This window comes from Delphinapterus leucas, chromosome 8 (assembly GCF_059928025.1).
Source record: "Delphinapterus leucas isolate spDelLeu-1000000601 "Yukka" chromosome 8, BTC_Dleu_Yukka2, whole genome shotgun sequence".
NCBI lineage: Eukaryota > Metazoa > Chordata > Mammalia > Artiodactyla > Monodontidae > Delphinapterus > Delphinapterus leucas.
Genome location: NC_143136.1, coordinates 44,546,983 through 44,835,340, shown reverse-complemented (window position 1 = coordinate 44,835,340; position 288,358 = coordinate 44,546,983). Strand labels below are relative to the sequence as shown.

At 37.3% G+C, this 288,358-nt stretch overlaps 6 protein-coding genes across 18 annotated transcripts; 4 read left to right on the top strand and 2 right to left on the bottom strand.

Moving 5' to 3' along the window:
* The first annotated feature begins 45,407 nt into the window (after positions 1-45,407).
* Positions 45,408-54,263, top strand: ASDURF (ASNSD1 upstream open reading frame). Its single transcript, XM_089916573.1, has 5 exons — positions 45,408-45,640; positions 51,177-51,230; positions 52,351-52,426; positions 53,073-53,185; positions 54,201-54,263. The coding sequence occupies exons 1-4, from the start codon at positions 45,551-45,553 to the stop codon at positions 53,141-53,143; spliced, it is 291 nt and encodes a 96-aa protein (XP_089772699.1). The 5' UTR covers positions 45,408-45,550; the 3' UTR covers positions 53,144-53,185; positions 54,201-54,263.
* On the top strand, positions 53,165-57,973 carry ASNSD1 (asparagine synthetase domain containing 1). Of its 2 annotated transcripts, XR_016394095.1 has the most exons (4): positions 53,165-54,628; positions 54,924-55,105; positions 56,284-56,412; positions 57,673-57,787. XR_016394095.1 is itself a non-coding variant. In XM_089916569.1 (3 exons), exons 1-3 carry the CDS (start codon positions 53,165-53,167, stop codon positions 57,956-57,958), a joined length of 1,932 nt encoding a protein of 643 aa, XP_089772695.1. In that variant the 3' UTR covers positions 57,959-57,973. The 2 variants fall into 2 exon arrangements, 1 of the variants encoding a protein (XP_089772695.1); XM_089916569.1 differs by lacking the exon at positions 56,284-56,412 and having other exon boundaries at positions 57,673-57,973.
* Positions 57,974-58,209: 236 nt separating this feature from the next.
* On the top strand, positions 58,210-158,332 carry ANKAR (ankyrin and armadillo repeat containing). The gene is made up of 22 exons (XM_089916574.1): positions 58,210-62,401; positions 68,826-69,263; positions 70,786-70,949; positions 71,588-71,691; positions 76,471-76,651; positions 77,791-78,010; positions 79,428-79,463; positions 83,581-83,782; positions 86,569-86,777; positions 89,388-89,538; positions 90,806-91,082; positions 95,955-96,123; positions 108,569-108,810; positions 108,982-109,381; positions 121,780-121,886; positions 123,561-123,683; positions 133,459-133,617; positions 134,324-134,441; positions 136,815-136,924; positions 138,474-138,670; positions 141,003-141,049; positions 142,515-158,332. Exons 1-22 carry the CDS (start codon positions 61,801-61,803, stop codon positions 142,757-142,759), a joined length of 4,500 nt encoding a protein of 1,499 aa, XP_089772700.1. The 5' UTR covers positions 58,210-61,800; the 3' UTR covers positions 142,760-158,332.
* On the bottom strand, positions 146,712-162,126 carry OSGEPL1 (O-sialoglycoprotein endopeptidase like 1). Its single transcript, XM_022567249.3, is given in 9 exon segments — positions 146,712-148,121; positions 148,123-148,234; positions 148,358-148,488; positions 149,615-149,763; positions 149,840-150,044; positions 150,841-151,228; positions 154,943-155,183; positions 156,508-156,591; positions 156,594-162,126. Coding segments are annotated over 9 exon segments (1,419 nt in total). The 5' UTR covers positions 156,622-162,126; the 3' UTR covers positions 146,712-148,040.
* Positions 162,127-162,218: 92 nt separating this feature from the next.
* Positions 162,219-174,515, bottom strand: ORMDL1 (ORMDL sphingolipid biosynthesis regulator 1). 4 transcript variants are annotated; one of them, XM_022567250.3, is made up of 5 exons: positions 174,366-174,514; positions 173,226-173,292; positions 172,593-172,773; positions 167,426-167,577; positions 162,219-163,790 (listed from the first exon to the last, which is right to left on the bottom strand). In XM_022567250.3, exons 3-5 carry the CDS (start codon positions 172,764-172,766, stop codon positions 163,655-163,657), a joined length of 462 nt encoding a protein of 153 aa, XP_022422958.1. In that variant the 5' UTR covers positions 172,767-172,773; positions 173,226-173,292; positions 174,366-174,514; the 3' UTR covers positions 162,219-163,654. The 4 variants fall into 4 exon arrangements, with proteins under 4 accessions (XP_022422958.1, XP_089772697.1, XP_022422959.1 ...); XM_089916571.1 differs by having other exon boundaries at positions 172,593-173,292; positions 174,366-174,515; XM_022567251.3 differs by lacking the exon at positions 173,226-173,292.
* Positions 174,516-174,521: 6 nt separating this feature from the next.
* PMS1 (PMS1 homolog 1, mismatch repair system component) lies at positions 174,522-273,010 on the top strand. Of its 9 annotated transcripts, none has more exons than XM_022567240.3 (14): positions 174,522-174,633; positions 175,459-175,574; positions 179,791-179,942; positions 182,792-182,974; positions 192,436-192,538; positions 211,029-211,192; positions 238,486-238,602; positions 245,286-245,408; positions 245,960-246,103; positions 246,255-247,147; positions 260,174-260,656; positions 264,196-264,326; positions 268,143-268,303; positions 272,637-273,010. In XM_022567240.3, the coding sequence occupies exons 3-14, from the start codon at positions 179,811-179,813 to the stop codon at positions 272,799-272,801; spliced, it is 2,799 nt and encodes a 932-aa protein (XP_022422948.1). In that variant the 5' UTR covers positions 174,522-174,633; positions 175,459-175,574; positions 179,791-179,810; the 3' UTR covers positions 272,802-273,010. The 9 variants fall into 9 exon arrangements, 8 of the variants coding, with proteins under 8 accessions (XP_022422948.1, XP_022422952.1, XP_022422947.1 ...); XM_022567239.2 differs by having other exon boundaries at positions 174,598-174,730; XM_089916566.1 differs by having other exon boundaries at positions 174,598-174,751.
* Positions 273,011-288,358: the final 15,348 nt, after the last annotated feature.

The window sequence follows — 288,358 nt, the reverse complement described above, 5'->3', positions numbered from 1 at the left end:
TCACATGAGCCATTTTAATAATATAATATGGCATAAAATGTCACACAGCGTATAGCTAAATAATTCTATATAAATTCCATATTTGAGAGTTATTCAGGCAAAATTAGGGTATATCTGAGTGAGAAAAATCTCGAGTTACTTGGTTAAGATTTGTTTGAATTATGGGGATAGCAGTAGCAAATCCAATTGCTCTTCTAATACATGTAGTAAACTGAGAATAAACTACTGTAGTAAACTATCTCAAGTCTCTCTTTAAATCTATTGAAGCTCAATGGAAAGAGCTGCACTAAATTTGACATCAGATGGGGCCTCAATTCAGCTCAGCCACTTAGTGGTTGTTTAAGTCTGAGCAAGTTGCTTAAACCTTCAGAGCCTCGTTTTGATCATCTGTAAAGTGGTGTGCTAATACCCACCCTTCAGAAGTATTCTGAGACTAACACATAATGCACACGATAGCATCTGGCACAATATGCTCAATAAATGTGATAGTTTCCTCTTCTTCCTTCCTTTGGAAACCTTAAGTTGAAATAATAGTCACTGAGTAAAGAAAAACTAAATTAAGCAAAATGTATTTCTTCTGGCAAGAAGACATTAATTATAGAATAGTTTTAAAAACAACTTAGCTCTCGGGGCGCATACTGATGAATTTCCCAAGAAACAATGTACAAATACTTGACTCTACCAATTTTTAGAATTCAGTTGTACTAGTGTAATTGGTGCTGAGATTTATTAAGTCCTTAATGACCCATACCTCAAAGCAGAGACCCACAGACATAGAAAACAAACTTATGGTTACCAAAGGTGAAAGGATAGGGGGAGGGATAAATTAGGAGGTTGGGATTAACATATACACACTATTATACATAAAATAGATAACCAGCAAGGACCTACTGTATAGCACAGGGAACTCTACTCAATATTTTGTAATAACCTATAAGGGAAAAGAACCTGAAAAAGAATATATATATATATATATATATATATATATATATATCACTGAATCACTGTGCTATATACCTGAAACTAACACAACACTGTAAATCAATTATACTTCAATGTTTTTAAAATTCCTATAACCTGAATTACTTTCTGCAATGATAACAATAAAAAAAAACACAGATAAATGAGATAACAGTGGATAACAGAAAAAAAATTGTATTAACTTATGTACTTTTTGGAAGAAACAGAGTTTCGTAGAAATATGCCACCTCAAAGCTCTAAGGGAGATTATTGGGAGTGAAGTGTTCAAAGAAGGCAGGCGAATGCCTTCAGTGGGCTGTTGGAAATACATAACTTCTAGATCTCGGTTCAGCAGCCCTCCTTCCCAACCCAACCCCGCGCCAAGCCTTCTGAGAACCAGCCTTCACTGGAAGCCTCTGGAAAGGCAGGATGAGAGAAAGGAAAATAGAGAAAGGAAGAAGCAAGGAAGGAGCATCTCTATCTCTTCCCATGAGCCTAGAAAACTGCCCTTCCATTGCTGCTTCTGGCCAAGCCACTCTCTGTTTCCATTTAGGCCTCCTGAAGAGAAGGAGGGCTCTATTTTTTTCCTTCATTTAAAAAAAAATTACATTAGAAATATATCTCCCATACACGTCCACCAGAAGAAGTGTATCAAGTAGAAAGTTAAAGTCCCACCTAATCTTACCTCCCAGAAAAATCTATTTGCGGCAGGACTTTTTGGTCTTTTTACTATGATTATCATAAAAAGATAGATGATAGGTAGATAGAATAGATATAAAATATGTAGTTATAAGGAGATCAAACTGTCCTATAGCCTACATTTTTTTCACTTAGGAAAGCAAAGATAGTCTTCTATATCAATATTCATTCATTAATTCATTCATTTAACAAAAATTTATTGAGCTACTACACACTAGATGCTGTTCTGGGCACTTGGGATAACATACATTTAGATGACGAAATCATCATGTCTAATAAAAGGAATTTTTCTAATTCAAACTGATGACTTAACTATGCCTTATGTAAACTTTGTTTTGTTGACTTCAGGGACTCGAATATTCTCACTTGATATGGGCCAGTACAGTTTAGAAAAGAAAGACTTCCTCAGAGGTCCAAGTGTCAAACAGGAATCTAACAAAACCACTGTCATTACACCCTCAGAAACAGTTTTATATTCTTGCATGTCCCACTTCCAAGATCAAATTGATCCTGTGTTGTTACCACTTTCCCCTAACTGTAGGGTCGGGGGGTAGACAGGGCAGATCCATTGTAGCACGCTCAGCTCAAAGACCTTATTTGTCATAGGATTTCCTGGTCCACCTCTGAATTCTAGAGACAAATAGGAGAGGAAGCACAGTACAAATTAAAACACGTAACTTCAGAGCTAGAGAAGATATAAAAACTCAGGTAGTTCCTGTCTTTCATTTTCTTTTTTTTTTTTTCTTCACCGACCGACCCGACGGGCCGCCCGGGGCGGCAGCGCCCCCCGCGCGCACAGCACACGCACGCGCGCGCGCGCCAGGTGCCAACTCCCGGTCGCCTCCCCTCCCCCCCTTCCTTTTCCCGCCCCGCGCCGCACGGGTGGGGAGACTCGTCCGCGAGCCGGCGACTGGTCGGCCGCCGCGCTCTCGGAACCACGTTAATGATCCTCCCGCAGGTTCACGTACGGAAACCTTGTTACGACTTTTACTTCCTCTAGATAGTCAAGTTCGACCGTCTTCTCAGCGCTCCGCCAGGGCCGTGGGCCGACCCCGGCGGGGCCGATCCGAGGGCCTCACTAAACCATCCAGTCGGTATAAGGAGACCCACAAATGACGCCAGAGATACTGACAATCTGCATTCATTTAAATTGAGTACTTGGCTTATATTAAATTATTGAATCATATTTCCTCACTTGCCTTTATGCTTGAGATTACAGAGCAAGATAATGGAGACAGCCTCTAGCAGTCCTAACTAGATCCCCCTCTTACACAAGCTATTCGATGGTGGAGTCAGGACTTAAACCCAGACAATCCAACCCCAGAGACAGAGCTCTTAATTACAACCTTCTATTACCACTTAAAAATGGTGACCTTTGCAAATTTCACCTCCCTAAATCTGTTTCCATACCCCACCCCATATCCCTCGTGGGGTTTTTGTAATTATTGAGCAGGCATGTATAGTACTTTATCTAGAACTTTAAAGAATCTGAGATTTCACCCTACTTCCAAGCCAAGAAGTTAGTCATGGATGGCAGCAGAAGACATGAGACTCCTGAGTCAGAGCAATGAACGGTTTATTTCTCACAGCAACAGCAGTGACAGAATATCAGCATTAGCAAAAGTTCCCTCAGCTCTATTTCTGCAGGGTAATGCAAAGAAGACAAGGTGTCACCCACATATGCAATGGGCTGTGTTACAGAAGAGAAACCTCAAGTACAGTGAACTCAACTATTTTATGATGGTCAATAAACCTGATTTCTGCTCAGGTTTTTGTATGAACATTTGCTTCCATTTCTCTCAGGTTAAGACCTAGAAGTAGGAGTGCTGGATCACGTGGAAGGTGTATGTACAAATACCCTTGAAGACAGTCAGGAACGAAGGCAGGCAGTGCCTCTGCTTGTAAGACCTGCACAAACTTGAGAGACCAGTTAGATGGTATACAGTGTTTAATAAAGCATATTCATTATTATCAAAAACATTATTGCCTGAGACCAGCTCTAGACAAGCTACTAGGTCATTTATTTATTCCAGGGAAAGAATCAAGGATCCTGAAGGGTTGTTACTTCCTACCTGCTTCCATTCCTCTAAGTTTAAAGCATCATTCTAATGGGAGATATCCATTTTGGGTAGAAAATAAAATCTTCTAGGACATCACAGATAGAGAGTCAATAGGTAATACTTTGTTGATAGTGGCTGCTTTCCTGACACTTAACTTCTATAATATTTCCCCACATAGAACTATTTAGTCAAGTGAAAAAGTTGAGGATGTCTATGATTACAAGTTACAAGCTTCACCTCAAGCCATACTAATAATCTTCTGTTCCCAAGTACCTGTAGACAGCAAGCTTCTGTTCGTGCCCGTGAAGCTCCAGCCTACTCGTGACCTTCCATTTCTGCTCTACAAGTTTTGGGCATGCTTAGCCAGTCCCTAGAGTTGTGTAAACCAATTTCTTACAAAAGTCCATGTATAGGCATATCCACATCCGTACATAAACATACACCCTACTAGTTATGCTTCTCTGGCCAAACCCTGAATGATGCATAATTTAGTACCAGAAATGGTTTCAGGGGAACAGAATTTAAGGATGGGTTCTCTGAATCAGTCCTGGGTTTTCCGGAATTGGTTCTCTAATATGATTAGGTTTAAAGGCGCTAATGATCCTGCTTCCAGTGGTAAAGTGGGCATGGGGAAAGGAGAGGGCCAGGTAATTGGGCTGTTCAAGGTATGAGTTGGAAACTGGACTTTCAACTTTTCACACAGACGTTCAACCAGTTCCTCTGTACCAGATTCACACCTCACCTCACGTTGTTCCTCCTCTGGTGCCCGCAAATCCTGAGTCTATTGAGGTTTACAGAGTGAAGACCTCCCTGCAGGCCCCTAATCTGGTAACTCTCCCACTCTGTTAAGTCAGTTACCGTTCCCCTATCTGATTTCCATCTCCAAAAACTGGCGAAATCTCTTGTATCTTCTTCCACTCTCAATAGCCTCTTATTATTCATTTACTTTTAGTGTCATTTGGGAAGACAAAAAAGTTAAAATGTGCATTCCATCAATGGTGTTTAAGTGGAACCCCAAATTCTTATTTTAGGTGTATGTCAAGACTAGATCCATTTTCTCATCAACATTAGAAAGTATTTATACAGAGATGTGAGGTTTTAACCACATTTCCAGTTGCTTGCTTGTTGTGCATGTTGCAGTTACTAGGTGACTGAAGGATTATGCTATTGTGCATTGAAATTACTCCTGTTGGATGGCTTCCTTGTATGTTTTGTGAAGGAAATTAATTCAAAATAGACCCCAGAGCTGACTAGAGAGCAAGGCAGACCCACACCCAGAGCCTCAAAAGGTCAGAGTGCCACGCATGAACTCTGCGGAAATCTGATGTGGAAAGTGTGTTTGTCACGTGGTGAAGGACGGGGAGAGCTCTAGCGGGTCAGTGAGGTTGGCCTGAGGGAACTTAGCACTGCTTCCAAGAGACGGGGACACGAAATTCAATTGGACTGCTCCTCCACTTTTTTAAGGTGGTATTGTCGCTAATGGCAAAATGACAGTAATTTTAAGGTAGGAGGTGACTATATTTTTCCTCTGATGTGTATGTTAGAATTTTTCCATAATAAAAATTAAAATAATTTTAATAACAATTAAAAGATGATGTGTGCCTGCTGATGAGAGGGAGACAGAGCCAACTGGCCATTGTTTTAACTTGGGAAAAATATAAAACCTGAAGAAAAGTTGCATGAATATATATCCAAGACCCAGATTTGCCCTCTTTTAACCATTTGTCTCTTGGACTCCCTTGCTCACTCATACTCGCTTTCTCTTTCTCTGTCCAGATAGATGGATAGAGAAATAGATTTTAAGGGTAGGTTGCAAATATCACACCCTTTTACCTATAAATACTAGAGTTTCCATCTGGTTAAAAACAAAAGATATTCTCTTACATATACATAGTTCACATAAACTACAATAAATTTAACGTTGCTACAGAATTTTATCTATTCTTTTTATTAAAATCTTGTCAATGTGCACAATAATGACCACGAAGGTATTTTCTTTGTCATCCAGAACAAAACTGTCAGAATCGTGGATCAGCCACCGTCCTGGGTCACCCCATTCCATGAGCCCCTGTGTCCCCAGTCAGGCCCTGCAGCACAGGTGAAGGAAGCCGGGTGCCTCAGGCCACCCTCCCCACCACCCCAGGCTTTGTCTTTAGGGATGTATTTCATTGAGTCAGCAAGAAAGCCTTCCCTCTCCTCTGAGAAGGAAAATTTCTATCCAAGAAATGTTTCTGTACAATTAGAGAAAATTAATTATTCCACATGCTACCACATCCCCTGAAGAGGATGTGGTGCCTGGTCTCTGTTTCTCGTAACCGAGGATCTTTATTCCTTCTAAACATATTTGCTCTTCTAGTAGCCAAGTTCTCTCTTCTGTTGGTGTTATGTTTGGGGTTTTGTTTAGGGAATCTCAGAAGTTTGGGCTTTGAGGAAGTTAGGAGTCTGCTTCAGCCCTTACTGAGTCCTGTTTTGGCCTCTCAAAGGTGACCAGGGTCTGGGAAGGAGGCTGACCTTGGCTTGGCTCTCCCTGCCAGTTCAGAGGTATGTAGACAGAGAGCAGAAAGCAGGGAGGCTGCTGGGTCTTGTTCACCCACCTGGATCAAATGAAAAGAAACTAGTTCTCAGTGGCCCTGTTCACAAGTGAAAGACCTTCCCTTCTTCCCTCATAGCAGAGAAGGTAAAAAGAGCTCAGTGTGAGAGATACATGTGTGTGAGTATATGCATGGTAACCTTGGCTACCTGACTGTAGGATTCTCTGTACTCAGGGTGGAATGAGCGTGGTAAAACCATATCCATATCTCCTTTCCTCTCTCTGTCAGGAGGAGGCCAAAGAAAGGGACCAACAGTCTGGGAGGCAAAAAAGAAGACTCGGACAAGCAATCTGTGTATAGTTTCATATAGTACTCAGCTCACATTTCACCACTGGAGTGTGAACTGGACTCCAAGACTGATACATAAAATTGACTCCTGGCCTGGGCCGGCTCTCCCCACCTCCTCTCAACTCCCCCACCGCACACCAAGTCAGCCCAGCTCTGAAGTGGGTCAGGACAGGACATTCTTCCTGAAAACTGTGGCTTCTGCATTTTAGAGAAGGTCTCCAGTATCACTGGGCCCAGAGCTACGTACACACCTGGCAGGGGGTTTGTGTGGTGGGCAGTACTGCTATGTTAGATTTGGGGAGGGCTCAGGGCCCAGCCTAAAATTAAGGTAAATTCACTTAAGATTCTGTCAAGTCTGTAGTGTTAATCTGCCTGGGAGGCAAACTTTAAACATGACAAATAGGACTCCCTCTGAAATGGGCACCCTAGAGAAGGAAAGCCCCTCCCAGCGGAAGCTGTTCAAGATGCCCGATTTGATGCCACATTGCTAGGTGAGAGTATTACTCTGCAGAAGTGTTCATGATACAGCCTCTCTACCTGGGGGAAAATGAGGCAGAGAGTGAAAAAATGGTTTGGAATTTAGTAAATAAGGAGGAAGGAAGAAGAATAAAAAGAAAATAATCCAGCTGGTCAGAGGAATGGGAATGTTCCCATTATCCCCAGTCACGTCCCTCCCCATACACACACAACCGGAGCCAGGTCCCACCTCCTTGAGTCTCATCAGGCACTGTGAGCATTCTGATGCCATTCTGGAGGAAATGTACAAGGGTCTTATCTTTGATCACAAAATAATGTATATAGGAATATCATCAGGCATGGCATGGCCCTCTCTTCTCTCTGGGGAAGGTGACCTCAATGTGTTCCTTCCAGCTACACTTGACGACAATGTGCAGGGCATGCACAGTTTGATCACCAGGGTTGAGGCACTGCCTGGTGATTTTCAAGCTCTTGGTCAATCTCTGGTAGATCTCCAGAGACACCTACAATTCATGCAGGACTGGGGAGTCCTACTCCTTGCTCCCAGGGTTCAGTGGTTATAAGGTTGCCTTGGACCCCAGTTCAATGCTTTGAAGCCAAAGTAGTCAAAGATACCAAGCAAATCCTCATTTTAATGCATATCCATGTCATCTGGATCAAAGCCACAGAATTCCAAAGGGACTGTCTTCAGGCAAAGAAGATATCAAACGGATGGAACCTTAAAGAAGGAGGCGAAGGTAACTTGTGGGGCCAATGAAAGGTAAAGTCAAAGGATCCCCTTAAGCCACCTGATGTACCACCACCAAAGTGCGGGCCTGGGGCGAGGAGATGGGGCAAAGTGCATCATCCTGTCTCCATCCCAGTCTCATCACCCTGCCCAAGCTCCCAATTCATGGGCCTAGAATAGCAACCTTTATCTTTCACAGAGAGAGCCAGTCTCAGAGAGGAAGTAAAGCCTACAGATAGCAAGATTAATTCCAACTCTTAATAATATAGCAAATAATACTGCACATCCCTCATTTTATTTGATTCTCATAATCTGAAGTTCAGAGAGACTGAATTACCTAATAAGTGAAAAATCTAGTACTAGAGAAACTCAGATGTGACTGACAGTCTTGGAATCTTTGCCATGGACCCACAGACCCTAACGAAGGGCTGAATGACTGGTCTGGGGACACATCCAAAGTCATCCCTAGTCCCCAGATTTTTTCTTATCTCTAGAGATACACAGGAGATGAAGCAATCAGACAGGGCTGAAAAACACGGGAGGCTAGTAAGGAAGGATTCCCTAATCCTACTCTGCTTCTAGCACTGTTTCTCCTTTCCAGGGTCCATCCCATATGAGAAAACAGGAGGGCAAAACTCATTAGCTGAATATTGGTGGGAGAGATGAGGAGCCATTTCTCTTTTGAAATAAAGTTTTCAAATGCTTCATACTCACCTAGGGCTCATAGTGTTGCTTAATTCCAAGGGTCATGGTTCACTTTATATAGAGTTGCACTCCAGGAGGTGATATTGACATAGAATATGATGGGAATGGGGCTCCCTGGAGTTCAGGATCCCAAACCTGACATCCCACACCTAATACGAAGCCAATCAAAATGCATGAATGGGCTGGCAGCTTGGGATGAAGTGACTCTGGTCTACACATTTTGGGGGGTTGGTGTTTTAATGTTATTATTTGTCATAAATTTAATGGGCAAGAAGTAGTATGTTGGTGTTTTAATTTATAGTTTCCATAAGTTTATTAGCCATTTATATTTTTAATGAATTTCCTGTTCACTACCTTTGGCTTATTTTTTATAGGATTTCTTTCTTTCTTTCTTTCTTTCTTACTGTTGATTGGCAGAATTTTTAGAATTTTAAACTTTAGTCTCTTATATGTTTCAAATATTTTTCCCAGTGTTATTTGTAGTTTACCTTTGTTTTGGGGGTCCTTCACCATACAGAAATTTTACAATTTTATGTATCAAGTCCGCCAAACATTATCTTTTTGATATTGTTAAAAATTCAGATGGTTTTAAACACCAGACAGCTTAACAACAAATAAGTGGCCCAGGAGAGGACTGGGTGAACTAGAAAGCATTTTTTTAATAGTAAGAAGCATTACTTCTTTTAAAAATGGAGGAATCCTCTAGATTATGGATATGGCTGAGCTGATTTTCATGCTCTCTCTCCCAGAGCTCTGGCCAAGGTGCCATAGGCCTTGATGGAAGGGTATGTGCAGTCGTGCTGGGCTTGAGGATTCCTCAAAAGCACACAGAAGCTCTGGAAGGAACTTTAATGACTGAATCGTAGAAGATGTGACTTGCACAGGTTGAAAGTGGCCATTTCTCACCTGTCCACTTTGATGCAGAAGTACTAGTTCATCCAGCTTTGATGCTTGGATAGCAAGTAGTGCAACGTGAAGATATCTCGTCAGTAAATATCTCTAGAAACTGAGAAATTGCACTGAAATCCATTTGTGGTGATTATGAGTAAATACCTTAATTCTCCCTCTCTTGTACCCACTCTCCCACCCTTTGCCCAGCTCACCTGTACTCCCTCCAGTCTCATCTTAAAACTTCCTTTAATTTCCCTGACCTTTCCCTGTCCACCTCACTCACCCCTCATCTGCTTTGATGCTCTTCATATGTGCTTCCACAGCAAAATGCACTTTCCATATCGTAGCATTTATCACTTCAGAAGATAACTGGCTGCTTACCTGTCTACCTCTCTAACTACATCACACGCCACTTAAGGTAAAGACAGATGACTGCCTTGTTCACTATTATGTTCCCAGCACCTAGCCTAGCACAAAGTAGAAGCTGACATTTATTTGGGGCATGAAGGAATAGTGTGTGGACGGCTCTATGGGAAGTACTGAATCTGCCTCGTATTTTCATTCTGCACAGGAATTTAGAAGGCATGCTGGATGAAAAGTGGTCTTATAGGCTGGGCCAAGAAATGCCTTCTGGTTTGGCAGTGACTCAGCCTATGTCTCTAACAGAAATCTGAGAACTATGAAAACAAACATGTGGTCATTTGAGTCTCTCTCCCTGTTAGCTGGGGAGGGCTCAATTTTCATTCCAGAGGATTTTACATGTCACTCTTATTGTTTATTTTGGGTTAAAAAAAAAAACTTGAAAAGGAATCAAATCTCTAATATGGAACACAAACTGCTAAAAAACATCAAGAGGCTGGGGCAGGGAGGAAGAGATGGAAATAGAAAAAAGACAGTGAAAATAAACTGAATAAAACAGCGTTTCAAAGCACATTCTTATTCTGAGACAACAGGGAGCTGTCTGACTCTGGTTCTCATGATGTAAAACATTTGACAAGTTTGTTGATCTTCACGAGAAAAAAATAAAAGCAACTTCTTGATTTGAAACTAGACTTTTTCTTAGATACCAAGTGGAAAACAAATGTTATCTTTCCTCTTCCTCAGCAGGGATCTCAGCCGAAAAGAAAAAGAAAAGAAAAAATTCTGACGTTTTGCTTTCATGAATAGGATTGCACTATACAGGCTAAACATAAATAGTAGGAAACAGCAAAAAGATTGGATGAACATAACTCCGGCTTCAGAATAAAAAGCAAACCTTTACCTGTTAATCTTAATGATATTTTTAAAAAACGTTTTTAATGCTCTTAGAAAAAAAAAAAAAGGGTGGTTCTTCTCTATCCTAGCTGTGGAGGTACTAATACAGACACTTCACGGGTATCTGTGTGGCTGACCCTTCCCACTCTCTCCCTCCCCACCCCTCCCATGGGCACACACCTGCTTCCACCATTGCCCCACAGGAAAGATGAATCTCAGGGACATGTGATACTCTCTCCCTGACAGCAGCTGATTGAATCAGGGCCAACATCTTCCCCGACTATACCAATCAAACATATTCTCTCAATCTGAAGCAACAGACAGACACTGACGTCAATTTGACTTTCATTCATCCCCCTTTACAGTCAGAATAAATTTCTGCTGCTTGAATCACTAACTTAAATACAATTCCATTGTCATATAGCAAAGAAATAAAGAGGAGGAGAGAAAGAGAGGGAGGGAAAATAAACATACTGAGGATTTCCATGCGTTAAGATAAAAGTACATTAACCCTAGATAGGTTCTCAAACAAAGCGATTCAATACATTCTGACCTACTGGAAGTCGAATCTCCATTATTAAGATCGAATATCTATAGATTCTGAACATATGTATTACAAAACAATTTACTGGTCTTGAAATTTCTAAAATGGTTTCACAGCTTCAATAAAAAAAATTGTATTATATCAGCCAGTCATTATAAAATTATCCATGAATTTTGATATGAATCCAGACAGAAAAAAATGAAATAACTCACTTCCTTTGGAAAATATGGAATAAAACTGAAGGCAATAAAGCCATTTCCAAGAGTATTTAGCTATTTTTAATATAAAAATCCATTAATAGGTAATGATATTGTAGACAACTGAATTCTAGGTGAGCCAACATAATTAATTACAAAAACTATACTCATTTATTCAAAATCATTTATTGAACTCAGCTATATACCAGGCCCTCTAGTAGGCAATAAGGAATACATCAATGAACAAAATAGACATAAATCCCTGCCAAATGGAGTTTACATTCTAGAGGGGGAAGAAAAACAAAATTAATATGCAGCAATGAATATTGCTCATGGCCAACAGGAAAAATGTTCAGGGATCTTAACCAGGCAGTCAAGTTCTGCAGCAGCTGGGCCTTGACCACTTTCCTACCCTCCCCTCCCACCAACACCCACACCTTCCCTACTCCAGTTTTGCAAACAGGCTTATCATGACTTCAAAGCCATGTCTCTGAGCTTCTGCTGAGGCTGTTTCTTTTGCCTGAAGTTCTTGTTCTCCTCCTGTGTCTGGTAAATTCGTACTCATCTCAAGAATCTATTTGAGCTTTGTTTCCTCTGAAAAGCCTTTCCTGATTTCCTCAGGTAGAGTTAGGTACTCTTTTCTCTGAGCCCCATATTGCTTTTCCATTCCTCAGGAAAAATATTTATCACACAGTGGTAAAAATGTTTCCTTGTCCGGTTTCTCCTCTTTTTTTAAAAATTTTTTTTTCTTTTTTTTTTTTTTTGTGGTACGCAGGCCTCTCACTGTTGTGGCCCCTCTCCCCTTGCGAAGCACAGGCTCCGGACGCGCAGGCTCAGCGGCCATGGCTCACGGGCCCAGCCACTCCGCGGCATGTAGGATCTACCCGGACCTGGGCACAAACCCGCGTCCCCTGCATCGGCAGGCGGACTCTCAACCACTGCGCCACGAGGGAAGCCCTGGTTTCTCCTCTTGACTGAGAGTTCTTTGTGATTAGAAACAATTTTATTCCTCTTTGTACCCTCAGTGGATAGCAACACTGCCAAGTACATAGTAGTTACTTAGAAATCTTGGTTGAGTGAATGTTGAACAGATTTTAAATACTGGCGTAAGAACATTCAGCAAAATACTGTCAGAGAAAAGATAAGAAAAGGAGTCCCTAGGGTACTTGTTCCTATATATGTACCATTCTGCAAATTGAGTTGTGGCTCACATTCCAAAATCAGACAATCTAACCCAGGCACATCACTTATCTCAGAAGGAAAGATCTCTGAAACCCTTGGTGGTAGAACATGTACATAGCATGAGCTATTTCATACAGCATTAAGACTTAAAATACATTCAAAATTAGCAATGTGAACTAAATGGAAGAACTTAAGCAAGTGGTTTTAATTGGAGACATTTAGCAATGTCTGGAGTTATTTTGGGGGTCACAATTTGGGGGATGGAGCTGCTACTAGCACTTAGTGGGTGGAGACCAGGGATGTTGTTAAACATCCCACAAAGTACAGGACAGTTCCCCATTACAAAGAATTATCCAGCCCCAAAGATCGATAGTGCAGAGGTTGAAAAACTCTGACCTAACCCTTCCACCTCAAGAAATTATAATATTTTTCCTCAAGTCACTATAATGGCATTGAAAGTTATGATGGGCTCTTATGTAGATATGACTGCTTCCCTAGTCAACTGCTAGGAATGTACAACTTCTAAAAATAATTGTAAAACGTTGTACTCTGAACTGAGAGAAATGTTATCTCAGGGAAAAGGGAAGGGCTGGGTTTTCATGTTCCACATTTGATCAGTAGCAATTTGAACTCTGCTAAAACAATTAGATAATAATAATCATCATACTCGATCTCAGAAACATTTGGATGAATTATTAATAAACATTAATCAAAGCATTTTGCTGATAAAATGGATGATTACTTTGGAAAGAACCACTTGGCTACTTAGCAACAAGATTATCAACCTTTGTAACATGTTAGCTACACATACAAGACTAGAGTAGTTTCAAGATAAGGAACTACATCAAAGCAGAACGAGAAAATCTGAAAGTACTCTAAATGATGACACCTAAGGTTAACTAGCCACCCAGACACAGAAATGTGTCAAGAATCTGGTGAGGGTGGCAATACTCCAACCCTTGCTACTTTAGTCCAGTGACACAATAGCAATGTGGTACAAAAGCAAATTTCTACTTCTGGCTCCAACTTCTTACTGACCATATATTTGATTGTCTAGAGGTGATCTTCACTTAGATTTCCCTTTGACAAACAAAATACAACATTTCAAAACCTGAGCTTGTCATCTTCCCATAATAAAATGGAAGCTTCATTATTTTCAATGGCATCACCCAATTTCTGAGCACCTGGACTCAATCCTGTTATCTTACATTTCACTATGTATATACTTCAGCCTCATCATCCAACAACCCCCTGATCTGTATCATGCACTGTCTTTTGAATTTGGTCCTTTGCCCCATTTATTCCCTTCTGTATCTGCTTTTAAACCACTACCTTAATGTGGGTCCTTATCATTTATGCCTAGATTTCTATAACAACCTTGGATGGTCTCCCATCTTTATTGTCTCCTTGATCCACTGCTTCACATGCTATTGTAATAACAAGCACCACAAGAATACTAATGACAATTCTAGGCTGCTGTAGTTTAGAGGTTTATAGCTCAAGTTTTGGAGTCAGACTGCCGAGATTACAAGCAGTTAAGTGTATTAAGTCATTTAATCCTTGTGACAACCCAATGAAGCAGCTACTATGATTATCTTCATGTTACAGATGAGAAAACTGAAATGTAGAGGGTGGAAATCACTTGCCCAAGGTCACACATCTAGTAGCACTGAGCCAGGATTTGGTTGTAGTGTGTGGGACTCCACAGGCTGGGCCCTAACCACTGTACTACCCTGCCCATCCTCCAGCCTGTTATTACCCAGGACTTGGTGTGCCCTACACCTGTGTCATGAAGCCACTCTCCATATATCTGGATTCTATGAAACCAACTCATTTACTCTTTCTTTGTCACTTTTGCACATAAGGGACTAGTCACCTTTATTTTATTTTGTATATGGTAGTGAATTGTTTTGCAATTATCCTCAGGTTATTCCATATGTTTGTATTTTGTCTCTTCACCTAGGATTAAGTGTTTTTGTAGAGCTTAGTTATTCTTCTACATTCTTCCAAAATGCCTACTCTAACACCCATGAGTACTAAGTGCTTTAAGGCTAACCTTTTAATTACTTACATGAAAATCCTCTACAAATAAAAAACATAATGAATGTAGGTGGATATCTTAATTCTAGGTATTATTATGAATATTAAAATCAAGTTGGAGATTTCCTAAAAGATAATCAAGGCAAGCTAGATTTGGAGACCCTGAAAATAGTAAACTGTTACAGCTTCATCTGTTAATACCAAATACAAGAGCTGAAAAACCAAAGACTTTGTTTCCCCCATTAGTAAAACTGGCCTAGTCACTCCAGAACACTGCCTAGCTTGGGGGTCCACATGACACTGAAATCACAAGCTAGGTTAGAAGTCAGCAGTGGTAGACAGTTCTTACTCTTTGTACAGCAGCAGCAACAACTGGGTGACAGTCCTAGGGAGAAGAGAGACTAACACCATGCTCCCTCCAGCGCCACTATCATCACTGTGGCCACCACTTGGAAATCTTTCATTGGAATAATAGCTGCAGTGAGTCATTATCACAGGTCTTCAGTCTGGCTTGCTCACATTCAGAAAAGGGAAAGAGACAAGAGGCTTAACTCACCAATTAATATAAGCTCAGAGTTGTTCAGTGCAGATCATACTTGTCTGTCTTGTGTACCTAGAACAGACCTGACTCAGAGGCACTCAACTTGTTGAATTAACGATTGGCTTCAGAACTTTATATTCTCTTTACATACAGTAATGATAACAATAATATCTATCATCTATTGGATTGACAGCATAGCATGGTTGTTACAAACCAGCTCTCTGGAATCAGACTGCCTGAATCCACAAACCAGCTGTTTGTCCTTGGGAGAGTTACTTAACTTCTCATACTCCCAGATTCTTTACCCGGAAAGTGGACCTAATAAAAGTAACTACCTTCCAAGGGACTTTTGAAAGGATTAAAGTCGAAAATAATTTTATACCCTTAGTATAGTCTTACACATCTTAAGGACTCTAAAAATTGTAGCTATTTTTGAGTGCCTACTCTGTGTCAGGCATTACAGCAGGGTTTCTCAATCTTTGTGTGATTGACATTGTGAGCCAGATAATTCTTTTTTGTGGAGGGTGTCCTGTGCATGGCAGGATGCTTAGGCCACCCCTGGTCTCTACCCAGTAGATGCCAGTAGCATCTCCCCAGTCATGATAACCATAACTGGACAGCAAAATCAGCCCTGGTTGAGAGCCACTGCACGAAACTGAGCTCTCTACAGGTATTTTTCCTGACTCCTCAAAATACTCTGACAAGGTAGGATGCCAATGGAATCCTCTCTATTTTATAAGTAAGAAAGTGACAGCTCAGACATGTTACCAACTTTCCCAGGGTGACCCAACCTGCCCAGGTTCAGCTGACTCCACAGTCTTGATTGTGTTATGCCTCCCTCAGGTAGGTGATGCTTGTCTTCATGCCTTTCCCTTGGCTTTCGCACCCACAAAGGCACTTCCTATAAGTAGAGGTCACAGGAGGACCTTCAGAGGATAATAGTGAAGCCAAACCTCACTTCTACAGAGTCATGAGATGATCTCAGGTATCCTCATCTCATTCCATAACTCTTGAACCACAGTATTTCTATGCCGAGCTACAGAGTTTTGGTAAATCCCACCTGAAGTGGGTAAATAAGCAAAAATGGCATTACTCTAAAAACGCACTCAAAAATGTGAACTAAAACTATACAAGGCCCTATTATTAATTCCTTCCTCTTCCTCAGTTCCCCTGTAAAGTCTCTCTCCAAGTAACATGCATGCTTTTCTACTCAGCTTCTCCTTTTTGTTTCTACAAACTCTATCTTATCCCTCGACCTCACTAGACACCAAGCCCAACATGCTTTAATGGCCCTCCCTCTACCACTCCAGTTCATTTAGCACCCTACTGCCAGATCAATCTTCCACAGTAATTAACTCACCAAGTTACTATTCTACTATAAAAGCACTAATAAATCCTTATTTTCTAAAGCATCATTTAAATTTCACTAATTGACATTCAAGTCCCTTGAAATACTCTCTCTCGCTGCCCCTTGCCATGCTGTCTCTCCTCCTCCTGCCAAAATCCTAGGTATCCTACCAATTGGCTGAGGGGAACACTGTTTCTCTGCGCCCAGAATCCTGTGGCTTCCCTGTTTGGCAATACTCCCCCTTCTCTATGCCTGTCAAAATTCTGGCCACTCTTTTAGGCCCAGCTCAGGCTGAAGCCCCTCCATGAAGTATTCTCTGACCATTGCAGCCTCATCAAGACCTTTCTATTTCAAGGTTTTCACAGCCCTGATAGCTATGAACACCATACCACCTAGCACCTTATTTTAAATCTCTGGTATCTGCTGGAGTTTCATGTTTGCCTAAATGGATTATAATTCTGTTGCATGCTGGCACCATATCTCACATTTATGGGCTGTGCTCTGAGAAGATCTTCAATGCGTCCTTACAAATTGACTCTGTGGAAGCCTTCTGCTGTTGTAGGAATAGAGGTAGTGCTTCACAGACGTGTGCGCTCCTGATCTTATCTTGTCGTCTGGGACTCCACCCTATATGAGGTCACCTCATATGGTTCACTGCCACTTGGAGACAACATTGCCAGCACACCTGCTTTCTGCCAACTCACTTCCAGCCTGAACCCTCTGTTGGCCCTTTGCTTTCAAGATTCCTGGTCTCCTTTTCCTCTCAGCATACCTTGACTTACTTCTGCATCATGGTCTTTGACACTGACTTTCTTCCTTGGGAGTAAACCCCAATCACCATGCTGAAGTTAGCTATTTATGGCCTCTTTACTGGTTTCTCTGGAAATGGAAATTATGACTTCATCTAAGCCAATGATTCCCAAACATAACTGAGGCTAAGGTCACTTGAGTGCTTATTAAATATTTTGATTCCTGGGCTCTGCTCCAGACCCACTACCTCAGAATATCCAGGATATGGGTCTAGGAACCAGAATGCTTAACAAGCATCCCAGGTGATTCTCAGGATCAGAAAAGTTGAGGCACTGATCTTAAGCTACTGGGTAGTATTTTACCAGCTGATCTAATGAGATATTCAGGCCTAGTTGACAATCAGGAATTAGGCATCCTGTAGAAAGAAATCATTGATTTCAAGGGCTTAGCAGCATTCTTTCTTATCAATTTCCATTTTTCCAGCTATTAATATAAGGAAATATGTTCTACTAAATGGACCACTAACATAGAAACTAACAGTATGACCTTGAAGAAGTCACTTAAGAACTCTGAGCTTCAATTTCTCATTTTTTAAAAATAAATAAATTTATTTATTTTTGGCTGGTTGGGTCTTCATTGCTGCGTGCAGGCTTTTCTCTACTTGCGTCGAGCAGGGGCTACTCTTAGTTGCGGTGTGTGGGCTTCTCGTTGCGGTGGCTTCTCTTGTCGCAGAGCACAGGCTCTAGGCGTGCGGGCTTCAGTAGCTGTGGTTCAGTCTCTAGAGCACGGGCTCAGCAGTTGTGGCACACGGGCTTAGATGCTCCACGGCATGTGGAATCTTCCTGGACCAGGGCTCGAACCCATGTCCCCTGCATTGGCAGGCAGACTCTTAACCACTGCACCATCAGGGAAGTCCTCAATTTCTCATTTATAGAAAAAGGGAGAGTTGGGCCAGATCAGTAGTTATTTCATGAATGAACATTAGAATCACTTCAAGTTTTTAGAATACACCATTCCCAGGGAGTCTAATTTAACTGATCCAAGTGATTATGTTGTATAAATGAGATTAAAATAAAGTGAACTGGGTGATTTTTACGATGCCTTCCAGCTCCAAAATAACTCTTTGATTTAATAACTCTACCATTTTTTAATTCTCATGTCGACTCTAGATGTTTATTTTATGTCATATGAAAAAAACACACATACTGTTTTTTATTCAACTTTTTTTTCAATAACATCTGTTAGGTATTTGATGTTCATATAGGAAACAGGCTGAATAATTTTAAAATATCATTATGAGTTATTACTACCATGTAAAAATATTCAGGAGTATAATAAAGTTTTTTAAAATCTGTAGACCCAGACATAAAGAGCAAAAACTCAGCTGTTAATTAAATCAAAGATAGGGATATGCCTATCTGTTCCTTCAGTATTCAAAGTAATATTTATTGCTGAGTGGCTGCTTTCTACCAGCCCCTGTGCAAGTTACTGGGGATACAGCAGTATATGAGAAACAGTCCAAGCCCACATGGAAAGATAAACATTGTGTAAATGTTACAAATGTGATTAGGATCACAGTGGAATACAGAGAGCTACAAGAACGCATAAAGAGTACTTAACTTACTCTGTGCAGGAAAGGCTTATAGGAGGAAGTGGGAGTTAAGGTGAAGCCTGATAAATGAATTGGAATTACTGGTGCATGTTGGGTGAACAGCATGTTGGAAGGAACCGGGGTAGAAAGAGCTTGCAGTGTACTAGAAACAAAAAGAAGACCAAAGAGGCTTGAACTAGTAAGCAAAGGGGAAAGTGGCACAAGTGGAGGGCATATAAAAGAGTTCAGAATTTATTCTAAAATACCCAAGTATGAAAGTTTAGAATTAATTCTAAGAGCCTTGAATATTTTAAACAGGGTGCTGAAGTGATCTGATGTACATATTTGAAAGTCCTTACAGTACTTGGAGTACAGAGATGCCTGAGTGGGTACAGGGAAAACAGGCTACTGGAGTGTAAGACAGACTAAAGTGGTGTGAGCAGAGATGGAGAAAGGTGAATAAATTCAAGATACCCATCTGAGGAGACTCAGAAGGGCTTGGTGATTGATGGGCTGTGGGACAAGGGGTAACTTAATGAGTCAAGGTTTCAGGCTTGAGGAACTGGGTGGGTGACCATAAATTTACAGAGATAAGGAACCCTGGAGGAGAAGCAGGTTCAGTGGAAAACATGGGTTCAGACTGAGACACATTGAGTGTGAAACACCTGTGGGTCAACCAAGAGGGAGTCTTTCTCTTTCTTTCTTTCTTTTTTTTTTTCTTTTTGGCCACGCCATGTGCCGTGTGGGATCTTAGTTCCCCGACCAGGGACTAAAACCAGGCCTGGCAGCGAAAGCACCGAGTCCTAACCACTGAACCACCAGGGAATTCCCAACCAAGTGGGGGTCTTGATTAAAGTGGGTCTGAAACTAAAAAGAGAGACCTGAATTAAAGTTGCAAATTACAAGTTGTCAGCACATAGATGATACCTGAAGTCACCAGAGACGGATGAAATCACCTACTACATGAGGGCTATGGTAGGTGCTAGGGCAATACTAGATTCTTTGCACTCAAGTAACTCACAGTCCAACAAATAAAACCACATATGAACAAGGCCTGAATTTTAGTTCAACTGCCATGAAAACTACACCAAAAATTCCTATTATTGGTCATAGTAGGTATACCCCCTTTTTCCTTCTACCCTCTGGAGGTTTATCTCCCAATTCGACCCCAAACTAGAAACTCACCTAAAAGTAGACTAGCCTATACTTTGTTCTAATAAAGTGGACTTCAACAGAGAGGGCTTCTTAAATCATTAAGCGATATCACTTAAATCTTAAAAATAAAATTTACAAGTTGAAATATATTTACACTACCATCACACCCTTTTAAATATCACTGAATGTGAAAATCTAGGGAGCAAATTGCAGATTTTGAGCTTGGTCATTCTCATGGTGATGTGAACTCTACAGTTTACAGGGCTATGATCACAAAGCCCAAGGTCTGTTAAGCCTGTGCCATATGAAAATAAGTCCACTGTCTAAGGGGTTCTTGGGACATGGTCTACTTTTAAAATGTACTTTGTAGCTTAAAAGAGCACTGCACCCAACAGCTAAGGCTTCTGTTTGAAAGTTCACTTGATACCAGAAATAATTACCAATAAACCTAATGGAGATTGACATTTCTGAGATTTGAACCTTCTCTGATTATCCTTTTTCCTCCCACCCTTCCTTTCTTTCTTCTTCCACTTCTTCCCTCCCTCTCTTTATTCCTTTAATCTCCCCTCCCTTCTTTCCTTTTTCTCTCCTTTTTTTTCATTTTCCTTCTTTCCACAAATATTTTCTGCCTCAAAACTTTTATGGAATGAGACAAGGCATACCTACATACAACAATGCTAATTGGCTCCTCTGTGCAAGGCACTTTGATAGAACCACAGCATAAATATCAGAAACGGAAGAGACCTCACAGACCATTTTATGCGATTCATCCATCTACAAATCAACGAAGGTAAACTTTCTTGATGTTCCACTGTCGTGCTTAAGAATCATCTTAAAGTTTATTTGGCCATCATGTCACACTTCACACAATAAGGGCAGACACTCTTTTTATTATTTTATTATGTCATCAGGCCTAGGAACCACACTAATCAATACAGTTACTACGTATGTGGAAACTGAGCCCTCAAAGTGTGCTGAGTCATAATTGAGATGTGCTGTAAAATACACAATGAATTTTGAAGACACTATGAAGAAAAAGACTGTAATATACCTCATTAATAATAATTATTATGATACCTCATTAATTATTATTATAATTAATACCTCATTAATAATATTCGTACTGATTACACAGTGAAACGATAATATTTTGGAAATATTGAGTTAAATAAAATATATTATTAAAATTAATTTTACCTTATTTCTGTTTACTTGTTTTAATGTGGCTCCTAGAAAATTTTATATTAAATACGTGGCTCACATTTGTGACTCATTTACAGTTCTATTGAATAGAACTGTTACAGAATAATAGTTGATAGATTAAAAAAATTCCTTCACATACCAAGAACAAGCAGATCACATGTCCTAGAGGGCTGAGAATTTACCAGTCATAGCTCAATAAGACCCAAGAATTTAATGAATTGTCCAAGGTCACATAGTTTATTAGTACAGAGATGATACCAGGACCCAGTACTGTTTGCTTATTGATCTTTTATCATAGGATGGTTCAATGAACAAAATTGTAAAATGGTCTTCAATGGCTACAAAACTGATTTCAGTTGAATTCAACAAATATTTGAATGCCTCATAGGTATCGGGCATCGTGGTAGGCAGTAGTGATTGGAGGGTTTAAGTTTTATCACTTGAATGTCTGAGGAACTTCCCTTCAGTTCTAAATGAAAAACAAAATTACTTTCATCATCTTTTTATCATATTCATAACTTAAATATGACTATATCTGTGTGGGCATGTTTTCTTAATTTTCAAATTCTAAACTGAATATTTGATCAGTGTGAAGAAGAAACTATTAAAGATTCCCTAAAATGCAAAAATATGTTAATAAAACTTATTTTGACTACAAGGAATATACATTATAGCCGTCACCAAAATTTTTTCCTAAAATAGTCTTATTAATTTGGTTATAATTATAGCTTAAAACTGAAACATACTGAGATGCACTATTATATTCTTTTCTTAAATGGCTAGATTTTAACATCTATTGATTTTATTATATGGTTATGTGGTTTATAAATGCTCATCTGTTACTAAATAGTAAATTTTACTTTTTCACTATGGGCAACTCATAAATTTTTTTGGTGAATTTAGAGTAATTGCACTTTATCAAGAGTAATTGTTGGTTGTACAGGAATCACTTCACTTGCTTTAAACCTCTGGACACTATTGCTTAATTCCATTTTCTATTAATATCTTGGCTTCATCTATTTGTCACTTAGGTGATTAACAAGTAAACCCATGCTTGTAGCCTTGGAATAAATTCCACTTTGCTATGGTCTTCTTCCAGTTTAACAATGGATTTCATTTGTTAATATTTTAATTAAATATTTGCATATATTCATAAGTTTGGGGAGCTTAATTAGATTTTGGTATTCAACCATCCTAGCTTCATAAATTAGGAGTTTCCCTATAATTTTGTATGAATCAGACTAGTTAAAATACAGGAATTGTCTATTATTTCTAGGTTTGAAAGAAGTCAGTAGTGAAAATCACTCTGGCCTGGTGCCTGTTTAAATAGTATTTCTTCAACAATCTTTTCCATTTCTTCTATACTTATTAGTCTATTTTCTTCCTTTTCTTGGGTCACTTTTGTCCATTTATATTTTATCAGAAATAGTTTTCTCTAGATTTTCAAATTTATTGCCACTGAATTACAGATTATATTCTCTTAAAAAGTTTTCTTTTGATCTCTTTCATATGTCCATATTCCTTTTCTAATTCCTAAATTTATATCTTTTTTTCCCCTTTTCCTTAATCAGGCTTTTATTAATCTTTTCTGAGAACTCAGCTTTTTACTGTATTTACTTTTTAAAAAAATGTTTCACAATTTCAAATTTTATCTTTATTAAATCTCCGTTCCTACTTGCTTTTGGTTTGTTTTGTTACAAGGCATATTTGTTATTTGTTATTCATTATCTGAGGTCCCTGAGAAATTCTGTTTAATAGGGATGGAAGAATCTTCAGATCCCACAATCATTCCATAATGACCCGACCACTATAAAATTTGTCTCCACTCAAACATCTTTTTCCTTCCTTGCCCCCATGAACACTAGGATCTATCCTCAATCATGCAGGGTTAGCCTCTGGCTACTGGTGATGTTGGAAATGCCCAATGTTAAAATATACAAAATGAAAATGAATTGCAAGGTGATATTACTAACGTTGCAAAGCTGCAAAGTGATGTTTCATGGATAGCTGGAAAAGCCTTTGCTTAAAGAGAAGATCAGCAAGGCTCATTTATATCACAATAGATGATTCAAAAGAGGCTGCTTTGAGTACCAAAATATTGAGTCAACTTTGGGAAAACTGATGAAGCATGAAGTTCTCAAATATGTTTGCAAAATTGGCTGTCTTTGACCATTTTGGGCCAATCAAATGTGAAATGAAAGATGTCAATCAGGCTCTCATAAAATGTCTCATAGAGTGTATTGCTACACTGTGTACATATGTGGGTGTACAGTAGTCAATAATCCTATAAATGATAAAGCAGTATTGTTCATACAAACAAAACATGCCTAGAATCATTAAGGAAATTGTGATATGTCAATCTGGTGCCAGGCATATAAGAAAAACAATAATTATACGAACTATATATGTATACAGACATTGTTGGTACATGAAAAGGCTATATGGAAATAATTTCACTTTTATTTATTTATTTTTTGCGGTACGCGGGCCTCTCACTGTTGTGGCCTCTCCCGTTGCGGAGCACAGGCTCCGGACGCGCAGGCTCAGCAGCCATGGCTCACGGGCCTAGCCGCTCCGCGGCATGTGGGATCTTCCCGGACCGGGGCACGAACCTGTGTCCCCTGCATCGGCAGGCGGACTCTCAACCACTGTGCCACCAGGGAAGCCCTATATGGAAAGTTTCATTTTTAAAAAGGCTGAATACAATAAAATAATAGTAGATAGTAGTGCAAACTATCTACAACTAGTTAATTTATATATTATATGATTGGGTATGCATATATATGTAGAATATGTTGGTTAAAATGTTAATTAACTTACTGTCATCCAAATAAAAGGTAATTAAATGTTCTAAGTGTTAATTAAATGAATAAATTATTCTGTTAAATTTTACACAAAAAATTAATAGAAGCATAGTTCTAACAACATTTTGACAATAACTGAGGGACTATTCATTGCTAGATTCTTCAGGATATTTTTCATGCTTACAAAAACACCATTAAGTAGGAGTTATTATGCCCATTTTCCAGAGGAGAAAACCTAGGTTTAAAGAGAGTAAGAACTTGCCTAAATTCACACAGCAAGAAAGTTTAAAGGGATGTAAAATGCAAATCTAGGTCTTTTTGGTACCACAGCCCCATTCATTTCCTATGCCACATTGCCAAACAGGCTGCTACTTCTGAAGTTACTGCTTTCCCGTCTGTTAATATAAAACTATAATAACATGCTCTTCTCCCAATGGGCACATCCTCCATCCTCCAAAAATATTATGTTTACATTATGACTTTAGTCTTTTTTTTTCCAGAATCTCTGGGAATGCCCAGATACTTCTTATTTTTTATATTATTTTATAATTTTTTCTTCCAGTTTTATTGAGATACAGTTGACATACAGCACTGTATAGGTTTAGGGGGTACAGCATAATGATCTGACTTACATACATCATGAAATGTTTATTATAATAAGTTTAGTGAACATCCATCTCATAGATACAAAATTAAAGAAATAAAAACAAAATTTGTTTTCTTGTGATGAGAACTCAGGATTTATTTTCTTAACAACTTTCATATATAACATACAGTGGTTAATTATATTTATCATGTTTTACATTACATCTCTAGTACTTACTTATAACTGGAAATTTGTAACTTTTGACCACCTTCATCCATTCTCCCCTCCCCCCACCCTTCTCTGGTAACCACAAATCTGATCTCTTTTTCTATGTTTGTTTAGTTTTGAAATAAAACTGACCTAAAACACTATATTAGTTTCTGTTACACAACATAGTGAGTTGGTATTTCTATACATTTCAAAATGATCACCACAATAAATCTAGTTAGGATAAGTCACCATACAAGGATATTACATATAGACTATATATCCCACACTACACATAGCAACATATATGTGATTATTTTAAGTTGCTGATCCCTTACGTTCAAAGGTATTTTAACAAGCCTGCATGTTTTCTCCCCACCCCACGCTTACTGTTTTTTTTTAATTTTTAAATTTAATTTTATTTATTTTTTATACAGCACGTTCTTATTAGTTATCCATTTTATACATATTAGTGTATATATGTCAATCCAAATCTCCCAATTCATCACACCACCATCACCACCTCCCGCCACTTTCCCCCCTTGGTGTCCATACATTTGTTCTCTACATCTGTGTCTCAATTTCTGTCCTGCAAACTGGTTCATCTGTACCATCTTTCTAGGTTCCACATATGTGCATTAATATACGATATTTGTTTTTCTCTTTCTGACTTACTTAACTCTGTATGATAGTCTCTAGATCCATCCACGTCTCTACAAATGACACAATTTTGTTCCTTTTTATGGCTGAGTAATATTCCATTGTATGTATGTACCACATCTTCTTTATCCATTCATCTGTCAGTGGGCATTTAGGTTGTTTCCATGTCCTGGCTATTGTAAATAGTGCTGCAATGCACATTGGGGTGCATGTGTCTTTCTGAATTATGGTTTTCTCTGGGTATATGCCCAGTAGTGGGATAGCTGGGTCATATGGTAGTTCTATTTTTAGTTTTTTAAGGAACCTCCATACTGTTCTCCATAGTGGCTGTATCAATTTACATTCCCACCAACAGTGCAAGAAGGTTCCCTTTTCTCCACACCCTCTCCAGCATTTGTTGTCTGTAGCTTTTCTGATGATGCCCATTCTAACTGGTGTGAGGTGATACCTCATTGTAGTTTTGATTTGCATTTCTCTAATAATTAGTGATGTTGAGCAGCTTTTCATGTACTTCTTAGCCATCTGTATGTCTTCTTTGGAGAAATGTCTATTTAGGTCTTCTGCCCATTTTTGGATTGGGTTGTCTGTTTTTATAATATTGAGCTGCATGAGCTGTTTACATATTTTGGAGATTAATCCTTTGTCTGTTGATTCATTTGCAAATATTTTCTCCCATTCTGAGGGTTGCCTTTTCATCTTGTTTGTAGTTTGCTTTGCAAAAGCTTTTAAGTTTCATTAGGTCCCATTTGTTTATTTTTGTTTTTATTTCCATTACTCTAGGATGTGGATCAAGAAAGATCTTGCTGTGATTTATGTCAAAGGGTGGTCTTCCTACGTTTTCCTCTAAGAGGTTTATAGTGGCCGGTCTTATATTTAGGTCTCTAATTCATTTTGAGTTTATTTTTGTGTATGGTGTTAGGGAGTGTTCTAATTTCATTCTTTTACATGTAGCTGTCCAGTTTTCCCATCACCACTTAATGAAGAGGCTGTCCTTTCTCCATTGTATATCCTTGCCTCCTTTGTCATAGATTAGTTGACCATAGGTACGTGGGTTTATCTCTGGGCTTTCTATCCTGTTCCATTGATCTATACATCTGTATTTGTGCCAGTACCATATTGTTTTGATTACTGTAGCTTTGTGGTATAGTCTGAGGTCAAGAAGTCTGATTCCTGCAGCTCCATTTTTTTCCCTGAAGACCGCTTTGGCTATTTGGGGTCATTTGTGTCTCCATACAAATTTTAAGATTTTTTGTTCTAGTTCTGTAAACAATGCCATTGGTAATTTGATAGGGATTGCACTGAGTCTGTAGATTCCTTTGGGTAGTATAGTCATTTTCACAATACTGATTCTTCCAATCGAAGAACATGGTATTTCTCTCCATCTCTTTGTATCATCTTTAATTTCTTTCATCAGTGTCTTAGAGTTTTCTGCATACAGGTCTTCTGTCTCACTAGGTAGGTTTATCCCTAGGTATTTTATTCTTTTTGTTGCAATGGTAAATGGGAGTGTTTCCTTAATTTCTCTTTCAGGTTTTTCATCATTAGTGTATAGGAATGCAAGAGATTTCTTGCATTAATTTTGTATCCTGCAACTTTACCAAATTCATTGATTAGCTCTAGTAGTTTTCTGGTAGCATCTTTAGGATTCTCTATGTATAGTATCATGTCATCTGCAAACAGTGACAGTTTTACTTCTTCTTTTCCTATTTGGATTCCTTTTATTTCTTTTTCTTCTCTGATTGCCATGGCTAGGACTTCCAAAACTATGTTGAATAATAGTGGTGAGAATGGACATCCTTGTCCTCTTTCTGATCTTAGAGGAAATGCTTTCAGTTTTTCACCATTGAGAATGATGTTTGCTGTGGGTTTGTCATATATGGCCTTTATTATGTTGAGGTAGGTTCCTTCTATGCCCGCTTTCTGGAGTTTCTATGATATATGGGTGTTGAATTTTGTCAAAATCTTTTCTGCATCTATTGAGATGATCATACGGTTTTTCTTCTTCAATTTGTTAATATGGTGTATCACGTTGATTGATTTGCATATATTGAAGAATCCTTGCATCCCTGGGATAAATCCAACTTGATCATGGTGTATGATCCTTTTAATGTGTTGTTGGATTCTGTTTGTTAGTATTTTGTTGAGTATTTTTGCATCTATAATCATCAGTGATATTGGTCTGTAATTTTCCTTTTTTGTAGTATCTTTGTTTGGTATCAAGTTGATGATGGCCTCATAGAGTGAGTTTGGGAGTGTTCCTTCCTCTGCAGTTTTTTGGAAGAGTTTGAGAAGGATGGGTGTCAGCTCTTCTCTAAATGTTTGACAGAATTCACCAGTGAAGCCAACTGGTCCTGGACTTTGGTTTGTTGGAAGATTTTTAAGCACAGTTTCAATTTCATTACTTGTGATTGGTCTGTTCATATTTTCTATTTCTTCCTGGTTCAGTCTTGGAAGGTTATACCTTTCTAAGAATTTGTCCATTTCTTCCAGGTTGTCCTTTTTATTGTCATGGAGTTGCTTGTAGTAGTCTCTTAGGATGCTTTGTATTTCTGCGGTGTCTGTTGTAACTTCTCCTTTTTCATTTCTATTGTTATTGATTTGAGTCCTCTTCCTCTTTTTCTTGATGAGTCTGGCTAATGGTTTTACAATTTTGTTTATCTTCTCAAAGAACCAGATTTTAGTTTTATTGATCTTTGCTATTGTTTTCTTTGTTTCTATTTCATTTATTTCTCCTCTGATCTTTATGATTTCTTTCTTTCTGCTCACTTTGGGTTTTGTTTGTTCTTCTTTCTCTAGTTCCTTTAGTTGTAAGGTTAGATTGTTTATTTGAGATGTTTGTTGTTTCTTGAGATAACAGTGTATTGCTATAAACTTCCCTCTTAGAACTGCTTTTGCTGCATCTCATAGATTTTGGATTGTTGTGTTTCCATTGTCATTTGTCTTTAGGTATTTTTTGATTTCCTCTTTGATTGCTTCAGTGATCTCTTAGTTATTTAGTAACATATTGTTTAGCTTCCATGTGTTTGTGTTTTTTACCTTTTTTTTCCTTGCAATTGATTTCTAATCTCATAGCATTGTGGTTAGAAAAGATGCTTGATATGGTTTCAATTTTCTTAAATTTACTGAGGCTTGATTTGTGACCAAGATGTGATCAATACTGGAGAATATTCCATGTGCACTTGAGAAGAAAGTGTAATCTGCTGTTTTTGAATGGAATGTCTTATAAATATCTATTAAATCTCTCTGGTCTCTTGTGCCATTTGAAGCTTGTGTTTCCTCAGTAATTTTCTGTTTGGATGGTCTGCCCATTGGTGTAAGTGAGGTGTTAAAGTCCCCCACTATTATTGTGTTAGTGTCGATTTCCTCTTTTATAGCTGTTAGCAGTTGCTTTATGTACTGAGGTACTCCTATGTTGAGTGCATATGTATTTATCATTGCTATATCTTCTTCTTGGATTGATACCTTGATCATTATGTAGTGTCCTTCCTTGTCTCTTGTAACATTCTTTAAAGTCTATTTTATGTGATATGAGTATTGTTACTCCATCTTTCTTCTGATTTCCATTTGCATGGAATATCTTTTTCCATTCCCTCATTTTCAGTCTGTATGTGTCCCTAGGTCTGAAGTGGGTCTCTTGTAGATGGCATATATATGGGTCTTGGTTTTGTATCCATTCGGCGAGCCTGTGTCTTTTGGTTGGAGCATTTAATCCATTCAAATGTAAGGTAATTATCAATATGTATGTTCCTATTACCATTTTCTTAATTGTTTTGGGTTTGTTTCTGTAGGTCCTTTTCTTCTCTTGTGTTTCCCACTTAGAGAAGTTCCTTTAGCATTTGTTGCAGAGCTAGTTTGGTGGTGCTGAATTTTCTTAGCTTTTGCTTGTCTGTAAAGCTTTTGATTGCTCCATCGAATCTGAAGGAGATTCTTGCCAGGTAGAGTAATCTTGGTTACAGCTTCTTCCCTTTCATCATTTTAAATATGTCATGTCACTCCCTTCTGGCTTGTAGAGTTTCTGCTGAGAAATCAGCTGTTAACCTTATGGGAGTTCCCTTTTATGTTATTTGTTGTTTTTCCCTTGCTGCTTTCAATAATTTTTCTTTGTCTTTAATTTTTGCCAATTTGATTACTATGTGTCTCCGTGTGTTTCTCCTTGGGTTTATCCTGTATGGGACTCTGCGCTTCCTGGACTTGGGTGGCTATGTCCTTTCCCATGTTAGGGAAGTTTTTGACTATAATCTCTTCAAATATTTTCTCTGGTCCTTTCTCTCTCTCTTCTCCTTCTGGGACCCCTATAATGCAAATGTTGTTGAGTTTAATGTTGTCCCAGAGGTCTCAGGCTGTCTTCATTTCTTTTCTTATTTTTTCTTTATTCTGTTCCCTGGTAGTGAATTACACCATTTTGTCTTCCAGGTCACTTATCCGTTCTTCTGCTATTGATTCCTTCTAGTGTAGTTTTCATTTCAGTTATCATATTGTTCATCTCTGTTTGTTTGTTCTTTAATTCTTCTAGGTCTTTGTTATACATTTCTTGCATCTTCTTGATCTTTGCCTCCATTCTTTTTCTGAGGTCCTGGATCATCTTCATTATCAGTATTCTGAATTCTTTTTCTGGAAGGTTGCCTATCTCCACTTCATTTGGTTGTTTTTCTGGGGGTTTATCTTGTTCCTTCGTCTGGTACATAGCCCTCTGCCTTTTCATCTTGTCTTTCTGTGAATGTGGTTTTTGTTCCACAGGCTGCAGGATTGTAGTTCTTCTTGCTTCTGCTGTCTGCCCTCTGGTGGATGAGGCTATCTAAGAGGCTTGTGCAAGTTTCCTGACGAGAGGGACTGGTAGTGGGTGGAGCTGATTGTTGCTCCGGTGGGAAAAGCTCAGTAAAACTTTAATCCACTTGTCTGCTGATGGGTGGGGCTGGGTTCCCTCCCTGTTTGTTGTTTGGCCTGAGGCGACCCAACACTGGAGCCTACCTGGGCTCTTTGGTGGGGCTAATGGTGGTCTCTGGGAGGGCTAACTCCAAGGAGTACGTCCCAGAAGTTCTGCTGCCAGTGTCCTTGTCCTCACAGTGAGACACAGCCACCCCCTGCCTCTGCAGAAGACCCTCCAACACTAGCAGGTAGGTCTGGTTCAGTCTCCTATGGGGTCACTGCTCCTTCCCCTGGGTCCCGATGCACACACTACTTTGTGTGTGCCCTCCAAGAGTGGAGGCTCTGTCTCCCCCAGTCCTGTCAAAGTCCTACAATCAAATCCCGCTAGCATTCAAAGTCTGATTCTCTAGGATTTCCTCCTCCCGTTGCCAGACCCCCAAGTTGGGAAGCCTGACGTGGAGCTCAGAACCTTGACTCCAGTGGGTGGGCTTCTGTGGTGTAAGTGTTCTCCAGTTTGTGAATCACCCATCCAGCAGTTATGGGATTTGATTATATTGTGATTGCACCCCTCCTACCGTCTCATTGTGTTTTCTCCTTTGTCTTTGGATGTGGGGTATCTTTTCTCGTGAGTTCCAGTGTCTTCCTATCAATGATTGTTCAGCAGTTAGTTGTGATTCTGGTGGTCTCACAAGAGGGAGTGAGAACATGTCCTTCTACTCCACCATCTTGAATCAATCTCCCCATGACTTTAGTCTTGCTAATTAGAATACATCATTAGAATGCTTAATTGTATATCCTGATATGGACATTTACAAATAAAAATAAATAATTCCTCCTGAGTAAAATAAAAGACTTGGAGTTTCTTATTCCCTTGAAGCATGCCTTTGAATGAGTCACTGAATTTTTTTTGACCTACAAATTCCTTATCTATAAAACAGCAAAATCATACCCACCTCACAGAATTGCTAGAGATTAAACAAAATGTCATACGTTAAAATACTTATAAACTGAAAATCACCTTACAAATATACTAAGATTAGTATTTTAGTTTCCAGGGTTATTTTATACTGTTTCTGCCAAGATCACTAAAGTTGTCTTATTCCCACAATTCAGCTCTTCAAAATAGCATTGTAACAAGATATAAATACTAAAGACTCTACTTAAAGAAGGGGTATGTGGGATTAAATACATAACACTAAATAAATAATCACCAAAACTAAGATAATTTCTGGATGTAATGTGCTCTCACCTAGACAACTTAAAATTTTTCTGTGACATTTTCCAATTTTTATCCTTTTACGTATACAATTTTCATATAATAGTTTCATTCAACATTATTTTGTATCGCTACACTATTCTATGTGTCTAGATATCTTGTGTATGTTATAATGACTGCATAGTGATTCACAGAAATAAAACCTTAAATTAACTAGCCCTGACCTAGAATTTAAAGTATTTTCAGTTTTTTGCAATTAATAATTCTGCTATGAACATTTCTTTACACATAGCTTATTATTTCACTTTTAAATTATATCCTAATCAGAACAGTGGTGTGTCAATACTGTTTAACAACTGCCCTCTGGGCAGGGGTTGGGGGGAGAGGAAGGTAGAGTAGAGAAGCCTCCATTTGTCTCATGTGCCAACTTACGTGGTGTACATATACCAACCATGGCCGATTTCAAACTCCAATGGGCAAAGATTGGAGCAGAAATCAGGGCAAGAGCAATAATAATCACAAAGCAAAATTTAAGACGTAGCAACAATCTAACAAAATGAACATGAGCCAAAAAAAACCCCCATGCCCTTTGACCCTTTAATTCTTTTTTTAAAATTGTGGTATAGTTGATTTACAATATTATATAAATTTTAGGTATACAACATAGTGATTCACAATTTTTAAAGATTATACACCACTTATAGTTATTATAGAACACTGGCTATATTCCTTGTGCTATACAGTATGTTTGTGGTGACGCTTTAATTCTGTAACTGAAAATTTAGCTTTAGGAAGAGTGGTGGTTGAAACCAGCTTAAACTGGCTAATGATTAAATTTTTAGGACTTTTATAAGCTGGTTGTTAAATATGACCATTATTTTAAATTATTTTGCACAAATTTACAATTAAATAAATTATATTTTAAACAGAGACAATAAACACTAAAAATTCATCATATCCTAATTTTTTTTTACTATATTTTACTACTATCTATGCTCTTTAGCTTTTTATATCTATAGTGTACAACTGCATATTTCTTTCCAACTCTGCATTCAGTGATGTCATGCTGGTCATAAGGAACAAGGTATTAATAACATTTTTTTAATTTAGTATTTTAAATGTTGAGTTTAACAATTTAAAGAATTGTCAGTAGAGATATTGAATTTATTATTTTCTAGTGGATTGAGAAAGTGATTATGTAGATAAGAAAGTAAGAAGATGGTAGGTGATTTTCTAGCCTAAGAGAATAGACTCAGAGTCGGGTCTCTGGGAAATAAAATGGTAAAAGAATGGTAATAAGAAATGGGAAATGAAGTGTGACCATAATGTTTTGTTCAGAAAGTAGAATCTGGTTGTTAAATTGGAAGAAGGCTAACCTGGATGTGAAGGTATTTAAAGGTCATAGATTTTTTAATTGTCTGTGATGACTACAGCAGCAAGATGGCAAGGCCTGGGGTGCCCAAACTGTGCCCTAAGGTGCCCTTGGGTGTCAGAGTGAACTCACAGGGGAACCATGGGATATTTTAAATTTTTGAAGGCAACACAGTGATACTGACATCTGTTGGACATGGCTTGAACTGGTTGCTCGAAGTATTCTCAGTTTCAACATTAGATTGAACTATGTTTATTTTAACAATGTCATATCTTTGCAAAGATATAGGGTGGCTGCTGAGATAAATAAAAAATACCTCATGAAAATCACTGAGGAACAGTAATGAGGGTGGTGATGTCCAATCTGCCCCCAAGGTTTGAGAAGTTATGCAGTGCCCAACAGTCACACACACCCCATTAGTAATTGTGGTTACTTAAGAAAAAAATGTAAATGGTATTTTACATTTACATTTATACATATTATTTTTTCAAGTGGCTACTAAGTTATTAAAATGCAAATACTTCTTAAGTTTTTGGACCTGATTACTTAGTAAAAAAGAATTGTTCAGGTTTTTTGTTTGTTTGTTTGTTTCTTTGCTTGTTTTTGACTTTGGGGACCATGAAAATGTTATGGAGACATTCAGGGTACTCTGAACTGAAAAAGTATGGGAATGTCTGGGTTAGGCATCAAACAAATGAAGAAGGAATGAGTGGGATTCTGGGTGCAGAGCACCTCAAAACATAGCCATATTAAATGCAGGGGAAAAATGTTGCATTAAACATATAAAAAGGGATTAAAGGTCAGAAATAATGTACATGAACAAGAATAATAAGTAATGATGTATGCAGTACTACTTATAAAAGCAAAGGAATGGAAATAACCCGACAGTCCTGAAATAGAAGGATGACTGTATCACCTAAGGGACAACACATGATGGGGTACTTACTGGGCAGCTGTAAAAGGAAACAAATATGTATTGTTTTACATTATTGTGAAATCACCTCCGGGATATAATATTAGATAAGAACATCAAAGTGGAGGAAAGTATGTATAGGATGTTATTGTTTATCTAAATGAAGGGGAAAAGATATGAAAAGTTACATAAACATTTGTTTATAAATAAAATTTAAATACAATTTTTAAAAAGAACTATTATTAGACTTCAAGCTTCCCTTTAGGTTGTAGAAAGCCTGAAAGAAAATCACTCTGCCACTTACCATAACAAAAAAATGAATGATCTGCAAAATCAGAACTTTTCTTGAACACATTGGAGAACTGAGTTCACAGGGCAACAAACTAAGCCGAAACATAAGGAAAGTTAGGATCCCTCAGGGGGAGTCAGGACACATGCACTTCTTACCTGGAACAGACCCCACCAGATGCCATACAAGCCAAGAGGAAAAATTCAGCTAATGTTTTCAATGAATTGCTGCAAAGTGTGAGAGTATACAACATCTGGGAGACCATAAATACAAGGGAAATTTGCAACTACTGGTGCTCACAAGTAAGATGTGAGCAAGCCTTCCTCATGGTGCAGGACTGGGGGAGGGACAAACTCTGAAAGACACAAAGCTCAAAAAGAAACATATAACTTGAACAGTCCTATAATCTATTAAAGAAATTGAAACAATAGTTTTAAAAAAACTGTCCAACAAATTCCAGGCACAGATTACTTTGCTGGGAAGTTTTACATAACATTAAGAGAAGAAAAAATAATATTTATATAAACTATTACAAAATACAATTAGGCAGGAACACTTCCCAACTGATTTTCTGAACCCAGCACTACCCTGATGCCAAAATCAGAAAAAAATACATTGCAACAAAATAAAGCTGCAGACCCGCAGCTCTTATGAACCTAGATGTAAAAATCCTCAAAGAAATATTAGCAAATTGAATCCAAAAAATATTAAAAGGTAATACATCATAACCAAATGGAGTTTATTCCAGGAATATAAGACTGTTTCAACATTCAGAAAGCAATCAAGCTAATTCATCATATCAACAGACTAAAGAGTGTCAGGAAGCTTAGGGAGAGTGAAACCCAGAAGAAAGATCTGAGTATAGTAAGATGCAGTCTGAGTGAAGATTCATGATTGCCACCCCAAATAGTCCAGCAACAAACTCTGTAGCCCAGAAGTTCCTGCAAATATTTCAGAGAAGGGACAACGTTTTTGCACCGGATAAACTAAAGGTACTTGGGATTGCTTCCTAGTTTAACTACAGTTAATTCTTCTCCTAAAGGAAAATTTGCGTTTCTGATTTATTTCCCTTTTCAAAGTGCTGTGAGGATAGGGAATTATAATATTATTTCCATACCACCACTCACCAAGAACAGGCCCAGCCAGGCATTATTATAGCACACATTTTCATGTGTCATCTCTAATCCTCACAAACTGGAGAAAGCAAGAAAGCAAGAGAGACAGAGGAAGGAGGGAGGGAGAGAGAAAGGAAGAGAAGGAGGAAGGAAGAGGGGGGGAACTGTCTATTCATAGAAAACTAATTTTCTGCATAGAAAATCCTGAAGTATCTACAAGAAAGTTACTAAAACTAGTAAGTGAGTTTAGTAGGGTCACAAGGCACAAGATCAATCTATAAATCAATCATATTTCTACATACTAGCAATGATAAATTGGAATGTTTGATATATATTCTATATATTCTAAATATATAATATAATTGAGATATTATAAAAATATTCTTTCTAGGTGAAATGTAAGACTGTGTCCTTAGAGATGAACTGGGTCTCCAATTATAGAACAGCTTTTAAAACTCTGATTCCTGGAAAGTTTATTAGTAACTTCTGTTTGAGTATTCTATATCCAAGGGTGTTTCAAAGTTAATTTATGTTTCTTCTTTTTATCCTAGCTGTGTTTAAGTAATCCTTTAGGGAGCATCATAACATTCTTATATGCAGGTGCTTATTATCCTTATTTTGCAGATGAGGTAACTGAGGCATAGAGCTCTTGAAACTTGCTCAAGGTTACACAGTGAATTAGACCTATCTCAGATTTATAAGTTAGGATTTCACATTTTTTAAGACTAGAATTTACTTATCCTGGGGTGTAGAATAATTTTCTAACTACATGGAGGAGGAAACAATGAAATGTTATGGGAGTTTTGTTGCTGCTATTGCATTTTATTTAGTTTATCAGTAGGGATTATATAAACTTCATGATGAGGCCCTTTGGTCAAAAATTCTAATTTTAGAATTAAGAACAGCTAGTCATAAAGAGTAAAGAAAAAAATTTGATACTGTAGAGTTCAGAAGCAGAACTTCAATAAATGGTGTTTGGGATAACTGGACAGTTATATGCAAAAGAATCAAACTGTATTACTTTCTCACACCACATAAGAAAACAAACTCAAAATGGATTAAAGACTTAAATGTAAGACCTGAAACCATAAAACTCTGAGAAGAAAACATAGGCAGTATGCTCCTTGACATCGATCTTAGCAATATTTTTTTTTGGCTCTGTCTCCTCAGGCAAGGGGAACAAAAGCAGAAAATAAACAAATGGGACTATATCAAACTAAAAAGCTTTTGCACAGCGAAGAAAACTATCAATGAAACAAAAAAGCGGCTTACAAAATGGGAGAAGACATTTGCAAATGATATATCCAATAAGGGGTTAACATCCAACATATATAAAAAACTCATACAACTCAAAAAAAAAGCAATTAAAAAATGGGCAGAGCAGGGACTTCCTTGGTGGCGCAGTAGTTAAGACTCCGTGCTCCCAAGGCAGGGGGCCCGGCTTTGATCCCTGGTCAGGGAACTAGATCCCACACGTATGCCACAACTAAGAGTTCACATGTCACAACTAAGGAGCCAGTGAGCCGCAACTAAGGAGCCTGTGAGCCACAACTAAGGAGCCCACCTGCCACAACTAAGACCCAGCACAACCAAAATAAATAAATAAATGAATAAATATTTTTTTAAAAAATGGGCAGAGGACCTGAGTAGACATTTTTCCAAAAAAGACATACAGATGGCCAACTAACACATGAAAAGATGCTCAACATCACTAATCATCAGGGAAATGCAAATCAAAACTACAATGAGGTATCACCTCACACCTGTCAGAATGGCTCTCATCAAAAAGCAACAAATAACAAGTGTTGGCAGAGATGTGGAGAAAAGGGAAACTTCATGCACTGTCAGTGGAAATGTAAATTGGTGCAGCCACTATGGAAAGCAGCTTGGAGGTTCCTCAAAAAATTAAAAATAGAACTGCCATGTGATTCAGCTTTTCCACTTCTGGGTATTTTCCAAAGAAAACAAAAACACTAATTCAACAAAATGTGCACCCCTATGTTCATTGCAGCATTATTTACAATAGTCAAGATATGGAAGCAGGGCTTCCCTGGTGGCGCAATGGTTTGGGGTCCGCCTGCCAGTGCAGGGGACACGGGTTCGAGCCCTGGTCCAAGCCCTGGTCCAGGAGGATCCCACATGCCGTGGAGCGGCTAGCCCTGTGCGCCGCAACTACTGAGACTGCGCTCTAGAGCCCACCAGCCACAACTACTGAAGCCCGCACGCCTGGAGCCCATGCTCCACAACAAGAGAAGCCACCACAATGAGAAGCCCGCGCACCGCGACAAAGAGTAGGCCCCACTCGCCGCAACTGGAGAAAGCCTGTGTGCAGCAACGAAGACCCAATTCAGCCAAAAATAAATTAATTAATTAATAAACTAAAAAATATATATTAAAAAAAACATGAATGGATAAAGAAGATGTGGTATACATACACAATGGAATATTACTCAGCCATAAAAAAGAATGAAATCTTGCCATTTGCAACAACATGGGTGGACCTACAGGGTATTTTGCTAAGTGAAATAAGTCAGAGAAAGAGAAATACTGTATTATCTCATTTATATATGGAATCTAAACCACAAAACAAACAAACATAACAAAACAGAAACAGGCTCATAGACACAGAGAATAAACGGGTGGTTGTCAGGGGGGTGGTTGGTGGGGAGATACAGGAAATAAGGGAGAGAGATTATTAAGAGGTACAAACTTTCAGTTGTAAAATAAGTAAGTCATGGGGATGTAATGAGCAGCATAGGAACGTAGTCAACAATACTGTAATACCTTTGTGTGGTGACAGGTGGTAACTAGACTTGTCACGGTGATCACTTCATAATACATGAAAATATCGAATCACTATATTATATACCCAAGACTAGTATGGTATTGTAAGTCAATTTTACTTCAATTTAAAAAGAGAGAGAAAAAGGAAACAGAGCTTATCACTCTAATAAAGGTCTATAAAATATTACACCAGCTTCAGATAGCTGATTTCAGGTATATTTGGTTCCCAGTAAGGACACCACTTTCCCACTGGTTCCTTTGTTGTTCTTCTCTTAACATGTAACCTTCTTCAAATATCACAAGGGATATAATATTTTAGTTACTATGCTTAGAAAATTCATATTTTGTTTGTTAAAAACAACAAAATTTATTAATAAAATAATTCCTTAACTGAATAGATGAAAAAATGGTTCAGAGTCTTGTAGTCTTATGATAGAAATTTTATTCCTAGATAAAAGTTTAAATAGTTTTAATTAAAGTTTAACTTTAATTAAACCATGTATCTTGAAGAAGAAAACCCAATTATAGGTTTAAAGTCATGGAGAACTCTTTACCTAGTTAAGTTTTGTTTTCATTTACCTGACTCTAAGTAAAAATCATAATTATAGCAGTAGTATAATTTCCAGTTGTTTTTTTTTTGGCCACACCCTGCGGCATGTGGGATCTTAGTTCCTAGACCAGGGATTGAACCCGTGTCCCCGACAGTGGAAACGTGGAGTCTTAACCACTGGGCTGCCAGGGAAGTCCCAATTTCCAGTTTCTTTTTTTAACAAAATAGTCTCCCAAGAGTTTTAACTTCCTGACATTCCTCTTACTCTTTCATTTCCTACCTCTTCCCCTGCCCTGTACAATATTCTTTCTTCTGCAAAAGCCATCCATGAACCTTCTTTCAAGAGGCCTCAATCACACAAGCCTACATTGATAACATTAAACCAGCAGTGGGTTTGGCTTTGGTCACCCAGAATTTAATCTTAGCCTTCCTTGGACACTCAACTTCCATTATAAAATCATCAAGAGGTTCAGACACATATCTGTGTGCTGTTTTGTTTTGTTTCACTAGGGCAAGTCAATAACTACTCTATAGCAATGCTTTTAACACCAGAACCACAGAACCTACAGGCAAATAGATGCAGGTAAACTGAACAAACTTGCTTGTTTACACTGTGCTAATACTTGCAGTATTTTCCTGACTAGTGCTTCACAAAGGAAGAAAAAATACAAAGGCAAAGTTACGTTGTTGCCATAAACAGATTTTGCTTAACAGTTTTGTAAGAGTGAAAATCAGAGTGGAGTCAAAATACCCAGCTATGTTGAAGAATTCTGCATTATAATGAGGGCATTCTATAAAGAAAAACATTATCTGAATGTATAAATATTTATCATTGATACATCATTTAGACTTCGTTTTTGTTGATTCACTCAGGTGGACACATTTCTGCACATTTTAAAAGCATCGAAATGCAAATTTGGTAACAGTAAAGGCCTAATCACTATTTGCAACTCTTCTGACATTAAAAATTTCATAACTCTTTTATTTAACTGACTCAGTCATTCACTGCGATCTAACTCACAGAGATGGCTACGTTTAATTTTGCTTCTTCAATAATGTAGACCAGGGACTTCCCTGGTGGTGCAGCGGTTAAGATTCTGCACTCCCAGTGCAGGGGGCCCGGGTTTGATCCCTGGTCAGGGAACTAGATCCCACATGCATGCCGCAACTAAGAGTTCGCATACCACAACAAAGGAGCCAGAGAGCCACGACTAAGACCTGGCACAACCAAAATAAAAATAAATAAAATAAAATAAAAAACTAAAATGTAAAAAAAAATAATAATAAATAATGTAGACCAAGACTTTTTAAACATGTCCTTAACCTTTGGGAAAGTAGGTGGACTACGGCAACTGCATGGCAGAAGTTATAGAAGCTGCTAATATTGATCAACCTTTTACATAGTTGTTGGGCATGTAAAGATACACCAGGCAGGGCAGCATATGAAGCATCTTTCACTGGTGTCATTCACGAGCCACAATGGGCACTACATTGTAAGACAGACCCACCAACAACGAAGCCTTCAAATGCAGTTGGTATAAGAGCGGGTTTGAGACTAGGGTGCGGTATATGAGGCACCTAGGGTGGAAAATTTAAACAGGCACTCACTTGCAGCACCCTGAGAATGACTGCCTCTTTAAATTTTGCACCCTATGTCCTCATTTACCTCATCCTAATCCCTACCCTGCAGGAAAGCACCAAAGTGATGTTGTCTGTAGGAGCCAGGAGCACCTGATCTCCACATTCCACAGCTGAAGCGAAACTTCATAACCAATCTTATGTCAGGTAGTAAAGGTTTACTCATCCCCAGCCCAGTGCCTGGAGACTCAGCTATTTCCCTTGAGGGACCAAGATCAACCTGATGCATTCACTTCCTTACTAGAACTAAGTCGCTGCGTCCCGCCAATGCCTGGGTGATAGAGACCCCATAGTCCCCCTTTCAGATCCTAGAGGCTGCTTACAAATATCTCTGGCCAACATCTTCTGACAGAATTCCCGGTGCAAATTACCTGCTTAGATTGCAATATTACCTTGCCCTTGATTTCACCTCCTTGTGATTTGGTCCTAGAGGCCGTCCCTCTTCCCATCCCACGTGATTCCCAGTGCCTTCGTCTGCTCCCTGAGACTGCTCTTTGGCCTGCTAGTCCAGGCTTCTTAGAGTCTGTGGCTCAGTCTGTCTCTTTTCGATTGGCTCCCAGTTATTTCTGTCCCCATCAGAGTTAACAGAACCATCCAAATACTGTGACAACCAAAAGTGCCTCCACATATTTTCGAAAGCCTCAGCTGGGGACAGTCCTAGCCCAGCTGAGAATCACTGGAAGTAGAAGAGAGGGTATATCTTCAATGAGAAATGAGTCAAGCATTTCAGAGCCTGGCTCTTTCCATTCCATTGGTTCATAAACCTTGCTTGTGCTAAAATCATCTGGGGGAACTTCTGATTTATTTATTTAACACACACTTAGATACTGCTGACTATGTGCCTGAAACTGTTAAAAAAAACACTCTACAAATATTAACTCATTTAATCCTCACAACAACCCTTTGAGCTAGGCAGCATTATTGCTCTCATTTTACAGATTAGGAAACGGGCTTGAGAAGTTTAATGACTTACCCAAAGTCACACACCTAACATATGTAGAAGCCAAAATTCAAACCAGACATTCTGGTTATAGGGTAAATGGTAAGCATTTAGTTATGCAGCAGACAACCATGTCCCATCCACAAAGATTTGATTTAGTAAATCTGTGAAAAGGACTGAGAAATCAGTATGTAACTGAACAAGTTTTTCAGACACTTTTATATAGTAAGAATGTCACCCTTCTACTAACTGTTATTTGGGGACCACAGCACTGTTCCACACCTTATTTGGGAGAGACCAGACGGAGACTGACTTATGTGGCTAGAAATAAATCTGTGTTAGATTACATTGAGTAAGCAAGGAAAAACAATGTTTGGGGTATTATTTCTTCAAAACCTTGGAAGCCAAGCTAATAATACACATCACTTTTACAAAATGGTCAATATTGAACTATGTATTATTAAACAGAATGAAATATGTTAAGAATGTAGCATCAGAGGAAGAGTATAAATAGCATTAATAAATATGAAATTATCCTATGAAGTAGGACACACAACGGCAATGGACTTAACTGAAAGATGCATGAAAGAAGGAAGAACAGCCTAGCTATTCGTATCCTGGGCTCCAGACAGGCAGCCCTGAACCAGTCAGGCAAGACAAATGATACCAAGTAACCCTAAAGTGTGACTTTAAGCAACACAGAAGTTACAGCAACTGAGGGGGGAAGACAGAAGCAACTGGATAAAAATGACAAAAACAAGACAAAATATGAAAGAACTTTGAAAACGTTTTATCACCATACTAGTATGATTATCACTGTATTGTTTAATATTATGTCATCTTGGGTGGCCTCAATAAATAAAGAGAAACATCAGAACCACAGCAGAGCAATAAGCAGCAGCTCTCCCAACACCACCCCTCCCAAAGCGGGGTGAACAACTGTAGACCAATCAGCAGTGTTTCTGGTTACTCAGTAGGGAAACAATTGTGGGTCAGAGTCAACTCAAGGATTAACCAGAGCTCCCACTCTGCCAGACACTGCCATAGAAGGTGAGGTACAAAGAAGACTAATACACTGGGAAGTTCGTTCTCTTTAGCTTTACAGATAAGCCTAACCATCACCTCCAAACACTAATTAAGATGACATCCTATGTGTCAGAGTTAGGAGAGGCATGTTCTTAGGTTCCCACCAGATCAATTGTAGTGAATCCTAAAGGTTTTGGAAAATGGAGCCAGGAGGTGGGTTAAGAGAATGCCAAATTTTAGTTTTTAATTAACATAAAATTTGGCAGTAACGTTTTTAAAAAATAATTATCTTGTGAATAGGGCTTCAAAACTGAATGTACTTTGCCAAAATTTTAGCATATTTCAAAATTTCCTTTCGGGGCCTGGTATTACAAACCAAGGCAAATAAGATCCACTTTCATCAAACCTTGTCCAACTTGCTATACTTCCTCAAGTTTTTGTCTTTCACTGTGCTCTTTCATATTCTGAATAAAGTGACACTTTAGGACTCTCTTTTTCCTTTCAAAACAAGACTCATTCCATTACCTTACATGCTCTCTTATTCCTGCCCTTAATGTGGTCATATTAATTATAACTTTTAACCAATTTAATAAGTTCTGTTTCATAGGAAAACTGGAGGTAGATTATTGAGAACTGTCATATGCAAGCATTTTAGCAGATGAATAAAGCTTATAAGTCCACATAACACAAGTCTCTACAGCCACACACATTCATTTCACACCTTCTGAAAGTGGCAAAAATGAACATGTATATTAACATGACCCAAAAGGATAGCCATTCTATAGCATACAAAAGCAAGAAGCAAAAGTATATAAACTTAAAATTATGCTTTTATTAATCAGTGTTTCAGTATTCAACTTTTAAAATAATCTAGTTATCTAATGATTAATTAATAATTAATTTAATATTATCTTAGGGTTTTAAGTTACCTAAGGATTTTGGAATTATATTTAAATTTAGAGTATAAAACATAATTACTGTTGAGATAAAAAGTTTGTCTTAATAAGTTATCCTAGTGAACACAAATTAACATTTTTCATAAACTTAAATATTTTCTAGCAATAATGCTAGTTTATTTAATGAGTAAATCAATATAAGTAGTTTAGGAAGTTCAGATTAGCTAATCTCTTCATGAGAAAACAAATCTACATGTTATTCTTAAAATGTGTATTTATTTTACTTAACATTGATAAATCAGAGAAAAGACATATAATTGCCTTCTTTTCTTAAACCAAAATTATTAATCCAGGCTGATTTCTCCAAAGACTCACCTTAATTATATAAACTTGGATTCTTCTAATGTTTCTAAGCTAGTAGTTTTTGTAAGAAGGACTTTTTTGTTTTTTAAGTTTAGCACACTTAAAGCATTAGAAATTCTGGGCTTTTTTTTTTAATTTGGGGGATTTATGCAAGTGCATATGTACGTCTGTAAACCAATCAGAACAAAGTTCCTTTAATTTAAGAGGCATTACAATGGAATTTATTAATACCCTACAGAGTAGGAAAACATTTTACTTTTACTCAGCAAAATATAAAGGCTGTTATAAATTATAGACACAGACACCTAGAAAGCTTATAGCTTCAGCTTTACAACCTCAACCCCAGGTTGAAAGTAAACACAGACACACAAAAATTCACCAGTTCAGATCAAAGCTATTCTTTCCAGTGGGCACATTCTTAATCAATCTGAGCTCACAAAGGACAAATGAAAAGACTAAAAACCTGGATTCTTTGTCATCTCACTTCTAATAAAGACTAGATAGCCATCATTCAACAGGTATCACCAAATGGTTAGGCCGCAAAACCAAATTCTCAATCATTGCTACCAATGCAGAATAACTTAGCTATGCATAAATCAGAAACAAAAACAAATATTTTTTTAAAAATCAGTAAAAAGGAAAAACAGACAGTGGTTAGTTCTATAACTGCTTTGGATTTACTCTAAGAGCCAATAAAAGATATTCCTGGGTTTAAACAACCCATGAGGTACACTTCCTTAGCCATAAAGTTTGGCTCCATCACATGAGTTCACTTGAGCATCTCTGTGGAAACTTGAGATTTCCTACGTTAAAGTATAATTTTCAAAAACAGAAAACCATGTCGCCTGTGCAAATATAAAATGAACATTTGTCAGAGTTTTATTCAACTCATTAATTAATGAGCGAACAAGTAAGATGCTAAAACCAATTCTAAGAGTACATGAGAAAGTAGACATATATTCATTTTAAAAATTAGGGTAGGATTGCAGAGTTAGATGCAAAACTGTTTAATATCTTACAGAACAATAAGTCACAACGCGTCGGGTTATCTGGTGTATCAGATATAAATTATTGCATATCAGCCAGACAAAAATCTACCTGTTACCCCCCCACCCCCGCCCCTACAGAATTATAAAATAGCCCAGTCAACATAAAGTCAAGCTCAGCAAAGCTATGAACGAACACCTTGGTAAATTCTTGCCTATTTCCAAGTTTTGGATAATTTTTCTCATAGGAGTGAGATATTGCAAATATTGCATGGGACATACTTATACTAAAAATTTATTCATTTATCTGCAATTTTTTTTTTCTTTTTTTTTTTTTTGCGGTACACGGGCCTCCCAATGCCTTGGCCTCTCCCGTTGCGGAGCACAGGCTCCGGACGCGCAGGCTCAGCGGCCATGGCTCACGGGCCCAGCCGCTCCGCGGCATGTGGGATCTTCCCGTACCGGGGCACAAACCCGTGTCCCCTGCACCGACAGGCGGTCTCTCAACCACTGCGCCAGCAGGGAAGCCCTACAATTCATTTTTAACTGGGAATCCTGTATTTATCTTTTAACCCTAATAACAAGTTAACAAAAACTTTACCTAGTCTGCACAGTTCCATTGCCAACAACGTAGCTCTTAAATTTGTGCCTGGCTTCATATTCTTGCCTAGATAATAAATATTAATATTAACCGCTGTATTTCTACAGCACTTCTATTCTTTATATTTACCACTGGGGGGCGCATATAACTCACAGTCTACCGGATGCCACGTGGTGAAGAGCGTTTCAGCACCCCATCCACTAGGGGACCGTTCAGGAACCTCCCAGATTTCACAACCAGGCTCTCGTAACGTGCTCACTAATCATTTGTGCGCACGCGTACAACTGCTCCCAGGCCCGATCCGAACTGCGCAGGCGTAAGAGAGTGAGCGCGCAGGCGTAAGAGTGAGCGCGCAGGCGTAAGAGTGAGCGCGCAGGCGTAAGCGTGAGCGCGCAGACGCCATTGGTAGGACTCACGGAAAAGGGAAAGGGAGGGGATGGAGCCGCTGGGGGTTCAGACATTTTGGGGCTCTGGACTGGAAGCCGCTAGAACGCTCTCCGGGCTGCGCATCCTGCATATTTGACGCTCCGTGGAGATGCCTAGCCGAGGTGCGCGACCCGAGGACGGCTCTGGGCTGGTCCCTACCGACAACTCGACCCAGCACAAGGAAGATCTCAGCAGCAAGGTAAGTGTGGGACAAGGTGACAAGGCCCCCAGGCTCGGGACGGGGCGCCGCTCGCCCCCCAGGGAAGATCCACGGCGGCCGCGTGGTCCGGTCTCGGCTTTGTCCCGCTGCTTTGACAGCTACAGTTAAAGGGAGACCTTGAAACTTGCCCCAATATTAGACCCAGATGGCAGTAGGGCGGGGGTTTAGTTGTTTTGTTTTTCAAATTATGAATTTTTTAAAGTTTTATTTTAAAAATTATCGTACAGTAAAATGTGACCCTTTTTCCTTTTCTCTAAATTTAACACGTGTAAATTTGTGTGACCACCACCACAACTGGGATACAGAACAGTTCCATGACCCCAAAAGACTCCCTTTATAGCTGTGCTTTCCCCAACCCAGAACCTCGGGCAACCCCGATCTGCTCTGCATCACGATAGTTTTATCCTTTCCAGAACATCATGTAGATGAAATCATGGCGTTTGCGTCTCTTACTCAGCATAATGTCTTTGAGATTCATAATAGCTTTTTTCTTTAAAAAAAAAAAAACAGGTACAAAGTTTATTATTAGAGATATAGCACAACAACAAGTGGGAGAGCACACAGAGAAACGTTAACGTAGAGGCAAGGCAGAGATGCACACCCGGAGAGCAAGGGTGTGGATGTCCCCCCCCCCCACCCCGTAATAAGGAGGAGCGCAGTAAAGAGGTGGTGAAGTCGTTTATATAGGGCGGTTCTTCCAGGTCTTTGTTTACCTTTGGCCCATTATCTGGTTTCTTTTTCCACACCTGCCCTGCCCTAGGATCCTCCCCAACATGCGTGCGCAACTTTTTTCCAAGATGGATTACAGCCCAGAGGCCTATGGGACGGCCATCACATATTATGGGGTGGTGTCCCCTCCTTTTTGACCCCCAAGGAGCCTTTCTGCGCATGTGCAATGTTCCCCTTGCCCCAAGGATGGGAAATGTATGACCTCTTGATCTTTTCACAGGGTTTTGTCCCACTCTGTCCCTGCCATAAAAATGTCCAATGTCCGGTTATTTACTCTATTTCTGTTGCTGGTTTTTATATCGAGGTGCAGATCTCGAAATATAGACAAGAATCCGGTCATAAATATGTAGTCCTGGAGCCCCTTTGTCTCTTGCTTCAGGAAATGTAAACAGGGAGCTGGTAATTAAGTCCGGTCTGGAGCCCATCTTCTTCTCACTCCAGGAAGTGTGAACGGGAGGCCAGTCATAAATGTCTAGCCTGGAGCCCATCTGTCTCCTGCCTCAAATTCCCCCTGAGAGATGTGAACCCCAATACATCTTTTTTGGGAGGTTGAAGGGCAAAGGTCTGTCTTCTACAGCTTCTTCATGCTGACAGGGGGCTCGTAGACCCTACCTAGTTGGGGTCACAGAGCTCTCGTTCTGTCTCATTAAGGGGGCCATTGACTTCTGTTGGTATTCCAAGGAGTGGCTGGAATCTGCATCACTGTCATCTTGTCTGGACACCGTTGTGTCCTTAGAAAGAACAAACTAGACAAGTAGATTAATAAAAGGCAGGGGCCAAAGATCAGTAAAAGAATTATTGTAACCAGGGGCCCAAGCAGGAATAAGAACCAGGTTACATTTGATAGCATTACTTTAACTGTAGTCCAGATAGTGTCAGCGCTTGGGTTACCCTGTCCAAAGGAATGAAGCCATTGAGCACGGTCATATAACTTTTTGATGTCTTTTTCTACTAACCCAGTGTTATTGACGTAGATGTGACAGACCTAGTTAGTAGTTGGAGGAGTGACAACCTGAACGTTAATAGACAAAATAGATCTCATTTCTTTTCAGGAGGTAAAGCCTGAAACCCAGTCTGGACCTGACGCTTTGAGGTGACTTGTAGCCAGGTAGCCAGTTGTCTAGTTTCATTTAAGTAGGTTTTAACTTTTAAGGTGGTATTAACACATAGATAACAGGTGCTATTGGTCTGAAAATTTTCTCCTTAATAGCCAAAGCAGATGTTACCATTAATGATGTTAGTGTTTTCCTAGGTATGAGAAGATGTAAGAGTTTGGGCTCATTAAATCTTCTTCTGAAAATATCTTGACTATCTGCAGGGCTGTCCTACCAGTCTTTCCCAGAGCACAGAGTGCCTCATTTCTTTTTCTTTTTTTGAAAATATTTATTTATTTACTTTTGGCTGTGTTGGGTCTTTGTTGCTGCGCATGGGCTTTCTCTAGTTGCAGCGAGCAGGGGCTACTCTTCGTGGCGGTGCGCAGGCTTCTCACTGCAGTGGCTTCTCTTGTTGCGGAGCATGGGCTCTAGGCTCCCGGGCTTCAGTAGTTGCAGCACGCAGGCTCAGTAGTTGTGGCTCATGGGCTCTAGAGTGCAGGCTTAGTAATTGTGGAGCATGGGTTTAGTTGCTACGAGGCATGTGGGATCTTCCCGGACCAGGGGTTGAACCCGTGTCCCCTGCATTGGCAAGTGGATTCTTAACCACTGCGCCACCAGGTAAGTCCCCCAGAGTGCCTCATTTCTCATCTCCACCCTGAACTCCTTTCAGGAGGTGTTGAAGGTCAGCAGCTGCAGTGGCCATGATTTAGTCCTTGTAGAGGGAGCTGGCAAGGGTCAGTTACCAGTCGGCAGGGCCCCTTCATGGTCATAAGTTTAACCATGGTTTTGGGGGCATTTCATGACTATTTCGTCCCACAGTGCTAGGAATGCTCATTCCCGGGTCTGGCAAAGATTTCGTTGACAGGCCACTCAATGTGGTGTTACTGGACTAGGCCCTGTTAACAGTAGCCAAAAACCTCTGGACCACCTGTCTTACTAATCCCTTATGGTCCAGATAAATATTCCCTCTTGTTGCTTCTTCCCATATTTAGAGTTACACTATTACAGTCATTGATCTCATATGGAACTATGTATCATCATTTTATCAGAGGCTCAGTCACACATTTGGTAATGTAATAAGCAACAATTTTGTAAAACAGGCAATATAGAAAACAATATAGCTAGCAGTACTAGTAAGGTCATAAGTAAGAATTTAAGTCAAGAACTTCCATTAGGTGTTGCCCAGTATATACCCAGGTTATCTGACTTAGTCTATTCTGTACCAATCCTTGTCTTTCAGGGAAATTATATATTGGCATTGTTCATAAGGCATTTGCCCCAATTTTTTAGTGTAACTAGACTGATTATCCTTAGTATGATTTAATTGTTCCCAGCGTAGAGGAGCTGATAATGCTACTGGGAACCTAAGAGTTTCCAATCTCAGGAGGGAGCAGGTAGAGAGAAAGATAAATGTTTTAATTTTACCCATAGGTGTAAATTACCAAATTGTTGTAAACCATAAATAACTTGAGGAGAAGAGCTTCTTTATATCTTCAGCTCCCAGGTTTCAGCACCATCTGATCTCGGAGAGGCGGCAGCGAGTGATGGCACGAAGCAAGATCTTAATTCCCTGCCCAGGAATTGAACCTGGGCAGCCTGGAAGAAAACCAGAAATCCTGGCCACCACAATCCCTGGTTCTTACCCCCAGTGAAAAATGTGTTTCTCATGGAGGCAAAACTGTAAAAATAGGTACAGAGTTTATTACTAGAGACATAGCACAAGTGGGAGAGCACACAGAGAAAGTTTGTTTAGTTAAGATAGAAGCAAGGCAGAGATGCACACCCAGAGAGAAAGGGTGTGGGCACCCTCCCTAATGAGGAGGAGCCTGGTTTGGTTTTTTTCTATGTATTCTTTTAATACTTTTAGAAATACTGCTCACCTTAGATCTGCTGCCTGTATTCTCTGTCTCAGAAAATGTCACCACCATCCATCCAGTTGTCCATGCCAGTAACGTGGGAGCCAACCTTTATGTACATCAGGAAGTTCTATCAGTTTTATTTTAGAGGCCCATCTGAAATATGTGCCTTTATCACCATGTACGCTCTTAACCATCCTAAACCAGCCACTTTCATCTACCGTAGGCAATCCTGCAAAGGTTTCCTAAGTGGCCTCTCCTCATCCATTGTTACCTTCTTCCAGTATGTCCTTCACTTTAGCCAGAGCTACGTTCCTAAAACAGGTATCTGATTATCACTGTTCTGCCCCACCACCCCCCAAAAGGGAGCCAGTATAATATAAATCTTAACTGCCATAAGCAGGAAAAAAAAAACAACAAACTTTAAAAATAAATTTGAAATGAAGATGGCTATAGCCTTTGAGGTAATAGATGTCCTAGATAATACTTTGGTTCTGTCCCAAACTGACAGTGGCATCTTGGGCAAGTCTCTAATCCCTCTATCACAGTTTCCTTGTCTGAAGTACTAAAGTATACCTGCTATTCCTAAAATGAATGGGAAAGTGCTGTTCAAACATAAGCCTCCGGGCTTCCCTGATGGCGCAGTGGTTAAGAATCTGCCTGCCAATGCAGGGGGCACGGGTTCGAGCCCTGGTCCAGGAAGATCCCACATGCCACAGAGCAACTAAGCCTGTGTGCCACAACTACTGAGCCCGTGAGCCTAGAGCCCACGCTCCGCAACAAGAGAAGCCACCACAGTGAGAAGCCCACTTGCCGCAACTAGAGAAAGCCCACACGCAGCAACGAAGACCCAATTCAGCCAAAAAAAAAAAAAAAATCCAAACATAAGCCTCCAGGAGGTTGTACAAATTCAGTCTTGGAATTCAACTCAATCTCTAGTCAGTTACTACAGTGACTGTCAGCTGGAGAGCAGAAGGGTACACATCTGTGAGGAATGAATTTTCAAACCACACACAGCCCACTCTGATTACTACCGTAGCATGCCACTTATACTGATGTATGACAGATCCGTGAGGCTTCCGAGGTAGGCCAAAATTATAAAATATGCTTTTAGAGGCTCTAGTGATACTATATAATCAGTCATGTTCACAATATAGCTACCTTTACTGAAAAGAGTTTAAAAGAAACTTAGTTGAGCCCTCTTCTACTAATAAAAAGAGAGACCTAGTTCAACAGTGCCAGCCCTGTGCTAACCTTTGAGATGTAAAGCAAAGATGGAAAGTGATGGGTCGTACTACCCCAGGTAGGGCACTTACTGCTACTTGCTTCCTCTGAATGTCTGGCTGTACCATTTAGTACATAAATCATGAAAAGTATGGGAATGGGGGCGGGGGGGGGGGGAGTAACCCACTCTTCATTCCATTTGGTATTTTTTTTTAAAGCTAAAATATAATTTAAAAGAAATCATTGAAAAATTGGTATTACTTTTGGGTTTTGGTGCATACTGTCTTTTTTTTTTTTGGTACGTTCTCTATTTTAAATAAAAGACGTAAATCTTACTTAGTAACTATGGCTCTTGCCTGAATATGAATGCTGGTTACCAGCACCCTGTCTGGGCTCAGTGAGCCATCTAACACTTTGTAAGTCTAATCATTGTTTCTTCCCTCAGCTTTCCCCCACCTGCAGTTCCACACAGCTGCTGTTGAAAAGAATCTATATATTCACAGACTGCCCATTTGGACAATCAATACTTATCCCATGTCTTTAATTTTAAAGGGCCCTCACTGAGCATACTTTGATAACCTCTGATTTAAGAATGTTTTCTTATTTTAATAGATTAAAGAACAAAAAATTGTTGTGGATGAACTTTCTAACCTGAAGAAGAACAGGGTGAGTTATTAGAGTTATTCCAAACAGTATGTGGAAGGGTTTGATTATATCTTATTAACTATATACAAAACTTATAAGAACTACATATAAGATTTATATTATATTAAAATTTACAAGGTTTCAGCATCTTTTTAGTTAAATTGCAAAAGTGAAGTGTCCGTGATTTTTTAATATATATCATATATAGTTATCTACATATTAACCATGGCTGTTGATAATCTTCTCCCCATCATATGCAATTGACATTACCTTTGAACCAAATGATACTAATTGTACTATGTTATCTTGCAGCCATAGTCACTAATGGTATGTATTTTATACTTGAATTGGTGTTTTCTTTTGAAATAAATGAACTTTAAATCTATTGAGAAGAGTAGAAACTATTCAAGTGAATGTGAATAATTGTTTAAAAAAAAAAAAAGATAAATGCTTCCCCTTCCTTCCCGCCCCCCGACCCCAGGTTTTTTACTCAAAGCTTCCAAATCCTTAACATGGTTATTTAACTCCATTTCCATTAATGTATTCACAAACAAGCAAGCTACTGTTTCATGGGTCGTTATACTGCCAAAACATATATTTTAAAGTTAAATGATTTGAGCCCTTTAAAGCATTGTAGAGATTACTTGGTAACTGACATGTTAGACATTTCTGATACAGGTACGGTACAATTGATACAAACTTTTCTAGAGGGCAAATTGGCATAATGTATCAAAGTCTTAAAGCTATGTAACACTTTGATCCAGCTGTTCTATTTATAGGAATTGATACCTAGGAAAGTATCATGAGAGTGCAAAAAAATTTAGGTACAGAGACATTCATCTCAACGTTGATTTATAATAGTGAAAAGTTGGTAACACTTAAATGACCAAATAAACTGAAATATTACTAAAGAAAAATGGTATTATAGTATATGCAGAGAAGAAAGAGTTTTACCTCAGTGTTAATGGTAGCAATTTCTAGATAGTTGGATAATGGGTGAGTTCTGTTTGTTTATCTGTATTTGCTAAGGTATTGTTCTGAACATGTTACTGAAGTTCAAGAATAAGCAATAATAGGGTTCAGAGTTTTAACATTACTTTTTAGAATAAATCATGATATTAGCCTAAATTATGTTTTGCAGAAAGTATATAGGCAGCAACAGAACAGCGACATATTCTTTCTTGCAGACCGAACAGAAATGCTTTCGGAAAGCAAAAGTAAGTGCTTTTGGTACATTATATAGAAACACACAGAAATTCTTTTGTGGGCTTTCTGTAGAAATTCATGATGGTGCCTAAATTATACTGTCTACATCTGAATGTTTAAACATATATCTACATCTGAATGTTTAAACATATATCTAAAGATGGGATGGTGGTATACCTGTTAATAAAATTAATGCAATAGTTTGGTTTTTTTCAAGTTAGCCTTCCAAGGATGAGTCAACAGTAAAAATAAAATCAAATTAAAAAAATATAAGATGTGTTAGGAAGCGATAATAACGTAAGCTTTAGAGTTTTAGACAGATCTAGGTATGAAATATTGTTCTACCACTTTCTCCCTTTGTGATTTTGAGTGAATCACTTTGAGCCTCCAAAGTCTTAACGGGATTTAAATAAAATAATATGTATATTTAATGTGCATAGCCCCATGCCTGGGTCAAAATAAGCATTTAACAAACAGAAACGAGTTTCCTAAATACTAAACATTCTTCATTAGAAGCCTGTTGTAAATTATTATTCAAACTAACATAGTCCATATATGTTTTGATCTTGGAAAATAACCTGTTTTGCCCTTTGAATTACTAGGTAAAGGTTCAAGAATTTTTATTTCACTTAGTATGTCTTCTCCCTTCCCCCACAGATACATTGGATGAGCTGAGGAAAGAATACCAAGAAATAGAAAACTCAGAGAAGACCAAAATCAAGAAATAGTCAAATTGATTTTACATAGCAATGTGTGGCATTTGTTGTGCAGTAAGCTTCTCTGTTGAGCATTTCGACAAAGATTTGGAAGAGGATTTACTGTGTAATCTTAAACGGCGGGGACCTAATAGTAGTAAACAGTTGTTAAAGTCTAATATTAACTACCAGTGTTTATTTTCTGGTCATGTCCTTCACTTAAGAGGTGTGTTGACTGCCCAGCCTGTTGAAGATGAAAGAGGCAATGTATTCCTGTGGAATGGAGAAGTCTTTAGTGGAATAAAGGTTGAAGCTGAAGAGAATGATACCCAAATAATGTTTAATTATCTTTCCTCTTGTAAGAATGAATCTGATATTTTGTCAGTCTTCTCAAAAGTCCAAGGTCCTTGGTCTTTTATATATTATCAAGCATCTAGTCATTCTTTGTGGTTTGGTAGGGATTTTTTTGGCCGTCGTAGCTTGCTTTGGCATTTTAGTAGTTTGGGCAAGAGTTTCTGCCTCTCTTCGATTGGCGCCCAAACATCTGGAGTGGCCAGTCAGTGGCAAGAAGTTCCAGCATCTGGAATTTTCAGAATTGATCTAAAGTCTACTTCCATTTCCAAATCTGTTGTTTTAAAATTGTATCCTTGGAAATACAACTCTAGGGAGGATGTTATCAAAGAATGTGTTAATAGCCTAACTCAAATTTCAGCAGATTTGCCAACATTTGTATCAGTGGCAGCAAATGAAGCCAAACTGTATCTTAAAGAACCTGTTGTCCCTTTAAATATGATTTTGCCACAAGCCACATTTGAGATCCATTGCAGTAGCATTTCCAGCGTCCCACCGTCAAGAGAGACCCTTCAGGTCTTTCTTACTGATGGACACATGAAGGAAGTAGTTCAGCAGTTCATTGATGTCCTGAGTATCGCAGTCAAGAGACGTGTCTTGTGTTTACCTAGGGATGAAAACCTGACACAAAGTGAAGTTTTGAATACTAGTAATAGGAAAGCAAATGTTGCAATCCTGTTTTCTGGGGGAATTGATTCCATGGTTATCGCAGTGCTTGCTGACCGTCATATTCCTTTAGATGAACCAATTGATCTTCTTAATGTGGCTTTCATGACTAAAGAAAAGACCATACCAGCTGGTTTTAACAAAAAAGGGAGAAAAGAGAAAAATAATTGTGAAAAACGCTCTGAAGAATCCTCTAAAAATGTCACTGCTGCTGCTGCTGCTAATCCTGGTGAGCAATTCAACGTACCAGATCGAATCACAGGAAGAGCAGGGCTAAAGGAACTACAAGCTGCCAACCCTTGCCGGATTTGGAATTTTGTTGAAATTAATGTTTCTCTGGAAGAACTGCAAAGATTAAGACGAACTCGAATATCCCACTTAATTCAGCCTTTGGATACAGTGTTGGATGACAGCATTGGCTGTGCAGTCTGGTTTGCTTCTAGAGGAGTCGGTTGGTTAGTGACCCAAGATGAAGCAAAACCATATCAGAGTAGTGCAAAGGTATGACACGGTATTTCTACTCAGGATTTCTGAGACCTAACTTTGACCCTTAAAGCTTTTAGCATTTAAGTTGCAAAAATATAGCGTATTTCAGTTGCATTTAAACTATAACACAAAGTATATGACTTTGTAAAAATTGGGCCTATTTTACTATTTTTTGACTTTGCCTTATGGCTTTTCTCTGAAAATGTTATCTTTGGTGTTATCATTTTTTAAGCTTGACTTTTATCTTAGTTATTTTCCTTATTGTATAGTAGGTAACATTTTTTATATGGATTTCTTTAAACCTTTATAGGTAGTTCTTACTGGAATTGGTGCAGATGAGCAGCTCGCAGGTTATTCTCGTCATCGAGTCTGCTTCCAGACACACGGGCTGGAAGGACTGAATAAGGAAATCGAGATGGAACTGGGTCGAATTTCTTCTAGAAATCTTGGTCGTGATGACAGAGTTATTGGTGATCATGGAAAAGAAGCAAGGTAATTCCTATTATCTATCTGAGGGTTTTGGGTAATCTTGTAAAGACAATAGACTGTAAAAGGAGATTTTTAGGTTCCTTTTTCTTTGGAGACTTGTTCAAATGAATAACAGTAGCAACAATATCTTGGCTTTATATTACAAACACGGTCAGAAGCAAAGCTGGAGAAGAGCCAGAGGAACAGTTTTTCCAGAACTCATTCTCCAAGAAATGGATTTTCAGTAATTTTCAAATATGATACAGTGACATGATTGCTTTTAAGACTACAGTGAAAGACTGTAAAACTTGAGGTAATGAAATACTGAGAGAAGGCGTTTAAGGGGCTTTGTTTTGTTTCAGATGTTTGCTTTCCTCCCAATAAGGGCATAGTCCTACTCCCAAGCTTTCTCCTCCAATGTTACAGAGCCTGACTTTGTCTCTACAGACATTTCTGTATGTACAGGCATACCTGGAGATATTGCAGATTCAGTTCCACATCACCGCAAAAAAGCGAGTCACGTGAATGTTTTGGTTTCCCAGTGCATACAAAAGCTATGTTCACACTGTACTGTATTAAGTATGCAGCAACATTATGTCTAAAAAAAAAAAAAGTATATACCTTAATTTAAAAATACAAAACAAAAAGCAATCACAAGGTAACATCAGAGATCACTGATCACATATCACCATAACAAATATTATGAAAAATTTGAAATATTGCGAGCATTTGCAAAATGTAACACAGAAATGTGAAATGAGTAAATGCTGTTGGAAAAATGGCACCACCAATAGACTTTGCTCATTGCAGGGTTGCCACAAACTTTCAGTTTGTAAAAAAAAATAAATAAGGCAGTATCTATGAAGCACAATAAAACAAGGTGTGCCTGTATAGATCCATAATGATTTAAATGGTGGTTCCGTTCTGGTACTGGATTCCCCTGTCATATGTTTTTTGAACACAGTTTAGTCATATGTTGCAGATTACCTAAAAGTTTCAGAGATCAAGCCACTTTCATGTGTATATTCTTTTTTAATCTTAGGGGTTTATGTTTACTTACAACATATTTTTGATGATAGTAAACAAGTGCTTGAATACAACTTTTTAAAGCATTAAGGATAAAAGAAGATGTTTCATTTAATTATAAAAAGCAGAAATTTGTTCAAGTAGGTTAATTAATTAAGTGATGGTTTTATTACAAGGGTACGAGCATGCAAGAACAAGGAGTCCAAATAAGCTTCGTGGGAATTGGAGCATCATAATACACGAACTCTGAGACTTCATTGCTTCTTGTCTCTACCTTGTCATTCCTGTGTTGCCAGTTCTGACATGTAAAATTATCATAATTTTCAAAATTTCATTATAAAGAAATAAGTAATGCCACAATACAAAGTGTGTAAAATGTTTTCCTTTTGAAGGGTATATGTGTATGGGAGAGAGAAAGAGAAATTCAGTCCATTATTTCAGCTAGGTCAGAGAAAAGGGAATTTATTTTATTCAGTAAAAGCAGTTAATTCTAAAGACCCCCAGGATTTCCCTGGCGGTCCAGTGGTTTCAGACTCCATGATTCCACTGCAGGAGGCGTGGGTTCGATCCCTGGTTGGGGAACTAAGATCCTATATGCCGCACGGTACAGCCAAAAAATAAAAATAAGACCCCCCCCCCCATGACATCCTTGGGTAAAAATGGATGTGAAGGATGTTTAAAACAGCAAATCAGAATTGTAATTTAACAACTACCATTATAGTGGCTAGATTTAAACTGATTTATTATGGATTTTGGCATACATATTAACTGTAATCTATTAGCTTCTCTTATTTAAATTTGCTTTCACAATTAATTCATTTTTATAAAATATTTTGTATAACAAATGCCTTTACCCTTTCTGATCTTTCTACTTAAGTTAGAATGAAATGTAATGAAATAGAAATACTAGTGTAATTGTATTGCATTTTGAGGAATTGGGAAGGAAGGGGGTGAGATTAGAGTATTTTAAATGAAAAAAAGAACAGAATTTGCTAGAAAATTAGAGCAGAAAGGTTTTTTTTAATCTAATATTTTGTCCTGTTACACCAGTTTGTCACCATTTAAGCAGTTTAAATGTAATTATAATTTTGATACCATAAAGTTTTGCCATGAGTAAATGTTTCACGAGTTCAGGAGAGTAGAGCCCTTCTATATTGGTTTCGTATCCCTAAAGTTCAATATCTTTAGATAGTAAAGAGCAGACACAGATTGAATAATTAACTCAAGACCATGCTTATTTTCAAGGCATCTCCAGAGATTTCTTGTGAAACAATTTGAAATTATTTCTTGACATCATAGGCTTAATTTGTTTATCTATTGAGGGAAAATTTCTTTATATTTTAGCATATGTATTAAAATTAGACAAGTGTTGTGAAATAGTTTTTAATGTGACTAAATTTTAGCCATAAAATTGTATAAATAACTAGAATATTTTTAATCTAGAAAAATAGTGCCCTCAAAAATAAATTTATACTGTAAATATTAACATACTGAAGAAAATGCAAAAGAAATAATCACAACAGATTGATATTTTTCTTTAATAGTAGCTATACTTTTTATTTTAGATTTCCTTTCCTGGATGAAAATGTTGTCTCCTTTCTAAATTCCCTACCGGTTTGGGAAAAGGCAAACTTGACTTTATCCCGTGGAATTGGTGAAAAACTAATTTTGCGTCTTGCGGCAGTGGAACTTGGTCTAACAACCTCTGCTCTTCTGCCAAAACGGGCCATGCAATTTGGATCCAGAATTGCAAAACTGGAAAAGAATAATGAAAAGGCATCTGATAAATGTGGAAGGCTCCGAGTCATTTCCTTAGAAAACCTTTCTGTTGAAAAAGAGATTAAAACGTAATATTTCACAGTGTAACAGGATTTACTGAATGATGATTTAAAAAAATACTCTGCTGCTTTATTATTGTATAATGTGGCTGTAAAATTCATTATGTGGATTTTTACTTTGTAGCGTAATACAACCAATTTAATCAAATTGATACCCCAGAGAAAGAGATTATACTTGAAAGAACAACCTGGATATTTTAAACTGTGGTATTAACATTGTTTTGAACTCTTACATGGTAATTTCCCACCAGCAGCACTAAAAGAAGGCAGCTTTTATTGACTCTTCATGGTAGCTATATCCAGAAATAACTCAATTTGTTACTGTTGTTGTTTAACAGATAAGAGAACTAAGGTTTAGAGAAGCTAAACAATTTGTTTGAGGTTCACACTCCTGAGAGACATGTGGTACATCTCTTTAGGCAGCTCACTGTCCCACTCTGAGAACTTCTGAAGACTATTTTAAATATTCTCCTGTCCCACAGATCTCTAACCTCCCTCTTTTTTCCCCATTCTCAGCTCATGACCTTGGCTTTTCACAGAGAAATCAAAGTCATCCAGCTAAGAACTGCTCAGCTTTCCAACACCAAAAGTTCTAACTTACCTGTGTGTGCACTCATCCTTTTCTTCCTTCTTGCCTTTAGAAAGAGAAATATATGCATCCATCCATCAAAAAGGCTGTGCCTCCACCTCTTCTTTGTATCCCAACCCTTCCTGCCTTTCAGGAACCTTACACTTGTCTCTCTAGTATCTTCAGCCTCTTTATAGTATCCTTCGTATAATCATTTAAAATGTTCTAGTCTATACCAATTTAAAATGCACATCCTTGGTCCTACATCTTCCTGTACTTACCATCTCTTGCCTCCCACCCACACTCACCCTTTCCACCTTTTCACCTTGTCACTCAACTTCACTCCATCCTGACATCCACCCACAATATTCAGTCGTGACCACCATAACGCAGGGTCACATTTTGGATCTATCCCCAATTAGGTTTGACACCCTTTCTGGATCTGGACATACTTCGATTCTTTTAATTATAGTGGGAAAGAAATTTTAGGAATTTACATACATTGCTCGTACTTCATAAGTGCAAACATGCAGCTCTCTTAAAGAAGGCAGTGACTTTTTGACATCTCTTGATCTGGGAGAGCAATCACAAATTTATTAATATTCACTACCTCCACAGCAGCTAAGGTAGTGACATGGTTGGAATAAGAGAAATTCTGCCTTCAAACAGTGACCAGAACCCTCCCTGTTGCTAAATTCAGGGAAAAGTTTTAGTTCTTATCTCCCTTGACCTAGGGCAGCATCCAGTGAAGTTGGCCATTCTCTTCTCTTGGCTTCTGTGACCAATACTTGGCTTTCCTCCTGCTCTCCTGACTGCTCGCTTTTTGTATTCTTTCCTGCCTCCACCCTCTCCACCTGACCTTTACATATTAAATTTCTCAGGTCTTCATCCTGGGTTCTCAATTATCTATTCTCTCCCGTGGTGATTTCAGCCACTCCCCTGGCTTCGTTTACCCTAAGCCTGCCGGAATGTATACATCTAACCCAAGCTGCCATTTTTAGCTAAGACGTATATATCTAAGGCACATCTGACATCTCTACTTGGTTCCCTCACAGGTACAACTGAACTCTTAATCTTGCCCTGATCCCCCATAGCTCCTGACAGAAATTGAGGTGTCACCTGGATGACCACCTTCTTTTTAAACTCTGCCACTATTCGATCTGTTCCCAGTAGGCTATCTCATTTCTCAAAGCCATCCACAGCCCTCCATCACCACCACCACCACTCAAGCCTGCACCTGCCCTCTACTGCCATCAATGTAGCGTAAACTCTTAGAATAAAGTTGAAAATCTTTAACTCAGCAGCCTGCATAGTCTGGCCCTCACCTACCTCCTCATCCTATTTTTGTGCCCACATCTCTTTAAGTTCTCTATGCAGTTTTGTTCAGTTTCTCAAAAATTTCAACTTTCTCCTCAGCTCAGTTCTTCATCACCTGTTGTTCCCTATGCCTGGAAAGCTCCTTCTCCAACTCTGCTTGGATAGCTCTTTCTCATCCATCAGGCTCAGCTTAAAAGATCACTTCCTCAGGGCAGCCTTTCCCTTGAAGGTTAGCTTTCCTTCATGTGCTGTCATTACATCTTACATTATGGTACTGTTTAAATGCAGCTGTATGATTATCTGCGTAACTGTAAGCTCCTTGGGGTTTTACAGCTGCCCTTTTCCAGGGTCCCCCAGCGCCTGGCTTATAACAAGCGTTCCATAAATGTTTGTTGAGTAACAGAATGATGATGGAGGTGGGATTCTAACACAGGACTACCTCAGAGCCTGGGGCCCTCTCCTCCGCCGCTCTGTTTCTGTGCTTTCTCGTAGACAAATAGTGAAAGTAGGAAATGACAGAGATGCACGGTTCGCAGAGCCGCAGTCCGGACTGAGTTCTAAAGGGGAGGGGTGGGGGTGGAGTGGGGCATCTGCCTTGGAGGAATCTAAGCCTCGAGCGTCCCTGGCACCGGCGGGAGGCCCCGCCCTCGGAAGCACAGGTGCGCCCCCTCGCGGCGCGACCCTGCCGTCCCAGGCCCCGGGTACCAACGGCTTCGGCCCGCGCCGGGGCGGCGGGACTTCAGCAAAGGCCCGGGCTCCCAGCAGAGCCTGGAGGCTGCGTGGGGCTAGCAGGTCTCCCCAGGCCCTTGGCTTAGGAGAGCCCCTCCCAGCCCTCCCTGCAGCGGCTACCCTCGCCCTCGCCCACGCGGGGCTCCTGACGTTGGCTTCGGGCCCAACGAGAGACCGGTCATTCAAAACAACCACTGTCCTCGGCCCCCGGAATACTCCAAGGACCGGTGTGGACGCAGCTCCCCTCACCTGGACAAGCAAACCATAATCTGAGAGTTGGTTTCTTCCCTTTCCTTGTCCCTTCCCTTTTCCCGTGTCCAGTGGGCATAGGTCTTGAACTTGAGGATGGACAGACCTGGGATGGTTCTGATTCTGAAGGTGTGAAACCTCAGGCCTATCCTGTAACCTTCCTAGTCTCGTTTCTGCGTCTATAAAGTGGGGCTCCCAGCGCCTATCTCGCCGAGCAGCATCTAACTTTTTCAGAAACGGAAATTCTCTGGCTCCACTCCAACCAACTGGATCGGAAACTCTAGGGTAGGATCCAGCAATCTGTTGTAACAAGCCGCAGGTGATTTCAACACAGGCTAGATTTTGAGAACCACTATACAGAGGGGCCAATTAAATGAAATAAATATTGTATATAAAGAGCTGGGCAAATAGTAGATGCTCAATAAATAGTGGTTATGGAAAACCACAAAAAAAAAGGAAAAGCCCAAGCATAGATAAAAGAACAGATTGGTGACTGCCAGAGGCAGGGGGTGAGGTGGGCAAAATGGGTGAAGGGGGTCAAAAGGTACAAACTTCAGTTATGAAATAAGTAAGTCTTGGGGATGTGAGGTATAGCATGGCAACTATAGTTGATAATAAAATCTTGAAAGTTCTCATCACAAGAAAAAAAATTCTTTAACTATGTATGGTGATGATGTTAACTACATTTATTATGGTGATCGTTTCAAAATATATACATATATCAAATTATTATGTTGTACCCCTGAAACAAATATAGTGTATGTCATTTTAAAAAAATTTTTTAATTGAAAAACATATTTTAAATTTTTAATTGAAAAAATTTTTAATTGAAAAAATATAGTGGTTGACCATGAAACAATTAACGTGATAAAGATGAAAGGTACAGATTTATTTCTTGAGAAATTCAGCTTCATTACTATGGTAAATTTTATTGCTTTTCCTTTGTATTCATTGCAGAAACTTCAAAAAGGACACACTAGAATTAATTAGAAATGTTAAGATTGCCCAAAAAAGGAGCACCTAGATTTGATCAAATTCAAGATGAAGAAACTTACCTGGAGAATTTAGCAGTACAGAGAAATGCTTCTGCTTTTTTTGAAAAATATGATCGGAGTGAAGTACAAGAGTTGCTGACTACTGCACTAGTTAGCTGGTTGTCTGCCAAAGAAGATGTCCACTCTCAACTAGACATCCCATGTGGAATTATGAGTCAAATAAATAATGTAGCCTTCTCCACTGCAATCCTACTGACTCCTGTAGACCCTACTGCCCTCTTAGACTATAGAGAAGTCCATCAAATCATAAGGGAATTGGCTGTTGGAATTTATTGCTTAAATCAAATTCCTTCAATCAGTTTAGAAGCTAATTATGATCAGAGTTCTTCTTGTCAATTACCTCCAGCTTATTATGATACCAGAATTGGGCAAATTCTGATCAATATTGACTACATGTTGAAAGCACTATGGCATGGAATATATATGCCCAAAGAAAAACGAGCTAGATTCTCTGAATTGTGGCGTACCATCATGGACATTGATCCAGATGGGAAGCCTCAAACAAATAGAGATATTTTTGCAGAGTTTAGTTCAGCAGGTAAGAGAATTTAATTTGTTTTATTTTTATTAGAAGCCTTTTTTTAAAATTTAAAAGTAATTTATCTGTGACTCAGCTTTATGTATTTAGCCATGTTTCTTGAAAGAGGTTTTTCTGAATTACAAAGAATCTATCTTTTCAATAATTAATAATTAATTTTTTTCAATGTCACCTTCTGAAGCTTGGTTAGGACCTGTTAGATTAGGACCTTGGTTAGAAGTGTTCATTTGCTATTTACTGTTATCTGTGGCTAGACTTCTGTGAAGTTCAAATGCTTGGGAGTAAGATTTGCTTGATGACAGTAAGGCAGCCTGACTCACCTGCTATGGTTGGGTTTCCAGATGTGTTTCAGGCTCTGTAGCTTTTGTGTGTACCAGCAAGCAGTACCATCTCTTGGAGATGGTATCTCTGTGTCTCAAAGACAGTTTAGATAGCTAATAGCTCTCATTTCTATGCAAGGTAATCAACTTCTGTTGAGAGCAGACTCCAAGAGTATTGAGTATAGGCAGAAATTCTACCCCTCTGGGTGAGAATTAGTCTATGATGTTGGTGGAATCAACAAATGTCACTGGATAGGTGCAGAGTACCTACGATTGGAGGATCACTGGCTTCTGAAAGATTATAGCTGTAGCTGGAACTGAAAAATCTCTTCTTGTTGTTCAGGTCCTTGGGGTGATTAGGGTGAAGTAATGCAAAATGCTGCCAGTAATGTCTAGTAAGTTCCATTAATTTCTGCATTCCCTTGACTGGTCTGGTAGTTCCTCTTAAAGGGTACTGATACTTTGGCACATGCAGATACATTGTTGAAGAGAATATGGCATGGTCAAAGTCTTAAAAACATTTGTTAGCGTTCAACCAGAAGTGCTATCATTTCTGGTAGTTTAGGACCTCCAAGGCTAGTTGAGCTCACATAAATAAAATGTATCTAAATTAAGGTGTCATTTTGATGCCAAAGATGATAGGGTAGTTGATGACTCTTCTATCCTGGAAGTTGTCTAGTAATCTATATTCACCACTCACTGGAAGACAGTAGGGAATATGGCACAAGCCAGATAATGTTTCTGCCTACTTGCATTGGCCAAGATGTGTCTATAAACTAAGCTACACCGTTTGCCCTTCTTATTGAGATGATGCCAGGAGCTTTGTGAAGATCTGAGCTCCATGGAGGTTAAGGATCAGCACGATTGGATGGTGGGTTTTAACGTTAGAGCTTTGACAGTCCTGACAAAAGTTGTGTTTGCTTTTCTTCCCTTTTTACAAAGATTACTTTGAGACTCTCATCAGAAAGGAGGTGGAACTAATGAACCATCATTCCAATCTGGCATGTGTCAAACAAAGCAAAAGCCAGAGCTGACAGATTGACTGGTAAAGAAACAAAGAGCCCTTTTTAGATCCAGATATCTAGGTGGAAACTCCATTATACAAGTCAAATTCCGGAGAGTAATCCGGGTTAGAGGTGCACATTGAGGATTCAGTCATTCATATGTTAAAGTCACTAGAGCCTTTGTATCATCCAGTGAGAGTATCAATACTAAGAAGAGAGATGGCCAGGGCAGGAGGGAGCACGTGTCCTGTTTTGTGTATATGGACAAAGGGCTCCTACTTAGTTGATGATAAAAATCAGTTATATCAAGCAACTTCGTGGCCCAACATCTGGTCTATTGAATCTAGCTGTCTATCATATTTGAGGCCACCCTCTATGAGTGGTGCCTCACAGTGGTGCTCCTGGTTGAGGAGATCAGAGACACATAGAAACATTCGAATCAAGGTGTAGGTGGAGTTGGGGAGCACCCAGAGACTAAAGTTATCTGTCTTCCATGGCGTACGTTTTCAGGGGTGACATTCAAAATAATTAACCACCAGCACAGCATGAGCACTGACCAATCAGAACAGACATTAGCAATAATGCTGGAACAGGATCTCAGAGACCTCCTGCTTGGCATATGTACCCTTTGCTGGATCATGGAGCTTTCTAGGCTATCCCAGGGAAGGGAGGCATTCAAAGAGCTCAGGGCTATAGCAATTTAATTTACCACACAATATGGAAGATTTCAATATTTTAACAATGTGGCCATATTGATACGTAACTAAATATCGGTCCCAGACATTTCGACTTAATTCTCCTTTTCGGGATGGGAATTCATGTCTCGACTATTATGATTTTTCGACTTAATTCTCCTTTTCGGGATGGGAATTCATGTCTTGACTATTATGAGTTTTCGACTTAATTCTCCTTTTCTGGATGGGAATTCATGTCTTGACTATTATGATTTTTCGACTTAATTCTCCTTTTCTGGATGGGAATTCATGTCTTGACTATTATGAGTTTTCGACTTAATTCTCCTTTTCGGGATGGGAATTCATGTCTTGACTATTATGATTCTACCACTAAAATATCTCAAAATCATCCACTTTGCTTTATCTCAACTACAACACCCTGATACAGAACACTCTTTTCTCTAGCTTTACATACTGCAACTGCCCTCTGGCTGCTCTCTCTGTCTATAATCCCTTTTTCGCTGAATATGAATGAGGCTGGAAACCTTTCAGAGCCAGTCACTCTACCACCACGTGCCTTGGGGAAAGTGCTGTGTATGTTAGAGTAAAGCGCTTTGTAATATTGGTTGCCGGACAATCAAAGAAGAGCATCATATGGGGATAGAGATTTTTTTCTCCCTCCACCACACTTCAGGAGTCTGCTGAAGAACCAGCAGCATCAATATGCTTCAGGCACTGTAACAAAGGTATAGTGCAAACAATTGTAAATGACCAAGCAGCACACACTCGAGGTGTGCTGGAGCAGAGTTTTCAGGGGGAAATTCCCAGAGGCAGCAGCAGGAATAGGTACAGGTTCCCCATCATGCACCACATCTGGAGCATCACTATGAAATCCTGCAGGGCCAAGCATCAGATTCCGGGGAAGGGACCTGGACTCTTAGAAGGTGGGGCTTTTATGCTGCATGCTTAAGGATATACAGGGTCAGACACCAGCATACAAGTGCAAAGTGTATTAGCCTAGGTTACCCCCCAAATTAGGGCCTGAAATGAGGGCTTAAGTCAGAGTAGTTTATGTGAAATGACTCCAAGGAACAGGAGTGAGGGACAGGAAAAGTGAATAGAAAAGGAGGAGTCATCAATCCAAGGATAAGGCTGTTGAGCTTTCATCACGTGAATAATTAGGGACGGTTTTGCTGGGACTCTCTGGGGAGTCACATAGAATACGCTTCAGGATTGTCAGCCCGAGGGATGGAAGAGGAGAGCATGTTTTCCCTGACTTCTCTCCAATTAGTCAAAGGTTCCATGAGAGTTAACTCCCTCATGCAGATTTGTTCGTCCATCAGTATGGTAGAATGGGTTCCGTCAGGAGTCCAACACAGCAGTGGCAGAGAAACCCCAGGGCAGAAGTAAGGGCCATGTGGTGCAGTCAGGTTACATCTGTGTGGAGCTGGTCCATGCAATGACAGCTAGAGTGAAAAATACTGTCTGGGAGGAAGTGAGGTAGGGAACAAAAGGTGTCTGATATAGAGTATGACTTATGGAAATTTGGCTCTAACCCTGTGCTCTCAGCTTAGTCCTTGTAGTTGCCGCTGTATGGTGGCAAGACAGTGGCGAGACTTGCTATTTCATCTTTCACGTTTGGGGAAACAGCACCTCCTCTCTTGACTTCGAGACTGGGTTCAAACCTTGCAACTGACCATGTGATTGCCTTAAACACTGTGCTACAGTGAATTTCCGAGGAACTCTGCGGGAGGCCAACTAATTTTTTGGGAGGGAAGACTGCTGGGAATCACTGAGGCCAAGTTAAACTTCACCTCTTTAATACCTTTTGCACTGTGTGAAACCACCAGCAAACACCACCTTTAAAAAATGGTAGCAACAGCAGTGGAGAGTAGAGCACTCCAAAAATCTAGTCATATTATCCAGTTTGCTGAGAAGGGGTACTCATTAGGGCAGGTCCCTTGACCTGATGACCTTATTTAAAACCAAAAGCTGGTAAACTGAAATGGTTATTTTTTTATGCCTCTGCTCATTCCTTGTCCTTTATCTGGAATGCCTTTCTCTCTCACCCCACTCTTCTGCATTCTTCCCCAGGTTATTGCTACTCATTTTTCGAGACCTGATTCAGACACAGCCTCCTCTATTCTGTACACATTGTACCATTTTATATTGAAATTATTGGTTTCATCTCTGTCTTCCTTAATAGATTTTCTGTGCTTGAGAGCTTGAGAGCACAGAAAAGTATGCCTTTTTTGTCTTTAAATTCTCATCACATCTACAGTGCTTGGCACGTAGTAAATTTCTATACATGTAGAAATTAAATGGTTAACAGATAGAGTGTAAGAGAAAAGGAATTGAAGGAAACTCTCGGGTTTTTAGTTTGAGGGACTGATAGATAAATAGTGCTTTTAACTGTGATAGGGAATGAAAGAAAAGCAGATTTGGGGGAGAGGAAAGGTGGAATTTGTTCGGGAGTGCCTTTAGGACATTCAAGTAAAGATATGTATTAGGCATGGAGAAAGAATCTGGAGTTAGGAGCAAAACCAGGGCAGGAGAGAATATTAAAAGAAATTAGCATAGAGGTTAAAACGACGGAATCTTGTATTTCTCCCCTTCCCCCCCCGCCTTCCAAATGTAGTTATATCCAATTTTTAGTTAAGTCCTCTCTCGTTTTTTTACTTCATAATGACTTTGTACATATCTTCCCAGCTGATTTGCATAACATGCTATGATCACATTTCCTTTCATTAATAACTTCTAATTTTTTGTGACATGAACAATTGTGCATTCTTTAAGAAATTCGCTTAGTTTTCCATTGTACATGTCATTTCAGCCCCAAACTTCTGAACAGAAATATCGAGCTCCTCTCAGTGAAGTGAAATATCAGGTGGTGCAGCAGCTCCTTTTCTCCTTAGAGATGTCTCTCTCCACACTTTCACCCTCGTACTCCCATCTGAGCTGGTCGATTATTTTCTCTAGGCACTTTACTGCTCTTCAAAATCCATTCTCCCATTCTCCATCCTTCCTCTGCCCCTACTCCGCCTCCCTCCCCCTGCCAGTCTCGGTCTTTCACCTGACAGGCCTTCCTCACCAGTCTGGTGATCCTTGCTGTTTGTTCCATCCTGGTTGAGGGGTGAGGCAGGAGCCCGCTTGCTTGACTAGTACACCACACTGTAGAGTGATTAGGAGGAAACCTTGCTGTTTCACTGGGGAGACTTTCCCCAAATGCCGTATTTGTAGGTCTCTTCTCTTTGATTGGTCTGTTTCCTCCTATATCCTCCTTGGAGGGGGCAATGAGTCTGGCGCCAGAGGAGGGGAATGGTCTGTGGAGCTCCCCATTCCCTTCTAGTTTTTCAGCCTTTCTGCCCTTCTGGGGTGAGAATTGACTTGCTGCATTTTGGCTCCCATCCACTCAAGCCACAAAGTTTTAGAGGAATCAACAGTGCTCTAGCTTGTGTTTAGATCTCTTTTAACTGTCAGAAATGCTTAATTTCTTTTTAATCTCAATAATTTATCTTACTAACTCTTTTGCAAAAGGGAGATGAATCATAGTGGCCATCTTAAAAATCCAAGAGTATTCTGGCTTTTTTAATATGTAGATTTGAGGAAGAAAAAAAGGAAAAAGAAAGGGGGGGAGGCACATTGATGAATTATTTACACTTCAAGGCACGTATGTTACAAACTCCACATTTTCTACGAAATCTTATTTTACGGTTCTAAGCCGTTTTCTCAAGCTTTGATTAAGGTTGTAAATACCTTAAAAAAGACAATTTGACAACAAGAAACAATTTAATTTCATCATAAATGGGAAGAAAATGTAATATAAAAATTGTCATTCATAATATAGAGTAAAATCAAGTTTCAGTTCTTGTTTCATCATGATTAGTTGGTAGGAAAGTTATTTATTGTATATGTTTAGCTTCTGTTATCATCAAAAAGAAGAAATATGTAATATAGGAGGAAATATACTTTATGCCCAAGTAAGAAGCTGGTTCTCTGCTTAAAGGAAGATCACATTTCTTGTTGTTCTTCCATATTTTCTTTGATTAAAGATGGGACTTATGTTATTATGTTTTCATGGTGTTGTATTTCTCCAAGGAGAAGATCACATTTCTTGTTGTTCTTCCATATTTTCTTTGATTAAAGATGGGACTTATGTTATTATGTTTTCATGGTGTTGTATTTCTCCAAGGAGAATGAAAATCAATTCTTTTTAATTCCACAAGCTTCCATCTTTCTTTACTCCGCTTAGTTACCACATATCTATCTGCTTTTATTCTTTGACAATTTTACCGGCATTTCATTATCCCTTTGCTGTCATTTCGGTAGAATTTCAAGATGAAACCCTGTCTTCAATCTACTCTGTTTATCCAGAGACCAAGTAAGAAATTTTCACAATCTAAAATCTTTCTTTTTTACTGTGAAGGTTTGATAGATATTACAAAGGATCCAGACTTTGATGGCATCTATGATGAAGACATGAATGAAGATCCAACATATAATCCCAATAGCCCTGAAGAAAAAGCTGTATTTATGAAATATGCTGAAAATATTCTACTAAAGTTGACATTCAGTACCACACAAGTTCAACAGTGTGAAAATGTTTTTATATTTGAAACAGCCTATTGGCTTACTAATGCTGTAAGATATAATCAGGATTATCTTGACATTTGTACCTACCAGAGATTACAGCAAAGGTTATATCTTCAAAAAAAGATTATTCAAAAACACTTTGAGAAGAAAAAAGAAATCAGGAAAGGGATAGGATACCTAAAATTAATATGTTTTCTGACTCCATTTCTACTGAGTTTAAAAAAGAAGATGAAAGTTCCATATTTAAGTAGTCTGCTTCAGCCTTTTTCAGGTAAGAGTATCACCAAAAATTATATATAAAATATAGCTATATATTGAACTTATATGTAAATTCAATTTTGTTTCTAGTATGTGGGTCCCAGCATGTAACCAAGCTGTAGCCTGTTAAAAATAAAAAGCAAAATGCAATGTCTCCAAAGTAATTAAAAATACTTGGTATATTCACACAGTACATGGTATATATTTATATCAATTATAAGGACTGTTGAAAGACGTAAAATGAGTTCTGAGAAAATAGGGAAATATGCTATGTTCACAATGGGACAACACTATATTATATCTCATTCAAATTATAAGTTCAGTGCACTTCTACTCAACATCCCTATTGTGTTTTTCATGAAAGTTTACAAATTGATTCTGAGATTAATATGGAGCAGTAAAAGATCATGAAAAAAAGATGAAAACATAAAAACTTTAGTAATATATTGGTATTATAACAAAGAAATAGAGAAATGTAGGAGAATAGAGAGCTAAAATAGGACCATGTTTACATGGAATTTGACAGGAATGCAGAGCAGACTATTCTTCCCACCCAGATTAGCACACAATTTGTGTATTTTCACTGGTGCTCAAACTTGTAGGCTTATTATAGTGGGCTTTCTATTCAGATGGCAAATTTTCAGTAGAAATTTTACAAGTCACTTAATGAAAATTTGTATCATGAGAATTATGATAGTGAAGATTATAATCCATATCTGTAAACTATTTAAAAATGGACTCATGACAGCTTGTCCAGGATGGGGGTGGGGAGAATGTCATGTGTATGGAACTGATATGCTTAAAGAGGATGTTAGCTATATCTGTAATGTCTTATTATTTAAATTATTGGAAACAAATACGACTAAATATTAATAATTAATTTCCAGGTGGTGAGATTAAGGTGTTATATTTTTCTTTGTACTTTTCTAGACCTTTTGCATTTCTCAAAATACATTATATACCTTATATTGATGAAACTCTATTCTGCTAACAAGTCAAAATATTGAATAAACCTAATCCTTGCCAGGATTTTAGAAAATGATTTTTCAAAGTAAATTTTATATGTGTAGCTTCATTACTTTCCAGAAAAATGGGCTGATTATTTTTGTCATGTGAGAGATACCCACCTTTTTCTTTATAGTATCTCTCTTTTCCTTAACTAGCTCAGGTAACTTTTATTTATTTAACTAAAGATTCTCCACGGCACAGAGTTTCAAATCTTTTCTGATAATTGGGGGTAAAATATTAGTCTTGAGCTCATATATAGTAATCAATAAGTAAAATAATGTTTTGATTATTCTTTTGAAACGTCTGTACAATGAAACTACAAAAAAAGACCAAAATGTATGATATAAATATATTTTAATATTTAAAATATACATTAAGAGCATGAATATATAGAATGTAATTGCCAAGATTTCCATTTCACATAGAATTTTTTCACTTTATGAGAAAGAGAATTTAGACGTCAAAAATATGATTGCCTATATGCTGTTATTCAATTTTTAAACAAAAATTTGTTTTCATTTTTGGAGATGACAAGGTCAAGACAGAGCGAGAATTGCCTCCATTTATTTATGGACGAGATTTTAAATGCCAGAATTTTCACTACAAAGAGGATGAGTATTTTCACGTTCATGGAGGAATTGAATTTGATATCAGCACTCCTTCAATTGAGAATGCTTTGGAAGATTTTAAGGTTTAAATTATTATTGTTCCTGAAATGGTTTGTCATTTCACAACTCTTTTATCCTATTCTCCAACCAGAAAGATTCTCTGTTGGTACAGGCACTAGGCAGCTCTCCAAATGATTATCTTCACAACTCACTAATTTCTTCAAACATTACATAACATATATGAATTAAGTGCAAGTATATCTAAGGTCTTGTGTTAGATGTCAGAGATAAAATGATAAATAAGCTAGGCACAACTATCCTTGCAGAATTTACAGACTTCTAATGGACCACATTTGCCCTAGAATAGTTAACCGAAGAATACAGTAGAAATCCCTGAACACTAACTACATATTCTTCCATTTTTCTCAAAGATTAGTATTAGAACAGAGATCCTCTGAGTTTGAGAACAAAATTCATCTGGAAAACATAATACATTTCAATTGTCATTGTTTTTCTACCTTCTCCATATTATATTCTTTTTAAAAAATTTTCCTCTCTAATCCAAATTAGGGATTGGATATATTCAGTTATTACCAGGGTCACTTGGGATTTTTTATTGAAAATTTGTCCTTTACAGGTATAAAATTTCATCTAAAATAAGTTAACAATTGTTTAGATTTGTTTAAAGATTTTTTTTTTAGTAACATAACTTGTATTTTAGAACAATTTAGAAAAAATACGGGATTGTGCTGCTAATACGTTTGCAGAAGATTCAGGATACAAAGAATATTACTCAATACCAATCATGAAATTAAATGGAAAAAGGTAAGGAACTTTTAGTAATTATTCACAGTAACACAACTTGTTGAAAGCAGAAAACTGGAAAGTGTCAAAATGCAAAGGCTAACTTGAAACCTCAAGATGGAGGTCCTAGAACAATAATAACCCCCGTGAATGACTACGGACTCTACAAAGTATTAAATGTTATATTTATTACTTCATACACCTTGATACGTTCTGTGTAATAATCCTTAGACATTGTAATTTGTTCTTACAACGAACACAGTGGTTAAATGGGGATGGAGGTGGGGCTCAAATCCTATGGGCCCACTGAAAAGCAATGGACTCAGCATACACCCCTTTGTTTCCATAAGGAATATGATTTTAAATCCTCTTCCTCTGCTGGGTCTTGTTAAGCCTGTCATCTCTTAGAGCACCATGTTTCTCTCAGTATTTTTAGGCTCTTTTATGTATGTTCTTGGGTTTTCACAGCTTGGAAACTGAAATTTGTAAATAAGGGAAATAGAATGCAGAGGAAACATTTGAGTTGGAGGTAGAGACAAGATTTTAAAGCATATTGGAGTTTGTTTTGTTTTTCTTAAAGTCATGGAAGTAGTTGAGAGGCTAGGGCCATGTCAGGAACTCTGGAGAATAGAAACCTTTGAGGGGGGTGGGGAGTAGCAGAGGAGAGAGCAAAAGAGACTGAGAAGGAATGATAGAGGTAGAGGAGAAACGAGAAAGTATGACAGCATGGAAGCCAAATGGGGAGAAGTTTTAAAATATGGTAATAGTTAACAACGTCAAACTCAAGAGAGAAAAAGGCCAAGTTGATTTAAGACTGAAAGCCCTCTAAATTTGACAATGACTTGATAAGAGAAGATGTGGTTATAGAAGGCTATGTGTAATAAGTTGAAGGATAAAGTCGGGGAGAGTTCATGGGATGTGAAGAAGTAAAGACAAAGATTATAAATTTCTTTCAAGATGCATGGCAGTGAGGAAAATAAGAGGAATAAGGCAGAGGGAGAAGCAGATAAAAGATGAAAGGTGGATCTTTCCACGGAATACTGCCTGGATGCACACAAGGTACTAGAGCTAAAGTCAAAGACCATGTGGCTAACAGCCTCCATGATTTTGAAGGGAACTAAGAAGTAGATCTCACTCCTCTGGAATGGACTGTTGGTGTGCATCTCCCTGGAGGAGGAATCTCTGAGGGACCTAGCACCTGTAGACATACTCCATGTACGATTCTTGTCAAGCTGGAGGCTCTTCTAAACAAAGGTTTATTCTCCCAGGTTCTAGTGTCTAGTGGGACATGAATGATCCTGGAAATGCAGGGAAAGAGCTGGAATGAAGGCTGTGCTTGATGAGAGGTTGTTGTGGGTGAAGGAGTATGGTTGGTGTAAGCACCCTGCCATTGCACCCTAAGGGATCCAGTCATATCGCTGCAGTGGGATCTCATAGTGGAATTGTTTCTCTAGTTTCTGACGAATGCACAGCATTTGGTTATCAGTGTTGGCAAATTGTAGACGGATTTGAATTTTCAGACTTTCAAAACCAGCATAAGCTTGTTTCCCAGACCCAGCCAGCATGGAGTAAAAGTGAAAACCACAAGAGGAGGACTAGTATTTTCCTGGCTCCTGAGCCAATTACCAGTGAACCTTCAGTTCCCTATAAAATCTACCCCCACAGAATTATTTCTAGAAATCTTGTATTTCCATGGGTCAGCACTCTCAGCTACTATGACATTTTTTCGGTCTCCTCCTTTCCTGCCTGGGCTCCCTGTAATGATCCACTGCTGGAACTCCAGAGCCCAACAGCCCCAAGAAGGCAACTCGATACTGATGTCACTGTTGTCTCTGACACTGCTGCTCCTGGTTACAGAGCTGGCATCACCCCTGGGCTGACTCCTCCTGATGTCTGGTAGATAGCACGCATCAAATGTGAGATGTGTTGAAGTCAATTCAATGACATAAAGATAATTTCTTTCCCAATTTTATTGGTTTCAAACAAGTGCTGTCTTGAGCCCCTAACAATTTGGTCCAAAAACAGCTCTTTCAGTCATTTTGCTTACAGTTGTTTCTTTCTATGTAGGGATCTTCTTTCTGTGTTGGTCCTGGACCAGAGAATAATCTGAATGATGGAAAACATACCATCTCAAAATCTCCCCTCTTCTTTGCTTTTAGGGGCACTGTTATTGGGCTGAGCTCATGTATCGTGATGTTCTCTTTCCTCAGAATGATTTACTTCCTAGGAGACTCCCGGTCCCTAATGAAAATAGGATCATTCCCACTGGCCTTCCTGCCCTGCTTGGAAACATCTAAGTCCTAGATTCATTTTTGGCTCAGGTTGTATTCTTCCACCATACCAACATCAAAAAATAGGAGCCACAGTCAGATACCCAGGATTTGGCAGCCCATGAAAGTAGAAGAACTCATGAATTATTAAGATGACAATGATTGGAGCAAATAGATGAGTTGATACTGATACTAAAATGTCCTACTTGGGGGAGAGCATACCAGCATCATGTTGCTGTTGTGGATGTTGGGAGGCAGGTCAGAAAACAACTTGACGTGACAGTGGTGTGTCAGGGAAGTGTGATGTTAGAGGGTCCTACTGCAGTCCCTAAGCTGAGTGCAGATGCCCAGGCAGAAGACTGTGGAGGGAGTTGTTTAAAAGTGAGGCTCTGCTAAAGCCCCTGCTGATGCCTACACTTAAAGTCTTGAGTAAGAACAGTGGTGTGTCACTATGCAGTACTTGGATGAGGGCTCACTCACAGTGCTGGCCATCTGGGCTTTCTGTGCTTCCAGTAATCATCTCTGTGTGGGCCATTGTTGGCCTAATGCACAGGTTGTGTATCCAACTTTGCAGGGGTGGGAGGGGTCACAAAATTCTGAGGTCAGAGACTTTTTCAGGGTACGGTGATCTTCACCACCGGTTGCTTCTCCAGTTTCTAGGGTAGGACAGCTCCCTGCTGGTTTTGGATGTTTGATTGGTATTGGATGATTAGACCAACTTTCTAAAAGAAATCAGCCTACCCTCCCTTGGTATTTGTTAAATTCATAAGTTTGTTTCATTGCTTGGGCAGTTATCTGGGAGTACATCACTGAGTACCGGGGCTCCAAATGTAGTCAGCAGCTTCTGATTCCATAGCAATTTCCCACAGCCAGAGCCAGCTCCCTAGAGAAGTACATGAAAAGACAGAGGTTTCTGACACTGGGATTCTCTTGGAGCAAGATGATGTAGAGCTGGGCCAGCCAAAGACCAAAGGATATCCTTAGTGTAATCCCTCATGCCTAGATCTATGGACACAGTCTTACGGGACTTGGGGTATCTGTATATGGTGTCCACTCTTATCAGTGTGTATAATACCAAGGAAAGGTGAGCCGTTTTCTTCCAGAAATTTAGTTTAGTCATCCAGTGCAAATCAAGTATCCAGGTCTGATCCATATAGCTCCTTAAGGCCCATTAGCCTATCACCACTATGATCCGAAAGCCTTCAAATCTGGGTGGGATTCAGAATTCCTGCTCCTCAATTTCGGAGGCTGGAGTCTAGTAAGTTAGGCAAGTTCCCATTGATGAAGGTGGACAAAGTGACAAGTCCACCACCTGGCCTGGCACTATACCTGAGAGGTGCGGGTAAAGAAGCCTTTAGTTTATATTCTCGTAGTCTGGTTTCCTTTGGGGGAAGAAGATGGTGGGTATGAAGAATGACAGTCTCAAATAAATGCTAACAGGTCCTCAAATATGTCTCCATCTATGCAGAGGTCTATTATATTCAGAAAACTGGGATTGAAGTAAAGGTCAAAAAAGAGAAGGTATTAGCCCCTGATCGGTTCATAATAGAGTGTTTTCCTAAGATCTTCCTTTAACTGATCCATGGCGCCCCGTGATTCCACCTTAGCCTATGGGCAAGGAGTTTCCTTAGCATAGAGAGTCACCGACTCACTTTACTGGAAATTAGCATAATGGAAAAAACTTCTCAGCATCCTTAGGAGAACTAATAGTCCCTGAGCAGCAAAGTGAAGAGCCATGGGAGGGGATCACCACTGTCAAGAATACTGTTTTTACAGCAATCAGTAGTTGCCTTTAGAGGAGAAACCCAGGTAACATTAAGAGGCTTCCCACTGGCAGAGGTGGGGACAGCAGCTGAGACACTCACCACTGAAATCTGGCAATGGAGAAAGGTAACTCGTGGCAGAAGTGGAGGAAGGCCACCATTTTCTTTTTACCTGTGATGATAAGCAACCCCAGGGAACAGAGCCACTCAAGATGTCATTTTTTCATCCCAGAGTGAGAGGGGACTGGGCCTATTGCCTACCCATGATTCAAGGACCTGGTGGGTTGGGGTTTCTCTAGCCCACTGTGCAGTGAGTAAAAGTCAAGCAGCCATTACCCAAAGCATCATTCCAAATCAGACTCACGGTCCACTCTTGAGAAAGCAAATATAGACATAACTAGATTAAAGGAATTAAAAAGTAAATTTGTAAGAGGAGATTAAGCAGATGGTTAGAAGGTAAACCTAGGAATCTTTCAACCAGAGTTAGGACTTTCGGTGACTTTTAGGCAGTGCCCCTAGTCAGTGGTATAGGAAAGACAGAGTCAATTAAAAAGGTCAGTATGGAGAAGATACTTGTTATAAAAGACCTGATTAATAACAGTTGATAACCATGTCATTAAAATACAATCAAGTACATTTTAAACTATATTTTGTATTTGTTATAGAAAATCGTAATTGTTATAGAAAAAGTTTTGCCGGCATAGAAAAAATGTAACAAATAACTTCCAAGTCAGAAAGACTTAAATTGTTTTCATTTTTTTTAATAGCTACTATGTGATCAGTTTTGAACTTGAAATTTTCTATCAGCAACTATATAAGACAAAGTGGTGGGGAGCCATAAATGAAATAGTGAACAATCTGAGACTGAAAAGACTTCCACTGACAGATGCTCAATTACATGAACAATTTAAGAAAAAATTTGGTTTCAAAAAAGCTATGAAATGCAAGGTATTTCAATGATTACCACAAAATTTAGTGTAAGAAATTATAAATAAGTATATGTCTCAAATTTTTATCATAGGGATAAATAATAAGTTAAATAAAGCCTTCAATATGCAATTAAGATTCCACATTTTAGCAGCTGAAAAGCTCTACAATTCTGGATTACAAACTTCTGGCCAGGTTACAAAACAACCTGTTTATGAATGGAATTGTGATTAATATTAATAACAGCTGAATATCTATTGAGTGCTTATTTTGTATGCCAGGCATACAAATACTATAAATTCTTTGAACAAATTCTTTCAAGACACTGATACTATTGTTATCAATCCTATTTTACAAATGAGAAATTTGACATGCAGCGAGTTAAGGATCTTTCCCAAATCACACAGCTAGTAAATTGCAAAGGCAGGCTTCAGTCGTGGGGACTAAATCTAAGGAGCAAACCTGGCATCCTGAATCAAACCTCTGTATCTGCTTCAATATGCCTTGACTGACAGCTTTTGGAACTGATAAATTAAGTGGTGAGCTCACCAGTTTCAAAGGATACATTGGCATTTACTTACCATTTATTTGTTTTAATGTTCACAAATTTTAAGCTTTGATAAACTATTAGTTTAATTTAAAAATATTATTGCAAAGCAATTATATGCCAATAAAGATGTTAAAAAAATTGAGTAGTCAGAACATCTAAAAGAAGAGTGTAACATTTTCACCTCTCCACTTTGAGACATAGAGCAAAGAAGACAAACTGTATTCCTATAGCTATATATTTCAAGTCTCTAGACTTCTAAGTAAGATTGTTCTTAAATCAGAGAAGGAATTCGATGTCCATTTGCTTTTTAAATATTTCAGAAAGATATTTGTTTCCTTGTTTTAATTGTCTCCAGAGAAGAAAGATTTACAACTTCTCCCTTAAAAAAAGGACAGGAAAAAAAAAAAACTTCCCCAAAATATTTTTTAAAGTTCTCAATGTTTCTTTATAGCTCTAACAACTTCCTTGCCCACAGATCTTGTGAAAATTCTACTGTAATTGCACACCAATCATGTGATTATAATAATATAGTTCATTGTACTTTTCTTCCTTTAACTAAACTTCAGGTGTATTTTGAAAAAACTAATTCTGGCCTTCCTAATAATTTTAGAGTATCCCATTTGGTATGAAGTCTGCTGCTGAAAGAGGATTATCTGCTGTTTTCCATACATTTAGCCGTAAAACTTCAAGTTCGACGATCAATGTTTCAGATGAGGCAGGTTATGCTATTTTCCATCAAGCTGCTCTACACAACAGAGTTCCAATCATATGTCAACTGTGCAATGCCAACTTCAATGTTAACCAGAGACGCTTTATTATACTTAGCCAAGGTACCATAAAGTTTTTAAATCTTAAAATGTTTTTCTTTTACTTACCCCTATTCGGCATTAGGAATGCATGTTGATTTTAGCACAAGGTTAAAATTTAGTATTGGAACCTAGAGAAGAGCTGAGGTTTTTGTTTCACTTATCTCAGAGAGGCTCCTTTTAGTTCTCTAAGTATCACTTGTTGCTCCCTTATGTAGTAAATATTATTTATTTATTGTGTTTCCCTCATTTGAATATAAGCTCCATGAAGGGCAAGGATTTGGTTTAGTTTGTTTGCCATGGTATCCTAGTGCCCAGAAGAAAACCTGGCATTGGTAGGTGCTTGAGAAATATTTGTTGAATGAATGGCATGATGGATGAATTCAGGGTAGCCTTTGATAATCACTGACATAATTAATATACAGTGATGTACTGTAGAAATTCTGAGAAAAGGGAGATAAATAGACATCCCAGCAGAACATCCATTTCTTATCCTAGGCTCTTAACCAGGTAATAGTTTCTTCATACTACATAAACTTATATTTAATAACAAAAAATCCTCTATAATCATAATTTTAGGATTAATGACCCCTTTAAGGCTAACCTGGTTTCAACTTTAAAAAGCAAATTTTCTTGATTATTATTGTAGATATGCATACATATTTATATGTTCATTGGAATAAATTTAACCAGTATAAAAATAATAAAATTGAAAATAAAGTGGCAGCCCTCCACAACTGAAGAGGGAAATAAAATGTTGGGAATAGCTTATGCAATAACATTGGCAATAAGAAATGGCAATTTTATATTTTAATTTGCTGCCTTAAGAGACTGTGCTTAAGTTTCACACCAACACAAAATGTGCTGCTTTAATCCTGTTGACTACTGATAAATTTCATACTCTATCAGTATAATTAAAATGTTTTGGTATTAAGATGCTTCTGTTACTTAATTAAAATATTCAATACACAATGAACTTAGTTAAAATAGAGCAAAATTCAGTCAAAATGCAATGGGTGGCCTGTTATTTAAAGATGTGTTTTATTTTAAGTGTTTTTGGTGTAAAAAAACCATTGGTAATTAAAGTTTCTCATTCATCCTGTGACTACATAGATTTCCATTTGCTAAGAACTGAGTAGAGTTTGAAGTACGGAAAATGTCTATGTGTTATTACTTAACCAACACAAAACTGCCCCCTGTGAGTTTTGGCCAGCCACGAGCGAGGCAGCGTTTCTGGGTCTGCTCTGATGCAATGACAGACGCATGCCCACACCCAGATGACTTGGCCCAAAATTACACTCAGTCCTGCTGGATGTAATCCTGTCACCTGCATCTCAAAATAGTCATTTTGTTCTCCTTCATATGAGTCAATGTTGACTAATTTAGGAAAACTTTTGCATACTAATAATCATACTTCTATGTATATTCCCTTTTAAAACAGAGTCATCAAAACTAGACATGAAAAACGAAAGAAATGGTAAGACATAAGTAAAATACTTGGTGCATTTTTAAAAGTTTATATATTAAAACTTTTCTTGTAGTATATAATCTTCAAAATGCTGTCACATGAGAATAACACAAAATGATTTTTATATACATTTTGAAGTATACATTTTTTCTACCCATGATTATTTATTCATCTTTTTCTTAAGTTTTGGGGGATGGTTCTCTTTTTTTTAACCTTGGAATTTGCAAATTATCTCTACTTATTTTTGTAAAATCAGGCCCCAATGTGGGTTTTATGCCTAAAAAAAGAGCAGTTAATATTATTTAGATATGCTGCCATCTAGTGACATTAACAATCTGAGGTCTGAGGAATGAGTCATTCTTGCTGAGGTGAGAGACTTGACCTAAGTATTGTGTATGATGAAAACAGAAAAAAATTTCAAGGATACACCTTCTATATCTATATCTAAAAGGCTATACCTTCATACTCTATATAGGCTAATTCAAGGAGGGTTTATTTTTCAAGAAACCATTTACAAAGACCTGAATTTTGTAAGGGGAGGGTAATAGTTATGCAAACCAGCCACCTTCCATTGGTGGAAGAACAGCTAATGTGAGATGACCAGAGAGGATAAGTATCCTGACCTCATCATCCTCCTTCTCCAGTCTCCTGCCAGGGCTCCTCATTGGCAGTTACTGACAAGAAGCCAAAGGACAGGGGTTGCAAAATCTGCAGAGGCAGAGAGCAGGGAGCGTCTTAGAGGGCGGTGAGTGGGCCTGGAGGGGGAAAAGAAAGCTTACCTACAGGCTCACCTACGCTGTAGGAATTTGCAATTGAGTAACAATAGTACGCCTCCTGCATCATTGCTCTGTTTTTTCCCCTTTTTCTTTTCTAAATATTACTTATGGCTACCTTGTATAATATTACTTATTTGTTTGTTGTGGCTTCCTCCATTGAATATAAGGCCCATAAGGGCAAGGATTTGGTTTACTCTGCCATAGTATCCTAGTGCCCAGGAGAAAGCCTGGCGTTAATAGGTAGTTGGGAATAGTTGCTGTGTGAACGCATGATGGATGAATGCAGGGTAGCATTTCATAATCACTGGCATTATTAATATACAGTGATGTACTATAGAAGTTCAGGGAAGATTCAGGGAAAAGAGAAAAATGGCTTTCAGGTCCCATTAGAGCATCTGTTCTTTAGACCAAGGTTCTTTCTCTACCTGAGAATAATTTCTTCAGACTACATAAACCCCTCCAGAACTTCCCTGATTTGAGCATGACTAGGACAGTGTTTCTCAGCCTCAGCACTACTGACATTCGGGCTTGATAAGTCTTTGCTGTAGGGGCTATCCTATGCGCTGTAAAATGTTTAGTAGCAGCCGTGGCCTCTACCCACTAAATGCCAGTAGCAACCCCTACCCCAGCTGTGACAACCAAAATATCATCAGACATTGCATATGTCAAGGGGAGACATTTCGTCCCACTATTATTGGATAAACTTTCAAGTATGTAGGAATCACACAGGTATCTTGTTAAATGCAGACTGATTCAGAGGGCTGGCTGACAGCCGAGATCCTGCATTTCTATTAAACACACTTTAAAGGAGTAAGGGGGGCGGGTGTAAGAATAGTATTCCTGCCCCTGGGTTGTGCTGAAATATTTTTTGAAGGAAGGTAGAGAAGAGAAGGAGAGGGTCAGTGGGGAGGTTAGCATTGTTTAAAACAAACAAACAACCAAACCAAACCGAACAAACAAACTTCAGTTCATTTTGATGTTTCTCCTGCTGAGCTAATTGTGTTTCATTGATTGAAATGAACCAAAATGTTCTGTAGTCCTATGATTAGGTCTCAGTCTTTTGGGGAACTTGTGCTCCTGAACCATGAACGTCAACTTGCTTCTCAGTCCCTGCCTGCCCCTTAGGTGGATCAGGATGGCTGAAGGGGACTGTAATTGGGTACTTCCCTTCCCCCAGGCAGGTTAGGCTCCGATAAAACCTCAGCAGATGAGGCTCCTGAGGACCGACTGGCCTTGTTAAGAAAATTAGAATGCTGTGGTGTATTTCCAAATGGTTCCTTTCCCCCTTCCCCTGCTGGAAGCACAAGGGGGTATTTCTTCAATATTAACTGTGAGGACCTGGTCGAGCTCCTGGAGGTAAAACTGTCTAGAGCATGGGGGCCTCTTATGACTGGGCCCCCTGGAGTTTCTGACTATCAGACTTGTCCACACTGAGCCACCAGCAATTTGTCAATTACACATCAGGTTTTCTGACCCTGCCACTGGTGCCTATAGAGGTTTCTGCTCTTGGATTTCTGCTCCAGTAAGTTGTGATTCTCTGTATCTGCCTGTCTATCTCTCTAGTTTTGGGAGCAGCATTTTTGCCCTGTGACCTCACTTCTCTAATGGATCTGAGAAGAGTTGTTCATTTTTCAGTTTGTTCAAGTTTTTACTTGCTTTTAGGATGGATTGGGGACTTTTAAGCTCTTTACATGCCAGAGCAGAAATTGGAAGACTAAGCAGTAATTTTAAATAAATAGATTTGGGTCAGATGTTATAGATTATCAAAGGCTATGATATAGAGCTTAGACTACTAAGGCAGGCAGGAGGCCGTTGGAATTTTCTGAGTTGGGAGAAAAACAGTGCTTCACTGAGGAAATACCATTTTGGCTGATGAATAAATAAGACTTAGGTAGACCCCAATCAGAGAAGTGTTGTTTGGGAGAAGGAAGCTTTCAGACAGCAGAAATAGCCCAGGGTGACTGGATAATTCATCATCCAAATCAGGGAGTTTGAAAATGGAAGGACAGTATTAATAATTATGCTGGGGCAACAGGCATAGACCAGTACTTTCCTGGACGGTCGGTCACCCTACATTTGAGGAGCTACAAGAAGGCCCAAATAAAGAGAACAAGGTGTGTATGTTGCCTTTCTTTCTCTCTTTCTTTCTTTCCTTCCTTCCTTCCTTCCTTCTTTCTTTCTTTCGTTCTTTCTTTCTTTCTTTCTCTCTCTTCCTTCCTTCCTTACTTCCTTCTTTCCTTCCTTTTCCTTTTTGGAGGGGGGATGGTTCAGGTTAAGTTGGAGCCAGTGCATCCTTTTCCTGTACTAATGATCAGATGGCCTCAAGAAGTCACTAAAGAGTTTTAAACAAGGAGGTAAAAAGATCAGATTTACATTTTGAAAAAGTGGATTGGGAAGGGCGAGAACAAGGTGGGGATATCAGTTTGGAGATGATTATGGCCTTAAGTAGGGTGGTGATGGCAGTAAAGGTTACGTTCTAGAGATATTTAGACTTGGTGATGGGGACTGGTTATGAAGATGAAATGAGAGGAGTCTTTCAGGTTTCTGGTTTGTAGAACTGGCTGGATGATGATATCCTTCACTGAATTAGGGAGTGATGAAAGAGGATCAGGTTCGGAGGAAAAGATAGGAGTTCAATTTTGAATATGATAAGTTTGAAGTGGTGTGTGGAGATGCCTAGTGAGATGGTAGATCTGGAGCTTGGGGAAGAAATCAGACCTAGAGACATAATACTGGGTGCCATCAACTTATAGATCGTAAATGAAACCATTGAGAAGATAAAAGTCTTAAGGCTCATTTAGATATCAGGACAATGAAAAGGTCCCAAAGGAGACTGCAGATAAGTATCCAGAGATGTTGGAGAAAAATAAGAGTGTCTCATATCACAAAAGCCAAGGGAAGAAACCTTTTTAAAATGGAAGAAGTGTTCAACTTGAGAAGTAAGATGAGGCTTGAAAAACACCCACTGGATTTAGTGACATAGAAGCCTTTCATGAGCATATTTTTTTCAATTTTAAAGAACCTTTTCTCCTACTACAAAACATTTGAATAAAATGGAAAATAACTTAAACAAGAAATAGTTTATTTTATGACTTTTATACATTGACTTAATTTTTCAAATATTTAATATTTTCAGTGTTATTTATTCTTCTTATGAAGAAGTATTTATTTTTAATGGCCAGACATCCTGAGTTAAATAAAGAAGTATGGAGTTGCCTAAGTAAATCCTTTTAGTGATCTTCTTGGAGCTTTTATATCACAATACTAAGCTCTGTGGTCAGACATTAAAAAGGCATGTTTTCAGAAATGTTAGCTCTTTGACCATTGAAGTAATTGTCCATCCATTCTAGGTCCAACACCTCTACACCTGGCAGCACAGGCTTGCTCATTGGAAACAACCACCTGTCTACTTTATTTCAAAGCTGATTACACACTTTCTGAAAAAAGAGGCTGGATGCCAATTCACTTTGCTGCTTTCTATGACAATATCTGCATCATAATTGTTCTCTGTAGGAAGGATCCTAGTTTACTAGAAGCTGAGGCAACAGCTGAGTAAGTTACTAAGCATTTGTAAAAATATAAATTTCTGCTTTCATGGCTTGCCCCAAACACTGACACTAAAAGGACTGGTTGTTATGATTGATTTGAAAGGCTATGTTGGGCTTACTCTGCTGTCCTTTCTAGTCACTGTCTTCTCCTACCACTTATCTTTAGAATTTATAAAAATGGGAACTTCTATTAACCTATGCATATTTTCTGGAAGAATAAGGAGTAAGCCCTAGGAAGTTTTTCCTAACCTTTTCCCGAAGGTGTGGTTCTACAGATTAGTTTATCAGGTTAACTACTGATACTTAGTGTCCTGGAAGAAGCATGAGACAAGGGAGGAGAAAGTTGTCCTAAATTGGACCTTATACAACCAGGAGGCAGCCTGAGGGCTCCAGACCAAGGTGGATAGACAGTGGACAGTCGGAGAAATATCTAGTGGTATCCAGAATAGAAAGACATTAAAAAAAAGAAAATAACTTTGCAATAGGGAAACATCCCAAACGGTGTTCTGTTTCACAGCTTAGCAACCTTTAGGGTGGAGGTAAACCTTCTCCTGAGGATACATTCTTGGCTAGTAATCTAAATACCAGGTCATTATTTTGGTTTAGGCATAGTTTCAGATATTTTTGGCTCTTCAAATAACTTGCCGATTATTATTCAGTGTAGAAATAAATCCTCCCTAGGTTGGGGCAAAGATGTGTGTGGAAAAGCTTTCGGGAAACCAGGGTCTCTGGCTAATAGATTGTCTGGCAAATGGATTCTGGAAAGAGCCATGGAATGTGGAGACCTGAGTTCAGTTCCTAGTTCTGTCATATTTTGACAATGTGTCTTTGAGCAGAAGGGAGCTAAAAGACTGCATGGATTGTAAAAGGTCAAACAATTGAAAATCAGAGGTAGAAGTAAGAAGCTATCTGTGAACTTAAGGAGGAAGCAAAGGATTCGTAGAGAAGACAATTACCAAGGTTGAGATCTATGTGGAGCCAATGAGGAGTGTGACCAGGCTGGTGCGTATGAATGTGGAGCACAAATGAAGGTATGACAAGGACCTGAGAGATCAGGACACAGATGGTAGTTAGCATGGGTGCTGAATAGAAGGAGGCATGTTGGCGAGGCAGCCGATACATGAGCTAGGCTGGCGGAAGAGGACCCACTTGGCAGGGGGCTGTGGCAGTGTGGAACTGGAAAGGGTCATAATATAACTTGCTAACATATTTTTCAAGTGAGGAATATCAAAGTGATGGTGTTAGAAGTCGGAGTTATCTTTATTCCTACCACTGAGTAGGCGAAAGACAGGAACAGGAGGAGAACTCTCCTGTTAGAATAGAAAAGGGAGAAAATGAAGAGATGTTTACTCATAAAGGATGAGTTTCCCCCGGGCCCAGGAAAAAGAGGAGAAGCTTGGGGCCAGCTGGATATTGGTGAGCATTCAAGGACAGGCAGCAAGAGAAAGGGGCTTCATGAAGAGAAGAAGGCATGGGTATAAGGATAAAACATAAAAGTAATGTTTGAGGCAATGTGATATGGTGAAAAAAGGCAGGGGGACTATGTATGAAGACTGTGCTAATAAGCACCTTATTCATCCCTTACACCAAAACTGTCAGCTGATTTTTGTTACTCTCATAATTTTACCGACAAGAAAGTAACCCAAGTTGCTTAAGGTCACATTGCTAGTCAGTAGACCTGTTAGTTAAGATACAGTTGAAGTTGCCGTGACAAAGCTAGCCCCAAATAGCTGTAGTTTTAAAAAAGATAAACGTAGTTCTTTTTCATGAAGTCTGGGTTGGTGTTCGAGGGCTGGCATAATGGCTTGGCAATATGAGAGACCCAGACGTCCTCTTGTTGCTTCTTCACATGTGGTTTCCATATCCTGGTACAAAATGGCAACTCCTGCTTTCATTATTATGCCTGCATTCTAGCCATGAGAAGAAAGAGAGAGGAAAAGTAATGGCACACTCCCTTTCTCTTTAGGGAATTGCCCAGGTAACTTCTACTAACACCACACAGGCCAGACTCAGTCATGTGGCCATACCTACCTATACGAGGATGTAGGAAATGTAGCATTTGGCTGGACTACCATGTGCCCAACCAAAAACTCTTCACCATCTAAAAAGCAGATGGTGGGTTTTTGAGAAAAACTGTTAGTTTCTGCCACACTGAGGAAGCTGGGATTTGAGAAGTGGACATGAATTGTAAAGAATGGGCTAGCAACTGCATAGCACAGGGAGATCAGCTTGGTGCTTTGTGACCACCTAGAGGGGTGGGATAGGGAGGGTGGGAGGGAGATGCAAGAGGGAGGAGATATGGGGATATATGTAAATGTATAGCTGATTCACTGTGTTATAAAGCAGAAACTAACACACCATTGTAAAGCACTTATACTTCAATAAAGATGTTAAAAAATAATAATAATTAAAAAAAGAAATGGGCTGGAGCACTACCTGAGCCTCAGTTTCATCATTTGTAAAACGGGCTGATAATACTTGCCTTGCTTTTTCCTTCACTCATAGAATTGTAGGGAGCCAATGAGATAGGATAGTCTAAGAACTCTGTACATTATCAACTTCCAAACAAATTGTAATGCATGATAATCGAGTTGGGAGGGAGGGTGGGGGTAGCCAAGGCAAGGGGGGCAAATCTACTGACATGTGGAATATACAGAACAACACTATGTAAGGAAGAGAAGATGATGTATAAATCAGACTTCCTCCAACAGCCATTTGGATAGTTTTACAAGAAGTAAATTTGACACTATGTGTGTGCTCAATTATTATGACATATTCCTTGATTTTTAGGAATCAGTGTACTCCACTGTTACTTGCTGCCACTTCAGGAGCACTGGACACTATTCAGTACCTACTTTCTCTTGGAGCTAACTGGAGAAAAACAGATATTAAAGGAAATAATATAATTCATTTAGCAGTGCTAACCTTTCACACGGAAGTTCTCAAGCATGTAATAGAGTTAAATATTCCTGAACTCCCAGTTTGGAAAACTTTAGTAGGTGAGTACAGAACACATAATCTCTATAAATAAATGTTCTGATCATTATTCAGTTTAATTATTGGTACTTATTCTGAAATAAAACAAAGTAAAGCATGCATCATATTCTGAGTTAAAATCAGAAATACAAATAATACTGGACTATTTTTGTGTGTGTAAAAGTAGTTTTATTTCTAAATTAAAATAAAAGAATAATAACCCAGATGATATTTCACACAATTATATTTATTTTTATTTTCCAACCTTCTCCAAAAGTCCAGCCATCCTCGGCTCCATTAAAAAAAAAAAAATAAATAAAAAGAGGTAGGAAATAAAGTTTGAGTGGAAAATATAAGATTCCTTCCAATTCATTCCTCACATCCTAATTTTAGAGACAGATTCAGCAACATCTTTCCTCATATTTTGATAATGTTTTGTGAAAAATTCTATTTGAGGTTTTCTCCCCCAATTTATATTCAATCTAGCCAGAAATATTATAAAGGTAAGAGTTACTGGCCAACTGAATGTACACATCTAATTTTACTCCCTCTCAAGACCCTACTAAAATTATGTAGAGATTAAATAGCAGCAAACAAGCATTGAAGAGAAAACAGGAAAAAGCAATAAAATATTGAAAACAGACAGGCAAGTCTTAGGACGTAGCAGACCAGAGGAATCATTCCAAGCCAACTCTGGGAAAGCTGAGAACGTCTTAGATTCACACCATAAATCCCTAATAGGCTGGCTGGAGAACTGGCAGTGCCAGTCAGGAGTGCTCTCTGCAGAGGCTAACCAGGAAAGACCTAAAGATCTAAAGCGGGGATTCTCCCCAACTAACAGGAAACTGGGAATCTGACCCAAGAGAAAAGCAAAGGGACTTTCAAAGATGACAGCAAAGGGAAGTCCCAGAATGGAAACTGTGTACCCAGACCAAAAGGAAAGTGTGGGAGGAATAACCAATAGGTACAAAGAAAACTAAGCAGATGAAATAAACTAAGGAAATTATTACCTCCAGGAAAAGCAAAAGTAAGGAGACACAAGGTAGTACACTGCAGTACTTAGGTGTGAATAATACCTGTATAGGCATTATAATGTAAGTGTTGAATTTTCATTTAAAAACTATAAATATAGGGAAGTAGGGGAGCAGAGGAAATGGCAGAGCAGTGTTGAAAGAGCTAGTTTCCCATTTATCATGACATGAAGTCAATGATGTCTAAAACTGATATAGCCAAAGGTAACTGTGTGTAAATATTTAGAAATGTGGAGATATGTAAATCACAGAAGGTATAGGGAAAGAGTCCAAAGTGGCACTATCTGGAGAGAGAAATTCAGAAAAGTGGAGAGGGTGGGGTAAAGAACCGTTATATTTTGCTGTAGGCTTTTTAGTAACATTTAACTCTGAATCATGAGCATATATTACTTTAATAAAACTAAAGGAAAAATTAAACGAATTGGAGAATGAGAACTGACATTTCTCTCAACAACTCGTTTTAGGATGGGATAAGATAAATAAATATTTAAGATTTTCAACCTACTGATGCACAAAGTCTGAGTAACTAGTTTCAAAACTGGCTCAATACCTGATTTTGGAATTTACTGGGTGCTGGGAACACATTCCAAGTATATCAGTCCAAGAGATACTGGATGGGGTTTTCAGTGTTTATTTGTATGCATATATATCATTATATCTTAGTCTTTTGAGAGGTAACTAAGAAGACTATCCTGCTGCTTTTGATAAAGGCTAACACATTTGAAATGCAGTGGTAGGACCTTCTGGCCCCTAACAGTAACAGCCTAATGGCACAAAAAATTCTTGACAGCCACTCCTTCCTACAGCAATTGTTGGAAGTCCTGATAATGACATGAACACAACCGTAACCATGAGCGTCTGGCCACTGCTCCTTTGCTTCGTGCCCTATAATAGCTCTTTCTCCTCACACTACCCATTTCCACTATGAGTAAAAGAAGAATTAGAGTTTATTAGAACTCCCCGGGATTAGGTCTTGGAGTGGAAGCTGAATTTTAAAAGAGAGTACCATGGAGTGAACCAGCTAGGTAGGAGTCAGGACCAGATTTGTTGTTATAGGGGCTGGGTAAAAAGAGATGAGCAAAGATATTTCTATGTGGTTTTGCTTGAACCAGAGATATTGTTTAGAATCATGTATATTTGTATTATTTCCTGTCTGGAGTATAAGTTCATTCAAGATTTTTTAAAAGTATCTTCTTCATACTCAGGAAATGTATAAAGCTTTAATGGATATTAAAATTTTATTGACAGTAATGTAGTTTACTTTGCTGTCCTTGAAAACCCATGCTCAGATTTTATTCAACAACTGATATCAGGCAAGAGAGAGGTATACTATTTTCCAACCAATCTAAGTCATTCAGACCAAAGATAAAAAATTTCAGAGTTTTTTAATACTAATTATATAGACTCTAAACTTCAAAGAACATAGGTGTTCAATCCGTTTAAGCACCTCACATGCACAGAGGGGAATTTAATGAATGCAGTTGGTGGTGATGTTGGTGACCTCAACTCATGGCTTCACTTGGCCTGTACAGAAACAGAATCAATCATTCCATTACCTCTTATGAAATTACAATGTGTATTTTTCTGTTGAAAACATACCAGAAATGTTGCAGTGTGAAAGCTATAAACGAAGGATGATGGCTGTCATGTCTTTAGAAGTAATCTGCTTAGCAAATGATGAATACTGGAAATGTATTTTGGATGCAGGTGATGTAAAATCTATTAACTATCTTTTGCTTATGCTATTTTATGTAGGGATTTATTCAGTCAGCCACTTTAAAATGTATTTTTAATTATGGAGAAAACTTTTTAGTTGATTTTTAACTTTCTATTTTTCTAAGATCATTTCCTTTACCTGTAAACCTTATATTTTATATTCCAAGTGGAAGCTGCACAGGATCAAAAAACTATATAAATCTCATTTCTCTAAAAGTTTACAAACTTAAAAATTATATTACATTACTTCATCATACTATCCTTATGTTTACTTTCACTTAAAAATTATCCCTATTCTGTATTGGTACACTTTATTTGTAAAAATAGCAGTTGCAGTGTCAGGCCTGGGTTTGTAACTAGCTCTACATTTAGAACTTAGGCTAATTGCTTACTCTCTGCCTAATTTCCTCATTAATAAAATAGTTACTACCTCACAGGATTGTTTTGAGAATAGCACTTCCCATTATAACTTTCTGAAATGATGGAAATATTCTGTCTATACTATCCATTATGGTAGCCATTACTCTAATGTGAATATTGGGCACAAATGAGATGCTTCATAAATATTTGTTGAATGAATGAAAAATTTATCATAGGTAGTCCCCTAATATGTTCCTAAAAACATGTACAAAAAGCTCTTTGTCCAAAAAAAGTGAACCACGGATAAACAAGTCATGATGGAGGTTTCATTTAAGGTAGCTAAATACATATATACATCCCTAATTATACCTGATATTTCCAGCATGTCATGTGTGCTCTTTAATGTTTTTCCTTCACATTGAACTAAAGTAACAAGCATCCAACTGAAGCCATATTTTCTATTTTCACCACGCCCAATGATTTTCATCTTTGAACAAACTGTAATTAATGAGGCTAAGACTGCTTTATACTAGATTCAGCACTTTTCATTTTTCAGTTGATTGTATAAAACATGGGTAAAACATAATAAAATGCTCAAATAATTATATAAATAACTGCCACACAAAGTTGATGCAGTAACCAAAACTGAACTCTACCATATGGTAGCTCAAATCATTTATATATCAATGATCTTAAGTCAAAATTCAATGTTTCAGCGGTGACTTAGTATCACCAATATGAAATGTATGATTGTGTGCTATGTGAAAATCAAATGTGTAAACAATGAGAGCCGCCTACACTATAGAAAAGAAAGAAAAGTACATTTGCGTAGTTTCAAATGATAATTTTATAAATATTTTACAGAATTATTTGCTGTTTATATGGCAATGCCCATAAACATTATTTAAATCTTACCATGATAAATTGACTACAAATAGTTACAAACAATTCATGCTTTTTCTTGATCTTTTCATTGCAGGCACCATTCCTGCCTTAATCAATCTATTAAAAGGTTCCAAAATAAAATTACAGTGCAAAACAGTTGGGTTATTGAGTAATATCTCAACCCGTGCAAAGATAGTGCATGCTCTAGTAGAAGCAGGAGCTATTCCAGCTTTGATCAACCTACTGGTTTCTGATGAACCCGAACTACAGTCTCGGTGTGCTGTCATTCTATATGATATTGCTCAACTTGAAAACCAGGATGTTATTGCCAAATATGTAAGCTCTTTTCATAGAACATCATTTTGACTGACTAATTCTCTCATATAGAAGCTAGAAAGATACATACCCATTTCATTATGCAGTGGCCCTCATAAACTCTCAGGGAAGAGCTCCAATCTTAATGAGGATGGCAAAGAGAAAACCTGCCACAATCCCATGAGTGCCAAAATTAGACAAGAGCAAGATAGTACCAGAGCAAGCACAGCAAAGGGTTGTCTGTTTTCCCTGTCCTGAAGTCTCACAAGGCAACAGAGTGGGCCCAGGTAGATCATACCTGCACATTGGGTTTGTGTCAAATCTGAGGAACGCTGAGCTTAAGAAACCTATCACTTTGGTAGCAACCAGTAAGCAAGCCTATTCTTTGCCTGGCGGTAGACGTTACCACACCTTTCAAGAATGATAGCAGGATGAGCCAAGATCCAGTAAGTGATAAACAGCATTAGGATATGAGTAAAAGTTGTACTTGCACATGTACCGCTTCTAGGGCCCACATCATGGGGTAATGGCATTATAATGAGAAAAACCACAGGCAAATGAAGTGAACAGTAATTCAAGGAAGTGACACATAAAATCTTGCTAGCTCCAGTTTGGCAAGGTCTGGGGAGGAGTTTATGTTACATAAGGAGGTGGTATCATCTAGGATAGCCTAGATGATATTGTGGTAATATCTCCCAAATATCAATGCTAAAAACAAATGAAGATTTATTTCTCAGTCAAAAAAAAAAAAAAAGATAGCTACATAAAAATCCTGAGAAATGGCCCAGGTAAAAGAGCTGTTACAATCTTGATACACTCCCAATACTGGTAGGAGTGCAAGACACCAAGGGAAAACTGTTTCTCAACAAAATTATCTGGTAAAACTATCACCTAGGACAACATGGAAGACAGGTCAACTGCTTATTTAGCTCTGGGGGATGTGGTTGCTTCTTGTTGTTTATGAGAAGATATTAACAGAAATAGTGCCATCTTGGCTATTTCTATTCTGGCTGGTAAATGTAGTCTATTTGTGTACTAGAAAGAATTAGAAGAAAAAAAAAATTTTTTTTTTGTGAACACCCAGCAATCTTTGCCATGCTGTAGTTTTTCAAATAAAACCCACCTTATTATGTCTATTAATATTTTAGGTAAGACCTTTTAAAGATATTTATAAATAAGGTTATTTTTATAGTTTTTGTCAGGTGACACTTCTTCATTATGGACTGAGTCATTTAGCATTATAAAATATACCCTTTTTGTCAAGTGCAATACTTTTGCCCCAAATTCTGTGTTGTCCAAGATTAGATTTGTGATCTTTGTGTTCTTTTGTGCTCTCATGTTTAATTTGGCTTTGCTTATCATTTTCTTTTTAACTTTTTGGAGTCATTTTACTTCTTGCTGGTTGTTTTGTTATCAATCATTTGGAAAATATATTAGAAATTTTCCCCTCCCCCCAGGCCCACAACTAGAGTTAGTCAGTTAGTCTTATTCATTTAGACCTCACTTTAGACCTCTCCAGTGATTCTGATCACCCAGAGTTAGGATAAATGTGTCCCTTGTATGCAGTATATTTGGGTTTGCTTTGTCATTCACTTTTTATTGAATATAGCTCATTTACATTTATTGATGTGATGTTTAATCTTAGTTTTGGCATATTTTGTTATTATTTTTGGTTCTCTAAAAATCTTCTACTGTATGAGCAGTGTTTTCTTCCTCTTTTTTTCTTTATCTTTAAATTCCAGGACTTACACGTCGGTGTTAGTTACCTATTTTTCCTGGGGCTTGGTGTGACTTTTCAACATGTACATTCATCTTCTTTTATTTTCAGAATGTTTTCTTGAATTCATGTCTTTTAAATATTTTTTCTGTATTATTCTTTCTGTAAATTCATAAACAAGTACTTTTTGAGAGTTTATTGTATGGAAATACACTTCTAGATGTTAGAGTTATAGCAGTGAACAAAACAGACAAAATCCCAGCCTTCATGGAGTTTTTATTCCAGTTGGGGGTAACAAGACAATAAAGAAAATAAACCAAATATAGTATATTCGATGAGAAGAGATGTTAAGGAGGAAAATAAAGCAGGGAAAGGGAAGGGGGGAGCTTGGCAAAAAATACTTCACTAAGAAGCTGACATTTGAAAGAGGGAGAGGGGTGGGGGAGGGATGGATTGGGAGGTTGGGATTAGCAGATGCAAACTATTATATATAGGATGGATAAATAACAAGGTCCTACTGTATAGCACAGGGAACTATATTCAATATCCTGTGATAAACTATAATGGAAAAGAATACGAAAAAAGAATGTATATATGTGTGTGTGTGGGTAACTGAATCACTGTGCTATACAGCAGAAATTAACAAAACATTGTAAATGAACTATACTTCAATAAAATAAATTTAGAAAAAGAAGTTGGCATTTGAGTACAAACCTAAAATAGATGAGGAAGTGTGCCGTGTTTTTCTGTTGGGAAGAGCATTCTAGGCAGAGGAAACAAATGCAAAGTAAATGAAGTGAGAGTATGCCTGGCATATTCAAGGAATAGCAAGTAAGCAAAAGTAGCTGAAGAAAGAGAAATAGGAGACACCTTAGCTGGGTAATGGTGGACCACATCATGTAGGGCCATGTGGATAATTGTTAGACACCCTGGCTTTTTCTCTGAGTATGTTAAGCCATTGAATAATTTTGTTCTGGGAAGTTCCATGAAGAGATTTATATCACTCTACCTTCTGTGTTGAAACAGGTGGGCAAGGGTGGATGCAGCAAGACTAACTAAGAAGCTATTTTGGTAATCCAGGTGACAGACAGTGGTGTCTTGAACCAGGGTGGTAATAGTGGAAATGGTGAGAAGTAGTCATATTCTGTATTATTTTTCTGGGAGTTGAGTCACCAGGAGCTGTGGGAAAGCTGAAAGATCTGGAGGGACCTCAAAGGAGACTAAGAAGGAATGGGCACTGAGGTAGGAGGAAACCTGAGGAATCTGTTGTCCTATCAGCCAAATGGGGAACATGTTCAAAGAGGAGAAGAATATCAGTAGTGTCAAAGGCTGTTGTAAGATGAAAGTCAAAAGTTGACTGTTGAATTTACTGATCACTGAATTAACTTTAATTAACTAATTAAATCTTAACTACACTTCTCTTTGGGAATACCAATTATTTGTGTATTATATCACCTTTTCCAGTTTTATACAGCTATCATTTTCTCTCTAGTCCTTTTCCACTCACTGTTTTATTTCATTTTTTTCCCCCTCAATCCTATCCTCCTTGTCTCTTGCTATGTTTTCTGGCCTTGTTTATTTTTGTGTAGATTACAGTTTGGCTTTTATATTTTTCCACATCTTTCCTGAGCTTTTCCAGCTCTTGTTTCACCTCTCCCTGTCTCAAAAAATCTTCCCTGAGCACTGATGTCTCTCCTGCACACCCTTGTTTTATAGAGGTGATTGCCTAATTTTTTTCATTGATAACAATATACCATTTTCAGTTAAAGTTTTTCATCTACTTTGTGGCATATCTTTCTTACAAGCATTCTTTATCTGTCATAAGTTTTTCCTATTTTTAATCTTATAATATATTTGGACAGATCCTGTTCTACTTCCTTTTTGAACATTACTCACTTTGAATTAGATAAGTTCTTTCTGGTCTAGCTATTTGCAGGAAATGCATGTGGGAAAGGGCCCAGATCCATGTTCTAGGCTAGCAAGAATACGACATATGCTACAGGGTTGTATGCATGGGTCTGTTCAGCTTCACTTTCCCTTAGCCAGCAGAGACTCTTGCATAGTACTCATAATGTGGATTCTATTTCCTCCACAATGCAAAAGTCTATCTCTTCCTTTTTATCTCACCAATAAGACTACTTGTTCCAAACCTCTTATTGGTATCATTCTTTATTCGTCCTTGCCCTCCTTAATTTTTGAAACTTTAGGACAAATTGGTCCAGGAAAGATCCTGCTGCCATCCTCCATACCCATTCCTCTTGTTCCAGACAGGGATGTGTGTGTGTGTGTGTGTGTGTTGTGTGTGTGTTGTGTGTGTATGTGTATGTTTTCCTGCCCCTTAAGGTAGAGCCACTTACTTTGGAAAACTGTTTTGCCAGTATTTCTTGTAGCCAGTGGCCATGGGAGATCTCGCGCATCCCTGTTGGCTACTCATAAACATTTATTATGGTTCAACATTACTGATGTCTCCTAGCTTTATTGAAAATGATATTACATTTCTGTTTCTTATCTTCTTTAATATCCTTTCATTAATTCTGTTAGTAGGGAGAAATGCCATCTTTAATCCACTTAAAATTAAGAAACTATATTAACATTTAAAAATAATATTTTGTGTTGCATAAATATAATTACCAATTACCAGTGCGATGTATACAATAGCAAATATTTCCAAATGGGCACTGTATTCAATTGGTATTACTTAGTTGTTTCACTTTTAGATACTTAAATGTTACAGTGAACTTGCAGCCTCAAATTATTTTGGTATAGAGGAGACTATTTGAAAATATATTTATAGAGACTTCCCTGGTGGTCCAGTGGTTAAGACTCTGCACTTCCAATGCAGGGGGCATGGGTTCGATCCCTGGTCAGGGAACAAAGATCCCACATGCCATGTGGTACGGCACAGAAAGGAAGGCAGGAAGGAAGGAAGGAAGGAAGGGAGGGAGGCAGAAAATATATTTATAGAATACTTTCCTTAATATTGAAGCATAAGATATGCTCAAGTTGTAATAACTGTCATTTAATGTGCCATATCCGTAGACACATTTGTTTATGGGCAGTTTTTCTCTCCTAAATAAGCAGATATTTATAGCAAGAAAGATTATAGACTTGTGTTTCTAAATAAAGATAGCGTACATCTTAAATAAATTCAATTAAATCTTTTTGTTTATTTTTAGAATGGAATTCCAGCTCTGATAAATCTTTTGAACTTAGACATAGAAAGCGTGCTAGTAAATGTAATGAACTGTCTACGGGTATTATGTATGGGAAACAAAAACAATCAAAGAGCAGTGAGAGACCATAAAGGCATCCCGTATCTTATCACATTTCTGAGTTCTGAGTCAGGTAAGTCTTTAGTTCTATATATTTTAAAGTGACCAGATATATTAAGTGAAGCAAATACATGTTTGGACTTGTCCTTTATGATAGATGTCCTGGATTTATCTTAGGATAGAACTAGACATATGTAACATAACCTAACTTCTGAAACACTTAAATTTAAACTGCTGGATTTATAAAAGGAATTGACTCTCAAAGCCATAATTTTTAAAATGTTGAACTAGATATTTTTATAAATGGAAATATTGGCATGAGTAATGAAAATAATGTAGTTAATATGCCCAGGGACTCAAGTAGATGTCTCCTTGTATGAATAAGACACACATTGATCATTGGAAGCTATTTTTCAAGTTACAATAAGGACTTCAGATTTGCTGTTAGATATTTGATATCAGAATTCAAGGTCATCAGATCATTAGGTTAATTAATTATTAATTAATTAACTTCAGTGCCTATGAACACCAGGAACACCAGAAGCTATGAGGCAGCTTCTGCAGCTACTGCAAATGGTCTCTCAGGTTCTGTAAGAATTTTCTCATTCCAGTGAGCATACACATAAACTTAAAATCTATGGTTTTCCCCACATTTGGGGGAATAAAAAATTGGGGGAAAGGTTGTATGTTTTTCTTCCTGCTCAGTTTATCACCTATCTTTCTATTCTAGTCCTCTAAGAATGAATACAGAATAAATATGTTGGCTAAAATGTAAGACAAGGTTATGGATAAGGGGATTGTTGCAGAAGGCTTTCTTTTACTTTAGAACTTCAAATTTAAGCAATTATCATCTTCTAAGGACCTCTATCATGTAGTGAAATCATTTGAAAGTCCTTTCCCTTCATTACAAATTCCTAAAGTCAGGGAATAGGTTTTCCCTATCCTTTTTCTTCCTCCCAACCCCAGATGCTTGAACAAAGCACAAATTGTAGAGGCAATTTGGATAAATAATAAATGAATTCCTAAAAGAAAGCTATAGAAATGAATTACCAAAATCATTTCTTTTTTGGGCTCTTGCCTCATCTGAAACCTAAATAAAAGTAACATCCTATATTGTAATCTGTACTATCTCTTCACTCCAAGGAAGATAAATACTTTTGAAGAAATTTTAATTGTTTTTCTCCCCATTTATAATTTGTAAATTCTACACTTCTAATTTTAGTGCTTTAACAAATGATTCTCCTGTATATTAGCTGTGCTATTAAGTTTTAGGGGATTACAAAAGAGTTTTATTAATTCCAATATCCTCTTAACTCTTCTGAACCACTCTAAGATTTCATGCATTAAGGTAAAATGGCCCCAAAGTAGATTCACATGCAGTTTCTTAAGACTATGGACTTGTTAACATCTCCAAGGGGTTCCTCAACCTTTGCTGAGTTTGGTTTGTTTGAGGTCTTTGCTTTACCATCTTTAGCTGTTTGTTTCATACTCTTCCCCATATGTATGTACATGCATACATGTTTTTGTTCCTACAGTGCTTCTTATTTCATCTTTTCTAATGCATGCAATTGTCCTGTTCTGTGTTATTAACAAAGGTTTATATAATAACACAACACCACCATGGAAATTCAAATATGTGGTAGAAAGTATATGAAATGATTTTCAACTCCAAACTATCTGAGCAAAATTTAAAGAGTAACCTCATCCTTCTGAAAATGATTATTCATACATTTCACTGCAGAAATATGTTTTCTCCAGATTCTCTGGGATGTTATGTAATGTATAGTATGAGCTCATTATCTTCTAAAATCTGGAACTTTGGAATTCTGAAAGGGTTTTAGATAGAAAAAAAAAACCCAAAACACCTCCATAATTAGGCTTCTTTCACCCAGCTCATAATGTTGGAGTTCCTCAAGCTTCTGTTCTTGGTCTGCTGCTTTTTTCACACAGCACACGCTTCTTAAGCAATTTTATTTACTCTTAGTAACTTCATTACATTCATAATCTATTCTTCCCAGTTCTCTATCGAAATCCCTGACCTCTCCTCTGAGCTTCAGAGCTAGTCTGGATTATTGAGGTGTAAATAAAGACAGCCCTCTCCCTTTAGAATTTGGGTGCAATTCATAAATAGACACAAGAATGTAATGGAGATCAAAACTTCAGTAACAGCTGGAAAGCTTGCTTTGAGAAAATAGCAAAAAGATAGCACCAAAAGGAAGCTAAGCCATGCGTTTGCAATGACTCATTATTTTATGGGGGTAATGAGTAACATTCCTGAGTGGGAGATGAGAGTAGGAATTTCTACTTTTTGGACTGATGCAGCAATATGGGGTAAGAGAAAGAATGGTTCCCTTCACACTCTCTTAATTTTATTACCTTATTAGCTGAAAAACATCCCAAGTGTTACTAGAGTGATCTATCTAAAATACAAAATTGATTATATCTTTCCCTTACTTTAAATTATTCAGTGGCTCTTTGTCACCTATGATAATGTCCAAAGTTTTAGCATAGCCTATCAGCCTTCTAAACTTCCAACTTGGAAAGGAAATAACCTTCCTGTTATTTCCTGTCACTCCTTTCCTCTCTTATTTTATTCTCAATTAATATTGTACTTATTGCTATTTCATGCTTCTGGCCTTTGAGCTTGCCCCACAAGGCTAAGGACTTTGTTTTGTTGGTTCATCATAGTTTCCCAGTACCTAGGACACTCCTAGTAGCCACTCAATAAAATATTTGCTGAATATATAAGTGATTGAATGATAAAAATATTCATAACAAAAAAGTTAATATATTTGACATAAAGTGAGTATGTAAATTGATATGAACAATAAGGCCTTAATAGACAGACAATTAACCTGAATAGAAAGTCTATGAAAGAACAAATGCTAAATTTAGAGAGTGTGGTTGCTTGAATTTAAAAACACCTTTTTGTACAGTTTTAACTTCTGGAAGCATATTGATGTCTTCACATTAAAAAAAAAACTACATTAAATCTACAAGACAGAAGGAGCAATCTAAAATTGAATACAAACAAAAACAAATGAACCCCATTATATATCAAATGAATTATATAGCTAGATTAAAAAGAAAAAAATGAACACAGATAACTTTTTTAAAATTTTAAAGTAGCTTTTTAAAGTAACTTTTGAGCACAGTGCTTTGCTATACAGCTTCAGTCTAGGGGAGAAAAAAACATATCTTGAATTCTTCTTAGTGGATTTGTATTTCATAGTGATATGGGTGAAACAGCTCTGAACCTGTGTTATAAGTATTGTAGGACTGACCAAATCAATAAAGTGTTAATATTATTGGGTTCTCACTGTGAAAAGAAATATACAGAATGTGGAAAGGCAATAAAGAATCCTGTGGGGTTGGACTGGAATTGGAAAATTGGAAATATATATATTTTCCTAGCCTTGTCTGCTAAAAGAGTCTAGTAGCAATGACACTTCAGTAGCAATGAATATACCTAGTACCAAATCTTTATTTCTAAATACCATTCCTCATTAAAAGAAACCAGAGCTTCTTGGAGAAATGATTGATTCTGGGGCTGGGGCAGAGCAGGTACATGGTAAGTCCAAAACATCATATTGTGGCAGAAAGTAAGAAAATGTGCCCCCCTCAAATGGAGGTGTATCTAAAGGACACAGGGGTCAACTTGAAGGAACTCCCACTGGCCCTTCAAGTTGGACAATCTTGGACAATTGCCAAATCTTGGACAGAGAATCAATACAAATAATGAAATTAGTGGATTATAACTCATTGAATAAAATAAAAATCCAAGAGCCCATCTTGATGATAAGTGGATAAACAAGGAAATAAATAAACAGAGAAGTAGGGAGAGCTCTTCTTTACAGTAGAATGCAACTGATAAGTATGAAGGGAGCAGTAGATTTGGAAAATAAACATTTTGCAAACATCATAGTAAAGATTGGTTTGGGCAAAAATCAGTTGTTGCCAAATCTTAGGAGAGTTCTCTGACTTATTTTTGCAACTTTTCTCTGAATTTTATTTTATTTCATTTTTTGGCTGCACTGTGTCTTCGTTGCTGCATGCAGGCTTTCTCTAGTTGCGGCGAGCAGGGGCTACTCTTCGTTACGGTGCACAGCCTTCTCATTGTGGTGGCTTCTCTTGTTGCGGAGCACAGGCTCTAGGTGCACAGGCTTCAGTAGTTGCAGCATGCAGGCTCAGTAGTTGTGGCTCACGGGCTCTAGAGCACAGGCTCAGTAGTTGTGGTGCACGGGCTTGTTTGCTCCGCGGCATGTGGGATCCTCCTGGATCAGGAATCGAACCCATGTCCCCTGCATTGGCAGGAAGATTTATAACCACTGCACCACCAGGGAAGTCCCTCTCTAAGTTTTAAAGAGAACAATTACAACTTGTTAATATGCATATATGAAAATGTTTAGATTTACTAGTAACCCAAAACAAAGTGAGACACCATTTTTTTGCCTTTATGTATACATAAGAATTTATGTATTTATTCTTAATGATAATATCTGTACTTAAAAAGTTACAGTGACATCGATACTCTCATACTCTGATTATTGGAGAGTAGGATGCTATTATATCATTTGAAAAGCAGTTTTCTGGGGACCAGGTCAGGTTCAAGACAGCAGCATAGGAAGATGCTGAGCTAACTTCCTCCTGCGGGCACACCAAAATTACAACTACTTGCAGAGCAACAATCTCTGAGAACAACCTGAAGACTAGCAGAAAAGATTTCCCACAACTAAAGATATAAAGAAGGAACCACAATGAGATGGTTGAGGGGGCAGAGACATGGTCTGGTCAGGACCCACAGCCCCAATGTAGTGACCCACAAGTGGGAAAGATATCACGGCCACGTAAGTCCTCCCAGTGTAGTGAGGAGTCTGAGCCCCATATCAGGTTCCCCAGCTAGGGCATCCTATGCAAGGAATATAAGCTCCCAAAACTTCTGGCTTTGAAAACCAGTGAGGCGTATGTTTGGGAGAGCCAGAGGGCTGTAGGAAACTGAAACTGCTCTTATGGGTGCATGCAAAATCTCACATGCTCTGAGGCCCACTGCAGAGAGGCAGCAGTTTGAAAGGTGCCTAGGTCAGACCCACTTGCTCATCTTGGAGAGGCCTCTTGGAGAGGCAGGAGGCAGCTGGGACTCCTACTGGGGAATGAGACACTGAGGCAGCTATTCATGTGATCTTCTACTGTGCTGACACTGATGCTGGCAGGCACATTTTGGAATCCTCCTTCTAACCTATTAGTGCTTGGGGCCTGCCCCACCCACCAGCTTGCCTGCATCACTGGCTTCGCAACTGTCTAACCACCAGAGCACTGCCCACCAGTGTGCCCACAGCAACTACACAAGGCAGGACCTCTCAGTCAGCCAGACCAGGAGCCAGTCCTGCCTACCAGTGTGCCCACAGTAGCTGGCCCCACTACAGCAGAAGGGGGCATATAGCCCACATAAGGACACCCTTTGAGCATCTAGCTCTGGTGGCCAGAGGGGAGCATGCTGTTGGACTCCATAGGACATCTCCTACATAAGGCCACTTCTCCAAGATTGGGAGAGAGAAGGAACCTACCTAATACATAGAAATAAATTTGGAGACTTAGGCAAAATGAGGAGACAGGTGAATATGTTCCAAATGAAGGAACAAAACAAAACCTCGGAAAAAGAACTAAATGAAACAGAGATAAGCAATCTACCTGATAGAGTTCAAGGTAATAATCATAAAGATGTTCACCAAACTTGTGAGAAGAATGGATGAACACAGTGAGAACTTCAACAGAGTTACAAAATATAAAAAAGAACCAATCAGAGCTGAAGAATACAATAACAGAAATGGAAAATATACGAGAGGGAATCAATGGTAGAGTAGATAATATAGAAGAATGGATAAGTGATCTAGAAGACAGAGTAGTGTATTCACACAAGCTGAATGGAAAAAAGAAGTAAAAAATTTTTAAATGAGGATAGTTTAAGGGACCTCTGGGACAACATCAGGTGTACCAACATTCACATTATATGGGTCCAAGAAGGATAAGAGAGAAAGGGCAGAGAACTTATTTGAAGAAGTAATAGCTGAAAACTTTTCTAACCTGGAGAAGGAAACAGACATCCAAGTCCAGGAAGCACAGTGTCCCAAACAGATGAACCCAAAGAGGTCCACACCAAGACCCATTATAATTAAAATGTCAAAAATTAAAATCTTAATCTTAAGAGCAGCAAGAGAAAAGCAATTAGTTACATATAAGGGAACTCTCATATCAGTTGACTTCTTGGCAGAAACTTTGCAGTCCAGAAGAAAGTGGCATGATATATTCAAAGTGCTGAAAGGAAAAAACCTACAACCAAGAATACTCTACCTGGCAAGGTTATTCAGAATTGAAGGAGAGAGAAGAGTTTTACAGACAAAAGCTAAAAGAGTTCATCACCATTAAACCAGCCTTACAAGAAAGGTTAAAAGGAGTTCTCTAAGCAGAAAAGGCCACAACTAGAAATAATAGAATTATGAAAGAAAAAATATCACTGGTAAAGGCAAACATATAATAAAGATAGTGGATTAACCACTTACAGAGCTAGTAGACAGCTTAACATGGGGAGGGGGTAAAATTTTAGAGCTTTTAAAATGTGTTCAAACTTAAGAGATCATGAACTTAGAATAGACACCTATATACATAGATTGTTAACTATGAACCTAGTGGTAACCATAAACCAAAAACTTATAATATATACACAAAAAATGAGAAAGGAACCCAAACATAACACTAAAGATACTCATCAAGTCACAAGGGAAGAGAGCAAGAGAAGAAAAAAGGAACAGAGAAGAACTACAAAACAACCAGAAAACAGTTAACAAAATGGCAATAAGTACATGCCTATCAATAATTAATTTAAATGTAAATGGACTAAATGCTCCATACAAAACATATAAGGTGGCTGAATGGATAAAAAACAAGACCCATAAATATGCTGCCTACCAAGACTCATTTTATTTTTATTTATTTATTTATTTGTTTTAAAAATAAATTTATTTTATTTACTTATTTTTGGCTGCATTGGGTCCCTGCTGCTGCGTTCGGTCTTTTCTCTAGTTGCAGTGAGCAGAGGCCACTCCCCACTGCGGTGCACGGGCCTCTCACTGCGGTGGCCTCTCCTGCTGCGAAGCACAGACTCCAGGCATGTGGGCTTCAGCAGTTGTGGCACACAGGCTCAGCAGCTGTGGCCTGTGGGCTCTAGAGCACGGGCTCTAGAGCGCAGACTCAGTAATTGTGGCACACTGGCTTAGCTGCTCCATGGCATGTGGGATCCTCCTGGGCCAGGGTTCAAACCCGTGTCCCCTGCATTGGCAGGCGGATTCTCAACAACTGCACCACCAGGGAAGCCCCCAAGACTCATTTTAGATCTAAAGATACACACAGACTGAAAGTGAGGGGATGGAAAAAGATATTCCATGCTAATGGAAATAAAAAGAAAGCTGGACTAGCAATACTTATATCAGACAAAATAGACATCAAAACAAAGACTGTAACAAGAGAAAAAGAAGAGCATTACATAATGATAAAAGGTATCAATCCAACAAGAAGATATAACATGTATAAATACATATACACCCAAAATAGGAGCACCTAAATACATAAAGCAAATATTAACAAACACAAAGGGAGAAACTGACATTAACACAGTAATAGTAGGGGACTTTAACACCCACTTACATCAATGGACAGATCATCAAAACAGAAAATCAATAAGGAAACATTGGCCTTAAATGATACATTAGACCAACTGAACTTAACAGATATATATGGAACATTCCATCCAAAACCAGCAGAATACACATTCTTTTCAAGTGCATATGGAACATTCTCCAGATATATAGCTTGCTAGGCCACAAATCTAGTCTCAACAAATTTAAGAGGACAGAAATTATATCAAGCATCTTTTCTGACCAAATGATATGAAATTAGGAATCAATTACAGGAAAAAAAATGGGAAAAACACAAAAACACGTAGAGACTAAACTCCATGTTAACTAAAAAAAAAAACAAAAACCAATGGGTCAATGAAGAAATCAAAGAGGAAATCAGAAAATACCTTAAGAAAAATAAAAGTACAACTTTCCAAAATCTATAGGACTTAGCAAAAGCAGTTCTGAGAGAGAAGTTTAGCAATACAGGCCTATCCCAGGAAATGAGAAAAATCTCAGTCTAACCTTACACCTAAAGGAACTAGAAAAAGAATAACAAACAAAAAAATTAGTAGATGGAGGAAATAATAAAGATCAGAGTGGAAGTAAATGAGCTAGAGATAAAAAAGATAGAAAAGATCAAGGAAACTAAGAGCTGGTTGTTTGAAAAGATAAACAAAATTTATAAACCTTTAGCCAAACTGATCAAGAAAAAAGAGGGCCCAAATAAATAAAATTATAAATTAAAAAGGAGAAATTCCAACTGACACCACAGAAATACAAAGGATCATAAGATACTACTACAAACAATTACACACCAACAAATTGGATAACCTAGAACAAATGGATAAACTGAATCAGGAAGAAATAGAAGCAGACCGCTACTAGCAGTGAAACTGAATCATTAATCAAAAAACTCCCAATAAACTAAAGAATTCACAGGGGAATTCTTTTTTTTTTTTTTTTTTTTTTTTTGCGGTACGCAGCCCTCTCACTGTTGTGGCCTCTCCCGTTGCGGCTTCGGACGTGCAGGCTCAGTGGCCATGGCTCAAGGGCCCAGCCGCTCCGCAGCATGTGGGATCTTCCTGAACCGGGGCACGAACCCATCTCCTCTGCATCGGCAGGCGGACTCTGAACCACTGTGCCACCAGGGAAGCCCCATGAATTCTTCTTTTAATAAAAATAATGCTATGAACGTTTGTATACAAGTATTTTTTTAAGGTTTTTTTTTTAATTAATTTATTTTTGGCTGCGTTGGGCCTTCATTTCTGCGCACAGGCTTTCTCTGGTTGCAGACAGCGGGGACTACTGTTCGTTGCTGCAGTGTGCGGGCTTCTCATTGCAGTGGCTTCTCTTGTTGCGGAACATGGGCTCTAGGTGCACAGGCTTCAGTAGTTGCAGCACATGGGCTCAGTAGTTGTGGCTCGCAGGCTCTAGAGCACAGGCTCAGAAGTTGTGGTGCATGGACTTAGTTTCTCCATGGCATGTGGGATCTTCCCAGACCAGGGATCAAACCCGTGTCCCTTGCATTGGCAGGCTGATTCTTATCCACTGTGCCATCAGGGAAGTCCCTTCACAGGTGAATTCTATCAAACATTTGTAGAAGAGTTAATACCTATCCTTTTCAAACTATTCCAAAAAACTGAAGAGAAAGGAACACTTCCAAACTCCTTCTGTGAGGCCACCATTGCCCAGATGCCAAAACCAAAGAAACTACAAAAAAAAAGAGAGAGAAAATTACATGCCAATATCCCTGATGAACATGGATGCAAAAATCCTCAACAAAATATTAGCAAATTAAATTCAACAATACATTAAAAGGATCATACATGATCAAGTGGCATTTATCCCAGGGATGGTTCAATGTCCACAAATTAACCAGTGTGATATACCACATTAACAAACCAAGGATAAAAATTCTATCATCTCAATAGATGCACAAAAAGCTTCTGACAAAATTCAACATCCATTTATAATAAAAACTCTCAACAAAGTGGGTATAGAGGTAATATACCTCAACATAATAAAGGCCATATATGACAAAATCACAGCTAATATCATAGTCAACAGTGAAAAGTTGAAAGCATTTCCTCTAAGATCAGGAATATGACAAGGATGCCCACTCTTGTCACTTTTATTCAACTAGTAGTGGAAGTTCTAGCCACAGCAATCAGAAAATAAAATAAATAAATAAAGAGACTCTAAATTGGAAAGAGAAAAGTAAGATTGTCACTGTTTGCAGGTGAAATTATACTACTATATATAGAAAACCTGAAAGAGGCCACCAAAAATCTATTAGAACTAATAAATGAATTCAGTAAATTTGCAGGATACAAAATTAATATACAGAAATCCATTGTGTTTCTGTACACTAATAATCTATCAGAAAGAGAAATTAAGAAAACAATACCATTTACAATTCCATCAAAAATAATAAAATACCTAGGAATAAATTTAACCAAGGAGGTGAGAGACCTGTATTCTAAAAACTGTAAGACATTGATGAAAGATATTGAAGTTGAAACAAATAAATGGAAATATATACCAAGCTCATGGACTGAAAGAATTAATGTTGTTAAAATGGCCATACAACCCAGGGTAATCTACAGATTCAATGAAATCCTTAATAAAATACCAATGGCATTTTTCACAGAGCTAGAACAAATGATCCTAAAATTTGTATGGAACCACAACAGACCCAAATAGCCAAAGCAATCTTGAGAAAGAAGAACAGAGCGGGAGGTGTCACACTCCCTGATTTCAAACTATACTACAAAGCTATAGTAATCAAAGCAGTATCATGCTGGCACAAAAAGAGCCACATAAATCAATGGAACAGAAAGAGAGCCCAGAAATAAACCCATGCTTATATGGTCAATTAATCTGTGACAAAGGAGGAAAGAATATACAATGGGGAAAAGATAATCTCTCCAATAAATGCTGTTGGGAAAACTGGACAACTTCATGCAAAAGAATCAAACTGGACACTTTCTTACACTGTATACAAAAATAAACTTGAAATGGATTAAAGACTTTAAGACCTGAAATTTTAAAACTTCTAGAAGAAAACAGGCAGTATGCTCTTTGACATTGATCTTAGCAATATTTTTTGAATATTTCTCCTCAGGCAAGTGAGACAAAACCAAAAATAAACAAATGGGACTAAATCAAACTAAAAAGCTTTGCATAGGAAAGGAAACCATCAACAAAATGAGAAAACAACCTACTGATTGGGATAAAATATTTGCAAACAATATATCTGATAAAAGCTTAATATCCAATATATAAAGAACTCAAATGACTCAACATTACAAAAACAAAAAAAAAACAAAACCTAACAATCCAATTAAAAAATGGGCAGGGAACCTGAATAGACATTTTTCCAAAGAAGATATACAGATGGCCAAGAGACATATGAAAAGATGCTCAACATCACTAATCACCAGGGAAATGCAAATCAAAACCACAATGAGATATCATTCACACCTCTTCAAAGGGCTATCATCAAAAAGATAGCAAATAACATGTGTTGCTGAGGGTGTGGAGAAGAAAGAACCCTCTAGCACTGTTGGTGGGAATGTAAATTGGTGCAGCCACTATGGAGAGCAGTGTGGAGATTTCTCAAAAAATTAAAAATAGAACTACCAAATGATCCAGCAATTCCACTTCTAGATGTTTACCCAAGGAAAACTTATACCCTAATTCAAAAAGATAAAAGCACCCCTATTTTCAATTAGCATTATTAACAATAGTCAAGATATCGAAGCAACCTAAGTGCCTACTGATAGATGAATGAATAAAGAAGATGTAGTATATATACACAATGGAATATTTACAGCCATAAAAAAGAATGAAATCTTGCCATTTGCAGCAATATGGATGGAACTAGAGGGTATTACGCTAAGTGACATAAGTCAGACAAAGACAAATATATTACTTATGTGTGGAATCTAAAAACCAAAACACATGAACAAACAAAACAAAAACAGACTCATAGATGCAGAGAACAAACTGGTGATTGCCAGAGGCAAAGGGAGTTTGGGGGTTGTGCAAAATAAGTGAAGGGGATTAAGAAGTACAAACTTCCAGTTATAAAATAAGTCACAAGGATGTAGTATACAGCATAAGGAATATGGCCAGTAATATTGAAATAACATTGTATGGGAATAGATGGTTACTTTTTGAGTTGATCATTTCATAATGTATTTAAATATCAAATAACTATGCTGTACACCTGAAACTAACATAATATTGTATGTCAACTATACTTCAATTTAAAAAAGAAGAAAAAGGGGAAAAAAAGAAAATAAATTTACTGCAAATGTATTAAGTTATTCCAGTAGTTCCTAGGACTCTTATAATAAGGGGAAAAAATACAAACAGGAAGGAAATGTGCCAAGATTTCTCCTAAGCATTGTTTAAAACAGTGAAAAGTTGGAAACAACACATTATTTTTTAAAATGCAAATGTTTAAGGAAATGTGATACACCCATTAATGGAATATTTAGGAGACACTGATGTTCATAAAGAATGGGAAAAATTTTATGGTAAATTAAAATGCAGGATACTGTGTTTATAGTACCACTATATTAAATATGTAACACTAAAGTTATCTATATTTATATATTATATATATTTATAAAAGTAGTGGATGAGATTAAATGAAATGTTTGTGCTTGGGTGGTGAAAGTCTGGACAATTTTATTTTTTCTATTTTTCTTTATTTTCTAAATTTTCTAAACTCTATAAATTTGATTTTCAAATATGGGAAACTAGTGATATATGCTGCATTTTTATGTTCTTACTTTTTAAAAGATTTATTTAACTGGTTCTTGAATTCATTTGAAGATGTGTTGACAGCTGTATCTTCTGTTACAATTGCTGAGGTTGCACGTGACAATAAGGAAGTTCAGGATGCTATGGCTATGGAAGGAGCCATTCCTCCTCTGGTGGCTCTTTTTATGGGAAAACAACTTGGTGTTCAAGTGAAGGGTGCAATGGCTGTGGAAGCACTGGCAAGTTACAACCCTGCTATACAGAGAGCATTTCTGGAAAAATCACTAAGTAAATATCTTTTAAAACTCCTCAAGGTAGGAATTTTATGATTCTTTTTCATTTTCCTTAGGTAAAGCATTCAATATTGAATTTAGTTAAGTGAAAAGAAAACTAAAACCAATTCTAGAATAAACATTTTATCAAACATAGATTCCTACGGTATTCAATAAATCCTCATTGACTGAATAGAATACTTTTTTAAATAGGCATTTCAAATAGATGTTAAGGAACAAGGAGCTGTAGCACTTTGGGCCTTGGCAGGACAAACACTAAAACAACAAAAGTATATGGCAGAACAGATTGGATACAACTTTATAATAAATATGCTTTTATCACCATCAGCTAAAATGCAGTATGTTGGTAAGTTATTTTCTATGCATAAATCTGTACAATATAGAACCAGACATTGGAGTATCACACATGTTTCTTGCTTATTGTTGCCAGGAGGTGAAGCAGTCATAGCGCTAAGTAAGGACAGCAGGATACACCAAAATCAAATATGTGAAGGGAATGGAATTGCACCACTGGTTCGCTTACTAAGGATTAGTAAAATAGCTGAAGGAACACTTCTGAGTGTCATCAAAGCAGTGGGATCCATCTGTATCGGTTTGTACGTTTATTCTCAGTTTTAAAAATATCAGTAAATACTTCTCTTCCTCTCTATCCCTACTGTTGCAGCCCTTAACCATATTTAATCTGTTATTATAATGTTTTTATTTCTCCAAGACCTTAATGAGTAAAAGTGGTGTAGTTAAGCATATTGTATCAGTCTTGCTCTTGAGTTCTGGTTAGAATGAGAAATGAGGACCATGAGCCTTGGCTATTTTGACTTAAAGGGATCTCCTTTTTTAAGTTAAGAGAAAAATATTTCTTATTTTGAATCTCAGGAACTATATGTTTTTGAAGATATAGAAGTGTTTCTAGTGCTGTGGCACATTTTTCGATTCCAGTCTCTTTCCGTAGTGATTCTTTGTTTACATAGTGGCCACTAGGTCTAGTTGTTCCTTTCTTTGCAGAGGAATTAACCTTTTGGGATATCTGAAAAATGTTGTGGAATTGTTGGTGATTGACTTACCAAAAATAAAAAATCAGGTTCTTTGCTGACCTGCATGTATGTATGGAGACTGATTGAGGCTGCTTCCTGTAGGCAAGAGAAAAAAAAAACCTAAAACTTTATTTCTAGTCCATTGTATTTCCAGAAAAAATAAATTAAAAATTCTAGCTGAAGAACATAGGACTTGGTTTCAAATTTTTTTTTTCCTTTTTTCTTAGAAAAGCTACTTTACTGAAATTCACTAACTGCTTGCAGGCAATCAAGTCAGGCAAGATAATTTTGTTGTTGTTGTTTTAGCCAGAGTCTATGGTATAAATTATTTCTAAAATTCTAGTAAATGATAACACAAATACAAAGATAACTGATATACGTGTGTGTTTTCAATTTCTTCTCATTAGTTTACTTCAAAGCTGTCCACATTTGCCATAGACAAGAACTACAGAAAAAAACTCTTGTTTTCAAACTCACCAGCTTAGACTCTTTACACACACATACCCCTTCCTTTTTCTTCTTCATCATGTTTATGTTTTCTTCTATACCCTTGAACATATAGAACATATTTAAAATAGCTGTTTTAACATCCCTGTAACTAGTTCCAGCATATCTGTTATTTCTGGGTCTCTTGCTATTGGCTGATTTTTTTCTTGATTATGAATCATATTTTCCTGCTTCTTTGCACACCTAGCGCTTTTAAAATGTGACAGTTTTTTAAAAGTGCTATTGAAATACAGTTTACATATAAGAAGATATTTAAATAAAATAAACAATAGAATAAAATATTAAATACATTATTTAGAGTGTACAGTTTGATGAGTTTTGACATATGTATTCAGCACTGACACCATCAGCACAATCAAGTAAGTGAATATAATCATCACCTCCAAATGTTTCATTGTCCCTTCCTAATTCCTCCCTCTTTGCACCCCATCCCCAGATAACCACTGATCTGGGTTTTTTTTCTTATGATCTGAGAATGGCTTTATTGTATTTTACATATTAAAACATAAGCTTCTGATTTTTTTCTTTAAAAAATAATGTGCTGATTTGAATTTATGACATGGATCCTAACAGCACAAAATTACTTTTAAAATTTGATATTAAATGATCTTACCACTGATTTTTCTATAACTATAGATTAGTTTGCATTTTCTAGAATTTTATGTAAATGGAATTATACATGTGTACTTTTTTCTGGCTTCTTTCACTCAGCATGATTATTTTGACATTCATCCATATTATTGTATCAAATATCAATAAAATACTTCTCTTTCAATGCTGAGTAGTATTCCATTGTATGGTGTGATGGTTAGTTTTATGCCTTATGATATACATACATACATACATATACATCCCGTTGGTTCTTTCTTTGGAAAACCCTAATGCTTATGGATATATTATGATTTGTTTACCCATGTACCCATTGAAGGACATTTGGATTGTTTCCTGTTTCTTGCTATATTGTAAATAAAACTGTTACGAACATTTGTGTTCAAGTTTTGGTATAGACAGGTTTTCATTTCTCGTGGGTAAATATCTAGAAGTAGGATTGCTGGGTCATATGGTAGGTGTATGTTTAACTTTTAAAGAAACTGCCAGATTGATTTTCAAAGTAGTGTTACCACTTTGCACTTCTACTAGCTGTGTGTGAGTTCCAGTAGCTTCACATCCTCATCAACATTTAGTATGGTAATTTTATTATTGTAGTGGATATGTAGTAAATCTTATTGTGGTTTTAATTAGCATTTTCCTAATCACTAATGATGTAGCATCGTTTCATGTGTTGTCATTTGTATATCTTCTTTTTTCTTTTTTTTTTAATGTTTCTAAAAAAACTTCTAATTTTATTTTATTTTTTGTATTTTTTTTAACATCTTTATTGGAGTATAATTGCTTTACAATGGTGTGTTAGTTTCTGCTTTACAACAGAATGAATCAGTTATATATATACATATGTTCCCATATCTCTTCCCTCTTGCATCTCCCGCCCTCCCACCCTCCCTATCCCACCCCTCCAGGCGATCACAAAGCACCGAGCTGATCTCCCTGTGCTATGGGGCTGCTTCCCACTAGCTATCTACCTTACGTTTGGTAGTGTATATATGTCCATGCCTCTCTCTCGCTTTGTCACAGCTTACCCTTCCCCCTCCCCATATCCTCAAGTCCATTCTCTAGTAGGTCTGTGTCTTTATTCCTGTCTTACCCCTAGGCTCTTCATGACATTTTTTTTTCTTAAATTCCATATATATGTGTTAGCATACGGTATTTGTCTCTCTCTTTCTGACTTACTTCACTCTGTATGACAGACTCTAGGTCTATCCACCTCATTACAAATAGCTCAATTTCGTTTCTTTTTATGGCTGAGTAATATTCCATTGTATATATGTGCCACATCTTCTTTATCCATTCATCTGATGATGGACACTTAGGTTGTTTCCACCTCTGGGCTAATGTAAATAGAGTTGCAATGAACATTTTGGTACATGACTCTTTTTGAATTATGGTTTTCTCAGGGTATATGCCCAGTAGTGGGATTGTTGGGTCATATGGTAGTTCTATTTGTAGTTTTTTAAGGACCCTCCATACTGTTCTCCACAGTGGCTGTATCAATTTACATTCCCACCAACAGTGCAAGAGGGTTCCTTTTCTCCACACCCTCTCCAGCATTTATTGTTTCTAGATTTTTTGATGATGGCCATTCTGACTGGTGTGGGATGATATCTCATTGTAGTTTTGATTTGCATTTCTCTAATGATTAGTGATGTTGAGCATTCTTTCATTTGTTTGTTGGCAGTCTGTATATCTTCTTTGGAGAAATGTCTATTTAGGTCTTCGGCCCATTTTTGGATTGGGTTGTTTGTTTTCTTGTTATTAAGCTGCATGAGCTGCTTATAAATTTTGGAGATTAATCCTTTGTCAGTTGCTTCATTTGCAAATATTTTCTCCCATTCTGAGGGTTGTCTTTTGGTCTTGTTTATGGTTTCCTTTGCTGTGCAAAAGCTTTGAAGTTTCATTAGGTCCCATTTGTTTATTTTTGTTTTTATTTCCATTTCTCTAGGAGGTGGGTCAAAAAGGATCTTGCTGTGATTTATGTCATAGAGTGTCCTGCCTATGTTTTCCTCTAAGAGTTTGACAGTTTCTGGCCTTACATTTAGGCCTTTAATCCATTTTGAGCTTATTTTTGTGTATGGTGTTAGGGAGTAATCTAATCTCATACTCTTACATGTACCTGTCCAGTTTTCCCAGCACCACTTATTGAAGAGGCTGTCCTTTCTCCACTGTACACTCCTGCCTCCTTTATCAAAGATAAGGTGACCATATGTGCATGGGTTTATCTCTGGGCTTTCTATCCTGTTCCATTGATCTATCTTTCTGTTTTTGTGCCAGTACCATACTGTCTTGATTACTGTAGCTTTGTAGTATAGTCTGAAGTCAGGGAGCCTGATTCCTCCAGCTCCGTTTTTCATTCTCAAGATTGCTTTGGCTATTTGGGGTCTTTTGTGTTTCCATACAAATTGTGAAATTTTTTGTTCTAGTTCTGTGAAAAATGCCTGTGGTAGTTTGATAGGGATTGAATTGAATCTGTAGATTGCTTTGGGTAGTAGAATCATTTTCACAATGTTGATTCCTCCAATCCAAGAACATGATATATCTCTCCAGCTATTTGTATCATCTTTAATTTCTTTCATCAGTGTCTTATAGTTTTCTGCATACAGGTCTTTTGTCTCCTTAGGTAGGTTTATTCCTAGATATTTTATTCTTTTTGTTGCAATGGTAAATGGGAGTGTTTTCTTGATTTCACTTTCTGATTTTTCATCATTAGTGTATAGGGATGCCAGAGATTTCTGTGCATTAATTTTGTAGCCTGCTACTTTACCAAATTCATTGATTAGCTCTAGCAGTTTTCTGGTAGCATCTTTAGGATTCTCTATGTATAGTATCATGTCATCTGCAAACAGTGACAGCTTTACTTCTTCCTTTCCGATTTGGATTCCTTTCATTTCCTTTTCTTCTCTGATTGCTGTGGCTAAAACTTCCAAAACTATGTTGAATAAGAGTGGTGAGAGTGGGCAACCTTGTCTTGTTTCTGATCTTAGTGGAAATGCTTTCAGTTTTTCACCATTGAGGACGATGTTGACTGTGGGTTTGTCATATATGGCCTTTACTATGTTGAGGAAAGTTCCCTCTATGCCTACTTTCTGCAGGGTTTTTATCATAAATGGGTGTTGAATTTTGTCGAAAGCTTTCTCTGCATCTATTGCAATATTCATATGGTTTTTCTCCTTCAGTTTGTTAATATGGTGTATCATGTTGATTGATTTGCATATATTGAAGAATCCTTGCATTCCTGGAACAAACCCCACTTGATCATGTTGTATGATCCGTTTAATGTGCTGTTGGATTCTGTTTGCTAGTATTTTGTTGAGGATTTTTTGCATCTATGTTCATCAGTGATATTGGCCTGTAGTTTTCTTTCTTTGTGACATCCTTCTCTGGTTTTGGTGTCAGGGTGATGGTGGCCTTGCAGAATTGAGTTTGGGAGTGTTCCTCCCTCTGCTATATTTTGGAAGAGTTTGAGAAGGATAGGTGTTAGCTCTTCTCTAAATGTTTGATAGAATTCGCCTGTGAAGCCATCTGGTCCTGGGCTTTTGTTTGTTGGAAGATTTTTAATCACAGTTTCAATTTCAGTGCTTGTGATTGGTCTGTTCATATTTTCTATTTCTTCCTGATTCAGTCTTGGCAGGTTGTGCATTTCTAAGAATTTGTCCATTTCTTCCAGGTGGTCCTTTTTATTGGCATGGAGTTGCTTGTAGTAGTCTCTTAGGATGCTTTGTATTTCTGTGGTGTCTGTTGTAACTTCTCCTTTTTCATCTCTATTTTTATTGATTTGAGTCCTCTCCCTCTTTTTCTTGATGAGTCTGGCTAATGGTTTATCAATTTTGTTTATCTTCTCAAAGAACCAGCTTTCAGTTTTATTGATCTTTGCTATCATTTCCTTCATTTCTTTTTCATGTATTTCTGATCTGATTTTTATGATTTCTTTCCTTCTGCTAACTTTGGGTTTTTTTTGTTCTTCTTTCTCTAATTGCTTTAGGTGCAAGGTTAGGTTGTTTATTCGAGATGTTTCCTGTTTCTTAAGGTAGGATTGTATTGCTATAAACTTCCCTCTTAGAACTGCTTTTCCTGCATCCCATAGATTTTGGGTCGTCGTGTCTCCATTGTCATTTGTTTCTAGGTATTTTTTAATTTCCTCTTTGATTTCTTCAGTGATCACTTCGTTATTAAGTAGTGCATTGTTTAGCCTCCATGTGTTTGTATTTTTTACAGATCTTTTCCTGTAATTGATATCTAGTCTCATAGCATTGTGGTCGGAAAAGATACTTGATACAATTTCGATTTTCTTAAATTTACCAAGGCTTGATTTGTGACCCAAGATATGATCTATCCTGGAGAATGTTCTATGAACACTAGAGAAAAATGTGTATTCTGTTGTTTTTGGATGGAATGTCCTATAAATATCAATTAAGTCCATCTTGTTTAATGTATCATTTAAAGCTTGTGTTTCCTTATTTATTTTCATTTTGGAAGATCTGTCCATGGGTGAAAATGGGGTGTTAAAGTCCCCTATGAATGTGTTACTGTCGATTTCCCCTTTTATGGCTGTTACTATTTGCCTTATTTATTGACGTGCTCCTATGTTGGGTGCATAAATATTTACAATTGTTTTATCTTCTTCTTGGATCAATCCCTTGATCATTATGTAGTGTCCTTCTTTGTCTCTTCTAATAGTCTCTATTTTAAAGTCTATTTTGTCTGATATGAGAATTGCTACTCCAGCTTTCTTTTGGTTTCCACTTGCATGAAATATCTTTTTCCATCCCCTTACTTTCAGTCTGTATGTGTCCCTAGGTCTGAAGTGGTTCTCTTGTAGACAGCAAATATATGGGTCTTGTTTTGGTATCCATTCAGCCAATCTGTGTCTTTTGGTGGGAGCATTTAGTCCATTTACATTTAAGGTAATTATCGATATGTATGTTCCTATTCCTATTTTCTTAATTGTTTTGGGTTCGTTATTGTAGGTTTTTTCCTTCTCTTGTGTTTGTTGCCTAGAGAAGTTCCTTTAGCAGTTGCTGTAGAGCTGGTTTGGTAGTGCTGAACTCTCTCAGCTTTTGCTTGTCTGTAAAGGTTTTAATTTCTCCATCAAATCTGAATGAGATCCTTGCTGGGTAGAGTAATCTTGGTTGCAGGTTTTTCTCCTTCATCACTTTCAATATGTCCTGCCACTCCTTTCTGGCTTGCAGAGTTTCTGCTGAAAGATCAGCTATTAACCTTATGGGGATTCCCTTGTGTGTTATTTGTTGTTTTTCCCTTGCTGCTTTTAATATGTTTTCTTTGTATTTAATTTTTGACAGTTTGATTAATATGTGTCTTGGCATATTTCTCCTTGGATTTATCCTGTATGGGACACTCCGTGCTTCCAGGACTTGATTACTATTTCCTTTCCCATGTTAGGGAATTTTCAACTATAATCTCTTCAAATATTTTCTCAGTCCCTTTCTTTTTCTCTTCTTCTTCTGGAACCCCTATAATTCGAATGTTGGTGCGTTTAATGTTGTCCCAGAGGTCTCTGAGACTGTCCTCAGTTCTTTTCATTCTTTTTTCTTTATTCTGCTCTGCAGTAGTTATTTCCACTATTTTATCTTCCAGGTCACTTATCCGTTCTTCTGCCTCAGTTACTCTGCTATTGATCCCATCTAGAGTATTTTTCATTTCATTTATTGCATTGTTCATCATTGTTTGTTTCATCTTTAGTTCTTCTAGGTCCTTGTTAAATGTTTCTTGCATTTTGTCTACTCTATTTCCAAGATTTTGGATCATCTTTACTATCATTATTCTGAATTCTTTTTCAGGTAGACTGCCTATTTCCTCTTCATTTGTTAGGTCTGGTGTGTTTTTATCTTGCTCCTTCATCTGCTGTATGTTTTTCTGTCTTCTCATTTTGCTTATCTTACTCTGCTTGGGGTCTCCTTTTTGCAGGCTGCAGGTTCGTAGTTCCCGTTGTTTTTGGTGGCTGTCCGTAGTGGCTAAGGTTGGTTCGGTGGGTTGTGTAGGCTTCCTGGTGAAGGGGACTAGTGCCTGTGTTCTGGTGGATAAGGCTGGATCTTGTGTTTCTGGTGGGCAGGTCCATGTCTGGTGGTGTGTTTTGAGGTGTCTGTGGACTTATTATGATTTTAGGGAGCCTCACTGCTAATGGGTGGGGTTGTGTTCCTGTCTTGCTAGTTGTTTGGCATAGGATGTTCACCACTGTAGCTTGCTGGTCGTTGAGTGAAGCTGGGTGCTGGTGTTGAGATGGAGATCTCCACCATTTGATATTATGTGGAGCTGGGAGGTCTCTTGTGGAGCAGTGTCCTAAAGTTGGCTCTCCCACCTCAGAGGCACAGCACTGACTACTGGCTGCAGCACCAAGAGCCTTTCATCCACACGGCTCAGAATAAAAGGGAGAAAAAGTAGAAAGAAAGAATTAGTAGAAGTATAAAGAAAGAAAGAAAGAAAGAAAGGAGGGAGGGAAGGAGGGAGGGAGGGAGGGAGGAAGGAAGGAAGGAAGGAGGGAAGGAAGGAAAAAAGAAAGAAGATAAAGTAAAATAAAATAAAGTAAGATAAAATATGATAAAGTTATTAAAACAAGAAAATAATTATTAAGAGAAAGAAAAAACAAAACGGACGGATGGAGAGCCCTAGGACAAATTGTGGAAGCAAAGCTATACAGACAAAATCTCACATAGAATCATAAACATACACACTCACAAAAAGAGGAAAAGGGGAAAATATCATAAATCTTGCTCTCAAAGTCCACCTTCTCAATTTGTGATGATTCGTTGTCTAAAGGAGGGAAGAAAGGAAAGAAAGAATGAAGATAAAGTAAAATAAAATAAAGTTATTAAAATAAAAAGTAATTATTAAGAAAAAAAAAACGGACAGATAGAACCCTTGGACAAATGGTGGAAGCCAAGCTATACAGACAAAATCTCACACAGAAGCATAAACATACACACTCACAAAAAAAGGAAAAGGGGAAAAAATCATAAATCTTGCTCTCAAAGTCCACCTCCTTAATTTGGGATGATTCGTTGTCTATTCATGTATTCCACAGATGCAGGGTACATCAAATTGATTGTGGAGCTTTAATCCGCTGTTTCTGAGGCTGCTGGGAGAGATTTCCCTTTCTCTTCTTTGTTCTCACAGCTCCAAGAGGCTCAGTTTTGGATTTGGCCCCGCCTCTGCGTGTAGGTCACCAGAGGGCGTCTGTTCTTCGCTCAGACAGGATGGGGTTAAAGGAGCAGCTGATTCAGGGGCTCTGGCTCACTCAGGCCTGGCGGGGTGGGGAGGCACGGAGTGCGGGGCGGGCCTGCAGCGGCAGAGGCCGGCGTGATGTTGCACCAGCCTGAGGCACGCCATGCGTTCTCCCAGGGGAGTTGTCCCTGGATCCCGGGACCCTGGCAGTGGCAGGCTGCACAGGCTGCCCGGAAAGGGGGTATGGATAGTGACCTGTGCTCACACACAGGCTTCTTCGTGGCGGCAGCTGCAGCCTTAGCGTCCCATGCCTGTCTCTGGGGTCTGTGCTTTTAGCCACGGCTTGCGCCCGTCTCTGGAGCTCCTTTAAGCAGCGCTCTTAATCCCCTCTCCTCGCACACCAGGAAACAAAGAGTGAAGAAAAAGTCTCTTGCCTCTTCGGCAGGTCCAGACTTTTCCCCGGACTCCCTCCCGGCTAGCCGTGGCGCTGTGTTCACGCCGCCAACCCCAGTACTCTCCCTGCGCTCCGACCGAAGCCCGAGCCTCAGCTCACAGCCCCGCCCTCCCCAGCGGGTGAGCAGACAAGCCTCTCGGGCTGGTGAGTGCTGGTCGGCCCTGATTCTCTGTGCGGGAATCTCTCTGCTTTGCCCCCTGCACCCCTGTTGCTGTGCTCTCCTCCGCGGCTCCGAAGCTTTCCCCCTCCGCCACCCGCAGTCTCCGCCCGTGAAGGGGCTTCCTAGTGTGTGGAAACATTTCCTCCTTCACAGCTCCCTCCCACTGGTGCAAGTCCCGTCCCTATCCTTTTGTCTCTGTTTATTCTTTTTTCTTTTGCCCTACCCAGGTACGTGGGGGGTTTCTTGCCTTTTGGGAGGTCTGAGGTCTTCTGCCAGCATTCAGTAGGTGTTCTGTAGGAGTAGTTCCACGTGTAGATGTATTTCTGGTGTATCTGTGGGGAGGAAGGTGATCTCCGCGTCTTACTCTTCCGCCATCTTCCCGGAAGCCCTGTATATCTTCTTTGCTAAAGTATCTGTTCAAATATTTTGCCCATTTTATACATTGTGTTGTCTTGAGTTGTAAGCCTTCTTTATAAATTCTATATACAGCTCTTTTTTTGTTGTTGTTAGATGTATGTTTTGCATAAATTTTCTTCCAGTCTGTGGTATTTTTCCATTTTTGTAACAGTCTTTTGAAGAGGTGAAGTTTTAAATTTTTATGAAGTCCAATTCATTGATTTAAAAATTATTCAGTTTAAGAACTCTCTTGTAAACCCAAGATCATAAAGTTTTTCTGTTTTCCTCTATATTTTGATGTATGATACATTTTGAGTTGGCTGAGATTCATTTTCTCACATATGGCTGCCCAGCTGCTTCAGCATCATTTATTGAAAAGATTATCTTTTCCTCCATTGAATTAGCTAGGCACTTTTGTCAAAAATCAATTGACTAGATATTTGTGGGTCTATTTCTTGACTTTTTATTCAGTTCTATTTAACTATTTGTCCATCTTTATGTTATACTCATTGTCTTAATTACTGTAGGCTTACTGTAAATCTTGAAAGCAGATAGCATTAAGTCCTTCGACCTTGCTGTTTTTCAAAGCTGTTTTGGCTGTTTCAGTTCCCTTGTATTTCCATATAATTTAAAAAATTAACCTGCCAATTTCTAAAAAAGATCCTTCTATTATTTTGATGGGAATTGCATGGAATCTATAAGTAAAGTTGGGGAGAACATGCATCCCATTAATATCACGTTTTGTAATCCATAAACACAGTATATTTCTCCATTAATTGGGCCTTCTTTAATATCTCCCAGCCATGTTTTATAGTTGCCAGTGTACAACTCTTGCACATTTTTTGCCAGTTTTACCTTAGGTATTTCATATTTTAAAATCATGCATAAGAAATTTTGATTGAATGCTGGGCATTGTGAGTTTTAAATTGATATATGCTGGATCTTATTGTTTTCCTTTAAAGAGAGTTAGGCTTTATTCTGGCATGCAGTTATTTTACTTGGGATCAGAACCTTTTGCACCTAGCTTTTAACCTTTCCTAGGACAAGTCTAGAGCAGCCTTTACGTTGGAACTAACTTAACTCTGTGCTTTTGGGATGATTCCTTTCAGAGGACTCAATCTCTTTGTATAGTCCTGTGTATTATGAGGTATCTACACTCCGGCCAGTAGGAACACAAACCATCCCTAGACAAGTGTGAGCTCTGAGAATTGTTCAGCCTACTGCTTGTAGTGATTCTTTTCCCAACTTAATTTTTGAGTTCCATTCCATTATTAACATGTGAAGATTCAGTCAGAGATTTGAGGGTGTTCGTCTTATAACACCACCATCATCATTATAATCATCATTATTAAAAATAGTAATTTTTTTGAAACCAACCTCCAGCATCTTCACCCCTTGAAATCTCCCTACCTACTCCTTTTCCACCTACTCTGAAGTGAGCAATACCTCTTCTGTGCTTCAAGTGTAGTTTTCTAATCTCTGTCAAAGCACTTATTGCATGGTATTGAAATCATATATTTAAATAGTTGCTCACCCTATAAAATATAAACTCCTTGAGGGTAGAGATTCTAAGTCCTTCTTTTAGCCCTACCTCCTACCTCAGTGCCTGGTGTACCAGGCATTCAATACCTGTCGGTTGAATGAAGAATATTCATGTAATTAGTGTTTGTGTACATCCCCTGGTGGCCAGTGTGGGGGGAGTAGGGGACAAGGAAACCAAAGTATTCTTTGCTCCTTCTATAATATTTCCCTTAGTCCCTTCAAACTTCCCCAGGTCATAATAAGTAGGTGGTTTCTCTTCATTGTTCATAAAGGAGCCCAATCTTGTATTTATATTTAAGTATGTAAACCCACTGCATATGTGTTGTGACATTTATTGGCAAAAGAACAAAATTTAAATTGTTTGTGCATGTCCACTAGAAAGAGATGATCTGAGTTTCTTCATTGAGATTAGACCTGCAATTTAAAGTAGTATGTTTAAAAGGAAAAGTAAGATTATCTTTTCAGTATGTATATTTAAGGAATCCAGAAATTTAACCAGGTGATTACTCGAGTTATTTTTATAAAAAAAACTTTTTATGGGCTTCCCTGGTGGCGCAGTGGTTGAGAGTCCGCCTGCCGATGCAGGGGACACGGGTTCGTGCCCCGGTCTGGGAGGATCCCACATGCCGCGGAGCGGCTGGGCCCATGAGCCATGGCTGCTGAGCCTGTGTGTCCAGGGCCTGTGCTCCGCAACGGGAGAGGCCACAGCAGTGAGAGGCCTGCGTACTGCAAAACAAACAAACAAACAAACAAAACTTTTTATGGAAAACAGTAGCAACTATAAGCTATAGTACCTTGTACATAATAATTTTTTAATAAATGATAGCTATTACATTATTATTCCCTGATAGTCCAGCACTTCTAATTTCTTTGTTCTGTGACTATTAGAAAACCATCTACACTTCTAACAGTAAATTTTCCATGTTTATCCACTTTGCCTTTTAAAAAATTAATTAAGGTAAAATAGTGTCAATATAGCATTTCTTTTTGTAATTTACCAACCATATTACGCTAGGACACATTATCAACCAAATATGTTGAGCTATGTTTGACTTTACCATTTTCAAGATGGAAAAAATATTATCTCATGGAGTTGTGGATTCTTACAGGTGTCGCCCATACAAGCAATCCCATTAGTCAACAGTTTCTTGTAGAAGAAAATGCCTTTCCAGTACTTATCCAACTACTGAGAAATCACCCTTCTCCTAACATTAAGGTATATATAAGATTTTTTTGTGTGATATAGTAAAAATTAACATAAATGACTTTTTAAGAATAATTTGTATCTTTAGGCAAGCTCACAAGTATAATAAAAATATTTAACCTTTTAAACAAAATCTTAGAAGTTTAAACAAAAAAATTGCTACAAAGATAGTAGCAAAGATACCACTAAATTTTATTAAAATATGGTTTTTTCAAATATAATAAGAATGTCTCATGTCCTTACTCATCAAAGAAGTTTTATTCCTCAGATATTTGATTATCCATAGAATTTCTTCCCTACTTCCTCAGATAATGGTTGCTAAAACTGGGTGGGGATAATGAGGATGTGCGATTTATGTAGCAAAATTTCTCGAATATAAGTGAATCCTGTCAGTGCCACACCATCAATACAGCCCTGCCGTCTACAAAGCAGTCTGTGTTGTCTGGCAGCAATAGTTATCTCAAGGGTGGACACTGCTAGGTATTACTATGAGTTGTTGAGGAGTCATTCACTCTTCCATTTACTTCTAGTAAAATGCCTTTAATAAAACGACATTCACATCTATTCAAATCCTTTACCAAGGTTTTAGAAATTCAGGACGTCTATACTTGGCCAGACAGAAATTATAAGGACAAGAAATATATTTTCTCTTCAAAATTTGGTATGTGTTTTGCTGGAAATGAGAAAATAAAAATAATATAGGAGTAAAATATATAAGTAAACATAGCGTTGTTTCTTTTAAGGAATGTGTTTATTATCAGAAAAGATGTCATAAGTTATCTGGCTTTTCTTGCTGTGAAAGAGATTATTTCATTACAGGAGTTGATTAGGGAAACAAAAAAAAGAGGCATATGCTAGCAATTTTTTGGCTTGAATTATACGTAAAAACTGCAACGACTTTTAAAGTACAAATAAATTTCACAAGATGAAGGAAAATGCCACATAAAAATACATTTTTATTTTAAAATGTGCATTTTCATGGCCAGTTTACTTCAACTGCATCTATCTGTATTTCAGTATACATTTTCACTGAGTTCTTAAACTTGTTAAAACAAAACATAAATACATTTTAATACTTTTCCTCAAGTAAGATTCTATAGTAATTTTGCAATAATAATCATGCTTTTCAAATTCACACTTTTCATAGAAATGCATGGTGTAGCACTTTAAAAATTTGTCTACTGAGCCCAATAATAAACAAGGTTCATTAGCAACCTCCTTAAATGACTCCAGAACTAGAAGAGGAAAACTTCCTCAGGTCTACCTGCCAGTGTTTTGCTTCAATTAATTCAATGGTCAGTAGCTAACAAGCAGTTCAGAACAGCTTTATAATTCATGCTAGGAAATTAAAAAAACCTTTTTTTAGATGTAGAAGGAATACAACTATGCACTTAAGAGAAACTTCTTCACATGTCCTGCAGGCCCTTGTTGCCTCCCGTTATGCCCTCAAATGAAACTTTGTGATTGTGCAGCACACAGAAGGATATTTTCTCAGCTGTTAAAAATTATAAGGGACATTTCTCCAGAAGTTGTAAATGCCACTCTCTAAATACTAGTCAGAGAGATGGAATTAATGGATTTTATGGTATCTTTGAATTGGTATATCCTATATAAATATTTGTATAATGAAATATGTCATTTGATAAACCATGAGTGAAAAATAATTTTTGAAAATCACATTTTTAGGTTGAAGTGGCATTTTCCTTGGCATGCATTGTCCTAAGGAATGATCAGTTACAGAATGAATTACAAGAAAATGAAGGATTTAATTATGCTGATGTCCTTTATCTTCTTCACTCACAAGATAAGGTAATAACTATACAAAATATTAGAGCTCATTTAGAAGAAAATGATTTTTAGACTACATCCTCAAAATTTCATCAAGTTTTTTTCATGGCAATATTCAAATGTATTATTTAAGAAATGTAAATCTCTTTGGTGGGTTGTTAGTTTGTAATGATGGAATAATATTGTTCCATATTTTTCATAGTTGTCATATTTCGTCTTGAAATATAACAATTTTTTTTAATGTGCAGAGTCTCATTTTTTTAAATATCTTTATTGGAGTATAATTGATTTACAATGTTGTGTTAGTTTCTGCTGTATAACAAAGTGAATCAGCTATATGTACATATATCCCCATATCTCCTCCCTCTTGTGTCTCCCTCCCTCCCTCCCTATCCCACCCCTCTAGGTGGTCGCAAAGCACCGAGCTGATGTCCCTGTGCTATGCAGCTGCTTCCCATTAGCTATCTATTTTCATTTGGTAGTGTATATATGTCAATGCTACTCTCTCACTTTGTCCCAGCTTACCCTTCCCCCTCCCCGTGTCCTCAAGTCCATTCTCTATGACTGCGTCTTTATTCCTCTCCTGCCCCTGCGTTCATCAGAACCACTTTTTTTTTTTTTTAGATTCCATATATATGTGTTAGCTTATGGTATGTTTTTCTCTTTCTGACATACTTCACTCTGTATGACAGACTCTAGGTCCATCCACCTCACTACAAATAACTCAATTTCATTTCTTTTTATGGCTGAGTAATATTCCATTGTATATATGTGCCACATCTTCTTTATCCATTCATCTGTCGATGGACACTTAGGTTGCTTCCATGTCCTGGCTATTATAAAGAGAGCTGCAATGAACATTGTGGTACATGACTCTTTTTGAATTATGGTTTTCTCAGGGTATATGCCCAGTAGTGGGATTGCTGGGTCGTATGGTAGTTCTATTTTTAGTTTTTTAAGGAACCTCCATACTGTTCTCCATAGTGGCTGTATCAGTTTACATTGCCACCAACAGTGCAAGAGGGTTCCGTTTTCTCCACACCCTCTCCAGCATTTATTGTTTCTAGATTTTTTGATGATGGCCATTCTGACCTGTGTGAGGTGATACCTCATTGTAGTTTTGATTTGCTTTTCTCTAATGATTAGTGATGTTGAGCATCCTTTCATGTGTTTGTTGGCAATCTGTATGTCTTCTTTGGAGAAATGTCTGTTTAGGTCTTCTGCCCATTTTTGAATTGGGTTGCTTGTTTTTTTGATATTGAGCTGCATGAGCTGCTTGTATATTTTGCAGATTAATCCTTTGTCAGTTGCTTCTCCTGCAAATATTTTCTCCCATTCTTAAATGTAGCAATTTTAATACTTGGTGAAGAGCCAAAAAACAAATGTTTTTGGATGCATCAAACTTTAACCTAATTTTATGACATTTCAAAACTCAGTCATCCACTTCTTACCCAGTATTCTAGAGTGGTGGTTCTCAAACTATTTGTAATAAAGGAATAGCCTTTTATTCAGCAATCTGTTATGGGGAAATAATTTTAAAGCAACCAAATGTATGTATGTATGTATGTATGTATGTATTTAGTTATTTATGGCTGCGTTGGTTCTTCGTTGCTGTGCGTGGGCTTTCTCTAGTTGCGGTGAACGGGGGACACTCTTTGGGGGGGCCTCTCATTACGGTGGTTTCTCTTTGTTGCAGAGCACAGGCTCTGGGCATGTGGGCCTTAGAAGTTGTGGCACGTGGGCTCTAGAGCGCAGGCTCAGCAGTTGTGGCGCATGGGCTTAGTTGCTCCGCAGCATGTGGGATCTTCCCGGACCAGGGCTTGAACCCGTGTTCCCTGCATTGGCAGGTGGACTCCTAACCACTGCGCCACCAGGAAAGTCCCTAAAGCAACCAAATTTTAAATTTTGAAGTAATTTTAGACTTTCCATAAATTTGCAAAAACAGTACAGGGTGTTCTGGCTATCCTTCATATAGCTTTCCTGGATGTCAACCAGGAAATTAACTTCGATACAATAGTATTAGCTAATCTGCAGACTTCATTTTAAATTTTGCCAGTTTCTCACCAATGTCCTTTTCCTATTCCAGAATTCAATCCAGGATCCCACATTGCATCTAATTATCATGTCTCTTTAGTCTCCTTTAATCTGTGACACTCAGTCCTTTGTCTTTCATGATTTTCTGTCTTTCGTGATTGTGATATTTTTGATGAGTCCAGGCCAGTTATTTCATAGAATGTCCCTCAATTTATCTGATGTTTCTCACAGTTAAACTGAGGTTATGCATTTTGGCAAGAATACCATAGTCTTCACTCACTTTCCCTGTGCATCATTTCAGGGGGTACACGTTGATATACCTTATAACTGGCAATGTTAACTTTGGGTGCCTGATTAAAGTGGTGTCTGGCATATTTCTCCACTGTAAAGTTATTGTTCTTCCCTTTGTAATTAATAAGTACCTTGAGGTGAGACGCTTTGAGACTATGGAAATATTCTGTTTTGCCTCGTACTTTTGCTCACCAATTTTAGGATCCACTGATGCAATAATAATTACTCTGGCATCTGCCTAATGGCGATTATAAAAAAATTTCCCTTCTTTATTAATTTATTAATTGGTATTTAACTGTAAGGAAGAGCTGTTTCTTTTAAATGTCTATTCTCAGTTTCTATAATCCTTTTGTCAATGATTTTGTGGACTAACACTGGTCCATGGGCCACACTAGCCCTAGAGAAATAGAGAAACTCCCAAACTTTTGTTATCTACAGTGCATTTAGCAATAAGGGGAGAAAATTGCCAACTATGTCTCTCTCAGTTCTGGGAGATTTTGAGGAAGGAATAAGGATTGTAAGGGGGAGAAATGAAGTCATCGCATTAATTTTTTTAAATACAGAATTTTACTCTAGTGTAGTACACAAAAAGATGGAGAAGTGCTGCTGTAATATGGGCAAAAACAGGATGAGAGATTCATGTCTGACTGACTTTCTAAACTACATTTCTTCCTTCTCCACTCTGTTCCTTCCACACTTTACTCTCATTACCCTATTCCTCAGGGACACCCATCTTCTCCCTTTCCTTCTACTGCCCATTCCACTCTCAATCATTCTACTTTTCCTCCAACATTGTTACCACCTGCTTCACTCTCTGGACACTATTCCTTTGTACCTAATACTTTTCTTCTTGCCTGTGACCAGGTGACTATTTTGTAAGTACATACTTTTTTTTTAACTTTTGAATTTTATTTTATTTTTTTATACAGCAGGTTATTATTAGTCATCAATTTTATACACATCAGTGTATACATGTCAATCCCAATCGCCCAATTCAGCACACCACCATCCACACCTCCCCGCAGCTTTCCCCCCTTGGTATCCATACGTTTGTTCTCTACATCTGTATCTCAACTTCTGCCCTGCAAACCGGTTCATCGGTACCATTTTTCTAGGTTCCACATATATGCGTTAATATACGATATTTGTTTTTCTCTTTCTGACTTACTTCACTCTGTATGACAGTCTCTAGATCCATCCACGTCTCAACAAATGACCCAATTTCGTTCCTTTTTATGGCTGAGTAATATTCCATTGTGTATATATACCACATCTTTATCCATTCATCTGTCAATGGGCATTTAGCTTGCTTCCATGTCCTGGCTATTGTAAATAGTGCTGCAATGCACATTGGGGTGCGTGTGTCTTTTTGAATTATGGTTTTCTCTGGGAATATGCCCAGTAGTGGGGTTGCTGGGTCATATGGTAATTCTATTTTTAGTTTCTTAAGGAACCTCCATACTGTTCTCCATAGTGGCTGTATCAATTTACCTTTCCACCAACAGTGCAAGAGGGTTCCCTTTTCTCCGCACTCTCTCCAGCATTTCTTGTGTGTAGATTTTCTGATGATGCCCGTTCTAACTGGTGTGAGGTGATACCTCATTGTAGTTTTGATTTGCATTTCTCTAATAATTAGTGATGTTGAACAGCTTTTCATGTGCTTCTTGGCCATCTGTATGTCTTCTTTGGAGAAATGTCTATTTAGGTCTTCTGCCCATTTTTGGATTGGGTTGTTTGTTTCTTTAATATTGAGCTGCATGAGCTGTTTATATATTTTGGAGATTAATCCTTTGTCCATTGATTCATTTGCAAATATTTTCTCCCATTCTGAGGGTTCTCTTTTCCTCTTGTTTATGGTTTCCTTTGCTGTGCAAAAGCTTCGAAGTTTCATTAGGTCTCATTTGTTTATTTTTCTTTTTATTTCCATTACTCTAGGAGGTGAATCAAAAAAGATCTTGCTGTGATTTATGTCAAAGAGTGTTCTTCCTAAGTTTTCCTCTAAGAGTTTTATAGTGTCTGGTCTTACATTTAGGTCTCTAATCCGTTTTGAGTTTGTTTTTGTGTATGGTGTTAGGGAGTGTTCTAATTTCATTCTTTTACATGTAGCTGTCCAGTTTCCCCAGCACCACTTATTGAAGAGACTATCTTTTCTCCATTTTATATTCTTGCCTCCTTTATCATAGATTAGTTGACCATAGGTGCGTGGGTTTATTTCTGGGCTTTCTATCTTGTTCCATTGATCTATGTTCCTGTTATTGTTCCAGTATCATATTGTCTTAATTACTGTAGCTCTGTAGTATAGTCTGAAGTCAGGGAGTCTGATTCCTCCTGTTACGCTTTTTTCCCTCAGGACTGCTTTGGCTATTCGGGGTCTTTTGTGTCTCCATACAAATGTTAAGATTTTTTGTTCTAGTTCTACCAATGGTAAAAAATGCCATTGGTAATTTGATAGGGATTGCATTGAATCTGTAGATTGCTTTGGGTAGTATAGTCATTTTCAGAATATTGATTCTTCCAGTCCAAGAACATGGAATATCTCTCCATCTGTTGGTATCATCTTTAATTTCTTTCATCAGTTAGAGTTTTCTGCATACAGCTCTTTTGTCTCCCTAGGTAGGTTTATTCCTAGGTATTTTATTCTTTTTGTTGCAATGGTAAATGGGAGTGTTTCCTTAATTTCTCTTTCAGATTTTTCATCATTAGTGTATAGGAATGCAAGAGATTTCTGTGCATTAATTTTGTATCCTGCAACTTTACCAAATTCATCGATTAGCTCTAGTAGTTTTCTGGTGGCATTTTTAAGATTCTCTATGTATAGTATCATGTCACCTGAAAACAGTGACAGTTTTACTTCTTCTTTTCCAATTTGTATTTCATTTTCTTCTCTGATTGCCATGGCTAGGACTTCCAAAACTATGTTGAATAATAGTGGTGAGAGTGGACATCCTTGTCTTGTTCCTGATCTTAGAGGAAATGCTTTCAGTTTTTCACCACTGAGAATGATGTTTGCTGTGGGTTTGTCACATATGGCCTTTATTATGTTGAGGTAGGTTCCCTCTATGCCCACTTTCTGGAGAATTTTTATCATAAGTGGGTATTGAATTTTGCCAAAAGCTTTTTCTGCATCTATTGAGATGATCATATGGTTTTTCTTCTTCAATTTGTTAACATGGTGTATCACATTGATTTGTGTATATTGAAGAATCCTTGCATCCCTGGGATAAATCCCACTTGAGCATGGTGTATGATCCTTTTAATGTGTTGTTGGATTCTGTTTGCTAGTATTTTGTTGAGGATTTTTGCATCTATATTCATCAGTGATATTGGTCTGTAATTTTCTTTTTTTTGTAGTATCTCTGTCTGGTTTTGGTATCAGGGTGATGGTGGCCTCACAGAATGAGTTTGGGAGTGTTCCTTCCTCTGAAAATTTTTGGAAGAGTTTGAGAAGGATGGGTGTTAGCTCTTATCTAAATGTTTGATAGAATTCACCTGTGAAGCCATCTGGTCCTGGAATTTGGTTTGTTGGAAGAATTTTTTTTTTTTTTTTTGGGCGGTATGCGGGCCTCTCACTGTTGTGGCCCCTCCCGTTGTGGAGCACAGGCTCCGGACGTGCAGGCTCAGCGGCCATGGCTCACGGGCCCAGCCGCTCCGCGGCATGTGGGATCTTCCCCAACTGGGGCACGAACCCGTGTCTCCTGCATCGGCAGGCGGACTTTCAACCACTGCGCCACCAGGGAAGCCCTGTTGGAAGATTTTTAATCACAGTTTCAATTTCATTACTTGTGATTGGTCTGTTCATATTTTCTATTTCTTCCTGGTTCAGTCTTGGAAGGTTATACCTTTCTAAGAATTTGTCCATTTCTTCCAGGTTGTCCATTTTATTGGCATAGAGTTGCTTGTAGTAGTCTCTTAGGATGCTTTGTATTTCTGCGGTGTCTGTTGTAACTTCTCCTTTTTCATTTCTAATTTTAGTGATTCAAGTACTCTTCCTCTTTTTCTTGATGAGTCTCACTAATGGTTTATCAATTTTGTTTATCTTTTCAAAGAACCAGCTTTTAGTTTTATTGATCTTTGCTATTGCTTTCTTTGTTTTTATTTCATTTATTTCTGCTCTGATCTTTATGATTTCTTTCCTTCTGCTAACTTTGGGTTTTGTTTGTTCTTCTTTCTCTAGTTCCTTTAGGTGTAAGGTTAGATTGTTTATTTGAGATTTTTCTTGTTTCTTGAGGTAGGCTTGTATAGCTATAAACTTCCCTCTTAAAACTGCTTTTGCTGCATACCATAGGTTTTGGATTGTCGTGTTTTCATTGTCATTTGTCTCTAGGTATTTTTTGATTTCCTCTTTGATTTCTTCAGTGACCTCTTGGTTATTTAGTAATGTATTGTTTAGCCTTCATATGTTTTTTACGTTTTTTTCCCTGTAATTCATTTCATTTCTAATCCCATAGCGTTGTGGTCAGAGAAGATGCCTGATATGATTTCAATTTTCTTAAATTTACTGAGGCTTGATTTGTGACCCAAGATGTGATCTATCCTGGAGAATGTTCCACGCACACTTGAGAAGAAAGTGTAATCAGCTGTTTTTGGATGGAATGTCCTATAAATATCTATTAAATCTATCTGGCCTATTGTGTCATGTAAAGCTTCTGTTTCCTTAATTATTTTCATTTTGGATGATCTGTCCATTGCTGTAGGTAAGGTGTTAAAGTCTCCCACTATTACTGTGTTACTGTCGATTTCCTCTTTTATAGCTGTTTTATAGCTGTTTCCTCTTTTATAGCAGTTGCCTTATGTATTGAGGTGCTCCTATGTTGGGTGCATATACATTTACAATTGTTATATCTTCTTCTTGGATTGATCCCTTGATCATTTTGTAGTGTCCTTCCTTGTCTCTTGTAACATTCTTTATTTTAAAGTCTATTTTATCTGATAGGAATATTGCTACTTCAGCTTTCTTTTGATTTCCCCTTGCATGGAATATCTTTTTCCATCCCCTCACTTTCAGTTTGTATGTGTCCCTAGGTCTGAAGTGGGTCTCTTGTAGACAGCATATATATGGGTCTTGTTTTTGTATCCATTCAGCAAGTCTGTGTCTTTTGATTGGAGCATTTAATCCATTCATGTTTAAGGTAATTATCGATATGTATGTTCTTATGACTATTTTCTTAATTGTTTTGGGTTTGTTTTTGTAGGTCCTTTTCTTCTCTTGCGTTTCCCACTTAGAGAAGTTCCTTTAGCATTTGTTGTAGAGCTGGTTTGGTGGTGCTGAATTCTCTTAGCTTTTGCTTGTCTGTAAAACTTTTGATTTCTCCATCGAATCTGAATGAGATAGTTGCCAGGTAGAGTAATCTTGGTTGTAGGCTCTAACCTTTCATCACTTTAAGTATATCATGCCACTCCCTTCTGGCTTGTAGAGTTTCTGCTGAGAAATCAGCTGTTAACCTTATGGGAATTCCCTTGTATGACATTTGTTGTTTTTCCCTTGCTGCTTTCAATAATTTTTGCCAATTTGATTACTATGTGTCTTGGCGTGTTTCTCCTTGGGTTTATCCTGTACGGGAATTGCTGCGCTTCCTGGACCTGGGTGGCTATTTCCTTTCCCGTGTTAGAGAAGTTTTTGATATAATCTTTTTTTGATATAATCTCTTCAAATATTTTCTCTGGTCCTTTCTCTCTCTTTTCCTTCTGGGACCCCTATAATGCGAATGTTGTTGCATTTAATGTTGTCTCAGAGGTCTCTTAGGCTGTCTTTATTTCTTTTCATTCTTTTTTCTTTATTCTGTTCCATGTTAGTGAATTCCACGATTCTGTCTTCCAGGTCACTTATCCGTTCTTCTGCCTCAGTTATTCTGGTATTGATTCCTTCTAGTGTAGTTTTCGTTTCAGTTATTTTATTGTTCATCTCTGTTTGTTTGTTCTTTAATTCTTCTAGGTCTTTGTTAAACATTTCTTGAATCTTCTCGATCTTTGCCTCCATTTTTTTTTTCAAGGTCTTGGATCATCTTCACTATCATTATTCTGAATTCTTTTCCTGGAAGGTTGCCTATCTCTACTCATTCAGTTGTTTTTCTGGGGGTTTATCTTGTTTCTTCATCTGGTACATAGCCCTTTCCCTTTTCATCTTGTCTGTCTTTCTGTGAATGTGGTTTTTGTTCCACAGGCTGCAGGATTGTAGTTCTTCTTGCTTCTGCTGTCTGCGCTCTCTCCTTTCTAATTTTTCAGTAAGTCCTGGCCTTCCTGGGCGAGGAGGGGCGACAACACGCATCGCCGCTCCTTCTCAGACTACTTTTCTTTGTTGCTGGAGTTTTGGGGGAGGGGAGGGAAAGGGTGGAAATGTTGGACGCTGGGGCAGCCGAGGCCCATGAAGACCCAGGAGAGGGGCTGCAGAGGGTGTTCAGGCCACTGGCTCCTGCCCTGCCATCCCGGCCGCCGCTGCTGCTGCCTGGGACCTGGGGCCTCGGCGGTGCTTGCTCTGCTCCTGCGCTGTGAGCTCTCGGGAGCCGCACCAGTACATAATTTTTATTATTGAAAATTTCAATCAGAAAAAGAATGACAAAGTAGCATAGTGAACTCAAATATTCCCATGACCTAGCTTCAGCAGTTATCAACTCATGGCCAATCTTATTTATATATTCCCTCATTTCCCCTATATTACTTTTGAAGCAAATCTCAGGCATCATATAATTTTATCTGTAAATATTTCCGTATGTACCTATAGCATTTTTATATGATTAAGAGCAGCAGAAGAAAACTCACTAAGATTAATTGTTCTCTCACACTAAGATTAATGGTTCTCTCTCTCTGTACTACCATGTTCAAATAAAATATTATAAATAAGATTTAATGATAAGATTGTATTATATGGACCATACTTGTTAATCTTTGGCAAGTGGACTGCCAAAGGGAGAATTGCCTTTTGCTCTGTTTGCCCACTCCCAGAATGTTAAAGTGCGATTTTTAAAAGGAAACCATTTTTCTTTTATTCTCCCTTAGAATATAGTACAGTAGAATTTTTGTAAAATTTGTACTTATTTTAAGAAATGACAGATATCTCACAAGGCATAAAATTCAATATATATCATGCTATACAAGAGAAGTTTTGATTTATCAGCTCTATTTCAAAATATTGAAAGAAAAATATGTTGAAACAAAAGTTGAAGGTTAATGAAATCGTGGAGTTTCCTATTACCATTTAGGTATTCATTTGCATAATCAGTAATCTAACATTCCATTTAAAAATTAAAATTTTTCTCTTTTCTTCTCCCTGATACCACAACCTAATTCTCTGTTTTATCTGTTCAGTAACATTCTGGGGTAACTCTATTATCTGTTTTCCCCAATAATGTCATATTTTACTCCCAGAGATACAAATGAAATGTATCTTAATATGCAAGAATTCAAAACCTATTACCCTTGAGTAACATGACAAATGAAGTAAGTTAAAGATAATGCATGTTTCTCCTATTTCTAGGATATTCGTTTAAGAGCAGGCTATGCGTTAACCCTTTTTGCCTTCAGTAGTCGCTTTCAACAATACTTAATATTGGAAAGTGGAATAATGACCATATCAACTTTTGAACCTTTTCTTGAATCAACATTTGAAACTGAGAAGGCAATGGCAGCTTTTCAGGTATAAAATTGAAGGTTAAAACTTCAAATCAATATGTCTTTTTAGTGAAAACTGAAAAATTAGAAAAAACTTTGGATCTGGAAAAACGTTTACTGCTTTTGTAAAATTCACAGTATTTTTGACACCAGTCCCTTCCTCACTTCATAAAAACTCCATTATCTATGAGGATTTCTTCATTTATATAGAATTTTACAAGTCACAAGGCACTTTTGTCTTTATATCTCATCTGATGCTTATAACAACCCTATCAGATGGATAGAAATATAGTATTATTTTCATCAACCCTATTTTACAAGGAAATAGGTAGAGAAACATGGTAGTGTCCAAGACAAGTTTTCTAACTGCAAATCTTTAGCTGATCACCTAATTCTTCAACCATGTAGACAACCTTATGTATCTGGATTCTTCTTGGTCTTATTCTTCTTTTTCTATCCTATGACCTTTAGAAGTATTTTCTATGAACCCAAACTTCAACAATGCAAAAGTTGCAAACATCGTAGAAGGAATAATATGGCCTACGATGGTCACTGCAGTGATCAGATAGGGATATGTACTCTAGGTCCTCCCCACACAGCTCGCTTCTCATTGAATCATACCAAATTACCCCTCTTACTTTTCTGAGAAGTATCCCCTCAGAAATAAAAGGTTAATTACAGAAGCTGAGTAGAAAATGTTTAATGATTCTATGCCTCTTTTTTGTTTTTAGATTATTATATTAGCTAAAGTCATTATAGACGTGGACCACATTACTTTGACTGCAAGAGGTGTTACTATTTTAGTTGATAGTCTGTATTCAGTTCATTCCACTACTATTGTCTTGACAGGTAAGAAATAACTAGAAGCTAATCATATCCACCTAAAACTGTTTACAAAAAATTTTTTTGGTAATCTGAGCAATAATAAAATAATAAACCTGATATTGTGTCACACAGTTTGAAGAATGAACTCATATAAGTCTACACGGAACTCCAGAGTTAAGGCTACATGGAACAATGAAAGTCTACTGTGCACCTCAAATAGAACCTTTCTGATTTCCTAATTACTTTTTTGAACCCTTAATTACTTTTTCCAGAATGTAAGATGAGAATTCAACTATGAGCTACCAACAACAAAATTTGTACACTGCTTTATAATAATACTGGCAGATTTATACTGATAACCTCTGTCTGGTTTCCTTTTGACTAATTGCGCATATTTGTCTAATATTTAAGAGTTCTCTACGTTGCTATGCAATATAGCAAAGCAAAGTGGTCCAACAGAGTTCTTGACATAGTTAGTGCTAATTGTGTGACTATGTCTATCTAGACCTAACTCTCCAGATGATCAATACATTAGTTCTCTTGATCTATCATGCTCAATACAACATAAAACAGTATCAAAACGACAGCCATATGGAGTGACAACTACCAAAAAATAAAGCATTTGTTTTTTTAACTGAAATGGATTACTGAACACAGTGAAGGAATCTCCACTTGCTGCCATAAAATTACATTTTTATGGAGCGTGTTTACTTGGCATGGAAGGTAAATTCAAGCAAACAAAAACTTTCTGATGAAAACTATCTAGGAAAAATACATGTTTAAAAGAAGTTATTAAATATATTTTTATCTAAATAACATTCTTAATTCAATGTCATAGTAATTCTATGACTCTGAAAAACAATTGTAGTGGGTTTCAATTTTACTCCACAAACTCTTCTGTGCAAGAAATGCCATATTATTCTAGCTTTCAAATATTAATTTTCCCAGGCTGGTAGAAACAATCTCAAAAATTATTGGGCTTTCTCTGTACTCCACCACTGGAGTCATATGCATCTCCAGAGCCATATGCATGTCTGGGGTATCTCAAGCAAAGCCAGATATTCAGGCCTCAGGTATAATGTAAAATAAATGATATGCTCAAGTCCAAGTTGATATGGTTTCCAGAAGATGTTCCAAAAGCATAAAATTTTGCAGAGACTGAGATTTCTGTTGCCAAGTGTCCAGTTTTCCTATGTACACCACTTAGCCATTCTTCACTCAAAGCTCCTGCTATCTCTGTTTTAGTTTTAGATTCTCTGCCCTTCCCATTGGTTCCCCATTTCTTACTCCCTATCTTTAAAGACTCCTCTGTCCCTTCCCCCTGGCATAATGCCTTCTATAAACTCAGGCTTTTGAAAATATAAGCCTGAAAGAAAGGTTATCTTTAGACAATTTTTGCTCTAGGCCATACAACCCAGCCCTGCTCATCCTGAGGCAATAAATACAAAGGGCTTCCTGGCTTATAATGGAGGCTGGAAAAAAATACAAGGAGAACAAAAACTCAGTTAATACCTCAATAAAGTATCCACCCACAAATGTAAAATTACATTTATATCTTAAAATTTGTGTTACACCTATTCCAACACAGCAACAATACTGTGAAAGAATATCACACGGAAGTTGTAAGAATAAAACACGAATTCGAATGAAACAATCTTAAGTTCGTAGCTGCACATTTATTTAATTACTAAATCACTTTATTACTTCAATCTCAAAACATTTCTTTTTATAACAAGAACTTCAATGATCATAAACTTCAATAAGTAATACATTACTTGGTTTTAAAATACCATTAAGCTCTGAACTCAAAGCCATCTGAATTGCAAAAAGGACATTAAATTTTCTTACAGTAGTTCAAACATTATGTTCATAGTCATTAAACAAACCATAAAAGCTCAAAACAAAATATATTCTGAAGCCAAGAGGAAGAAAACCTCTGATTTTTCAAAATTCCCCACTCTTAAATAAACCTATTTAACTTCTACTGTTTGTGACAGAAAACCAAACCATAATTTTGGGGAAAGTTTATTCTACATTTAACACACATGCTTTTTCTCAGCAGGTCTTCATTAATAGAGATGTCTTGAGACTTAAACCTTTTTAAAGATTTTTTTGATGTGGACCATTTTTAAAGTCTTTATTGAATTTGTTACAATATTGCTTCCGTTTTATGTTTTGGTTTTTTGGCCGCACGGCATGTGCGATCTTAGCTCCCCGACCAGGGATCTAACCCGCACCCCGTGCATTGGAAGGTTAAGTCTTAACCACTGGACCGCCAGGGAAGTCCCTCAAACCTTTTTTAATACTTTAATATATGCAAGTGAATGAAAGCACAGTATATCAGTTTATACCAATTAAATAACACAGGCTTTTTTTTTCTTGTTGTTTAATTTATAGGGAATTTAATAGCTACCCTGGCTCATTCTAGAGCTGGTATTCCAGAAGCATTTACCACATTAGGGACAATCCAACAGCTCTGCTATCATTTGTACTCAAGGCAAGAAGAGGTAAAAAAAAAAAATAATAATAATAATAAATTTGAAAATAGAGTATTCTAAAATATAATTTGCCTCTCTCTCACTTCTGCAGGCTAATTTCTCCACAGGTTGAGTCTCATATAATAGTTCATATTACTAACTCAAAATTTGATTATTTTTCTAGTACTACATTTGCCATTCACAATTCTGGTTTCCACAAAATGTGCACATTCATTTTAACTTCAATCTTTAAGATTCAGTCTACAAGTACATGGATGATACAGAAATTTATAATTATTTATAAAATATTTTATATTTTATAATTAAAATCATTGTCATTTCTATGATTATTTGTAGTGAATGAAAGTGGAATCCATTGGAAAATTTTCCTTACCTGCCAAACAGTGTTAGAGTGAGGGTACCTGAAGACCAGGCTGGCCACAGTAGTGTTTTGCCTCTAAAACATTACTATACATAGTAGTGTTTCCTTTGCTTTTCCCACGGGGTCTAAGGCAGTATTTCTCCAACTTTAGGGTACAACAGAATAACCTGGAGGACTTGTTACACCATAGACTGCTGGGCTCCATTCACAAAGTTTCTGATCTAATACATCTGGTGTAGGCCCTAGAATTTGCATTTTTAACAAGTTCCCAGAAGCTGAGGCTGCTGGTCCAGAACCACTGTTCAAGGTGTGGAAGATTTTTGGGCATATACAGCAGTCAGATGCCAGTGTAAAGACCACTATGTCAACCTTCTGATACCCTGCATGGGCCTGGTTTATGTTCCTTTCTTTGACATTTCTTATGCCACCATGAACAGATTCTCCTAAGAACTTCCCAGGAATATACTTTTATTAATTATATGAACAACCTAATTACTTCAGAGTCAAATGCAGAGGGTATTTCCTTCAAAGAAATAATTACTTTTTCTGGAGTCCCATGGCCTGATACTTGTGCTTGTTTCTTTGGTTTTGCCGTGGAAAATTGAGTTGCTTCCCTGTGCACCTTATTTTTAACTTACTTTTATGCTATACTCTCTAACTTGGTTTCCTATATTACAATCACCTGTGCAGTTTTGAAAAGTCCCAATGTTCAGTTCAATGCACCCCAAAGTAATTAAATCAGTTTCTAGGGGGTGGAATACAGACATGATTTTCATAGTTATCCAGGTGATTCCAATGCACAATGAAGACCGAGACCTACTGTCTTAGTTCAAACTCAAAGGTTCTAACTCGGGCTGCCCATTAGAATCACCTATGGCACTTTAAGAACAATATACAATGCCAGATTCTACTAAGAGAGTCTGTATTTAGTTGGTGGGCTTTTTCTTTTTTAAACTCCTGGTGATTCTAAAAATGCAGTCAGGACTGAGAACAACTACTAGAAATCAATGGCAATTGACAGCCTTCCCTAAAAATATTGCTGCTATGCTTCTATCTATAGAGGCCATCAGTTGACATACATATTTGCTATGCATAGCTACAGAGACTTTCCTTTGAAATATTTAATGAGAGCACTGGGTTAGATATTTTAAGAACAAAGCTCAATGGTTAAGGAGAAATTGTTTCCTCTTCATTTAGGTTCGCATGGCTTGCTCCAGTGCTCTTGGCTACTTAACTTACAATGCAAATGCTTTCCGAATCTTATTAAAGGAATGCAGGAATAAGCCTAATCAGTTCCTTCGTATAACAAAGAATATCAGCAGAGATGCAAGTATAAACCCAGCATTTTTAAAGGAATTTCAAATGCAACAAAGAGTGGGACTTCCTTCCTTAAGGTATTGTTTCTATGTTTGAAGTTGCAGTAGTAAAGTTACTGAGAGGAATTTTTAAGGAAGTTTAAGGAAGATCAAACACGGGGAACCGTCCTTGTTATGCATCTACGCATTGTAAAACAAAGGATAAACTTCATTCTAAATGTCCATTGCCAAAGCCTGTTTAAATTCCGAGTTAGCAACAGAATTGTAAGTGCAGACAAGAATACAACCTGATCTTGGGGATCCTGTCTGGCCAGGATTATTCATCCGCCTTTCAGAAAAGTTTCTGGAAGACTGGTTGCCTCCAAGTCTGATCCAGGAAGCCATTTTTTTGTAGACTGGGGTACATTTGAGAGCTCTGAGGCAACCAGGAATGCCACTATGACCTTGGCATCAAATGGGACTCTTAGACTTGATCCAAAGCTAGGCCAAATTCCCAGGGCAGAAACAGGGCTAAATCAGACCCTGTGGTTCAAGTTATGGCAAAGTTTGCCAGGCATTTATTCAGATGATTTTGCCTCAGTGTTATAGTTCTATCATGAACTTAAGTTTCTGAAAAAAGAGAGAAGAGGAGAATCTCCTTACAATGGACATATTTTCTCTTCTTCTGTAATTGTAGCTGAATTACAAGTCTCTGCAAATAGTGCTATTTACATATAGGAAACAGAACTACTCAAGATATATTATTAACTCTACGATAGTAGAAGAGAATAGGACCCAACAGCATATCATGGTTCTATAAGTCAATTTCAAGTATAGAGAAAAATGAGTATATCTTCAGAGTCACTTTAATTTGAATTCTTTGAAAAACTGAAAACCCCAAACTGATTATCTAATTTTATATAATAAGCCAGGGAAAACTAAATTACAATTGCTTTAATTGACAATGTTAAAAGTAATATTCACCAATTCAAAAAATTAGTTTAAATAATGGAAGTATTATTTTACAGTCATTCCCACAGCTAGCCCATACGGCAACTTTTTGGGAATTAGAAAAAGATGCCCCTTCCTCAGTACACTTTACTGCCATCCCCTGGAAAATGGTTGTAGTAACCATACAAATCTACAATGACTGTAAGGTGAATGGCACCCTCTGTAGTTGTGAACACTCAACTTTCAGGATTATAAGCAGTACCAAGTGGTCAGTAAACTTATAGGAATGGCTACCAAGTGAGGTGGAACTGGTAAGCAAATAACAATTACTCCCATAACTAATAATAATTCTATGCACTCTCCTTAGAGCATTTACATACACTATTCCCTTTAATTTTCATAACAATCCTATAAAGGAATTTGATGTAAATGAAACTATGGGAAATGCACTAAAAGATTAAGTTCCACAAAATATTCCTTGATTCCACTACTGGAAACATAAAGTAGATTGATTTTGGTTGGGATCACAACATCATTGTTTTGGAATATATTCCACTTCTCTATTCCCACACCCCTATTCAGCCCCAGATTAGAAGTCTTTGGATGTATAAATTTTGAAGTATGTAGAGAGCCATAATTTTACTGTTAACTGACCCTCCATGAAAGTACTCTGAGCCTAAGAGTAGCTAGTTTCACGTAACCCTATAGCCATGAAGCTGGCCTATTGAATAGATTGGGGCCTGTGCCTCATTAAAGTTGACAACAGCAAATGTTCCTCATCAAATTAACCAGGAACACATTTGTGATAAGCAGTCTTAATATTTTAACTTTAATCAAGACTTACATTTTATTACCAGGGAAACTGTGTAATACCATATTTATATGTTACATGCACAGGATGATAATTACTATACTACTTCTTTTAAAGCCACACACATCATGTTAACTTAGGTATACCTTGTTATTCTTTGGCTTGAAACATTTCATAGGTATTACATTGCTTTGAAAATAAAGTTTAAATTTTCTCTTATTAATATATAAAATGACCTGACCTTTATCCTCCAAACTTACCTCCCATCATGTCTCCAGATACCTTTAATTCCGATCACACCAGACTACTTAGTGCCCTTTGAACTTGCCATGCTGTTTTATAGTATGGTAATTTTTCATATCCTATTCCCTCTATCTGGAATACCCGCCCCCCACCTCATCCATTTAAAGACCTATTTTCTTCAGAGTCTAACTGAAGTGTCTCTTCTTCAATGGAGCTTTCCCTGATCACTTCAAGCAGATTTACTCTTCCAAATGTTTTGGGTGATAAGCGAGTCAATGAGTGACAGAATATAAAACACCTACAGGTAACATGCATAGTTAGTACAGGTAACGTATAAATTAGACCATTAGGCACTGAACATGGTACCTGGGTGTACTAAGTCTTTATATATATCTAGTTTTTGTGATAAAAATGTTTTCCTTTTAGTCTGGAGAAAAATGGAGGACCATCCATAATTCCTGTCTTTAAAAAAGGTAATTGATTTTTCTTTTATACTTTCTAGCCCTGAGACTTTATAATTGTTCATTTCTAAGAATTTAAAATGTAGGGACTACCAAAAAACATGTTTACCTGTAAACTTATGCTTTTTTAATTCTATATACCTAAAATATCTTCCCATTTACAAGCCCATGTTAATCATTTCTTTTAAGACTTCCCTACTAATATCACTTGACAGAAATCCCTCTCTTTGCTTTTTCCCACATGTAAATGACTTTAATTACGATCTTGCTATTATTGTTTCATATACAACTTGTCTATCTTATAAGTTCTTAGGGCAGAGACCACAGTTTCCACTGATACTATGTAGTTTTATACAAAGTTGGCAGATCATGGCTCAGTGGCCTAGGCCTGCGAGATCAGAGTCTAGATCTTATAATGTTACTCATCAATTCCTATCAGACATGTAATGGGGAAAATAAATTACTTACTGGTTTTATGTATATGCTTAGTGCTTGTTCATGTGTGCGTAGTGTAGGACCAAAATCAGTCTTACTTGGTATATTACCTTACTGTCAAAAGCAAAAATAGAACCTTCTGAAATCAAGATCACTTTGCTGGAGTCACAAATGGAAAGAGAGAGAATAAGAAAAGGAGAGGGGGCTTCCCTGGTGGCGCAGTGGTTGAGAGTCCGCCTGCCGATGCAGGGGACATGGCTTCATGCCCTGGTTCGGGAGGATCCCACATGCCGCGGAGCGGCTGGGCCCGTGAGCCATGGCCGCTGAGCCTGCCCATCCGGAGCCTGTGCTCTGCAGCGGGAGAGGCCACGACAGTGAGAGCCCCGTGTACAGCAAAAAAAAAAAAGAAAAGAAAAGGAGAGGAAAGAACTTCATTTATTCAGGGAGATATGAGGGAAGCTAAGTATGTGTGGGAGGCTATTATTTCTGAATATCATGGGTAGAAGAACATCTGGTTTTTGTATAGCTTCTTTAGTGTAAGAGTAATTTACATAAAAGAATAAAGCCAGTTCCATTATTCCTTCACTTTAATATTGGTTTGTGAATAACAATATGTATACCAGTAACGGTCTGATAAAGTTTTCACAGGTTTGTGGTAACATAAGAAAAAATAAGGACAATCAAATTTCTGATAAAGTTAATTTCATTCAAGTAAAGTCCTCCATTTTGAGATAATGCCTTTTACACTTTCTATTGACATTAAAATACCCCATCTTTTACAAAACGATGTTTAAAGTAGCTGGCATTTGTTCTTTCACTAGTGCCAACTTGGTCTAATAAAAAGTTGGCAACTGTATATTGATCCCCACAAATTTTTGCACTCTGGCATCATCTCAAAGTCTGGAAGCTACTGATCTGTTCTCTTAGTATGTTTTAGTGATGTGAAGAAAACAGAAATATATAGAACTAAAAGCAATGAGACTATACCTAGGGTTCTTAGGCTTAAGAAAGAGACACTTAATTGTGGCTCTCTAATTTTTAGGGAAAGAGCACCGAAGAAAATTAAAACCCAAAATTCAACCAAGAGATTCTTTGACTTTTATACCTCCTGTAACTAACTTCATGGGACTCTTCAAAACAAAAAAGACCACTGTTTCTCACAATAGTTTTTCCTTTTCATCTGCAATTTCATCAGATATCACAACTGTATCAAGACCAAGAATAGTGCTTTTGAGCCAACTTGGGAAACATGTACAGAAAGCTAATCCGGAGCCTGCAGAAGGCTAATTAAAAACATTTTAGTGTAAAAGGATTCCTGAGCAATCTTTTAAAATTTTTTATTTTTAATTGTGGTAAAATATACATAACTGAGTAATCTTTTTGAATGGAAGTTCTTGATATTGATACTTAACAAATTTTCCTTAGCATGTCTACTGAAATTTAACATCAGGTCAGAATTATGGTTTCAAAAAATAAGTAGAATTTTCTATAATAGAATGCCTGCACTTAAAACTATTAAGATATAGGGGCTTCCCTGGTGGTGCAGTGGTTGAGAGTCCGCCTGCCGATGCAGGGGACCCGGCTTCGTGCCCTGGTTCGGGAGGATCCCACATGCCGCGGAGCGGCTGGGCCTGTGAGCCATGGCCACTGAGCCTGCGCATCCGGAGCCTGTGCTCCACAACGGGAAAGGCCACAACAATGAGAGGCCCGCATACAGCGAAGAAAAGAAAAATAAAGAAGAAAAAAAACTATTAAGATATAGCAACTTACACAAGTGGCACAATTCGTGTATATATCAAGTGTTAGAAACATTTTAAAATAAGAAACATTTTTAAATTGGTATGCTGGGCTAAAAAGACCTGATTCAAAGTAGCCTACATGTTAACACTCACTGTACTACCTTAAGATATTTAATGATAAATACTACAGGTACACGAGTCTTCTAAAATCTGAAATGTATGCTTTTAAAAACATTTTACTAAAGAAAAATCTGAAATCATTTCCCATCAAGCACAAAAGTATGGCTAAAAAGTGTGGCCACCACTGTTGACCATTCTCCATACGTACAGAGTATCTTTGGTTTGCAGCTGGAATAGATGACATTCTTTGTGGCTTAGAATCATGTGATGTCTTTGCCCAACCAGTATTGTTTCCAGTAGGTGCACGTTTTGATGTATGTATGTCTGCTTCTCACATACAGCAGCAAATGGATTTGATATAAAAGCTAACTAGGTTTCAGTGGGTCCTTTAAAGAGCCACCGTTTTTCTCTGTCCACTTTGCTCAATTGTCTCTATAGTCTACCTGGGCTGCAGTGAACACATACATTAATTAGCAGTTATTTTCTCCAACATGCCTTAACGTAACAGTAATGATGGTGGTGACTGCAGCTACAGGTACTCAGGGCTTCCTGTGTGCCACAGTCCAAAGCCTGTGCTCTTAACCACTGTACAATAAGAGACCTCTTTAATCTTCAAATTTGATTCAAAATTATCTTAATAGCTCTGAGTCACAACTTCCTGGTGGAATTCTGAGAAGAATGGCATATTTTATACTAGAAAGGGATAAATAATTCAAATGATACAAACCTGTGTCATTTATTCAGCACTGTTAATTCATATCATTGGAAACATTAAGCCTCTCTAGACATTCAAAAGATAAAAGCCTTTAGACAGCAAACTTTGAGCTTTAAAACTGGCTTCAGGTGGTTTCAAAGTTGATGATCAGGGTTTTTTTGCATTCAATAACATAGACATTTCCTGAGTATCTAGGCCTAGCCGGGCCAACCTACCACGCTTAAAACTTTACAGTATTTCTCCTTAAGTACAGCCCCAAAGCACAGATTACGTTTATTACCCTGCACTTGCTTTCTATTTTTAAAAATTATACGTAAGATGAGAAAGGTGTCAATATAGAGAGAGTTTCAGCAAATTGCCTGCCTCTTGCCTGTACTATAAGCTAACTGGCACACATGCTTGCCAATATAGAGTTCAATGTTTCTCCCTTTCTCTTCCTTCCTTCTGGCTAAATACTGGAAGACCTAAATATATGGAATGCTTCCAGAATTTGCTTGTTTTTTTAATCTGTAGTTTACCTGATTTATATCATGAACTTAATTTTGACATGTGTGTTTGTAGCATCTGGAATAGTTTTGATACTTTGAAATTTTAAGAACTCAGATTATAGATATTCCTATTTTATTTATTTATTTGGCTGCGTTGGGTCTTCGTTTCTGTGCGAGGGCTTTCTCTGCTTGCAGCGAGCAGGGGCCACTCTTCATCGCGGTGCGCGGGCCTCTCACAGTCGCGGCCTCTCCTGTTGTGGAGCACAGGCTCCAGATGCACAGGCTCAGTAGTTGTGGCTCATGGGCCCAGTTGCTCCGCGGCATGTGGGATCCTCCCAGACCAGGGCTCGAACCCGTGTCCCCTGCATTGGCAGGCAGACTCTCAACCACTGCGCCACCAGGGAAGCCCGATATTCCTATTTTATAAAATTTGTGATGGTGGGAAAAAATTTTGGTCAATTTTCTTCATTAGTTTATATGCACTCTTATTGTAACAGTCAAAGGAAATACACTTTCTGTGAATTTAGATTCACATGATACAGAATACAAATCCAAATGTAAAAGGTGAATTCACAAACTAATAGTTTCTTCTAAATTATAGTTACAAACCAATTATATCATACCTATACCTCAACATCAAAGAATGTAAGCTTTATAAATGTTGCTGTTTCTATATGTTCTCTCATATAAATTATATTTCCAGGATAAAATGGAGGATCATAAAGCAATATCCTATGATCACAATTCTAGAAAAAAGAATTACTTATGGAATTTCCCAAAAGGGAAGGTCACCATAAGGAAGGATTAAAATAAGAAATCTTTTCATTCTAGATTTTTATCCTTAACCTCTAGTTTCTCAATAAAGCAAGTCACTGATTAGAAAATTAACAATTTGATCCAGTATGGATGATGTAACATAGCAAAATCTCTCAAAGGACATTAAATAGTTAGTAGTATCATCCTTATATTCAAAGGACAGTACATTCAGTTATTTTAATCTGGGCAGAAAAAAAGTCATAAACTGTTATGATATCTGCAGTAAAAGTCAGAGTCAAAGGACATTACCCAAAAATAAAACAGCCCATTATCCAAAAATAAAACAGCCCTTTTCACCTCATATATTTTCACTGATTAAATATACTTTCTAAAATAATGAATGTGAATATATGTGGCCAACTAAAAAGTACAGTATACACTCGAGGAATTACTTGCATGTCATATTTCTTTTCTTTTCTTTTTTTTTGAGGTACGCGGGCCTCTCGCTGTTGTGGCCCCTCCCGTTGCGGAGCACAGGCTCCGGACGCGCAGGCTCAGCGGCCATGGCTTACGGGCCCAGCCGCTCCGCGGCACGTGGGATCTTCCCGGACCAGGGCACAAACCCGTGTCCCCTGTATCGGCAGGCGGACTCTCAACCACTGCGCCACCAGGGAAGCCCATGCTTCCCTGGTGTCATATTTCTTAAAATGTCATATTTCTTAAAATCCCATTTTAAGAAATGTATAGAAATCCCATTTGCTCCAGAGAAGATACCGAATAATATATATATTTTTATAATTACTAACATATATTCTTTTGTTTTGACTTAGAATTCTTGAGTTGACATGACTTTGACCTGGCTACCTTTCTAAAATTGCTCTCTCATTAGAAAAGTCAGGCTAATGTATCCTGATATGAAAAAGGGGGGTAAAGATCTATGCCTTTATAATATGGGGCCAGGATTTAGCATAATTGCTATATTTTTTCCAAGGTTTTTCTTTCTACTTGCCAATATCAGTATATTCTTTTTCCCACAAGATGTTTTATTTGGTTTTTGATAATAAAAAAAAAACCTATACTCCCTTATAAGACTATAACATATTATTATAGTCTCTCAGAAGAGCAGGTCAAACATCAAACATAAAAAGGATAACAAAGTATTATATATTTCATATACAAAAAATCAAAACTTTACTACAATTAGTATTATATATTTGATATATAGTATTATATTGATAACAATTAGTATTGATGAACAATTAGTATTATATATTTGATATACAAAAAATCAAAACTTTACTACTACCTTTAGGGATTCTTTTGAAAAGCAAAAATCAAATGTTCATTTTTAATCGTGGTACTTTTATGGCAGCTTCTCCAACTTCTTTTGATATATCTGCTCCAAGAGGACATCTGCATCAAAATCAGACAAATCACATTATTTCAAATTATTTTACATTATTTGTTTACTGATCTGTTACTAGCTCTGCAAACTATCTGCTTAGAATTCTGACAAACAATATATGTATCTAGTGTATAACTGATTATATGTGATGGTGGTTCTTGAATCCATAAAAATACAATAGGACCTCAAACCAGAATAATGGGTGAAGGAAGGCTAGAAATCTAAATTGGACAATTTTTTAAAACCACTTTGAGGTATAATTGACATGTTAAAAGCTATACATATTTAATGCATACAATTCAATGAGTTTGGGGTTAAGATGTTTTTGAAAGAGTTCTCTCTCAAATACTGTAAATAAATAAAAACTTGAAACAGAAAAAAATAACAAAAAGTTGCCTTATAATGCTCTACAAAGCTAACAGGGTAAAAACAGTTTGCCATACAAAGTCAGACCTGCATTTATTCCAACTTCAGAAATTCTCCAGGTTTCAAAAGCTAGCTTGCTCCTTTTCTACCTTCCTTTGTCACTGGTGGCAGGAGAGGTCTTAGATCCTACCCTCTTTCTCTGTTCTTCCTCAGTAAATACTTTTGGCCTCAGATTTCTGCTTTTATACAATGTTGCCCTATACAAAGCTTCAAATGGACCCCAACCTAAAAAAAGCCATCATCTCCAGCCTCAACACTGCCCACAAGAAGGCAGTGTTGGATCAGATGGTAGATTCTACCTGAGGCTAGGCCATCAACTTAAGGGATTCTTTCTACTAGTAGTTTAGTCACTACTAACTAAACTCTGTTCATTTATGATCAGCCTTAATAGTCTATGGTTCACATAGGTATAGTTAGGTACTAAAATGCTGAAAAGTTTAAAACAGCAGATGAAACACTGTTGAAAATAGAATTATGCTAGATTATGAAACATAATCATGCTTTACTGTTTTTACTATTCCAGAATTAGCTTAAGACCAGAACTTGATAACAAATTGAAAACCTGTGCTACTCCTAGGAACTTTGATTTGGGAGAGGAAATAAAGCTTGCAGAAAACAGCTATCTTTTGGCCATTTCTCAGCTGCCTGTGGAGAAATATACTCACAACCCAGTCTCACACCTGAATGCTTTTTGCACATTTTCCTTAAGTTTCCAGCACAGCAGCTGATGCTGAGATGGCCCTAACACTGCAAAAGTCCAGGTCATGGACATGGTTTCCATTCTGGTCCCCAATGAGGGAATTCATCATCCTTACCCACTGCCTGTTTCTAACCTATGCTTTGTCAACATTTATATAATTTAAGCTGTAACAAAAATATTTCTTATAAGGAATCTAACGCTTAGGTTAGATGAAAAAAATTAATGTACTCTTTCTTCAAGTACCACCAGAGTGTCAATGAAAACCTCAAATATAAAAGCAAAATCCAGGCTTTGACTTTTACAATGCAGCTTGCATAAAGATTATGAATGGTACCACGTACTTTGGCTCATAGCGGATGCCTTCTGTGCTGTGTAAAATGCCCAAGCCAGCACGCAATCTTTCAACACCATTCCTAAATAACAATCAATAAAAATAAAATAACTAGCCCAAGATTTAAAGGAAGAAAATTTAGCATGATGAAATGGCAATTAATATTTACATAATTATGAGTGAAGCACAAACATCCATGGCTTACCACGCAATCATAACGCCGTTGTCAGTGCACAGTCTGGGAGGAGGACACAACAAAGTGCATTGTGTTGCATCTGTCACGATTTCCAGAGCTTTTCGGATATGTAAGTTACTTGCAACGCCTCCAGATACAACCTGAAAAAGTTGAGAAAACCAAAATTAACAAATATCACACATGAATATGAGCTAAGCTGTGAGCTAAACCTGGGGAAATTACCAGCATTATACAATAAGACAATATCACATTTTGGTAGGTGGGTAATGAGCAAGTGATACATCTATATAATAAACATTTGCAAAGGAAACAGAAGTCACCAACAATTTCAATATTACCATATGATCACTTTCATTTTTGTATTTTCTTCTAACCCTTTTCTCATTAATCATACAGTATTTTAGACCCTGCAGTTTTCACTTATAAGCATTTTTTTCATTTTACTACATAATTCTTAAACTATTACCTTTGATATTTGTGTAATATTCCATTTTGTGAACCTACCATTTAAATATTTTTCTCGCTTTACAATTTTCCAAAGAATGAAGTTTAAGATACACAGGAAATTTATCAAGGCTTTTAAGCACATTTAAAGGGATTTCATCAAAGGAACATAAATCTGAAGGAAACAGCCTATTTTTCCTTCAATAATGACAGCAGTTATACTGCATTTTGTTTCATACTGTAAACCCTCTTTTAAATTCAATAAGATGCAGCCTTGAACTTTTTTGCCACATAGGCTGTACAGATGTCCTATAAAGCTGCCAGGCCTGTACAGGGAATGGCTGTTAAAAGTTTTGTTTTGTTTTGTTTTTAATTAATTATTTATTTATTTTTGGCTGCATTGGGTCTTCATTGCTGCACGTGGGCTTTCTTTAGTTGCGGTGAGAGGTCTTCTCATTGCGGTGGCTTCTCTTGTTGCGAAGCACGGGTTCCACGCGCGTGGGCTCAGTAGTTGTGGCTCACTGGATCTAGAGCACAGGCTCAGTAGTCGTGGTGCACGGGCTTAGCTGCTTCGCGGCATGTGGGATCTTCCCAGACCGGGGCTCGAACTCATGTCCCCTGTGTTGGCAGGCGGATTCTTAACCACTGCACCACCAGGGAAATCCCAATGGCTGTTAGTTTTTATTCTACGTGATTTCATACTGTCTGGGATAGCATATGGCATAAAGATCTTTTCATCCGATGCTTAGGGTCAATTAATCTCTGGGAAGGAAAGTAACATACTGTAAAGGATTACTACTATTCTAAAATTACAAAACTTACCAGTACTGCATTACTTTGACATAACAAGTCTCTCTGCTTGCAAAATAGAATAGCACGATGTGTTCTTTTTGCAATGTGGCAGGCTACTGTGTGCTGTACTGCAGCAGCAATATCTGCAGCTGAAGACAGGATTTGCCCCTTCTCAATACCTGCAGGAATGAGCAGGTATTTTTAGGTACAATCCAGTATTACTTATTTGTCCAACTTTACTAATTAGAAATATACCTTCTTCTTTTTCCTTTTGCATTATCATCTTATCAATAATGTGATGAAGTCCAGAAAAAGAAAAGTCACAATTTTTAGCATGTTGCATGGGAGGTTTGAAATCAAAATGCAGTTTATTTCCCTGTTTGGCCAAATGTTCTATAGCCTTCCCACCACTCATGGTGGAGCACTCTGGATGTTTTATTAAAGAAAGTCTTCTTGCTACCTATCAAAAACAAACAAAAATTTTTGTAATGTCATGAAACTGTACATTTTGAAACCAGGGTGCAAAGGCAATGAATTTTACCCTGGGTGAATAAGACATGCAATACTTTTACAAACATGGACCAGAGCTGGTGGTCAGTCAAGACAGACAATCTTGCTGTTTCTGACAACCTGATCAATAGTGGCCAATCACTGCCTTCCTATCTACTTTTGCTCTTCTACTGGGGATGGAAAATAGGTTTGAAAATGACAATGACTGCTTAATGATGAACTTCAAAAATAAGAACCTGTCCTATTTCTTCCAATCATTTCAGCTGTTGGCAACAGGTTTTTTTTATAAGGCAGTAGGCTTTAATATTCTAAAACAAAGGAAAAGAAATCTGCTTGTCAGTGGTGTCAGCAATTGTAACATTTAATAATAGAACTTTGTGCATCTTTAATGTCCTTATGTTATCTTTATATATCCTCTTATTTCACTTTTTAAAGGTACATTACACTTCACAAAGCACTTTCTTTCATATATTATGTTATTTGATTAAAAAAAGTGTATATACAAACCATTTGAGCCTTTATATACTGATGTAAACCTCATATCATTTTATTCGGAATGGGTAAGAAGGGATCTTTTATAAAATTATGTACTACTCTTTTTTTGTTTACTACTGCACATAAGTTTTTTCAGTCTAATATATTATTCAGAAATATTTAGATGAATAGCAGTAGTGTATCTATTACTATTTAGCTGAAATAGACACCTTAACAAAAAAGAATAGAGATATTAATTCTTAAATAATTACCTTGTCAAGCATGTCACCTGGCGCTATATCCAAAGACTTTCCAAGAAGCAGAAAATCTGAAACTCCTCTAACTAATGCCAAAAGACAATGACCTCCTGAAATCAAAAGAACTAAAAAAGGAAATTCTACTTTATTTGTCAACCTAATAGTAAGTGCATGAGCCTCCATATGATGAATGGGAATGAAGGGCTTTTTTAACTGGTCTACCAGTTGTAAGCTAAATGATAAGCCTACACCCAAGCTTAAAGCCAGTCCTGGTTTTATGGTAGTTGCAATTGCTGAGAGTTCACTTGGAGAGACTTTACTGGCAGAGAGAGCTTCTTGCACTATGCGTTGAATATTTTCTCTATGAAGCTGTTGAGCTACTGGAGGAATAATCCCACCTGTTCTGAAAGATATAAAAAAATAGCTTTTTATAATTTTAAGATTATAAAAATAGAGAAAGAAAAAGTATATATTATGGCTGAAGGCATGTTTTCAAATTAACCATTATATAGCTAAACACATTAGTAAGTCAAGTATTTTCAAATTATGTGTGCCTTATAATGTACAGTACATTATAAGAACTCACCATGCAGTGATTAAGGATGTTATTTAATGTCTCTAACTTTTCAAAACTGTATACAACAAACTCCTATGGATTTGTTTCTTGATAAATGAAATCACCAAAATAATTTTGAGAAGCATTCTAAGGAAGGAGTCTTGAATAAGGAAAGGACAGGATAAAACTGGATTTTAGGAAAATTAATCTATCTGACTGGAAGAAAAGAAATACTAACAGAGAGAAACATGAAGACAGTTTTGTGAAGAAGACGAGTTTATTTTTAAACACACTGCACTTGAGCTCATGGTAGGACAGCAGACAGCTTGAAATCCTGAAATAAAGTTTGGGAATCCAGTCTTTAATTGGATTGGTAATTTTGATTTTTGGTCCGTATAGGACAAGCAGTGGATGACCACTCCAAATGTCAAGAATAAAGAATTAGAAGGCAAAGTTGTTAGCAAAAAATTAGCCAGCATGTGACTGATCAGACAGGCAGAGCAAAAATATAGAGGGTCTGCAAGATGTACCTCTAATCTCAAAAAAAAACCCTTCAAATATTGATGTTGTAAGATCTATATACACGGCATTCAATGAATATTTAATAGTTAAAATATGTACTGTGTCAGTCAATGAGGGCAATATTTAAAAGAAATGATCTTATTTCAACACATCCATAATATAATACCATTTTCCTTAATTCTTCAAAGTGACTTTTTCTCCTATATTCCTCAATTCTGTTAATGGCATCAATAACCTCCTAATCACTTGGGTTTCCAGGCTTATCTTTATCTCCTTTCTTTCCCTTACTTTCCACATTTAATTAAGTTTATCACCATTGATAAGGTCAGCACTGTCCCACTGCCACCACCAAGTTCGAAAAGCTCTCATTAACTCAGTCTATTCAAAGCCTTCTAACTGTACTTCCCTAGATACATTCTCTGATCCTTGGAATTGTTCTGTATGGTGTTGCCAGAAAAAAAGCACAGTGCTGACCTCATCACTCACCTACTCAAAAGCTTTTACTTTCTTGGAATTTGGGAGACTTTAAATCCAAATCCTCTCCCTCCTACTCATTTCTTCCTCCTCCCACTTGCCTACTCCCCTTCCTTTCTGTGCCTCTTCTATGTATTATCTTCTAAGGATTATGCTAAGCATCAGAGACAGAAGAGATGAATAAGACCATGGCTTTATTCTCAAAGAATTAATTATGATTAATAAAATCATTAATTAATAATCAAATAATAATTTGTAGACAGTATGGAAAGTGGACGATTAAAGAACAAAGCTAATAAAGAGGCAGTGAAACCATTTAGCCTCAAGACTGGAGCCAAGAGTCCAGGCAAGAGACAATAAGGGCTTGAACTAAGTGGAAAGTGGGAGGAAAAGTTTCAAGAAATATTTGGGAGGTAGATTTACTATGACTAGGTGACTGATTTGGGTACAGAGTGGTGAGGGAGAAGTCAAGATTGTCCTTCAGGTGTCTGGCTTTAAAGAAAGAACTCCTCTTCCAAGCAATCCTCTATTATTGCACTTTCCATGCTGTTTTACAATGACCTATTTACCTATCTGCCTTCTTCACTTTATAGTAGTAAGAGAAGTACTATTGTTACTAGTAATAGGTAGGTTTTTTTGAGCCCTTGCTATTTGTCAAGACTGCACTAAATGCTTTAAAAGAATTCACATTTAACCTTCACAACAATATTATAAGCTGGTTGTCATTATTATCCCCATTTCACAGATAAGGACACTAAGACATAGAAAATGGTGCAAGGTCTCAAAACTAGTCAGTGGCTGAATCAGAATGTAAACCACTTTATATGGTAAGCTGCTCAGAGGAAAGGATCATATATATGTACCCACAGTGCCTCAGATGCTGCCTTGCAATTGTAGGTATTCAATAAATAATGAGATGCGCTGAGGAGATGGTACCAAATAGTTTATTTGCCTATATATTCCTCTCAAGTGACTCACGCGCTAGCTAAACTAAGTGTTTGCCCAGTACTTTCTCACCTCTTTGCCTTTGCCAGTGATGCTCTCTCAGCCTACAATATTCTTTCCATCCTCTTTCATTGAAGGCCTAACTATCTCTCAAGGCCACTGACCCCTGCAACATGTCAGGTGCTATGCTGGGCACTAGGCATAGTGTAGTGGTTGATACAGACGCAGCCCCTGTCACCATGGAGCTGAGAGTCTATTGGGGGAAAGACTGTACATAAGTAAACAAACATAAAAATCATGAAAAGAATTATGAGGAAAATATGCAGGATATGGTATATAGAATAAACAGGGTGGGAGTACCTAATTTAGATTAAGTAGTTAGGGTAGGCCTTTCTGTGCAGCTAACATTTACATGTTCAAATGTCCAATACACCCCAAAATAATGAAAGAACTGTAAAACTGAGGCATGGTAATAAGTTATTGTCTGCAATACTTCTTTGATACTCACTTTATGCTGCCTTGCACTGCTAACTTTCCTTGTAGGTCTACATACCATGTCTCAAAGATTAGGTTAAGCTTCTTAAAGGCAAGGACTTGCTAGTATTTCACTGTGCCTTATTAAGACCTAACACAGTCCCTTTCATATAATACGTAACCATCAGAGGCCTACTCTGCCTCTTCACGTATACTATTTCTAATATTCTGTATTATTTCTATTATGCACCCCACAATCCTATAAGATAGACATTATCTTTCCCATTTTATGGATGTGAAAACAGAATCAGAGAGGATCAGGAACTTCCCAAGTCACAGCCAATACCAATCACTAATTCATGATTCACACACAGGTTTGTGATCTCAAAACACCAAACTTTTTCACTATTCAGATGTTGTAAATTAATGGCTTGACGGCATATCTGAACTGTATGGTATTTTAATATATTTGAATTACCTACTAATTTTTAAAATCTGGGAGATATTACCATAACATTCTGGATTTCCATTTTCTCTTGAAAATTCTGATAATCAAATAACATAAGGCCTACATTCTTGCATGGCAACAACTGGCTGGAGCTGAGTAGTGACCTCCTATAGATATTTTCCACATTATACCCAGCCCACCTATTTATGTAACCTGCCTGGTGGCCCTCTGGAAAAATCTGAGTTTATAAACCTGGCACCATTCTGTGCTTTAATACAACAGTATATTGTTATTTAAGTACCAATATGAATTATATGTGTAAATGTGAATAGGATTTTCTTTTGCAGTGATTAACACAGGCTAGAGGTCAGGTCATACTTTCTTAGGACTTCAGTTGAGACCATGAAACATAACAGGTGGACAAAAGAGAAAAAGGCATGAAGGGAAATCATGGATAAATATTGGAGTTTAGTTTCTTTTTGGCAACAGGATTAGCTAAGGTTGGGACCTTACTGTGGAGCTCCTTAAAAGCCAGGTTGAGGGGTTTAAGGTTTTCTACGGCAGTAATTAGAAACTTTTGCATGAAAGAAGAAATTAGTTCTTAAAATTTAACTTTTGTATGTAATAAATACAAAAAAAATTATTTCATTTTATTTTTCCAAAAAAAAGTGGAAACTACCAAGATAATGTCTACTCACTTTAAATGAACTTCGGTTTGGGAATGTATTGCTTCTCCCAAAACATTTCCGGTTTCATCCACCACAGCAGCTGCTGTATCATCACAACTGGTTTCAATTCCCAAAACTAGTTTATGAAGAAATAGTTTTCCAGGATGAAAATTAAAACTTCTTAGAAATTCATACATATTCCTTTTTGATGGTTTAGAAAAAACTCCTGCTGTCTTATTCAATATTAGCATATTTACTGTATAGATAATTCCTGGAAAAGAATTAAAGAAACAAACTATTATTTGGAACTGACATTAGCCACTAGCCCATTCAGTAAAGCAAAATTCCAAAAACTTGGTTTATTTTTCAATATATAGTTTTATAAAAATTTAGGAAAGGTTTGTAAAAGTTAGCAAAAAATTTTAGTCTGTAGAAATCTGTTAATATAAATAACAGTATGAATGAATATAATGCTCTTTAAGAGGGAAAACGGGAAGTTAGATATAAAATTTTTATTATTACTATTACTTGCATGCTGTTCTTACCAAACTATTGATTATTCTTTATAAAACAGCTAATGTTACAGTACAACAGCTGCATGGATAGTCTTTTGAAAAGTGCTATTCATTTTTTATAGCTAAAATTAAGACAAAATGTGGTTTAAAAAAAATCAATAAGGGCAAAATGGAACTGATGAAAATCAATGCATTCCATTTCCTAGAAACACCTTTCAAAAGAAAAATTTAATCATTTGGTCGGAAAACAATAGTTCGCATAAAACACAAAGTAAGATCTAGTCGTCTAAGTTTAGAAACAAGTGTTCTCATAAAGCTCATCTATTTGCCTGCTTGGCCATGGCTCACGGGCCTAGCCGCTCCGCGGCATGTGGGATCTTCCCGGACCAGGGCACGAACCCGTGTTCCCTGCATCGGCAGGCGGACTCGCAACCACTGCGCCACCAGGGAAGCCCTCATAAAGCTCATTTTAAAAGAGCATCTCAACTAAAACGACCGTAACTTAATACCTATTTCATCCATTAATTACAATTGTTTGAATTAAATCTCCATTTCTGCCACAGGTTTATCATAATAGGGATCTCCCCAAATCCTCTTTGCCCCCAATAACAGCAGTCCATCATTAAAGCACCCTGGTTTTTTCACACTGCCAAATATCTAGTCTCATGCATCCCAAATCACCTGTTCTAGAACCTTCTAGATATTTAAGTAGGCTCTTTCCCTATCACACTAATGGACAAAATGGAAAAAAATAAAAGAGCGAATATTGGAACTTTTATTGTTCCACAGGAGCAGAGGGCATCCAGGGATTAGAGATAAGCGACCTATTCACAGAGGACCCCTGCAGAGGATGCAGCCCCAACAGACGCGCCACGAGAAATTAGACTTATAGTCACTAAATCCAGCCAAGGAGGCTTGTGCGAAGCCCTCCTCGTTCGGGCCAGGAAGGATCCCAAGCGAACCCTGGGCACTTGGCCAGCGCTGGTCTCTGTCTGCTCTAAGGCGAGGGACTCTGACTGGAACCGCTTTTCCAGGCGCGCGAAAGCATCAGTGGAGAGAGAGCTGAGCTGTTTCACCCACCTTCCTCGTGAACGACAGTAACTAGTACTCGTCTACTTTCCGCAGCAGAGCCGATCGACCGCCCTTTCCTAGGTGCAAGGAAGCCCGAACCTGTCGCCCCGGAAGTGATGTCATCAACACGGAGCCCGCGTCCCGTCGCCAGGGTCAGCTGGTATTCCCCTAGAAGGCGTCACTCTTCGAGTAAATATAAGCACAAAGGCTCTCATTCCCCAGATCGTGCGCTCAAGCAATTCTCCCAGATTTGTAGGTAAGAATTCTATAAGGTCACACGGCTAGTGACTGATCTAGTGGAGACTGAGCACAGATTCGACTACATAACATTTAGTTCTAAACACTATGCTACGTTAAAAAAAAAAAAAGTTTTTGCCTTAGGCTGGAATTTGTACACCACTGAGAGAAAAGTATGACTTTGCTTACTCTGGAGGTAAAGTATGTACTTCAGCATTTTATGTACCTCCTTGTACCTCTTGTACCTCCTTCAGTTTTCTTTTGTTTTTATTTGTATGTGAACTTGTTACCATTTGAATAGATTTATCCCAATCTGTTTTTCTTCCCTGCTAGGCGCTAAGATTTTACTGAACAAGGACTTTATAAATGCAAGGTTGGACAGGGCTGGCACATGTATCTGCGCCTTGCATGGTGTGAAGCTCTTGGTATGAGGTAGGGAAGTCACAGTTATGGTCTAGTGGCAGATGTGTAATTCATGATTTCCAGATATGTAAATTTATAATTATCAGGACATTAGTAAGAATTTTTAAGGTAGAACTTACAAAAAGTTCATTTATGTGACAATAATAACCATAATTAACAATAAAGTGGCACTTACTATGTGCCAGGCACTGTTGCAGATTAATTAATCCTCACAACAATCGCATAAGGTAGTTACTGTCCTCATTTTGCAGATGAGACAACTGGACCATAGAGTTTGGGTGATTTGCAGATTACACAGCTTGTAAGTGCAGAGCTAGTATTAGAAGTCAGGCCATCTGCTCTGGAGTCTGTTTTCAAACTGACAGAAGATTAAATAGTTCATATTTTCCCTAGGATGTGTTGTTGACCCAAAAGAGGAAAAAAGAAAACTTAAGACCTAAAGGTTAAGAAAAAGTAGTCATCCTGATTGCATATGATAGGTCAGGAGTTATTTTCTTATACACTGTGATCTATTCTGAACATAAAATCATTCCTGTCTGGCATTGTTTTTCTTGCAACTTGAATTACTTTGTTCCAGTACTCTCCTGTGCTGTCAAGAGTTATCCCTGTTGTGTTTGGTAGTATCAATAGTAGAATCCTTAACTGGGCACTCTTGGCTGGTACTGAGTCTGAATGCTGCATTATGTGAAAGAGCCAAACTTTAGGACACATTAGGAAGATATTTTATTCTTTGAGTGCATGTGGGTGGTAGAAAGAAATGGTACTTACACCAGGTCCCACATATTTGGCAAGTGAAGGTATAAAGCTTCCATGTTCTTTATCGTACTGGAGAAGTTATTGCGGGAAAGGCATGCTCTCTGGGGCTTGTCTGAGCTTTCATGCAGATCACATCATATGGTTTGAATGCCACATTCATGGGCGTTCTCAAGAAAATATGGCTTAACCACTGTAACTTCAACTTGAATTGAAAGCTCTGAATATGTTCACTTTGTCTCTGCTATTGCTTAGCTTTCCATTTGTAAACTTAAGAGGAAAACTTTATATAGAACAATCTCTACAATACTCATTCCCTAATTATCTTACTAAACTGGATTTCATTTTCACATATCGCATATTTATTGGTTCTTTCCTTTGTGCTAGGCAGTTTATTAGTTGTTAGGGATCAAAGATAAAATCCATTTTCTATTTTCAAGGAACTGAGTCTAATAATAGGCAATTACAATACAGCATTATGGAAAATGTGCATTGAGAGAAAAGTTGCAGGGGAAGGCGGTATCCACAGTCTAGCAGGACCATGGTGTGATGACTGGGTTTAAACATCTGATTCTTTTCTTAGGTTGAAATTGGTTTATCAGATCTGGAAGTGACTGCACTCTGTAGTGCTGAGTCACACACTCAATTTGCTAAGAAACTGCTATGTAAAACCCATAATACTAATGTATTAACTTAAGAGAAATGATGGAGGGTCTAGGATAGTTGAGCTTGCTGATCCTTACCTTCTCTGTGTTGATCAAATTACAATGAAAGCCAGATCCAAATTATAATGATTGTTTAGCACAATGGAATGGAAGCAATAGAAATGAGTTTGGTGCTTTTAACAGCTAATATTTCAGGCCTGATGCACCCCTTTCCACTTGAGTCACATACCTGCCTTATGTTCTTCATAGGTTGGATTGTGCTAAAAATACACTGTCATTTGCCTTTCTCTTTTTAAAGTTTCTTTGCTGACAAATATTTTTTGATGTGGAACATTCTTTCATTAATGGTAATACCATCAATCAGATATCATCTTTGGAAGATATTTTGCTTTTTATTTCGTTTGCAGAACGATTATGCTTATTTTACAAATTTACTGCTTTTTAAAAATTGTATTAAAATATATGTTAACAAAATCACCATTTTAAACAGTTCAGTGGCAATAAGTACATTCACATTGTTGTGCAGCGGTCACTACCATCCATCTCCAAAACTTCTTCATCTTCCCCAGCTGAAACTCTGTATCCATTAAACACTAATTTCCCATTTCCCTTTCATCTCAGCCCCTGGCAACCACCATTCTTTCTGTCCTTATGACTTTGACTACTCTAGGTACCTCATGTAAGTGGGCTCACACGGTACTTGTCCTTTCGTTACTGGCTTATTTCACTTAGCATTAATGTCAAGGTTCATCCAGTGTGGTAGTATGTCTCAGAATTTCCTTCCTTTTAAAGCTAAATAATATTCCATTGTGTACATACACCATATTTCGTTTATGCATTCATCTGACAGTGGACACTTCGGTTACCTCCACCTTCTGTTATGAATAGTGCTGGTATAAACGTGGGTCGTACAAGTATCTTTTCAAGTCCCTGCTTTCACTTCTTTGGGATATATACCCAGAAGTGGAATTGCTGGATCATATGGTAATTGTGTTTATTTTTTTGAGAATTTGCCATACTCAGATGACCTTATTTTTCAAGTGTGTGGGGTCTACATGTTTTGGCAGTAGAGGGAGAGGGTGAATTTCTTTGTTGCTTCCGTAAACTCCCTATGACCATTAAGCACCATGATAGAAGCATGCGTTTGATAATTCAAAGGAGGGACAGCTGTTTCAAAGCAGGATCACTGTATCAGGTTTTCATGTAGTAGCCGGTATACTCGTATTTTCCTGGGCAATAGCCAATAAATCATCTGCTCTTCTGTTTCCATTTAAAAAATTACAAAATGAAGAAGATAATGCATGCTTATCTTGCAAAATCTTCAAGTTTTTCAAAAAAGTGTTGTCAAAAAATTTATAACTATATAGTTGGAAAGTCAGAATATTTATATATTATAAAATTCCTCTCATATTTTAGAGTTCATTCTAGTGTTAATGATGTAGTTTCCTTACTTATATTCTTGAATTTGAGAAGAATGTATTTTTATCAATGTAATTATGCAGTTAAAGGACATAGTAATAAAATTGGCTTATCTGCTAACTTAAAATTATATAGAACTTTAGAGCTACAGGTTGAGCCACTTTCATAACCATTAGTTGTTTATTAAAGACTTGAATGAGTCAAGAAATAGAATAAATTGCACTGCTATACTGAACATAAAATAAAATCCAAATATATTTTTACTAAACTATTTTTTAATTATGAAATATTTTAGATTATGAAAAAGTGTCAAGAATAATATAATCAACTTTTGTGAACCCAACACCCCATTTAAGAGCTAAAGTATCACCCAATACAGTTGAGCTTTCTGGGTACTGTATACCCAAGATATTCAGTATTCTAAATTTGATGTTTATAATTCTTATACATTCACCTGTAGCTAAACAAAAGCTTTTAAACCCCATATAACAAACTATCTGCTCAATCATTTTTAACTGGAACTGAAATTAGGGAGTAAAATAAAAACCTGAGACATCTCACTTTTTGACATCAAGCAAAATAAAGGGTTTATCTTTGCTATTCTCTTACCTACCTTACTTCCCTGCCCAGTGCTACTCAAAAATTCCTTTTATTTTACCTAGACTTGTCTTCCCACTACTAAATTTGTTTACATTTCCAACATCGATATGTAATATCCATGTAACTGTTTTGGGAATTACACTTTTCTATCTGTCCTGTTAGAAAGATTATTAAACTGCATTGGTCTATACTGGGTTGCTACATTTGTCTTTTGCAGGATTAGCATGAGGGTATTTTGGAGTCATATTTACTAGTGATATATACTAAAATAGGAAACATACTATAAGAGAAATATATTGCATGAGAAGATTCACCTTCAGCTAGACAAGATGAATCAATAGGCTAAAATCTAACAACATGGGGATCTATAGAAAAAATAAGAAATCTGAGACTTTGTTTTAATAAATCCATTAAATACGTACATGAAGGGAAAGCCACCATTGAACAGCGCTACATGTTGGGACTTGAGGTTTTAGAGACCATAAAGTGAATCAGTGATACGTGGCTCTCAAAATAGCTAAAATAATAGGCTGCATTAAAAATAAAAAGTATCCAGAACAAGGGAAGTGGTACTGTCGTAGTGACATCACATCTATCACCTCTTGTAATTAGCTTAGGGCTATATAATAATAAACTGCAACTTACAGCAGAATTACCAGGATCATGGGAGAAATATGAAACCATATCATATGGAAAATGGTGAAGGCTCTGGTAATACTCAGTGCTGTGTGTCAGTTTAAAAGTTAACTAATTGAGGAGTTATACAGAATAAGGATTAAATTTTGGCTCATTGTAAAACATGTTATAAATTCCATAACAAAAATGCAGGCTTGTAAGTTGTAAGTCTTCCTTTCTTAGTGCTAACACAGAACTGAATAGAGGTGTCGATGAAACTGAATAGAGGGTTGATGAAAATTCAAGGTAAAGGATGGGGCTGAATTATAGCCTCTAAGATCTTTTTCCAACTCTTAGCATCATATAGTTTTGTAAGGCTAATTAATACAGATATTAGTTAAGGAGATAGCTATGCCCCTTCAGGATCTTTCTAGTTTAATTGACAATAGTGACATAAACCTAAAAAATACCATTCTATGTTTAAAAAAAAAAAGGATGGGGCAAGTCAGAAGAACACAGGAGTGGGCTTCCCTGGTGGTGCAGTGGTTTGAGTCCACCTGCCGATGCAGGGGACACGGGTTCGTGCCCCGGTCTGGGAAGATCCCACATGCTGCGGAGCGGTTAGGCCCGTGAGTCATGGCCGCTGAGCCTGCACATCCAGAGCCTGTGCTCCACAACGGGAGAGGCCACAACAGTGAGAGGCCCGTGTACAGGGGAAAAAAAAAAAAAAAAAAAAAAATTCCTACAACAGAGTGGGCCCTCAAATATCTACTGAATAAATATCTTTAAAACACTGAAGGGCAAAAGTAGGGAAAACAGCAGAAGACCTGTATTAGAGGCAGATTTCTATCTCTGAAGTCTGTGCAAAAAATATAAGCCTTTTGAAATAAACTTTAAAATGAAGAAAAACAAAAGAATATTTTTTAGCTACCTTAATTTTACAAATTCAGTTGCTTTAAAAATAACTTGAAAAATTTAAGTGTAACTCGATGACTGACTTTGGAAAGCTTTTGCAATAACCTTACACCAAAGAAAAATTTATTAAAGTATAGATTACTGGTTATTTAAAAATACATAAGAAAAGACAAACATACAAAAGCATTATCATACAACTGATTTCTAAACTCAATACTTTTGAAATACAAAGCAATGATCATTACCCTCAAAAGTCAGTTTGAAACAAATTGATTTTTAAGTTGGTATTATAATTCTTTTCACTCAATTTTGCTTACAAATGTTACTAGGTTTTTCAGTTTTGCCACATATACTTTTTTTGACATGTTTATTTCTCAAAGTAGAATATAGTTATTTCTTGCAATTAATGTCAGCAACTATAGAAAGCTTTTCTTAAGTCACAAGGATTCAGTATATACGGTTGCTGCTTTGGAAATAGTTACCATTCTGAGTTATCTATACTAAGACTCATGTATTGACAGGCAAAATGTTAATGGGCAAAGTATGGAGATTGAGAGCAGGATGACTAAGATATCTTTTACTGCAGACCTGCTAAAAAAAGACTCCATTATTTACTCTGATAGTATTGCTAGAGAAGCAGTTTCTGCCAGATCACAGGTTGGCTATGTAGTTGTCCATTTTAAATTTCCATCGCTAAAGAATGGCAGACTTCAACAATTAGATTGCTCAACCAAATCAGCAGACCTTTAAGTTACCATATACTTTAATTACGAGAAATAAATTATTTTCTTAATTAGGTTAGCAGCCTTGTATCTGGAAAGGCAGCAAAACCCACTTTGTTCCAAAATTAGAAGGCCGACTCAGAGGCTGCTTCTAAGGTGCCTAACTATCTCCTATCATCAATCAGTCGTGGACCTTCATGAACTCAGTAAATTAATAAATGTAAAAATGAACTCATCTATCAACACAATGTTGAGCCTGCAAAACCAAAAAAGTACATTCATAAGGTAGGAATTGGTTTGTATAAAACAAGAGGATATATATCCTCTTATATAACACAAAAGGAATATGCATGGTAATAAAAACAATCTATAATAAACTTGTAAAGAAATGATTCTGGTTTACATGTAACTCTGCTTAAACTGACCATGACTGAATGATTAAACATTTTCTTCTCTTAACATAATGCCCATTCATTATAAGCTAAGCTGGACTTAGTTTCTTATAAATCTCTTATTTCCTTGGATTTATCTACTACACCTTTACTTTATAGCCATTTAACTTATAAGCTGGGCCTGCCCAGCCTGCCTCTGAAGCCTCTCTACAGAAGGATACCAGATGCATTAAACAAAGGCATCTTCTCATAAGAATCTGCACTTCAAAACAGCAATATGAAGAACCAGCAATTGGCTCTCCAATGTAGCTACCTCTCATTTCACATTATCACAGAAACAGTGCAGTTTAGTAACCGTTCCTTCCTTACAGAAAACTCAGTAGCTGTAAAAATTTTTGTTGTTTCAAAACACATTTCAATACTTATTAATTCCAAAGATCCGAACACCATGTAGCTGTGGCATTTTGGGAATTAGCACACTCAGGAGAGAAGCTGTGTTTAAGATGAAGTGAGTTGGATCATACTTCGTATAGAAACTTGCCAGAAAATATCTGTAGAAATAAAAGTTAAGAATATATATATAACATCTAAAAGTGAAATTACTTAGAATTTTTTAAATATTTAAAGGTAGGAAAAAGGCCACTGAAACATAAATACCTAAAAGCAGAACCATTTCTTTGAGCACTAAAACAAGAGCAAAAGTTTTAGTTTGGGGGCGTAACTTAATTTTATTTGGGATTTAAACATTTGTTTAATGGAGGCATATATGCACATTTTGCTTTTCTGCAATCATGTTAAATGTATTTAATGCAAGACAGTTACTATAGTCTTTAAAGCAGAAGGCTTTCAAACTAGGGGTCATGTGCTTCCTGAAACTTCAGGTGTAGTTTTGTATCTATGTGTATATATCTGAAGAGAAAGTCCAGATTCAAAGCATCCATCATATTCTCAAACGGTTTTGTGACCCACCAAAAGGTTAAAAACTACTGCTGTGAAGTTGTGAAAAACAGGTGTTAGTGCATTAGTAGAGTTTAGCATCTCTGAAAGAAAACAAATACTTGACTGCCCTTTTGATGTTCTCATTTCCATACTGAAGTTAACAGGTATATAACCAGTATAACGGGAAACTTGAGAGACACTATTGTAAAATTCCAGCTGTTTTGCTATAACCGAACATATGTATATATATATTCAAAGACATCCAATATCCGAGAATTTGTTTTAAGAAGCCTAAGCCACCTTTAAGACCACAGATCATCGAGTCAGAATGCCTAGTTTGACCCAAGGGTACATCAAAATGAAGATACATCATGAGGCCACTAAAAGAGTATCCTAAAACATCATACCTTACTTGATGATAACTAAGAAGTTACTATGCACAAGGGTGTTTGTCTAATTAGTACTTTTAGAGTACACAGAAAAGTATTTTAATAGTGTTTCCTCTAAAGGAGTGATAAATATCTTGTGTAATATGGTTAGAAAAGAACAGCTATTTTCCAAGTACAACTAAAAACATCAGAGAGCTGTACACATTATTTTCAGAACCATCTAAATTGAGAAATTCTATACTCTTCCACCTATTTCACAAACTATAGTCAGAAAATTCATTCTTGAGAATAAACCATATTCCTCAATCCTTACTTTAAATCCTGTCTTCCTGCTTTCATATACTTGAAGACTGTTCATACTTCCTTAACTGAACAATATAGTATACCATTTACATTCAGTAAGCTCATTTAATTTCCCATCATCATTACAGGTTTAATCTGTAATCTGATACGTTAGAAATAAAAAATCTTCTTGGAATGGCTTCTCCTCCTCATAGCATATGTCTCCTTTATGTCTTTTAATAAAAACTGATTGTGTGTGTGGATCATATGAAAATTACTTGACTCTTACAAAAACCTACACAACCCTCCAAGGGGATGCAAAACCCAGGTAGGAATCAGTGTGGTAGCATTTATCTGCCGAAGGGTATAGAGACCTGTATTAGAAGCTAGAAGTTTAGGGTTTAACCTGGGCTGTTGATTCCAACTAGCTACAAGATCTGGATGAAGATGATGCATTTGAATCTGTTTATCTAAAAACCTGGGATAATATTATTCATCCTACCTACCTGACAAATGATCAAATAAGAAAATGTAAATGCACTCTGAAAAATATCAATGCTACACAGATGGCTTTAATGCTGTTTCCTCAGTTATATAAGGAATTTAATCACAGAATATTTAAAATCATACCTGTTGGTCAAAAGTACACTTTAAGAAATATGGGTGTTGTACACAGGTACCTCTTAGTTAGGCTTTTAAGCGATAGCCTTTTAAGTGATAGCACCTTTTTTGTGATAGCTTCTATTGAAAATTCAGCATATGTCAGGCTTTTTACATGTGCAGTTGACACTTGAACAATGAGGTCCACTTACAGATGGATATTTTTCAATAGTAAATACCACAGTACTACATGATCCACAGTTACTACACAATCCGCAGTTAGTTGAATCCGAGGATGTGGAAATGGGGATACAGAAGGCTGACTATGTAAGTTATACTTGGATTTTTAACTGCACAGAGGGCGGGTGCCTATAACCCCCACATTATTCAAGGGTTAACTGTATTATAATGCAATCCTCAACATTTTATAGATGAGGAAACTGAGACTTTCAGTAATATGGCCAAAAGTCACATAGCTAGAGAGTAGTAGAGCTAAAATACAAATTTAGGGCTGTTTGAATAACCATTATTCTTGTTATTGCATTAATCTTTGTTAGGCCATGCAAATAATTTTTCTTTTGACATGAATTTTATGTGGGACTAAAACAACTAAAAACTTAAAAAATTTCCTCCCAAGTGCTATAAATATAAGGAAAAAGAAATCTACCACTTTATGATTACTTTATTCTTTTCATTTGAAAATGTCTTCCCTAACTTAAACACCTGTCTAAAACCTACCCTAAGTCCTAGTTTAAGGAATTCTAATGCCTCCAAGAAGTCTTTCCAGCTGCTGCAGACTGCACTGATTCTATAATGGATATATAAATCTATGTCTATATCTATATATAGAGAGAGATATATATCTATATATATGTATCTCCTTTGTGGTATCGAGTGTTCGATTAGGATATATGCGAAACATCCATTATATGAAAGCAACTGAGTGTGGAATTCAAAGCAATCTATGTACTTACAAATTCTTTGCAGAAATAAACATAATAGTAGAGAAATAATACAAAGTGGCAATAAATAAGGGATATATAACAACTGCTATGGATTTCAAAGCAGAGCATTATCATTGAAGGCTGGTTGCTAAGGAAAAGACCTCACTGGTAAGGTCACAATTTAAATCTTGAAAGAAAAATAAGACAGATAAGAAAGGAGAAGGCATTTCAGGTGGGAAAATGACTTGAACAAAGGCATAGAAATAGGACTATACATGAAGTATTTAAGAAATGCTGCTTAGAAGAGTGTGACCAGGTAGGAGTTGGGTGAGGGTAAAATAGTCACATAAAGGAAAAATGAGGTAGGAACCATTTTGTGGAGGACCCTGAATATCAGGTAATAGGAGGAAATTACATGTCATATATAAGGTTAGATGCTTTACAGATAGGTATTATCTCATTTATTTCTTACAGCATCAGATTGAGTTAGGTACCATTGGCTAGAATTTTATTTATGAGCAAACCAAGCAGGCTGAGTGATAGGTACAGGATTCAACCCGGGTCTGTCCTACAATGAAAGCCTAACCTCTCTTTTCTCTAAACCATACTGTCTCTCCCAAGGAGTCTGAACATCCAAATGTGGCAGGTGGTCAATGAAATTCATCTGAAATCATCCAAATCCTTGTTTATGGAGATTAATCTGATAGTAGAATACAGAACAAGACTATGTGTTTAGTATTCTTGCAAGCAGCTTAAAGACATGAACTAGAATATATTTAACTTGTATTCTAGAATGTCTTTTCATACTGATAAACATGTAAGGTTGTCTCCATATATATCTGACTGAAGTGAAAACTGGTTTATTACCAGCTTGTTAAAAATTTTGCTTGTATTTTATAATCTCTATGAAGTAGCAATTTACTGATATAGGTTTTCAACAAAATATTCTGTTTCTATTTCAAATTTAATCTAATAAAAGGATGGCTTCCTCTCATCCAATCCTCCTCATACCTGAAAATTTCCACCACTTACAGAATTATTGGAGAAATTGTGAAAAACTTCCGTGAAGATGTAAACTGTACTCCATAGTCCAGTTGTTCCCAATGAGTTAGGAGCCTCGCTTTACCCTGGTCAGGAGTTTCAAATGGTGTTCCTTTTACTGCATGCAAAAATACATACATCCCCTGGAAAACAAGCAAGGGGGTATATAATAAATATCAAATACAAAATTAGTATTTGCCAGTTAGCATTAAGACAGTTGCAGACTGTGACAGAGAGCGTGATTAACTTGACAGCTCAAGTTATAAGATTTCATATTGTGAAAGACTGGCCAGTTTCTTCAGAGTAAAACAAAACTTCCAGGGGCTTACATGCAAATATTATTTGCTGAAAACCACTCTAAGTCAACTAAAAGTAACCTGTTTTCATCTCCTATTAAATTGAAAAGAAACGAAAAGTACCATCAGGGTAGCTTTGCATCATTACATTTAGATTTTCTAACACATTTCCTGTTGGGAGATAGAATTACCTTTTCTCCAATGTGTAGGAAAGTTTAGAGTGTCATATAGTAAATCTGATGATACTTATAAAATGATAAAAACATACAAGTTGGAAAATAATAATAAACAAAATCTCTGTATCGGGGAAAATTGTTTTGAAAATATTTAATATTAGGACTGTTTTTGTCTCAATAGTTCTTTTCCTCAATAGTGTCTTTTGAAGTTAGTTTTTAAAAATCAAAGTAAAAAACATTACTAAAAGCCATTCTGTCCAGCGATATGTTTAAGCATCTAATTTTGTGGTTAATTAGGGGAAAAAAACCAATGTATACTAGATGTGGTTTACTTGAGATGCCCATTTAGATTGATAGTTAATGCTTCATTGCAGGATCACTGTCTGAGGCACTGGTAACAGAATAAAGCCTATAAATGGTCATGAAACAGCTTTACTTATTAAAGTCATGATGTGATATCATTTTTTTTACTTCAACTTTTAATAAATATATGTAAAAAAATAGAAATATTAGTGATTTGAAATTTTACATTATTCTACTAGGTTAAGAGAGCCCTTCTTTTCAAAGTTTAGTCTGTCTGCTTCCTAGTTATTCCATTAGGCAATTTAAAAGTTGTTTACCTACAGTAACACTTAAGCAACAGAGGAATGGATTCATGTTCAATTGGATATAACTCTACAAACATTTAATAAGTGGCTAACATGTACAGGACACAGGACCTATATGCATATATGAAATTGAACATGTCCAATGTTCATGTCCAATGCCTTGAAAAAGTTCAATCTTCTAAGAGATGGTAAGAAAAAAAAAAGATATGCATAAACAACTACAATGTAGGGCAGAAATTACTGTCAAAGGTACAATCAAAGTACTCAGGAAATGCAGAGAGAAAGGTTCCTTGTTGCTGAGGCTAAAGCCTTGATGGTTCCTTGTCACCTACCTCAGTCTTGAAGGTTCAGCTCAAATGATAACTCCTTAGTGAAGCCCTTCTCATTAGCAATAATTAACCTGTTGCCTATGTACATATATAGAATTTTATTGAAAATACTTTTACTATAGCACAACATATTGTCTTAAAGTTGTTTACATAATGTTTGTTTTCCCATTAGCCTGACTACCTCAGGAACAAGGACTCATACAAAGCAAGTATTAGATATTAAGCCAAGATGACATTAAGCCAAGGAATGTTTATTCTGTAAGCACAAGAAACCATTTTCACATGGGTTTTAAAAGAGACTATGAAACAGAAATTGTATGCTTTCAAATTCTCAGGAGAATGTGACCCAAAGAAGTTAAGAATCTCTACTCTAGACCATACATGTGTTAGAATTATCAGAGAAAGAAGAACAGTCCTCTAATTATTTACTTCAAACCACATACACTCACCAGTGTTCAGAATATAATATTCAAATAGTTTATGTATTCTTTTTAAAGAGTAAGAATAAAATCTTATCTAACCATTTATCTTCTACTCCATTTTTATTTTTAATAGTTTTTCTATAAAATTTTAGTGATGGATGATTTATACCCACATTAAAAGAATTAGGGAAAAAAGTATGTATAGCTCATAGTTAGCCCTTAACAAATATTTACTGACTCAAAATGAAGAGAATTCTCTTTCATTTTAAAAGCTAGGATAAGAATTTTGTGAAGTATTAAAACTTCTAAGAGTGAACTGTAGCACTGAGTAAAAACAATTGCTGTAGGTTTCTACTATATGGTTCAGAAAGACAGAGACCATGTTTTTTCTTTTTTCCCATATTTGGTCTATTTTCCCATGTTTAAAAGCATGCAGTATGTATTTCACATTTTTAATTGGTTTAATGTAGGCTAACTTCAAAATAAATTTACATTTGGCATCATGTAATTGCCACATCTATGGCTGGTTAGTCAGGTTTTTAGTGGAGGACTAAGAAGTCAGAAGTTTGCTTCCCTACTTGTTCTCATTACCTGTCCTTTGTCCATGGCCATATACTGTGCCTCAGTCTCAGTCAACCAACTGAAAACATGAAGGGAGGAGATGACTTCTAAAGTACATTTAATACATGTGCCACTGGAGAAGGGAAAATTATGTGAGAACAGACTAATTTATTCAGCAAACATTTAAATAGGTCTTTAGAGATAAATTAAAAAACAAAAGAAAGATAAACTGCTAATTATAAAAGGATAATAAATTCATGAAAAAAATGCAGCACGGGACTTTTGTAGCTTCCTAGAAGAGGTGACACTTGAGTAGTTTTCCTGGAGAAACAGGAATTAGCCAGGCAGAGTAGGAAGGAGGAAGAGGTATTAAAATAGTGGAAGAAGAGCCTAAGCCAAAGCAAAAAGGTGAGAGAAGACGATTTTCATTATTGTAGAGCACAGCTTGTGTTTGGAGAGATGTTAAGATTGGGTCTCTTTCTTGCCTCTGTAGTATTATCAACTGGTCTTGTATGCCACACAAAGAACTTGGGATTTTACTATGAATGTAACAAGGAATCACTGAAGGACTTAAGAGTGTGACCTGAACAAACATGAATTTCAAAAATATCACCCTGCCAAATTGGAATGAAGGAAAGTAGAGTAGAGAAGCGTCAAAGAGACCACTTGATCTACTGGTGTAATCTACCTGAGGGGAAAGAAGAGCATGAAATTATAGCAATGCCCATAAGGATCAAGTTGAAGACAGTAAAGCAGTAGAATAGACAAGGCTTTGACTAAATGGATGTGGAATATAAAGGAAAAAGAGTTACCCTAAGTCTAGGGTGACTATATATACTAGTTTGCCATGGGTGGTCCTGATTTACACTTACTCTCTTGGAGTAGTTATTACTAGAGCTCTCTTTTACTCTCAAAACAGTCTCAGTTTGGATAATACATTATATTAATCACTTTACCTCTGACATTCAGCTGTGTGGCTTGGCTTACTGGGCAGATAGTGGTACCTTTAGATTAGATTAGGAACAAAATCCAGGAACAGATTGTGGTGGGTGGTAAGGGATATATCAGGAATGAATCCAATTTATACTTGTTTGGTTTAAGGTGCAAGGTGATCTGGCAATATTAATATGGTCATCATCATTTAACAGGTAGAAACTGAAAATACAGATAGATGAAGTAACCTAGATAAAATATATATCATAAGAAGAGATGAAGAAAAGAACCTTGAGGGCTTCTCTGGTGGCGCAGTGGTTGAGAGTCTGCCTGCCGATGCAGGGGACGCGGGTTTGTGCCGCGGTCCGGGAAGATCCCACATGCCACGGAGCGGCTAGGCCCGTGAGCCATGGCCGCTGAGCCTGCGCTTCCGGAGCCTGTGCTCCGCAACGGGAGAGGCCACAACAGTGAGAGGCCCGCGTACCGCAAAAAAAAAAAAAAAAGAACCTTGACAACAGCAATATTTAAGAGAGGAAAAGAGAAAACTGTGCAAGAGTAAATAGTAAAGGAAAGATCAGAAATATATCTAGGAGAAAGCAATCCCATGGAAGCCAAAGGAAAAGAATTCCAATAAAAGGGATATGATTAGTGTCAAATATTTCAGAGAAGTCACTATTTAAAAACTGTTTTTAAACACTTCCTTCCAAAGTCTATCACATAAAATGGACTAAAGGGACATTCACTGATCTCTACCACATCATCTTTGTCATCCTCCAGTCAACTTCAAATGCTTTCCAGAAGATATAAATAATATCAATTTTTTAAAAACCTATTTCTCCTACATTTTTCTGTCTTAAAGTTCTAAGCTCTTCATTTTGGTTAGATCTTTAAACAAATATATAGTTAATCTGGATTCAATTAAAAGTCTCAATTAACCAGATTTCTCCCCTTTCATTCTACTTTAATAGGCTGTTAAAGACAAGAAAAGTCACTATCACGTTTTGTTTTGTTTTGTTTTTAAACAGGCAATTTCCAGGGCTGCATAATATGGTCAGTAGAGTAAATCTAACCTCTGGTACTTTGTAGAGCTATCATATAATACAAAAGAGCAATAGTCAACAGGAAGAAGCTAAGGCACCATAAGTTTCTGAATCATATAAGATATGATTAAGCTCAAAATTTCGGTACTGAAATAGAAAAGTATATATATACAATTTAGAAAGGATTTAAACCAAAGATGTTCATTAGACTCCAGTTAACCAAAAAACATAATTATTTCCTCTGATACATTTTGGTTAATCAATATATTATAGTGGCCTGAATTACAGTGTCTTATAATTTTTGCTAAAATGCCCTACTTTTTTTCAGATTTTACAAAACCAACAGGAGAAAAAAATGTCTTACTTACGAAAAGGGTCCAATGTTTAAATATAAAGTGATAGGAAAAACATAATCTTATTCCAGGTAAGAATTCTTCAAAATTGTCATATATACTAAAAATCACTGAACTGTACACTTTAAATGGGTGAATTTTATGTCTCAATCAAACTGTTTAAAAAAACTGAGTCATGTGTTTTTCTTCTTTGTAACATAAAACTTTAAGCTTTTTTAAAAACTGTGTTTAAATACACTAACATAACATGGACCATTTAGCCACTCTTAAGCGTACAGTTCAATAGTATTTGGTGCATTCACGATGTTACGCAACCATCACCACCATCCATCTCCACAACTCTTTTCGTCTTGCAAAACAGTACCTTCCCATTCCTGCCTTGCCCCAGTCTCTGTAAAATCATTAAACCTTAAGTGTTCAGTATAAGGTGAAATTCTTACCAGATTATGTATAACATTTGTTAAGGTCCAGGCAACAGGAACACTGAAGAAGGGAATACTGAGTAAAACGATATGAAGCAAGCCAACTCCCAAAGCATATGTCAGCCACATACCCCGGCTGTTCATTACACGGGTATTTGGATTCACCTCACTGTGGGCAACTCCAACATTCATGTTTGCGCTGTAGGAAAGCAATGGGATGAATCAACACTGATATAACTGGAAATCTAAATATTCCTAATTCTGACATGACAAAATAAGTGTTACTGGGATTATTTTTTTACCTCATCATTCTGAAATAGAACAAACAGACCCTCCAAAATATGCTACTTGCAGATGCTGACGAGGGCAGTAAATAATTCTTAACATCTAACTCCCCAGTAAGACAAGCAAGACTTATTTTTATGCTTCTTGTTGAAAAAATAAACAGTTAAAATGCCTTTCCTAGAGCTTGTCTTCAAGCATGTTTGTTTTACTAAATGAAGTAATGGGCAGGAAAACGCAAACTGAAAGAGAAAACCTACATTTTCTTAAGAGTGTAAAGTGAAAACTCAGGAGGTAAATTTACCAACAGAATAATATATTAAAAAGCAAAGCTGACCTAACCAGTCTGTTCTGAGTAGCCAGACTTACATTTAATGTAGTGTTGTGTCCATAAAGAGTGGTCAGAGTTCAAATCACTCCTTTATGAGTACTGAAGCTGCGAGGAACATAATGAGGTGGAAATTTTACATGGTCAAGGGATAAGGTTTGTTTCTCAACCTAGTGATACAATTAGGTTTAAACAAGGAGTCTTTTCTTCTGCGTATTTTAACTCTAGTCACCTTCCCTAAAACTTTGGTTTTCTCTCATTCTTTCCTTCCTTCTTCCCCTCCTTCCCTTCTTCCTTTCTTTCTGAGATTGCGGGTGGGGGGAGCAGAGCTACATTATATTTCGAACAGCTCTGATTTAAAAATATATAAACCCTTTCTATTACAGAGTTGGCCCTGAGAGAGGAATTTCTCCGAACCCCGTCCATCAAGTGTTCCGGAGTACAATGGCCCTTCTCCCTCCTCTCCCTCCAAAAATCTATAGGCTTACGGTGATGAAAGTTGGTTGCACTGAAACAAAGCAAAAGCCTCAGATTTAAATGTGTAAAAAGTTCCTCCAATCCAAACATCCACCGTGCATGTTACATTCTTTTTATACGCTATAAGTTATACTTAGAACGTGCCTCCACTCAAGATGCCTTTCCCATTTTCGACAGGATAGAAAAAAAAAAAAAAGCTCGAAAGTAGGCTTAAAATTTACATCTGAGCTGGAAGGCAAAGACTGACTCTATCCCAGGCCAGAAAACCCTTCCACGGAGTCTGCCACACCACTTCAGGACTGGCAAACAATGACTTCAGAGAGCGAAGAGCCTCTCGGCTCTGCCCTCGCGATGCCGGGCGACCCACAGCGACGCCCCCTCCCCCCCGCTACCATCACCGGCAGCCTTCCCCGGCGGCCGGAGCTCCCAGCTACTGGAAGCTCAGCAAAAGCCGCCGCTGCTACGGCCACAGTGCCCCCCGCCCCGCCCCTTTCTTCTCGGAGCTGCACATCCCGTCAGGGCCAGGACGCGACGACGGGGATTTGGGGGGCAAGCCTTGGGGGCCACTTGGCCCGCACGTCCTGACAGGGCGCCGCGGACGGAGCAGGAGTCCACTCTTTCCCCTCAAGCCGACCCGGGCCCGCCAGCAGCTCCCCACTGCACGGGCAGCAGCACAGTCCCGGCGGCCGTTCGTGCCCACTCACCCGCCGCCCCACTCCCGGCGGCTGGCTCGGAGCAGTATCAGCTCCGCTGTGGCTGCAGTGCCGACGGCTGCGCCTCCTCAGGCAGAACGCGAGTGGTCAGCCCCAGCGCGGCGCGGCGCGGCGCGGCGCGGCGCAGCTTGCGGAAGCTTTCAGGGCGGAACGCGCTGCCAAGGCATTGGCTGAGGACGGCGCCAATCACACGTTCGCCGGGCAGGGCGGGATTAAGGGCGGTGTGCTCGGTGCCTGCCCCGCCCCGCGTACGTTGTGGGTGAGTCGGGGATCCGCCAGGCCGGGCCTGGGCTCTGGGTGGGACGCTGGCTGGTCTGCTAGTGGATTGTTGTTGCCCACCTCGCGCGAGCAAGAAGGTAGTGTCGTGTGGCTAACGGGTATTCATTCTTATATCGTAAGCTCGAGAGCCTCCTCCCCTCCACTTGTCCCGGTCTGGGCGGGAGCGCCGGCGGCCGCAGTGGGCGCCCCTCCCCCCTGCCCTCGCGGGGCGGGAAGCGGACGAAGCCCGGCTCGCGAGCGCGCACACCTGGAGAGCGGTCTCCCAGCAGGTGTGGGCTGCGTAATGTCTGATTTAGACTTTCCTGACTAAATGGTGGTTAGGCCTTTGTTGCAGCCCATTCCTCAGATCCTTCTGGGTGCAGATCTTAAAGTAGTTGTTTGCCAGGAAGGAACTTTAACCCCTGATGGCCGTAACTCAGCCTGTCTAGAGTGTGAGTGAGGGGTTTTATAATATTGTAGGTTGTGGCATCATGCAAGTGGCGGAAGCAAACTTTCCGGTTAACCATGATTTTTACTGGTGTCATTCTGGGTCTGTCTACACGCTGAAGACAGGTACTTGTGTTATATGCTGAGGAAATGTGGGTTTTTTTATTCATATTGCTGAAATAACTTACAATGGCTTTTCAAAATTGGTGTAAGAGAATGTTGACTGTATATACACATATATGTGTACATATATTGCATTTCTAATGGCCTTATAAAACCAATTAGGTTAGATTTATTACGTTTTTTAAAAAAATAATTATTTCATTGTGTGCTTCCTAAAGTTTATCTATGAGTTCTCTGATCTTTACTTCTTTTTTAGGTACACTGTTAGCCTTAACTGAATTTCCTGATCATCAGCACTCTTTCAGTAGTGTTTGATTTACCTCTCAGCAAATATAGAAGACTGATTCCTGGCATTCTTAGACATTCTTTGCTGTGAGTCGTAAGCCTGATATCAACCCTTCCACTTTTCAAAAGATGCCATTTGGTACACATACGGTGGAATGCTTGTTATGTTCCAGAGGTTGTGCTAGGGATATGAGATTAATATATCCTCAGAGAACTCTCAGCCAGGAGGAAGGGACAGAAATCCAATACTTAGAATAATCTGTGATGAGTTTGGGGTTAGAAATAAGGAAAAGGTGCTCTGGGAGTACAGAGGAAGGACTGCCTAATCTGTTGGGGCAGGGGTTGGAGCTGGTAAGAAAGGCTTCCTCGAGGAGGTGATACTTGAACTAAATCTAGAAGGATGGTGAGAAGTCATCAGTAGAGAAAGGGAACCTTATGAGCCAAGGAAGGAGTCACTGCCATCACATTAAGAGAGACAAGTTGCATAGTATGACTGGCCTAGTGTGCGTTTGGAGAAGAGTGGGATGAGATTAGAAAGACAGAGGTTCAATTGTAAGGAGTTTGGATTTAACATAGTTAGTAATTGGAAATATTTATAAAATTTTAAGTAGGATAGCAACATGATTAAATGTAAATTATAGGAAGAATCCTGTAGGTGCTTGAGATTCCAGGCAAGCTGTCAATTAGCTGGTTATTGCAATAGGTCAGGGGAAAATTGTTGAAGGGCTTAACAGAGGCAGTAGCCATAGGGATAGAGAGGAAAGAACTAGTTTGAGAAATATTTAGGTAGTAAGAGAGGCAGGAGTGGGTGGCAGGATGTAGAGAGTGAGGAGAATTTCAAGGATGACTCAAGGTTTCTAATTTTGCTTTGTGAGACTGGATGAGCATAGCCTTTGGAGTCAAACATGACAAAATATGCAGGTGTGCATCTGTCACTTAATAGTTGTGTGATCTTGGAACAAGCGATCAAGCTTTTAAATCCTGTTTGTGATAGAGGAATGACACTATACATAAGCTTGTTGTGAGGATTAACTGGAATAATTATATATATTTAAGTAACTTATGTTAGCTGTTATTTTTATTATCAAATAAATATAGCAAGAAAGACACTTAATTACAGAAAGATCTGATCTCTTTGGGACATGCTGAGTTTAGGGTGCCTTTCAGTCATCTAAATGATGATATTTAGAAAGTAGTTGGAAATAAGGCCCTGGATTCTAGAAAAAAGCCTGGTTAGGAGATACAAGTGATGAAGGGGATGATATGGAGTCCAGTTAAAATAGAATACATAAAGGGAAGGAGTTAAGGCAATGGTGACTTGATGGGAAGGAGGTCACTTTTCCTAATGTTTTACTTTGGCATGAGGTAGGTGCCGATAAAATTATTTTTCGTGGCCACTTCATTAATAATTATGAAGTACTCACCTTGAGTGAAGTACTCTGATTACTCTGTGTTGCATCCAGAAGTATATAATTCCGTGCATTTAGAGGTTGTATAGGTCAGGACAGGGGTGTGATAAGCCAAGTTCTTTCGGAATGGGAGGAAAGGGTCATTCCTGGTTGGGTGATCAGAAAGGACCATGTTACAAATGATATTGAAACCGGGTCTAGAATGATAGATAGTATTGCATTAGGAGAAAGTGGAGGTGCAAATAGGGCGGGATTGCTGGCAAAGGAAGATTGAAGTTTTTGACTTGGTCACTAAGAACAGTGAGTTATTAAGAGAAATAGCAAAGTTAAGTGGGAGGTATGGAGGGCGGAACAAGAAGATAAGTTCTATTTTATAAACATTTTGAGGTAGTAATGACACTGATTGTAAGAAATGCCTGTCTTAACTCGGGAAGAGAGAGATCACTGTTGAGATGTAGATTTAGATGTTATTCTATAACATCTAAGGTTATAGGGTTTTGGGTATATAAGAAGAGGGGAGAAGAATTAGGGAATGCCCATTTTTCTGGGAAGAGAGTGAAGAAAACACGAAGAGATCCAAGAGGTATTGATGGATGGTATAATCCTTGAGAATAGGCAGTATCATCAATGTCACGTGCTTCAGGGATATCAAGGAATGTGAATCCTGAGAAAAGGATTTGATGATTTAAGATCTCATTGGTGAACTTGAAGAAAACAAAATCCTAACAGTGGTTGTGTAAGCTTTGCAAGGGTTTTGGAAGTGAGTTGGTGATAGGGAATTGGTGACGGTGAATACAGGTTACTTATTCAAGTTTGGCTTCATAAAGAAAGAAGATAATCATAGAGTTAATAAGGTTGAGGGAAGAATTTTTTGTTTTTGTTTTCAAGACCAAGAGGCCTGGAGGAGGGATGGGACTAGATAAAGAAACTAGGTGAAAGTGTTAGTTTAGAAGAAAGACATTGGTCTGAGACTGAGTGAAGAAGAACATGGGTAGAGGTGGAGACATTTTAAGAAACCAAAGGACACAGTATGGTGGAGGAGGTAAAGTGTGTGAAGATAGAGTTGATGCTGTGGTCTGCCTTGATCTAAGTAAACTAGAAGAGGGGGAAGATTGGGATGAAATTAGGGACTTGCTGGGGAGAAATAGAAGATTTTGGAAGAGAGATTATAGAGAATGAGACAAAGATGATGAGATTAATAAAGAGATTAATTAATCTCTGCAGAAGGAGGGAAGGTTGAGGTGAGGCTAGGTTTATACGCCAAAGCTTGCTTGATAAATGTTTTTCTTAGATCCCTGGGACTCTCAAACTAAGGAAGAAGACTTCTTAAACCTAAGCCTAACCTGATACCAAGCACTGGGTTAGCTCCTGTGGGGCTAGGAGTTAGAAGTGTGTTGGGGGGTGTGGTATTCATGTAGTTTGGAGGAACTCAATTTAGTCCAGAGATCCTGGGATTTTTTAGCATATATATGCCAAGCACTATAATACGTTGTATACATTATCTTATTTACTTCTCACCACAACCATATGATATCATTATTATCTCTATTTTAGGTTAGGTGATTGAGTTTTAGAGTTTAATTTTAACTTCCTCAACATTATATAGCTATTAGTGTATAATAATAATTAGTGGCATATTTTCCCATTGTGTTAATCAGCTTTGCCTTGTACAAAGCAAAATATAGTTATGAATTGTGAACAGTTAACACCATTCAGAACTCAGTATATTGACTTCTTCCCAGAAATGCATCCCTTAAAATTTTATGTAATCATTGTAATGGCTAAACTCCATTTCTTGCTCAGTTACTTATTCTTAAACTTTATGTGACTCTGCTTGTTTTATGTCTTAAGTTGCCTGAGAAAGAATCCTAAACAGAAACTTTTTATTTGGTTTGGTTTGTCTTTGGCATTGTTGTTTCGTTTGGATCTAGATTCCATAGGGTCAGATCATCATGTGAGCATGTAACTAGTCATGGTAAATTAAGGAAGTACCTAGGGCTCCTCCCCCTCCCCCCACCATTTTATTGTCAAATAAAATCATGACTCTAGAGGAATTGCATGTTGTCAAGCTAGTATTTTTTATTTGCCTGAAATCTTTTCTGAGTTAGGCATTAAGGTAGTTGCAAACCCCACTCCCTGCAAATTTTACATACGTGATTTCCATATGAAATTTTTTTGTTTCTTTGTTTGAAAAGGTTTCAGACAAAGGGTTTCATGGCTAAAACAATTACTGGCAGAGAGATTTTGGATGTACAAGTTGGATCGGCATGTAAAGGACCTTGAATGCCAGCATATGGTTTGAGCTTTATCATAATTTGGCTTTGGGGAGCCACATGACTAGAAAGATGTTTTAGACACAGCAGTGCATAGGATAGTAATCTGATATGATATGTCTGAGTATGACTAGTTTAGATTAAGAGTAATTCTAGAGTCTGGATTTCCTAACTCTAAAAGAGCTCAATAATTGAAAGAGATACTGTAATTCATCAAAATGTGTAGATGACTAATGATGTTCAAGTGCAACTGCCATTAAGGCACATGACTGACATTATCTGCATAACAGTTGACAGCACCATCTGGTGATTCCTAGCCAGACACATCATATATTACACTTATTGCACAATTATTCTTATCATTCTTTAATTAGTAACATAGTGTGATTTACCAACAGATTTCTCTGTGCCTTAGTCTTATAATATGGAGATGATAATGGCATCTATTTTAAAGGGTATTCGTAAGAAATAAATGATTTAATACTGTATGTGCTTAACAGTAGACCCTGACATACAGTGAGGCTCAATAAATATGCGTTGCTATTATTGCTGCTGTTGCTATCAGTTCTGTTAGGAATGTTTAACAATTTTTATTTTTACAATTTATATTTTATCTTCTAGCTACTCTGCTAAAAGCTAGAATGAAACAGCTGCCGGCAGCAACGATTCGCCTCCTTTCCAGTTCTCAAATAATCACTTCAGTGGTCAGTGTCGTAAAAGAGCTCATTGAAAACTCCTTGGATGCTGGTGCCACAAGCATAGATGTTAAACTGGTGAGTGTCCCTGAGATGCTGCCAAGTACTTTTAAAGCAAAAAAGGGTTGGACAGATGTTTTCTCCTTACAATTATTACCTTTCTTTTCTTTATATAACAGTAAATTATTCTTAGGACATTGAACCCCTTGTCCTGTTTAAGAGTAAATTCTTAAAAATAAGTTTTAATTTAGATCAGTGTTACAGTAACATTAAAGGAAATTATAAAGGAAAGCTTATTCTAAAGGACTCTATCACATAAAACATGAAATTAGTTTGTCCGTATTTTCTAATACTTATCCTTGGTTATTTGTGTTTACTTGTTTTATATATTCTCATTTGCATTTTGTTTTTTCTACCTAATTTTATTTCAGAACTGTGTCCCTTGTTCATAGTTTTCACATTTTTAAATTTAAGTGCTACATATTAAATCATTTGAGTTAATAATGACTTATGACTCTTATTATGATTTATTACAATTAGTCTTCAGGTCTACCTCCCCTGTTATAAGTTACTAGCTCATGGAGGTAAGGTCTATATTTTTTTGTGTCCTCTATACCTGTCCAGTATCTGGTACATAAATGGTAAATAAATTTGAGCGAACGTAAGAATACATTTTTTTGTAATCTCCTAATTATCAGATATTCATATTATTTCTGGTATTATGGCATTAGAAAGACTATTGATATGAATATCTTTGTAGGAAAGAGACCTTCCCTTTTCATATACATATGCATATATTATATATATGTTACCCATTTGCTCCTTGTAAAAGCTCTATTAATTAGCTACTGCTATACTCATTTTATAAATAATTGAGGTTCTGAGAACTTTCCCAAAGTCATGTAAGTAGTAAGTACTGGAGCTGAGATTGCAATCCAGGTCTTTATGACTCTAAAACTCATTCAGGATCTTTCCTCTATGCCAGTGGTTTTCATAACATTTGGGTGCATCAGTAATTTTAGGGAGTCTGTTAAAACAGTTATTGGGCCGCAGAATTTCAGATTCTAGGTAAGGCCCCCAACTTTGTGTTTCTAACAAGTTTCTGGTTGATGATGAGAACTGCTGTTCTATAGTCTATCAAACCGCTACTTTGGTTTTAAATAATATAGTAAAAGCTTTATAAACATGAAAAAATTAAATTAAACCGAAAGAAAGACATTTTCTTAGACATTTTATGTAGTCAGTTCAGTCTGATTAGAATACAGTTGATAATACTTAAATAGGATTATATAATTATATCTGACAAATTTAACTTAAGAATCTTAGGCAGGCAAACATATGTCTTGTTCTCAAAGTTCTTGGAAGAAAAACATAGTTTTTAGAAATCGTTTTACAGAGCCAACAGAAGTCCTCTTTAAAAAGTAAATTAAAGTACACATTTTTATCCTGCTGCATATTTAAGTCTCTTGACATTTGCCAGTTCCTGCTTTGTAGAATTTTAGAATAAACAAGTCTGTTGCTTTACATAATAAGATCTGTTTTATTATAGTTTCACACAGTAATAACTGTTCTGACTAGGAATGTTTTCGTAATTAGTAAATTAAACATGTAGATATTATTTTAAACATTTAAACAGATCTTTGTGTTATTTTACTCAAGTGCCTGCAGTTCTTATTTATATTGAAAGATTTGCATTTCTATAATTATTTTTCTATAAAATGAAGCAGACAAGCTCTTCCCAGAAAGATAATTTTTAGATCGAGGGAGAGATAAGAAACTAAATCTTAGGTGTCTCCCCCCAACACCTTTTATTTCTAATTTATCTAAAAAGTAATGACACAGTATATAATTCTAGGTTATTAAAAAGTATTATTTTTAAATAGCAGAGTCATTATAATTGTAGGAAGATTTTTTTTTCCCTTTATAACATGCATTTAAGGCCATACACATAAACTTTGTGAAGTAAAGCTTATGATAGAAGCTTGCTACCAAATTTAGAATATGGTATTCATAGAAAGTGTGATCACTCTAGGAATTTAGGCTTTGTATTTGTTATGTATGCATATTTTTAGTATTAAATTACCAATATTAAGCTATGATTTGTTTTTTTCCCTCCATTTTCAAATTAAAAACTCTGAGATTGCCAGTTAGCTATATTTTCTCAGCAGTCTGTTAGGTGACTATTTGCAGAAAGAAAATTAGAAAGCTATAATGTAGCAGATTTTTATTTATTTATGAAAGCAATAAGTAGTTCAGGGACAAAGTATTAAAAATCAGATTGAATAATGATGATTGCTAGACTCTTGGCGGGTAGAACCAGCTGGTGTTTTTTTGGGGTTTTTTTTTGCGGTACGTGGGCCTCTCACTGTTGTGGCCTCTGCCGTTGCGGAGAACGGGCCCCGGACGCGCAGGCTCAACGGCCATGGCTCACGGGCCCAGCCGCTCCGTGGTATGTGGGATCCTCCCGGACCGGGGCACGAACCCCTGCATCAGCAGGCGGACTCTCAACCACTGCGCCACCAGGGAAGCCCCCAGGTGGTGTTTTTGATGGTGATGGTAATCTGTTTTATTTGAGAGATTATATATACAAAGTGTATATAACTTAGAAGAATATTTCTGGGCAAGTTTAAACATAAATTTAAACATAGATACCTATCATACTGAAACAATTCTAGGGAACCTTGAAGATCATACTGATCTCCTTATTTTATAGTTGAATCTGAGTGCAAGGAAAATAAGGGACTTGCCCATAGTACCATAGCTAGGAATTGGTAGAATTAAGAATTTAAACTCTTACTTCTTAAATGTTAAGTTTCCATAAAAGATAGATAAATGACAAAACCATTTCACTTGTGTTACATTCTGTTTGTAAATGTGATAATAGTTTAATGTCCTTATATACTAAAAGTACTGTTTAACTTTCATAGGAGAACTATGGATTTGATAAGATTGAGGTGCGAGACAATGGTGAGGGTATCAAGGCTGATGATGCACCCGTGATGGCAATGAAGTACTATACCTCAAAAATAAGAAGTCATGAAGATCTTGAAAATTTGACAACTTACGGTTTTCGTGGAGAAGCCTTGGGGTCCATTTGTTGTGTAGCTGAGGTGAGGTAATTTGTATTGACTATTTTAGTGGTTTCATAATAACACAATATTAGAATTAAGAGACAACTTACCCAGAATTTGGCAAAGAGTTTTTTTTTATTGCGTAAAATATACATTTTATTGTGTAAAATATACATAAAATTTACTATTTTAGTCATTTTTAAGTGTACAATTCAATGGTATTAAATACATTGACATTGTTGTGTAGGCATCACCACCATCCATCTCCAGAACTTTTTCATCATCCCAAACTGAAACTATGCCCATTAAACAATAAACCTCTATTCTCCTTTCCCCTGTCCACAGGTAACTGGTAAGTATTCTGCTTTCTGTCTCTATGAATTTGACTGTTCTAGGTATGTCTTATAATTGAAATCATACACTACTTGTCATCTTGTGTCTGGCCTGTTTCACTCAGCGTAATGTTTTTAAGATTCATACATGTTGTAACATGTATTAGAATTTCATTCTTCTTAAGGCTGAATGATACTCTGTTGTATCCATTCATCTGTCAATGGACATTTGGGTTGTTTCCACTATTTGGCTCTTGTGAATAATGCTGCTGTGAATATTGGTGTACAGATGTCTGTTTGAGTCCTTGCTTTCACTTTTTTGGGTATATACCCAGAAGTGGAATAGCTGGACCAAATGGTCCAATAGTCCCCCCTTATCCATGGTTTTGCTTTCCATGGTTTCAGTTACCACAGTCAACCACTGTCGGAAAATATTAAGTGGAAAAATTCCACAAATAATTCATAAATTTTACATTGTGCACGATTCTGAGTAGCATGATGAAATTTTGTGCAGTTCTGCTCTGTCCTGCCTGGAACGTGTATCATCCCTTTGTCTTGCATATCCACGTATTATATACTACCAGCCTGTTAGTCACTTTCTAGCCATCTGGGTTATCAGATCTGTCAAGGTATCATAGTGCTTGTGTTCAAAGGAACCCTTATTTTACTTACTAATGGCCCCAAAGTGCAAGAGCGGTGATGCCAGCAATTCAGGTATTCTCTTACTGTGCCTAATTTATAAATTAAACTTTGTCTTAGGTATGTATACATAGGAAAAAAACATAGTATATATAGGGTTTGATACTATCTGCAGTTTCAGGCATCCATTGGGGGTCTTGAAAAATGCCTCCCACAGATAAAGGGGGACTACTATAATTCTGTTTAATTTTTTGAGGAATGGCAAAGAGTGTTTTTCAGTGGTAACATTAATAAGAGGAAAAAATGGTTTAGTGATCCACTGACTTGGAAAAGTATTAAAATTAAACAGGTACCTTAACTATAAGCACTTCTCAGAGCCTTTACTGTACTAAAGTGCATTGTGAATCTCTGAGGTTGGTGGTTTATAGTACAGACATTTCCTGCACTTACTTGACTATGAAACTCTTTTATTGAGACACATATCACTGTTATTCTGTTGTGCTGTGGAATGCACTCTGGAAATACTACTCTAGTCAGTACAGATAACTGGATTGTGCTCTAGAGATGTGCATTGACTTGAGCTAAACCCTAGCTAGAACTTTGCTCTCCTAATTGCTAGATGTTTTCAATTTCTATGAACCCTTAAGTTCAGTGCCTGACCCACTCCATTGCATAGTACCAATTATACGTCACTGCCTCTGCCCTAAGTTACATAACTAGTTTGTGGCAAAGCCCATCTAGAACCTTGATCTCTTCATTTCCATGTATCTCAGTTATGTTTGATCACTAGTTTCTTTGTGCTGTACTGTTATTCTGTGTGTGTTAGGCTCTGTTTTATAGTGTGATAGTATCTGTGTGCCAGTGAGTGACATGGTAATTGTGAGGATCTCTTTAGCTACCTAAGTTTGCCCAGTGGCTGTGTATCCTTTCTTTTGTGCTTAGGCTGGCAGACCCTGTTTGGGTGAGCGTGCACAGGTGCAGTAAAATGATAGGACTTTATACGTATTGTCCCAGAAAAGTGGCAAGCACATGAGATACTGTTGCTATTTCTTTATGTATTTAGTAGCCTAGTCTCCCCAGCAATGATATATTCTTCAGGCTTATTTTGGTTTTCCCTTGGCCCTTTTGCCTTTAGAATGCTGGCAAAGTGTAGATTTTCTGTTTTCTGTGGAAAGGGCCCCAGCTAGGTATTCACTTACTCTTTACTTCGGGACTCTGTAAGCTGATGCCTATGTAAGAAAGAAAAATTGTGGGTTGGGGAAGAGGTAGAGGTTAAAGTGGGAGGTTTTGCTATTCTGGCACAGAGGACTAAGGGCCCTTGCTTGTTAGAATCCAGATGTTCAGACATCACTAAAGAAGGAAAGACCTTGTCATTCGTTAAGTGCATTCTGCTTAAAATCTCTATCCAAAATCTAGCACACCGTGTGCTTTCTCTATCTTTCTCAGCTCTTGCTTTATTTAGAGTTCACTGAGTCTCCAGATAGATTTTAGGGAAGAGCAACTAGAGGGTACAACTGGCCATTGCCCATTTTTATCCCCAGAGACTGTGTATGGGAACCTATAGCCCTAGAATCTTGTACAGAGTCTGTTTTTAAAATGGGGTGGGATTTGTACCAAGGAAGCTTTGAAGCTCCCAGTGCTAGTACTATTGTTGGAGTTCTCAGTGGCTATTTTAGAAATCATATAATTTGTTTGAGAATAAAAGTATTCGCTTTTTTAGCAGTCGTCCAAATTTGGCAGATAGTTATAGTTGTTAAGCCTTATTTTGGCAAGTATCGTTGAATAATATATTGTTCAGCGTTTCTGTATTTTCTATAAGATGTATATAATAACCTTTCAGAACTGAAGTTGGTCATTATCAACTTTGTCTGCTAGGTGGCAGTACTATACTTAGTCTTTTAAAATACATTGTACATCAGCCATGATTTCTCCAAATTTTCACTGTAGTTCTGATTTTAGATGGCAGTTTTGCAAGTCCTTATCCTGCGATACTCTCTATCTTGTTTTTTTATTTGATTACTTAAGCCCACTTGATATCCAGGTTTATCATTTTGCCTTGTTTTATTTTTGAAGCATTTGAATGCCTTAAGTATAAATATTTAAAATAATTTTGTTCATCAAAATCACAAAAGGAATAAAAAAATTGTCAAAGTATCACAATAATAGAAAACTATAAGCTTTAAAAAAATTACGTTCAGTTTACATATTGCAATGTCAAGTGTTTATCTTAGAAAATATTCCAGTATTTTGTGGACTCTCTTTTCTTGTAAGTCTTTGGGAAAATCACCCATAGATAAGTGTGAGTGTGTGTGTGTGTGTGTGTGTGTGTGAATATTTATGTATGTATACTTCAGATCAAGATTTAGACCATTATCAGCATCCCTGAAGTTTTCTGTCATGTCCCCTCCCATTTAGTACACCTCAAAGGTAATGGCTATTCTGATCCCTATCAACATAGATTAGTCATACCTGTACTTGAACTTGATTTGAATGGAATCTTACAGTAAGTACTATTTTGTCACAGATTTTTTGATGATTTAGATTTGATTGTTTCTTATACAGGGGCCTCTTGTATCAGTAGTGGACCCTTACCCACCTCATACAGGGCAACCTGCCATCCAATAACTAGTTGATGCAGGGTTGTAAAGGCCTTATTCCAATTCAGAAGCAGCTCTGCCATGCTGTTTCTGCTCCAGAGTGCCCCCCTGGGGTCTGCCAAGGCCTTGTGACTATGGCACAGCCTCACTTCTCTTTCTGCCCTGCCCCCACAAGTGATCATCTCTGGAGCACTCCCCAGTGCTGGTCTCCATCTCAGTCTTTTATGGTTTAGTCTCCTTATCTTACTGATAAGGAAAACGAGGTCTTGTGAAGCCAAATGCCAGGTTTTCTCACCCCAACTTCAAAACACAGTCTAATAATCAGCCGGCTAGTATTTCAGTATCTGCTGTATGCAGGGTTCTGTGCTAAGTAGTTTACTTCAGAGGAACTGTGCACAGTGAAGTAAATGGAATATGAAAATTGTGACCTGTTTAGAGACACATAATGTATCCATGGCAAAGCCAACAATTCATTTACAATTTCATGCCTCTCAGTAATGAGTTTTCCACAGTAGGTCATGCTGCTTTCTTACTAGCATGGTTATAAAGGTATTTATAAGTTTAAAAATACCTCATATTGGGGCTTCCCTGGTGGCGCAGTGGTTGAGAGTCCGCCTGCCGATGCAGGGGACGCGGGTTTGTGCCCCGGTACAGGAGGATCCCACATGCCGCAGAGCGGCTGGGCCCGTGAGCCGTGGCCGCTGGGCCTGCGCGTCCGGAGCCTGTGCTCTGCAATGGGAGAGATCACAGCAGTGAGAGGCCCGCGTACCGCAAAAAAACCCCCACAAAAAACCTCATATTAAAATAATAAATATACTCGGGCCCACAGTGCTTAATAGAGAGGTTATCAAGGGGTAGTCAAGTTAAAAATTATATGGGAGGGTTCTGAATAGTATTTCAGAAACACAGAAAGTAATACCTGGTTGTTAAGGTCAATTACATTTAAAAATTAAAAATTGTTATTCAGCAAGGCAAATTAATGAGTGCTTTTTTGGGGAAAAAATTCAACTTTTTAAACAATATTCTTTACCATTCAGAAAGAATTGAAGTTTCAGGTGTAGAAGTTGCATGTTTATTTTAAAGGCTCCAACTTATTTTGAAAATCTTTGGATAGAGATTGCAGTTACATAATAAAAATTAGTGATTTGGTCATTTTATCTGCCAAACTAACTGATGTAGATAATTTAAAGTCATACAGATGTAAATCATCTCAGACTCAGTAGATTGATAATATGAAATTGGTGTATAGTTTTGTCACACTGTTAAACAGCCATCACCCAAAACTGTTGAAATTATTTTTTGTTAGATTATTTTAAAGATGTTAATAATTTTAGTTATAAAAAGAAAAAATTAAGTAGACTTTCAGCAAAATTGGGTGAAGAAATTTAAAATACGTCTAATTCTGTTTTTTTATTTATACATTTTAAAAGAATGGGCAGTTTTCCTAATGTGTCAATTATAAAATGACTTCCAATCTTAAACAGTCCAAAAGAGTAAAAAAAAAAATTTATATCTACAGAGTGATCTATTGGTATTTAAAACTGGAATTACTGCTTCCATAATCTGTGATGAAGGTGTCAGTGACTGAAACAAATTGATATGGTTTTTTAAAAATTGTATCATCAAGCATAACTTCTCTTGAAATTTATTGTTGTTTGTGGAGCAATAATCTTGGGATATTTGTCAGTCTTCAGTGTTAAATTCCTGATACTAATTACTAAGCATACTGACTAGAATGAGCTAGAGATAGTGAAAATCCTGTTTTGACCTGTTCATAAAATTTTTTAAGAAGACTCTTTGTATATATTCTTCCTGTTACATAATAAAACACACAATAAAAGATTTTATTTCCTTTTAGGCTGATATTTTGTGTACATTATGTTAAAAATGATCTTTTTTTTCTCCAAGGAGATGTATGAGAAACTCGTGTAAGTTTTTTGAAATAGATTTTAAATGGAGGCTAAATTACATCTCAGTTTTCAGAGGAATACAAAACAGTTTTGATTTGTTTTGTTTTCTTCAAATTAGAACACACTCTGGACGAAGATTCAGAAGCCTAATTATCATTTCCAAGAGTTTAAATAAGAGAGTTGGCCAAAGGCATAAAACAGGTTGACTTTTCCGAGAGCCAATTTTTTTTTAATCTATAAAGTGCAGATAATGATTTGAGAGTTAAATGAAATAATATGTGTTAAAGTATCTAGAATATGGTCATGTACCATGAAGATGAAAGTTATTTTTATTCTGGACTTGAATGTGAAAAGTAGCATGCGTCTGTATCACGTAAGGTGATGGCGTCATCAGGCTTGCTCATTCTCTTGTTGGTAAGCAGTATTTCACCTTAACTTTCAAAGTTTATGCAGACTCCTCAACATTTTCAGGAAATCCTTTCTAAAATTTAACCGCCATTCCTAGGTAAATTCCTTCTAATTCTCACCAATGGTCTTTATTCTGTAGCTTAAGTTCACTTTTTTTCTCTTGTTTTTCCTTGGGAAGAATTAGAAGAGTTGCCAGCCATCCTCTTGCATAAAACTCATGTTTATTGATTCATTCATCCAAATTTTTTAAAGTGGTTATAATGTGCTATGTGTTATTTTGATCTATCAAGTTCATTATACATTTTGTGATGAGATGAAAAGGGATGTATAGATTTGTTTTTGTTTTATGTTACATTAAACCTCCATGGCTGAAGGGGGGCAGAATGAGAAGCTAAGTCATTCTGTTTTGAAGATGGGAGTTGGGGTGCCCTTATTTGTGGTTCCATATAGCGAAGATGGGAGTTGTGATGCCCTTATTTGTGGTTCCACATAGCTGTAAAAGAGTAGTAGAGGGAAGCCTCTAGCTTCATTCTGCTGTTTCCTGCTTCCTGTTCCACAGTGTAGGATACCTCCTGTGTCCTTTAGAGCCATTGTGGTAGGGCTTTAATTAGAATAGGCACAGGATTTTTGAAACACTTGGTATATCCTGCTTCCTAAATAAATGCAGCCTTCTCACAAATAATAAAACTCTGCTGAAAGGAGAAAAGCCAGGGCCAAGATCTCCCTGTTGCTAGTCTCCCTCACTGGACTATCTGGAGGAAGGCTCTGAAATCATAGTATAGTTATGCACAGGCAGGCAGGCATACTCACACAGAGAAAGAAAAAGACATTTCAGTGATCCATGCACAGTCCACATTTTAGCTGAATCATGAGGACCATTTACCTTAGTTTACAGATTTGTGTTTTTGTGCCAAAGTATTTGTCCAAAAGTCAGCCAAAACAAAACAAAAACCCCCACAAAACTTTAATATGATTATCTTCAATGAATTTTTGTCAAGAGAGGATATTTTTTTCTCATGAATTGCTAGGATACACCCTAAGCTTTTCAATTTACTTTCTTTTTAAAACATTGAGAAAAATTGTGCTTATCTAAAATTTAAATGCTTTTATGTAATTTTAACTTTGTAATAGTACTATAATTTCTTGAAACTCAGTAACTGGACCAGACAGTCAGTTTTTAATAACTGATAACTAATATAACATCTAAGGACTTCTAAAACTTCTTTTAAAATAAACCTCTCATTTTAAAATTATTTAAAATAAATTTATTTATTTCTTTTCTTGACACCACTAGATTCTTTCACTGCCACAATTCCTCAGTGTCTCTGGTAGGAAGCACCAGTAATAATTTGTAATATTGGAGATGCTCCTGATGGTGGAGTTGCTACAGATTCGAATGTGTTAGCTGCTTCACAGCTAACACATTCTGAACCTGTGCCTCATCCAAAAAAAGGTTTCCTGCCCAGGACACAGGGTCATATGATGAAATGAACTCTTGAAATACAATTTTTTGCTTTGAGGAACACACTGTATTTCATGAATTTGTGAAACGTGCTTAGGCGTGTTATCTTTCACTGTCTTTTGAAGTGAATTGCAAAGCATTTCCTATCTAAATAAATTTCATAGTACCCTAAACATTCTAGTTTTTTAAAATTTGACATTGGAAAACAATATTGTGTTCTCTTTTTTTTTTTTTTACCATAACATAAATGTTACATTATGACCACTAAGGTCCTATTTTGTTTTTTAGCACTTCAGTTTATCTTGGCTGGAGTATATTTATTATTCACTAATGTGTTTAAAGGATGAACACGTTGATATCTGTAAAATGCCCTTAAGTAGTTAACACAAAAACCCATGTAACCTTATAAAGTATTAGCATCATCTTCATCTTATCATCACCGTCCTCTGAAAATGATAGTGTAATCATTTATTCAGGACCATCTAGCAAGCCACTGGCAGGGTTAGTACTAGAACTCAGAGTTTCAGGGCTGCCTTTGCTCAGTGACACCAGCTTTAGGTCAGGTGGCTAGCTCTTTGGAGAATAGAAATAGAATTCAGTTGACCTTGGCATTTTGGAGAAGTGGTTGGTTAAATGTAGAATTGTTTTTAAAGGGACAGTCATAGAGTAATTAAATTAGAAACAGGAAAGAAAATCTCTAGCAATTTCTGTCTTCTTTGTTTTAAACAAACTTTACTAGAGGAAATCACTGTTGGACACAATAGAGTTGGGATGTAGGTAGGAAGATTGAGATTGGTTATCAGGAAAACTTTTAAAATACAACTTTTGAACCATGGAATATATTTTTAGAAGAAGTAGAATAATCACTTAAGAGTATACAGAGGCTCACAACTTTGTTTCAGGTACAACTCTTTGAGGGAACAGTTTTGACAGAAATAGCAGCCTGCAGCAATGAGCCTCTAATAAGGATTTTATGGACGTCACCCTTAGACAGAACCTAATAGACTCTACTAGGACTGTAAGCTAGAGAAACCAAATTTATTTTGTGGTGACTCTGGTTTTCCCTTCATGGTACCGACATGTTCCACAGAGCCATTTGGCCTACCAGAAATCAGGGCATGGTTAGGACTTGGTGACAGAACCATTAAATGTAGACCCAACTGGACCTGGATGAGTTCCAACAGTGGAGCTGTATATTTGTGGCTTCTTTCTAAATTATATAGATTTATTTTAAGCTAGCTCTGCTGAGTTCATGGATGGCTGAGAAAGATTGCTCCCAGTTTTGGATCAACATTACTCACTAGAAATGTGAGGAGGCTACCCTTTTCTGAATCCACCCTGCTTTTTTTTTGCCAGCATTCCCACTCCCCACCTATGGTATTTTCTGATAATGGAATGTTTTACTACTGTTATAGCATGTACACTTCTAGTAATCTCACAAAGTAGGTAAATAGAAAGCTGAGGGTGAGGATGGCTCAGAAGAGTTCAGACGTTCTTAAAATTTATATTTCTATGACTGTAACATCTTAGGAAATATTTTCATGCTGAATGGAATCCTTTCTTACATGTTTTAATGCTAGTTTTTTAATTGATAAAAATTTTACATTTAAAACAATGAGTTCACAGCTTGGGTTTAAGAAAACTGCACATAAATATACATATATGTATAATTTATTTATTTTTATTCTTTTGAACCATTAACTTGAAATAGAGAAGTGCAGCTTTATCAGAATATAAAGGAAGGAGGGAATGATCACTTTACAAAAGGATTTTTCACTTTGCCAACAAATTTATGGGAATTGTCTGTTAAAAAGCAAGCTTCCCTAATGCAGTTGATTTGATTTTACAGATGTAAGTCATTTAATACATACAATAGAAATAGCCATTTCAAGTATACTGATTTGTGTATGTTTTAATTAAAGTAAAATATTTGAAATAAAAATCGGTAATTTGCAACATAGAAAATGTAAGCTAACCTATTGCTTATTAGTGTAACTCTAAGGAATATTTCAAGAGAAATGGTTGTAGGACCTTATTAAGTAAAACTTCCATCAATCAAGGAAATATATAATTATTATTTTAAATCTCATTTTACAATAAGCCCACTGCAATAACTAAAATCATAATTTTAGTAGAGTTTTTTTTATTCCAGGTTTTAATTACAACAAGGACTGCTGCTGATAATTTTAGCACCCAGTATGTTTTAGATGGCAGTGGCCACATAATTTCTCAAAAACCATCACATCTTGGTCAAGGTAAGAGAGAAGCTTTGTAGCATTCTTTGCCTTTTCTGTCTTGTTTGTTTTAAAAAAAATTGTTTACTCCTTAAATTCAAATGTATTGCTTTGGGTTTGTTTCTGATAAAGGCTGGTTAACTTCCAAGTGAACATTCAGCCTTACTTTACCTGCTAATCTTTTAAATACATAGAGTTGTCCTCAAGAGGAACTGTGTGAAAGACTTTGAGCGACAATATGGATTAGTTATTCTGTAAAACTCTTTAAGAGCAGTTGTTTTACTATTGCATCCTGGATCACTAGTGTCTTCTTTACATATGAAGGATAATTTCTTTAAATGCCTAAAACATTATTGATTTAGTAATCATGATAATAAACCGTCCTGTCAAGATATTATGATTAAATAATTAATTTAAAATATACCTGTTTATGGAAAACTTCAAACATATGTACAAGTAGATAGAATAGAGCAGTGGTCCCCAATGTTTTTGGCACCAGGGACCGGTTTTGTGGAAGACAGTTTTTTCACAGATGGGCGTGGGGGTGGGGGTGGGGGTGAACTCGAGCATGGGGAGCGGCAGATGACACTTCGCTCACTCGCCCGCCACTCACTTCCTGCTGTGCGGCCTGGTTCCTCATAGGCCGTGGACTGGTAGCGGTCCACGGCCTGGGAGTTGAGGACCCTGGAATGGAGTACCCATCACTCAGTTTCAATAGTTATCAACTCATTACTAATGTTTCATCTAATACTCTCAGCCACTTCCTTCCTTTCTATATTATTTGAAGCAAATAAATATATTATAAATTATATCATATATAAATATAATATTCTATTTGTAATTTAGTTCTTTTTTTTACATTTTTTTTAACTTTAAAAATTTATTTATTTATTTATTTATTTTTTTGGCCACGCACACCACACGGACTGTGGGACATTAGTTCCCCAACCATGGATTGAACCTACGCCCCCTGCATTGGAAGCGCAGAGTCTTAACCACGGGACTGCTAGGGAGGTCCTGTAATTTAGTTCTCTAGTGTTTTATACACTTATGTAATTTTAGTATGTTTTAATTGACATATTTTTAAGTTTCTCTACTACTTATTTACTTCTAAAGAAAAAAAATCTCTTCAGGCTTGAGTTTCACATATTTCCTTTAATTGTTTTCATGCTGCTAACTTCTGGTAATGGGATCTATAAATTTGAGAGAATATTAAAGATATGCCCTGTTTAGAGTCATGTGCAAAAGAATGATTAGATCTGAAAAGGGACTTCTGTTGTTGTTGGGGGTTTGTTTTTGTTATTTGTCCTTCCAATTTTGTTGTAAGTTCATTTAAAATTTTTGGGTTCCTCATTGTAATTTATCAAAGCATTATATATATATTTTTAAACATCTTTATTGGAGTATAATTGCTTTACATTGTTGTGTTAGTTTCTGCTGTATAACAAAGTGAAACAGCTATACATATACTTATATCCCCATATCCCCTCCCTCTTGCGTCTCCCTCCCACCCTCCCTATCCCACCCCTCTAGGTGGTCACAAAGCACTGAGCTGATCTCCCTGTCAAAGCACTATATGTTTTTCTGTGGTTCCTTCCTCCAGTTTTCATGTTAAATTATTGGATTTATTTTTTTTTCAAATGACTGCTCTTTGTCTTCATTGAAATTTATTTTCTTGTATCTTAATACTGATACCAAATTTTCTCATCCTTTCTCTTATTTTATAAATCCTCAAATTAGGTACTGATTACTTTTGCCCATTAAGAATTATTTTTGCATCTACATAAAGAGTTAATAGGGCTTCCCTGGTGGTGCAGTGGTTGAGAGTCTGCCTGCTGATGCAGGGGACACGGGTTCGTGTCCCAGTCCGGGAAGATCCCACATGCCGCAGAGCGGCTAGGCCCGTGAACCATGGCCGCTGAGCCTGCACTTATGGAGCCTGTGCTCCGCAACAGGAGAGGCCACAACAGTGAGAGGCCCGTGTACTGCAAAAAAAAAAAAAAAAGAGTTAATAGGAATTCTTAAGAAAACACACTTTTTTCTCATTTATTCAGTTAATAAAAATGAGCTCAAGTCTAATAGTGATTTAATTTGATGTATTATATTGTACATGTTTTAATTAAAAGTAATAGATTGTGATTCTTTTTCTTTTTTATGTACTGAAGATAAAGACAAGGAGAAGGCATTTTTTAATATTGTCCCTATTCAGAAATGCTCTGACCCCAGTTCTTGAGAGTTGAGATTAAGAAACCATTAGGAGATATTTGAGTGGCTAGCCTATGGAGTACTTTGAAGTAATCTAGTCACCTTATAAAACTTAATTGTATTTATTTTTATCTTGGTAGTAGCCAGTCTAATCTGGATGGCCAGTGGCTCTGCATCACTCATACTGCTCATGCTTTTCTGTATCCATCTCCATGGGAACTATGAAATAACAATCCTTAAATATGGTATCCTTCTGATCTTTGCCCAGTCGCTTACTGATTTTTTTTTCTTGCTGACGTGAGTCTTCTCTACTTTAGTGAGACCACATAAGCATATTAAGAAATTTTACAGTCAGTAAATGAACCTTATTTTCTTTAGCATATTCCTTTTATCTTAAGAAACTACCCACTTAGAAGGTCAACATTTGCGAAACCAGTCACTGCCTTTCGTAACTCACTTTTTTCCCCCAATTACAGCTGGTTGCCTAGGAAAACAACAAAAAGTCAAACTCTTAGTTTCTTATTGCGCTGTGTAGACATATAAAAATCCACAAGCACTTTCAAAAGTCTTTTACATTTATATTGCCTTAGTGCTGATAGTTTTTGAGTGATTGAATCACAGACTCACATTTCACCACCTGTCATTTAAATATTTTCTGTGTAAGATAAAACTACAGTACAACCATCCTAATTAATACCTGTGCATTTAGGGTTCTTGTAGATTAATTTCTGCTGTGGTGTGAATATACTTGCTTAGCAGTTACTCCTCATATCATCTGATAGGATGATGACACCTGTAGATAGCCTAACTGTAGATGCAGGGACAACTTACGACAAAATCTTTCTTAGGCATTGGAAAATCCATTACTCCTTTAAAACATGTTTTAAAATGTTTAAGAATAGTTTTACTAGAGATTCCAGTTCTGGTTTTTCCAGATGTAGGTATTTGTTTTATGGATTAATTTAATCATTTAAAATGATTTATGTGTTTAATAGAATGTCATTTTAAATTACCCTTCTGTTCAGTTCTAAGACATTTTTAAAATTAACAAGAAATGTAAAAATAAACTTCTAGCTTTTAAATTCTTTTTACCAAGAACTCTGACTAAATTATTTGTTTTGGCCGTATCTTTTTTCTGTCATCGCTTCTATTCTCTTTACCCTAGATAATCAGCATTAAGCTTTCTAAGTTGATTTACCCTCCTGGACAAATTCTTTTAACACCTCCTAGTACTTCTGCCTTAGGAATTTCTCAGATATCAAAAGTAGTATATTTAAAGTACTGTGATCAGGGTATATCCTTTCCCTACTCTGTTATTAGAGTAATGCATCATGTTCTTTGTAAATCCCTGCTATGTGTGATTGTGCAGGTGTTGAAGGATTTTTTTTTCATGTTGAGAATGGAACTTTATTCATTAAATAGTTGAAGAAAACTGTGATACAGTCAAGCAATCATACCTCTTTACATTAGGAATATAAATAGCTGCTTTTATAAATGGCATAACATAGAGTCATGTAAAAATATAACAGAGAGCATATTACAGACTGCAGTTTAATTCTGGTGTTTATAGAATGTGCTAAAGTTAGAGAGCTGAGCAGTTCTCTTGTAAAACATGATAGTATACTAGGGCCTCCTCCCTATTGGCCAGTATTACTTGGTACTTTTTTTTAAGGATATACATTTCATTTGGAATCAGCAAAATTTTCCATCATTAAGTTTTATTTGAACATATATATAATTCTTGGCTTACTGGTAATTCTCAGTTTGTTCAGAGAAAACAGTTTTAGCTGTTGAAGCAATAATTTATCAATTAATATATGGATTAGGTACAGTGTGGTCTTGGATGCAGAGATATACTTAAAAGCCAACATACATCTTTTCCTTTCATGAACACATATTTCGCCCTACTGATTTCTGTCTACCTTCCTTTCCCACCATCTGTCCACAGCTACAGTGTATGTCATTATATTTGCACAGGCTAGTGGAGAACACAGGTGAGTGAAAGGAATTCACAGACGAGTGGAGAACACAGATGAGTAAACAGGCAATGACAGTAAAAAGAAGCCACCAGCTGCCTAGAGGAAGGTGAGCGAATTTTTCAGAAAAGATAACATTTGAGTTTGAAGATGGTAGTAAGGAGGGGTGAGAGCATAACCTTTCAATAAGAGAAGAATGATGGCTCTAGAAGATTTCAGAAGACCATTGCTCTCTGTGTAACAAAGAGGGGGAAAACACATAATTTAAAATCTTGTATTTTTTTTTAATCTTGTATTTTTAAAAACTCATTGGAGAACTGTGTCACAAAGAAATTAAATGAACCAAGTTCAAGAGGAAGATGACCCTTCTTAGGTGCACCTAGGCACAAAGAGATTGGTGGCTGCTTGTATCCCTGAGAGCATTAACTGAGCCTGGAGGCATAGGCATGCAAAGGAGCAAGCCTACTATAGACACGGGATCTTTTATGGCCCTAGGAGAAACCAGCTGAACTTTATTAGCCACATTTGAGCTGACATGACAGATTGGAGGATAGAATCCTCAAACACAGAGCTAGTTCACCCAAGAAGCCAAATCTCATCAGGACTTTTGCTGAGTAAGCAGTGGTGAAGAAAGTTGGGACTGAGCTAGAGAGAGAAATATCTTAAAGTCTTACAGTACTTAGATCCCAAAGCCTTGCTAGAGGCAGAGAGAGACCTGATTCCATCCTCAAGACATTTGAAACCAGAAGTGAACTGGAACTAAATAAAGGGGCAACTCAGCTCCAACCCAGATGAACTCCTCTAATTATATATTGAAGAGATCTATTCTTCACTCTAGCTGTTTGATGAGAAAGTGAAGTACGTTCACTGGGGGGAAATATCTATTTCAATATCTGTTGTTCTTTTATATATTATGTCTGATGAAAATAAAAGTATTGAGAGACATGAAGAAAGGAAAGTGAGGTTCATAGTCAAGAGAAAAAATAGTTGATATAAGCAAACTTGCAGATGTTTGAATTAGGGACAAGAACTTTTAAAACTACTGTTAAAGAATTTAGAGGAAAAGATGGTCAATTGGTTAGAAGGTGGAGAATATCAGCAGAGAAATGGAATTCTAAAAAAGAACCTAATGAAAATTCTAGAACTAAAAAATGTACCACTAAAAATAATACAAAGAAGTATAGCTAAAAAGCCAATAAAGTAGATAAACTGGTATACTAAGAATGACATAGCAAAGTTCTGTGAGAATGTTTGGAGGTAGTAGATGCAGGAGATTAGGTAAGAAAATGGTAGCTTGGATATTAGGTTATGATGGGCCTGTTTTATCATGGTAAGTAGTTTGTACCCTTTCTTGCAACCAGTGATGAGCCCCTGAAACTTTTTAGGTAGAGGATGGATATCATGCTATTTAAAAAATTAACCAGTAAGACATTATAACTCGTGCCGTAATTTATGTCTTACTGTAAGAGATGTTATCCTGAACTAAGGTTTGAGGAGAAGGAAGGAACTTGACATAAATTTGAGAGATATTTTGGGGATAGAATGGATAGGGCTAGGTGACTTAAACAATATTGGTAGTAAGAGGTAGAGGAAATCTAGAGTACCTGCTTTTAGAAACTGTTGGATGTCAGTGTTATGTGAGAAAGGGAGGATAGATGTAGTATCAGACTCAAGAAGAAAGATTATGAGTTCAGGTCTGTGTGTGGTGATTTGAGGTATCTTTGGGATATCCAGGTAATAATTTTGAATAAGCATCTGTATATAACTTGAGTGTTATAGGTCTCAGATATATATCTTAATTATAAGATGCACGTTTTGACATCTCTGAAAACAGGTTGTGGCTTATAATAAATGGCTTCCTCAAATCCTTTTTGGACAAGCAGTTTTGTGCATTGTTTGTAATTTGTGTGTTGATTTCAGGCATAAACAACAATTTTGTATTTTCTTTCTGAAGCAACAAATGCTTTATGAGACCTAAAAAGGGAAAATAGCCACAAGTGAAAAAAGCTGCGTTAAATACAAAAGGATTGCTGTCACATGCCAAGCATTGAAATTGAAGACACCAGAGGAAATTGCCTTATCCATGGGGCTAGTTAAAAGTAATATCAAAGCATGAAAGTCTGGTGTGACTAGTTCTGTGTTGCATGGGACTGTTGTTAAGGCATTGTAGCATACTTTAATTGGCCTGTTTTATCTTCTTTAGAGTTTCATAACAGTATGGTGTTTCTTACAGTTTTGATATTGGCATATGAAAGGCAGCTGAAGCTGTTGGAGTGGAGGAAAAATCTAGGGAGAATGTAGCGTGAGATGAGCAGAAGGCATAAGAAGTTTCAGAACAGGGTGTGATGTGAATTCTTTTGTGAGTGTGACCTCTGTTTAGCAATGGAGGCAGAGTGCATACTTGTTCTGCGTGCATTCCTTGATCTGTCAGCTTTACCTCAGAACTTAACAGTAGCTTTTTTACTTCCGTAAGGCAGAGAATACCAGCACCACGGTGTTACTAGTGAGGACTACTGTGGTGTTCCTAGGACTTTTGTTCTTTGGTGGAAGTGACATGTACATTTAGGCCAAGAAAATACCCTACATAAAAATGGAGGGAGGCCAAAAAAAAAACACTTTAAATTGTTAGTACAGTCATCCCTCAGTATCCGATTGGTTCCAGGGCCCCCTGCGAATACCAAAATTCTCAGATGTTCAAGTCCTTTATATAAAATGGTGTAGTAGTTACATATCACCTACGTGCATCCTCCCATATATTTTAAATCATCTCTAAATTACTTATAATACCTAATACATTGTAAATGCTATGTAAATTGTTGCCATTGCATGCAGCAAATTCAAGTTTTGCTTTTTGGAACTTTTTAGATTTTTTTTTTCCCAACTATTTTGGATCTGTGGTTGGTTGAATCCGCTGATGCAGAACCCACTGATATGCAAGGCTGACTGTGATATGCTAATGAAGCACCTAATCAAGAGAAAAAAAGCAGAAAAACATCAGGTGTGAGCAAAGTAGAAATACAGCTTTTCCTTTGGTCCTATTCCACAAAGATCTTTTTTTCCCTAACCTTGTTTTCTTTGTTTTTTTCTTTTATAGTAAATTCCCTTTCAAAAATTATAAAAATACAATGTGTGCTTCTTTAACTACAGAAACAATTTAAACAAAGTTTCTACTTACTACCTTATTTATTTTATTTTCTTTCTTCAGTGCATTCATTCATTTGTTCAAAAATTTTTAGTTAATTGCCCACAGCTTATTAGTCATTGTTTGCAGTGCTGGGGATTTAATGGCAAACATGGTAGACAGTTACTTGCTCTCATGCTCCTTGTATTCTAAAAGAAGAGGCAGACACAAGTTTTTTCAAATATTGATCATTTCTAGGAAGACATAAAACGTGATTTAACTTTGGGAGCAACAGCCTTTGATAGGGCATTCAGGAATGGATTCTCTAAAGAGGTGTTACTGAGATTGAGACTGAAGGTTGATAAAGGAGTTAGCTATGCAAAGGGTAGGGGATAGAACGTGTGCAAAAGCCCTCAGGTGGAAAGAAATCTGATGCGCTGGAATAACAGAAAGAAGGACATTGAGAGGAAAGAAGATAGCCATAGTGAAGGTTATATAGGACCCTGTAAGCTTTATCCCTCTTTATTCCTAACTCTTTTCTGCAGTTATTACCCAATGTTACTAAGAATCATTTAAAACACTGAGTTCCAAGCTATTGGTAGGATTTCCCCAACATGATATCTCTTACATTTTAAAAATCTTTATTTAACAGTTATACTGTAAATGCCAGCTACATTGCCATCTTCTGTTTACATTCAGGTCTTAAGATTCTTTGATCACCAAGTTTATTTTCTTCTCTTATTGTGAAATCTCTTGTTTTGATATAACTGTCACTTGGTTAGTGTTCATCCTCCACTGTTTTCATCATATACACTTTGGTTGATATACTTTCAAATCCCTGCAGGTCCCAAACTGTCTACATTTTGCCCATATACATATCATATCTTGATGTAAGTTTCTTAATTACACCTAAGTAGTTTGAGGTTGTCTTCTACTGTTATAGATAACAAATTTGGTGCTAGTCTTTCCTCATAAGGAACTTATGCTTTCTGAAGGTTTGGAAAACCTTTCCGTTCTCCTTAAAATTTAGGACTTCCAGTGGAATGTGGTGTCTTTTTTTTTTTTTTTTTTAATTCCTACTTGTAATGCTCTAAGCTCTTGAAACCTGCACTCAAGCCTTTGACTCACGAAGATTTTCTTCTATTATTTATTTAATTACATCTGCATTTGTTTCTTTTTCTCTTCCTAGAACTCCTGATTTTATGCTAGGCTTCTAAGTCTTATATTTCCCTCTTGATTGTCATTTCTTTGTGTTTTTGCCATTTCTTATGAGCAGTAGGTCAAAGGTTGACCTTTGCAGCAACTTTCAGGTTTTTTGATTCCAATTCACAGTAAGAAATACATTTTACATAGCAACCCAGTTTATACAAATCTAATCAAAACAAAAATTCTTAATGCAATATATACACTTACTATGTGTGATGCATTCTATTTTTGTTCTCGTTTAGTCTATTTGTATTTTAGTTTTTCTTGTTTGTTTGTTTTTAATGCTAGTTGCTGTATACTGAATCAGTGATTCTCAACCAAGGGCAATTTCCTACCCCCACCAGGAGGCATTTGACATTTTCTGAAGACATTTTTGATTGTCACAAGTGGATTGGGTGCTGATTGTATCTAGTAGGTAGAGGCCCAGGGATGCAGCTACACATCTTGAAATGCACCAGTCAGCCCCCACAGTAAATGTTTGAGAAACCGTGCACTAAATTGTTTGTTTGACTTTTCAGTGCTTTGTATCTCAACCCTGCGGTACATTCATTAGAATCATGTGAGGAGATTGATTTAATAAGTCGGGGTTAGCTGGTGACTGGTAGTTTTAAAAGTTGCTCAGTGTTTGAAAAAACACAGACTTAACGGTTTATGGCCTTGAGAAAGCATCCAGTACTAATTTCATGTTTTTTTCCCCAACAAAAGCTAATTATTAACCTGATATTTAAGCAATATAACTTTTATACCTTTATTCAACGTTTTTTCTTTTTCTTTTTTTATTGAAATATAGTTGATTTACAATATTAGTTCCAGGTGTACAATGTAGTGATCCAATATTTTTATAGATTATGCTCCATTTAAAGTTATTATAATATACTGGTTATATTCCTTGTGCTATACAATATATTCTTGTAGTTTCTTTTATACAAAGCAGTTTGTACCTCTTAGTCCTCTACTCCTATCTTGCCCCTCCCCCTTCCCTCACTCCACTAGTAACCAATATTTTGTTCTCTACATCTGTGAATCTGTTTTATTATTTTCATTCATTTGTTGTTGTTTTTAGATTCAACATATAAGTGAAATCATACAGTATTTGTCTTTCTCTGTCTGATTTATTTCACTAAGCATAGTACCCTCTAGGTCCATACATGTTGTTGCAAATGGTAGAATTTCATTATTTTTTTCATGGCTGAGTAGCATTCCATTCTATATGTACACCACATCTTTTTTATCCATTCATCTGTGGTTGGACACTTAGGTTGTTTCCATATCTTGGCAACTTAGGTTGTTTCCATATCTTGGCAATTATAAATAATGCTGCTGTGAACGTTGGGGTGCATGTATCTTTAAGAATTAATGTTTCTGTTTTCTTCAGATACATACCCAGGAGTGGAATTGCGGGATCATATGGTGGTTCTATTTTTAGTTTTTTGAGGAACCTCTATTCTGTTTTCCATAGTGACTGCACCAATTTACATTTCTACCAACAGTGTGTTAGGGTTTGCTTTTCCCCACATCCTTGCCAGTTTATTTGTAGTCATATGATAGCCATTCTGACATGTGTGAGTTGATAACTCATTGTGGTTTGATTTGCATTTCTCTAATGATCAAGCACTGTTGAGCATCTTTTCACATGCCTGCTAGCCATCTGTATATCTTCTTTGGAAAAATGTCTATTCAGTTCTTCTGCCCACTTTTTAATCAGGTGTGTTGTTTTTTGATATTGAGTTGTTTGAGTTGTTTATATATTTTTTATGTTAACTCCTTATTGGTCATATTATTTGCAAATATTTTCTCCCACTCAGTAGGTTGTCTTTTTGTTTTGTTAATTGTTTCCTTTGCCATGCAAAAGCTTTTAAGTTTATTTAGGCCCCATTTGTTTATTTTTGCTTTTGTTTCCTTTGCCTTAGGAGGCACGTTCAAAAAAATATTGCTCTGATTTATGTCTGAATGTTATGCCTGTGATTTCTTCTAGATGTTCTAGTCTTATATTTAGATACTTAATCCATTTTGAGGTTATTTTTGTAAGTGGTGTGAGAAAATGTTCTAATTTCATTTTACATGTAGCTGTACAGTTTTCCCAGTACCACTTATTGAAGAGACCATTTTTTCTCCATTGTATATTCTTGCCTTCTTTGTCATTAATTGACCAAATGTGACTGAGTTTATTTCTGGGATCTCTATTCTGTTTCACTGATCTATGTGTCTATTTTTGTGCCAGTACCATACTATTTTGATTACTGAAGCTTTGTAGTGTAGTCTGAAGTCAGTCTGATACCTCCAGCTTTGTTCTTTTTTCTCAAGATTGCTTTGGCTCTTCAGGATCTTTAGTGGTTCCATATAAATTTTAGAATTATTTGTTGTAATTCTGTGAAAATGTCAAGGGGTATTTTGATGGGGATTGCATTAAATGTGTAGATTGCTTTGGGTAGGATGTACATTTTAACAATATTAATTCTTCCAATCCATGAACACGGGATATCTTTCCATATCTTTGTATCATCTTTAATTTCCTTCATCAGTGTTTTATAGTTTTCAGAATATAGATCTTTCACCTCCTTGGTTAAGTTTATTCCTAGGTATTTTTGATGCAATTTTAAATAAGATTGTTTTCTTCTTTTCTTTCTCTGATAGTTAATTATTAGTTATTAGTTATTTCATTATTACCATCAGGTTTCTGTATATTAATCTTGTATCCTTCAACTTTACTAAATTCATTTATTAGTACTAGTAGTTATTTGGGGGGAGACTTTAGGGTTTTCAATGTGTAATATCAAGTCATCTGCAAAAAGTGAGTTTTACTTCTTCCTTTCCAATTTGGATTATTTTTACTTCTTTTTCTTGTCTGATTGCTGTGGTTGGCACTTCCAATACTATGTTAAATGGAAATGGCAAGAGTGGGCATACTTGTGTTGCTCTGTTGAGCATGATATTAACTGCGTTTGTCATCAATGGTCTTTATTATGTTAAGACACATTCCCTCTATACCAACTTTGATGAGAGTTTTTATCATGAATGGTTGTTCAATTTTATCAGATGCTTTTTCTGTGTCTATTGAGATGATCATGCGATTTTTATCCTTTTTGTTAATATAGTGTATCAGATTGATTGATTTACAGATGTCAGACCATCCTTGCATCCCTGGAATAAATCCCACTTCATCATGGTGTATGATCCTTTTCTATATATTGTTGAATTTGGTTTGCTAATCTTTTGTTGAGGATTTTTGCATCTATGCTCATCAGAGATATTGGCCTGTAATTTTATTTTTGTAGTGTCTTTGGTTTTGGTATCTGGTTAATGGAGGCCTTCTAGGATGAATTTGGGAGCATTCCTGCCTCTTCAATTTTTTGGAATAGTTTGAGAGGATAGGTATTATTTCTGCTTTATATGTTTGGTAGAATTCCCATGTGAGCTTCTCTGGTCCTGGGCTTTTGTTTACTGGGAGTTTTTTATTATAAAATCAGTTTCACTGCTAGTGATCAGTTTGTTCAGATTGTCTATTTTTTCCTGCTTCAGTCTTGGAACATTATATTTCTAGAAATTTATCCATTTCTTGTAGGTTGTCCAATTTGTGGGCATATGACAGTTTATAGTATTTTCTTAAGACTTTTTCGTATCTTTGTGATATTGGTTGTTATTTCTCTTCTTTCATTTTCTTGTTTATTTGGATTCTCTTTTTCTTGATGAACCTGGTTAAAGGCTTATCCATTTTGTTTATATTTTTAAAAAACCAGCTCTTGATTTCATTGATCTTTTTTATTGTTTTCTTGGACTCTTTATTTCCTCTCTGATCATTATTATTTCATTCCTTATGCTGATTTGGGCTGTGCTTGTTCTTTTTTTCCTAATTCCTTTAGATGGTAGTTTAGGTTGTTTATTTGAGATTTTTCTTATTTCTTGAGGTAGGCCTGGATTGCTATAAACTTCTGTCTGAGAACTGCTTTTGCTGCATGTGATAGATTTTGTAAAGGTGTGTTTTTTTTTTCATTTGTCTCAAGGTATTTTCTAATTTCCTTTTTAGTTTCTTCATTGACCCATCAGTTTTTTAGTAGCATGTGGTTTAGTCTCCACGTGTTTGTGTTTTTCCCACTTTTCTTTCTGTAATTGATTTCTAGTTTCATACTGTTGTGGTCAGAGAAAATGCTTGGCGTAATTTCTGTTCTCAAATTTTTTTTAATTTATTTTTATTTAAAAAAATTTTTTTTTGCTGTACGCGGGCCTTTCACTGTTGTGCCCTCTCCCATTGCGGAGCACAGGCTCCGGATGCGCAGGCCCAGCGGCCATGGCTCACGGGCCCGGCCACTCCGCGGCATGGGGGATCCTCCCAGACCAGGGCATGAACCTGCGCCCCCTGCATCGGCAGGCGGACTCTCAACCACTGTGCCACCAGGGAAGCCCTGTTCTCTTAAAGTTTTGAGAATTGTTTTGTGGTCTAGCCTGTGATCTCTAGCATGGAGAACATTCTGTGTGCACTTGAAAAGAATGTGTATTCTGCTGTTTTGGATGGAATGTCCTGTAGGTATCTATTAAGTCCAGCTGGTCTAATGTGTCATTTAAAACTACTGTTTCCTTATTGATTTTTTTTTTTCTGGATGATCTGTCCATTGGTGTAAGTGGGGTGTTAAAGTCCCCTACTATTATTATATCATTGTCAATTTCTCCCTTTATATATGTTAATATTTGCTTTATATGTTTAGGTGTTCCTCTGTTAGGTGCATATATATTAATGAGTGTTAAACTCTCATTTTGTATTGATCCCTTTATTATTATATAATTCTCTTCTTTGTCTTTTGTTACAGATTTTGTCTTAAAGTGTTTTTTGTTCGATATCAGTATTATTTGCCCCAGCTTTCTTGTTATTATTTGCATGAAATATCCTTTTCCATCCCCTCACTTTCAGTTTATGTGTGTCTTTAGCTCTAAAGTGAGTCTCTTGTAAGCAGCATATAGTCAGGTCTTGTTTTTTAATCCAATCAGCCATCCTATGGCTTTTTTTTTCTCTTTTTTTTTTTTTTTTTTTTGGCCATGCCCCACAGCTTGTAGAATCTTAGTTCCCCTACCATGGATCAAACCTGGGCCCTCAGCAGTGAAAGCCCAGAATCCTAACCACCAGGCTACCAGGGAATTCCCAGCTACCCCATGTCTTTTTTTTTTTTTTTAATAAATTTATTTATTTATTTTTGGCTGCGTTGGGTCTTCATCGCTACGCGCGGGCTTTCTCTAGTTGCAGCGAGCGGGAACTACTGTTTGTTGCAGTGTGTGGGCTTCTCATTGTGGTGGCCTCTCGTTGCGGAGCATGGGCTCTAGGCACATGGGCTTCAGTAGTTGCAACACGCGGGCTCAGCAGTTGTGGCACACGGGCTTAGTTGCTCCATGGCATGTGGGATCTTCCTGGACCAGGGCTCGAACCCGTGTCCCCTGCATTGGCAGGCGGATTCTTAACCACTGCACTACCAGGGAAGACCCTACCCTGTGTCTTTTGCTTGGAGCATTTAGTTCATTGACATTTAAAGTAATTATTGATAGGTACGTACTTATTGCGATTTTGTTACTTATAGTCTGGTTGCTTCTGTATATTTTCTCAGTCTTCTTCTTTTAGGTTCTTTCCTTATGATTTGATGATTTTCTTTAGTGGTATGCTTGTCTTCCTTTCTCTAGTTTTTGTGAATCGTATTTTTTTTTTTTTTTTTGGCTGCGCATGCCGCTTGCAGGATCTGTTCCCTGGCCAGGGATTGAACCTGGGTCATGGCAATGAAAGCCTGGAATCCTAACTACTAAGCCACCAGGGTACTCCCTCTATTGTAGTTTTTGATTTTTGGTTACCGTAGGGTTCATATATGTTGACCTATAACTGTATCTTCTTGTTTAAAACTGGTAGTCCTTTAAGTTCAAACACATTATAAAAGATCTACATTTTTTTCCTCCCTTCTCCCACATTTTGTGTTTTTGATGTCGTATTTTACATGTTCATTTTTATCCATTAACTGTATTGTAGTTATAGTTAATTTTACAATTTTTTGTCTTTTAATCTTCATAGTAGCATGCATATTTAAGTGGTTGATGGACAGCCTTTACTATATATTGGTTTTTGCTTTTTTTTTTGGCTGTGCTATGCAGCTTGCAGGACCTGAGTTCTCCGACCAGGGGTTGAACCCAGGCCCGACCAGGAGTTGAACCGGGGCCCTCGGCAGTGAAAGCTTCGAGTCCTAACCACTGGACTGCCAGGGAGTTCCCTATATTTGTTTTTAATAGTGGGATTTTACTTTCCAACAGATTATTACTTCTTGTTGTAGCGTTTTCTTTTTCTTAGAGAAGACCTTTTAACATATCTTTTAAAGTCATTTTATTATTGATGAACTCTTAGTTTTTGCTTGTCTGAGAAGTTCTTTATCTCTCCTTCAATTCTAAATGGTAATCTTGCTGGGTAGTATACCCTAGGTTGTAGGTTTTTTCCTTTCAGCACTTTATATGTATCATGCCACTCCCTGATGGCTTGCAAAGATTCTGCAGAAGAATCAAATGATAGCCTTATGAGGGTTCCCTTATATATGACTCTTTGTGGGGGGGGTTTGTTGCCTTTAGAATTCTCCCTTTATCTTTAATCTTTCTATTTTAATTATGATATGTCTTGATGTGGGTCTGTTTAGGTTCATTTTGTTTGGGACCCTCTATGCTTCCTGTATTTGGATATCTCTTTCCTTCTTCAGGTTTGGGAAGGTTTCAGCCATAATTTCATCAAATATGTTTTCGACCCCTTTTCTCTCTGTCTTCTCCTTGGACCCCTACAAAGCAAATGTTAGTATGCTTGATGTTGTCCCAGAGGTCCCTTAAACTCTTCTCATTTTTTTAAATTTGTTTTTCTTTTCATTGTCCTGATTGGGTGATTTCCATTATTCATCTTCCAGATCACTTATGCGTTCTTCCTGTATCACCAAGTCTACTGTTAATTCTTTCCACTATGTTTTTTGTTTCAGTTATTGTATTCAGTTCTGACGGGTTCTTTTTTGTTTCTTTTTAGTTCCTTGTTAAAGTTCTCACTTTGTTCATCTGTTCTTTTCCCTAGTTCAGTTAGCATTCTTATTACTAATGCTTTGAACTCTATCTAGTAAATTATTTACCTGTGTCATTAGTTGTTTTTTTCATGGGTTTTCTCTTGTTCTTTCATTTGAAACAAATTCCTCTGTCTTCTTATTTTGCTTAACTTTTTCTGTCACTATGGAATTTGGTGAAACAGTTACTTATCTTGGTCTTGTAGTGGCATCCTTGTCTGGGAGCATCCCTATACTGTCTGTGTGTGCCAGGTGCCTTTGGTGGGAGAGCTGGATTTTATATGAGCATGAGTTACATCTTCCCCTATGGAGTAGTGGCAGCTTTCACCTTGGTTGGGGAGTAGGGCTAGAGATAGATGGGCTAGAACCAGAGTCACGTGTGAGCTGGGGCTTCTCCTCTGCTCAGTGGCCAATACCACCCTATTGGGGATGGGATCAGGTCCCATGTTGCTGGAATAGAAGGTCTGAGGGTCAGGTCTGAGCTGGCTCTCTTCCCTCTAAGTGTGTGCTCTCCCCTCCCAGCATTGGCACACTTGCCCTCAAGGGGAGCTGGAGCAAGAGAGGCTGGTGTGGGTGCTTCGCATGGGTCGGGGTGCAGGCTGTGGTGGTCCTGGCACCAGTTAGAATTCCATACTACTCTTGATCTACTCTCTCCAGGAGCACCAACAGTGGCTGACTTCAACCCTGCTCAGATGCTGCATTGGGCCTGAACCGGCTTCACCCTCTGCAATTGTGCATTCTTTTCAGCCAGGACAGCCCTTGCCCTAATGTGGAGCTATGCTGCAGAGCAAGAGGGACCAGGGCCGATGCTCAGTGTGGACTAGGCATGCACCATGGCTGTCCTGGCACCAGAGTTCTGGACTATTCCCAATCCACTTCCTTTGCAAGTGCCAGCAATGATTGCCCCTACCCCATTTGGATGCTGCCCCAGGTCCAAGCCAGCCCCATCCCCTACAACTGTGCACTCCCTTTGGCTGTGGCAGCCCTTGTCACAGTGTGGAGCTGTGCCACAGAATGAGCCCAAGCCAGAGTGGATGCTCAGCTTGTCTGAGGTATGTGCTGGGGTGGTAGTGGGAAACAGGCCAGAGACCTGGGCAGTTTTAATCTGCTTCCTCTGCCTTATTTCAGGAGTAAGCAAGCATGTGCGTGCTCTTCATGAGTGGAGTCTAGGTTTCTTATAGCCCCACTGTCAATCCTGCTGGTTTTCAAACCACCTGAAGTGACTCCTCTTCCTGGTGTTGGACCCCAGGGATGGGGTACCCAGTAAGTGGTTCAAACCGCTCACTCCTCAGGGAGGATCTCTGAGCCTGTGTACTCCCCCCGCACCTGTGCCCCCTCCAAGAAGAGGAGGGGGATTACACAGACTTGCTTCTCTTCCCCTCCTGCTTGATTTCATGTGCATCTTTCTTACACCTTTGGTTGTATAAGAGTCTTAATGCCAGCCTCCAGTTTGTTTTCAGTAAGAATTGCTCTACAAGTAGATGTATTTATGATGTGTTAGAGAGGGGAAGTGAGCTCTGTATCCTCTTTCTCTGCTATCTTGATCCCACCCCTCAACTTTTTAGTTAAATAAGTTCAAAGTTAAAAAAATCCTTTTGTTAGATTATCCTGTGTTTTGCGTATTTGTTGTTGTTCAGGAGATGAGGTAAATTAAATCAGGCAATTAGATATTATTTCAGATAAGAATTTTTTTTATTTGAAGTATAGTTGATTTACAATGTTGTCTTAGTGTCTGGTGTACGACAAAGTGATTCAGTTTTACATATATATATTATTTTTCATATTTTTTCCATTATAGGTTATTATAAGATATTGAATATAGTTCCCTGTGCTGTACAGTAGGACCTTGTTGTTTACGTGTTTTATATATAGTAGTTTGTATCTGCTAATTCCAAACTCCTAGTTTATCCCTCCCTCCTGCCCTTTCTCCTTTGGTAACCATAAGTTTGTTTTCTATGTCTATGAGTCGTTTCTGTTTTGTAGATAAGTTCATTTATATCATATTTTAAATTCCACGTATAAGTGATACCATACGGTATTTGACTTTCTCTGTCTGACTTTTTTCACTTAGTGTGATAATCTCTAGGTCTGTCCATGTTGCTGCAAATGGCATTATTTCTATTTTATGGCTGAGTAATAGTCTGCTGTATACATATACCACATCTTGTTTATCCATTCATGTGTCAGTGGACATTTAGAGTGCTTCCATGTCTTGGCTATTGTCAGTAGTGCTGCTGTGAACATTGAGGTGCATGTTTCTTTCTGAATTAGAATTTTCTCCAGCTATATGTCCAGGAGTGGGATTGCCAGATCATATGGTAACTTTTTTTTAGGGAACCTCCATACTGTTTTTCGTAGTGGCTGTACCAATTTACATTCCCACCAACAGTGTAAGAGGGTTCTTTTTTCTCCATACCCTCTCCAGTATTTATTATTTGTAGACTTTTTAATGATGGCCATTCTGACCAGTATGAGGTGATAACCTCATTGTAGCTTTGATTTACATTTCTCTGATAATTAGCGATGTTGAGCATCAGATAAGAATTTTTAATTGAATAATTAAGGTTATCACATATGCTGTTAGCCTTATACCACCTATGTATTTCAAAGTGCAGAATAGGCATCATCACCAGGTAGTTTGAATATCAGCAGATTTCTTAAGATACTGTACATTCTAGGAAGCCCATGTTTCTCTGCAGTGGTAGAAATAAGATTATTCTTGTTTAGATCACATAGAAGGGATCACACTTAGCAGGTCAGACCTGTTACAAATAGGAGAGCCTAGCAAGGGATCAGAATAGCTTGCAAGGTTGAGCCTTCTTTGTGTTCCCAGAGTTTGAAGAGGGCTGGCCTTCAGTGATAAAAGGGATTAATTACTGATTGTAGGTGGATTTGAAGATGTGTGAAGTTCCTTCCACATCTAAATATGCTTTCCTCTTATCTGCCAACAGGTACAACTGTAACTGCTTTACGATTGTTTAAGAATCTACCTGTAAGAAAGCAATTTTACTCAACTGCTAAAAAATGTAAAGAGGAAATAAAAAAGGTCCAAGATCTCCTCATAAACTATGGTATACTTAAACCTGATGTAAGGATTGTTTTTGTACATAACAAGGTAAGCATTATTGTACTTTCTACAGGACTTTTTTGGTATATGATATAATAAAGGGACAATGTATTTTATCTAAATCAGTTAGATATGTAAAGAGTCTTCTTTCAAAATTTGTCCACATTTGTTTAGCTTTTTCTTTATTGTTTAAAGAGCATCTTTACTTTGTTACCTTGTATCTATATGAAATCTGATTGAACCTTTTATTTCTTAATTTCTAAGATAGGTGATTCTACCAAGAGACTTTTCCATCCAAGAAATGTTTGCTTCCTAAATATTACGATGAGTAAGACTTGTTCTTTTCCTTTAAAGAATTCACAATTTAGTAACATTTTCCACCTTCTATTCTAAACTGTTTCTTCTTTGGAAGAGTTTTTTGTTAAGTTTTTAAAGGAAACTCTACCTCATTTCTTTCCATTTTTCAAAGCAGGGCTGATAAGGAATTCCTCCTGTTGCTTGATGAATCTTAGGGGAAAGAAAGGTTTACATATCTTCTGATTGTTATGTTTTTCATAAAATTCCACACATGCACTTCAAAATATTTAATGTAAGGTGAGTAGAACCACACAGCAGAAGTTTGGAAACCTGATGGGGAGTAGAGAGTTAACATTTATTAAGAGTGTACACAATGCCAGGGCCTATGCTAGGTGTGTAAAACTCCTATATCCACAGCAACAGCCAGGTGAGGTAGACATTATAATTTGCAGTTGTCCTCTGAACTCAGAGGTTTGATACTCTGCTCAGTGTTGCACAGCTGGTAAATTGTTGAGATGGGTTTCAAAACTTTACCTGCCTACAGAGTATAGGTTCTTCACACTCTACTGTTTTGTCTTCCCATTTTAATACTACATTACATTTGTGTAGTTCTTTTCCAGGTTTCAGAGCACTTACAATAACCTTGTGGGTTAGACAGCCTTATCTCTATTTGTATGGGGAACTTGAAGCTCAGAATGATCTAAGGAATTGTTTTCTATTTTACAGTAAGTAATACTACTGAGGTCAGAACCCTTTTTCATCCAGTTTTCTTTCCACTCCATGTCTTTTTACTTGTTATTAAGAAGATTCCATATTAAACCAAGTTATGGTGGAATATTTATGATCAAAATCTTTGGTCATCTTAAAAAAATAAAGAAAAACATTAAGAATAGTCAGCCACCTGTTCCTGCTGGCATAGAGCTCAACCATATGATACCTTGAGATCCCTTCCAGCTCTATCATGCTAGGTTTCCTCAGGATGTTGATAGATAGAGACTCATCCTGTTAATATAAATAACCCTATGACCTCTTGATCCAAAGGACATTTAGTCATTAAAAGTTGAATTACCCAAGTTAAGAAAATATTAAGGGCAGAAGAAACAGTGATCAGGAAGGGAAAACAAATGGAAAAAGGTAAAACATGAAGACAGGAGCTACATTTTTATAAAAGAAAAGTGACTACAACCAAAGAGAAAAGTTTTAAGAGAAAACAGAAGAATATTATTGCCCTGTGTAATGGAGATGCACATTTAAAGTCAAATATATATCTTCTAAGCTTTGAATAAGTTTATATTATTATCCCAACCTGTGTAAGATCATCAGTGTAGGCATTTTCTTTTGAAACTGGAAAGTAGTATTTTTTAATACACTGTATTTTATAATTTTTGGAGGGCACCGTATCTGAATTTATACTGAGCAAACACAGGTCTCTCGATGGTCTTCAGTAATTTCAGATGCAGTTCAAATCCTGGAGAGTGTTATACCATGCAAGTAATGTAAGATTATCAAAAGTTTTATAGTAAAATTAAGTATTAGCTATTATTACACAACGAAATCATGGACTCAATTATATTTTCAAGGTTTTTTCTTTTAGTATAAATTATTTTTTCACTCTTCTATTTATTAATAGTGCTCTTGTGCCTCAAATGTTATATTGTTAAATGTCCTAAAATAGCATTGATACATTATCATAAATCTCTTTGAACATTGAGTCCTGCTCTGCTCTTACAAACATGCTTATGTTTATCATTCTTTATGTGCTTTTCTGAAGAATTTTTTTGCCTTAGCTTAAAATTTAAAGATGGCAATATTGTTGTCTCTTCTTTTTTTGAAATTTTTTTCTACATTAGAAACAAACAATCATATTGCACATAATATGAGAAGTACTATTGCTATTTTGACATCTTGGATTAGATAGTGTTCCTTCTTTTTATGAAGGTTTAACCTGCCAAGACATTCTTTGAATACTGATAATGTTGATGTTCTTGCCAGTATGGTTATGTTAGAAAGAGGTATTTTTCTTCTTTCATCACCATGTTCCTTGAAAGCATATTGAATAATGAGACAGCCAAAGAGAAATAATTTACAAGTAGATTCAGTGACTTTATTTAAAGTAGATTTTGTTTGGAGAAATGCTAGAGCCATTTCTTAGATGAGCACTACAGTCTTCAACTTTTGTTTTGTAACTGAATCCCTGTGAGGTCCTGCTACATATATTTTCATTTATAAAGTAGCTGTTTCCCCGAATTAGAAGTTTTTCTCAATGTGGTGATATCTGAAACCCACTTAGTAGTATTAGCTCTTTCATAAGTGCATGAGTAATTTTATAGACCACTAGTTTAGAACATAATGGTAAATATGTGATTTCAGATAAGGGATACTTTCATACTTGTGGATTTTCGTGATTTTCCTTTGCTTAAAATATCATTTGTATTTTAAAAAATTGTTTTGAATTTAATCCTGTCTTGATAATTAGAGTCCTGCTGTTATTGCAAAAGCTGAATTGGAGGGCTTCCCTGGTGGCGCAGTGGTTGAGAGTTCACCTGCTGATGCAGGGGACATGGGTTTGTGCCCTGGCCTGGGAAGATCCCACATGCCGCAGAGCAGCTGGGCCCGTGAGCCATGGCCGCTGAGCCTGCGCGTCCGGAACCTGTGCTCCACTACGGGAGAGGCCACAACAGTGAGAGGTCCGCGTACCGCAAAAAAAAAAAAAAAAAGCTGAATTGGATATTATTGACATAAGAAGGTCTGATCTGTCTCTTACAAAAGAGAGAGAGAAGCAATTTAAGGAATGGCTTTCTACCTATCCCACTTACATGTGACATGAATGTTAAGGCTTATTGGGATGAATTTATTTATATTTGAAGTCTGGAAGAATGATGACCAAGAATGAGAAGGAAGGGACACATTTATTAGATTATAAACTAAAGATAAATAAGTGGTAGCTTATAATTTGTATGCCCTACCTTCATGTTATTCCCTTTGTTCATTTTATTCTACTTTGCATCTTTTAGCCTTTTACTCATGTTTTTTTGTGTTTTTTTTTTTTTTGCGGTACGCGGGCCTCTCACTGTTGTGGCCTCTCCTGTTGCGGAGCACAGGCTCCGGACGCACAGGCTCAGCGGCCATGGCTCACGGGCGCAGCCGCTCCGCGGCATGTGGGATCTTCCCGGACCGGGGCACTAACCCGTGTCCCCCGCATCGGCAGGTGGACTCTCAACCACTGCGCCACCAGGGAAGCCCTTACTCATGTATTTTTGAATGTCCCAGTTTTGTTTCACCTGTGCTGTGAGGAATCAAGGAAAAGTCCTTTGCCCATAACTGGACCAGTATTAAAGGGTCACCCCTCCCCCCGCCCATCCCAGCCAGTGTTGTGGAGGCAGTATAATCAAAGAGAAATTCCAGTCCAGGACTATGGTTCAAATGCCTCTTCCTTCTGAAGAATATATTCTTCCAGTTCTAACCTTGAAAGTTTGGGTGGTTTTTTATTTCTTTTTTGATTAGTGAAGGTGGATGTTCCTTCAGATATATTTTAAGGTTAGCTTGGGGCTCATTATCAATCATGATTGGTTGTTCGTTTATTTGTTTTTATTTGCAAATTAATGATAATTTTTTTTAATGGCTCTCATTTTTCTTCTTTGTTATATTAACTTCTTTTACTTTTCACCTAACTTCTGTGAAATATTATATAGAAAAGATGAGGGCCATATATAAGTCAAATTTTAGTTTAGTTGATTTCTAATTTTGATGTTTGCTCACACTGTTAAAAAAGTCTTTGAAGTCTTCCCCTGTCTGCCAGCAAGACTCAGTTATTATGTAGCTTTTTCCATAGCATTTTCTGTGTATTCCTATTATGTCACTTTTGCTTTGTTGGAAATGATTTGCATTCTCTCCCCCCGTCCCAACAGCCTCTTGTGGAAGGGAGGGCTGCATCTTGCTTATATCTGTATTCCTCTTAATGCTCACTTAGCATTACAAAATTTTGAGTGTACAACCATAAAAAAGAATGAAATAATGCCATAGAGATTATCATACTAAGTGAAGTAAGTCAGAAAGAGTAAGGCAAATACCGCATAATGTAACTTATATGTAGAATCTAAAATATGACACAAATGAACTTATCTACGAAACAGAAACAAACTCACAGAGAACAAACTTGTAGTTGCCTAGGGAGAGGGGGTGGGGGAGGGAGAGATTGGAAGTCTGGGATTAGCAGATGCAAAGTATTATGTATAGAATGGATAAGCAGCAAGGTCTTACTGTATAGCACAGGGAACTATGTTCAGTATCCTGTAGTAAACCATAATGGAAAAGAATATATATGTGTGTGTGTATATATATATATATATATATATATATATATATAACTGAATCACTTTGTTGTACAGCAGAAATTAACAAAGCATTGTAAATCAACTATACTTCAATAAAATAAATTAAAACAAAACCCCAAAATATTGAGTATAGTTCCCTGTGGTATACAGTAGGTCCCTGTTGGTTATCTCTTTTATATATAGTAGGGTGTATATGTTAATCCCAAACTCCTAATTTATTCCTCTTCCCCCCCTTTCTCCTTTGGTAACCAAAAGTTTGTTTTCTATGTCTGTGGGGTCTATTTCTGTTCTGTATAAGGTCTGTGGGGTCTATTTCTGTTCTGTACAAATGACCTGTATAAGGTCATTTGTATCCTTTTTTTGGGGGGGGATTCCATATATAAGTGATATTGCATGATATTTATCTTTCTGGCTTACTTCACTTAATGGTACAATAATCTCTAGGTCCATCCATGTTGCTGCAAATGCCATTATTTTATTCTTTTTTATGGCCGAGTAATATTCCATTGTATATATATACCACAAATGGGATGTAACTAAAAGCTTTTGCACAACAAAGGAAACTATAAACAAAACAAAAAGACAACCTACAGAATGGGAGAAAATATTTTAAAATGATGTGACCAACAAGGGATTAATCTCCAAAATATACAGAGAGCTCATACAGCTCAATATAAAAAAAAAAACCAAACCACCCAATCAAAAAATGGGCAGAAGATCTAAATAGATATTTCTCCAAAGAAAACATACAGATGGCCAAAAAAGCACATGAAAAGATGCTCAACATTGCCAATTATTAGGGAAATGCAAATCAAAATTACTAGTACCACTTTAAATTCATGATCACTAATCTTTGTACTGCCTGGTAGTCATACTTTGTTTCTCTTGCCCATTTTCTCTCCTGGTCTCCTATATCAGTGCTTTAAACAAACTTTAATGTGCATACAAATCACCTGGGGATCTTGTTAAAAGTGCAGATCCTGATTTAGAAAGCCAGGGAGGGCCTGAGATTCTACATTTCCGACAAGTCTCCAGGTGGTGCAGTTGCTGCTGGCCCATGATCCACATATTGAGTGGAAGTCCCAAAGGGCTATTTCATGTGTTCTCTTCTCAGACAGTCAAGTCCTTCTTCCCTATCTTCACAAGAGTAGCACAGGGAACTAGGACATAACCTGATCTTACGTCCTATTTCACTGAGAAAATTGAGGTAATCAAGAGAGAACTTTTACAAACTACCCACCTGTCTGCAATTGTGCCCATACATTCAGCCTTCCCTTCTGTTGCTATAGATGTATGCGTCATGTTTCTAGGCAAGGCCAATTCCTTCACTTGGGCAAAACTTCTTAAAATACTTGTCTGTATTCATTGTCTCCAATTACTTTCCCCCCATTCTCTCTTGAACCCACTGTAGTCAGACTTTCTCTTTCTGCCAGTCCACAACTCTTACCAAGGTCACCATTGACTTTCAGATTTCTAAATCCAGTGGTCACTTCTCAGATCTTATCTTACTTAACACTTGCCACAGTTGATCTCCGCATCCTTGAAACACTTTTTCACCTGTCTTCTAGGTCAACACACATACTTGGTTTTTTTCCTATCTTTCTACCATTTGTTATCAGTCTTCTAGTTCCACCTCATATCCTAACTTGTAAACATTTAGTGTCCTGTGGCTCAGTTCTGGAATTTATCCTCATATATGTGTGTGTGTGTGTGTGTGTGTGTGTGTGTAATTTATTCTCATATATATTCTTTTCTTGATGTGCTTATTCAGTCTTATGCCTTTAGATATCATTTATACACTGATGACTCCTCAATTTTTATCTCCATTCTATAGCTCTCTTCTGAACTCCAAACTCAGAGATCTAACTACCACCCCAAATCTCTCTTTGGATGTTTAGTAATAAGCTCCTCACATTTAACATGACCAAAAGTAAGCTCCCTACCTTGTCTCTCAGAATTGCTCTTTCCACATCCTTCTGCATCAGCATGTGAGAATTCTGTTTCTCCTGTTGGCAAACCAGAAGCCTTAGGGTTATCCTTGACTACTGATTCTCTCACACTTTAATCTGATAAAAGAGTAAATTCTGTTGGTCTACCTTCAAAATATATCTAAAATCTAACTATTTTTCACCATGTCAGACTACCACTGTCATCCAAGCCACCATCATCTCTCACCTGGATTTTTGTAATAGTACTCTAGTTGGATCTCCCCACTTCCTACCTTTCTCTCTTTAGTCTATTCCCAGCCCAACAGCTAGGGTGACCTGTAAAAATGTAATTCAGGTCATGCAACTCCTCTTCAGTGAGTTTCCATCTCAAAGTCTTTATAAATGGCCTGTGAGTTCTACATAAAGGTTAGTAAACCTTTTTTTGTAAAGAGCCATAGTGTAAATATTTTGGGTTTTCTAACTCATACAGGCTCTCTTACAACTGTTCAGCTCTGCTGTTGTAGCATGAAAGCAGCCGTAGGTATTAAAACTTTACTTTAAAAAGCAGGCAGTGGGTTGGATTCAGTCCTTGGGCTATAGTTTGCTGACCCCTGTTATAGATGATCTGATCCACTATTATGTCTGATCTCATTTTTTTCTTTTCTTGGCTTCAGCTACCTGGCTTCCTTGTTTTTTCCTTGAACGTACTAGTCATACTTCCAACTCAGAACCTTTGTATTTGTAGTTCTTTGCTTAGAACATTCTTCTGTGTATCTGGCTCAATCCTCATCTTTTAGTTCTTAAAACTTCTCAATGAAGCTTTCTTTAGCCACCCTAAAATTATAACCATTTCTCCCGCCCCACACATGTTTTCCTGCTGCTGCTTCTTAAAACTTCTCAAAATCGAATACACTGTATGTTGTACTTATGTTTGTTTGTTTGTTTGTTTTTTGCGGTATGCAGGCCTCTCACTATTGTGGCCTCTCCTGTTGCGGAGCACAGGCTCCGGACGCACAGGCTCAGCGGCCATGGCTCACGGACCCAGCTGCTCCGTGGCATGTGGGATCTTCCCGGACCGGGGCACGAACCTGTGTCCCCTGCATCGGCAGGTGGGCTCTCAACCACTGTGCCACCAGGGAAGCCCTGTTGTACTTATCTTAATTTATTGTCTCTCTCCTCCTCTGGAATATAATTTCCATGAGGGGAAGCATTTTTGACTATTTTTTCACCGATGTGTCCCTAGTCGATGGTAGTACTTCACGTAGGTACTCAAAAAATATGTGTTAAAATAATGAGTGTGATCAAGGATTGAGAGCATGGAGGACAGGAGTACTCTTATCACATTGGTGGCACTAGCCCATACGGGATTGTGAACATAGGTATTAAAGCACCAAAGATACAGTGGTAAATGGTGTCACTAGAATCAGAAATAGCAACTGGAAAAGAGAGGTGGGAAAACAGCAAGTATCAGCTTTTATACTCGAGACATTTCCCTTTTTTTCTGGAGGGCTCCTAGGAAGTCACAGAAGAGGGACGGCTGACTTTAGCCACTTGGCAGGTGGGTGTTACTTCACTTGGCAGTGAAGTAAGAACAACCTGTAAAAGTGATTTCACCTAGAACTCCACAAGTGGGTGGGTCATAGGCTAATTCTATTACAGTATAATTTGCTAATATAGATAAATGGACCAAGATCATTCTAGGTACAGGAATAGTATGAATATAAAAGATGTAAGTAGGAAAATACAGAGCACATTTAGAGGCAGTGAATAAGTCAATTTAGGTGAGTAAGTATTTTATATAAAGGAATACAGGAAGATAAATCCTGAAAGACAATTTGAGGCTAGATTATAAAGGGTCTTTAATGCTAGGCTGATTTTTTCTTTTTAAATAGAAAATTGGGAGTAGGGAAGTGACTTGATCAGGGTGTTACCTCAGACAGTTAGTTTGGTAGTAGTGTGCTGGGAGAAATTATAGGAGACTATAAATGGTGACATTAGTTAGGAAGCTGTAACAAACGTTCAGGCACTATGGGTCTGAATAGGATAAGCAGATTGGGCATAGAAAACAGTGTGATTGCTATTATAAGGAAGAATCAATGAGACTGATTGACTGCACATAGAAAATGAAGAACAGAAAAGATGTGAGGATACCTGATTTAGTTAACTTAATGCCTAGGCAAATGATAATACTGTATACATGCCTTTTTTATTCTTGGATGGGTGCTTCTGTCTTTCTCCTCTTATATGTAGTACCTTCATGAATTACTCTGGCATAATTTTGATTTCACTCCGGAAAGAACCTAATAGAATCAAACCAAACTTTTAAAGTGAAGTTATTGTTACCTCTTCAGTAGAAAGTTTTTGTTAACTAATCAATTAAGAAAGAAAAGCTAATCAACTCCAGGCTGCATATTATTTGTTAGCCTTAAAACTTGTTGCTTGTTTTTTTAATAAAAGGACAAAATTAGAAATAAAAAAAAAAAAAGAACCATAAGGTAATTGTTGGCATATTTGCCTGAATAGGGTGTATGGGAAGAGAATTGCCATCAGTTAAGGACCAGAGAGCCAGCTGATTGTAGGAGTGTTGGCAATTCAAAATCTGTAGGTTTGGTCGTCTTTTTACTTTTCTAAATATTATTGTGTTAAGAACACTTAACATGAGATCTGCACACTTAACAAATAGTTTAAGTGTACCATATAGTATTGTTGACTAGCGGTATGGTGTACAGCAGATCTCTAGAACTTACTAACCCTAGCTGAAACTTTATGCCTATTTATTAGTAACTTCCTATTTCCCTGTCCCCCCAGTCCCTGTTAAGCACCATTTTGACTCTTTGATTCTATGAATTTGTCTATTTTAGATGCCTCATATAAGTGGAATTATGCAGTATTTGTCTTTCTATGACTAGTTTATTTCACTTGGCATAATGGTCCTCATGATCATCCATGTTGTCACATGTTGTAGAATTTCCTTCTTTTTTAAGCCTGAATAATATTTCATTGTATGTATATAGTACATTTTCTTTATCCATTCATCCATCAGTGGACATTTAGGTTGTTTCCACATCTTGGCCATTGTAGATAGTGCTGCATGGGAGTGCTAGTATCTCTTTGAGAATTTGCTTTCAATTATTTTGGAAAATACTCAGATGTAGGATTGCTGAATCATTTGATAGTTCTATTTTTAATATTTTGGGGTATCTCCATGCTGTTTTCTGCAGCAGCTACACCATTTTGTATCCCCACAAATAGTATACAAGGGTTCCGGTTTCTCCACATTGTTACCAACACTTGTTGTCTTTTCAGTAGCCATCCTGACAGGTGTGAGATGATATCTCATTGTGCTTTTTGATTTGCATTTTATACTGAGCATTTTTTTATATACCTGTTGACCATTTGTATTTCTTCTTTGGAGAAATGTCTATTCAAGTCTTTAGCCCATTTTTTGTTGGGTTATTAGTTTTTTGGTTTTTGAGTTGTAGGAGTGTCTTATATGTTCTGGAAATTAATTGTCAGATATATGGTTTGTAAATATTTTCTCCCATTTCATAGGTTGCCTTTTCACTTCATTGATTGCTTCCTTTGCTGTGCAGAAGCTTTTTAGTTTGATGTAGTCCCACTTGCCTATTTTTGTTTTTGTTGCTTGTCCTTTTGGTGTATTATCCAAGAAATCATTGCCAAGACAAGTGTCATAAAGCTTTTCTTGTATGTTGTCTTCTAGTTTTACAGTTTCAGGTGTTATATTTAAGTCTTTAATCTATTTTGAATTGATTTTTGTGTGTGGTGTAAGATAAGGGTCCAACTTCATTCTTTTGCATGTTGATATCCAGTTTTCCCAACACTATTTATTGAAGAAACTATCCTTTCCTCATTGTGTAGTTTTGGCACCCTTATCGGACATCAGTTGACCATATATGTATGGATCTTTTTCTAGGCTCTCTATTCTTTTCTGTTGGTATTTATGTCTGTCTGTATGCCAGTGCCATATTGTTTTGATTATTGTAGTAATCAAATACTACAATATATTGTAATATATTTCAACCTCAGGAACTGTCATGCCTCTAACTTTGTTCTTTATCAGGATTTATTTGGCTCTTCATGCTCTATTATAGTTCCATATGAGTTTTAGAATTGTGTTTTTCTATTTCCGTAAAGAATGCCATTAGGTTTTTTGTTTTTTTTTAAATAGGGATTGCACTGAATCTGTAGATCACTTGAGTAGTATAGAAATTTTAACAATGTTAAGTCTTCCAACCCATGAACACAGGATGCCTTTCCACTTGTGTCATCTTTAATTTTTTTCATCAGTGTCATCATACAAGTCTTTCACCTCCTTAGATTTATTTCTAAGTATTTTATTCTTTTTGGTGCTATTGTAAATACGATTGTTTTTCTAATTTCCTTTTCAGGTAGTTCATTGTTAGTATATAGATATACAACTGATCTTGGTATTAATTTTGTATCCTGCAACTTCATTGAATTTATTAGTTCTAACGGGTTTTTTATGGAGTCTTTAGGGTTTTCTAGAAATAGGATCTTATCTGCAAACAGGGACAATTTCACTTCTTCCTTTCTCATTTAGATCCCTTTTATTTCTTTTTCTTGCATAATTGCTTGGCTAGGACTTTCAGAACTACAATGAATAGAAGTGGCAAGTATGGGCATTCTTACCTTGTTACTGATCTTAGAGGAAAAGCTTTCAGTTTTTCACTGTTGAATATGATGGGCTTTTTCTAGATGGCTTTTATTATGTTGAGTTACCTTCCTTCTATTCCTAGTTTGCTGAAAGTTTTGGTTTTTTTGTTTTTTGCGGTACGCGGGCCTCTCACTGTTGTGGCCTCTCCCGTTGCGGAGCACAGGCTCCGGATGCGCAGGCTCAGCGGATGTGGCTCACGGGCCCAGCTGCTCCGCGGCATGTGGGATCTTCCCGGACCAGGGCACGAACCCGTGTCCCCTGCATCGGCAGGCGGACTCTCAACCACTGCGCCACCAGGGAAGCCCCTGCTGAAAGTTTTTAATTGTGAAAGGTTGTTCAGTTTTGTCAGATATTTTTTCTGCGTCTATTGAGACGATCATGTGATTTTTATCCTTTATTTTGTTAATGTGGTGTATCACATTAATTTAAATGGATATGTTGAACCATCCTTACATCCTAGAGATAAATCCCATTTGACCATAGTGCATGATCTTTTTAATATGCTGTTGGTTTGATTTCTAGTGTTTTGTTGAGAATATTTGCATCTGTATTCATCAGGGATATTGGCCTGTAGTTTGATTTTCTCATAGTATTCTTCTCTGGCTTTGGTATCAGGAAAATGCTGGCTTCATGAAATGAGTTGGAAGTGTTTCTTCTTTCTCAGTTTTTAGGAAGAGTTTGAGAAGGATTGGTGTTAATTCTCCTTTAAATGTTTGGTAGAACTCACCAGTGAAGCCATCTGGTCTTAGGATTTTTTTTGTTGGAAGGATTTTGATTACTGATTCAAACTTCATACTAGTTATAAGTTTCTTCAGACTTTTCTTTCATAACTTAATCTTCGCAGGTTGTATGTTTTTAGGAATTGACCCCTTCTTGTAGGTTATCCAGTTTATTGACATGTAATTGTTCATGTGGTCTGTCATGATTATTTTTATTTCTGTGGCATTAGTTGTAATATCTCTTCACTTCTAATATTATTTATTTGGATCTATTTTTGTTAGTCTAGCTAATAACGGTTTGTTTTGTCCCATTTCAAAAAACCAACTCTTATTTTTGTTGATTTCTTTTTCTGGTTTTTTTTCTCTGTTTTGTTTATTTATTTTCTACTCTAATCTTTATTTTTTTCCTTCTGCTAACTTTGGGCTTAGTTTGTTGCCCTTTTTCTAGGTCTTTGAGGTATATAGTTAGGTTGTTTGACATCTTTCTTTTTTAATGTAGGTGATTTTTCTGTGAACTTCCCTCTTAGTATTGCTTTTGCTGCACCCATAAGTTTTGGTATGTTGTATTTTCATTTTCCTTTATCTCAAGGCATTTTATAATTTCCTTTTTTATTTCTTCTTTGACCTAGTGGTTGTTCAAGAGTATGTTGTTTAATTTCCACATATTGTGAATTTTCCGGTTTTCCTTTTGCTATTGATTTTTAGCTTCATTGCATTGTGGTCAGAAAAAATACTTGGTATGTTTCAATCTTTTTAAATTTGTTAATACTTGTATCGTGACCTAACATATGATTTATCGTGGAGAAAGAGCCAAGTGAGCTTGGGAAGAATGTGTATTCTGCTCCTGTTGGGTGGAATGTTTTATATATGTCTATTTGGTCTATACTGTTGTTCAAGTCCTTTGTTTCCTTATTGATTTTTTGTCTAGATTTTCTATCCATTATTGGTCTTGATCTGAAAAAAAGAACAACTAGAGAACCATGTAGAGGATGGAGTTGCATTGTAGAAGAGGTGGTTGGGGTAGCTTCCTTTAAAATGTGTTAGGGAGGGCTTCCCTGGTGGCGCAGTGGTTGAGAGTCCGCCTGCCAATGCAGGGGACGTGGGTTTGTGCCCCGGTCCGGGAAGATCCCACATGCCATGGAGTGGCTGGGCCTGTGAGCCATGGCTGCTGAGCCTGCGCGTCTGGAGCCTGTGCTCTGCAACGGGAGAGGCTGCAACAGTGAGAGGCCTGCGTACCGCAAAAAAAATGTGTTAGGGAGAAGTAAGAGTCAATTTGGAGAAGAAAAGTCTCTTGAAAAACAAAATGTAATAGAAAGGTGATATATTCAGTTCGAATAAAGAAGAAAAGCTGAAATCAAATATTGTATAAAGCAGTAGCAGCTTGATTTGCAAATAACCTTTTCTGTAAAGTTAAATATGGGAGGATGTAGTGATTGCCTCAGAGATCCACGATTAAAGAGCTGATCAGAAAGACTGATCTGAAAGATTTCTATAAACAGTATTAAGAATATAAGTAATCTGGAAGCAGTCATTAAACTGGTTGAATTCAAAAAGAATTTTCAGAGGAGGTGGCTTTAGAACTGGTTCTTGAGAAAGACTTAGTGGGCAAAAGCATTCAAAGCACATGCCAGATCAAGGAGTCATGAGAGGTCAGAGAAAGCCAGTATAGGAAAATAGATGAGGCTGGAAAGGTTGCTTGGGTCTAGATTCTAAGGGATCTTATGGACTTTACATGGGAATATGGACTTCTTGCCAAGTGGTTAACGGGAACATAATAAGGACATTTAGTAGGAGACTAACAGGATATGATAATTCTCATGGCAATTGGAGAATGAACCAAATTATGTGTAGTAGTTGTGTAACAGAAGAAGCTGGTTCAGTAGTCCAAGCAGTTGCACAGAGCATGTAGAAAAGGGTATAGGCAAGAAAAACTTTTTTTTTAATATATGTTTATTGGAATATAATTACTTTACAGTGTTGTGTTAGTTTCTACTATACAGCAAAGTGAATCAGCTATATGTATACATATATCCCCTCCCTCTTGAGCTTCCCTCCCACCCTCCCTATTCCACCCCTCTAGGTCGTCACACAGCATCGAGCTGATCTCCCTGTGCTATGCAGCAGCTTCCCACTAGCCATCCATTTTACATTTGGTACTGTATATATGTCAATGCCACTCTCACTTCATCCTAGCTTCCCCTTCACCCCTGTGTTCTCAAGTCCGTTCTCTACGTCTGCATCTTTATTCCTGCCCTGCCACTAGGTTCATCAGTACTGTTTTTTTAGATTCCTTATATGTGCATTAGCATACAGTATTTGTCTTTCTTGTTCTGACTTACTTTACTCTGTATGACAGACTCTAGATCCATCCACCTCATTACAAATAACTCAATTTCGTTGCTTTTTATGGCTGAGTAATATTCCATTATATATATGTACCACATCTTTATCCATTCATCTGTCGTTGGACATTTAGGTTGCTTGCATGTCCTGGTTATTGTAAATAGTGCTGCAGTGAACATTGCGGTACATGTATCTTTTGGAATTATGGTAAAGAAAACATTTCTGATGTAGATAAGATTTGATTAGCAATTGGAAATAATCTTTCTTGCTTTAAAGACTACAAAGAGTATCTATAATCTCCCTTTGAAAATTATGCAGAGGTTAACTTATGTTTTCAAATTTTTGCTTAGATTTTTTGACTGAACCATACCTTCTTTACATGATTCAAAACCCAAAAAGTATGCAAAGGTAGAGTGAAAAAATTAATCTCATCTTTGTCTCTCACATGCCTAGCTCCTATAAGCCCCCCTCCCATAGGTAAAGTCACTAATTTCTTTATAACCATAGGAAAAAATAATTATGCATACTATATTCCAAAACGTGAATATAAAATAAACATTTAAGCAGAGTAAATTAAGCATAAAAGATTTTATATTTATTTTTTTTAAGGGGGGAGGGAGGGGTCTTTTTTAATTTTTTTTTTTTTTTCTATTTGGCCGTGCCATGTGGCTTGCGGGATCTTAGTTCCCCAACCAGGGGTTGAACTTAGCCCCCACACCTCCACCCCGCTCAGTGAAAGCACTGAGTCCTAACCACTGGACCACCAAGGAATTCCCACATAAGAGACTTTAAATATTGAACTCTTCTAAATAAATTTTACCGGTTTTAAACTCTAGGGCTGCTTAGTAAGAATCAAATCATATTAATGCTTATTATGTTAATAGAATGTGATATTCTTTTTTTTGCTTTTTTTGTTTTTTTTTTTTGCGGTACGCGGGCCTCTCACTGTTGTGGCCTCTCCCGTTGTGGAGCACAGGCTCCACACGCGCAGGCTCAGCGGCCATGGCTCACGGGCCTAGCTGCTCCGCGGCATGTGGGATCTTTCCGGACCGGGGCATGAACCCATGTCCCCTGTATCAGCAGGCGGACTCTCAACCACTGTGCCACCAGGGAAGCCCATGATATTCTTTTAACAATAGTATTTGGTATTGTGATGGAATAATCCATAATTTTATACTAAACTCAAAACATTCAGCAATAAAGTTTCTATAAGCTTCTATAGCTAATGTTGTTATCATACTGCCAGTGTGGAAATAGATTGCCTTTTCTTATACTGTGTTTGTGCCTCTGCCCTTTTCTGAACCATTCAGTACAAATACATGCCCAGGAGTAGATAGCAGTAGATACAGATCTATTATTGTAAGACCTTGGAAGTAATTAAAACTTCTGATTTTTAAGAAATTGAAACATGAAGTTCTTAGTACATGTCTGCAAATAATTTGCGTGAAAAGTTTGGTTGCACTCTATGCTAATATGTATACTTTGATTTCATATTCTAGGAGTCGCCTTTACTCAGGCAGTCTTATTAGCCTTATAGTTTTTAGTTAATTGTTTATTATCTATGTGTAACCTCCTTTTTCCCATTATCACAAGTTGCCTTCACAGTTGAGGTTTACTAATTAAATACTGAATATTCTCATCTAACTTCAAATAGTATATGTCAATGAAGTAGGAAGAGTGGCAAGATATATTTGGCTAACTTCAATCAATTACATGGCTTGCATGTAATATATTTTTTATTGAGGTGTTTTCTCGCTGTCATCATCTTGACTAGAGTCAGATTCTTACTTGGCACATCCAGATGCTCCAACTTTGTGTGACCTAGATAGAAAACATATGGGGGTATGTGTGTGTATTTTTAGCACACATTAAGCTTTCAGCCTAAGGGCAAAATATATGAAAAACTTCAGGAAGTGAAAAGAAGATCTCTGTTTTAGAAAATAATACAGGATTGATGAAATGGTGGGGAAAGCAAACTAAAAACTACTTGCTGTAAAAACTGTAGCACTTAAAAATTCAGTACTTTCTATATCCTTAATTTTTAATTACTATACTTAATTGTTTAGTTCTTTAATAATGGGTCCTGTTTTGAAAATGAATCTTAATTGCCTAAGTAATAGTGAAGATTTAATTTATTGGCAGACCTCTTTATTATTTATTGTTAGCCTAACTATAACTACTTAGAAAATGCTTCTAAATCAGCCCCCTGATCTGATGCAATAATTGCCCAGTGTGAAATAATGCTCTAGAACTGCTAGTAGTATTTACATTAAAAAAAAACAAACAATTCACATTCAGTGGTTCTTGTGTTTCACAGCTTGTTTAGAGCCCATTTCCTCAAGTGATCTTTCTGCAGTTCTGTATACTAGCTTTTCAATAGGTCAGGCAGTGCAATAGCATGTTTGCATTAATCAGCAGCTAAGATTCCTATCTGAGGCATCACTCTAATACAAACTAAAACACACAAGATGACGTTTCCACTAGAAAAATCACAGGTTTTATAGCTATATTAAGTGCAGGAATTTTAAAACATTAGTTTTCTTGAAATATTTTCATGACTACTCATTTTAAATACATTTTATACATATGTATGAATCAGAGAGCTAGCTGGCTAGCTTTAAGGAGATAAACTTTTTGTGAATAAGTTTTTATTGCTCAACTACTCCTTGTTAAAAATAACTTGTGATATAGAAAGTATGAAGCAGATGACACTTAATTTATATACAGTTGCAGATTATTCAGAACCTTAACCTGCTTCTCTTATTTTGAGTATTTTTCCTTAAATCACCAGCTACTGGCTGGCTTAAAATAACAACCATCATAGCAGAAGCCAGCACCTTTTTGTCTTTTTACACTCACACACATACAAACACAAACACGTGCAGAAGAAATGGAAAGATTACAGTCTGACAAAAATAAACAGAGAAAATAAACAGAGTTACCACTTTACCCAGCTATTTCACTCCTAGGTATATACACAAGAAAAATAAAAATATATTTCACACAAAAAGATGTACGTGAATGTTTATAGCAGCATCGTTCATAATAGGCAAAAAGTGGAAATAACCCACACGTCCGTCATAAGAGGCAGTGATACTTCAAATGTATATCCATATAGGGGAATATTATTTAGCCATTAAAAAAGGAATGAGTTCCTGACAAAAGTCCGGGACCAGCCAGCTTCACAGGTGCATTTTAACAAACATTTAAAGAATTAACACCTGTCCTTCTCAGACTGTTGAAGAAGGAATGCTTGTGAACTCATTCTACAAGACCAGCATCACCCTGATACCAAAACCAGACAAAGGCAGTGGAAAAAAAATTACAAGTCAATATCACTGATGAATGCAGATGCAAAAATCCTCAACAAAATATTAGCAAGCCAAAATCAGTAATACATTAAAAGGATCATACACCATGATCAGATGCAATTTATTTCAGGGATGCAAGAATGATTTGGTATCCACACATCAATCTGTGATATACCACATTAACAGATTGAAGAATAAAAATCATAGGATCATCTCAGTAGGTGCAGGAAAAGCTTTTCACAAAATTCAACATCCGTTTATGATGTTAAAACTGTCAACAAAGTAGGTATAGAGGGGATGTACCTCACCTTAATAAAGGCCATATATGACAATCCCACAGCTCACATCATACTCAAAGGTGAAAAACTGAAAGCTTTCCCTCTGAGATCAAGAGCAGGAAAAGGTTGCCCACTGTCACCACTTTTATTCAACATAGTATTAGAAGTCCTAGCCCCAGCAGTTAGATAAGAAAAAGAAGTAAAAGGAATCCACATTGGAAAGGAAGAAGTAAAACTTTCACTGTTTGCATATGATATGATACTATGTATAGAAAATCCTAAGGATGCCACCAGAAAACTATTAAAACTAATAAATGAATTTGGTAAAATTCCAGGATACAAAATTAATATACATAAATCTGTTGCATTTCTATACATTAACAATGAACTATCAGAAAGAGAAATTAAGATAACAACCCCATTTACAATTGCATCAAAAAGAATAAAATACCCAGAAATAAATCTAACCAAGGAGGTAAGAAACCTGTACTCAGAAAACTATAAGATATTGAAGAAAGAAATTGAAAATGACACAAACAAATGGAAAGATAAAACATGCTTATGGATTGGAAGAATTAATATTGTTAAAATGACCATACTTCCCAAGGCAGTTTATGAATTCAGTGCATTGCCGTCAAAATACCAATGGCTTTTTTCACAGAACTAGAAGAAATAATTCTAAAATATGTATGGAAACACAGAAGACCCAAAATGACGAAAACAATCTTAAGAAAGAAGAACAAAGCTGGAGTTATCGTGCTCCCCAATTTCAAGCTATCCTACAAAGCTACAGTAATCAAAACAATATGATATTGGCACAAAGCTGGAATTATCATGCTCCCTGATTTCAAGCTATACGACAAAGCTACAGCAATCAAAACAATATGATAGGGACTTCCCTGGTGGTGCACTGGCCAAGAATCTGCCTGCCAATGCAGGGGACACAGGTTCGAGCCCTGGCCCGGGAAGATCCCACATGCCGCGGAGCAACTAAGCCTGTGTGCCACAACTACTGAGCCTGTGAGCCACAGCTACTGAGCCTACGTGCCACAACTACTGAAGCCCGCGCGCCTAGAGCCCGTGCTCCACAACAACAGAAGCTGCCACAATGAAAAGCTCGCGTGCTGCAACAAAGAGTAGCCCCCGCTCACCGCAACTAGAGAAAGCCCACATGCAGCAACGAAGACCCAATGCAGCCAAAAATAAATAAAACATAAAAGTTATAAAAAAAAAAAACACAATATGATATTGGCACAAAACCAGACACAAAGATCAATGGAAGAGAATAGAGAGCCCAGAAGTGAACCCTCATGTATATGGTCAATTAATCTACGATAAAGGAGGCAAGAATACACAATGGGAAAAAGACAGCCTCTTCAACATATAATGTTGGGAAAACTGGACAGCTACATGCAAAAGAACCAAACTGAACTACTTTTTCACACAATTTACAGAAGTAAATTCAAAATGGATGAAAGACTTACATGTAAGACCTGAAACTGTAAAACTCTTAGAAGAAAACATAAACAGTACACTCATTGGTCTTAGCAGTATTTTTTTTGGATCTCTCTCCTCAGACAAGGAAACAAAAGCAAAAATAAACTAATGGGACTACACTAAAAAGCTTTTGCACAATGATAGAAACTGTCAACAAAATGAAAAGGCTGCCTATTGAATGAACAAAGATGTTTGTCAACAATATATATGATAAGGGGTTAATATCCAAAAAGTACAAAGAACTCAACATAATAAACAAATAAACTGATTTAAAACTGGGCAGAGGATAGCACAGGGAGATCTGCTTGGTGCTTTGTGACCACCTAGAAGGGTGGGATGGGGAGGGTGGGAGGGAGATGCAAGAGGGAGGGAATTTGGGGGTATATGTATACATATAGCTGATTCACTTCGTTATACAGCAGAAACTAATACAACATTGTAAAGCAACTATACTCCAATAAAGATGTTAACAAAAAAAGGCAGAGGGCCTGAGTAGACATTTTTCCAAAGACAACATATAGATGGCCAACAGGCACCTGAAAAGATGCTCAATATCACTAATCATCAGGGAAATGCAAACCAAAACCACAGTGAGATATCACCTCACACCTGTCAGAATAGCTATTATCAAAAAGCAACAAATAACAGGTGTTATTTGAGAGGGTGTGGAGAAAAGGGAACCCTCCTGCACTGTTGGTGGGAATGTAAATTGGTGCAGCCACTAAGGAAAACAGCATGGAGGTTCCTCACAAAATTAAAAATAGGACTACCACACGATTCAGCTATTCCACTTCTGGGTATTTTTCCAGAGAAAACAAAAATACTAATTTGACAAAATATATCCACCCCTGTGTTCATTGCAGCACTGTTTACAATAGTCAAGATATGGAATGGGGCTTCCCTGGTGGCGCAGTGGTTGAGAGTCTGCCTGCTGATGCAGGGGACACGGGTTCATGCCCTGGTCTGGGAAGATCCCACATGCCGCGGAGTGGCTGGGCCCATGAGCCATGGCCGCTGAGCCTGCACATCCGGAGCCTGTGCTCCGCAACGGGAGAGGCCACAACAGTGAGAGGCCCATGTACTGCAAAAAAAAAAAAAAAAAAAAAAAAGATATGGAAGCAGCCTAAATGTCCATTGACAGATGAATGGATAAAGAAGATGTGGTATGTATATACAATGGAATACTACTGAGCCATAAGAAAAGAATGAAAAATTGCCATTTGCAACAACATGGATGGACCTAGAGGGTATTACGCTGAGTGAAATAAGTCAGAGAAAAAGAAATACTGTATGATTTCATTTATATGTAGAGTCTAAAAAACAAAACAAATGAGCAAGCATAACAAACCGAAAGACTCATGGAGAACCAACAGGTGTTTACCAGAGGGGAGTTGGTGGTGGGATGAAAGTAAAAGCAAAAAATAGTAACTATGTGAGGTAATGAATGCTTATTAGCTTGATTGTGGTGATCACTGCACAATATGCAATGTTATATGAAACAATAAGATTGTACGTCTTAAATATATACAGTTTTTGTCAATTATACCTCAAAGCTGAAAAAAAGATTTTAAAAAAGAAATTATTGCTCGTTATCAACCAAATATTTCCATGTCCTTAATTATCCTATTGATGCCAATACTGCATTCTAATTCAGCCAGCTTTTAATTTCCTAGAGGGCAAGGATTCTGACCATTTTTTTCCTTGTATGTCTACGTAACCCATTGCTCTTTTCTCTGTGATGGGACCTCAGTACTTCGATGTGTATAGGCATGTTGAGTGGACTAGTGCTTTTGGAATCTTTCAGGAAGGCTGTATTTATATAAATAGATTTATGTTTGCAGTGCAGCTCCCAGTGCAAAAAGAATTAAATGTTATGTGACATACAGAAGTGTAGGTTATATAGCTGTTAATAGGACATTAAGATTTCTTTATTTGATAAGTATCACTTTGGAATTTTGCACATAAATATGTGGAGATTGAGCCTTTGATTAAAGTTTGAGTGCCCAAACTCTGAAATCACTTGAAATCACATGTTTTAACCTGAAATCACTTGAGCATAGCTTTTTTGCCTTTATCTAGTATGGACGATGAAGATAAAAGGAACTCTGCACATTTTTACATATGAAACCAGTCAACCCAGCTAATCAGTGACTATTCCAGATGCCAATGAAATGAAGCACACTAATGACTTAATGTGATTCTTACCTAAACACATTGTGTTTAATGGTCAGAATTCAGAGGCATTGCATAAAAATTATATCTAAGCTGAAATTGTTCAGAAGTGTTAAAAAAGCAGTGACTCAAAATTCACTTGAAAAAGATAAACAGAACTAGGAAGCAGTGTCATTCAAAATGATCTTCTTTCAAAGAGCCTTGCTGCTGTCAGTATTATTTGTAACTTTTTGGTAGGAATCATTTTATCAGTATCTGTTTATAGAAATTGGAAAGAACCTCAGTCACCTATTTCTATCCTCCATCTAGAAGGGAGAGAATATTGGAAGTTCCTGTGACCTGAGCTGAGTTAGAATCATCATTAGTGGAGTATATAGCTGGTGGCTTTCTACATCCATCTCATTTTAAAACATGTAAATAATATTCGTTATGTGACAGACACTAAATTTCTGAGTTGAACAGCATAAAAGTCCCTCATCTGGAGAATCTATCATCTCATGCAAATTAACACTCAGTTACAGAATTTGTTAGCTCCTATTTTTTCTTTAGATCATATAATATTAATTATGCTAGCTTCTTCCCTTACTATAAACTCAAAACTAAATTCATATATTTTATGTTTTACCCTTTCGTGTAAATTAAATTGTATCATTACTGTAAGATACACCTGAGACAGTCTGTAAAGTCTTTAGCATTGTGTAGCTAAATAAAACTGGATTTTAAAAAAAGAATGAAGTACTGATACAGCATGGATAAAACTTGACAAAGTTATGCTATACGTGAACAAGCCACTCACTATGTATCGTATGATTCCATTTATATGAAATACCCAAAGGAGGGAAATTTATAGAGACAGTAGATTAGTGATTGCATAAGGTGAAGGTGCAGGGACATGGGGAATGACTGCTAATGGGTACAGGGTTTCTTTTTGCAATGATAAAATTGTTTTAAAAAATTAAACTGTGGGGATTTAGTTGCACAGCTCTGTAAATATACTAAAAACCATTGAATTGTATACTTGTATACTTAAATTGTATCATGTGTCAGTTCTATCAGAATAAAACTAGTATTTTAAAGAAAAGAAGGAAAAGCAAAGTTGTTTTGGATTTCCTAAAGGAATAGACAAAGACTATAATTTCTAACCCATGTAGTGGTGTGAGAACCAGCAGTCTTAATGTTTAAAAATAAAGAGCTAGTTTTCAACTCCACTAGGGTTACTTTTCTCTAGAAAAATGTATTCATTTGCTCACTCCTTCAACAAATCGTTTACTGGGCCCTTCTGAGTACTTGATGCTGTTATTGGTACCAAGGATTCAATCACATTCCTGATTCTTCTCCTTTTCTTCCTCTCCCTATGCACTGAGTCACAAAATCACATCAAGTCTGTTTCATATCCTTTAGTCTATCTCTGTTTTCTTTTACTCTTAGCAGTGTGCTTGGTTCTGTTACCCAGTCCAGTGATTCTCAGCCACAGTGTTAATATTAGTAAGATACCAAAGTTTGCAAATGTTTTACCTTTAAAAAAATAAGATAAATAATCCTGTAAATGTCACTTTTACTGACTTGTGTTCCATTGTATTTTTGTGAGTAGAAGAGAAAGCAATAGTGTTATAGCTAGTGTGCCAGGAAAAACACACAATCGTCAGTGTCTATGAGACTATTTTGCGAATGTGAACCTCATCCATTTTATGTGTCCTCAATAAAAGTTGAGAATCTCTGAGTTGGATTATTACAGTCACATTTTTTAATCCATATTGCTTTAGCTTCAATTCTCACTAAATCATTCTTGCCAAAGATCTCTTTCTTTTTTTTATTGAAATATATTTGACATAAAACATTGTGTAAATTTAAGGTATATAACATGTTGACTTGATACTGTATTATTGAATATAATATGATTGCCATTGTAGCAATAATTGCACCTCTATAACATTAACTAATTTTTCTTTTTACTGGTTGGAATAATTAGGTTCTAGTCTCTCAGCAAGTTTGGTGAATGTAATACAATATTATTATCTATATTCACTGTACTGTGCATTACATCTCTAGGATTTATTTACTACTCATTGCAAGTCTGTACCCTTAAATAACATCTGTCCTATCCCCCCAACCCTTATGCCCTGGTAACTACCAATTTTACTCTGTTTCTGTGAGTTTTTCCTTAGATTCTCCATATGAGTGATGTCATACAGTGTTTGTCTTTGTCTCACTTATCTCACTTAACAGAAAGTCCTCAAGGTCAAAAGATCTAACATCCATATCTGATCATGGCATTTTCCCAATTAGATTTGTCCATTGATTCTGCATTGCATATAAGAGAAACTATAAACTTCTTTGCATGATATGCTAGGTCATTCATGATCTTGTTCCTGTCTATCTATCTGTCCAGCTTCATCTCCAGCAAGGCATATTTTCTATGCTTCCATACCTTTGCATGTGCTCTTCTACCTGTCAGGAATGCCCTTCCCATAATTTGTGGGTGGCAGACTCCTTTCAAGTCTCACCGCACATGCAGTTGCTCTGTGGAGTAGACTTAGGTTTCTTCTACAGTGTTCCCACTGTGTTTTGTATTAGCGGTTTTCATAATGCATTATAATTATTTTAATACCTTACTTTCCTTTGGTATTTTTAGCTCCTTGAAAGCTGGGACCTTGTCCTTCTATCTTTGTATTCCCAGCTTTTAGCATGGAATCTGGTACAAAGTAGATGTTCAATAAAATATTTGCTGAATAAATTTAGAAGTTTCTCCAAAAATTTTAATTTAGCCAGAGCATTTATATATTATAATATGTGCTGAAATAAAGATTAAAAATACTTATGTGGGGCTTCCCTGGTGACGCAGTGGTTGAGAGTCTGCCTGCCGATGCAGGGGACATGGGTTCGTGCCCCGGTCCGGGAAGATCCCACATGCTGCGGAGCGGCTAGGCCCGTGATCCGTGGCCGCTGGGCCCGCGCATCCAGAGCCTGTGCTCCGCAATGGGAGAGGCCACAACAGTGAGAGGCCCGCGTACCGCAAAAAAAAAAAAAACTTATGTGACATCCCATGTTTCCTGGAGCAGTTCCAATTTTAAATAGCGTATTGGCCTTTAAGTGGAAATGTAGTTACCAAAACGTAATATTTTTAGAAATATACACATTGAACCTATACCTTAATTTTTTAATTGTTTACAATTTACTTTTCTATTTGATTTCATGTACTTTAGGTCCTTTTTTCTAATTGAGATCGCTTTCAACGCAATAGACAGTGAAAAGTTGGCGTCTAGGACAGAACAGTACCTAAATTCTAGTTCTGTCATTTTGCTGGGACTAATTACTACACATCTGTATTTATATGAATATTAATAAATAAAAATTATCAGAAATTTAGAAATCCTTAGGTATAAGGATCTGCATAATATGGTTAAGGTTGGTACTGACAAGCTGCACTCTCAAAAATTTTCTGACTTCAGGATGCTATAAGAGTAGCTCCCAGTCTTTTTTGGATTTCTGTTATTCTGGTGTGGTTTCTTTGATTTGGAGATCCCGATTTTTCTCCTTGCCCTCTTCTAAAGGTAAATTATTTATTTAACTTTAAATGAATTTTTAAAATAATTTCGTTTTGAGAGTGTATTAATACCCTCAAACAACTGGAGATTTCATAACATATCACATACTCATACATGAAAATGCATTTGTCAGAGACACTATTTGAGAATTCCCAATTAGGGTCTGAAGTTGGCTGTAACTTATTACTATCCTTGACTAGAGAGGAGAGAGATGTTAGCAAAGTAAAAATTTGGAACCATAAAGGTTAGGGTATGAATCATGATTCCATGGTCTAATATCTCTGTTTCTTTGGGTAAATCAATCTGAGCCTCAGTTTCCTCATCTGGAAAATGAGATGATAATACCTGCCTGAAATGGTTGTGAAAATTAATGGTTTCTAGAATAGTAGTGCCTAGTAAGTAAGTTCTTCATAAATTGTAACTCCTACTTGATTAGTATTAATAAAACCCTGGGAATAGGTAAAAGGTTTTCCTGTTACACTAAATATTGGGCAATTTGTCTTCTTGAGCAGTTGTTACACTATCTGTTTTCCCCAGCAGGTTGGTCTTTGAGATTCTAAAAACAAAAGTGGCTTACAGATGATACATATCAAGAAGCAGAGTCAGTGACTATTGTCATCTTGTCCAGAAGAGAACAGCACTTCGCTGCTATCCCCTGACATGCCAGTTAGAGAACAACATGAATTCATTTACTTCCCCTTTCATTTTATTATACATAATATTGTTAGTACTTCTTCCTGCCTACATAGGTTCCTGGTCATGTTAAGGAATTTGTTTGGCTAGGATCCTTTGATCTAGCCGGAGTGTCTCTCTTTCTTTTAAACCTTCTCTACAATCAAATATTTAAATCAGTGTCTTTTTACTTGGAACAAATAACCTTTCTACATTACAAAAAAAAGAGGGAGAGAGAAAGAGAGAACAAAGGAGAACTTTCTCAACTTCCTTCCATTGTTTCTACAAACCTACTTGTTTGTATACCCATTCTTCCCTCACTGCTTTTTGTTCAAGTGTGTCATCAAGGCTTGCCTTGATCCACCTGCCTCCAGTTATTGCTGTCTGCTTTCACTTTACAGCCAAACTTCCTAAAAGAGCTGTCTCTTTCATATGTTCCCCCTATAGTCACTGTCTAGTAAGTAAAATTTGGCTTCGTTTACTCTGCTTCCTGAGAACTGCTCTCATCCTCCTGATTGCTAAATCCTGTGGCCACATCTCTTTTTTTACCTTGGTCTCTCAACACTGGTCACACATAACTACTTCTTTCTTCTTAAAAAAACTTCCTTGTTCTATGCACCATACTGTCCTGTGACTCTTCTTGCCTCTGTGGCCAATCCTTTTCAGTCTCCTCTTCTTCCTCTGTCTGCCTCTTGAATGTTGTTTTCTCCTAAGCCCTTTACACATTTTCTTTAGGATTTAGGGGGTTCTAAGTGAATATTTGTTGAATGAATGATATGTGTCTGTATTTGGTGGTTTCTCAAGAGATTTGACTATACTTGGACCTCATTAACTGAAAAAATTTCAGTATGTGGTACCTGATCATACACTTCACAGCCAAACTTTGGTGCAGTCTCTCTGGACTATGCTTCTCTTAAACTACCCTACTGGATGCTTGCAGTGAAAAAAATCCAAGCTCATTATTCAGCTTTTATGTCTGTAAGGTTCAGTTAGCTTTTTTAAAGTTTTCTGTGTATTAAAGGTAATTATAAAGGTAATTTTAAAAAGCATGCATTATCCTAAATTTTTATACCAGTTTGACTATTTACAGAAATCTTATAGCATAGGTGTCTGTCTTCAATAAAACAGTAATACTTTACTTGGAGTAGCGATTTAATTTAAATATACTCTGAAGTATATACTCTGAAGTTTAGGATTAGAAGAGGGGAGAGAATTAATATTTAATGAAACTGTTTTATGCCAGACACTGCCTATGTGTTTGCCTACATCATATATTTTCATCTTCCAACAACTCAGGGAGATAATTATTCTTAGTCATCTTACAGAGAGAAGAAAATTGAGGTTAAGGGAAATTAAAATAGATTCTACACTGCAGCATATATAGCTACTAAAATTTGGAAACGGAGTTCTGTCAGACATGCATATCTTATAAATGATACAGAAAATATGAGCTAGGGATGAATGCTAAATATAGCAATAATTTGTATAAGTACTTGAGTTTACTAAATCCAAATTGTGTCAAAAGTTGTCTGTGTTATTTTGTCCCTAGGCAATTATTTGGCAGAAAACTAGAGTATCAGATCATAAAATGGCTCTCATGTCTGTTCTGGGGACTGCTGTTATGGGCAACATGGAACCCTTTCAGTACCACTCTGAAGAATCTCAGGTATACAACAAAAATGTTCTTTAATAATTCTAATTTACCAATGAAACTGTTAAATTATTTCCTTTTTGTGGGGTTGGGGTTGCAAGAAGTTTTTCTTTTAAAATTTTAACGAAGTATGTGTATAAGGTACAAAAAGAAAATACGCACAGAGCTCATATTAAACCTCTCTTCCCAGCCCTGCTTCCTGTTTTTATCTTTTCTGTTTATTGTTTAATTTTAAGTATCGTGGCTACATTAATTTTTTAAGTGATTTTCAATTTAGAATCTTCATCTGTTTACTTTCTACAATGAAAGAAAAGAAGTTGAGCTCTCTTACCTTTGTTTTCCCTTTCCCATCCTAGATATATGTATTCCAGCTTTATTTTCTTGATCTGTCAGCTTCAGACAGTCTTCTTCAGTCCCAATAATATTGGATGAGGTTATTAACACTCCCAATCTTACTTCTACCTGCTCTTCTCCCTCTCAGTCATGTCAGCTCCACTTTCATGTTATCTAGCTTAATAACCTATTTTCTTATGTAACCATCTTTTGTTTGTTGGAAGAATTTTAATTATGTAATCATCTTTTATTTGAAGATTCATTCTAAAAGTTGAACGCTTATATGGCGTATACATTACTATGACTTCTCTGTTCTCCTTTTCTTTTTTATAATTTGTTGCGATCTCTTTTCTGCTACTATTTCCCCGCCTATCCTTTTTTGCAGTATTGAGTTCTTAATTATCATCTTATTGGAGTCTTGGATGGGAGCTTGTGCTCAATTAATGTGTTAAGAGTTCTCTCTCCTGAGGAACAATTCAGGCCACCCTTAGTGGCCATGATCTGACATGGGTTCTATTTTTCAGAGCTCTCTTAATAGTTGTTTAATAGTTTAGACACTAGTGCCACCTTGGACTGGTCATGGTGGCTGACTTGGGATAATAAGGGTACTGTCTAAATTCCCCTGGGTTCCCTGTGGCTTCCTGGAACTTTGTTGCCTATGCTGGTAACCCAGGAAGCTTGTGACAGGAGATCCAGACATGATATCTGTGGTGTTGTGCTTTAGAGATTCTACCTGTCATAGTTTGGTCTGAAGACCAGCAGCATTGGCATTACTTGGAAGCTTGTTAGGTGAAGAATCTCAGGCCTCATCCCAGACATACTGAATGAGAATCTGCACTTTTTTTTTTTTTTTTTTTTTTTTTTTGCGGTACACGGGCCTCTCACTGTTGTGGCCTCTCCCGCTGCGGAGCACAGCCTCTGGACGCACAGGCTCAGTGGCCATGGCTCACGGGCCCAGCTGCTCCGTGGCATGTGGGATCTTCCTGGACGGGGGCACGAACCCATGTCCCCTGCATTGGCAGGCGGACTCTCAACCACTGCACCACCAGGGAAGCCCAAGAATCTGCATTTTAATGCGGTCTCCGAGTGCATATTCAAGTAGTAAGCACTGATGTAGACCTTGGTTAGTTATGATTCCATGTGGGATTGGAACATGAGTCATTCCTGCAGTTTGGATTTCTTTTCTTTGATCTGTATTGAGATATGTTGCCAGATCTGTGCATGTCCATTGATTTTTTTCAATAAATTTATTTTATTATTTTATTTTTATTTTATCTGGCTGCGTTGGGTCTTTGTTGCTGTGTGCGGGCTTTCTCTAGTTGCGGCGAGCGGGGGCTACTCTTCCTTGCGGTGCACGGGCTTCTCATTGCCGTGGCTTCTCATTGTGGAGCACGGGCTCTAGGTGTGGGGCTTCAGTAGTTGTGGCATGTGGGCTCAGTAGTTGTGGCTCACGGGCTTTAGAGCGCAGGCTCAGTAGCTGTGGCTCACGGGCTTAGTTGCTCCGTGGCATGTGGGATCTTCCTGGACCAGGGCTCGAACCCATGTCCCCTGCATTGGCAGGCGGATTCTTAACCACTGCACCACCAGTGAGCCCCATGTCCATTGATTTTTAAATTTTATCTTGAGATAGAATTGTACAAGGGCTGCTGGTAATCTTTGACAGATACCAAAACTTTGCTGCACCTTCACGTGGTTATTTTTGCATGGGGGAATGAGGATACTTGGAAACTATGTGTTGCTGAGTAGTACCACTTCAGTGGCCTGTCAGAAGGACAGACTTTTGAGTGTCTCCCTGGTGAGAACGATCGTCTAACCAAATCTCTCTTTTGTTCATGCACTGTGTGTCTAAATGGATATTGTATTTATGTTGCCACCAGCTACCCATCACTATTCCATACTTTCTGGGCTTTCAGAGTTTCCTTGACCCATTCTCATTCCTAGCCAAAATCAATCTTAAGTTGTTTACCAACTGCTAATGGTTGCCCCTCTCACCTCACTTTTGTCCTCATTACATACATTCAAGTTGTGAAACTTGGCCACCAAGGCCCTTCACTGGACTGGGGTGGCAGATGCATAAGTCATTGGGAACCTTGGGTGCAGAAAATCTTCATAATATCTGTTTCTGTAACGTTGAGGGTCCCTTTCTTATCTATATAGCAACTCCATATGGGAAGAATCTCCTAATTATGGATGGTGATCCCAGCTGCACCACTGCTGTGGTGGCATTTCTTATGGAGTTTCCCAGTGTGGCTTTGTTGGTTTAATGGAACTCCTCAAGTTGGTTTTTTTGTTTGTTTGTTTGTTTTGACATCTATCTTCTCTTTGATAGCTCTGCATCAATCCATGCTAAGTTCTGGGTGAATTCCTCAGTGCTGCCTGATTTTTATTCCCAAAACAGTATCTACTTTTCTGTTCTTTCTTCTAAACTTGATTTATAGCTACCAGTTTTGATTTCTTTATCTTCTGGTTTTTTTTTTAATAATAATGGTTTTTTATTTACTCTTTTGAAAGCATGGTACACATACTAATTTCAGTCATTTTCATATTGCTCTATCATTTTTATTCCTGAGAGAATATTCTCTCATTCTCTGCCATTTTATATGCTTTGAAATTTTAATTTACAAAATCACTTTGAATGCAGATTTATTGTTTTGTTTTTCCCTCCCACTTTCCTCTCCCTTCCCATAGTTTGGCAGATACCACTGCCCTCCCAGATCCAATTCAAAACTAGGTATTAATATTAGTAGTTCATGCCTTTCGTCCTGCCAATATTTTGCAGACCCTTTTTCCTAGCTGACTTGGCTTAACTTTATTTTTGGTTTTGGAGTTGTCTCTGTTCTTTCTGGTGATCCTTGCAAGCAGCTCCAAACAGTGGTCACAGTATTTTTTAAACATTTGTGGGTGTGGGAGGAGAAATTTGCCCATTTCAAAGGGAAAGACTGATTTAAATCCCCTAACTATATGTGTTTTCTGTCCTTATTTCCATACCAGAATTGAATTTCCAATTGACCAGCTGTTTTCTTTTTTTCCTTTTTTCTTTTTAATTGATATACAGTTGACATATTAGTTTCAAGTGTACAATGTTATGATTTGTTATATGTATACATTGTGAGGTGGTCACCACAGTAAGTCTAGTTACATCCATAATCACACATCGTTACAATTTTTTTTTTCTGATACAGCTGGTTTCTGATCATAGAGCACATAAGGGCTTTTGATTTCAGCCATCACTCCCTGTTATGTTTAGCATTCATAACATCTTTATGTTTGTGGTTCCTTTGTCTTATTTTTAAACGGTTAGGTCTTTAAAAATTTTTGTAAGAATTTATTTTATCTATCACTGCTATGTATTTGCAGTTGGGATGGAGAGAAGGGAATTATTAATAAGTTGTGAATTTATTCCACTATCCTGATCAGAAGTACTTAAATTTTTACTTTAGAAACATAAATCCCATAGGGTTCTAGAGGTTTACCGAAAGAGGAGAACGTCAAGGTTACTTCAGCAGAATCGGGGCAGAGAAGAAGAGATGGGTTTGACAAACTGGGTAGGGGGCAGGGCTGTTTATCATGGTAAAGGAATACAGGAGGAGCTAGTTGGACAGCAGGGTAGAAGTGAGCTTAAATATTTTATCAAGTTTTGAATGTGGTGAGATTGAGATTTGTGTGATAGCTAGTTAAAGGTAGTAAGCATTTGGGGATGACAGAAATAAAGGTTCTACATCTGTATCTTAGCGTCACTGGTGTATGTGTATAGATGGGAATGAAATTACTCAGGGAGAGTAGAAAGCAAGAAAAAAGGATCTGATGATGAAACTCAAGGGGACCATCATCATTATAGACTGTAAGCAAAGAGAGAGAAACCAGCAAACCATACTAAAGAGGAAGTGTCAGAGAGGAAACAGAAAGAGAAGGCTGAAGCAGTGTCGTGCTTCCCAAAGTAGAGAGTTGTCATTGGTATCAGGGTCTGTAGAGAGTCAGGTAAGGGTAGAACTAAGTGTCCATTGGAGTTGGTCACTGAGGTAGAAGCCAGATTATAGAATATTGGAGATGAAGGGAAGGAGAGAGGGGTCCATAGCTGAAGGACAATCAGGGGAGAATTATTTGTTTATATTTTGCCTTTGATTTTTGTTTTGCTATTTAGTTAATAGTTGGGTATAGAATCTTATAAGGTCTATCTAATTTTTTATTTTGTTGCACTGATTTGGTCTCTTACAGACATTTTTCTTCACTCGAACTAGATGGATTTTCAGTTTTTTTTGTTTTTTTTTTTGTGGTATGCGGGCCTCTCACTGTTGTGGCCTCTCCCGTTGCGGAGCACCGGCTCTGGACGCACAGGCCCAGCGGCCATGGCTCACGGGCCCAGCCGCTCCGCGGCATGTGGGATCTTCCTGGACCGGGACACGAACCCGTGTCCCCTGCATCGGCAGGCGGACTCTCAACCACTGCACCACCAGGGAAGCCAGGATTTTCACTTTTTATAGCATTTTATAAGACTTTGCCATTTGATTTTACTATTCCATATAACTTACAGCTTGTTAGTTCTTAAGGTTGTCTTAAGCCATTTTTAAAGCTCCGTATTCGGAAGTAATAGTATTTATTCAGTGGCCAGCCAAGATGGTGTGGAAGGAAAACACTAGCAATATTCCCAATTTTTTCTTCATTTTAATCTTCATTCTTCCCTATTCTGGGTATTTTTTTTCCATCAACAAGCCCAATAAGTCTTTCAGAGGCTAAACAGGCTCTCCCTGATGCTCAGCAGGTGCTTTAAGAAGGGTCTCATGTTACTTGGTAAATTATACAACCATTTATAAGTCTTGTGAAGTTTTACAGTTAATTAAGTATTTTCATTTTATAATGGATTATCTAGGTTTATTTATTAACTTATTTTAATTGGCACAGTTTGGCACTGTGACGGTAATGCGCTTAGTGTTCTAAAATTGGTACTGCATCTCCTTAAGCACTTATTTCCAAGGGCAGGGATAGCCGTAGACATAGGTGGCAGCCTGCAGGATACGTTGGTAAGGAGCCTCATGGTTTCTGCTTAACTAAAAATAGCACCCCCACTGACACTCTTGCTTTTCTAAACCTAAGCTGAAATTTTCCCATTATTACTGTTTCTTAACAGGTTAATAAAACAGCTGATGCCAGTTGTTTCAGATAAGAGATTATTATAGGCCTGTATTTTGAATAATTTGACCAAGATCACACTAGTAGTAGAGCTAGGATTTAAATCATGTCAGTCTGGCTCTATCCGGTATTCCTAACAATTCTCTGTATTATCTTTAAAAGTAAAAGTAGGAGCATTTTCCTTGCCTTCTGTTCCCTAAATCAATCAATCTTCTCGCTGGTATTTTTTCTAGGATTCTTCTTTATTTTCTCCCTCTTCAAACATTTGTAAAATAGTTCTCTAAACAAAAACGAAGATAAAGTACAACGCTGCAATGTATCAAAGAGTAAAAGATTTTTTTATTTTCCCTCAGTAATGAAACCCCAGTCAGATTGACTTCATGGCATACTCAGAATAAAGATAGAAACAGCCACTTCTTTACAGAAAACGGTTGCTGAAAAGAAAAGGATAAAGAGCCAGAGGAAAGTCACAATATGAGGAGAGAAATTTTTAGAAGACAGAAAGAAGATCAGGTTGAGCAAAGAGCAGTATTTATGCTGTATGTCCTATGACAATGAGATATATGGCCGTTGGTGAAACTTTCATAAATGCCAGTTTTTCCTTAAAATAGAATTGCAAAAAGGGAGAGTCAGAGGCTGAGAACGCCAATTTAACACGCTTCAGTAATTTATTTAAGGTTAATGCTCATGACGTGGTTATCAGGAAATATATGGCTCTTTAGACCTTAAGATCGAAATCCATTTGTTTGTTAATTTTTTATACCTTTTAAAAAATATATACAGTGTTATTTAGGCTTTTTAATTTTTTTTACTTACTTTTATTATTTTTTTTCATTTTTAAAATTTTTGGCTGTGTTGGGTCTTCATTGCTACGTGCGGGCTTTCTCTAGTTGGGGCAAGTGGGGGCTACTCTTCATTGTGGTGTGCGGGCTTCTCACTGCGGTGGTTTGTCTTGTTGCAGAGCACGGGCTCTAGGTGTGCGGGCTTCAGTAGCTGTGACACGCAGGCTCAGTAGTTGTGGCGCACGGGCTTAGTTGCTCTGCAGCATGTGGGATCTTCCCGGACCAGGGCTCGAACCTGTGTCCCCTGCATTGGCAGGCAGATTCTTAACCACTGAGCCACCAGGGAAATCTCAATTTTTTTATACCTCTTAATGTATTGTATATAGCCAGACCCATGGAATCCCATTTATCATTGACATTGCATATCAATTCTGTAATTATTTATTACAATTATAGATTTATCTAAGTGGATTTCTTCCAAAGCATGATGCAGACCACTCTTTCACAAGTCTTTCAACCCCAGAAAGGAGTTTCATCTTTATAAACAGTCGACCAGTACACCAAAAAGATATATTAAAGGTAATCTTTTTAAGAAAAAGTATCACTTGGATCAGAAATAAAATCTCTGTCACTTGTCAGCTTCTTATAAGGACTACTTCTAAGAATTTGTTCCAAAATAAGGAAAAGGAAAAATAGATACAATATCATTTATTAAGCATTGTGCTAGGTACCTTACATATGACTCTTCACAACAGTTCTGTGGTGAATTATTATCCTTATTTATAGTGAAGAGACTGAAATGTTTGTGACTATCTTAGACCACATAACGAGGAAGTAACACAATTTGGATTTGAACCCAGGACTTTCAAAACATCCATGACACTATGATCTTTTAACCATGAAGCCAGTTGCATTGGATATTTGTACTTCTTAATGAATGCTTGTGCTTTATGTAAGTTCAAAGCCTCTAAATGAGCATTACTATTTAGATACTACTTTTCCTAATAAGCAGTTACATCCACTCAGTTTCTCAGTTAAATATGCTTCTTTTGGTGGTATTTTAAAGATGGCAATACTATCTTTTTTCATGTCTTTTTTTTTTGTCTTCCACTCATTACATATATTTCTAGCTAATCCGACATTATTACAATCTGAAATGCCTAAAGGAATCTACTCGTTTGTATCCCATTTTCTTTCTGAAAATTGATGTTCCTACAGCTGATGTAGATGTGAATTTAACACCAGATAAAAGTCAAGTATTATTACAGAATAAGGTAATCTTTTTCAGATTTTTTTTGTATTTATGCTATTTACAAATTTATGCAGTCCTAACCATTTTCATATGAAAAAGATATGCTTGTTTCTGTAGATTTTTTAATATTATTTTCATAATTTCCTCTAACATTTGTTAATTTGTATTTTTAGGAATCTGTGTTGATTGCTCTTGAAAATCTGATGACAACTTATTATGGATCACTAACTAGTACAAATTCTTATGAAAGTAATAAAACAGATGTTTCCTCAGATGACATGGTTGTTAGTAAAACAACAGAAACAGATGTGCTTTTTACTACGATGGAAACATCTGGAAATAATTATCCAAATGTTGATACTTCAGCCGTTCCTTTCCAGAATGATGTGCATAATGATAAATCTGGGCAAAACACTAATTATTGTTTGAATCATCATATGCATATTGGTGACCATTGTGATGATCATTTTAATAGTGAAAATTCTAGCATTGATAAGAACAGTGGGAATACATTTCAGGAGATCCCAATGAATAATTTATCATGTGAGGACACCCAAAAGGAACATAGTGAAGTTTGTTTTGTAGGTTCTGTTAAGCAAGCCCAATCAGAAAATGGCAGTAAAGGCCATATAGATGAGAGTGGGGAAAATGAGGAAGAAGCAGTTCCTGAGAAGTCTTTGGAAATTTGTGTAGATGACTGGAGCAAGGGAAATGTACTTAAAGATTCAAGAGGAGAAAACATTGAACCTGTGAAAATTTTAGTACCTCAAGAAAGTTTAGCATGTAAAGTAAGTAATAATAATAATAACCCAAGTCCTGAACAGAAGAATTTGAATGAAAGTTCCTATAACAAAAAATCAAATGTGGTAGATAACAAATCTGGACAGCTTACAGCTTATGATTTAATTAGCAATCGAGTAATCAAGAAACCCATGTCAGCAAGTGCCCTTTTTGTTCAAGATCATCGTGCTCAGTTTCTCACAGACAATTCCAAGACCAGTTTGGAAGATGCAGCAGTACAAATTGAAGAACTGTGGAAGACATTGAGTGAAGAGGAAAAACTGAAGTAAGTTTCCAGAGCTTTCATGGGACCTGAATGTTCAGATATTTCCATTCTATATGACTCACTGAGTTAAAAAAAATTTTTTTTAACTTCTTATTTGTGGAAAAGCAGAATGGAAAACGGCTTTTGGCTTGACTAAAGTACCTTTTTTGGCATTACTTTTTTGCTAATTTAGAGGTGTTTATGGGGGTTTTTTTGTTTGTTTTTTATTTTGGTACAAGCCTTAACTACTTTCTGATTTAAGTTTGTAGTTAAAGGTTTTCCATTCTTAACTAAAAACTACCATTTTCTTCTATTTCTTTTTTATTTTTACGTTAATCTTCCTATGACAGGACTTTTTCTTTTTTAAACTTTTGCATTAGAACAGTGGTGTTTTTAAGATCTTGACTATTCCCTTTTTAAATTGGTCTCTAAAATATGTAACACAATACAAAAAATTGTAACATTGTTGCAGATTTAATTTAGTGATGTTAATACTGTTCCTATTCAGTATAACTCAAGGCTTTCTTATAAAATCTTTTATTTATTGACAACTTATAAACTATGGTGGGTTTGGGGGGCTAGGTAAATAGGTGGTTTGATCTCTGATTAAAATAACTACATATTATTTGCCATTTTTAGATCAGATGATCTGAATAAATATTCCCAAAAAATATGAGGGGTGTTTCTAATTGACTTAGGGCACTTGCTGTAAACACAAAATATTATGTTTTGAGTGATTTAGCTCACAAGAAAATGAAAGAGTGCAATTATACTTCCAGTCACATATTATTACCTGAGGCAGTGGTCCCTACCTAACCTTTTTGGCACCAGGGACCAGTTTCGTGGCAGACAGTTTTTCCACTGGTGGGGGCCGGTGGGTATGGTTCAGGCAGTCACGCGAGTGATGGGGAATGGCAGATGAAGCTTCGCTCGCTTGCCTGCTGCTCACCTCCTGCTGTGCGGCCCAGTTACTAACAGGCCGTGGACCGATACCGGTCCGTGTCCCGGGGTTTGAGGACCCCTGACCTAAGGCATCGCAATACTATGTCAAACATCTGGAAAAAATTTTAAATGTAACCTGTCATCCAGAGTTTATATTTGGTGATAAACTACATGGATACTTGACCAATTTTTTTTTCATTTTTTCATTAGCTTTTCAGTCTTATAAAGACACTGTTAATTTAAAGTAATAAAGACCACTATTAACACACCAATAGGCAAAACCTCCGCAAGTTAACTTTTTTTTAAGTGGGGATGGTGGTTGTGTTTTTGTTCTTTAATATATATCTGTAAAAGATACTCTTATTTTAAACAGAGCCATAATACAAATTGTTACCACTTTCTAAAACATGAATTCCTTAATCTTCATTGTTCAAATTTCTAATTATTTCATAAATGTCAAATTTTTTAAAAGTTTATTTGAATTAAGATGCAAATAAGGTTCACACATTGTTAATTATCTTTTGTCTTACATAAATGACACATTCAGTTTAAAGGTGAGAGCACTTGAGTTTTAATACAGTAAGCCCTCAGAAGTTGAATTGCATTGACCAGGGAGGTGATGAATTGAGAGCTGTCTGAGAAAATAAAAAAAAGCATAGATGTTCCCAGTTCTCATGGAAGTATTGACATTGGAACAGCTCAAGGTAGCTGTTCCCTTGCAGCTTCACAATAGCAGGTATTACTCCAGTTTCCTTTCAAGGAATGTCGGCGTTGTTTCTCCTTGCAGGCCCCAAGGTGTTAAAGTACAAGGGTTATGGTTAATAGGTCTCATCTAAAAATTTGTTAATCATCAGGCAGTATTCTGGAATTCAGAATTTTCTCTATTGCCATAAGGTGTACAAAAGAGGCATTGTTGGTCAAGAGCAGGCCTCTGAAGCTACACCTGCGTTCTAACCTCACTTCCTCTCTTTGATAGCTTTTTGTAAAAATGTGTGGACAGTATCTCCCGGATTGTTGTGAAAATTAAATAAGATATATTGTGTGTTATGATACAAGATAAATGACTAGCACATAGTAAATAATTGTTCATGATGTTAATCAGAGTTTTTAATCTGTGAAAAGGAAATTTCTCTATTGTGATAGATATTATTTTTCATTTGCTTATTCAAGGTTAAATTTAATTTGGAGCCCAGAAATAGAAACCTGTGAAGGAAATATAGGTATCTTGGGATCAGAGAGCTTACTGTATGTCACAAAAAGCTCTATTAGAATCTTCCAGAGCCAGGGATCTGTGAATCAAAATCATGATTAGTGAAAAGGTAGAGTAAATATGTTATAACACAAGAATCACACTAACTACCATTTCTCTTCTGATCTTTATCTTAGAATTCTTTCCATGGTCTTAAATTCTACAAGGAGTGTGAAGGGATATGAGAGTAGACTCCTGTTCTACAGATAATCAGTCTTTCCAGCCATTCTTCCCTTTTTTTCTCTTCTTGTTTCCTGTTTTTTTTCCATCCCCTTCCTTCCCTTTTTTCTTTCCTCCCTTGCTTCCTTCCCTTCCCTTCCCTTCTCTTTCCCTTCCTTGTTTCTTTCAGTTAGGAACTATTTACTGAGGCCATTCTGTGTACAAGGCCCTATGTACTCTAGCTAGTCATTTCAGATACAGTGATAAATTATAAATAAAATATACTTTTACTACTCATAAAAGTGCAGTCTAGTGAGGAAGACACTATTAAACAAATAGTAATCATAGAATATGAAGAGTTTTTAAATAAAAGGAACACAGAAGAGTTATGAAAACAGTTAGCAGTTGGGCTTAATCATATTTATGGGACAGGAAATGCTTCCCTGAGTAGAAATTAATCAAAATGGTGTAGGGAATTTTCTTTGTAGAAGGAACAGCATGTAAGAATGCCCAGAAGCTAGAAGGAAAATAGTTATTGAGGAACTGGAAGATGCCGTTTATGACAGGAATGGATCATGGGGGAGTGTGATAAAGAAAGATGGGGTAGGCTGGTCAGATCATGGAAGGTTCAAACAGTTTTGAATAAGACATTGGATCTGGGTTTTCTACCGAGAGCTTAGGATAGACTTTGCAATAGAGGGTACCTACATTTTAAAATTTTTCCTTTCTGGATTCTTTTTCCCCCTTGCTTTCTTCTCCTTTCCTCTAGTGGATTAGAAACCACTGTGTCCTCCCACTGGGTTCTCAGTCAATTGATGTGAACTTGAATTTTCATTTGTAGTAGCTATGAACATATTTCTACTTAAAATAACTTAGAACAGTACTGTACTTGGGATATTATTGAAAAATGGTAAGTAAACTTTATAATTACATGTAATCTTGAGACACAGAAACATTTGAATTGATTACTGATAAATCAGAATTAATATTTTTTGTTCAGGTTACTAAATCCCTTAATGATATAAAGTTGAAGATAACAGCTGTTTTTACTTAACATTTACTTAATATTCCTTTGGACATAACTTTTTATATTTCCCAAGGAACTAATTAAATTGACTTCTTGAATAAATCAAAAGATTAGTACCATATGTGAAAATTTGCACATCATAATTAATTACAAATGGTGACCTTCATCTTGAACTCATTTTCCACCGTAGGAGGAAATCTTGAGTTTGAATGTCTAAGAGCTAAAAATACTTATTTATAGTACTTATTTAAGGTAAACTGTATTGAAAATTTTGTGTTTTATAATCCAGAACTTCAGATTCTGAGCAGAAATGGGAGAAAAATAACGTAAAAAATTTTGAATGTGGCCTGGTCAGTAACCAAAAGAGGCATTTTTCATTCATCTAGTTCACAGTGAAATAAAGGCTGTTTTACATTCTCCTCCAGCTAACATTTCTTTATTTAGCAAATATATGCTGAGTAAAAATTACATAACGTGCTTGTTTCTTGTGTTTTAGTCTCACTTTTAACATTTAATTCCATTCTCCCAATAGTATTTTTATTTCCTAGTACATAACTACTCAAATTTCTCCTTAAAAATGTATATATGTTATCTACAGTAGAACTCAGTTTCTTAAGAGTTTCTTAAGATTAGAAATAACATTTTTTAGTCTCAATTTTAAAACTGCATTTAAAGAACATTTTAGCAAGGTTGCTCAAATAATTACCAACGTTTAGTCAATTGTGTGCCCCGTTCATTATAAGATAGGTGTTTCTTGATAGAAAATAATGACAACGAACATTTATTATCATTTACTATGTGCCAAGCACTATTCTAAGTACTTAAAACTCATTTTAAAGATAATGCTGCCCAACTCCAGCCTAGGTGTGGAGAATTGGAAACTCTGAGGGTAGGACCCAGGCATCTCAATTTTTTAGAAAAGGGTTGATATAACCACTATACCAGACTGCTGTCTTTGGCCCCAGGAGTTTCATTTTACTTCTGTTATTGTTAACCAAAAAGAAAAGACCTCTTAACTTTTTACCCAGTATAATTTTTGTATTTAATAAATCTATTTATTTTTTGCTGCGTTGGGTGTTTGTTGCTACGTGTGGGCTTTCTCTAGTTGCGGTGAGTGGGGGCTACTCTTCATTGCAGTGCGCGGGCTTCTCATTGCGGAGCACGGGCTCTAGGTGCACGGGCTTTAGTAGTTGTGGCACGTGGGCTCAGTAGTTTTGGCTTGCGGGCTCTAGAGCACAGGCTCAGTAGTTGTGGCGCACGGGCTTAGTTGCTCCGAGGTGTGTGGGATCTTCCCAGACCAGGGCTCGAACCCGTGTCCCCTGCACTGGCAGGCGGATCCTTAACCACTGTGCCACCAGGGAAGCCCTTACCCAGTATAATTTTAAAAGGTCCATTACCTTGTTTGAAATTGAATTAAATTAGGTGGTTTGGATGTGTTCAGTTTATTTGAATTTATTTTTTTATTGTTGACTCTAAAATGAGAAATAGTAACAAAAAAATTAACATTTAGCTATGAAACCATTACAAATTTAATCATATAATTTTTATTTTGAGTGTCATTATTATAGTGACCTTAACTTTACTAGTATATAATTATTAAATGTATGTAAGTTTTCTTTTGTTGTGCTCAGGGAATTGCTTCTTCTATGTTGATGATATAGCACATATTTAAGGAGCTCTTCACATCTAAAATTGACTTTTTTTTTCTTGCGGTACGCGGGCCTCTCACTGTTGCGGCCTCTCCTGTTGCGGAGCACAGGCTCCGGACGCTCAGGCCCAGAGGCCATGGCTCATGGGCTCAGCAGCTCCGCGACATGTGGGATCTTCCTGGACCGGGGCACGAACCCGTGTCCCCTGCATCGGCAGGCGGACTCTCAACCACTGCGCCACCAGGGAAGCCCTGACTCCTTATTTTATTGTTTAATTATTTCCTTTTTTTTTTTTTTTTTAGTTGCCTGTACCTTAAATGGTTTTTTAAATTGGGTAAAGTTTAGCTGCTGTGAAATGCATAGATCTTAAATGTATATAGCTCAGTGCATTTTCATATGTGTACCATGATGAAACCACCACTGCAAACAAAATATAGAACATTTCCATCAGCCCAGAAGGTTCTTTAATGCTACCTAGAAACCAGTCTCCATTCTCAGCCACTATTTTGATTTCCGTTGCACTAGCTTGGTTTTTCCAGTACTTAAACTTCTTATATATAAAATCATAATGATATGTACTCCTTTATGTCCAGCTTCTTCCCCTCAACAAAATATTTTTGTCGTTTTCATCCATGTTTGTTGAATGTATGCATATAGTTTATTATTTTTTAATCAGTAAGTAATACTCAGTTGTATAAGTATACCACAATTTGTTTTCTCAGTCTCCAGTTGATGAACATTGTGTTCTTTCCAGATATGGGATATTACAAATAAAGCTGTATTGTTTAGTTTCCAAATATTTGGAGTTTTTCTAAATATCTTATTGCTACTGAATTCTAATTAATTTTGTCATGGACAGGGAAAATACTGTTAGATTTAAATCTTTAGAAATTTATTGAGAATTATGCCCAGCAGCATATCTCGAAGAATGGGCACCTAAAAAGAATCTGAATTCTGTAGCTGTTAGATGTAGTGTTCTAAAATGACAATTAAGTCAAGGTAGTTGATAGTATTGCTAAAATCTTCTTAAGGCTTTACTGATTTTTTTGTTTTGGTCTAATTCTGTCAGTGCCTAAGGGAGGGGCATTAAAGTCCCCAACTGTAATTCTGTATGTATTTCTACTTTTAGATCTGCAATTTTTTGCTTCACATAGTTTGAAGCTTTGTTGTTATTAGATCCATGCACATTTATGATTGGTATACCTTCCTAATGATTCCCTTTGGTCATTATGAAATATTCCTGTTATCTGTGGTATTATTTCTTGTTTTGAAATTTATTTCATCTTATATTACTGTAAGCTGCTGTTATGCTTACGATTTGCATGGTTTATCTTTTCCATTCTTTTACTTTCAAACTATCTGTCTTTTTCCCCCGTGCTGTGTAACTCTTGTAGACACATATAGCTGGAATTTGCTTTTTTATTTAAGTGGACTGCATTTTAATTTTGCTGTATTGGATAGTGCTTTATGTTCCTAGATTTAAAATAAATTTTAATTATTATAAAGGGTTTTTTTAATCCTTCATTGTATTTTAGTACTTTTTCCCCTGAGAGTTAGTGATGTTTTGATAGAAAAAGATTCCGTTGCCCATCTCTTGGTGCTTTTCCCTAAGAAATTAGACCAGAGTATTGCATAGGAAATTGATCAAATACTTGAAAGCAGCTTGGCAAATTGTGCTTAGCATAGATTAGCAGAATAAAGAACATTGTACTTATTTCAGTATGCAAAAGCAAAAGTAAATGTGAAAGTGAAACAAAAATATTCAACTATACTGAAGGTGAAGGTGTTTCTGACAAAGTGCATTTTCTAAATGTTGATAATTATTATAAAATATTATAAAATATATTATATATATAAATTTATATATATTTTATATTATATATATATTTATATATATAAAAGTGACTACTAATATTATAAAATATTAGTAGTCACTTCATTTAAAATATTAATATTTTAAATTTTTAGGCGTCTACTCTTTTTTTCCTTGAGATGTAATTGACATACAGCACTGTATAAGTTTAAGGTGTACAGCACAATGATTTGACTTACATACATCGTAAAATGATTACCACAATAAGTTTAGTGAACAGCCATCATCTCATATATATACAACATTAAGAATTAGAAAAAAATGTTTTTTTCCCTTGGAATGAGAACTCTTAGGATTTACTTTCTTAACGCCTTTAATATACAACATACATCGATGTTAGTTATATTTATCATGTTTTCTTTGGATAAATACCCAGAGGTTGAATTGTTGGATCATATGTTAGGTCTAGTTTTAATTTTTTGAGGAATCTCCAGACTGTTTTCCATAGCGGTTGCACCAGGTTACATTCCCACCAACAGTGCACGAGGGTTCACTTTTTTCCACATCCACACCAAGTTATTTGTTGTGTTTAACATTTCTTACAAAGCTAGTTTTGTGGTACTGAACTCTTTTAGCTTTTGGTTGTCTGTCAAACTTTTTATCACTCCTTCAAATTTGAACAAAAGACTTGCTGGGTAGAGTATTCTTGGTTGTAGGTTTTTGCCTTTCATCACTAAATATATCATGCCATTCCCTCTGGACTTCAGAGATTCTGCTGAAAAGTCAGCTGATAGCCTTATGGAATTCTCTTATGCATAACTTCTTGCTTTTCCCTTGCTGATTTTAATATACTCTCTTTATCTTTAATTTTTGCCAATTTAATAGCAGTGTGTCTTGGTGTGGTCCTCTTTGGGTTGATCCTGTTTTGGACTATCTGTGCATCCTGGACTTCCTGGATGTCTGTTTCCTTTCCCAGGTTTAGAGAAGTTTTAAGCTAGTGTGTCTTCAAATATGTTCTCTGCCCCTTTCTCTCTCTCTTTTCCTTCTGAGACCCCTATAATGAGAACATTAGTACACTTGACATAAGAGACTCCCAGAGGTCTCTTAAACTGTCCTCATTTCTTTTTATTCTTTTTTTCTGTACAGCTTCAGTGATTTCCACTACTCTGCCTTCCAGCTCACTGATCTGTTACTCTGTATCATCTAATTTACTGTTGATTCTTTCTAGTGTATTTTTTATTTCAGTTATTGTATTCTTCATCTTTGTTGGGTTATCTTTGTATTTTCCTACTCTTTGTTAAAAACTTCTAACTTCTCACTGTGTCTGTCCATTCTTCTCCTGAGTTCTTTAAGCATCTTTATGATCATTACCTTGAACTCTATTGGGTAGATTGCTTATCTCCACTTTACTTAGTTCTTATGGGGTTTTATCATGTTCCTTCGTTTGGAACATGTTTCTCTCTTGCCTCATTTTGCCTAATATGCTGTTTTTATTTCTATGTATTTGGTAGGTTCATTCCATTTCCCCCTCTTGGAGAAGTGGCCTTTTGTAGGAGACATCCTATGGGACCCAGTAGCACACTCCTGTCTGGTCACCAGAGCTATATGCTTTAGTGGTGCCCTCTGTGTGGGTTGTGTGGGTCCTTCTGTTGTGGTGGGCTGACTACTGTGGGTGTGCTGGTGGTTGTGGCTGGCCCCCATTCCAGTTGGTCGCCATGCCCTGCCTTATACAAAGGGTGCCAGCTGATGGTAGGCAGGGCCATGTCCTGGTATGGCCAGAGGAGTCCTGGTTACTGGTTTGGGCCGCCCACAGGTAGATGGGGCCAGGTCATGAGTTGACTGGCTGTGGAGTCCTGGGGGGTCCCGAGGCTAGTCCTGGCCCATTGGTGGGTGGAGCGGGGTCTCCAGGTGGCTGGCTGCCAGCTGGGGTTCCTTGATCTAGTGTCTGCCTGCTGGTAGGCAGAGGTGGTTCCTGACACAGCTTTCTGTATAGTTGTGGTGTCCCAAAGCTGCTGTCGGCCTGCTGGTGAGTGGGCCCAGTTCCTGACATGGCTAGCTGTGGAGTCTGGGGTGTCCCAGAGTAGGTATTGGCCCACTGGTGAGTGAGGCTGGGTCCTGGGGCTAGTGCCAGCACACTGGTGGGCAAAGCTGCATCTTGGCATTTCTTGGTACAGGGCTTAGAGTTTCCAGGGCTGGTGTATGGGCCCAGGCCCAAGATGTCCTGGGTCTGTTGTCTAACCCCTGGTGGGCAGAGCTGGGTCCTAGGGTTTCCAGCTACAGGGCCTTGTGGGGTCCTAGAGTTGGTCTCTGCCTGCTGGTGCCAGGACCAGTTCCAATGGCTTGCTGAATGTCCCAGGGCTAGTGCCCATGCACTGGATGGGGAGCCGGATCCTGGGCCCTTTGGTAGATGGGGCCGGGTCCTAAGGGGCTGTTGACTCGGGTCCTGTGGCAGCTGGCCTGCTGGTGTGTGGTGCTGTGTCCCTGCCCAGCTAGCTGCTTGGCCTGAGGTGTCCCAGTACTGATGCTGACAGGCTGGTGGCCTGGGGCAGGACTGCATCCCAAAGCTAATAAGCTAGAGGGAGGATTCCAAAATGGTGCTTACCAGCATTGCACATGGTAGAATGAGCTCCCTAAAATGGCTACTGCCAGTATCTATGTCCCCACGGTGAGTTCCATTTGCCTCCTGCCTCTGGGAGGCTTTCCCAGATCAGCAGGTGGGTCTGACCCAGATCCTTTCAGATTACTGCTTCTGCCCTGGGTCTTGGAGTGTGTGAGATTTTGTGTGTGCCCTTTAAGAGTGGAATCTCTATTTCCTTCAGCCCTCTGACTCTATTGAAAGTAAGCCTCACTAACCTTCAGAGCCAAACGTTCTGGGGTCTTCCTTCCTGGTGCAGGACCCCTGAGCTGGGGATCCTAATGTGGAGCTCAGACCCTATGCTCTTTGGAAAGAAGCTCTGTGATTGATACCATTCTCCTGTTTGTGGGTCTTCTCCCCTGGGGGTATGGTCTTGACTATATACCACGACTCCGTCCCTCCTACCCATCTCATTGTGGTTCCTTCTTTATATCTTTAGTTGTAGAAGATCTCTGCTAGTCTTTAGTTCATTCTAATCGATAGCTGCTCTGTAAATAGTTATAATTTTGTTGTGCCCATGGGAGGAGGTAAGCTCAGGATCTTCCTACTCCACCTTGTTGGTCACATCTTTACATCTCTGGATTTTGCTTTTGAAATTCAGTCTGACGGACTCTGCCTTTCAAATGCAATAGTTAGTCCATGTAGTGTATTAATTGATATGGTTGTGTTTTGGTCTACCATTTTCCTATTCCTTCTCAGTTTTGTTCCTCTGTTCCTCCTTGTTTTGGGAGAGAGGCAGCCTCTTTAGGGTTAAAAGAATATAATTTCATATTTAATTTTAATTCCTCTATTGGCTTTGCCTCATTTTTTGCTCTGGGGAATACATTATACATCCTTAATTTATCATAATCTACTTAGAGTTAATAGGGTACCATTTTAGGGACTTCCGTGGCACAGCAGTTAATAATCCACCTGCCAATGCAGCAGACACAGGTTCGAGCTCTGGTCTGGGAAGATCCCATATGCCACGGAGCAACTAAGCCCGTGCGCCACAAGTACTGAGCCTGTGCTCTAGAGGCCACGAGCCACAGCTGCTGAGCCCACATGCCACAACTACTGAAGCCTGTGTGCCTAGAGCCCGTGCTCCACAAAAAGAGAAGCCACCGCAATGAAAAGCACGTGCACTACAATGAAGAGTAGTCCCAACTCGCCACAACTAGAGAAAGCTTGCATGCAGCAACGAAGACCCAACGTGGCCAAAAATAAATAAATAAAATCAATTAATTAATTATTTAAAAAATAGGATACCATTTCACATAAACTATAAAAATGTTCCAAGTATAATTCTACTTACCACCCCTGTCCTTTACATAGTTGGTGTCATATATTTTACATCTACGTAAAAATAAACCGCATCTTTAAATATTACTTTTAAAATTTAAACAGTTATCTTTCAAAGACATAAGAGAATTTTTCAAAAGATCTTTTTTTTTTTTTCCTGTTTACCTACATAGTTACCATTTTTGGTGCTCATCATTTTTTCCTATACATCTGAGTTTCCATGTGTTGACATTTCTTAATAATGTAATTATGTTGGCAACAGATCTCAGCTTTCTTTTTGAAAATGTCTGTTTCATCTTCAAGTTTGAAGTAAATTTTTATGGATATAATTGAATCCTGGATTCTTATAGCACTTAAAAGATGTTATTCACTGTTATCTGGCTCTACATTGCTTATGATGAGAACTTATATCCATCATTTGTTGTGGTGCTCCTTTTTTGTAACATCTTTTTTTTTTCCTCCTATGTACTTCTAAGATTATCTTTATCTTTGGTTTTCAGCAGTTTGATTCTAATGTACTTAAGCTGTGGATTTCTTTGCATTTTTCCTGCTTGGGGTTCACTGACCTTCTTGAATCTGTAAAATGTTGCATTTATCCAAATTGGGTAACTTTCAGCCATAAGTTCTTTGAATATTTTTACCCCATTACTTTTTTTTTTTTTTGGCTGCATTGGGTCTTGTTGCTGTGCACAGGCTTTTTCTAGTTGCGGCAAGCGGGGGCTACTCTTCATTGCGGTGCAAGGGCTTCTCATTGCAGTGGCTTCTCTTGTTGTGGAGCACAGGCTCTAGGCACACGGGCTCAGTAGTTGTGGCTCGCAGGCTCTAGAGCGTAAGCTCAGTAGTTGTGGCTCATGGGCTTAGTTGCTCCGCAGCACAGGGGATCTTCCCGGACAAGGGCTCGAACCCATGTCCCCTGCATTGGCAGGCGGATTCTTAGCCACTGTGCCACCAGGGAAGTCCCTACCCCATTACTTTTATATTTTTTATCTGGGACTCGAATTACATATATGTTAGGTTGCTTGTTTTGCCAAAGTCACTGAAGTGTTTTTTCAGTCTTCTTTCAATCATTTTTCTCTCTGTTGTTCAGATTGGATAATTTCCTTTGATCTGTCTTCAAATTTCCTGATCCTTTCTTTTGCCATCTCTTATCTGCTGTTAAGTGTACCCAGTGAATTTTTCATTTCAGATATTCTATTTTTTAGTTTTAGAATTTCCATTTCCATTTGGTTCATTTTATAATTTCCCTTCTCTGTTGAGATTACCCCTTCTAGTCTCTCATTGTGATCATCTTTTTCTTAAGTCCTTAAATATATGTAAAGACCAATTAAAAAAAATTTTTTTTGCAGTTCCGACATCTACATCATCATCTTGAGGTTGGTTCTTACTGTCCACTGTTTTCCTTTACCATAACTCACGTTTTCCTTTTTTATTGCTTGAGTGGTAACTTTTGCTTGTATAATGGACATTGTGGTTGATACGTTGTAGAAACTCTGGATTCTGTTATCTTCCGAAAAGTGTTGGGTTTTGTTCTACCATGCATTTAAATTGCTGACAGATCACCTGGAGCTTAAGGAGAGTTTGTTTTACACTTCCTTAGGCAAAGACTGTTTAAATTTTGCTGTTAGTCCTAGGGCAGCTTCCTTAGTTCTAGAACATAGTTTTTTGTTTTGTTTGTTTGTTTTTGTTTTGTTTCCTTACCCCTAAGATGTAAGATGTAGCCCTCCTCCAGTTTTAATTGAAAGCCCAAAGTGTTTTCCAAGTCATCTAATTATGTGGGATTTAAACTCCAAACTCTGTTTCTCCTGCAGCAGGCAACCACTGAAATCTCTGTTTAGCTTATTTAGCCTTCTAGTGGTTATTTTCTTCTAGATTCTCACACGGGATTTTCTCCCTCAATTTCCAGCTGTTTTGGAAGCAGGGAGTTCTGTGTTCTGATGACTCAGTCTAATAAGAGTGCAGCTTTCTGACTGAGTTCTTGCTACTCTTCCTTAATGCTCTGGGGACTGCCCTCTGGGTAAAAGTGGTATAAATGTGGATCTCTTTTTTTTCAAGGGTTGAATCCATTACAAATTCTGCATGCTTTTCATTGCTCTTCAGTGCCTATTTTAAATGGTTGATTTCTGTATTTTGTTCAGAGCTTATGGTTATATTAAGGTGGGTTAATCCAATACGAACTCCTTTGTCGTTACTGAACCTGGAATGCCAGCTCTTTATTTTTTATAAAATTTGCTTTGGATGGTTAATGTATTTCTCATTATGACTTCATTAGTTCTTTTTTATCTCTATTCATAGATATGAAGAGAAGGCTACTAAAGACTTGGAAAGATACAATAGGCAAATCAAGAGAGCCATTGAACAGGAGTCGCAAGTATCATTAAAAGATGGAAAAAAAAGGATAAAACCCACCAGCGCATGGAATTTGGCACAGAAGAACAAGTTGAAAACTTCATTATCTAATCAGCCAAAACTTGATGAGCTCTTTCAGTCCCAAATTGAAAAAAAAACCCAAAACATTAAAAAAGTTCAGATCCCGTTTTCTATGGAAAACTTAAAAAAGAATTCTGATAAACATAGGAAATTTGACTTAGAAGAAACGGACGAATCTTACTTGATCCACAATCTCAAGTTTCCTGATGCATGGCTAATTACATCCAAAACAGAGATAATGTTATTAAATCCATACAGAGTGGAAGAAGCTCTCCTATTTAAAAGACTTCTTGAGAATCACAAACTTCCTGCAGAGCCACTCGAAAAGCCAATTATATTAACAGAGAGGTATGGTGAAGTAATATAATTTTTTTTACTCTAAGAACATTTATTGAAATTGAAGGTAAAAAGTTGAAAGTGTTTCCTAGCAGGGAAAAGTGGTATTTATTTAAAGAAATTTTTGTAATTTGATTTCAAATATTTAATAGCTTTTAATAGCTTTTAAATAAATAATTTTAAAATATTCTAGGTAGTTTACTTCTGCAGTTAATAAATATCAAGCTCAGTTCCCCCCTGTACATTAGTGATTTCCCCAGGGTAGTCCTGACATTGGATCGCCATGACTCTTCTTCATTGTGCACTCTTTGTTTTAACATTTCAAACATATACCAAAACAGAATTATTCAATGAATGTCTTTATCAACAATTATCAAGATTTTGCCACATTTACTGTCTATCCTTGGTGTATATATATATATATATATATATATATATATATATACACACATACATACATACATACACACATGTATGTTTTTCCTTTTGCTAAAGGATTTAGAATGATTCCCATCCTTAGAATTTTCAGTATGTTTCTCTCTAAAATGGCCATTTTCTTAGCCACAATGTCTTTTTTCATGCATTACACAATACTAACTCCTTGGAATTGTTCCTCATTGTCTCAGAATGTCTTTTTACAGTTTTTAAATTAAGTTTAATTTATATCTAAACAAGGTTCAACCATTACATTTTGCTTTGTATTTTAAATCTCTTCTAATATCACACCATTAATGTAGATTCTTAGTTGCTTGTTCATTGGAATATCCCATTGTCTCTATTTGTCTCTCTTGCTTTCTTGTGATGCTGTTTAACTTGTTTTCCCCTCTCCCATTTTTTTTTCTTTTTAAACATCTTTATTGGGGTATAATTGCTTTACAATGGTGTGTTAGTTTCTGCTTTATAACAAAGTGAATCAGTTATACATATGTTCCCATATGTCTTCCCTCTTGCGTCTCCCTCCCTCCCACTCTCCCTATCCCACCCCTCCAGGCTGTCACAAAGCACCGAGTTAATATCCCTGTGCCTTGCGGCTGCTTCCCCCTAGCTATCTACCTTACTACGTTTGTTAGTGTGTATATGTCCATGACTCTCTCTCGCCCTGTCAAAGCTCACCCTTCCCCCTCCCCATATCCTCAAGTCCGTTCTCCAGTAGGTCTGCGTCTTTATTCCTGTCTTTCCCTCTCCCATTTTTAAATGGAAGTTAGCTCAGGAGGATTGAATAGATTTAGATTCTACTTTCTGGTAAGACTGCTTAATAGGTGGTGCTATGTACTTCATATTTCATCACATCAAAAGGCACTTATCACTGGGTTCAGCTGCTGACAACCTGATGTTCCATCTTAAAGTTCCCCGATAACCTTTCCATCTAATGGTTTTATCCATTGATGACTGTTGCCTGAACTAACTTTATGATAGATTGTAAAATGGGGGTATTTCCTTTTCATATCCTATGTGAGCAAATTGTTTTCTGTAAAAACAAATAACTGTTAAATAATCTACTAACATTTTACTTTTTTGTACTTAATATTTCTTTTTTAGTCTGACATAGGTAGAAGAAATTATATTTATGACAAAGGAGATAAAAACCTGAAATTAAAAAGATGACAATTTGTTTTGGAGGCCAACATTCTGTTTCAGACTTCCAAGAATAAATCAGAAATCATTTTAAAAATGTATTTAAACCCTTGTGTTAAAGACCCTGCCTCCAGAAAGAAAAACAGGCCAGAACCAAAAAAAATTTGATAAAGCTATCTTTTTAATTAAGGCAATAGTAATCACAGTAATTAAAACCCAGTGTCTTTTACAGTATTCTTTTAAGACCGGCTAGGAAACTGTCAAAGAAAGAATTAAAAAGAATTAATACAGCCTTAGGCTTAATTAAAACAGTTCAAAAATCTGATAGTACTTTTCTTTTTCTTCACTTAAAAAGAGCTAGGGTGTATTTGTATACTCCACTGCTTTTCTAAATGGTATTCGTAAATTTTCATTTAGATCTCAAAAATATTTTTGTGCTTTATGAATTATGGGTTTTTAAAAATATTCTTCTTTGTGGCATTCTGTTATCTAAAAACAAATAAAAGTTATTATTTGGGGTCCATACTGGCCTTAGAATAAATCTTTCTTACTTGAACATGGACAGCAACAAAGCTTAATTCAAAATTGTTTTCACCTTTCTTCTGAAATATGACATCCCCATCACAGTTAATAATATAAGTTTTTAAAAACTGAGTCATAAAGAAGGTAATTATGGGTTGGGCTCAATTTTCGTGTCAGAGTTCTAATGCAGGTTGTGTAGTTTATCTCTCAACGGAGTATATAATTTAGAGATTATAAAATACAAAGAGCTCAATAATAATAACAATAATGGCTCATATTTATTGAGCTCTTACTATATGATAGGAACTTTACTAAGCCCCTTGCTTTCATGATCTTATCTTCACAATAACCGTATGAGAGGTATCCACATTTTAACGAGGAAACTGAAACACAGAATGTTAAGTAACTTACCAAGGTTCATACAGTCAGTATATAAGCAGTGGATCCAGCATTCCAATCTTGACAGTAACTGTAGACCCTGCACCACTAATTTCTATACTATATCATTATCACCACCACTACCACCACCCCCGGCTCTCAGATTGACCTTCTCAATGTTGGGTTAGACCAGACAGCGCACATCTGCTATATAGCCAAAGTTCTCCTCTCCATGATATCTGCTCTTATAGCCAGTGGGGTCCTCAGCCTTTCAGAGGTGATAAGCAAAGACATCATCTATTCATTTAATTTTCAAGGGGGACAAGATTTTAATGAAGTAGCAGCTCATCATCCTGCACTGGATAGAATATAGAACAGTGCCTTATTTACATAGGTGTCAACTGTAACTGACACATTACTGTAAATAACATGTTACGAAGCACCTGACCAAGCCTAAAACCAGCATGAAACATTAATTTGTGCCCTAGATAATCTTTGGCCACCTCAAAATTTTGTTTAGGGCTAGTACCACTCAGTGTATGCCACCTTTGGCAAACATACCATGCCTATAGTATACTGGAGGTATCTCTCCCAAGCCCTGAATTACTTTTATAAGTTCTTGGGAGAAAAAGATACATGCTTATCTTCTTATTGAAGAAACCTTGACTAGCAATAGACTATTACACAGGATGGGCTACATCAATAACTTGACAATGTGTCTTTGTAAATAAAGGTATAAAATGGCGTTATTTATAAATAAAGTTTTCATTTGTATTATAGAGAGAGTACTTTTTAAATTTCACATTTAGTTTGTGAAACTAACTAACATTCTAGAAGATAGAAACTGTCTTTTGTGTCTATTCTTCCTCCTTTCTGTACACTGTATATATGGTAGGTCTACGAAGTATTAACAGAAATGTAAAAAGGTAAAGTTTCTCACAGGGCTCTTATACCTTTGTATTTTGGTTAGTGATAATAACACTTTTTAAAGGGCCGTCGGATTAACTTTTCTCCGTAAATTCTCTTATTTCACTTTACGTATTTAATAAGTTAAAGGGCCATAATTTCTTTTTCAGTCTTTTTAATGGATCTCATTATTTAGAGATTTTACATAAAATGACAGCAGATGACCAAAGATACAGTGGATCAACTTACCTGTCCGATCCTCGTCTCACAGCAAATGGTTTCAAGATAAAATTGATACCAGGTATGATAATGCAGTTTAATACTTCCTGACTTGGAAAAATAAGTCTTGTTCCAAAAGTTACTTTTGAGTTTCGTAATTTACAGATATCACGGTATATTTTTGTCTCACCAAAAGTACAGTGTCAGCTTTGTAAAAACAGTCATATTTCAGAAAGGTCACCTCTGCGTGAAACAAGCAAGTTTAGCATCTCTTTCAGTCCATTGCCTTGTATTTTAGCATTTCCATAACTAATCAAGTAATTGTAATTTTTGCCATCCTTTGTCACAATATGCAAACTGCCTGCTGTGTCTAACTAAATTATTAAATACTCCTTAGATGATGAAGCAGAAATAGACATGTAGGGTACTAGAATTGACTAACAAAATGAAACATCTCTTTTCCTTTTTTAAAAGCATTTACTTGTTTTGCCAATTAGATGTGTAGCATCAACAGTCTTACTGTTTGGAGAGTGGATGATTTGATTCCATGGCTTTGCTAAAAAACCTGTCATAATACTGTTTGCTTACTGTGGAAATTCACTAGGTGGGGAGAAAAAAGAAAATTCTTCTGGCTAGGAGACTTCGGTTTTCCTGGCTGGCCCCTTCTCTCTTCTTTCATAGTTTCCATACTTAACTGCCTTCTGCCCTAGCTACCTAGGCCAGTCTTGTCCTATTACTTTGCTTTCATCTGGTATCAAGCAGCACAAAGGTACCAGGAAGAGTGATTCCACTGTCCCTTCCTCCACCCTCCCCTAAACTTGCCATGACCAAAGTGTACAAAAACAAAACAGTGTAGAAAATTTTTAGAGGATTGTTTTACTGAGACCTGAAAAGAAAATAAGTAAAAACAATGTACAAAACCATGAAATGGAATATATACAGAAAATGCTTTGGTGTTCCAAACTTTAACTTTATTGACTAGCAGTTTTAAGAAAACCTACCCAGAACTTCTTTCCTCCTAACCTCAATCCTGGATATTTAGATTTGGAGTGAAGAGTTAGTCCAAATCCCACCTCTGCCATTTAAAAACACGTGTTGTAGGGAAAGTCAGTTGGCCTCAGTGTTACCTCATCAATAGCAACTAATAATTATTATGTGCAGGGCAGTGGTCTAAGTATTTAATGTATTCATTTGATCTTTCTAATAGCCCTGTGGTTCTGTTACTGTGCCCATTTTTTATAAATAGAAAAATTGAGGCATGGAGAAACTAAGTTTGCCTAAGGGTACAGACTAGTGGTAGAACCAGGATATGAACCCAAGCAATCTGCCTTTAAAACCAACTCTTAACTAATTTTTGTTGATTTCCTATTAAAATTGATGTATTTACTTCATGAAGTTATTAGCACTAAACTAGGTACTTAGGTAAATCAGCATAGTACTTGGCAATGGTATGTGTTCAGATATTCTCTTTTCTTCCAGCATCCCCTTTCTGACCTGAACTGACTTGTAGTCATTTTTTTGGTCCTCCTAGAAATCTTTCATCCTCAGGACTTACGTTTTAAAAATTTATTTGAAGTGTGAAGCAAGGAGTTTATGTGTGTGTGTGTGTGTGTGTGTAGCAAGATGTTTTTTTCTTAATCTATTTTCCTAATTAACTATGTGGCATTGGTGGCAGGTACTTTTTTTTTTCATGAAAGATGTTATCACAACAATTTTTTTTAAGTTAGAATAACTACCCTGCCTGTTCCAAGAGCATGCTTGTTTTTGAGTTACCCAGTAAGTTTCTGTGTCACAGATGCTTTCAGCTCTCAGCTTGTAGAGAATGTTTTTAAGTCCTGTAAATTCCAGGTACTTTGCATGGTACCAAAGATATGGAAATGAATAAGCCAGTCATCTGCGAACTGACTTGATTTGATCGGAATTAACTTTACTTCGATTATCATCAGCATTATTTCTCTTCTCAGTAACAGATCAAGTTAAAGGCATTCGTTTTTTTTCTTCATTTTTTTAAAACCATCTTTTCATTCATTAATTTTTATGTCATGTTTTCTTAAAGACCATTTCTCCGTCTTTTAGTGAGAGTTTTGTTGTATTGGACTAACTTTTGATCAGCAGTTTGCCAGTTGTCATAAAACATCTTTAGATAAAAGCACTTGAAAGAGGAAGAATACATGTGGCTTTATGGAAAAAGATTCTGAATGTGACCCTAAGAACTTTGCTTGTTAATGAGAATAGCTTTTGTTCTGTATCAATAAGAATTACACATTTTAGGAACTGAAAACTTGTCAAACCACTTATTGAAGTATTTTCGGGAAATTGGGAAGCATTTCACAGAATTTTATGGAAACTTCTTGAACGTGATTCCAAATGTCTCTAAGTTTTCCATATCTAAATTTTGCAAGCACAGATATTAAAATATTGCTCCGTTTCCTTGTTTTTTGCCATATATTTTTTACCCATATCCACAAATAATTCTGTGAAATGTGTATAATTTTCCAGCATTCATGTAGACAGTATTAGACTTTTCAGTCAAATCATACTGTAAATGGTATAGAAGCAGCAATAGTGAAAAGTCTCTTGACTGATAAATTTTACTATCTGTATAAAAAGATGTGAACTGGAATATTCTGCTACTTCCTCTTTGCCTATCTAAACCCTGTTTCAAGTCCCATTTAAGTTCCCCTGGTTGCTCAAACTCTCATTTTGTCTTCCTTCACTGAGCTCTGTATTTTACCCCTTAACACTTGATTATGTATTTCTTATATTATTCTCCAGTTGTTTCCAGGGAATAACATTAGGATGCCTTCTCTGTTTAGTATACCACCAGTTCATCTGCCATTCAGGTCAAGGAACTAGTCTGTAACTGGGAACAGGTTAGAAATAGGGTCGTTGACATCTCAGGACCTGAAACTCTTCAAGCTACATCACTCCTCTTTTAAAATTTTTCCATTGATAGCTACCACTTACCAACATGGGACTGTCTCTTTTTTTTGTTTGTTTTTTTACTTATAGGTACTTATAGGTAACATTTTGTGGTCTCCAATATTAAGAACACTGTTACACAGATATAACCAAAGAAAACAAATTTCTGCTATTTTCTGAAATCATAAAATGCATTCTAAAGCCAAATTTGATGCTTGGGAATATATGCTGTTATGGATATTTTACCCCATTATATATCCACTCATGTTGCTACTTTTTAGTTTTATTTTAATCACTAAATTATTTAGTTTAAATAATAGATAATATGTCAGATTTAAACACTATTCTAGTAAAATAAACATTAGTATTTCATTTCCTCAAATTGCTAATATATTAATAAGTTACTATAGTGGTAATCATTTTGTAGTTTATATGTGTGTTTATCAACACTTTGTACACCGTAAACTTACACAGTGTTATATGTCAAATATATCTCAATAAAGCTGGAAGAAAATAAGTTACTATGTGAGTATTTTTATAATAACCTGTTAAGTTAAACTAATCATAGAAATAATTCAGGTTTTTAGATATTAAACCAGTAGGCTAGAATTTGAACAGCAGCAGTTGTTAAAACATTTAAACCAGTTTTATTTTAATAAATAATAATGGGGCTCCATTTTCTCTCCAAAGTAAGAAATGTTCTAAATAAATGGAGGGAACAGAACAACAGTAACTGAGATTAAATTAAATGATGTAAAGCACTTGAGCACTTACGACTTAATGTGAATGTGAAATCCTATGCGAAATTATTATTTGTTCTTCAACTAAGGAACAAAACTTTTTCCTGACTCTATTAAATTCTAATGAAGGTTAACTAAATATTTTAACAGTGATTTTGTCTTTAATAGACATTTTCTGGAATATAGTTTAAACAAAACTAACTATATATGTGGTTTTATTTATTTTTTTCCTTTAGGAGTTTCCATTGCTGAAAACTACTTGGAAATAGAAGGAATGGCTAATTGTCTTCCATTCTATGGAGTGATGGATTTAAAAGAAATTCTTAACGCTATATTAAACAAAAATGCAAAGGAAGTTTATGAATGTAGACCTCGCAAAGTGATAAGTTATTTAGAGGTATGCATTATTAGCTTATGTAGATTGTCTAGGTTTTAAGATACTTAACTTTTCCTTAATAAAATAGTAAATGGTTTCAAAATAGTAAAGTTTCTATAAGGCTTATTATCTGTTTGCAAGAGGAAATACTATTTAAAAAAAAAAACTCCATTAAAAGTTTCACATCATGGACTGGTTGTGGTAAACTCTATCATGGATCCTTACTATAACATTATTTCTTGAATACATATTGAGTAAGAGCCTTATGCATGAGACACTTTGTGAAGTTTTTTGTTTTGTTTTGTTTTGTTTAGAAGGGATTCAAAATTGCTCCACCTTGATACCAAACACTTGTCTAAAAAGAACTGTAATGTGATTTTAAGCCGTGATCTCTTCAAGAGCAAAAGAGGGGAGGGGGAATGAAAAATGTAGATTATTGAATAAATGGAAATTTTCATTTTCTAGCAGTATCTACCACAAATGAGAAGTAAAAGTGGATTAAGAAATAAATTCAAAAGTAATAGAGGATGGAGGCAGGTTATAAAGTTTTAAATGTCCAAGTGTTGGGCATTTGGTGGTAAAACAATAGTGATTGTCTCTGTATTGAGGTTCTGTACCTCAAGGTTGACTCGTGTTATTTTGAACTTTATAATAAAGTTTATTTTCTTCCTTTTAAAAAATGAGTCATTTTTGTTTAGACTGTGATCATGGTGGGCCGTGAATTCTGAGGGTCAGATTTCCTCAACAGGAAAGTCCATTCTTTACCCTTCCTGAAGATTATAGTCAGTAGCATTCTGTGAATACTTCAAGAGGTTTGTCCTATGGAACTTGCCAACCTATTGTGGAGGCAATTCAACACTGATAGTTTCTAGGGACCTGAAACTTTTCTTGTGAAGGAGTTGGTATAAACTAAATAAAGGTTGAGGGAGTTGTGGGTAGTGTTTTGTGTATCGAAGAACAACATGGGAAGAAGTAAGATTTCAGAAATAAGAGGAAAAAATGGTTGGGATTAGTTACAAATACTTTTACTAATACTGTACCTCTCATATGTTAAGGCAATAGTGGATGTGATTCTTAGGGAAGATAGTCTAAGGAAAAAAGAGAACTTCTGTCAGAACCATAGTTATGCTTCCATTGACGGTCAAGCTGAATAAGATGAATCGAAGATAACGATAGAAGAGTAAAAAAAAGAATCAAGGGAGGAGTGGATATACAAGTCAAGGGAGGAAAGAAACTTAAAAATAAATAAGTAGTATCACATTCTCTATAGGGTATAGTTGCTAGAAGACCAGCAGGTGTGGCTGCTAGATGGCAGTTACATCCTACAAGAGAGCCATAACGGAAAAGTAGTAGTGATAGTGAAAGAGTGGGAGCAGTGGTGAAAAGTGTAGGCAGCAAGTTACATGGTGGTGAAGGGACAAAAAGAGAACATGTTTGTATTGAATTCACTGAAAAAGTCTTACAGTAAAAGATTGAAGAGCAGATGTTCCAGAAGAGGCAGGAAGGGAGATGAGTTAACAATATAAGCTTTAGAGAGGTGAAACCATTCTCTGAATCAAGAGCAGACGAGGGGAGAGCTTTAAAGTGAAAGTTAAAATATTTTGAGGTAAACTTGAGAGAAGTCATGTATGATATATGTGGTAATGAAATAGGAGAGGTTATCTGCTGAGAGTGAAGAGGCTGGGGAGGCACTTGAGGATTTGAGTATATTGGAAACGATGTGAAAATAAGATCTGCAGGTACTTCAAGAGAAGGTTGATTAGAGAAGAATAGGATATTCAAATGACATTAAAGGCTCATAAGAGCTAATATTGGTATTGGATCCAGCCAGCGAGTTTTGTGATTCTCCAACAATGCTCGGTAGAATTTATTCAAGTGTAAGGATTAGCAAGAGGAATATGGTGTAAGAAAAAAAGGGTGAGTAACGAAATTTGAACACATATTATACATAAGAAACTGTTTAATCCTAGAGGGATATAAAGATGAATTAGATTCTAGTAAGAACCTGCCCTTAGATTCTAGTTGGAATCTAGAGGGAATGCAGGAAGCGAAGCTAGAGATAGTATCTTTAATGCCTCACTAACTATTCACACCTGAAGTACAGAAAGATGACAGAAGGGTGCTTGTGGGCCAGGAGAATTAGGAAGGATTGAGGAGATTAAAGGTCAAAGTGAAGAAGAAGAATAGATTTAGTTGGAATAAAGGAAGCAGGATGATCTGAAAGATAATGGGAGAGAGTATGTGGTTAGAATGTTAGCATTCAGGATCTTTGAAGTAAAACAATTTTTGAAAAAAATAAATCTTAAAACAAGCCAACTTCACTAATGCTATTTTACCCCCAAACTGTCAGTCTTCCCTATCTCAGAAAACAGCACTACCATACCAAAAATTATCCTTGATTCTGCATCCTTCATAACCAGTCCATCAGCAAGTCTTGACTTTACCTCCAACTCATGTCAGGAGTCTTTTATAATTCCCTCCATCTCCACTACTATCTCCCTAGTCAAAAACTCACCAGAGATTGCATTGAATCCATAGATTGCCTTGAGTAGTATGTTCATTTTAACTATTCTTTCAATCCAAGAACATGGTATATCTTTCTATCTGTTTGTGTCATCTTCAGTTTCTTAGATTAGTGTCATAGTTTTCCAAGTACAGGTAGGTGTACTCCTAGGTATTTTACTCTTTTTGATGCAATGGTAAATGGGGTTATGTCCTTAATTTCTCTTTCTGATAGTGTATAGAAATGCAACAGATTTCTGTATATTAATTTAGTATTCTGCAAATTTGCTGAATTCATGATGAGCTCTAGTAGTTTTCTGGTGGCATCTTTAGAATTTTCTATGTATAGCATCATGTCATCTGCAAACAGTGACAGTTTTACTTCTTCCTTTCCAATTTGGATTCCTTTTATTATTTTTCTTATCTGATTGCTGTGGCTACAACTTTCAATACTGTGTTGAATAAAAATGGTGAGAGTGGGCAACCTTGTCTTGTTCCTGATGGTAGAGGAAATGCTTTCAGCTTTTCACCATTGAGTATGATGTTGGCTGTGGGTTTGTCATAAATGGGCTTTATTATGTTGATATATGTTCCCTCTGTGCCTACTTTCTAGAGAGTTTTTATCATAAATGGATGTTGAATTTTGTCAAGAGTTTTTTCTGCATCTGTTGAGGTTATCATATGGTATATATTCAATGGAATACTACTCAGCTATAAAAAAGAAGGAAAATTTGCAACAACATGGGTGGGCTTGGAGGGTATTATGCTAAGTGAAATAAGTCAGACAGAGAAAGACAAATACTGTATGATATTACCTGTATGTGGAATCTAAAAAATACAACAAACCAGTGAATATAATAAAAAAGAAACAGTCTCACAGATATAAAGAACAATTGAGTGGTTACCAGTGGGGAGAGGTAATATAGAGGCAATATAGGAGTAGGGGATTAATGATTAGCTTATAAAATAAGCTACAAGGATATACTGTACAACACAGGGAATATAGCCAGGTTTTATAGTAACTGTAAATGAAGTGTAACCTTTAAAAATTATGAATACTATATTGTACACCTGTAACTTACATAATATTGTATGTTACACTCAATAAAAAAAAATATATATATATAATTAATTAATTTTTAAAAACAGCTCTCACCAGGACTGCAGTGATTGCCTGCAAGACTCCTGCTTCTCTTCTTGACCTGCCTCAAGCCATACTGCACAAAGTAGCCAGACTGATTGTTTTAAAATGTGAAACAAATGTCAGGCTTTTGCTTAAAAACCCTCTGGTTACTTCCCTGTGCATTCAGATTAATACCCAAATTGCTTACCCTGTCCCAAAGGGTGATGGGGCCCCTGCCTAACTCCTTTTCTTGTTCATCTCTTCACTTTAGTAACTCTGCTGCTCCCACATTGACCATTCAGTTCTTTCTGTTCCCTCTGTCTGAAATGCTTTTCTTTCCCCATCATCTTTGCATCATAGTTCCTTAAATTGAAGCTTAATTGTCACCTGGAGGAAGCTTTTCCTAATCACACAATCACTCTCTATCACGTTGCCCAGTTTAATTTTGTGCACTATTAGTCGCTGAAATTGTCTTTGTATTTTTATCTTTCTGCTTCTCTGCACTAGAATGTCAGTTTTAGAAGAGCAAGGATCTTGTTTGTCTTGTTCTCTGCTGTATTCCTAGAACCTACAGCAGTGACTAGCACATAATTGGTGTTTAATAAATATTTGTTGAGTGAGTAAATAATAAAAGAATATAATCAATTTTCTGTCTTACTCCTTGCCAGTAAAAACCTGTTTTCTGCTTCAGGGTATATCACAGTAAAATGTATGGCTTTCTCTCCACAGGGAGAAGCAGTGCGTCTGTCTAGACAGTTACCCATGTACTTATCAAAAGAGGACATCCAGGATATTATCTACAGAATGAAGCACCAATTTGGAAATGAAATTAAAGGCTGTGTTCATGGTCGCCCATTTTTTCATCATTTAACCCATCTCCCAGAAGCTACATGATTAAATATGTTTAAGAAAATTTGTTACTATTGAAATCGATATGGTCATAAAATAATATGAGTTGGGTTTCAAACTGTCTTTGTACTATCGTGTCAAATGGTTGTTTTATAAGTAAGGATTCACTGGCCTGTTTGTATACTGAAAAAATTTTCCAAAACTGTAAAAATCTTAAATAAACTAATATAGACTATTCATTTTATTCTCAAGAACCAGCCTTCATAATAATTATTGGTTGTAAACTCCAAATTGAAAAATACTTACTATTCTTGGGTGGTTGATTTGCTAGGTTCTATGGATCTAATTGTATCCTCCAGACTTGTACATTGAAGCGCTAGCCCCCAGTGTGATGGTATTTGGAGATGGGCCTTTTGGAGAGGTAATTTGGTTTAGATGAAGTCATGAGGTGGTGCCCTCATGGTGGGATTAGTGCCCTTATAAGAAGAAATAACAGAGAGTTTGCCCATTCTCTCTTCTTCTCCCACCCCCCCATCCCCACCACCACCACCACCACCACTCTGCCCCAGCTGCCATGTGAGGACAGAGAGAAAAAGTGGCACTCTGTAATCCAGGAATAGAGCTCTCACCAGAAACCAACCATGTCAGCCCCTTGACCTTGGACTTCTAGCCTCTGGAACTATGAAAAAATGTCTGTTGTGCTTTTAAGCCACGAGTCTATAGTATTTTGTTATGGCAGCCTGATCTAATACAATGGGTCAGTCCTGTGCAGGGAGAATCACAGACTCAACTGGTATATATGGCAGAAGTTATCAATCTTGTGTAAAGTAGGATTGAGAGGGAGTGGGGAAAAAGTAAGAAAATGAAATTCAGAGAAAGAAGATAAAACATAGCTTCAAAAACCCTGCTATTTACCTCTATTTGGGAGTAACAGTTGAGAAGTTGCTGTCTCTTATATGGAAATTATTGGGCTCTGGGATTAAAATTTGTCAGAACATAGGAAGATCCAGATTTTTAACAAAATTTAGATTGAGTGTTCATTGTGCATGTGTCCTTTCAAAAACCAGATCCCAAGATGTTAAAAGAAAATTATAAAAAAATTAAATAAAAAAACATCCCACAAGTGCACCAAAGTACTTAATTTACAAAAAGTTGAAACATGATTTTTAGTGAATATATTTGTTATATAAAATAATATACAGGATACAGTGTCCCCACATTCACACCACCTGTAGTTTTCAAGGAGAATTTTAAAATTCTTAAGACACTTGTGTTAAGAGGTACAAATAGTGATAATTTATACCTGTAGCCAGGACTTTTTTCCTAACATTGTCCTGTTTCCAACCACCCAAATACTAGAGGTTTTTTCCCCCATTAATCCCTTTAATAACTTGGGGCCCCTCTCTGGAAGACCTTTCTGGGGGTAATCCTTTTTAATTTACTGGGTAAATTGAGGAAAGAGAAGTTCAGAGAGATACTGAGAAAGACAAAATTTACATCATCCTTTGTACCAATCCTAAGCAAAATTTTGGAGTCATTTTCCAGCCGACGTAATCTATTAAGAGGTCCTACAATGGCTTCTTAGATGAATAAACTCATTTTGCGTTTTCTTTCCAGTCCTGGATTCTATCAGGTCAAGGTAGTAATTATGACAGCAGGTATTTATCACTTGTTCACTAGATCCACTGTGCACTTACCTTGTATGATCTCATTAATGTTCACATCAGATTTAGGATTGTAGGTACTATTGAGTCTCCAATCCCAGAGCTCGTGTTCCTTACCACGTTCATTGCTTGCCATGAGAAGCAGGCCCTATTCATTAGAGTCTACGAAGTATTTGGGAAAAGAAGAAAATTATAAAGCGGCCCCTGATGCCACTCTAAGCAATACTAGATCAACTTTGAGCTGCAATTTACTGAGTCTGGTGGGCAGGATCGGGGCCAGCTCTGCTGAGGCCCCGCCTCCTGGCTCCCGAAGAGGGCGCGGAAGTCCCGCCCCCACGCACCACCCTCCCCATCCCCCATAGGCCCTGACGGCAGCGGCGGCGGCGGCAGCCGCAGCAGCAGCATTGGCAGCAGTAGGTGCTGCCGTCGCCAACCACGGGACAAAATGGCTGGAGGAGGCGGAAGCGTCTGCGAAGCTCTGGCTCCTAGGATGGAGGTAACGGCCGCTGCAGATTGGGAAGCTGATGGTGGGGATTAAGGGCGATGCGAGGAGATCTGGAGGGAAAGGAAAGCCTCCCAAATTGCCCGTTTTTCTCGCTAGGTTACGGCTTGGCCGGGAAGAGGGAGGATTCTTAAGGTTTGATCCTCCCAAAGTGCTCTTGAGACCCAAGGGCCTTGCTTAGCATTCCACCCTCGGCCATAGGACAGGGGTGACGTCGAACACATGCGGTGGTGAGGCCTGAAGTCCCCTTTGGATGGACCTTTCACCTTGTGTGGTCCCACCGTGTGTGGTCTCGCAGTGCCTACGAGGTTTCAGATATTTAACGTACTGAAAAGTGTTAGACCTGAATTCAGGTGGATAGATTTTTGTTGTTATTTTCATTGGCTGTTTGATTCTCGATGATGTTATCCACATTTTGTGGCTTCAGACTGCAGGAATTATAGGCCTTTCCACTGCAGCCTATGTTTCTTAACTAAGAATGTAAATATGATCTATTTATTGGAGACCCAAGGTGACTCACTAACTTAAAAACCGACGTTGCCAAGCAAATTAAAAATACCAATAATGATATTAAGGTATTTAAGTGAACTAGACTTGTTCTTGAAATCAATTCTATATTAATTTTGGCAAACCAGTGTTCTTGGATTCATAGTTGCTAAAAAAAAACCGACGTTGCCAAGCAAATTAAAAATACCAATAATGATATTAAGGTATTTAAGTGAACTAGACTTGTTCTTGAAATCAATTCTATATTAATTTTGGCAAACCAGTGTTCTTGGATTCATAGTTGCTAAAAAGAATCTTTGAGGTGATATAATCCAAACAGTTTTACAGATGAGAAAATAGAACCCAGAATACTTAACTGTGAGTTGCCTGAGTACCCACAGCTGATCTAGTACTTTACCAGTTCCACTTCAAATGTTGATATTACCATAAACAAAACAAAGAAGGGTAAGTACTGAAAGAAAAATCATACATTTTATTGCAAAACCAAATAGAAAAAGTGACTCAAGATTGTCAGTTACTTCTCTTCATAAACATGAATAATTAAGTGACCTATTAATTTATTCTAGATTGTTTGGTTGATCTCACCCAAGCTTTAAACATTTTTTTTTTTTTTTTTTTTTGTGGTATGCGGGCCTTTCACCGCTGTGGCCTCTCCCGTTGTGGAGCACAGGCTCCAGACGCGCAGGCTCAGCGGCCATGGCTCACGGGCCCAGCCGCTCCGCAGCATGTGGGATCTTCCTGGACTGGGGCATGAACCTGTGTACCCTGCATCGGCAGGCGGTCTCTCAACCACTGCGCCACCAGGGAAGCCCTAAACATTTTTAATCTTCAAAACCTTCATTGTTTTCAGTAATGCTAACAACACAGTACTGAGCACTCTCCACTTCTGCCTTGAGATTGTTTTCTCTGCTGGCTTTTTTTTTTTTTAATGTCTATTCAGGTATTTTGCTCGTTTTTGTTTTTATTTATTTATATTTTATTTATTTATTTTTGGCTGTGTTGGGTCTTCATTGCTTCACATGGACTTTCTCTAGTTTCAGCGACTCTTTATTGTGGTGTGCAGGCTTCTCATTGTGGTGGCTTCTCTTGTTGTGGAGCACGGGCTGTAGGTGCACAGGCTTCAGCAGTTGTGGCACGTGGGCTCAGTTGTTGTGGCTCACAGGCTCTAGAGCACAGGCTCAGTAGTTGTGGCAGATGGGCTTAGTTGCTCTGCGGCATGTGGGATCTTCCTGGACCAGGGCTCGAACCTGTGTCCCCTAGATTGGCAGGCAGATTCTTAACCACTGCACCACCAGGGAAGCCCTACTTGCTTATTTTTTTAATCACACTTTTTAATTCCTCCTTAAGCGACTGCAAATTAATGTAAAACTTTTTCTAGTTTTTAAAATCCTGTTTCAGTAGTTTTCAACTTTGAGCCATAGTAGAACCACTGCCCTATCCTATATCAGAGTTCCCCTAACAATCTCAAGTCCATTTCATTTAGCCCATATTTTTTCATCTCTGCAATGAAGATGCTGAACCTGACCCTGAAGTGCACAGTTATTTCTAACATTCTGTAATTTTGTTTTTCCCTATTGTGTCATGAATATTCATTAGCAGGACCTGGAATGACCTATTTTCAGTTAATTATCACTGTATTACTATTGACCGTATTTAACTACTTCTGAAGAGGTCCATTTTTCCCCATAAAATCTTTTAAACTAATCAGTGGGGGTTGGGGAGTAGATTTCTTCCACCCTACTCAAATTGGACTCAGAATCACTATAACTCCCTCATCTCTATTTTAGTTGTATATTCATTTCTTTGTTTATTCAGTGACATTTATTGAGTGCCACACTCAGCGCTGAACACAATACAGAGAAAAGACATTCCTTGCCCTCCAGTTGAGAAAAATTATTGCAATGTAATATAAGTGTTATGAGACTATGTATCAATAGTATGTAGTACAGAAGTGTAGAGGGCCACCCACTGCCTTTGAGAAACCTATGGAAGAAGCTAGCAAGTTGAATCTTAAGGTTAAGGATTATCCAGGAGGAGAAAGAAAAGAAAGGTATTTCAGGCAGGAGGAATAGCATGTGCCAGTGCCTTGGTGAGTGCAAGGAATTCTACATTGCTGTATCTTGAGAAGTAAATGGAGATTGGAGTAGAATGATAGGCAGTACCTTGATCATAAAGGGTCTCATAGGCCTCTAAGTATTTTGTAGATTTTATCCCAAGGACTGTGGGAAGCCAATAAAGTTTTTCAGCAGGGAAGTACACATTAAGGTTTAGAGAATACTTTAGCCAAGTTAAAAGCAGATAAAGAAAGCAGGCTACTTGAGAATTCAGACAATGTGAGTGATCCAAACAAAAAGAGATAATTGACTCTGTGGTAACAAATAGAGAAAGTCTATTTGATAGTTATTGAGGCCCTCATAGCCTTGTGGTGGTCTTCAGTTTAGATTCTCTAGGATAATGCCATAATAGAATTAAAGTAGAAAATGAGGTCTCTCTCCATTTGGCTAATTTGTGGTGATAATAGATTACTGGAAGAATGTAGAGTCATTTGCCTTTCTTGTCTATATAAGAAGTCAGTATAATTTCGGCTAATCCTTTTGTGTTCCTTACTCAAATTCAGTATCTTTTAAAAAAATTGTTAAATCCGGTGCTTAAATTTTAATCTAGGCTTGTATAAGTGCCATTTGGAAACCAACCTAAAGTTTCTAGTTATACCTTAAATGAAATAGTTTTATCTATAAATGACTTAAATATTCATATGTAATTTTCTAGATAACATGACAGATGCTTAACAAGATAAAGTAATGGCTGGAAAATTTTAAATTATCTTTAATGTTGAACTTATTTGATTTTTAAGAACTTTCTCATAGGCATTTTAATTATGTTTTGTAATTTAGATCATAGGAATGAATGATGAATTAAGAAGAACAGGCAAGAAACTGTGAATGGATTGAACGTATTTTTGGAAGAAAATGGTATGTTTTCAAAAGTTAACTTTATTTCTTTAAAAACAACTTTTTTGTTTCTAAATTTGCTTTCGTTTTATCTATGACAAAACTATGATGCTATCCTGCCTAAAAAAATATTTTAAGTATTTCGCTAATAATAATAGTGAAAATTTTTTCCATGTGTCTTTACGTGTAAATAACTACATGTGTATAATGTACTTATTATCTATTTCAAAGTCCTTTGCACTTTTTTTGGTCTTTTCTTCTTAGCTTCCCTAGTCATATAAAAAACTCATAAATCAAAAAATTTCCCCCATACATAGTGAGATCCTTGATGTCCCAGATAAAAGCAAGGTTAAAACACAAACCTTCACACATGCGGTTTCTAACTTGTCAAAGATTTTATAGGAGCAATCAAGTTTTAGCTATTTTTTCCATTTAAAACCCAAATGAAATATACAATCCTTCTCTGTCCGCAAAGGTGAAGAAGAGTACCCCATGTTTCCTAGGTTTCTTCAGATGACAAGTTTGAGGCTACTCTGTGTATACTAGTACAGTCAACCCTCAGTATCCACAGGTTCCACATCTGCAGACTCAATCAAGCATGGATCAAAAATATTCGGGAAAAAAAATTCCAGAAAGTTCCAAAAAGCAAAACTTGAATTTGCCATACACCAGCAACGATTTACATCTCATTTACATTGTACTTCCAACTATTACAAAGTATTTACATGGTATTAGATATTATAAGTAATCTAGAGTTGATCTAAAATATACAGGAAGATCTGTATAGTTTATATGCAAATACTATGCCATTTTTTGTAAGGGACTTGAGCATCTTCTTGGATTTTGGGATCTGTGGGGAGTCCTGGAAATAATCCCCCACGGATACCGAGGGACGACTATATATGAGTATGGCCTAAGTCAGCACTTCTCAAATTTTAATGTGCATATGAATCTCCTAGGCATCTTATTAAAATACATGTCTGATTGAGTAGGTCTGAGGTAGGGTCTAATAGTCTGCATTTCTGACAAGTTCCCAGGTGCTGCTGGTTCAGGAACCATACTTGGGTTAAGAAGAGTGCACATAATTTTTGGCCAAATGCTAGATTCTTGCAATAGAATACAGGTATGTTTTTAATCCAAACGTGCTGCAAGTCAAATAATCAGAATTGAGTGTGTTAATGGCTCTCCATTCTTGTTGGGAAGACAGACTGAGGATGTCTTTTGGAACATCATTCTTTATAAAGTTGTCCCATTCTATATACAGTTGTCCCTTGGTATCCATGGGGCAGGGGGTGGTGCAGGGGGGATGCACCACCATGGAGCATCCATGGATGCTCAAGTCCCATAGTGGGCCCTCTGTTTCCATACATGTGGAACCTGCTAATACTAAGGTATGTTTATTGAAAAAAAGTCCCAAAAAAGTGGGCCTGCACAATTCAAACCTATGTTGTTCAAGGGTCAACTATATTCTCCAAATATTGGTTTCAAAGTGACCACCATCAACTGTTCCCTTCTTATACACACAAGACATCCCCTCATTAAGAGGTGGAGTCCACTCCTCCATTCCCTTGAATCTGGGCTAGTTTTTGATTACTTTGATCATTAATTAGATTATAACAGAAGTGAGGCTATATGCCTTCCAAGGCGAAGTCATAGACGCCTTGCAACTTTCCTCCTGGCTCTCTTGAACCTTTCTCTGGGAAGGTCAGTCACCTCATAAGAAGTCAGCCTACCCTGAGTCTGCCATTATGTAAAAAAGTACAAGGTAGCCAGGTGAAGAGGCCGTGTGGAGAAAGAAATGCCTGACTAATGGGTTTCTAGTTGTTCAGCCATCCTAGCTCAGGTGCCAGATGTTGAGTGGAGACTCCTTTAGACAACTCTAGCCTCAGCTGCCATCTTATTATTTGAGGTACCCCAAGTGAGAACTGCCCAGCTGAGCTTATCAACCCCCAGAACCATGAAAGATAAATTGTCAAACCACAAAGTTTTGAGGTTTGTTATGCAGAGGTAGATAAACAGAACATTTACGTTATGCCAACTTGAGTGTTATTACTGAAATGTCATGTTGATCTTGCAGAAAATGATCAGTGTAGAGGTTGCAGATTCATCTGAAATTTTCACATAAATAATATTGCAGTCTAGGTTTTTTATTATAACTTACTCATGTAATGTCTAGCATCTTATTTTCATTAAAATGTTCTAGTATTAAATAACATATTTGAGTCATGTTTTATGATCATGCCTTTGAGATTAGGGATAATATTGATTTAGAGGATTGTTTATTTATAGATCTGATTTTCAGCTCTTCCACATAATCACTAGAATTTCCCATTCTCACCAGTCGATACTGTCACCTATCCATGGGATCAAACTATGAGTGAGAAATAGATTAATGTTCTTTACTGAATATTAACTTTTCTTGTATCTTAGATTCATGCCATGATTTGTCTAGATATTGTTCCCCACAATAGCTTCTTAAGGGGGCTTTATTTCTTTAATAAAAAATGATTTTAGTGACATGTAAAGACATATTCATTCACTCAGTTTTTACCAGACATCTATCAGAAACACCCTGGGAAACTCAATACACAGGGATTCAAAATTAAATAAAAACATAATCTCCTCCTTAGGAACATGTAGTCAGTTAAAAGAATAGTCCACACATAACTCTGTTAGAATGAATGCTAAATGAAAGGAATGAAAATGCAGGGGTGGTTCAGAATAAAGAAAAATCACAACAGCAAGGGTGATCAGCTTCATGAAGAAAATTGCAGTTGAGCTGGGATGTGGGAGTGGGGAAGTTTTCTTGTTTGCATGGTTTTTTTTTCACATTTCCTATGTTACATGAAATATTTTTACATTCTTTCATCACAGGTTATGTTATGTTAAGTGTACTTTAAAATTTTTTAAATTTAATTTATTTAAACTAAAGAAAAAGTTCATACATATCTTCAATCCCCAGCCCCTTGCCTCTTGCAACAACCATTGGTTCTCTGTGTCCATGGGCTTGGTTTTTTGTTTTAAGATTACACATGTAAGAAACATCATACGTTATTTGTCTTTCTCTGTCTGATTTATTTCACTTAACATAATGTTCTCCATGTCCATCCATGGTTGTCTCAAATAGCAAGATTTCATTCTTCTTTATGGCTGAATAATACTCCATTGTATTTATATATACCACATCTTCTTTATCCATTCATCCATTGATGGACACTTAGATTGTTTCCATATCTTGGCTATTGTAAATAATGCTGCAATGAACATAGGAGTACATGTATCTTTTCGAATTAGTGTTTTCATTTTCTTCATGTAAATACCCAGAAGTAGAATTGCTAGATCACATGGTAATTCTAGTTTTAATGTTTTGAGAAACCTTCTTATGGTTTTCCACAGCAGCTGTATCAGTTAACATTCTCACCAACAATGCACAAGGATTCCTTTTTCTCCACATTCTTGCCAACACCTGCTATTTCTTTTTGTCTTTTTGGTAATAGCCATTTTAACAAGTGTGAGGTGACATCTCATTGTGGTTTTGACTTGCATTTACCTGATGGTTAATGACATAGATCATCTTTTCATGTACCTGTTGGCCATCTCTATGTCTTCTTTGGAAAAACGTCCATTCAGATCTTCTGCCCATTTTTTATTTTTAATTTTTCTTGAATTGGGGTATAGTTGTTTCACAGTGTTGTGCTAGTTTCTGCTGTACAGCGAAGTGAATCAGCTATATGTATACATATATCCCCTCTTTTTTGGATTTCCTTCCCATTTAGGTCACCACAAAGCACTGAGTAGAATTCCCTGTGCTATACAGCAGGTTCTCATTAGTCATCTGTTTTATACATAGCAGTGTATATATGTCAATCCCAATCTCCCAGTTCATTCCACCCTCCCTTTCCCTGCCTCGGTGTCATATGTCTGTTCTCTACGTTTGTGTCCCTATTTCTGCTTTGCAAATAGGTTCATCTGTACCATTTTTCTAGATTTCTACAGATTTTTTATCAGATTTTTTTTCTTTTTTGCTGTTGAGTTGTGTTTTTTGTATATTTTGGGTATTAGCCTCTTATCAGATATATGATTTGCAATTATTTTCTCACACTGAATAGGGTGCCTTTTAATTTTGTTGATAGTTTTCTTTGCTGTTCAGAAGCTTTGATATGGTTCCACTTGTTTAGTTTGATGTGGTCCCACTTGTTTATATTTGCTATTGTTACTTTTTACATTTGGTACCAGATTCAAAAAGTATTGCCAAGACCTGTGTCAAGGAGCTTATTGCCTGTGTTTTCTTCTAGGAGTTTTATGGTTTCAGGTCTTATGTCCAAGTCTTTAATCCATTTTGAGTTAATTTTTGTGTATGGTGTAAGTTAGTGATTCAGTATCATTCTTTTGCATATGACTGTCCAATTTTTCCAACACCATTTTTTCAAGAGATGGTTCTTTCCCCATTGTTATATTTTTGGCTCCTTCATCATAAGTTAATTGGCCATATATGTGTAGGTTTATTTCTGGGCTATTCTGTTTCATTGATCTATGTGTCTGTTTTTATGCCAATACCATACTGTTTTAATTACTAATCTTTGTAATATAGTTTGAAATCAGGAAGCATGATGCCTCCAGCTTTGTTCTTCTTTCTCAAGATCGCTTTGGATATTCAGGGTCTTTTGTAGTTCCATATAAATTTTAAAATTGTTTGTTCTATTTTTGTGAAAAATACCATTGGAATTTTGGTATGGATTGCATTGAATTTTTTATATTGCTTTGTGTAGTATGGACATTTTAACAATATTAATTCTTTCAAATGAGCATGGAATATGTTTCCATTTATTTGTGTCTTCAATTTCTTTCATTAATGTCCTGTAGTTTTTAATATATTGGTCTTTCACCTCCTTGGTTAAATTTATTCCTAGGTATGTTATTCTTTTTGATGCAATTATAAATGGGATTATTTTCTTAATTTCTCTTTCTGATAGTTCATTATTAGTATAAAGAAACGAAACAGATTTTTGCATACTGCAACTTTGCTGAATTGGTTTATTAGTTCTAACAGTTTCTTGATGGAGTCTTTAGGGTTTTCTACATGTAGTATCATGTCATATGCAAACAGTGACAGTGTTACTTCTTCCTTTCCAGTTTGAATTCCTTTTATTTTTCTTCTCTGACTACTGTGCCTAGGACTTCCAATACTATGTTGAATGAAAGTGGCAAGAGTGGGCATCCTCGTCTTGTTCCTGATCCTAGAGAAAAGCCTTCAGCTTTTAACCAATAGCTTGTTAGCTGGGGTTTGTCATGTATGGCCTTTGTTATGTTGAGGTATGTTCCCTCTATTCCCACTTTATTGAGAGTTTTTTTAAATCATAAATGGATGTTGAATATTGTTAAAAGCTTTTTCTGCATCTGTTGAGATGATCATATGATTTTTATCCTTTATTTTGTTAATATGGTGTATCACATTGACTGACTTGTGGATGTTGAACTATCCTTGCATCCCTGCAATAAATTCCACTTCATCATAGTATATGATCTTTTTAATGTATTGTTGAATTTTGTTTGCTGATATTTTGTTGAGGATTTTTACCCATCAGGGATATTGGCCTGTAATTTTCTATTTTTTAGGGTCTCTATCTGGTTTTGAATCAGGGTAATGTTGGCTTTGTAGAATGAATTTGGAAGCATTCCTTCCTCTTCAGTTTTTTGAAATAATTTGACAGATAGGTATTAACTTTTCTTTAACTGTTTAGCAGAATTTACCTGCAAAGCCGTCTAGTCCTGGACTTTTATTTGTTAGAGTTTTTGATTCCTGATTCAATTTCATTACTGGTAATTAGTCTGTTCAGATTTTCTATTTTTTCTGATTCAGTCTTGGAAGATTATATGTTTTGGGGAATTTATCCATTTCTTCTAGGTTGTCCAGTTAGTTAGCATATAATTGTTCATAGTCATCTCTTATGATTCTTTGTATTTCTCTGGTATCGATTATAACTTCTCTTTCATTTCTGATTTTATTTATTTGGGCACTCTTTTTTTTTCTTGGTAAGTCTAGGGAAAGTTTTATCAATTTTGTTTATTTTTTCCAAGAATTAGCTCTTAATTTCATCGATCTTTTCTATTGTCTTTTTAGTCTCTATTTCATTGATTTCTGCTCTTTGTTATTTTCTTCCTTCTACTAACTTTGGGCTTCATTTGTTCTCCTGTTTCTAGTTCTTTAAGGTGTAATGTTAGGTTGTTTATTTGAGACTCTTCCTATTCCTTGAGGTAGGCATTTATCACTATGAACTTCCCTCTTAGAACTGCTTCTGTTGCATCCCATAAAATTTAGTATGTTACATTTCCATTTCCATTTGTATCAAAGTATTTTTTGATTTCTCTTTTGATTTTTTTTTGATCCCTTAGTTATTCAGTATAATGTTTTTAGTGTATTTAATGTTTAATGTTGTTAATGTGTTTAATGTGAATTTTCCAGTTTTTTTTCATTAATTTTTAGTTTCATACCATATGGTTAGAAAACATGCTTGGTATAATTTCAGTCCTCTTAAATTTGTTAAGATGTGTCTTGTGACCTAACTTATGAGCTGTCTTGTGCACTTGAGAAGAATGTGTATTCTGTTGCTTTTAGATGGAATGCTTTGTAAATATCTGTTAATCACTTGTCTAACATGTTGTTTAAGGCCAATGTTTTCGTTTTAATTTTCTGTCTGGATGATCTATCCATTGGTGTAACTGGGGTATTAAAATCCCCTACTATTATTGTATCACTATCAATTTCCCCCTTTAGGTCTTTTAATATATGCTTTATATATTTAGGTGCCACTATGTTGGATGCATAACTATTTGCATATGTTATATCCTCTTGTTGGATCACTCCCTTTATCATTATGTAATGCTCTTCTTAATCTCTTATTACAGTATTTGTTTTAAAGTCTATTTTAACTGATTTAAGAATAGCTACTCCAGCTTTCTTTTGATTTCCACTTGCATGGAATATCTTTTTCCATCCCTTCCTTTTTAGTCTGCAAGTGTCCTTGCATCTGAAGTGTGTCTCTTGTAGGCAGCATATGAGTGGGTCTTGTTTTTTTATCCACTCATCCAGTCTATGTCTTTTAATTAGAGAATTTAGTCCATTTATATTCACAGTAATTATTGATAGATCTGTGCTTATTGCCATTTTGTTTATTGTTTTCTAACTGTTTTTGTAGTTCCTCTCTGTTCCCTTCTTCTCTTTTCCTTTGTGCTTTAATGACTTTCTTTAGTGGTATGCTTATATTCCTTTTTCTTTTGTGTGTGTGTTTACTATAGGTTTTTGCTTTGTGGTTCCCATAAGGCTTACATATAACAACTTATATCTATAACAGTCTATTTTAAGTTGATAACAACTGAAATTTGATCTGATTCTGAAACTCAAAGTTGTTACTGTTCCCCCACCTCTATGTTTTTAAAGTCACATTTTATATATTTTTATCTTGTGTATCCCTTAACTAATTATTGTGATCATAGTTTTACTACTTTTGTCTTTTAAACTTCATAGTAGCTTTATAAGTACTTAATTTACTACCTTTACTGTATATTTACTTTTCAGTGAGATTTATTCTTTAATATGTGTTCTTGTTACTAATTAGCACCCTTTCTTTTCAACTTAAGTCCCTTTAACATTTCTTGTAAAGCCAGTTTAGTGGTGATGAACTCCTTTAGCTTGGGTTCTCTGGAGAACTCGGTATCTCTCCTTAAATTCTGAATGATAACTTTGTCAGGTATAGTATTCTTGGTTGGAATTTTTTTCTTTCAGCACTTTGAATATATTATGCCACTCCCTCTGACCAGCAATGTTTGTGCTGAAAAATCTGCTAATAGTCTTATGAGGGTTCCCTTGTACATAGCAAGTCATTTTTCTCTTGCTTCTTTTAAGGTTTTCTCCATGTCTTTGATTTTTGATATTTCAATTATGTGTCTTTGTGTGGTCTCTTTGGGTTTACTTAACTGGCCAGTTCAAGATGGTGGTGATATAGGAAGATACTGAACTCATCTCCTCCCATGGACACACTGAGTCTACAGCTACATATGGAACGATTTCCTCTTTAAAAAAACCCTAAAGACTGACTGAGTGACAACTCTGCACCAGGCAGACAAGAAGAAATCCACATCAAAATGGGCTGGAGAGGCTGGGACATGATCTTGCCGTCAATCTCACCCCCTGTGTGATGACCCACAACTGGAGGGAACTCAAAACCCAGAGCTTCTCTCTGAGGAGCAAAGGGTTCAACCCCAAGTGGAGTTCCCCAGTTTTTAAGACATGTGCGTGAGAGATGACCCCCCATAACATCTAATTTTGAAAACCAACAGGGCTCACATCCGGAGACCCACATGATGGTGGTGATCTAAGAAACAGCTCTTAAAAGGCTCATGAACACAGATTCACCACCCCAGGGCCCAGCTCAGAGGAAGCTAGCTGATTGTGCCTAGACTTAAAGTGAAGGAGGCTCACCTGCTTATATTAAAACCTTGGCCTAAGGGGCAGGCATCTAATTTAACATACATTTCTATGAGGCTGCTGGAACACTCTTCCCAGGTGGAGACTTGCAGGCACCATCTTCATGTTCTCCCTTTGCCATGCTTCACAGAGCCAGTATCTCCCAGAAAAAGGCCTTTACGCATGTCTGGTGCCCTGATTTTTGCAGCTGCCATGCAGGGCATGCCTCCTGATCACCTGGCTCTGGAGGCCAGGGGAGCTTGCATTTCTCCACACATGGGACTGTAATTAATGGTGTCGCTCAAAAAGGAGCTCATACCCCTGTCTGGTGTCCTGATTTTTATGATTCCTACCAGGAGACACCTCTACATTGCCTGGCTCTGGTGGCCATTGGGGCTTATACTCACAGATCCCACAAGACTGTAACCAATGGAGGGAGAGTTCTTAAACAGCTACCATCTCAGGGCACTTCAAGAGGCAACAGACCCAGAGCTAGGTGTTTCTGTGAAGGAGATCTATTAGCTAATCATCATAACTATGGCTTGGTGGGGTAGGTGAGAGGGGAGCAGGGCAGGCTTCTATTTAAACACACATCTAGGGGCTGACTGTAATCCTTCTCAAAGACCTCAAAGGGTGGATGCTGTCTTCACACTCACCCTCTGCCAAGCTCCAGAGCACAGCGTTGCCTGGAGAGGAGCTTTGCAAATGTCTGGTGCCCAGTTTTTATGGCTGATGGCTTGGGAGACACCCCTTGATCACTGGCTCTGGTGGCCAGAAAGGCTGGCATTTTAGGGTCCCAGAAGACTGCGGCAATCAGAGGAATGGTTCTTGGCAGGCTACCACCACCAGGACACTGCACAGACAGCAGACTGAGGCATACACCCCCAGTCTTTCTGTAAAGGAAGGGCACTTTGCTTTTCCTGGAGCTTCATACTGAGGGGCAGACCTCAGGTTTGGCACACATTTATTGGCCTACAGAGCTGCTCTCAAGGAACATAGGCTGTGGACACTGTCTTGACACTCCCCTGCTGCCTTGTTCCCGCTCACCAGTGTCTCCCAGAAAGGAATTTATTCATTTGTCTGGAGTTTCAATTTTTGTGATTGCTGCCCAGGGGCCACCTCCAGATCATCTGGCTCTGGTGGCTGGTAGGGCTTACACTTGTGGCCCCTCAAGACAATATATATTTGCATACTTTTAAAAGTTGCTGCCTGACTGTCTGGCTTCCAGTCAGCCTGAATCTAGGTGCTGAGATCCTCCCCTAGGGACACTGACAGGTCTTGGCATATCCTCAAAAACTAGGAGCTATTAAAAACATAATAGGCTGCTTGGACAAACACAAAGGTTTGAGAGTCAATCAAGAGTTGGGACAGGGCTGAACGAAAGTTTTCATTTACATGAGGCTACTCCTTCAAGACTGCGAGAGGTGGTTGTTTCATCTACTGTACAGAAACCAACACAGAGAGTCACGCAAAATGAAGAAGCAGAGGAATATGTTCCAAATGAAAGAACAAGG

What these genes read in the sequence shown, in the direction of transcription:
- ASDURF (XM_089916573.1), top strand. Translation starts at nt 45,551, where the DNA reads ATGCCTAGCCGAGGTGCGCGACCCGAGGACGGCTCTGGGCTGGTCCCT. An exon ending in AGGAAGATCTCAGCAGCAAG is followed by an intron (nt 45,641 to 51,176) that starts GTAAGTGTGGGA and finishes TTATTTTAATAG; the next exon opens with ATTAAAGAACAAAAAATTGT. An exon ending in AATGCTTTCGGAAAGCAAAA is followed by an intron (nt 52,427 to 53,072) that starts GTAAGTGCTTTT and finishes CTTCCCCCACAG; the next exon opens with ATACATTGGATGAGCTGAGG.
- ASNSD1 (XM_089916569.1), top strand. Translation starts at nt 53,165, where the DNA reads ATGTGTGGCATTTGTTGTGCAGTAAGCTTCTCTGTTGAGCATTTCGAC. An exon ending in CATATCAGAGTAGTGCAAAG is followed by an intron (nt 54,629 to 54,923) that starts GTATGACACGGT and finishes AAACCTTTATAG; the next exon opens with GTAGTTCTTACTGGAATTGG. An exon ending in GATCATGGAAAAGAAGCAAG is followed by an intron (nt 55,106 to 57,672) that starts GTAATTCCTATT and finishes TTTTTATTTTAG; the next exon opens with ATTTCCTTTCCTGGATGAAA.
- ANKAR (XM_089916574.1), top strand. Translation starts at nt 61,801, where the DNA reads ATGTTAAGATTGCCCAAAAAAGGAGCACCTAGATTTGATCAAATTCAA. An exon ending in CTTTATTATACTTAGCCAAG is followed by an intron (nt 78,011 to 79,427) that starts GTACCATAAAGT and finishes CTTTTAAAACAG; the next exon opens with AGTCATCAAAACTAGACATG. An exon ending in ACCCTTCTCCTAACATTAAG is followed by an intron (nt 121,887 to 123,560) that starts GTATATATAAGA and finishes TCACATTTTTAG; the next exon opens with GTTGAAGTGGCATTTTCCTT.
- ORMDL1 (XM_089916571.1), bottom strand. Translation starts at nt 172,766, where the DNA reads ATGAATGTTGGAGTTGCCCACAGTGAGGTGAATCCAAATACCCGTGTA. An exon ending in CAAATGTTATACATAATCTG is followed by an intron (nt 167,578 to 172,592) that starts GTAAGAATTTCA and finishes CTTGTTTTCCAG; the next exon opens with GGGATGTATGTATTTTTGCA. An exon ending in ACAATTTCTCCAATAATTCT is followed by an intron (nt 163,791 to 167,425) that starts GTAAGTGGTGGA and finishes TTATTTCTACAG; the next exon opens with ATATTTTCTGGCAAGTTTCT.
- PMS1 (XM_022567240.3), top strand. Translation starts at nt 179,811, where the DNA reads ATGAAACAGCTGCCGGCAGCAACGATTCGCCTCCTTTCCAGTTCTCAA. An exon ending in ACCACTCTGAAGAATCTCAG is followed by an intron (nt 238,603 to 245,285) that starts GTATACAACAAA and finishes TTACAATTATAG; the next exon opens with ATTTATCTAAGTGGATTTCT. An exon ending in CCAATTATATTAACAGAGAG is followed by an intron (nt 260,657 to 264,195) that starts GTATGGTGAAGT and finishes TTTCTTTTTCAG; the next exon opens with TCTTTTTAATGGATCTCATT.